The 254,031-nt window shown below is 32.1% G+C and overlaps 2 protein-coding genes across 2 annotated transcripts; one reads left to right on the plus strand and one right to left on the minus strand.

Annotated features, from left to right (window-relative positions):
- Positions 1 to 49,865: 49,865 nt before the first annotated feature.
- LOC126883500 (thyrostimulin alpha-2 subunit) lies at positions 49,866 to 204,703 on the plus strand. Its single transcript, XM_050649105.1, has 3 exons — positions 49,866 to 50,016; positions 131,069 to 131,178; positions 204,265 to 204,703. The coding sequence occupies exons 2-3, from the start codon at positions 131,070 to 131,072 to the stop codon at positions 204,522 to 204,524; spliced, it is 369 nt and encodes a 122-aa protein (XP_050505062.1). The 5' UTR covers positions 49,866 to 50,016; position 131,069; the 3' UTR covers positions 204,525 to 204,703.
- A 17,567-nt stretch (positions 204,704 to 222,270) lies between these two features.
- LOC126883569 (uncharacterized) lies at positions 222,271 to 223,281 on the minus strand. The gene has a single exon (XM_050649212.1). The coding sequence runs from the start codon at positions 223,279 to 223,281 to the stop codon at positions 222,271 to 222,273; it is 1,011 nt and encodes a 336-aa protein (XP_050505169.1).
- Positions 223,282 to 254,031: the final 30,750 nt, after the last annotated feature.

Consider the following 254,031-nt stretch of genomic DNA (forward strand, 5'->3'; position numbering starts at 1 on the left):
CTGTTTGCTTAATTCGTAAACATCTACATTTCTTTCCAGCAAGACCTAGACATGACTATTCCACCAGAAATTCTACCTTTGACATCTGGAGGGACGCCGGTGTTCAACATTCCTCCATGGAGAGTTTGGAGTAGTTCCAATGTCTCTTTCCAGCGTTTTGCACTTGCAGTAAGTTCAATGTGTCGCTAAGCCTTCGATAGCTAAGAGGAGAACTTTTAATGAACCGTAAGATGCTGTAATTCTGGCCTGTTGAATTGTTAATGTAAATAAAACACTTTCTATTTTGCTATGACTGTAATGAAGTTGAAAAGGGCAAGAAATAGAATTTTACATGTGAACAATTGAGTTAACAACTTATCCGTGAAAGACGCCACTACACATATATTTACACTTTGTACCGGCTTTTTGCTAATTGCGGCGTGAAGAATTCTCTTCGAAAAAGCGTAAATGAAAAGAGGTTTTTGCGTACGTTCTTAATGAGTGTTGATAGTTGACTGACTGTTGCACCCCGCTCTTTCATCCCGTTAACAAATATTTCCGTTGGGTGCTTTGGGTAAAAGAGAGGGCGGAGATTAACATTCTTGGAAGCTTTCACTGCGTAATGGAATTATTTTATGGTTGTTACAGAGGCGGCGCGGAAATTTGTTGTTGGTGAAATAGAGTTTATTTTGGGTGGAGAATACAGTTCTCCAACATTCCCCCCGGCGTTAGAGCCTTGTGGTCTAACCTACTCTTCTTTACCTTGATTAGGGAGAACCGAAATTTTAGAGATTGCCCTTGTGAATTGACCATCGATGGTCTTCAACTTGACCACTCTGACTTTGCCATCTTGCCCGGGCATTGTATCAACTACCCGTGCTAAAGGCCATTTTAGAGGAGGTACATTATCCTCTCTCAGAAGAACTAAGTCATTGACTTTTACGTTTTCCCTTGGTCGGGACCATTTTGGAGAATTTTGTAACCGGTTCAAGTAATCAACAGACCACTTTTTCCAGAAACTTTGTTGTATTTTTGCAATTTGCTGAAACATGGATAGTTTATTTTCCGGAATTTTTTGTAAGTTTTGCTCAGGATGCGCTGACAGGCTGGAGCCAATTATAAAATGCCCAGGACTGAGAAAGGTGTAATCTGAAGGGTCGCTGGACATGGAACAGATAGGCCTTGAATTCATCACAGCTTCAATTTGAACCATGACAGTGTAAAACTGTTCGAAAGTGAAAGAAGAACAGCCTATTAGCCTACGCATATGATATTTTGCGCTTTTTACTGAAGCTTCCCAGAGCCCAGCCCAATGAGGAGATCTAGGGGGGATAAACTTCCATGAGGTTTGATTTTCAGAAAGGTATTCCATAATGGTTTGAGAATTAGACTTATTTTGAAAAAATTTGTATAAGTCATAGAGTTGGTTTTTTGCACCAGAAAAACATGTGGCATTGTCACTGTAAATGACGGTTGGGTTACCACGTCAGGAAATGAATCTCTTAAGTGTTAATAGAAAGGAAGAAGTTGTTAGATCAGAAACAACCTCAATGTGCACAGCTTTGGTCACCATGCACACGAAAATGGCTATGTATGCCTTGATTTTTGGCGCTTTTCGGAGTGAAGAAGATTTTAACAGAAAGGGTCCACCATAATCTACACCCACTTTTTGAAAGGGTCTTGTTGTAATGGACAACCTATCTTCAGGTAAATTACCCATAAGCTGTTGTGCAGGAGCACACGAAAATCGGAAACATATGGTGCAGTTGCGAATGATTCGTTTTGCTTCCTTTAGACCATTGAGAGCCCAGAATTTCAAACGAAGATTTGAGAGAACTGTTTGCGCACCAGCATGTCCCAATCTGAGATGTTCATTTTTGATGATAAGATTGACGATAGGATTATTGGAGGGGAGCAGTATCGGATGTTTTTGCAAATAGTCTATGTCGGGACAGTTCGTAAGTCTGCCTCCAACTCTGAGAAAATTAGAAGAATCTAAAAATGGTTTTAGTGACATGAAGTTTTTATTCGAAATAAATTTGTTATTTTTAAGCGCCGAAATTTCTTTTGAAAATGCATCACCCTGTATTTTCTTGATGATGAAATCCATTGCATAATTTAACTCCGCAACAGAAAGAGGTTCAGAAATTTTTTGTTTTTTACAATTAGAAATAAAACGAAATACGTACGCTACTGTACGTTTTAAGCGTGAAATATTTGAGAAACGTGAGAAAATTTTTATCCAGAAATTTTCCACATTAGAATTTACCACGAGGCTTATTTTTCTTTCCTCGGGTAGGTTTTCGAGAACTTTGTCATTTACTAGATTGGAAACATTGAAATTTTTATCTCGCAAGCATTTGGGACCTTGCCACCAGAAGTCGCTATTGAGAATTTCAGAACCACACATTCCTCGAGAAAGAAGGTCTGCGGCATTTTGCGCAGACTTTATGTGAAGCCATGTAAAGTTTTGAGTCAACTCTTGGACAAGAGCTACCCGGTGAGCCACGAAAACCGACCACCGACTTGGATGACATTTACACCACGACAGAGCTACTTGGGAGTCTGACCAGAGGCTGACTGAATGAAATTTTATAGATTGATTTTCAAAGATAGAAATTATTTTTGCAACAAGTTTTGAAAGAAGAACCATTGCGCACAGCTCAAGCCTAGGAAGTGTTACCGTCTTTAACGGAGTTATCCTTGATTTGGAAGAAACTAATGCACAAGAGATGGTCTCATCCGAATAGAAAGTTCTTAGGTATACGCATGCGCCATAAGCTGCCATGCTGCTGTCTGCAAATCCATGAAGCTCAACCTTCAGAATTATTTTTTTCAGAAAAATAGAAACGAGGAATTTTTAATTGTTTTAATTGTGACAAGTCCTGTAGAAAGTTGTTCCAATCGTTTAGAATAGTTTTGTCCGAAATTTCTGTGTCCCAGTGAATTTTTTGCAGATAGAGTTTCTGCATAAGCATTTTGCCTTTAACAATAAACGGATTGATGAGTCCCAGAGGGTCGAAACATTGCGCTAACGCAGATAGGATTTTTCTTTTTGTTATTGGTGGGCAGAAATTATTTTCGGGGACGGAAATTGTTATTTGGTCTTCCGCAGGGTCCCATTTTAGGCCTAGAACCTTACTGGAAGTGGAATCGAAATTTAGGTCATATTCCTGAGTAGTATTTTTTGAATGTTCTGGGTTGATTTGTTGTAGGAATATGGATGAATTTGAATGGAATTTATGTAAAGTAAACCCATGGCGGTTTAGAACAGAATTTAATTGCTGAAGTATTTCGAGCAATTCTTGAATATTATTTGACCCACATAAACCATCATCTACGTAGAATTGGTTTTCGAGAAAATGCGAGGCCAATGGGAATTGAACTTTATTTTTATTTGAAATTTCTTGCAAGACTCTCGTCGCAAGAAACGGGGCGCTATTCGTCCCGTATGTGATAGTATTTAATTGAATACATTTTATAGAATCGTGGGTATCGTCCCTCCATAGAATATTTTGTAGAAAGCGTTGATCTTTGTTGATCCACGTCTGTCGAAACATTTTTTGAATGTCACAGGAAAATATGAATTTGTATTGCCTGAAACGAACCAGAATGTCGAATAAATCGGGTTGAACCTGATACCCTTTTAATGAAATGTCGTTCAGACTTTTTCCTGTAGAGCTTTTACAACTAGCGTCCATGACGACACGCAAAGTTGTACTTTTATTTTGTTCGTTGATGACACATAAATGTGGAATAAAATATTTTTTGTCCGAATTTTCATTTACGAACGAAAGAGGTACATATTCAGCATGCCCTAAAGAAATATATGTGTCAATGAAATTTTTGTACTCGAAAAATAATTTTTTATCTTTTTGGAATTTATTTTCGAGTGAAAGAAAACGCCGTTTGGCTATAGAAAATGAATCACCCAGTAATTGGTGTTCTTGTGCACTTTTTAATGGAATATCTACTTCAAAGCGTCCATTTTCAAGGATCTTTGTTGTAGTTTGAAATATTTGTTCGGCCAGCTCGTCAGCTTCCGACAGAATAGGTTTTTGAGAAAGTTCTTCCATGTTCCAGAATTTCGTGAGCAGCTCGTCCGTGCTACACGTAGAAAGTAGAGCAACATCTCCAGAAGCATTGTTTGCTACTGTAGGTGCCGTCAAGTGAGGAGCAATCATGCCGGCTATTAGGTACCCCAGATGAGAAGCCTGCAAAACTGGAAGCCTAGGGCCCAGAGGAATTATGTCAGGAAGAATTAAGTCGTAGTACAAATCAGCCCCAACCAAGATGTCTACCTGACTAGGTTTGTGATAGGAATCGTCGGCGAGAAAAACGTCCCTTGGAATTGGTAATTTTTTTGTAAGAATGCGGAACTGTGGAAGATTGCAAGTAATATTTTCTAAGATGGCACATGAAATTTTGAAAGACTTCTTATTATAGTTAGAATGCATTTTTATGTTGACCATCTTTTTTGAAACCGAATTACTTTGGCCTATGCCAGAAATGTTTAGAGATATGTCATATGGCTTGTAGCCCAGCCTATCAGCGAGACACTGGGTACAAAAGCTATTTTGACTTCCCGTATCGAGTAACAATCGGGCCGTTAAAGGTTTCCCGTTTTTGTCGAAAATGGTTACTTTGGCCAGAAGTATGTAGAAGGTAGCTAGAAGGTATGGTAGCTAGAAGTATGTTTAAATTTTTTACGGACAAAGCAGAAAAGGAATTTGTAAACGGTTCTTGCCCTTGAAACGAAGGACCTTGAAAGTTTGAATTTGACGAATGTTCGCGTTCGTAATTGTTTGAATTTGTAGAAGTGGACGGACTTTCATTTTTATGGGTCGTAGAAAAAGTATTATGTTTACCCGAATTATTATTTGGTGCCACAATGTGCAAATTTGTATTATGGCGCCTTTTACAAACGGTATATACATGTTTTGATGAACAATCTTTAGAATTATGCCTACCTAGGCAGTTTACGCAGAGACCTTTTGAATTCACGAATTTTATTTTGTCATCATGCTGAATGTTTTTGAAAAAGTGACATTTGTAAATTTTATGACCTTGCTTTTTGCAGAAAATGCAATAAAAGTCAGAAACTAAATTATTTGACGTATTATTTTTATCTGAGTCCTCTGATGTGTTATTTCTGGATGCATGATGTGAAACTTTTACGTTTTTGGCTTGCCTAGGATTTGTATTTTCCAGGCTTTCCAGAACCTTTTTTCAAGAAATTTATAAGAAGAACATCCAATTTTGGTACATCTGAATGATTTCGCTCAGTTTCAAAAAGTCTCCTTGTTGAAAAATCTAATTTGCTTTCTAGCAGGAAAACTAAAATTATATCAATGAGCTCTGTACTTGAAAATTGCAAATTTTTTAGCAATTGCATATTTTTTGTTACGGTAGTTAGAAAATTTCTGAGGGCTTGCGGTGAGCTGTTTCTCAGTGTAGGAATGTCTATAATTTCTGTTAAGTAAGAATTTATGATTGTGACCTTATTCTGATAGCGGTTCTTTAGAATATCTAAAGCAATCGAAAAATTTTCATTTGTGACTTTCAAAGAATCCACCAACTTAAGAGAATCACCCTGTAGGTAACTTTTCAAATAAAGAAACCTTTGGATGTCAGAAAGGGACTGATTTTGTATTAGTCTAAGAGCTAGTGAACCCTCCGACTAACGGTCATCCTGTAAGGGTAGAAATTTGTCTAGTGATAATTCATAGCACACCAAGGCTAAAAACCATGACCTGGCAGGCCTCAGCGGTGCACGTGTATCTACCAGGTGAATCGAAAAGTGCAAATTTAGGGGGTAAAATAAACTTTCTCCTGTAAGGTTTAAATTTAAGTATGTGCTTGAGTAAGTCATTTAGAAGAAATGTGTACAATGACAGGCGATTCTGAAGAGCATAAGACCTTGCCAGGCGAGGGGAAAGATTAGGGGTTTTTCCTAAAATTATTCTTTTTGCATCGAACAAATTTTTTTTAGGTTTTTTGAATCATTCCAAACAGAAAAGGTCCTTAGTGATTTTTCTCTTCAGTTAATAGTTTTTGTTATATAAGCGATTGAAAATTTTGAAAATTGCGAAATCGGCCATTTTTAACCCTAAATCGGACATTTATCTAAAAATTTCAATATTGGCAAGGTACGTAGATATTCCTTAAACATTGATTGCTGAGATCCCGAAGAGTTTTTTGCAATAAAATATCTAAAACCCCTTTGTTTTTTAAATTGCTAATCAAGCGGGCGCTACACTGTAGTATAAGTGAGGACGTTTGAGCTTGCATAAATTCATTATCTCGATAATGGGCAAATTTCAAGAGAAATCCTCAGACAGGTCGATTTTTATTTTTGAATTAGGACTTTTTGGTATATATATAATACTAGTGACGTCATCCATCTGGGCGTGATGACGTAATCGATGCTTTTTTTAAATAAGAGTAGGGGTTGTGTGACAGCTCATTTGAAAGGTTATTTAATTCTCTATTCACTAATATAAACATTAACATAATTATTTATACAGGGTGTACAAATAAAAAAAATTTCTTCTATTTGTCAAATTTAATCAAAGTTAATTTAATAAAAAAAATTTTTTGTAGACCCTGTATAAATAATTATGTTAATGTTTATATTAGTGAATAGAGAATTAAATAACCTTTCAAATGAGCTATCACACAACCCCTACTCTCATTTAAAAAAATCATCGATTACGTCATCACGCTCAGATGGATGACGTCACTAGTATTATATATATGCCAAAAGGTCCTAATTTAAAAATAAAAATCGACCTGTCTGAGCATTGCTCTTGAAATTTGCCCATTCTCGAGATAATGAATTTATGCCAACTCAAACGTCCTCACTTATACTACAGTGTCGCGTCCGCTTGATTAGCAATTAAAAAACAAAGGGGTTTCCGATATTGTATTGCAAAAAACTCTTTGGGATTTCATCAATCAACGTTTAAAGAATATCTACCTACCTTGGTAACTTTGAAATTTTTAGATAAATATCCGATTTAGGGTTAAAAATGGTCGATTTCGCAATTTTCAAAATTTTCAATCGCTTATATAACAAAAACTATTAACTTAATTGAAAAATCACTAAAGACCTTTTCTGTTTGAAATGATTCAAAAAACTTAAAAAAAATTTGTTCGATGCAAAAAAAATAAATTCAGGAAAAACCCCTAATCTTCCCCCTCGCCTGGCAAGGTCTTGTGCTCTTCAGAATCGCCTGTCATTGTACACATTTCTTTTAAATGACTTACTCAAACACATACTTAAATTTAAACCTTACAGGAGAAAGTTTATTTTACCCCCTAAATTTGCACTTTTCGATTCACCTGGTAGATACACGTGCACCGCTGAGGCCTGCCAGGTCATGGTTTTTAGCCTTGGTGTGCTATGAATTATCACTAGAAAAATTTCTAGCCTTACAGGACGACCGTTAGTCGAACGGTTCACTAGCTCTTAGACTATATTATCAGTGTGTCAAAGAGCTCAAAAAAACTTTCGAAGTCCCCTATTTTCCCGGAATATTTGCATATGGTTATTTCCGGGAGCTTTACGGCCACTTGCTTAGCGGCAGCGACGCTCCCTGTATTGGTAATATCCAATGCTCTAATCGAACTTTGTATTTTTGACAGAACCGCAAAATAATTTTCTTCAAATATGGCACGATCACATTTTTGAGAATCGTCCAGGAATTCAATTTCATCCTGTACGTTATTGTAATCAGAGAACAGGTCTTGTAATCGACCTTCTCTTGTTTTGAATGAGAAAACATCTTTTTCCGAGTCATGGTTTGCTTCTAGCCACGTTTGAATTCTATTAACAGAATCTAGAATGGAATGCTTTTTGTTTACTAATTTATTTAAACCTTTTTTGCTCATTGTAATAACTTTAATTTGTTTATTTTTGAATGAAATTATTATTTATTTTTGAATTTTAACAAGCATGCAATATTAAACTAAAAATTCAACCCTGAATAGTTCTTTAAATAGTGTTTAACTTTATTAGAGTAACATTTCGCAAGAGATCTTTGAAAATTAACTTTTTGAATTTACATATATAGAAAAGTTTATTTTGTACGTCACCCCTGGGCTCTTGGTACTTGAATGTGGGCTGCTTTTCCTGGAATCAGCTAGTCCTTGAACACCACTTCTTGAAGTAAACTATTATCACTGTTTTTGTTCACAGAATGTTTATTTGTCCGTAGAATAAATAACGCAATCACTTTGTCTCTTGGAATTATTGTCTATTCGACGAGAATATCCGAAAAACGCGACACTTATAATGTCTTTTAGAAAGAGTTGGCATTAGCCAGAAATGTTTTTTAACAAAATAATAGAATTAGATAGAAACTTGAATTGAGTGTTTTTTGGCCAGAAAAGTTCGGTCGATGGATCAAATGTGGCTCTAAGGGCCAAATTCGGCTCTTAGAAATAAAATCCGGTCTCGGAGGAACAAAATGGAGGGACGCCGGTGTTCAACATTCCTCCATGGAGAGTTTGGAGTAGTTCCAATGTCTCTTTCCAGCGTTTTGCACTTGCAGTAAGTTCAATGTGTCGCTAAGCCTTCGATAGCTAAGAGGAGAACTTTTAATGAACCGTAAGATGCTGTAATTCTGGCCTGTTGAATTGTTAATGTAAATAAAACACTTTCTATTTTGCTATGACTGTAATGAAGTTGAAAAGGACAAGAAATAGAATTTTACATGTGAACAATTGAGTTAACAACTTATCCGTGAAAGACGCCACTACACATATATTTACACTTTGTACCGGCTTTTTGCTAATTGCGGCGTGAAGAATTCTCTTCGAAAAAGCGTAAATGAAAAGAGGTTTTTGCTTACGTTCTTAATGAGTGTTGATAGTTGACTGACTGTTGCACCCCGCTCTTTCATCCCGTTAACAAATATTTCCGTTGGGTGCTTTGGGTAAAAGAGAGGGCGGAGATTAACATTCTTGGAAGCTTTCACTGCGTAATGGAATTATTTTATGGTTGTTACAGAGGCGGCGCGGAAATTTGTTGTTGGTGAAATAGAGTTTATTTTGGGTGGAGAATACAGTTCTCCAACAACATCTATTTACCGATCCCGTCCAGTGAGTTAGTAAAGAAATCTACAGCGTGTCTACTTAAGTTGGAAACATATGGGAAACTTTTTTGTTATTCATTTTACGAAAAAAAGTTATTCTTTACAAAAAGTTCTGCATGCTCTAAAACCTAAGATTCAATCATCAGATATCAAATTTTGACAATATTATACGAGGTATGTCAAAAAATATGAACTTCGTTCAAGAGTAAAGTACCTTTATTTCTCTCAATATCGAAAATTCTTATTATGAAAAGTTGTTTGGAAATAAAAACTAAGATCAAATATGCAATTACATGCTTCTAATTGGAAAAAAATATTTTCCAAATTTTTCTCAAATTTATTGATACTAACTTCGTTTTTATTTATCACACATACGATAACTCTTTTATTATTACTTCTACGAAAAAAAGGTTTGCTTTATAAAAAGCTCTGTATGTCCTAAGACCGAAGATGTAATCATCAGATATCACATTTTATTAATTTTATACGAGGTATGTCAAAAAATATTAATTTCACTCAAGAGTAAAGTACCTTTATTTTTCACAACATTGAAAACGGTTATTAAAAAAGTTGTTTAGAATTAAAAACTATGTTTCAATATGCAATTACATCCTTCTAATTGAAATATTGTGAAATATAAAGGTACTACAATCTTGAGCGAATACCATTTTTTGACACACCTCGTATAAAATTAATAAAAGTTGATATATCATGGTTGTGTCTTAGATTTTAGACCATGCAAAGCTTTTTATGAAGAATAACTTTTTTTCGTAAAATGATTAATAAACGAGTTATCATATTTGTAATAATTAAAAACGATGTTGGGTATCCATGAGAAAAAAATTTTTTTTTTCAATTAGAAGCATGTAATTGCATATTTGATCTTAGTTTTTAATTCCAAACAACTTTCTATCATAAAAATTTTCGATATTCAGAGAAATAAAGGTACTTTACCCTTGACCGAAATTCATATTTTTTTACATACCTCGTATAATATTGAGAAAATTTGATATCTGATGATTGAATCTTAGGTTTTGGGGCATGCAGAACTTTTTATAAAGAATAACTTTTTTTCGTAAAATTAATAATAAAAAAGTTTCCCATATGTGTCCAACTTAAGTAGACACGCTGTATATTATATTCTGCAAAAAAACTATACAATGATCTCCCTCTACAACTTAAATCTGCAACATCGTTCCCAAGTCCCGTAAAATGACAAAAGTCTATTTATCTGAAAGACCATATTATTCAATAGCAGAGTTTCTTAACCATTAACTAAGAAATTACAGTATTCTTATGTATAAGTAGAATCTTAATCTATATTTGAGTGTCATATGGAGCAGCATAACTTATTAAATTACTTATAGCCTAATAAAATAAAAAAAAGTCAAAATGTAAATTCGTACAGGTTAAAACAAATTTTATACCAAATTTTAGGTGGGTACAAAAGATATTTTCAAGAAAGTATCCAAATCATACAAGGGGATCATTGTTTAAATAATTAAAAAGGGGTCATTTTTGCAAAAAAAAATACTTTTTTAACTGCTGAGGTAACTCGCTTATCAATGAAGGTCTATGGGATTTTTTCTACAAAGCTGAAGGGTAAATCTTTCACATAAGACTTACTAAATTAAATTTGACCCCCTATTTATTTAAATAATTGTATATAAAACTTAAAAAACAAATTCGCAAATAATTATTTTTAGCGTTTTAAATAAGTACTATAAAATATCTTATTTTACAGACTAAGTTGCGCTATGTTACCAGTATTAAGCAAAAAAAAATTGGTCAAAAAATATTTAATATTTTTTGAGATATTGAAGTTGTTTATTAAATGTTACTATATTTTCAATTGCAAAAACGCGGTTGTTGCCAAAGAAATATTCACCTGATTAAGATCTCATTATTTTTATTTTTATGTATATTGTCGATAATTGCATGGATACAGTCAAATTTCAATTAAACTCCCCCCTAAAATGGCATTTGAAAATCATACAAATTTGTTTATAATTTGTTTTTTTAATAACGTCGCGGGGATTAAGTATTTTAAAATGTCGTTTCGATAATTGGGTTCCTGGGAATTTTTTACTAATTAACACAATTTTTTTGTCGTTTTTTCTTCTTCTTTTTTTCCTTGGAGTTATATTACTACGGGCCCTTTTACGGTTAAATTTTATTAAGAATGTCGAGTCTATGAGATCTAGATTGTAGACCTAAAAATATTAAGATTTAACTAAAATCTCTTAAATAAAATGTGGCTACTTACCGAGTTACGGGGTGTTTTATTTAAAAATTAAAAAATTATTGTTACCAAGTACTTTAAAACTATTTAACGTATCCTTATCATACTTGGCAGAAAGTGTGACTATTATACAACCTACTAAATTGTGATTAATAAACGTTTCTAGCTAGTGCCAGAGGCGTACGACAGGGGATAGTGAATGATTGACCCTTCCCAAATTCTACGCCACTGAGTGAATTACTATTTTAACGAAATTTTTCGATTCTCCAATACTTTGTATGTAAATAACTTTATTGGTATCGATAAAGTCATTAGTTTGAGAGATATTGGAAGTTTAAAATGAATGAATGAATGAATCAAAATAACTATGCCTTTTCATTTTTAACGTCCAATATCTCGAAAACTAATGACTTAATCGTTACCAGTAAAGAGTATATTATTTACATATAAGGTATTGGAGAATCGAAAAATTTCGCTAAAATAGTAATTCCCTCAGTGGCGTAGAATTTGGAAAGGGTCAACCATTAACTATCCCCTGTCGTACGCCTCTGGTAGCAGCTAGAAACTTTTATTTGTCACAATTTAGTAGGCTGTATAGTACCCACACTTTCTGACAAGTATGATAAGAATGCGTCAAATAGTTTGAAAGAACTTGGTAAAAATAATTTTTAATTTTTAAATTAAACACCCTGTAACTCAGTAACCAGCCACATTTTATTTAAGTGATTTTAGACCAATCTTAATATTTTTAGGTCTAGAATCTATAACTTAGAGATTCGACATTCTTAATGAAACTTAACCCTAAAAGGGCCCGTAGTAATATAACTCCAAGAAAAAAAAAAAGAAGAGGAAAAAAAGACAAAAAAATTTGTTAATTAGTAAAAAATTCCCAGAAACCCAATTATCGAAACGGCATTTCAAAATATTTAATCCCCGCGACGTTATTAAAAAAACAAGTTATAAACAAATTTGAATAATTTTCAAATGTCATTTTAGGGGGAAGTTTAATTGAAATTTGAATTTATCAATACATTTATCGAAGATATACATAAAAATAAAACTAATAAGATTTAATACAGGTGAATATTTCTTTGACAACAACCGCGTTTTTGCAATTGAAAATAGAGTAACATTTAATAAACAAATTCAATATCTCAAAAAATATTAAATATTTGTGGAATAATTTTTTTTTTGATTAATACTGATAACATAGTGCAACTTCTTCTGTAAAATAAGATATTTTATAGTGCTTATTTAAAACGCTAAAAATAATTTTTTGCAAATTTGTTTTTAAAGTTTCATGTATAATTATTTAAATAAATAGGAAGTCAAATTTAATTTAGTCAGTTATATGTGAAAGATTAACCCTTCAACTTTGCAGAAAATAATCCTATAGACCTTCATTGGTAATTGAATGACCTCAGCAGTTAAAAAAGTAATTTTTTTGCAAAAATGACCCCTTTTTAATTATTTAAAGAATGATCCCCTTGTGTGATTTGGATACTTTCTTGAAAATATCTTTTGTACCCACCTAAACTTTGATATAAAATTTGTTTCAACCTGTACGAATTTACATTTTGTTTTACATGTAGTGAAATTTTATTTTACTAGACTATTATTAAATTTCTTAAGGTAGATTACACAATTTGCATTTTTTAAAATTTTGCAATAGATTGTTACTGATTTTTATTTCACTTTATTATGTTTTATTTATATTGACGATTTGTATAATTTTAGTAAATTGTATTTGTTATTGTTTTTATTTATGATTCTTGTAAGCTTTGTCTATAGAATTGTTAAATTTTTCATGACAATAAAGCATATTAATTTCTATTCTATACAGTGCTAGTCAAAAGTCCGTCCCCCTCCTATCTTTTGAAAGGTTTTAATAGACAACGGCACCCGATTTGGGCGTCGAAACGTTAATAAAAATCATTTTTTAATAATATTGTGGCTTATTTCCCATTCTAAATAGTTAAAATTGTAAAAATGCCACAAGAAAATAGCTTCAGAACAACATTTTGAAAGGTTGTACTTATGATAGTGAAATTTGGAGGGAGGAAATAAACGGATGTAGGCTTCTCAACTAGTCATAACAGGTGACATAATAGTGACAGATGACGTTACAGAGCCACTGTGACCTGTTAACAAAATACCTATTCAGTCATACTAATTTTTTTGGGTTTAAGTTGATTTTGATTTTGGTGAATAAATTAAATGAAGATAACATTGTAGTTTCGCGTTTCGCATTAAATTAAAAAATTCAAATGTCCGCCTATGTTTCTTTTTTTTTTGTCAAAAAAGTTGACGTTTTTCAGTTGTTCTCCATAGAGGTATATATTAACATAGAGTGAGCCTACATTCCGCGCTTCCTGACGACAAGATCTCTTCGACTGGTTTGCGGTATCTTTTTCTAGCACATTGTATCGAGAATCTATGATGACATTCAGTGTGAGTATAGGCACGGAAGGGGCGGACTCCTATCGCAGCTTTACTATGCGTAAGAGTGAAACAGCACTGATCCAAAGAAAAAAGATGGTGTCGTCACTGCGCTCTGAATGACACTCCGTCTATCATTATTTAAGTCTATGTTGTTCTCTAGTAGTTTTTACGTCAACGTCAACCTTTTTGACAAGTAGCCATAGGCGGCAGTTTGAATTTTTATTAAGTAAATGCGAAACTACAATTTTATATTTATTTCATTTATTCATCAAAATGAGCTTAAACTTAAAATTAAAAACAAAATTAGTAGAACTGAATAGGTATTTTCAATACCTTTTAAATGAAGTATCACTTGCCATAAGGTCCAATTTAAAATTATCTGTCACAGTGGCGCTGTAAAGTGATCTGCCACTATTACGTCACCTGTAATGACTAGTTGAGAATCCTCCGTCCATTTATTTCCTCTCCAAATTTCTATAAGTATAACCGTTCAAAATTCAAAAAATACGAGGGGGGACGCACTTTTGACTAGCACTGTACAGCAATATTTGTAAAAAAAGTCAAGTTTATCAACTACTTTACTATATTTTAGATGCATTTTTCTAGTGTTATAGATGTCATTAATAATAATTTACGTAATGTTGTTCTGAAGCTATTTTCTTGTGGCATTTTTGTAACTAACTATTTTTATTGGGAAATAAGCCAAAATTTTACTAAAAAAATGATTTGATTAACGTTTCGACGTCCAAATCGGATGCCGTTGTCATAATACAAAAAATATATTAATGAATTAAACAAAACTGTTGTTGCTTAGTAACAATTATGAGTTGGGGTTGATTTCATGTAATCGAATGAACTATCTTTCAGTAAAGTCATCGGACGTAATAAACGACTCATAAATATTGGCAATATCATTTTAATGTCTTCTACTTTAAAATGTATAATATATGTCTGAATTGCCGATATAAATAAGTCAGATTAAATAAATTATTAGAAGAATTTTTTACTAAGCAATAACATTTTTGTTTAATTTAGTAATATATTGTATTTTGACAACGACATCCCATTTGGGCGTCGAATCGTTAATAAAATCTTATTTTTAGTACAATTGTGGCTTATTTCCCATTAAAAAAAGTTAATTTACGTAATAATCACGTAAATTCTCTTGTGGTTCCAAAAGACTAACCATTTATGCACAGCATAGATATTTAATTGGACGAAATTAAATTTTAACAGGTTAACAGGTTAAATTGTTTCCACAACTCACAAACAGAATTATTTCGGTTGTATTTCGGATTCTGTCTTATCCATTTTCACGCTGGGTACAGTTTGGTCGGTTTATGTAAAAACAATTTATGTAAAGCTAGTTCGTAATTATCTTACACGTACCTTTAAGTTTTGTTGTCTTTAATCTTGTCCAATTTTAATTACTAAACTGAATTAATTATTATATAAAATAGGGAACTTGCACTTTTTTTAATACGTAATAATGTTCAGTTTGGATTAAAATTAAGATTTCCAAAATTTTACGCCTCAAAAACTCATAATAGCTTAGAAGTACAAATTTAAAATCTTCTGTGTATTTAAACCATTTCAAACGACCCAAAACGCGCGCTAAAACTTGTGACGTCACTTCATTATATTTTATAATTGTAACAAGAATTATACTTGGCAACCCTGCCGACGAAGTGACGTAGGTTCTCCCAACGGCTGACAGCTGACACGGCGGAGGCGGACTCCCAGAGTTCCTGTTTACGCTCCGAGCAGTGAGGGGCCATTGAACTATGTATTAGTAATCTAGTTTAATAATGTAGTTTGTTTCTGTTTCTCTACCTCTGGCGTTTCTGGCTACTATCAGAGGCGTACGACAGGGGAAAGTGAATTGTTGACCCTTCCCAAATTCTACGCCACTGATGGAACTACTATTTTAGGATAATTTTAAGAGTCTACAATACTTTCTATGCAAATAATATACTCTTCATTCGTAATGAAAAAGTCATTAGTGTTCGAGCTATTTGAAGTTAAAAATGAAAAGGCACACTTATTTTGATTAATGTATAATGCTCCTTCGTTTTCAGCTTCAAATATCTCGAAAACTAATGGCTTTATTGGTACGAATTAGAAGTGTGTTTTATACATAGAAAGTATTGGAGAATAAAACAATTGCACTAAAATAGCAATTCCGCCAGTGGCGTAGAATTTGGGAAGGGTCAACCATTCACGTTACCCCGTCGTACGCCTCTGGTAGTAGCCAGAAACGTTTGTTTAACAAAATTTAGTAGATTGTACAATACCAGCAGCACTTACCAAATTTCGTGTTGTTGTCCAATGTCTGTCAGAAAATATTCAAAAATAAATAAAATAAAAGTTTAACTTTGACACCCTGTATTTCGGTTATTATCAACTTTGGTACTAAGGTAAGTTATCTTAAATCGACCTATTTTAAGATCAGGAATCTAAAGTTAAGCTATGGCCCATTCTTTACCAAACACCCTGTATTTTTAATATCTTCGTTTGTCATCTCTCCTGATTATATGCAGTACTTTTACAAATCGCCAAGAGTTAGAAAAAAGGATAAAAGGTGTTGAAATAAAATTTTTAAATAAAAAAGTAATTGCGTGCCGTGAACTAGAAAATTAAGTAGAGGACACATGAACGTAGGCGATGACTATTACCGACAGGCGAGCATAATCATCTTAGAAAAATTACCAATTACTGAGTGCAAGTAATATTGCATTCATAATAAACTCTGCAGTCAAGGTTGAGCTGCCCCTTTTTTAATCTTTATGGGTGGTCAATAGTAAACTAAATTTAAAATCTCGACTGAATTCCGCCATTGCGTTAGCCGCCATCTTGATTTTAAACGAGAACCGTTTTTGCTCAATATCTCCGCCATTTTCAACTTTTCGACAAAAAGTATAACAGCCAAAATTGCTGAAAATGTAATTTTCTATCATTTCTAGTTTTACAATTTTTCGTGCCATCGATATTTTCCGAGTTATAGCGGGAAATAGTGACAGTTATATGTAAATAGAGCATAATTATTGAATTATCTCGTTTATTGTTAGTTTTACGATAAAGATGTTCCTATACAAAAATAGAGAGAATTGAATTCTACAAAATTTTAGTTTCTTTCATTTTTTTGCTAAAGTTAATATTTAAGGTAGTATGTATGCGATAATGACGCGAGCGTAAGACCTGATTGATTTTGTAGCAATTGTTTTTGTTCAATATCTACGCCATTTTCAACTTAAATTGTTCCAAATATGATTTCCTACAATTTCTTTTTAACAATTTTTTTCATGCGGTTAATATTTTCCGAGTTAAGTGGGAAAATAGTAAAAAGTGGTGGGGGGAGCATAATTACTGAATTGAGTCTTTTTTCCGAGCTGTCTCAAATTTTATAATTCTATCCTTTAGGGGAGGTCAATAGTAGTGTAAATTTAAAATCTCTACTGAATTCCGCGGTTGCGTTAGCCGCCATATTGATTTTAAAGGAGAACCGTTGTTGCTTAATATTTTCGCCATTTTCAACTTTTCGACACAAACGGTAGGAACTGAAATTGTTGGAAATACAATTTCCTACAATTTATTTTCCACAATTTTTTTGTGTGATCAGTATTCTCCGAGTGAAGGAGGAAAATAGTGGAAGCGGAGGGGAAGCATAATTATTAAATTGTCTGATTTATTATTAACTTTACGACATAATTGTACACAAACAAAAATAAAGAGAATTATATTTTATACAATTTTTGAAACTTCCAATGAAACACCAACCAAACTAAGTACATAAAAGACATAAATAATAACTTATATGCATTAAGTTCACTTAATTTTATTAACTAGCGGGTTTTATTGGTTGAATTTGTCTGTCGATAATTAATTTTCATGTCAGCTAACATATTTTAATATTTCAACAATTTTTTTTTTAATTTTGGACCCCGTTGGGGGAATTTTCCCATTCCCCCCTCCTCTTAGACCCGCCACTGGTTCTCTCGAAAAATTGTAGAAAATCGTAATTGCAACAATTTCAGTCCTTACACTTTTTGTCGAAAAGTTGAAAATGGGGAAGATATTGAACAAAAACAATTGCTTTAAAATCAATCGGGTCTTACGCTCGCGCCTTTACCGCATACGTACTACCTTAAATATTGATTTTACCAAAAAAAATGAAAGAGATCAAAATTGTACAAAATTTAATTCTCTTCATTTTTGCATGGGTTAAAATTTGTTGTAAAAGTAATAATAAACGAGATAATTCAATAAATCAATAATTATGCTTTAACTGTCACTGTTTTTCCCCATAACTCGGAAAATATAAACCGCACGAAAAAAATGGTAATAAACAAAATTATAGAAAATCGCATTTTCAACAACTTCAGTTTATATATTTTTTGTCGAAAAGTTGGAAATGGCGGAGATATTGAGCAAAAACGGTTCTCGTTTAAAATCAAGATGGCGGCGAACGCAACGGTCAAATTCAGTCGAGATTTTAAATTTATACTATTATTGACTCCCCCTAAAGATTAAAAAAGTAAAATTTGGGGCAGCTCCTAATGCAAGGTCAAATGGTATCCCGACTGGGCTAACAAGAGTAGGCGGCATTTTATACCGCAAGCAGAAAAACGAAAAAATAAATTTAAAAGATACATACTTATCCTTAATATAAATAATCGTAAATCAGATAGAGGTAAATCAAATCTTTTATTTAAAAAATGGCAAAAATACAATAATATCCTACAATATTTATACTTAAAATAATTTACATTACCTACCTACAGCACCTACGTCTGTAGCTCTAGCGCGGTTGTTTTGTTATTGCAAAACTATAATGTTTTAATTTTAATTAAAACATTATACGTTAAAATAATAGTTATTTATGTATCAAGGGCGTAAAATAGGCTTTTATGGACCGCGACGTGTAAGTATCACACACGTGTAAGTATCTTACACGTGGGCGAGGGCTTTTAATAGGGCTTTTCATTCACAGTCATTTGTTTCGAGCTTCTGTCATGTGTCACATAATATTAATATATCTACGTCATATGTTATTCTTATTGCCAATGATACAAACCAAAGACGTATGACGTAGATATATTAATATTATGTGACACATGACAGAAGCTCGAAACAAATGACAATCGATGAAAAGCCCTATTAAAACATTATTCGTTAAAATAATAGTTATTTATGAATCAAGGGCGTAAAATCTCTCACCTTTAGTGCCATCCTTGGATTATAAGCTCTCATTTGACACCTCATTTGTCATTCTACCTGGTATAGTGACGGAGGAGTTATGTTCTCGATCGGACGGACAGACGGACAGATAGCCTAGGTCAAATTTCTCACCTTTAGTACGATCCCTGGATTATAAGCTTTCACTTGACAGCTTATTTGTCATTCTACCTGGTGTAATGATGGAGGAGTTGAGTTCACGGACAGACGGACGTGGATAATTCAACGTTTTCACATTTTTTTCAAAATTGGTGAAAACAATATTAATTCGTACTCGATTTTATTCTTAAGTGTATCTTTTCTTTTAATATTTGGTGAGAACCTCATCCTTTTATTTATTATTTTTTTATATTATTTAATTATGCAAGAATATATTTATTGATTTATAGCATGTATTCTTTTTCTCATGATCATCTTTCAGTGCGTCACAGTTTTTCGATTTCTTTCTAACGCATTAAATTGTATGTGACAGAAAAAAAGGCACGTCGGTGATTAGTTTCTTAATTATTCTAGTTTTGTTGTTATTCTAGTTGTCGATAGATGGCGCCATAATAAAAAAAATATTTTCTTTTTAATTAGATAATAATATTACAAATATAATCTGCATAATTTATAAGTCTATACAAATCAATGAAAATACCATTTTATAAATGAAAGGGTCACATTTGATTTGTTTTTATTCCAAATTGAAAATAAAATGTGACAACTGTCTAATTTAACTAAAATGTCATGTAAAATGTCAATGAATAAATGTCATAAATGTGTATTATCACGGACTTACCCTTTTTCCTATCATTTGTTACGCACTCAAAAATGATCATGAAAAGGACAATATCAATATCTTAATTCGATATATCATATGATACAATATATCGATATACAATTTTTTTGCCATCCCTGTTGCAACGTGATTTGGGAATTCTCTGCATGTAAAAGTCCTACATGTTCGCTAAATTACTTTCGACTCGGCTAAATTGGTTTAGACTAGGTCGTACTAGTTTGTCCTGAAGTGTGCGTCTTTATATCAGGATAAACTAGTTTGGCCTAGGCCAAACTAGTATGGCCTGAAGTGTGTGTACTTATATCAGGATAAACTAGTTGGGCCTAGGACAAACTAGTTTGGCTTACGCACGATAGACAAACTAGTTTGGCCTAGGCCATACTAGTTTATCCTAACGCGATTAGGACAAACTAGTTTGGCCTAGGCCAAACTAGCTGAAATCGGATTTGGCCGGTAACATTATATTTTCAATATCTTCGTTTGTCATCTCTCCTGATTATATGCAGTACTTTTACAAATCGCCAAGAGTTTGAAAAAAGGATAAAAGGTGTTAAAATAAAATTTTTAAATAAAAAAGTAATTGCGTGCCGTGAACTAGAAAATTAAGTAGAGGACACATGAACGTAGGCGATGACTATTACCGACAGGCGAGCATAATCATTTTAGAAAAATTACAAATTACTGAGTGCAAGTAATATTGCATTCATAATAAATTCTACAGTCAAGGTAGTTTGAAATTAAAAATATTGGTATAAGATAGGTATAAGAGAGAATCTGTTTCCGAACTAAGAAATCCAAAAATTTATTATTTTTAAACATTTATTTGTTTAAAGATGGAGTCTTTTGGGTTTCGACATTTTGTTAATAGAGGTCGCTATAGCGTCTTAATGTTAATTATATTTTGTAATTGGCATGAATGGCAAAGGTGTTTATTTTTCGATTCGGAGCATCATTACATATGCTTTCCTGAGGAGAACAAAAGAGTTCGAAATGGTCCATAGAAAGATGGTAATGATCTCTGAATCGAAATTAAATATAATGCCTTTTATCTTAAAATATTGCTTCTGCGATGTCGTCTTTAAGATCTGAAGTTATTTTCTTGTGGCATCTTAACCCTCGGGCGGACGCGATTTTAAAAATTACAAGAGTAGGCGGCATTTTATACCGCAAGCAGAAAAACGTATAAATTAAATTTAAAAGATACATATATATAGTGACTGTACACCCCGATATGGGGCTAAGTCGCGTAAGCTTTCTAGATCCTATTTCTTAGGAGGATCAGTCCCTTTTGCTTATGTTATCTTCTTAACGATTTCTCTCCATTTTTTCCTATCTCTAGTTTTCCCCCGCCATTCTCTGACTCCTGCGTTTTTTAAGTCTTCTTCAACTTCTTGCAACCACTTTGATCTTGGTCTTCCTCTTTTCTTTCTTCCTCCTGGATTCCATTCTATCATAGCATATGTCACTGCTTCATCTCCTGCCCGCCAGATGTGACCTAACCATCTAACTCTGCATTGCTTTATTTTGGTCACGATATCTTCTTTTAGTACTTTCTTAATCTCTGCATTTGTTCGGCTTCGATATTCATTTTGCTCTGTTCTGATTGGTCCCAGTATGGTTCTCATGATCTTTCTCTCCACTATTCTTAAGTTTTCTTCATCTTTTTTAGTCATCGTCATTGTTTCTGCCGCGTATAATAATATTGGTCTAATTATGGTGTTATACATTCTCATCTTGGTTTTAATAGACAGTATTTTGCTTTTAAGTAGTGTTTTATTTGCAAAATAAGCTTTATTCGCTGCCAATATTTTTTCTTTTATTTCTGGTATTCTTTCACCCGTTTTGCTTATTGTCACTCCTAGGTATTTGAAATGTTCTACATCTTCAAACTCTGAATTTCCTATTTTGGTTTTTCCTTTTATTGCTGGTTTCCCTAGTCTTAATATTTTCGTCTTTTCTTCATTTAATGTGAGTCCCATTGTCTCCCCTTTCTCTTTTATTTCTTCTAGCATTTCTTTCATTATGTTTCTATTTTTTGCAATAATAACAATGTCGTCTGCATATGCGATTATTTGTCCACCTCTTGTTTAAAAGATACATACTTATCCTTAATATAAATAATCGTAAATCAGAGAGAGGTAAATCAAATCTTTTGTTTAAAAAATGACAAAAATACAATAATATTCTACAATTACCAGAGAACGGCAGAGAACGCGACGCTATTAGGTCTGGATCCCGCGTATGAAAAAAAAGTTGATTAATAGCAAGCTGAAAATTTGTTAATAGCTTAAGGGTGTCTAGTCGGATAAACTTTGATATATGGGAACACTGGAACAGGGGCAGTTTTAATTGTGGAACAGGTTAAAAATTTGGAACGGTCAGACCACGAAAACGGCACATTTATTTTGTCCGACAGAACAGACTTAAACTCTCCGAACAGAGATTAAACTCTCACGCAAAAATCAGACTGCTATTTATCACCTGTCATAATTCCTGTCATTTGACATATTCTACATGTTCCACTCATTAAAACGCCCATTTGGTGAGAAATAGCAGTCTGATTTTTGCATGAGCGTTTAATCTCTGTTCGGAGAGTTTAAGTCTGTTCTGTCGGACAAAATACATGTGCCGTTTTCGTGGTCTGACCGTTCCAAATTTTTAACCTGTTCCACAATTAAAACTTCCCCTGGTCCAGTGTTAAAGTGTATCAAAGTTTGTCCGACTAGACACCCTTAAGCTGTTAACAAACTTTCAGCTTGCTATTAATCAACTTTTTTTTCATACGCGGGATCCAGACCTATATAAATACACGAAATTCTTATGTAGTTTTTTCTTCTGAATCCAAATCTGAAAACGTAATTTCGATGTTTCTAACCGTTTTCGAGATAATCGACCTCAAAAATCTAAAATGTGACGTCACAATCGTTTTATTTTCTTCCGACACACTACACGTCCAGCTGCAATCGTTGCTATTAAGTAGGCTAGTTTTTTAATTTCGATTTGTTAAGCAAAGCATAGGTTATTTACATTTGAGTTTGACACAAACTAAATTTTAAATTAAGTATTAATAAAACATCCATGACATTTGAGAGTGAATTTAATTATTATATAAAATAAATAAGATGTTCAAAAATACAATTTGAGTATATTTTAAAAGCAATAATTTATTAACAGCTTTAAAAAGGTTTATACGAGTATACGGCCTCCCCTTTATGATAAATGGACTGTTCCATTTGCTATGAAATTAAAATATAGTCGGTTCGCTAAACTCGACACAACTGGCTAGTAATTTTAGTAGGTAATTTTTTTTGTTTTTTTACGAATTTTGAAAAAATTGGCCAAATTACTAATTACTTAGTAATTATTAACTAATTAGTAATCATTTTTGACAAAATTATTGACTAAAATCACTAGCCAGTTGTGTTAGCGAACCGACAGTATATGAAATAATATTGTTTGGTATAAAACATTATGGTCTGATATGTGCAATTACATCCTTGTAACGGAAAAAAATTGAAGATTTTTCTCAAATTATGGATACCAACAACATTTTCATTTATAACTCTTTTATTTTTAATTTGACGAAGAAAAGTTATTCTTCATAAAAAGCTCTTCATGTTCTAAGATTTATGATGCAACCGTCGTATATAAAATTTTATTAATTTTATACGAGGTATATAAAAAATGGTAATTTCGATCAAGAGTAAACTACCTTTATAGTTCATAACATTTAAATTAGAATAATATAATTGCACATTAAAACATAATTATTAATTCTAAACTACTTTTCATAATAGCGATTTTCGAGGTAAAAGTCGAGTGGACGCACTCAAGTAACAATTAAAAAACAACGGCTAATATTGAAATAAGCTCCAATTACTCATCAAAATATTAAAACTAAATGATTAAACTTCGATTTAGGCACTTGATAACCTCAAAAGTAATAATTTACATACGAGTTTTCAAGCCTCAAAAATGCGTATTTTCGCATATTTCAGATTTTAAATTGCTTATAACTCAAGAACTATTACTACCCCAGGCTGTGGGTGAAAAAACGTGATATAATTCAGGAATTTTTGAAACCTATCAGGTGTTGTAAAGGACGATGCCAGGAATAACTTCTACTAAAATGTGACCAAAAATATTGTGAGCTTTTTTTTTAATTGCGATTTTCATTTTTTAAATTTGCAATTTTTAAAGATTTTTAACTTAGGATATTGATTTTAGAGAAAAACTTTTTAATAGAAAGTTGTAGTAAATTAAAAAACCTACAATCTGAGCTATGGTAAGTTTAATTTCGTTTATTGGTTATTGCAAAACAGCATGAGAAAGGTCCAAAATGGCCGTTTTTTACAATTGACTTATTTATTGTACAAATAATTTTTTTTTTATTTTTTAAAGCTTTAAAATGAAGATCTTTCAATTTCAAACATAAAAAAAATTGCAAGGCCGGATTAACGAATTTGTTGCTTAGATATTATAAATTGTTTATCCCAAGAGGTCAAATGTCGAAGGCTATAACTTTTTGAAAAAAAAAAATCGTAGAGAGTTGTTGTAACATCCAATCTCCTTCTAAAGAGTTATGTTTTTATATTCTGATGTAAATAAATGCGTAAAACATTTTTAAACCTCTAATTTTTGGGTTTGAAAATAAGGGGGCAAATTTCGTTATAAACATTTAGAGCTGAAGCGGCCCTGTACATCCTATGAGTTTCTAACTTACAGATTATTGTTGCTAAAGACGAAACGAAGATATATAAAAAAATAAAAAAAATTACAACCAACTGAAGCCGAGATAATTGTTTATTTTTTCTTAAATCGTAGTGCCTTTATTTATAACAATTAAGAAATTATTTTACAGTCATTGACTAAAGAAAGACTTATATTATCTTAAAATAAAAATTATTATAAACTATAATTACATTTAATTATTAAAAATTATTTTTAAAATCGGTGCTTTTGCGAACGGCCGAATTTTGCAAATCGCCCGGCTCGCTTCAAATCCGCGCGCTCGGAAAATTTTTACGTAACTTGTATTAAATTTTGACCGAAAACAATTTAATAATATTACCATTATAATATACAGTGTATTTACCACTGTATTTGTTTTTCTTGATAAACTTTTATATGTGAAATCTCATTTCTGAAGAAATAATATTACAAAAATGATACATATAACTATATTTTTAATTTTTGCATTGTTATATAAATATAATAATAATAATGTTACTTCTTATTATTCGCGGTGTGCAAGTACTTGGAAAGGGAAACGAGAAACGACCGTGCGCGAGTCGCGGAGAAATATTGCAACTATCTTAAATAATTCATATTGTCAATTGAAATTGTCAAATTGACCTATATTTCATACCTTCTGTCATTGACGCAGAAAAATTATATATTGCTCCACAATATTGATATGATATGCAATTATTATATAAAGGTAAATTTAATTAATTGTATTTTGCTTGCAGTATTGCATTTTAATAACTGATTTTATTTACTACATACAATTGTTTACGTTTGCTAAACATAACCTGCATCTTATTTTTTCTTCTTATTATTTTTTTGGACTATGGTCTTGACAATTATCCAGCAACCAGGACTAATATAATTGGCCAATATAATTAAAAGTGCGAATAAAAGTACAGAGCGTAGAAATAGAGGTCGCTTTGCCGAACTTGCACGGTCCCAATACAATATAAAACTTTTTCTTCTTGTAGTGACTATCCGTTTTGGATGTTGGCGACCATCATGGCAATTTGGCAAACCCCATTTGGAAACTGAGAACCAGGAAGGCGAAGGATTACCTTGCTAGAAAATTTACGTACGTCGTTCAACACAACAACTACAAATCTTTTTAGAACAGCAGTACCGATTTAGTGTGCAAGTACAGATTGCCATGATGGTCGCCAACATCCAAAACGGATAGTCACTACAAGAAGAAAACGTTTTATATTGTATAATAAGTAGTAACATTATTATTATTAAAATTTATATAATAATGAAAAAATTAAAAATATATAAGTTATATATTTCATATATATGTATCATTTTTGTAATATTATTTCTTCAGAAATGAGATTTCACATATAAAAGTTTATCAAGAAAAACAAATACAGTGGTAAATACACTGTATATTATAATGGTAATATTATTAAATTGTTTTCGGTCAAAATTTAATACAAGTTACGTAAAAATTTTCCGAGCGCGCGGATTTGAAGCGAGCCGGGCGATTTGCAAAATTCGGACGCTCGCAAAAGCACCGATTTTAAAAATAATTTTTAATAATTAAATGTAACTATATTTTATAATTATTTTTAATTTACGATAATATAAGTCTTTCTTTAGTCAACGACTGTAAAATAATTTCTTAATTGTTGTAAATAAAGGCACTACGATTTAAGAAAAAAGAAACAATTATCTCTTCTTCAGTTGGTTGTAAAAAATTTTAATTTTTTTATAAATCTTCGTTTCGTCTTCAGCAACAATAATCTGTAAGTTAGAAACTCATAGGCTGTACAGGGCCGCTTTAGCTCTAAATGTTTATAACGAAAATTGCCCCCTTATTTTCAAGCCCAACATTTAGCTCAGCTTCAGTTGGTCGTAGAAACTTTTTATTTTTTTATAAATCTTCGTTTCGTTTTCAGCAACAATAATCTGTAAGTTAAAAACTCATAGGATGTACAGGACCGCTTCAGCTCTAAATGTTTTTAACGAAATTTGCCCCCTTATTTTCAAACCCAAAAATTAGAAGTTTAAAAATGTTTCACGCATTTATTTACATCAGAATATTAAAACATAACTCTTTAGAAGGAGATTGGATGTTTCACCAACTCTCTGCGATTTTTTTTCAAAAAGTTATAGCCTTCGACATTTGACCTATTGGGATAAACAATTTATAATATCTAAGCAACAAATTCGTTAATCCGGCCTTACAATTTTTTTTATGTTTGGAATTGAAAGATCTTCATTTTAAAGCTTTAAAAAATAAAAAAAAATTATTTGTACAATAAATAACGCAATTGTAAAAAACGGCCATTTTGGACCTTTCGCAGGCTGTGTTGCAATAACCAATAAACGAAATTAAACTTACCATAGCTCAAATTGTAAGTTTTTTAATTTACTACAACTTTCTATTAAAAAGTTTTTCCCTAGAATCAATATCCTAAGCTGCAAAATTAAAAATCTTTAAAAATTGCAAATTTAAGAAGTGAAAATCGCAATGACAAAAAAAAGCTCACAATATTTTTGGTCACATTTTAGTAGAAGTTATTACTGGCATCGTCCTTTACAACACCTGATAGGTTTCAAAAATTCCTGAATTATATCCTGAAATCGACCTATTTTTCACCCACAGCCTGGAGTATACCTTCTGAGAAAAATGACAAGAAACTTTTTGTATTTAGAATTGGTCAAGAAACCTAAAAAAATGTTTATCGGAAGAAAATAGGATATTATAAAAAAAGAGCGCGCCGCACCGGCAAAAAAATTGGATGGGCACGCATAATTATTAACAATTAAAAACAACGGTGTAAATTGAAGGTAGACTCGATGTCTCTTCAGAATCTTGAAATGAATGTTCAAATTTCAATTTAAGCACTTGGCAACCTCAAATTAATATTTAAAATAAGTTCTTAAGCCTTGTAAATGCGTATTTTCGCATTTCAGATGTTAAATCGCCTATAACTCGAAAACTATCAGTTTTTGAGAAAAACGACCAATTTGGCCATGCAGACGGCGGAGGTGTGAACCGGACCGTTGTCATGGTGGAATAGTATTTTTTCTTCCCCAATTGGGGCTGTTTTTTTCTGAAATTCAACGTCGAATCGGGCCAATATTGCGGCATAGTAAACCCCTGTGATCGTTTTGCTCTTTTATAAATAAGGTAACTTTCTTGTTTAGAATGACTCAAGAAATCTAAAAAAATAGTTTTCGGAGCAAAACAAGGTAATCTTTTGTATCTTTAAACAAATCTGAAGGGTGTCCGACACCCTTCAGATTTGTTTAAAGGTGACATTTTTAAAATAGGAATCAGCAAATATAATCCATTAAAATGTTATATTTTTAGGCCGTACTTTGCATTTCTTAGAGGAGTCAATTTTATTTCTTTAATGTGTAGGGAGGATCAGTAGAAGCTTAAGTTCAAGTCTTTGGGGTCGCCATCCTTGTCCCCCGGTCGCCATCTTGGAAATGGGGTGCAAAGGGGTTTCGCGCTATATCTCGTAAACTACCAACCCTACGGAAAATCTAATTAAACATAAAATGTAGCAAATTAAATTTTCCACAATTTTGTTTCTATTACTTTTTATCGTCAAGAGACCAACAAAAAAGATATAACCAAAAATATGTAAATTTTTTTTAACAAGTTTCCTTTTGGATGTTATAACTTTTTTTCAGTTCATTTTAAAATAAAATAATATTATAGCAATTTTGTAGAGGGTTTTTCAGCGAACAATTTCCACTATAAAGTTGTTTAATTCTATTTATTTATATAGGTTTTACAGCGCTCCAAACTTGACCAGATTCTCGAATGCTCATAGGGATACAATAAAAACAAAATTTAGGCTTACTTTCCTATCTATATAATATTTTTGATTCATACAATTTATTATGACTTTAACATTCCTATGCTATTATTAATCTGTTTTTGACCTTTCTTCCCACTATAAAACTTATAACTCTAAGCATATATAGAAAAGGCCCAAGAAGTTGTTTGAGGACAAATTCGCCGCTTCAGAAGAAGAATGACGCAACCGCAAAATGCAAAATTCTTAAGCAGGGCAAAAAAACGATTTTTGATATCAAAATCATAAAGTATGATAAAAATTAGCCATTTACCACACCGTGGTCAGGATCTCGAGATATAAGCGTTTTCTGGGGTGTGCCGCTTGTATATGAAGTAACATAACTTTTTTCCTATTACATATTTTGACTTAAAATTTTCCAAAAAACTTCTTCATGAACTATATTTTATTGTTGTGTTGGTTAAAATTATAAACTAAAAAGTTTGTCACTCAACTTTTTTAAGTAAACATGAAACTAACGAAATATGATGACAAAATGTTAATAAATTAACAACTCCTTTTTTAATGTGTTTAATCATTTTGGACAAATTTCATTGTTATCTACATACTTCAAAGATGGCACAGTAAAATTTTTAAAAGGAAATATTTACAGCGACCAAAGATACAGCGAGGTAAATTTGAAAAATCATCAAAATTGATTTTTGGCATTTTTGTATAAAATTTATTGTTTAACATGTTCCACCAACTCTAGATAAAAATAAACTTCATATTCGGATTCAGCGACCTCGAAAACGTAAAAATAGACCAAAATTGATCATTCACCTTAAATTTGATTTTCGTGGTTGGCATAACGGTTAATGCCGCTCGTCTAATAATATATAGATAGAAAAGCATTATTTTTCTACGAGAATTCGAGAATCTGGTCAAGTTTGGAGCGCTGTAAAACCTAGATAATAAATAAAATTAAACAACTTTATAGTGAAAATTGTTTATTGAAAAATCCTCTACAAAATCGCTATGATATTTATTTATTGTGAAATGAACGTAAAAAAAGTTATAACCTCCAAAAGGAAATTTCTTACAAAATTTTCTCTTATTTTTGTTTATAACTTTTTTGTTGGTCACTTTATGATAAAAAGTAATATATATAAAATTGTAGAAAATTTAATTTGCTTCATTTTATGTGAAATTAAATTTTCTGTAGGGTAGCTAGTTTACGAGATACAGCGCGAAAGCCCTTTGCACCTCTTTTTCCAAGATGGCGGCCGGGGGACAAGGGCCTCAACCCCAAAAACTTGAACTTAAGCTTTTACTGAACTCCCCTACACATTAAAAAAATAAAATTGACTCCTCTAAGAAATGCACACTAAATGTAACATTTCAATGGACTAATAAACCTAATTAGAATTTTTTTCATACGGGAGCGGTCTCATCACATGGACTAAGTAACGTTTTTGGATCTTTATATGCGTTTTTTCAATTATTTCAAACCTTTTTTGCACTTTGACCTTTTCTAATTTCCAATCTCCAATTATAAAAAAAATTTTGTAAAAATTTCATTGTCTCATTATTAGTATGTAAGCAATGATTCAGTTGAACAATCCTCGTAAAAAGAACACTAGCAAACTAATTGTTATTCTCAGCGAGGGAGTTTACAATTTACCGCTGAAACAATAGATCCTCTGGCTTTTATTTAACTACTTTGAAAGCTATTGTCGTAACTATGTTACTTAAAAAGATCTGGAATTGTTTCAAGAGTGTTCATTGTGCTCGATGGGGTATATCTATAAAAATCTGCAATTGTGTAAAATACATATTATTCATTCGGTTGTAAACAATAATTACACGGGAAATTATTACCTAAAAATGTTTCGTATGATACCAAGACTTAGAGTCAAGAGACTAATGCTATATAGACCAGGACGGATCTGTAAAAATATTAGTACATTTGGACGTTGAGAGGTGACTCAAATTTTTTTCCAGAAATTGCTTGGAAATTACTCAAATAATAATATTTGAGTTATCCTCCCTCTCAAAAAGGTGCGGAACATTGTTTAAATAATCAAAATGTCAAAAATTGAAGGAAAAATTCGATTTTTTTCTTGGTTTTTTGATTATAACTTTAATAGTGTTCATTTCCGAGAAAAGTTATGCTAACATAAAAGTTGCGTAATTAAATTTCCTACAATATAGAATTGGTCAAAAATTAAAAAAATAGTCACTCTAGTTGCAAAATAGCAATAATTGCGAAAAAACCATACAAAAACAAGTATTCGCATTTTACCTTTTTCAACCAGTTATGCTATACTTAGGACCTCCATATTTCACCCGTAAGAACTTTATGATACAGTAAAATAATACTGTAAATTTTATTAAGGTCAGTTCAACAGATTTTGCAAAATAAATTTTGCAATCCAGCTTTCGCAAAAAAATTTATTTCTTCAAAATGTTACAGGACTGAAAATAAAACAGATAGCAAGTTGAATTTTTTTTTGCTTATAGACGTGTACTGTACCTTTCATTTACAATTTGCAAAACTAAAATCAATTAACCACCACGGCGTCAGGAATTTTTTTAAATAAATATTAATTATTGGTGCTACGCGCAGGACAGCGGATGGTTTGCTCTGATTGGGCATTCCAATGACCTTTGATAATGATTGATACATTTTAATTTTTATTACATCTCGATATAAATAAATAAATTTGTTTATTGCAAAATAAAAACACATACTCTATCCCTTGAAATAACACTTTTTTAGCAAAAACTTTCTTTGTTCATATATTTTAACTTAGAGAATATAAGTTTATTATATTTAAACATATGCAATTGTTTAAACAATATTTCACAAACAATAATAAAATTAGTTTGATTTTTGTGGAACTAAAATATTAAAATACAACAAAATATAGAGTAAGAAAATATTATATTAGATAAAGATTCGAAAAAATTTTGATGGAAACCAACTTGTGTGAATCGAACACCGCTGTCCTGCGCGTAGCACCAAAAATTATTGTTTATTTCAAAAATTTTCTGACGCCGTGGTAATTAATCGATTTTAATTTTGAAAATTGCAACTGAAAGGTACAGTACATTTTTATAAGCAAAAAAAATTTCAACTTGCTATCTGCTTTATTTTCAGTCCTGTAACATTTTGAAAAAATAAATTTTTTTTTGCGAAAGCTGGATTGCAAAATTTATTTTGCAAAATCTATTGAACCGATGTTAATGAAATTTACAGTATTATTTTACTGTATCATAAGGTTTTTCTGGTTGAAATATGAAAGTCCTAAGTGTAGCATAAATGGCTGAAAAACTTAAAATGCGAATACTTGTTTTTGTATGGTTTTTTCGCAATTATTGCTATTTTGCAACTAGGGTGACTATTTTTTTAATTTTTGACCAATTCTATATTGTAGGAAATTTAATTATGCAACTTTTATGTCAATACAACTTTTCTCGGAAATGAATACTTTTAAAGTTATAATCAAAAAACGAAGAAAAAAATCTAATTTTTCCTTCAATTTTTGACATTTTGATTATTTAAACAATGTTCCGGACCTTTTTGAGAAGGAGGATAACTCAAATATTATTATTTGATTTATTTTCAAGCAATTTCTGCAAAAACATTTGAGTCACCTCTCAACGTCCATCTCAAAACAGATGCGCCCTGGACTAATATAGGCGAGGCAATGAAGCAGTTAAAAATTTACTATGCTAACTGGGAAATAAGCCACAATTTAACTTAAATGATTTTATTGACGTTTCGATGTCCAAATCGGATGCCGTTGTCAAAAAACAAAAAATATTAATGAATTAAACAAAAATGTTGGTTCTTAGTAAAAAATTATTCTACTAATTTATTTCATCTGACTCATTTACAGAGCCGGATTTAAGGCAGTGGGGGCCCCTGGGCAGAATTGGTGCGGGGGCCATAACTCCTACCATTAAAAAAATGTTGATCTACTTTCATAAATATATTTTTAAACAATAAAAAGTAAAGAGCTGTAACTTGTTACAGTAAAATATTAAGAATAATAGAAAGATGTATCGATATTCGATTAGGTACAAACCATTTGCATCGTTACGAGTTTTAAATTGTTGCTCATCGTCTTCCAAAATTTTGCATAATACTCCTTTACGCTTTGGCCACACGGGCGATTTTTTACGGTGCGATAATTTACGGCGCCCATTGGGTTGACTACCTCCTCCACCAATTTAAGATGAAATGATTTCATAAGATCGCCGTAAGATTTCTTACGGCGCCCATTGGTTTGACTACCTCCTCCACCAGAGGTAGTCAAACCAATGGGCGCCGTAAATTATCGCGCCGTAAAAAATCGCCTGTGTGGCAAAAGCCTTAATCTGATTATAACCTTTAACTAGTTCTTTTGCGGCATCACCTCCACCTCTAGATGACCATCTAGTAGTATTTACTCTTTTAGGAACAATATTATTTCTGCCACGGTCTGGGTTGCTGTCGCTCAAAGACGCAGAATTCTTTCGTGTGGTATAGACATTTCGTGATCCATAAGCCTACTATCTGCATGTTTCCAGTCACAAAATCCTCTGTAGCTAAAATGTGTACGAACACTAGATTATAATTTACAAAAGAAGCAATACACTCACCCGGTGGAAGGTGAAAAACATTACCATGAACATGAACAATGTATTATGTCACACCTACGCTCCTTCATTTTATACTTTTGTCATACATTGTCGAGTCCCTGTATTTCCTCCAAATATCTGTTTAAATGAACACCTCATGTGTGAGGCGTTGTGGGGGCCCCCGAAATGTGGGGGCCCCGAGCAGCTACCCAGCCTGTCCCCCTTAAATCCGTCCCTGCTCATTTATATCGGCAATTCAGACATATATTATACATTTTAAAGTAGAAGACTTTAAAATGATATTGCCAATATTTATGAGTTGCATTCCTGGTACGACTTTCTTGAAAGATAGCATTCGATTACATGAAATCAACTTTAACTGAAGAATATCCGTCACAAAAAAAATCATAGCATGTGATTTGTCTTTAAAAAGACAACCTCATGCAATGGTGACAGTAAAATTCTCGTGTTAGTGATTCCATGGTAAATTACGAGGAAAAACCAGGAAAAAACCTCATGATACTATCCCGACATTGTAAGTATTTGTTCTTACATTTAGTTTACTCTCGAAACTAACACCAAACTCTGATTTTATATGTATTTTATTTTAAATAATAAATAATATTAATAATACATAGATATATAAATAATACTAAAATATAAATTATGTACTATCCTCGATATGTTTTGGACTTACTAATCGTGGTATTTTTTTTTCTATTGACTTCTTCTTTTAGTATGGGTAACCACATACTACTGTATTCTACCGAAGAATTTGCGACACAATTGGTTTCATTTAGCATAATTAGAGTCGCTTCTTTGATTTTTCTCTTTTTATTATTTGTTTCTTTCATAACTATACTTGAATCTTCCCACTGAACTCTATGTTCATAGTCCCATGCGTGTTGACCTATTTGAGCTCTATCAAATTCTCTATTTTTAATATGAGACTGATGTTACCTTATATAAATAAAATTGTTGGCATTCACAAGGTACTTTATAAATACAATTCTTTGTTCTTTCTTGTTCATTGTTAGGTTTAGTTTTAGATAAAATAGATCTCAATGTGATTGTTGTTTTTAGTGTTGGAAAATTCTCGAGAATGAAAAATCAGAGAATATTCTCGAGAATATTCTCGATGTGGAGAATTTTCTGAGAATGAACCCTATTGGGTTAAACTAAACGTAAACGCACTTAGGGATATTGTTGAAGATGAAATAGGGTATTAAAAATCATGAAATTATGTATGTATATACAAAATTATGAGACTAAACAACAGTGTTTTTATATATAAACAAAATACAAAAACAACAGAGAACACAAAATTTATTTGATAAAATAAATAAAAGTTTCTTCTTAGCAACAAATAATGCAAGTAATGGATGTGGTGATTTAATCAGAAAAACATGAGGCCTCGCAAATGAGGTTGCAAAAAAGTTTTAAAGCATTCATTTTCAACATCTTTGAAATACGTATTTTGCCTATTTGTTAAAATTAGAATATAATAAAAAATTTCTGAGAAACTTTAATTTGTTTATAACTATTTTTTTAACATTTAAAGATTATTCAAAAAAATTAAAAATTAATATTTTGTCGACAAAATGTTAAATAGGCATCTCATCTTTATAAGATTTCAAAGTTTGATCAGTGTGTCATAATTATTTTGGTTAATATTGCGACCGTAAATTATTAATTAACAAATGAATTGTTGCTAAAATATTCGTTTAATTTTCACCGGCTTCTGGAACTATAATCTAAACCAAGAAAGCTTTATGTCACCGAGTTATTTAATTATTGGTAGATAATTACTTATCTAAAACTTTATTTGAAATTTAAAGATTTTGTTGGGAAAACCCGCATTTTCCGAGGAAAATTTTCGTCGGAGCAGATCGGGAAAAACATGTCTTTATGCAGAATTTAATTTCGGTGAATTTTTATTAGGGTGTTTTTGGTATAAAAATAAAATGTTGGCAGATATGGAGCAAACATTGAAAAAAACACGATTTGGGGGCGCTATTTTGTTAATAAAAAAAGTAGCACACTATCTGCGGATTTTGCATACCTATATTATTAATAATCATAAGCTTCGATTGCAGCAATAAAATTGCTGGTAAACAACTTTTCCCAAAAATGGCCTATTCTCCGATAATCAGCCTATTCGCTGTTAATCACACTATTTAGCATAGGAGTAGAAGAAAAAATTAATGCCAGCGAAATTAAAGGAACAATAGCCCACTCCTCAACACAAAAAGAATGTGTGTGTACTTTGTACGTACGTAAGAAGTTATACTTCTATTATATGATTTAAACGAAATTAATATACTCTTTATTTATATTTTGTTTAAATATTAAACTAATTTATACTTACTACTTCTCAAACATTTTTATTAGAACAGTGCCAAAAATTAAAATAATAAAAGAATAAAACACACACAAACACATTAAACAAGCCAAAAATGATGTCTGAACATTAATTGTCGAAAAATTTTTTAACTAAATACGTATTTTCTGAAAATACAATTATATAATAAATATACTTATAATCATAAAATGTATTAAAAAAAAACAAAAAAGAAAGTTTCTATTGGGACTCGAACCAGCGCTGATAAGAGCGGTTGGTATTGGAATTCATTCGCCTTCTCCGCTTAGCCACCGACACTATGTGTCATTATTTACGAAGATCGACTAACTAAACGGATTAAACTTGTGATATTTTGATATTTTGAAAATTGATCAAATTATTTTAATTTTGAATTGAAATGATTTAGAATTGAAAAAATACAACAAAACATAGAGTAAGAAAACAATATATTAGGTGAATATTGATAGAAATTTTGATGGTAATCAAATTATATAAATAAAAGTATTACATACTATGTATTTTGGCAGATCAAATAGGTAGGTTTATACCCATGATACATTAACACTTATTACGTACCTGTTGCTTTTAAAAACTATTTAAAAGTCACTACAATATTATAAACTTTTTTGTTTCTGTCCTCACAACAATAAAACTAATATATTATACATTTGTTTACCTTTACCTTTACCTCCAAACCACAGCTGCCATATCGGATAATTTTTGACATGTCATTTGAACATCCAATCAGAACAAAGTTTTAATGCGCATGCGCCGGGCTGATAGGTTTTAACATATAAAAAAATCACCCTCTATCGCCGGTAAAGAAGTATAACTTCAAAAAGTTGCATATATGCAAATGATATAGTTCATATGGGAAGAGACAAGGAAATATTAAAGAAAGTAGTAATAATCCTGGCAAAGGGAGCACGGAAGAGAGATCTAGAAATTAACGAAGAAAAAACAAAATATCGACTCTGATCTAGAAGAGAAGGTAACAGGACGAGATAAATCAAGATAGGAAACTGCACTTTTGAAAGAGTTCAACAATTTAAATATTTGGGAGTAATTTTGAATGGCAAAAATAAGGGAAGTGATGAAGTAACGGAGCGAATACTAACAGGCAACAAAAAATACTGGAGATATCATAGGCTAATGAAGTACAAGAACTTATCCAGAAATATAAAACCGAAAATATTCACAGTTGCGCAATCAGACCTGTAGTTATATACGCAACTGAGACAATGTGCCTCACAGAAACAGATAAAGACTAATTAAAAATGTTCGAAAGGAAAATAATTGTCAGACGGATTATGGACTCGATAAAAATGGAAAACGGAGAAATGAGAAGAAGAATGAACCATAAACCAAACGACATAATGAAGGGAGAAGATATAGTTAGATTTATTAGAGCCGGATTTAAGGCAGTGGGGGCCCCTGGGCAGAATTTTTGTGGGGGCCCTACCTCCTAACATTAAAAAAATGTTGACTACTTTTATAAATATAATTTTAAATAATAAAAAGTACAAGAGCTGTAACTTGTTACAGTAAAATATTAAAAATAATAGTAAGATTAAAGTATAGAAGTAAGTATAAAGTTAAGAATAGTAAAGTCCGGGAAATTTTCTAGATATTTTAATTAAAATTTTTGATTATGTGGGACATATCTAGTTGCATTAAAACATCGTGACCAATGCTCATTGTAGAGAGATGATTCAAAAACTCTTGGCCCACCATAGACCGAAGTCGATTTTTAATTAACTTAAATTTTGAGAATGATCTCTAACCATTAAATATAAACAAATTGTCACCTCAATATTTGGAAAAGCATCATTCATATTCTTTTCTTTTAGCAATTGGTACATTTGAAGTTCTTGGCTTATATTTGATGAGCCGATTTCCTCTTTAAATGAATTGAAGAATCTTACAAACTGTACCAGAGGGACACATGAGTTTTCATCTAAATCATTGCTATAAATGTTGGTAAACTTTAGTGAGTGAGCTTCAATTTCATTGAGAGCTAGATTTTCCAATTTTCCAAAATGATGTAAAAACCCAAAATTGGAATGAATGGATTCATATTATGCAGGAAGCCTTTGACTTAAAGAGGTAATGAAGTGATCTATAATAGCGATAAAATTTTGTGTTCTAAACTTCTCTGATGTTCACATATCTTTCGAAATTGTCACGTATTGACTGTATAATTTATTTAAGTGATCTAAGTGCTGCCACTCCTGAATTAAGGTCAATATTTAGATCTTGAAGAATACGACTTGTGCTGTTTGTCCTCCCTAATATCCTCTTTGTGTCCAGTAAACACATTCGATTATAGGTACAAACCATTTGCAATACTACGAGTTTTAAATTGTTGCTCATAGTCTTCCGAAATTTTGAATAATGCTCCTTTAATCTGATTATGACCTTTAACTAGTTATTTTGCGGCATCACCTCCATGACCATCTAGTAGTATTTGCTCTTTTAGGAACAATAATATTTTTGCCACGGTCTGCGTTGCTGTCGCTTATAGACGCAGCTTTTAAACATTCAGTTAAGTTGTACCTACAGTACGAAAAATGAAAGAATACCCATGAACGAACATATAAAACACGCTGTATTTTCCTGTCACCGTGTCATACAAAAAATTAGCCAGCGCAGGTACATGCAATAATTATTATTACATGTACTTGCGATGGGCAATTTTCTTTGTGACACGGTCAGGGCCGCGTTTAGGTCAATTGACGCCCTAGGCAATTCTCTAGTAGCCGCCCATCAACCATGTACCATTTTTGCGAAAAAAAATTACAGAAATTTGCAAAAACATTAAAAATGGATATAAAATACGATGTGTATATACCTATAACAGAAAAAATTGTCATTCCAGTTCGATCACATCAGAGACTTCTTTTCAAAAAAGACTTTTCAAAAAAAAATTTTCTTGACAAAATCGACAAATTGCACGTTCTTGCGACATACTTGATGAGAAATTATTTTTAATTCTTGACATTTTCGAAAATGACTTTTCTTCAGCGGACACGTTGGCACCTGGGATGGACAAGTAAATGTGCAAAGCAATGTCAAAATTAGGGAAATATCTTTCAATCCACTTAGTGCAGTCATTGAAGGTTTTCACCTCCAATATCGTTGAACTTCCATCAATTTTCATGAAAATTGGTGAGTAGTTAGAGGATACCTCAAGGAACAAAGGTGACATGATGCCAACTTGCGCTTTTACCGTGGTGGTGAATGCTACCCCTTCTCGAGGATGAAAATTATTATTTTTTAATAATTCCATAAATCAATAGTGAGACAAATTCTAAGCAAAATTTGTTATATGAAGTTATTAATATAAATCAATACTTTTTGAGTAATTAAAGATCAAATATTTTATTTCTTCGTAAAAAAATGCATATTTTAAAGCTGTTTTTCACGTATGACTCAATACCTGTAAGCTTTTACAAAAAAGTTATTATTATCAAAATTGGAGATAATAAAAAGCTGAATACACTTCTTGCTTAAAGAACTAAACTACTGTTAATTCAAAGTGAGTTATGGTTAATTGAATGTATATTTTTTTCGACGAGTACTCAAATCTTCGGAGTACCTATCAAATGAGCTCAAGTAGAAGTCAATATCATCACAATTAAGCAAGTTATGATGAAAATAAGAGAACCCTTTAGAACTTTTTTTCCACATTAATTATTTATATGGGAAATAAGCCACAATTAAAATGAAAAAAATAATTTTATTAACGTTTCGACGCCCAAATCGGGTGCCGTTGTCAAAATACAAAATATTACTAGAATAAACAAAAGTGTTGTTGCTAAGCAAAAAAAATTCTTCTAATAATTTATTTAATCTGACTCATTTATATTGGCAATTCATACATATATTATACATTTTAAAGTAGAAGACTTTAAAATGATATTGCCAATATTTATGAGTTGCGTTCCTGGGACGACTTACTGAAAGATAGTTCATTCGATTACATGAAATCAACCCTAACTCAAGAATATCCGTCACAAAAAAATTATAGCATGTGATCTGTCTTTAAAAAGACAACCAAATGCAACGACAGTAAAATTCTCGCGTTAGAGACTTCATAGTAAATCACAAGGGAAAACCAGGAAAAAACCTTGTGATACTATCCCGACATCGTAAGTATTTGGTCTTACATTTAATTTACTCTCAAAAAATAATACCAAATTCTGACTTGTAACAGGTTTAAATTATAAATAATATTAATAATACTAGATACATAAGTAATAATATTATGTACTAAAATATAAAATATGTACTAGCTCGATATTATTGACTTACTAATCTTGGTATTTTCTTTCTATTGACTTCCTCTTTCTGGTTTTCCCTTGTGATTTACTATGAAGTCTCTAACGCGAGAATTTTACTGTCGTTGCATTTGGTTGTCTTTTTAAAGACAGATCACATGCTATAATTTTTTTGTGACGAATATTCTTGAGTTAGGGTTGATTTCATGTAATCGAATGAACTATCTTTCAGTAAGTCGTCCCAGGAACGCAACTCATAAATATTGGCAATATCATTTTAAAGTCTTCTACTTTAAAATGTATAATATATGTATGAATTGCCAATATAAATGAGTCAGATTAAATAAATTATTAGAAGAATTTTTTTTGCTTAGCAACAACACTTTTGTTTATTCTAGTAATATTTTGTATTTTGACAACGGCACCCGATTTGGGCGTCGAAACGTTAATAAAATTATTTTTTTCATTTTAATTGTTGCTTATTTCCCATATAAATAATTAATGATAAAAATGCCACAAGGAAATAGCTTCAGAACAACATTTTTTTCCACATTTCCACAAAAATTAAAATTTATAGTAATTCTTAGAAGAATTTCTTTATATTAGTATAAATAATGATTTCAACAATTTTGACTGATTTAGAATGCATATTAAAAAAAAAGGAATTTTTAAAATTATCGTAATTTTCATTTTCTTTTGATAGTAACTAGAAAAATACTCAATATACGTAAAAAGTGATATAGGCTATTGATTATATTCAAAATAAGATAGCTAAAAGGAACTACAACGTTAACGGGGTTTTATTATTTCATATGGTCAATGGACATCTATATATTAAAAAACCGCGGAGTGCTACTATTTAAAGGGGTGCGTTTTTGAGAAATGGGTGAATTAGTCCCTGGGCACAGGTTACATTAGGGTGAGTTCTATGCACTTTTGGTATAAACATACCTACATACAAATTGTTCCTGGTTAAATTTCCTATCTAAATATCGCTTTTTAAAGTCAATGATACTTTTTTTTACAAAAATATATTCAAAAGAAAAAGCACAAAGAAACCCAAAAGAAAGAAATTTTGTTTTTTGTCCCATAACTTTTGTCCACGAGGATATAGGTATAGACATTGCTTTATAGAAAAAAAATCTACATATTTCTTCTTTAAAATGTTGTGTAGTAGAGGTAATTAGGATTTATAGTTTTCGAAATATGATTTTTCAAAATTCGCCACTCACAGCAATTTTGGGCAATTTTCCTTGTAATTTCGCAAATATTGTTCTGTAACTTTTTTCCACGTAACTTTAGGTATATGAAATGGTACACGTAATAGAAATAGAAATCAATTAGCTTTAAAATGGTCTACTGTCTAACGTTGTACGACTTTTTTTAAAGAGATTATGGTTTTTCAAAGTTTTATACTTTTAACGATTTTTTATAATATAATATAAAAATAAAATTATATTATTATATGATATATTGTATATTATATAATATTATATTATATATAGTATATATAATATAATATTATATTATATAATATATAATACCTAATATAAAAAAAATATTATTTTTTACATTTTTTACGATTATTTTTGAAATTTCTCATTATAACTTTTTTTCTTCTACATTTAGGTATATATTATATTATATAATAAAAAAAGCTTATTTTGTTTACTTTAAAATTTTGTATTACATAAAATTCGAGGATTATTTTTGAATAAGATATTATTTTTCAAAATGTAATAAGTACTTGCAACGATTTTTGATTTTAGGATTATTTTTTAAATTTCTCATTATAACTTTTTTTTTCTTGTACATGAATATACTATATATTGCTGAATAAAGAGGGCTTACTTTCTGTTCTTTAAAATGGTGTATCATCTATATTTAAATAATGGAAACCAAGTGATTCTTTGATATTTTTTTACCTGTATTATTTAAAATTATTTCTTTTACAAAAATTACATAAACATTAGTCTTAGAAAACATCACTTTAGTTAAAATTATTTAAACGTTGACATTTAAAAAATTTCAAAATCAAAGTCCATCTCTTCGTTAGCATTAGCTTCAATATCTTCCTCTGACACCTCAGTTATCTTAGAGTCCCACAATTAGTACCCATGCACATGCACCCTTTGCAGAATATTGGAAAACTAATTCCTATCTTCCTACAACCGCAGTTTTTTGTACATCCTTTGGTACATTTACATGCTATTTTTTCAAGCAAAAGGTGCAGGAGCTTTGACAGTAATTATTGGAATTAATCCATATTTTGAAGTTTGCCCGGCCGAGTCAAGTGGATCCAAAGTATTACCTATAAAAAATAGGATTCAATCATAACACACAATCACATAAAAAAGTTATAAGGAGAAATTTAAAAAATAATCCTAAAATCAAAAATCGTTGCAAGTACTTATTACATTTTGAAAAAGCATATCTTATTCAAAAATAATCCTAGAATTTTTTATAATACACCATTTTAAAGTAAACAGAATAAGCTTTCTTTTTTATTATATAATATATACCTAAATGTAGAAGAAAAAAAGTTATAATGGGAAATTTAAAAAATAATCGTAAAAGATATAAAAACTTGTTAAAAGTATAAAATCTTGAAAAAGATAACCTCTTTAAAAGAAGTCGTACAACATTATACAGTAGAACATTTTAAAGGTAATTGATTTCTATTCCTCTTACATGTACCATTGCATATGCCTAAAGTTGCGTAAAAAAAGTTACAGAAAAATATTTGCGAAATAACAAGGAAAATTGCCCAAAATTGCTGTGAGTGGCGAATTTTGAAAAATCATATTGCGAAAACTGAAAATCCTAACGACCTCTACTAAGCATCATTTTAAAGAGAAAATATGTAAGTTTTCTTTCTGTGAAGCAATGTCTATACCTATATCCCCGTTGACAAAAGTTATGGGACAAAAAACAAAATTTCTTTCTTTTGGGTTTCTTTGGGCTTTTTCTTTTGAATATATTTTTGTAAAAAAAAGTATCTTTGACTTTAAAAAGTTATATTTAGATAGGAAATTTAACCAGGTACAATTTTTATGTAGACGTGTTTGTACCAAAAGTGCATAGAACTCACCCTAATATAACCTGTGCCCAGGGACTAATTCACCCATTTCTCAAAAACGCACACCTTTAAATGGTAGCACTCCGCGATTTTTTCATATATAGAGATTCATTGACCATATGAAGTAATAAAACCCCGTTAACGTTGTAGTTCCTTTCTATAGTACATAATCAATAGCCTAATATATGTATAACCAAATTTTAGTTTTCTCTGTGTCAAATATTTTAACTTTATATAACTATATAAAACTATAGGGTAAAACTAGTAACTATAGGGTAAAAAATAACCGAAATAGAAACGTTTAAAGCTTAAATTCAACGTGGTTAAAAGAGTCAATAAAATTAACTTTCAAATGGTGTTAAGGCAAACCTGATACCGTAAAAATTAACGGAGTTATTAAAAAAAAACAATAACTTTTTTGGAAAAATTCTTAAAAGATAAATTTTGAAAAATATTTGGTGCATAAATTTTAATGCTACCTATCAACTTGTTCGGGGGCTCATTTGATAGATATTTCTAAGTATGTACTTTGACAAATTAATGTTTAATAAGGTTATGTCATAAAATGCATCATTTTTCCGTTATTTAAGCTTGAATACTTAGATTTGGGTACTTAGTAGTAAAAAATATACATTCAATTACCTATAACTCACTTTTAGTTAACATTAAAAGGTCTTTTCAGTAAAAAGTTTATTTCATTTTTTATTAGATTCAATTTTGGTAGTAATAACCTTTTTGTAAAATCTTATAGTTTTTGAGTTATTTATGAAAAATCGGTTAAAAACATGCATTTTTTTCACAAATAATTAAAATCCATGATCTTTAAAAACTCAAAAAGTTTTGATTTATTTTAATAACTTTATGTAACAAATCTTGCTTAGAATTTGCCCCTATATCGAATTCTGGGGATATTTTTAATAAAATAATTTTCACTCCCGAGAAGGGGTGGCACCCACCTCAGGGTAAAAGCGCAAGTTGGCATTATATCACCTTTGTTCCTTGAGATATCCTCTAACCACTCACCAATTTTCCAGCAAATCGATGGAGTTGGAGGTTCAACGAAATCGGAGGTAATAGCTCATATCCACCTTCAGTGACTGCACTAACTCTATTTAAATATTAAGATATGTCAATTGGTGATTTTATTGTGGTATCCAAATGCATTCCGAATGCATTCATGCATGAATGATGTATCTTGGTCGTCTTTATTTTATACCGGATTTTCAGCTTCTTTAATAATTTCTTCATTGCTTAATTTTGGCAAATCTGTTAATAACACGAAAACGTTGATAAATAAGTCCATAAGATTCCAGATGTCTATTCAGGTCTCTTATCAGAGTGTCGATTATAATAGAATAGAATGTGTGGATTTTCATCTCATCACTAGCTGAAAAGTTTAGTTCATCATCGGCCCCCTCGTCAAATTGAATTTTTCTTTTTCTCTTTCTTATTTCTTTATATGTTTTATTTGGGCACAATTTTTTAGCTTCCGTGCGGTAAAGTAATTTGAAAGAGCTTCATATTATTTAATGACAGAACCCAGATCCATAATTTTTATATACAATTATTGTTTGTACAGTATTTGTGCCGCCCTCTCATAATGTGCCGCCCTAGGCAACTGCCTATATTGCTTAATGGATAAAGCAGCCCTGGACACGGTGACAGGAAAATACAGCGTGTTTTATATTTTCGTTCATGGGTATTCTTTCATTTTTCCGACTGTATATGTAGAGGAACTGAAAAGTACATATAGCTAAGAAATTAAAGAATGCTGTGCTGTGCTATTGCATGATAACACTCAGTTGCAGCTTTTGAAACTAAATTTAGAGAGTGGGCGACACGGGGAATCCACAACTCTAAGATATTAAGGTATATATCCATACGTGGGTGATCTGTACTCGGTGTAGCAGCTCCACATAGTGGATACGTTGGTGCTCGCCACACGGCGCTCACCCTCTTTGATTCAACCGGTTTGAGGTTTATATATAGGGGAGCGCATGCCGTATCCATTTGAGCAGCTACACCGAGCACGGAGCACCCACGTATGGATATGTACCTTTTTGAAGTTATACTTCTTTACCGGCGATAGAGGGTGAATTTTTATATGGTAAAACCTAGCGACCGGGCGCATGCGCATTATAACTTTGTTCTGATTGGATGTTCAAATGACATGTCAAAAATTATTCAATATGGCGGCTGAGGCACAGCTGTAGTTAGATTATTTATGGTTGTTGCGTTTTAAAATTTGTGTGAAAAGAAACAACAAACAAAAGTTAGTTAATAGTTATACTGCCTTTTTAAATAGTTTTCATATACCTATATTTTTGGACTTTTGGACTATTTTGGACAAGGAAAACTCATTCTAATTTGGTAAGTAGTTTTTATTATAATCATATTGTAATTATACATTTGGATTAGGTTGAAATACATACATTTATTTTTTCAAGAATGCGGATTTTAGAGAGAAATCCCAAATTAGGTTCGATTTTTATTTTTAAATTATGATTTTTTGGCGTAGATTTATTTATGTAGTAGGTATGTAATGCTTTGATTTACATACTTAATTTGATTACCAACAAAAGTTCTACCAATCTTCATCTAATATATTGTTTTCTTACTGTTTTGTTATATTTTTATATTTTCTTCCACAAAATTTAAACTACATAATTTAATTTTCAAAACAACTGTCAAACAGTAAAACGTTCAGTTACCGTATTTTTCCACATTATAAATAATGTGGGATTGGACGAGTGAGTCTACGCTTCGATTACGAATCAAAGCGCCACGAAATTCACGGGTTCAATTCCCGATGCAAGTTTTATTTTTTTTATTTTTTTATGCATGTTATGATTGTAAGTATCTTTGTTATATAATTTTTTTTTCAGAAAATGCGTATTTAAAATTTTTGCCAACAATTATTATCGTTCAGAAATAATTTTTTCTTTGTGGCATTTTTCAATGTGTTTTATTCTTTTATTTTTTTAAATTTTTGGTATTGTCTTAAAAATCACATAATATGTAGTAGAAGTATAACTTCTTACGTGCGTACAAAGTACACACACATTCTTGTTTTCTATAATTTCAGCCTCAACACCATTGTATTTTCCACTGATAATTGACGCATTAACGTAGGACGGTCTCCTGCAGTTTTTCAAATCGATATCATGTTCTTGCAAAAATGTCGTTAGAGAATTAAATATATCTTCTGCTTTATGACCGCGATTTGGCAAAAATATGGTAAACCTTTCTAAAGAAGTGAAACCTTCTATGTAACTAAATTTCACAGTTAATTGATTGGTATGCACTGAATAATATTTTGACATCTTAATCCTTGAAACTATTTCATTTAATACGTTTTGACCCATCGGATGTACCTACAGTTTCCTCACATATGGTTGATGAAATATATTTGACATGTCCGCTTCCAGGATTTGAATATTTTTTTAAAATATGGTGCTTCAAAAATTAATCATATTCAGCTAATATCTGGAGTATTCCCAATTAATTTTCATTTTATGATGAACTTGACTACTCAGTTTTGCTGTGGAATGCTAAATCTCGTTCACAAATAGATTTTATAACACTAAAATTAGTCTTTGAGTTACCATTTTCCAATAATTCTTTATTTCTTCGGCCTGTTTTGCTATTTCAGTATTAATACGCCCAATTCTTTCATGTGCTTTAGATATTTCGTGATCCATAAGCCTACTATCTGCATGTTTCCAATCATTCCTTTGTGGCTAAAATGTGTACGAACACTAGATAAGAATTTACAAACGAAGCAATACACTCACCCGGTGGAAGGTGAAAAACATAACCATGAACAATTATACTATCACTCCTACTCCTACCAATATCTGTTTAAATGAAACTCTTATGTGGGGGCCCCGGGCAGCTGCCCGGCCTGCCCCCCCTTAAATCCGGCCCTGGACACATGACAAGAAAAAACGACCTACTGATTAAGAAAATCACCAGACGTAAGCCAGAGATTGAAAGACCAAGGGGAAGACCAAGAGAGAGATGGGAGGACCAGGTCATAAGAGATATCCAAATCCTGAAAGTGACAAACTGGATGAGGGAGCTATGCACATCTCGAAATGAGTGGAAGAAAATTCTAACGAAAGCCAAGTCATACAACAAACTTTGACAGCACACAAGAGGAATGCCGAGTGATTCACCGCAATAAACCAATCAGAGAACTCCAAGGCAAACATTTTTCTCGGCATGAAAGCCTCAATAAAAAAACTGAAATTTAAGTGGTTAAAGAATAAAGCATAAGAAAAGGCTTGTTTTCCCCTTTTTTATATTTATTGCTATTTAGACCAGGGCGGATCTCTTTTGAGGTTGATGTGAGAGGTGGCATTCGGATTTTTGCAGATAAAGTTAGGTGACAACTTCAATAATTACAATTGACTTATGCTCCTTCTCAAATATGCCCGGAGCATTAATAAAAAAATTTTAATATTTAAAAATTTCGAAAAATATAGATTTTTTTCTACTTACATTGCTTATAACTTTAAAACGATTCATTTTGGAACAAAGTCGTAGGGAAAGAAAATAAAGATAATTGAATTTTGTATAATATACGACTGGTTTAAAACGTCTTAAATTATTACCCTTTCTGCAAAATAGCAATAAATAAAAAATAAGGGGGCAAAAAGACTGTTTTTATTCAATGTTTTTCAACCACTTTGGTTGCACTTAGAAGCTTCATAATTCGCTTAGAAAATTTTTACGACATACTTAAACCGTTCACAAAATTTCATTAAAATCGACCTAATATATTTTGCATCATAATTTTGAAATCTATTTTTTTAAGTTCAAATTTTTTAAAACTTTCTTAACAAAAAGTAGACCATTTAGAAGTTTGTTAATTTTTTTTACATATAAAGATGTTCTCTATCTATCTAATACACTTTACAGAATTAAAATTGGATTATTTAAGCGGCATCAGCACTGTTTTAAAGGTATAAACAATGTTTTGGCTTATAAACAAATACAGTGAGGACATTTGAGCTGGAATAAATTCATTTTCTTGAAAATGGGCGACTCTGGAGATAAATCTCAAAACAGATCGATTTTTATTTTTAAATTATAATTTTTTGGAATAAATATCATACTAGTGACGTCATACATCTAGGTGTGATGACGTAATATATTGGAATATATTGGGTGTATATTGGAATTAATTTAATTCATTTTTTTTTAATTCAAACCCTGTATAAATAGTTATGTTAATGTTTATATTAGTAAATACAAAATTAAATAGCCTTTAGATTGAGCTATCACACGGCACATATTCTCATTTAAAAAAATCATCGATTACGTCATCATGCCCAGATGGATGACGTCACTAGCATGATATATAGACCAAAAAAATAGAAGACTAAGTTTTCACTCTAATGGCATATAAAACAACATAATGTATTCTACACCCCACCAGAATGAAAACAATGGGAACCTTCTCTGGTTACACCTCCGAGGCTTCTACAATTTGCAAGCCATACGGATGCTGAGACTAAGGAAGATGAGGGAATTCTACAATTTACAATTCACCTCCCATCTGCTCAGCGCGGTAAAGTTCCAACGAGAATGGTTCCCTTCATACTCCACACAGAGTAAATGTAAATCAAAAATGATTTTCATTCTGGTGGGGTGTAGAATAGCATTATGTTGTTTTATATGCCATTAGAGTGAAAACTTAGTCTTTTGCTAGCAGTTGCCGCTAGGGCATCTATGCCATTTCGTTCGTTGCAATCTGGGACTGCACGCTGGGGTTTGTTTTGGTTGGATCGGGGAGAGCAGCATATGTGCCTCCTGATGAGAGACTAATAAGTTTCGAAACCGGTAGGGGTGCTTGCAGCACTCTCTGATTGGACTAGAATATGGTTCGGCTGTGTTTTCGTTTTGCAACGAAATTGAAAATGGTTATTCATTTTTCAAAAAAATAGAATTTAAAAATAAAAATCGACCTGTTTCGGGATTTATCTCCAGAGACGAATATTCTCGAAAAGATGAATTTATGCCAACTCAAACGTCCTTACTGTATTTGTTTATAAGCCAAAAAATTGTTTATAACTTTAAAACAGTGCTGAGGCCGCTTAAATAATCCGCTTTTAATTCTGTAAAGTGTATTAGATAGGTGGAGAACCTCTTCATATGTAAAAAATTAGCAAACTTCTAAATGGTCTACTTTTTCTTCAAAAAGTTTTAAAAAAATTTGAACTTAAAAAAATTTAGATTGCAAAATTACTCTGCAAAATCTATCAGGTCGATTTTAATGAAATTTGATGAACTATTTAAGTATGTTGTAAGAATTTTCTAAGCGAATTACAAAAGTTCTAAGTACAACCAAAGTGGTTGAAAAACGTTGAATAAAAACAGGATTATTTTGCCCCCTTATTTTGTATTTATTGCTATTTTGCAGCAAGGGTAATAATTTAAGACATTTTTAGCCAGTCGTTTATCATACAAAATTCAATTATCTTTATTTTATTCCCCTACGACTTTGTTCCAAAATGAATCGTTTTAAAGTTATGAGCAAAGAAATTAGAAAAAAATCGATGTTTTTCGAAATTTTTAAATGTTTTAATTTTTTTTATTAATGTTTCGGGCATATTTGAGAAGGAGCATAAATCAATTATTATTGTTGAAGTTGTCACCTAACTGTATCTGCAAATATCCGAATGCAACCTTGCACATCCAAAAATAGTCGTTTTTTCACAGATCTGTCCTGGTCTAATTTTGCATCAAGGGTAATAAATTCAATCAATTTTAGCGGTCTCTAATCAAAAATTTAATTATCGTTATATTATTTTATTACAACTTTGCTCTAAAATGAATTGTTTCCAATTTCTTTAATAATTTTTAAATATTTTAATTTTTTATTATTGTGGCCGACCTATTTTAGAGGAAAGGAAAGTCAATTATTATTATTGAAGTTGTCACACAATTTTTTCTTCAGAAAGCAGAATACCACCCCTCACATCCAAGTCTAGTCGTTTTTTCACATGCCCTGGACTATACATATTTATTTTATCTTATTTCCAAGATTAATGGTCTTTATCCACTTTACTAAAATTTACATTTTAATGTTTGCAGACGCACTTGCAAATCTGCAAAATTAGTAAATCAAGGGCGTCAGTAGTCATCTCATTTTTTTTTAATTATTCCGCACAGTTACATCTCATAAACCATAAACGAAAACATAATCTTTCCTACGTAAGTTCCAGGAAAACGGAACTGCATAAATATAAAACTTCGGGGGTGTTAAAAGAACTAAAAGTGGGGGAAAACGCTCGGGAAAAAGTATTTTAAGTGTTTGTCCAAACCCTCATTCGAAGTTGCGCTGTGCTGTGAGTTACAACCACGAATCTCTCGGCCAGGTGAGTAAATTTCTAATTAATTTTTTATGAGTTCGCTAGTGTTGACTCTGTAATTCTCGGTGTTTGTGAATATATTTTTTAAGTTAGTATGACAACTTTACCAGTAGGTACATAGTATTGACACTTTAAAAATATTTATGAAGATAAATGTCTATTGAAATTTTTGTTTTAAATGCACTAATAACTTTTTTTCGATATTTCCTAATAATTTCTTATTAGTTTGTGCCAAAGGCCATAGTTGTCTAGGTACTTGAGGTAAATAAACAAAAATAATTAGTTTTTTATTATTGTTTTGTTATTAGCTTCTATATTAAACATTTATTGTACATACATTAAACATTATTATAAAAATTAATGCAAAGTTTATGATCTTTTGAATAATTACATTTTATGCAGTTTAGTCCAATTTATTAAATAAAAATAAATCTTTTAGACTATAACTTTGTTTACATACTGTCGAAAAAATGAAAGAATACCCATGAACAATCACATCAATAACTTATTTTGTATTTGCTGTCTTTTTTAATAACAAACATTTGTTATAGAAAAAGATAGTAAATACAAAATATCTGATTGATGTGATCGTTCATGGGTATTGTTTCATTTTTCCGACTGTAGTAATTATCAATTAGTGACAAAAATCAAACATTATAAACATTTTTTATCATTCTTCCAATTTAATTTTTCTAATTAATTTTTTTACGAGTTCGCTAGTGATGACTCTGTAATTTACGGTGTTTGTCAAATATATTTTTCAAGCTAGTATGACAACTTTACAAGTACATACTATTGACATTGTAAAAATATTATTTAAAAAGATATGTCAATTAAAATTTTTGTTTTAAACTTTTTTTGATAATATTTCGTAATCATTTTTTATTAGTTTGTACAAAAGGCCATAGTTGTTGAGGTACTTTAGGTAAACAAATAAAAATAATTAATTTTTTATTAGTGTTTTGTTTTTAGCTTCTTTATTATACATTTATTGTACATTAGACATTATTATGAAAATTAGTGCACAATTTATACTCTTTTGAACAATTATATTTTATGTTGATTAGTCCAATTTTTAAAATAAAAATAAATTTTCTAGTTTATAAGTTTGTGTACGTACTAATTATCAATTATCTAGTGACAAAAATCAAACTAGTCCATGTGGTGAGACCGCTCCCGTCTGAAAAACATTTCTAATTCGGTTTCTCTGTGGATTAATATTCAAAAATGTCCCCTTTAAACAAATCTGAAGGGTGCCGGACGGAATTTTTGGGCAGAAATTGTTTAAACAATTTATTGCTTCAAAGAATATATTTTTAGGTTTTATAGGTCATTTTAAACAAGAAAGGTATCTTGTGATTTTTCTCAAAAATTGACAGTTTTCGAGTTATAGGCGATTTAACATCTTAAAAACTCATATTTAAGTTAGTATTTTTAAAGATGCCCATAACTTGAATTAAAGTTTAAACATTAATTTTCGAGATTCCGAAGAGTAATCGGGTCTAACTTCAATTTAGACTTTAGTTTTTTAATTGTTAATTATGCATGTCCATCCGATTTTTTGGCCGGTGCGGCGCGCTCTATTTCAAAAATCTCCTATTTTCCTGCGAAAAATATTTTTTCTAGATTCTTTGGGACATTCTAAATAAAATAAGTTTCTTAACAGTTTTCTCAAAAGTTACTAGTTTCAAAGTTATAAGCGATTTAAAATGCGAAAATGTGTTTTTTTTGTAATTTTTCGGATTTTAAATCGCTTATAACTTTAAAACTATTAACTTTTGAGAAAAATGTCAATAAACTTATTTTATTTAGAATATTCCAAAGAATCTAGAAAAAATATTTTTTTGAGGAAAATAGGAGAATTTTGAAAATAGTTCGCGCTGCACCGGCAAAAAAAAACGGATGGACACGCATAATTAACAATTAAGAAACTACGGTCTAAATTGAAGTTAGACCCGATCACTGTTCGGAATGTTGAAAAGAAATGTTTAAACTTTAATCCAAGTTATTGGCACCCTTAAATACTTATTTAAATATGAGTTCTTAAGCCTCGAAAATGCGTATTTTCGCATTTTTTAGATTTTAAATCGCCTATAACTCGAAAACTGTCAATTTTTGAGAAAAATCACAAGATACATTTCTTGTTTATAATGACCCAAAAAACCTAAGCATATAACTTTTGGAGCAATAAAAGGTGATTTTATGTATTTGTTTAAAAAAATTATTTAAACAATTTCTGCCCAAAAATTCCGTCCGGAACCCTTCAGATTTGTTTAAAGGGGACATTTTTGAATATGAATCCGCAGAGAAACCGAATTAGAAATGTTTTTCAGACGGGAGCGGTCTCACCACATGGACTAAACATATAAATTTTTTTTATCATTTTTCTCTAATTAAATTTTTTTAATTAATTTTTTTTACGAGTTGTCTAGTGTTGACACTGTAATTCACGGTGTTTTTTATATAATAAAATATTTTATATATGTATATTTAAATATATATTATTTAATATTTAAAATATTTTTTATAATAAAGTATATTTTTCAAGTTAGTATGACAACTTTACACGAAAATATTATTGACATTTTAAAAGTATCCAAGAAGATAATAATATGCCAATTATAATTTGCCTATTAAAGTCATTAATAACTTTATTTATTTGCAACTTAAAATAATATTTCGTAATCATTTTTTAGTAGCTTTTGTTTTAGGGTTTTATTAAATATTTATTGCACTCACATTAAATTTTATTATCAGTAGTAATTGCACAAGAGCTCTAAAATTCTATATTAATTTTAGAGATCGAGTGGAATTTGTTGCGATTATTTCATGAATAAAACTGTTCAAAACCAAAATTTGATTGTAATTTATTTATGTAAGTACAAATTAGTACAATTAAACACACATTTGTTATAAATATTTGACGGTTGAAAGTCATCACTTTTATAATTTTAACATTAATTGCCATTAATGTCACTAAATGTATTTTTTCGTAGCAACGAAATGCATCTGACGTAATATACTTGAAGACGGGAAATTATCAAAAATTATCAGTTTAATTTAGATTTATGTAGCTTTCTATTGGTCAGAATCTCCTATGAATGAAATAATCATGAAAATTATTGTTGTTTTGAATAGCTGTATAATTATTATCTACTTTCTGTTTTTATGTTTTATGCTGATTAGTTCAATTATTTTTAAATAAAAATAAGTCTTTTAGACAACAAGTTAGTGTAGTAATTATCAATTAGTGACAAACATCAAACATTTTATAAAAAAATTGTCATTATTTCTTTAATTAATATTTTTCTAATTAATTTTTTTACGACTTCGCCAGTGTTGACTTTGCAATTCATGGTGCTTGTAAAATATATTTTATCTACTCTGTCATATTATGTATAAGTTTGTAGTTTGTGAAACCGGTCATTATAGATAGCAGTGCGTGAAGGATTTAAAGTGTACGTGAAGTAACAATGTATTTTAAATGGGACTTAATTTTTCGCACTGTTTTTAACTTTCGCGTTTTCATGGTGACAATCCTTAACGTTCGCGTTGCCATGGTGATGACAATATGAGCAATGAATTACAACAAAAGTTTTGACAGTTTTGTGGTTTGAAAGTAGTTAGAATTTTTAAATGTCAAAGTTCTAAAAATTGCAGAATAGAAATGAATTCCAGTGACGAAGAGTTACAGCTTTTTTATTTGTTTATCGTAGATAAAATATTGTATGAAACTGTGCGTGAAGTACTTTTTGCAAACTTACGCGATTTATAGCACTCACTACGTTGTCGCTCGTGCTCTAAAATTCGCGTGCGTTCGCAAAAAGCATACTTCACGAACTGTTTCATAAATAACTATTTTAAGTGTCCTCTATTTGCTTTCTCCTATCTTCGTCGTCTCTACGTGATTATACAGGGTGTAACAAAAATACAGGTCATAAATTAAATCACATATTTTGGGACCCAGAATAGTTCCAATGAACCTAACTTACCTTAGTACAAATATGCACAGAAAAAAAGTTATAGCCCTTTGAAGTTACAAAATAAAAATCGATTTTTTCGAATATATCGAAAACTATTAGAGATTTTTTATCGAAAATAGATATGTGGCATTCTTATAACAGCAGCATCTTAAAGAAAAATTATAGTTCAATTTGTGCTCCCCATAAAAATTTTATGGGGGTTTTGTTCCCTTAAACCCCCCCAAACTTTTCTGTACGTTTCAATTAAATTATTATTGTGATACTATTAGTTAAATTCAATATTTTTAAAACTTTTTTGGCTCTTCATATTTTTTCGATAAGGCAGTTTTTATCGAGTTGCAGCTTCTTTTTTAATATGTTTACATAAAAATTTTATGGGTGTTTTGTTCCTTTAAACCCTCCAAATGTTTGTGTACGCTCCAATTAAACTATTACTGCGATACCATTAGTTAAACAAAATGTTTTTAAAACTTTTTTGCCTCTTTGTATTTTTTCGAGAAGGCACCTTTTATCGAGATATGGCTTCTTTTTTAATACGGTTCAAAATATACCTAAAAATGTAAATCATACAATAATTTTTCATATTATTACCAAGTATCCATAATCGTACTTAACCATATACAAATATGTGGTGGATTTGACAAATATTCAAAATATCTCGATAAAAACTGACTTTTCGAAAAAGTACTAAGAGCCAAAAAAGTTTTAGAAATATTGTGTTTAAGTAATGGTACTACAATAATAATTTAATTGGAACGTACACAAAAGTTTGGGGGGTTTAAAGGAACTAAACCCCCATAAAATTTTTATAGGATGTCCAAATTTCCCTATAATTTTTTCTTGAGATGCTACTGTCATAAGAATGTTATATGTCCATTTTCAATAAAAAAACTTTAATAGTTTTCGCTATATTGAAAAAAATCGATTTTCATTTTGTAACTTCAAAGGGTTGTAACTTTTTTTATATGCACATTTGTACTAAAGTAAGTTAGGTTCAATCAAACTATTTTTGGTCCCAGAATATGTGGTTAAATTTATGACCTGTATTTTCGTTACACCCTGTATATTGTAAAATCCGGAGATATGGGATGCAGCCAGAAAGCAGTTTATTAACGAAAAGTCTTAGATTTAAAATATTGTTTATTATATTTTTATTTCAATTATTCTAATTGTTTAAAAAGTATACCTCGTCCAATTTACTTACCGTTGCACGTCATCCGCGCCATAGCCTGTGACACGATACCAACACGAAATATTTAGGCGGTGGGTGTGTTCTTTTTTAGAATCAAAATGATTCTAAAGGGGAACACACCTACCGCCTAGATATTTCGTGTTGTTATCGTGTCACAGGCTATGGGGCGGATGACGTGCAACGGTAAGTAAATTGGACGAGGTATAGTAAACTTTGTATCTGGGGCTTTTCGTTGTTTTCCTCGTAATACGAGAGATGTCGCTAGATTGCGTCTCAAAAGGTGGGTTCATTGCATCGCGATGGTTTGCCTTAAAAGAGGCAGAATGTTTATATTCCCTTCAGAGTTGTGACTGCATAAACTTCACTAATGATGCATAAGGATGCTGAAATAGTTGCTATATGGAGATGGTAGTCCAACTCTGAATCGAATATAAACAAAACCTGCCTTGAATCCTTTTTTATTTTAAGTTAGTATGACAACTTACACGTAATTGTTATTTATGTATCAAGGGTGTAAAATAGGCGTTTATGGACCGCGACGTCTATTAACACGTAAGGTCCATAAACGCTGTTTACGCCCGAAGTACATACAAATTTTTATGCACGACTGTTTTAATGATCAATTATTAATAAAGATACAAAATTCCTTGCACGATCGTCTTAGTGATTATTTTTTAATGCTTCTTTTTCTTTCCTCCTTTTGCGAGCAATTTATTACAAATACCGTTTCAAAGGTTGCATGAATTTTATAGCTCAACTCATCCTGTATAATAATTCACCGAATCATTTGTATTGGTTAGTTAATAAAAAATGTCATATTGAAAGAAATATGCGTAAGAAATAATAATATGATAGAACAGTAATCTCTATAAATAACTATGTTCGCGTTACCCTAGCAACAAAGTAAATAAGTCAAGAATAGTAGGTCGCCATTATTTATCGTATTGAAAGTTTATGAAAAAAATTGTTGTTAGGAAAAAATTTATCATAACACTTTTTAAGAAGTTCTTCTATAATGGAAACTAGTGACGATGAAACATTTTCTGGAACACCACCGGAAATTTTTAAAGCAACAGAATATGTTAAATTAAGTTTACTACCCGCTAAATCTAAGAAAATATACGCCATCTAACATTACCGTCCGGCGGGCGATAAGAGAGCCCACGGGCGCTAAAGTGGCACTTTACGCCCGCAAAATGTATACATAATATGGACTTTACCGCCCGGTCGTGCATAAATATTATTAACATTTTAAAAGTTTGCAAGAAGATAATAACAAAATTATAATTTGTCTATTAAATTCATGAATAACTTTTTTTTATTTGCAATTTAAAATAATATTTCGTAATCATTTTTTATTAGCTTTTGTTTTAGGTTCTTATTAATATTTATTGTACTTCCATTATGGTAGTGGAGCAAAGAAGTATCTATGCTAAATGTGCAGTGACTCGAGCGTTATGGGGACCTACTGGGTTGTAAAGAGTAGGTCCAAAAAAAAATGTTAAGTAAAGTTTTCCATTTAAGTGGGGACTTTCCATATTTAATTTAATTTTCCATTTCCAACAATCCTTTTTTTAGATTATGGCGCCATCTGTCCATAATTCCAAAAAATGTCTCTAACAAAAGTTACTTATTTTTACGTAGGGAATTCAAATCTGTAATAAAAATTGGGGGCTCCGACTTAAGATTTTAAAGTTATCCCCACCCCATCTCCGTGGAGGTTGTTTGGTGCCATTCGATAAATTTTTAAAAAATATTGAATAAGTGTATTTTTTCAGTTTTTCGATCTTATGTTCATTTCTCGAAATATCGCGGGATTCGTATTTAAAATATTAAATTTACCCCCCCCCCTTCTTCATGGGAAGTCGTGTTTGGTATCATTCGATAGATTTTTGAAAAATATTGAGCACGTATTTTTTAGTTTTTCGATCTGTCATTCATTTTGCGAAATATTCGCTTTTTTCTTGTAAAACTTTCAGACTCGCCCATTTCCTTACGCCCCGCTCAAATCGTCAGATTTTTGAAATATACACTGTTTTGCATGTACTTAACTTACCTTATCTTAATCTGACGATTTTGAGTTTTTCTAAGGATATATTTTTTTGGCCCCCCTTAACGAACTTCCCTGCATTAAGAGCCAATATATGGTACAGGTATATTTTCAGGGTTCAAGGTTTCTCCCTATGTAATAATCTGACGCGCTCGAGTAACTGCAAAAATCCCCGCTTAGGCTCCCCTACTATTAAATATTATCATGAAAATTAATGCTCTTTTTAATTAAAGCTTTTATACTACAAAGTGTAGGTAGTAATAAATTATCAATTAGTGACAAACATCAAATATTTTATAAAAATTTTGTCATCATTTCTGTAATTTAATTTTTCTAATTAATTTTTTTTAGAGTTCGCTAGTGATGACTTTGTAATTCACGGTGTTTGTCAAATATATTTTTAAGTTAGTATGTCAACTTTACAATTAGGGGAAAGTCGCCTGTGATGGAATACCTAATTTTAACTCAATTTTTTAATTTAAAACTTTCTAATTATTTTTGGGGTGCCAAGTGATTCGAACTTAAGGTGGTACAGTAGGTAGCGATTAACAGGTAGCCAAAACGCGTTCCAAGATTGCGGCTGTAATTTTGAATATTTTTTCTAGGTATTTGGCACACGTATTCGTAATATAATAAAGAATGGCGGTACAGAGGTAAATTACTCTGTAATTAAATACAATATTAAAAAACGAGCCTGTACCGCCATTAAGAAGAACAAAAAAATACACTTTCTTCAAATAAACTTATTTATCCGATGCCTAGATTTTGTGTTATTTTGGAACTACTAATGAAATAAAAAATTTTAGTAGTTCCAAAATGACACAAAATCTAGGCATTGGATAAAAAGGTTTATTTGAAGAAAGTGTATTTTTTTGTTCTTCTTAATGGCGGCACAGGCTCGTTTTTTTAATATTGTATTTAATTACAGAGTAATTTCCACATATTAATATATTTTTCAAATTGGGCTCTGTACCGCCATTCTTTATTATATTATTACGAATACGTGTGCCAAACATCTCGAAAAAATATTCAAAATTACAGCCGCAATCTTGGAACGCGTTTTCGCTACCTGTTGATCGCTACTGTTTCCTCTTAAGCTACATTTTAAGGTTTGTACAATATAATATTGATTTTGAACGTTTTTCGCAAGCTTTTAATTTTTTTTTTGAATTAGCAAGTATGCCATAATAGGTGACACACATTTCCTATGATGGCACACCATTTATTAAAAAAAAAATAACTTAATTTTTTATGCTTTATTACGAAAAATAATAACAAAAATTAAAAAATAAATTCGTAATGTTCTACTAACTTAACTAAAAGGTTATTAAGCAAATAATATTATTTATAAACACAATTCCCATAATAACGAGCGATCCACAATTATTGGGATCAAAGCTAGCCGTGCAAAAAATTACGTATGTCTTGTTTTAATCTGAATTTATATCATTGGTTTATCAGTTAATTTTGATTAACATTATAAAACATAAAAAATCAGTCAAAACCTTTAACACAGAACTAAAAATAAAAAGAATTGACAAAATTATAAGGAACAATAATAAATCAAACAGGATGTTGTATATGTCTACCACCAACATCTCTACATAACCTAACTTTTCTTGTTAAGTTGACGTACACTGCAAAGTTGACGTAAACTGGAAAGTATATCTGAATTAAGAACAGACATGAACTGTATAGCTATCTCTGTCGTTCAGAGCCACCTATGGTGACAATAATTTTGGATCACACGTTATAAACTGTTCTACTTTTTTTCCACACCGCACATTATCTATGCATGGCACCATAAATGGCATCTCTGACACCAAATCCCTATTTCTTTTGATTTAGATAGGGAGTACAGTTCATTATAATACAAACAATCGACATCAGGGTTGTCGTCTTTAAGATCATTCCAGAATTTTTCTGCTATTTTTTCCACGAAAACTTTCTTTGTGACCTGTTTCTTCTTACTTCTGTCTGAGCTCAAATCAGGTCTGGAGTAGAATTGAGCATACCGTTCTTCCCACGTTTTCGCTTTTTTTTTTCTTTTTCTGGTTTACAAAAGGTTTACAATTTTACAATACTGGTCCTTATTTTTTGTACAAATGAAGGTCCACGCACAATAGCTTTTTGTATTTTAATTTCAGATTTCGAAGATATTTCATCATTAGTATTTTTGGAGTGAATAATGGATGCTTATAAACGGTTTTCTTCTGGACTTTCTATGATGGCATAACTATGCCATAATTGGATACCCTGGAGTGTGCCATTATAGGCAAAAATCGGCATTTTATTAAATGAAGAGAAAAAATCTTAAATCGAAAGATAACTTCAAAATAACGCACACAACAAACATAATATGTTTAACAAATATACCTATTCAAGGCGTTATTTAATCTTTTCTTCTATTTACTGTACTGGATTATAAATTTTAATTTTTTGTAATATTACTACGGGACTTGCCGAAAAATGTATAATTTTCCTACTCTCACAAAAAGCATCAGAGCACCATAAACTTTATACAGTGTGTCAATTTTAAAACTTACAATGGGCTATATCTCACGAACAAAAGCTGATATCGAAAAATGCTTAAAACCGTTTCTAGGACAGTAAGGGAGAACTAAAATGACATGAAAGAGAACTCAGCCTCATCAACCCCCTAGGGACCACCCACCGCAACCAAAAAAGTTTAAATTGCAAACCCCTACTTGTGATACATCATTGAAAAGACTATAAAAAATTCTATCCAATGGTGTAAATAATAATTATACAGGGTGAAGCAATAATTGTGAAACTTTGGCTTAAATGAAAAATTTAATAAGGTTTTTGTTGAACTACAAATTTGTTAAAAATGTCAATTAAATAAATGTTCAAAGTGGCTTTCGTTGTTTTGTAAACAATAATACAAATTCTGCACGAACTTTGGCAAATGTTATTCTTGTAATAGCGCGACATGCTTGCATAATTCTTTCTCGCAATTCCTCAAGTGACGCAGGTTGAGTTTTATAAACAACTGACTTGAGGTAAACCCATAGAAAAAAGTCAGGTCGCGGTAAGTCTGGTGATCTCGGTGGCCACTCAATAGGACCTCTTCTTCCAATCCATTGCTTCCTAACCAGTGCTTAACTGGAGCTGCATAGTGAGAAGGTGCTCCATCTTGTTGGAAGTGCAGCAAATCTTCGTCTAGTCTAGAGCTAGGTTGCCTTGGTCGTCGCTTTGGTTCTCTAATTCATGCACAATTAAAGGTTCGATGGTGTTTTCCAGCATATCGAGATAAATGTCGCCACTTAAATTGCCTGGTATGAACAAGGGGCCAATAATTATAGCATCGCCTAATATTCCTGCCCAAACATTCAGTTTTTCAGGATATTGAGTGTGACCTTCTTTGAATCGATGCGGGTTCGCATCACTCCAGTACCGACAGTTTTGTTTATTTACATTCAGCATAAAAGTACATTCATCAGTGAAACAAATATTTTTTAACAATCTCGGTTCAACGGGAATTCTTTCAGTTATGAGGTCACAGAACTCAATTTGTCGGTCTGGATCATCATCGCCTAGTTCTTGAAGAATTTGTGTTTTGTACGGGTGAAACTTATGTCATTTCAACACCTTTCTAACCGACTCATGTGAAAGTCCTGTCATTGCAGATAATTGACGTGTTGATGCAGTAGGCTCTATTGCAAAATTTCCAAGGACCTCAATTTGAGATGCTTCATTCAGTCATATTGGGGGATCGTACAAATGATGAAAACTAATGACAATTAAAGGTCTCAAATAAACCAAAAATTTTTGTATCTGACAGAAACCAAAAAACAGATGTTTTTTAACTTGTTTTGCAAAACTGGCAAATTAAGTTTTTATACAAAAAAATGTACCGACGGACATTTATCATTCACAATAATAGTCCTGGAGATAGCATTACAAATATAAAAGTCATAGTAAGCCGGCTGATATTAACACCCTGTATAATAATTATTTATACCATTGGATAGAATTTTTTATAGTGTTTTAAATAATGTTTCACAAGTAGGGGTGTGCAATTTAAAATTATTTAGTTGTGGTGAGTGGGGCCTAGGAGGTTGATGGAGGTGAGTTCTCTTTCATGTCATTTTAGTTCCCCCGTACTTTCATAAAAACGGTTTCAAGCATTTTTGGATATTAGCTTTTGTTCGTGAGATATAGTCCATTGTAAGTTTTAAAATTGACACACTGTATGAAATTACAAAACGACTATCTAGCATACATCAGTTTTCAGAATAAGTGAACTGCGTTCCAAAATACACTCACTATGCCATCATAGGCGACTTGCCCCTACATAGTATTGACATTTTAAAAATATTTAAGAAGATATATCAATGGAAATTTTTGTTTTAATTCATTATAGTTATTAAGTACCAAGAGTATTATAAGGATAATAAAGCTTGAGGTCAATGGTGTATAGACCGAAGGCCTTCGGCCCGAGGTATATACGTTGGCCGAAAGCGTTATTATCTATAATACCCGTGGTGCCTTTAACGTTTAATGTCCGACTAAATTCTTTTTTATATGCAAAAATTTGAATGAGTTTTGAATTAATTAATTTTTAAATAAGTACATTTAGCAGCAATAGTCGTCACGTAATTGTGGTAACCATAGTTTTACTTAGGTTTTTATTTGTCAACTTGACAGTATTTAACTATAGTTTATTTTTTAACCAGGAGGAGTAAACTAAAAAGACAGATTCACACCATAGAGGTATATATTAACATAGAGGGAGCCTTCCTTCCGCGCTTCCTGACGACAAGATCTCATGGACTGGTTTGCTGCATCTCTTTCTAACACATTGTATCGAAAATCTATGATGACATTCAGTGTGAAGATAGGCACGGAAGAGGAGGACAACTGTAGCAGCTTTAATATGCATAAGAGTGAAACAGCACTAATCCAAATAAAAAAGATGGTGTCGTCACTTCGCTCTGAATGACACTCTCTCTATGCTAATATATAACTCTATGATTCACACCCAAGAAAGTCACTAGAATAATAACCAAATACATCTTCTTTTTTGGTTGATCTAGTTGGCCCTCAACGGTAATCCATAAATATTATATTAAATGAATACGTCGCTAAAGAGTTCCAAAAACAACTGCTTTTTATATAAAAGCAGACTAACACTATAAAAATTAAAGGAATAACACAGAAAACACAAAAATCCCCGATATAACTTAATTAACCTATGAAATGTCACTAGTGTCAAAATTTGATAAATGTCATTAGTGTCAAAATTTGATAACGGTGGAGTAAACTTGCCTGCAGCTGGACCAATTACAAACAAGCAATACAGCGCGGTAAATTTGAATCACTCCTCTTGGTTAAAAAACAAACCATAGTTATTTAAATTTAGCGCCCAAGAGCGTTATTTTTCAAAATAACGCCCTAGGCCATTATATCATATTTAACTGACTTCGAAATCATGTCATTATTTGTCAAATAATATACCAGTCGGACATTAATAACTTTTTTGATATTATTTCGTAATAATTTTTATTAGTTTGTACCTAAGGCCATAGTTGTCGAGGCACTTTGAGTAAAGAAATACAAATAATTAATTTTTTATTAGTGCTTTGTTTTTAGGTTCTTTAATATAGGTACATTTATTTTACATTAAACATTATTATGACAATGAATGTACAATTTGTGTTCTTTTTAATAATTATATTTTATGCCGGTTAGTCCAATTTTTGAAATAAAAATAAATCTTTCAGATTATAAGTTTGTGTAGCTAGTAATTATCGATCATGTAGTGACAAAAATCAAACATTACATACATTTTTTTATCATTTCCCTAATAAAATTTTTCTAATTCATTTTTTTACGAGTTCGCTAGTGTTGACTCTGTGTAATTCACGGTGTTTGTCAAATATATGTTTTAAGTTAGTATGACAACTTTGGAAAGCAAATATTATTGACATTTTTTAAAAATATTTAAGAAGATATGCCAATAGATCTTTTTGTTTTAAGTTCATTAATAACTTTTTTGATAATATTTCGTAATAATTTTTTATTAGTTTGTACCAAAGGCCATAGTGGTCGAGGTACTTTAGATAAATAAATAAAAATAATAAATTTTGTACTAGTGTTTTGTTTTTAGGTTATTAGGTCATTACGTTATTAGGTTTTAGGCATCCTAAATGAAATTAATCGTTACCGCTTCACAAGTTGCTTTACTAACCATTTCTGGACTTATTTTGGACGTATATTTTTCACCCCCGAGAAGGGGTGAAAGTCACCCCCAGGACACCAGTAAAATCGGCACAGTATCAATTTTTTTCTTTGAGATGTTAGCTAGGTGTATGGCAAATTTCATGTCAATCCATGCGGTTTTTTAAAGTTCGGAGATTTTGATATATTTTACCGTGAGTGAATGGACTAAAAGTTGCATGCAGGAGAAAATCACGGACACTGATCTATTAAAATTACATGTTTAGGTCATAATTAACACTCACAGGGCACCAGTAACCCTTATGCCAAAATTTTTAAAAATACAATCATTACATTTTTATGAATTCGTTAAATGGCATAAGTGAGAAAATCATCGCAGCACATGTAATTTTGTTTACAAAAGAAAATAATTCGCGCAGATTTCGTTAGGAAACCCCACAGTTTTCACATTTTTTTTTCTCTTCTACACCACTACAGCCCAAATTGAGCCTTGGCCTTCTCTATTTTTTGCCTCCACCCTTGTTTGCATGTGGCTGCTCTTCTCCATACACGGACTGTGCTTGTGCGTCGCTGTTAACTGTGTATTCCCAGCGCTCTCTTGGCTTTCCAACCGGTCTCTTTCCCTGTATTTTAGCGTTCAGTGCTCTTTTTGGTAGCCTATCCTCTCTCATTCTCATCACATGTCCGGCCCATTGTAATCTTTGTATTTTAATGAAGTCTGGCAGGGATGTTTCCTTATAAAGTCGACTTTACCTCACAGGTCCTAGTATTCTCCTCAGTACTTTCCTTTCGAATGTGTCGAGTTTGTTTTTGGATGTTTCTTTCAGGACCCATGCTTGACTGCCATAGCATGCTATTGGTCGAATTAAGGTTTTATAGATTCTCATCTTTGTATTTCGGTGGACACTTTTAGACCGAAATATATGGGAGAGGGCAAAATAAGCTCTGTTTGCCTGCGTTATTCTCTTCCGTATTTCTCTATCTTCTGATCCGTCGGCATATATGTATTTCTACTCCCAGGTATGTAAACTTTCCAACCGTTTCAATGTCATCTTCATGTATAATGTTTTGTGAGACTATATTTCTTCTCGTCTGTATCATTATTTTTGTTTTTTTTTTGTTAATTTCTAGACCTAGCTTTTTTGTTTGCGTTTTTAACTCTGCGTATGTTTCTGGTGCAACCGTTGATGTTCTTCATAATATTAATATCATCGGCATAAGCAGCCGGTTGTATCGTTCGGTTGGTCAATAGGTTTCCTCGTCCAGTTTTCATTTGCCTAACCGCATACTCCAGTGCTAGGTTAAACAATGTTGGGGCCAGCCCATCTCCCCGCTTCAGTCCCTGCGAAATTTTGAAAAAGTCTGTCCGGTGATTTTGTATTCGTACACACGCCTGAGATTGAGTTTCATCCATTGTGGCTTTAATGAATCTAATTAGCTTGTGCGGTATTGCCAATTCAACCAATATATATTATAGTTTGTTCCTTTTGACTGAGTCGTATGTCTGTTTAAAGTCTACAAACACGTTGTGAACATCAATGTCGTGTTCCCATAATTTAATTTGCTCAAGATCTGCTTGACTGTGAATATTTGATCCAGTGTCGATCTTCTCCGTTGAAGCCCGTCTGAAACTCTCCAATAATATTTTCTGCTAGTGGTTGGAGCCGCTGGTTTATAATATATATGAGGACTTTATATGCTGTACAGAGTAGAGAAATTCCACGGTAGTTCTTGCCCTGGAGTTTGTCTCCTTTTTTATAGATCGGGCACACCATACTTTTCTTTCAATCATCGGGTATTTTCTCTTCTTGCCGTATATGTCTTTGATGAGCGTGTGGATGCGACTTGCTAGGTGGTCGCCACCTATCTTATATAGTTCTGCTGATATTTCGTCAACTCCCGGGGCTTTATTGTTTTTCTGAGTCTTCATAGCTTCGACAACTTCCTCTGTGGTTGGAGTTTCTAATTCATTATCTACTTCATTCTCTACTTTATTCTCTACTTCATTCTCTTCTATGTGGTTTGTACCCATTTCATCTTCCGTATCTTTTTGTGTTCCAAGTAGGGTCTGAAAATAAGCTTCCAGGTTTCTGTGACTTTATGTTGGTCACTGATTATTTGTCCACTTTCATCTTTGCACAGACTTGTCTGAGGTTTATACCCACTTTTTATCTTTTTTAGGTATTCGTAAGCCCCTCGAATTTTGCTGCTTTTGAAATTTTCTTTCATTTTTTCTATTTATCATTTTTACAGGATCTATTTTTATTTCTACATATCTTGTCTGCTTTCTATCTTGCGACTTCAAATATTGTTCGTCTTTCCCGTGTTCTTCTTGTTATGTACATTTTGTGTGCTTCATTTCTTTCCTCTATTGCTTGTCTGTACTCGTAATCATACCATGCTCATCTTCTCTCCCTTTTCTTGTTTCCCAGGGTGGACGTTGCTGCTGTCAGTACTGCTATGGAGTGAAGTTCTAGCGTCCTTAACTCATTTGCGACTTCTTGTTCGAACTTCTCTTTACATTCCTGAATCTTCAGTTTTTCCAGGTTTAGTTTATTTGTTCTTTGTAAATTTCGTTTCTTTCTCTGTTAACTCTGCATCTAAATTTGGTTTGTAGTAAAAGGTGGTCTCCAGCTGTTGGTAGAAGATTTCCTTTGTATGTTGCTCTTATTCTTCTGTTGGGCAGTAAATGTTTATCATTGTTATGTTGAGGAAGTAGGTGCAGATTCTTAACTTGCATATTCTTTCACTGAGTGCCTAGAAGTCTATGACGTTTGACTTCAAATCATTATCATAGCATACCACAAATGCAACCCCACATTCTTTGTTTCCTTGGTCCTTCGCACTATATATAATTGCGTGCGTTTTAGTGTCCCTGACATCTTTCCCCAGCCATCTTTTCTCCTGAAGAGCAGTAATCATGAGCTTATATCTTTTTACATATTTAACTCTTCTTAATTTCATCTTTCAGTACTTTTAATTGTATAACAATAAAATTGTGACATATTGAAATCATCTACTGAAAACTTCTACTGAAATCAGACGGTTGATTTACATATTGTATCCACTTGCGACAGCATTCCTCTGATAATTTTAATCCAGTTTTACCTTACAGTATTTCTTCGATATTTTTTTGCAAACTCTTAATAATGTTCATCTATTTCTGTGAAGCTAGTTGTAGGTGACGCAGGTTTTTACCTGTTTTATCCAAGTACTTCTTGTGGATTAAGGAATATTAAGTTCATCCGCCAAATTTTTATTTCCGCCAAAAGTTAGAATATTATTTCATGTTCTAAGTTTTGCAGTTATCTTTGTAAGATGTATGTATGGGTTGTATAAAAAATATTAATTACGTTCTGTGATTATTCATTATTTAAAATTATTATCATGATTACTAAACCTAATAATAAATAATTAACAGTCAAACACCTGAATTTGTTATATTATATATCTGTTACTCCAGTGAATAAGTGGTTAAGTCAATTTTGAATAGTTTTCAAGAGACGACTTACAAGTTTTGACAACATGTAATAAATCGATTTTATAAGACGGAATGCTAAGACTTTAGATAAAATTAAGATAGAATACAAACATATTATTGGTCTCATTTTGTAACTGCTAAGTGATTAGGTTAATGAGATATGAGAAGATATGAGACTTAACCATTTATTCAGCGTCGACTTACCCAGCTATTCACCCAATATGTTAATTGAAAATAAGTCAATCTATGTATTTTATTTTTCGGTTTAATGACTTTAAAAAGAATATTTCTTTATTTAAAATTTAACAAAAATAAATTTAATAGTTTAAAAAACATTTATTCTGAATTAGGTTTTATATCTTGGTCAGGATCCAATTCCTCCAGCTCACGATCATTGGCGACATCCTTTTTCGGTTTCAGATTTTGATAAAATGCATGGAATGAAGGATCTGGCAATAATAAGTCTTTTTTCTTGTCTGTAGCTATCGACACTCATTCCTTGTTAATGTTAGGTAAACAAAATAATATAGTTGGACGTCTTCTATGAGCAAAATTTATTGTTTTAAAATATGTTCTTGTTTTAATGAGCATCTAAATGAAATTTGGGCGCCGCTTTTAACATATTGAAGCCACTGGACTGGTTTCCACAGAATCATCTCGCCATCATTATCAAGTTTTTTAATAATCTTGATAATCTAAGGGTCATGTTTCGTCACAAGTGAATTGAAATCGAAGAAATTATCTTTCAACATCATTAAAATTTCAAAGGGATCCTTCTGTTTAGCAATTCTGATTACCTGTACCCAGTCGTTAAGATGATTTATTTAATTTTTTTTTCCTGGCTCTTCCAATAACGGAGTGGTCAGTATCACACTCCCTATGCGTATGACAACTAACCAAAATTTTGTGGTTGAGCTTCAGGTTTGCTTTTTGATTAACAAAATTAAGAAACATTAATGCAAATACATTATTTTTAATCTGACCACCACACGTATCTGAATAAAATTTTACTTCGGTTTTTCCATAAAGCAAGTGTGTTAAAAAATGATTAAGGCAAATAGCAAGTTGCTTTGGCAGATTCTCTGTTACCATGTCATGCACCGTGAGGTTAAAGCTCCACAGCTGCCTCTTGTGGAAAGAAACTGAGGTTGTAAGGTAAGGGGTAGGCAGGCATTGCTGCAAGTCAAATGCATAAACTCCTTTCGATTGATTTTCTTTAGCAATTGCTTTGTCTTGACTTTTCTGCTTATAAGCAAATTGGGTCATACTATGATGTTCGTCTCTTTCGGCTATTAATTGGATTTTAGTTTCTCCTTCTGAGGACAATTTAATTTGTACATTAAAATTGTCACGTTTGTGACGTGTGCTGCTTTGGTTTTTTAAAATTTAAACTTAAATCACGAAAGATTTTAGTGTAAATAGTTAGGCAAGCAGAAAATGCTCGTCCTTCCTTATACAAATCAAACATTTTTAAAACAGTCAAATTGGACGGTAAATTTTTTTTATTAGTTCGATTTCGACAATAGTGGCTCTCGTAAGTGGGAAATGACAAAATATATCTGCTTTAGGTCGTAAATTAGTCATAAAATGTCGTGGTGTAATAACTATAAGTATTATAGTTAACCAGTTATGCACAGTGGCCAGAGTGGACCAAAAGACGTCAACTCGAGTTAACCTGTTAAGCAAAGTAAACGATTATTGGTCATAACTGGGCAGGTCAATTTAACCATTTATTTAGAACGGTTCGTAGAGTTCGTATTTAGAACAGAAGGTAGAACAGTTCGAGAAAGAGAGAAAAGCTAACAATGTTATTGTCCAGGGTCTACCGATGGATATAAATAACCCGAATGTAGTCAACGAGGTTATGGCAAATTTCGTGGAAAGAGAATTAGGCATTAAAGTAGACATAGAAGAAGCTTATAAAATAGGGGACAAAACATGTCTAAAACTAAAAAACAAAAATGAAAAAATAAAAATTATGAAAAACAAAAACAAACTAAGGAAATCAAAGCCGGAAATATACATCAATAACGATCTAACGCAAGAAGAGATGAAAATACAACAAGAAATACGGAAAATTGCAAAATTTCAAAAAAAAACGGAAAGAACACAAGAGTAGGTTATCAAAAATTAAGTATTGACGGGACTATATGGAAATGGAACAAAGAGAAGAATTAACTGAAAAGGGCAAACCAAGACACGCCAAAAAACTGATAAAACAATAAATATCGGATACAACACAAAAAACGGACACGAAATTGGCAAAGGAAAAGGACCTGAACAGATTAGATAAAATAAAACATACGAACAGAAAAAAATATAATAAAAAAACGAAAAAATGTGATCAACTAAAAATAAGTATGTGGAACATCCGAACAATGCTTGAACCAGGGAAAATGCAGGAGATCGTCTCAGAACTAAAAAGATACCAAATTGATATTGCAGTAATTCAAGAAATTAGATGGGCAGATCAAGGAGAAATAAATAGAAAAAACTACACACTACAGTACTCGGGACATGAAAAACAAGGTCAATATGGAGTTGCTTTCATAATTATGGGAAAAATAAAAAAATAACATTATAGTATAGTATAGTTGATCCAAAAGATGGCATAACCCAGACATCCAAAGTGAAAGTTATCCTTCAACACCAAATTGTTCTATATGGTCCACACAATGTCCAGAAAAAAGTCACATCATTTTGAGCGTCGGGTTTGGTGGGGAGAGGAGGGAGAAATCGGTAAATGCGTAGTTTTTTAAGTTTTTCGCCAATATTTCTAAAACTATGCGGTTTAGCACGAACAACCTTCTATACAAAATTGTTCTACATTAAATTTGAAATAAAAAAGGCCCTATGCATAATTTTTCTAAAATGAATGGTTCCAAAGTTACGGAGGTAGTATAGTATAACTGGTTCAAAAAAATGCCTAACCCAAACATTAAAAGTAAAAGTTTTCTTCCAACCCCAAAATGTTCTATATGGTCCACATATTGTTCAGTAAAAAGTTACACCATTTTGAGCGTCCGGTTTGGGAGGGAGATGGGAGAGAAGACGGTAAATTAGCAGTTTTTTTAGGTTTTTCATCAATATTTCTAAAACTATGCTTTAGCGTAAACAATGTTATATACAAAAATGTTCTACATGAAATTTAAAATAAAAAATGTTCAATACATAATTGTTATAAAATCAACGGTTCCAGAGTTACGGAGGGTGAAACGTCGAGGTTTTCGATACTTTTTATATTTTTTGGGCAATATTTATGATATAACTATACCAAAAACCCAGACATCCAAAGTGAAAGTTATCCTCCAACACCAAATTCTTCTATATGCTCCACATAATGTTCAGAAAAAAGTCACACCATTTTGGGCGTCGGGTTTATGGGGGAGAGGGGGGAGAAATCGGTAAATATAAAAAGTATCGAAAACCTCCACTTTTCACCGTCCGTAACTCTGGAACCGTTGATTTTATAACTATATATGAACCTCTTTTGTTTTAAATTTTATGTAGAACATTTTTCTATAGAACATTCCTTACGCTAAAGCATAGTTTTAGAAATATTGACGAAAAACGTAAAAAAACTACTAATTTACCGATTTCTCCCCCATCTCCCCACCAAACCGGATGCTCAAAATGGTGTAACTTTTTACTGAACAATATGTAGACCATATAGAACAATTTGGTGTTGAAGGAAAACTTTTACTTTGGATGTCTGGGTTAGGCCCTTTTTTGGACCAATTATACTATACTACCTCCGTAACTTTTTAACCGTTCATTTTAGAAGGGTTATGCATAGGACCTTTCTTATTTAAAATTTAATGTAGAACAATTTTGTGTAGAGGGTTGTTCACGCTAAACCGCTTAATTTTAGAAATATTGACGAAAAACGTAAAAAACTACGAATTTGCAGATTTCTCCCCCCTCTCCCCCCCAAACCCGACGCTCAAAATGGTGTGACTTTTTTCTGAACATTATGTGGACCATATAGAACAATTTGGTGTTGAAGGATAACTTTCACTTTGGATGTCTGGGTTTGGGTCTAACTATACCATACTATTATGCAATTTAAACCAATAAATGAACGTATGGCTTACCTGAAAATTAACGCCAAACCATTTAATATATCAATCATAAACGTATATGCCCCAACTGAAAGTGCTGCTGCGGAGGAAAAAGAAACTCGAACGAGAAATAGGGAATTTACCTAGAGAAGACACAATACTGGTAATGGGAGATTTTAATGCCCAAATAGGTAAGGAAGACTACATTAACCAAGTAGCAGGTAAGCACACAATACACGAAAAAACTAATGACAATGGTCAATGATTATGTAACCTAGCAGCTAGTACCAATATGATTATCGTTGGTACAAAATTCGAACATCCTAAATATCATAAAGTAACGTGGATTTCCTCAGACCAAAAAACATTGTCACAAATAGACCATATACTGATTACAAGAAGGAAGCAAACATCGGTAACAGACGTGAGAACCTACAGAGGTGCACATGCAGACACAGACCATTTTATGGTAACTGCAAAGGTAAGACAAAAAGTCAAAAGAACTCTAAAAAACACGACAACAAAAAATAAATGGCACGTAGCAAAACTGAATGCTCCAGACATAAGGATTAAGTATGCTGATGACATGAACAAAAAACTGAAGGAACAATCTAAACCTACAAACGATATAGAAACAGATTGGAGAAATATAAAAAATGTATAAATGAAACAGCGGATGTACACATAGGGATAAAAAAAACAAAAAAGACAAGAATGGTATAACGAAAAATCCCATAACATGCTAAAAAGAAGGTAGAAATGAGACAAATGTGGATAAGAACAAATAGACAGGATTATAGGGAAGACTACAATAGAATAAGACATGAATGTAAGAAAAAAATAAGGAAAATTAGACGTGACTGGTTGGATGATAAGATAAAGAAATAGAAAAAGAAAATAAGAACAGAAACACAAAAGAATTCTATAAGAAAATTAGTGAGCAGAACACAACCTTTAAAGGAAAGGTAAAAGGCATAAAAGATAAAAATGGAAAAGTACCAGAAAACGATGAAGAGTATAAAGAAATTTGGACTAACTATTTTAAAGAATTATTAACAGAACAAGAATATCAAGACCTAAATGAAAACATAGAAGAAGAGACAATGATGTTAGGAAACCAGCTAGAAATACCAACAAAAGAGGAAGTTGAGGAAATTATTAATAGCAGCCGTAATGGTAAAGCCTCAGGATCGGACTGTACCAATATGGTGCTTATAAAATATGGTGGTGAAGAATTAAAAGATAAATTATACAATTTAATAAAAGAACAAAGAAAAAATGCCGGAAGAATGGTACAAAGGAAAAATTATCACGATTCATAAAAAAGGAGATCAACAGATGTGTAATAATAACTACAGAGGACTGACGCTATTAAACACATCATATAAAATCATAATACATGCAATCTTAAGATTCGATTCCAGCAATAAAATAGCTGGTAAATACCTTCCCAAAAATGTCCTTTTTTCGATAATCTGCCGAGACTATATTAACAGCCCAATATTTCATAATTTTACTGGCGTCAATAAACTTTAGTCTCCTAAAATTCATATTATGTCTAACAAAATTTTACCTAATAGAAGTTTCTTGATGCATGACACTTAAATCTAATTTGTTTTTTTTTAGAAAGTTACTGGTAATTTAATTTTGGCCGTAGGACGAAATATGCCTCCCGAAAAATTAACTAACGATACATTAACTTGAGATAATGGTTGTGTTTTAAAATTTTTGTTATATGTACGGGTGTCCCAATAAGAATGGCTCTCGGCCATATCTCAGGAACCGTTTATAGTACAGCTTTGAGAAGAAAATATTTATAACAAAATTTGCCTCGAGAAAAGCCTGGAAATTATTTTCATAATTGTAAGTCCACCGCTAGAGGGCGTAATTGAATATCAAAAATTAAAAAATAGAAATTTTACAAAATTTGCCTAATGAAAGGGCACTGGAAATCCGATTATCGTATTCTTCATAAAATTCTGCGCATATTTTATTTCACAAGTTTAAGTCTACCTGTGCAAATAAGAGGTGGGGGTGAGTGGGAACCTTGTTATGAAAAAATCGCTGTAAGTCCGGTTCTGCTTAATCGATTTTTGCAAACTTGGTCTTGTTGAAAACAGCTCTTTTTCGTCAATGTAATAGTTATAATTTGGAAACAGCCTATTACGTAATATGCCGGCTAAGAGGCGTTATTTATTTTCTTTTTAGAAATCTAGTTTCCTTTGGAAAATATTAAATACAAGTATGTATTTTTTTTCCTGTATTACAAAATTAGACCAAATTAGCAACAGAATAGCGAAAACCGCATGTCTATACCTTTTTTCTATCTCGAGATATCTTAAGAAACGTGTAAATTTTAAACAACTGTTGCTGTCATATAAGTGGAAATATATAGAAGCAAGTAGTGTGCTATGGAAAAAAACAAAGAAACATTTTCCAGATGTCACCGTATATAATAAATCAAAACAAAATATGAAAAACTGTACTACTGGGGTGACGTTTTTGGGGATATTTCATTGCATATATTCTAGCCGCAATAGTTGCATTTCTTATGCATTCAAAGAATGTGGCTATCATGTCAAATGCTTCTTAGTTTGTAAGAATCATCTTGAATTTCACTCTGTATCAATTTTATATAAAATTTAATAGAAACAAACCGCAACAAACCATCAAGGTACAAATTTTTATGTTTTACTGATTTGACACATAATTTGACATATGATGACTTTTTGAAGTTAATACTTCTAATAGTTCTATTTTTTTCCATAGCACACTACTTGTTTCCACTTTGACTTCCTTAACTTAGTTTACCGGTGACAATAACAGTTATGTATTTATCTTAGTTGGGAATAGGATAATTGATATTAAAATATAATGAAATAAAAATTAAAAATTTGTGTAGAAAATCTGACGTTTTTACATTTTCTACGATTCATCGAGAGAAAAGCAAATGCGCGGAGGCAACAATTCATAAAAATTTACATATTAACGCTATTTTTTTGGTATTATTTTAAGTATTAAAATGAGTGTAATATTTAAATAATCTTCAATTTGAGAGATTAGTATTGCATCGTCCGCATAGCAGATTATTTTAAGTTGTTTTTCTCTCATTTGATATCCTTTTTTAGTTCTGATTTTTTTATTATTTCGTCCATGATCAGGTTGAACAATAAAGGACTCAAGGAATCCCCCTGTCTTATCCCATTGCCGGCTTCAATTGGGTCAGTTAGTTCATCTTCCACTTTTACTTTTATTGTGTTCTGGTAGATGTTTTCTATCGTTTTAATTATTCCCAGAGGTACCTCTCTCGAGTATAACAAGTGGATAACGTCCTTTAATGTGATCCTGTCAAATGCATTCTTAAGTTCCACGAAACATAAATATGCCGGTTTGTTGTATTCCAACGATTTCTCTTGAACTTGCCTCATTATAAATATAGCGTCAGTGCATGACCTTCCCGACCTAAAACCTTGTTGTTCTTCTGCTAATGTTATAATTTCATTCAATTTGTTTGTTATCACTTTTGTTGTTAATTTTAATGTTGTGTTTAATAAGTTAATCCCTCTGTAATTCTCCGGGTCTGATTTGTCCCCTTTTTTGAAGAGAGGTATAAGGATGCTTGATCTCCATTCTTGTGGTATTCTGTTTTGTTCTATTATTTTTTGTATTAGTTTTAATAGTCGTTTAGTTAGATCTTGTCCTCCGTACTTTAGGAGTTCATTCGATATTCTGTCCTCTCCTGGAGATTTTCTATTTTTTAATTTTATTAATGATTCCTTTACCTCTCCCTCCTCGATGTTTATTTCTTCGTTTGTCGTAACTTCAGGTGTTGGTGGTTCATTATCGTCGCCTTTCGCAAATAAAGATCGGAAGTAGCCTGCCCATGTTTCCTTATGAATGTGTTTCGCTTTTATTAATTCGTTCATCTCCTTTCTTTGCCCTCTGATTATTCTCCATACTTCTTTTTGTGTTCCGTAGAAGTCGTGTTCCATCTGTTTTGAGAAACTCTGCCAGTGCTCCCTTTTTATTTGCCTCACTAAAGTATTCGTTTCGTTTCTGATTCGTTTGTAGTGGTTGTATGCCTGTTGTGTTTGTTTTGTTCTGTATTGTAAAAAGGCAAGGTTAGCAACCTACCAATCGGAAAAACGGATACTGCTCAAAGAAACAATGTGAAGCCTCGGAACCGGATTGATCATATTATGAAGACCACCATGGCGAGAAATAAAGGACAAAAGAAAAACATTGATAAGAATTACCACATGGAACATCAGATCACTCAACACTAGGGATCAAGAAATCACCCAAGTATTAAAAGAGAAAAAAATAGATATATGCGCTCTACAGGAAACAAAAAAAAAGGAAAATGACAATCAATATTAGGTGAATATATACTGATCTACAGTAGAGTAGCAAAAGAAAACAGGGCCAAATAAGGTGTAGCATTACTAATACATCAAAAATACCAAAATCACATCAAAGAGTCTCAATATATATCGGAAAGAATTGTCACAGCAAAAATTAGAATGAAAAAGGAAGACCTGAACATCATCGGAGTTAACGGCCCAGAAAATAACAAGCCTCAAACAACAAGGGAAATCTTTTATGACGAATTACAACAAGTAGTAGATCAAGTTAGAGGGAAGATGATAATACTTGGGAATTTTAACGCTCGAATAGGTAACCAAGTAATACCCGGAATTAAGCAAAAACACAATGAAAATGTTAAAAATAGTTGATTATAAAAATGCCACAAGGAAACAGCTTCAGAACAACCTTATTTCATTGAAGCAAACGATGGAACACCATTAACTGTTAATCAGGAGTGCTACATAGAATGGATTATTATGCAATTTCTACATGATCTTCGTCGATTGTGTCGTGCCAGAAACCTACCACTTAGTCAACAATGGTTTAAGTAGGACGGGGCAACCTGTCACATAACCAGGGATTCTCTTCGAATGCCGCTCAATCATTTTCGGGATCGTCCTATTTCGCTTGGCAGTGATTCTCCATACCCACTCACCAGACCTAACGCAAACTGATGCGTACATATAGGGAATGCTGATGGAGGCTCTTTTTTGTACTTATCCACCGTCTGACATTCCGGAATTGTGAACTAACATTTAAGATTTGTTCGTGCCATTCAATAGCCTTAGTTACAGACATGATCGAGACAAAAAAAAACAGTAAAATCCTGTATAAAAGGTATATTTAAAAACCCCTTAAAAGGGCCACATCAAAATCACATAACTAGTTTTCGACTGGTTTACCAGTCATCATCAGTGCTTACCTAAAATGAATATAACCTGATAAAATAATACAAAGATATTTAAATTTTGACTAGGGTTAAAAATTATCAGTTATACTCACGTGCAATGTATATGCTAACAACCAATATAGTATTTAACAAAAATATTAGGGTGAAAGCCAGTAAAAGAAGTCCGTCTAGGAAACATTGGTTTAAAATGCTACATAAAGTATGGATGTTTAAAATATTTAGCTAATCTGCCCAAGGTAACATCTGAGATGTGGATTTGACTTGTTTACATGTTGAATGTATGACGGCAAGTGACAATGAGATGGATAGGACCTCTGAACGATGACAAGACAGAAATGGCAGTTCCACAGGAAGTTAAAAATTAACCTGTCATATTTAAGACTAAGGTGTACAGCATGTTAAAATTAGAAATAGTGTAACAACACACTCCATTGTGAAAATTTTCATTTAGAATTCATTAAGCTAGTTGTTATAATTAAAAATGTATTCACGTATACTGTACGTGCAGTTAGGCAAACCACATTACACAAAAGTTTGGTGTTCAATAACTAAATTCAGTAAAAAGTTATTAGTTATTGAACACGAAACTTTTGTGTAATGTGGTTTGCCTAACTGCACTTACAGTATACGTAAATATATTTTTAATTATAACAACTAGCTTAATGAATTCTAAATGATAATTTTCACAATGGAGTGTGTTGTTACATCATTTCTAATTTTAACATGCTGTACACCTTAGTCTTAAATATGACAGGTTAATTTTTAACTTCCTGTGGAACTGTCATTTCTATCTTGTCACCGTTCAGATGTCCTATCCATCTCATTGTCACTTGCTGTCATACGTTCAACATGTAAACAAGTCAAATCCACATCTCAGATGTTACCTGGGGCAGATTAGCTAAATATTTTAAACATCCATACTTTATGTAGCTTTTTAAACCAATGTTTCCTAGACGGACTTCTTTTACTGTATCTTTGTATAATTTTATTAAGTTATATTAATTTTAGGTAAGCACTGATGATGACTGGTAAACCAGTCGAAAACTAGTTATGTGACTTTGATGTGGCCCTTTTGAGGGTTTTTATATATACCTTTTATACAGGATTTTACTGTTTTTTTGTATTACATGGTATACAGCCAACCAAAGGAAAACTTTTTCCTTGTGAATGATTGAGATCCTTCGTGAAAGCTACGAAAAAGGCTTGAAACAAAATGGAGGGCCTCTTGAACATATGTTTTATCGAGAACGTTATTTTGAATAATGTTTGCATGGATAGATCATGTATACTAAATATATAAATAATAATAAACATTTCAATATTCATTTCAGTACCGTTTATTTTGCTGCATACTGTAGATAGTCGTTACTTAAAAAAATCTGCAACTATTTAGATCATTTACAGATCATGATTTATGATATTATAGGAATTTTACTAAAAGTAATTAGTTACTTTAATTTGTGCTATTAATTATAGTATAAGAGCTGTGAGACATTTTTGAGTAGGTATTTTAGGCAACCTGAAAATTTTTCAGGTGACTTTTCTATGATAGCCTAATACAAAAATGCCGGTCTGGCTGGAGGGTAGCGGTTATTTTCCCCAAAAATCCCCCCCAAAGTTAAAAAAAGGGCAAAAATTGATATTACAAAAAATACCATTGACGTGACTTTAAAGTAAATTTAAATATTCAAATATAAAGAAAATAAACAGACCAGGCGATTTGAGGGCGATTTTAACTCTGCAAGATACTTGCATGGGCGTCCCAGGATTATTTTCAGGGGATGCATCTGAACTTCACAAGATTTCATCTGAATCTGTACATACTATTAACGAGTATAAAATATACAACTATACATGCGTAGCTATGTACACTCCTTCCGGGCAGGGAGGTGCAATTGTTATTTTGACAGGGTATTTTTTAATATTAAAAATAAATATTCTAAAAAAGACAGGTTTTTTTTGGTGAAATTTTCCAACTGCCATGTGATCAAACAAATTACGGGTGCATATAAATGAAAAGCGCTATAGGTAAGCACCAGTGTGAGAAAGAGCGTATACCGATAGCTGTTTGCGTCCTCTGTTCTAACTGAGCGAGTCCGTTCGCTCGAGAAAAATCACGTGACCTAGCGATAACCATGTTGTTGTAACTTTTTCTTAATTAAAGGAAAATAATACGTACTATACAATACAGTGATGAGCAAGCTAATAACCGGCAAAATAGCTCAAAAGGTTGAAAACATAACACATTGCGAAACAAAAAGAGTTTCATCTCTTTTTGTTTCGAGATGTATTATGTTTTCCATCTTTTGAGCTGTTTTGCCGGTTATTAGCGCGCTCATCACTGTAGATTTTGCAAATATGATAGAAAAAAAAAACAAATGTATTATTATAAATATATAGGTAGAAAAGTATTAAACTATAGACTAAATTAATTCTGTGTCTTGTACTTCTTCTTCAAACTCCTCATCTGAGCTTAAATATTCATTCTCTTCTTCTTTGTTAGACTCCCCTCAAGACTCAGATTCGTCTTCTACCTAATCTGTAAATAGTTATAATATGTATTTAGAGTTAATTAAAAGATTATTAGTGATTAATTAATTGAGTTGCTACGTATTCTTTCTTTTAAAACCAATACTTAATACTTTTCCTTATATAACCAATCACATCAGGTTTTTTATTTCTTAGTATATGACCAAAGTAGCTAATTTTTTTCCTTCATAGTGTTGAGTATTTCTTGTCTAATTTTCATCTTTCTTAATGTTTCCGCGTTTGTTACGTGTTGTGTACATTATTTTTTTACATTATTCGATAACACCACATCTCAACAATGGCAAGTCTTTCTTCAGATGCGCCCGTGGTTGTGCAGGCTTCGACTCCGTACAAAATGACAGAGAATACGTAGCAAATCAATTAATTAATCAGTAATTAATTTTTAATAAATTCTAAATGCATATTACAACTATCTACAGTTCATGTAGAAGAAGAATCTGAGTCTCGAGGGGAGTCTGACGAAGAAGAAAATAATGAATATTTAAGCTCAGATGAGGAGTTTGAAGAAGAAGTACAAGATTCGGACACAGAATTTATTTAGTTTATAGTTTTATAATTTTCTACCTATATATTTATAATAATAAATTTGTCATTTCCTATCATATTTGCAAAATCTATTGTATAGTACGTATTATTTTCCTTTAATTAAGGAAAAGTTACTTAGAAAACTATAATATATAACAATTACTCTAACGTTTCGAGGCACAACAACATGGGTATCACCAGGTCACGTGATTTTTCTCGAGCGAACGGACTCACTTCGCTAGAACAGAGGACGCAAACAGCTATCGGTATACGCTCTTTCTCACACTGCTGCTTACCTATAGCACTTTTCATTTATATGAACCCGTAATTTGTTTGATCACATGGCAGTTGAAAAATTTCACCAAAAAGCTGCCTTTTTTAGAATATTTATTTTTAATATTAAAAAATACCCTGTCAAAATAACAATTGTACCTCCCTGTCCAGAAGGAATATACATAGCTATGCATGTATAGTTGTATATTTTATACTTGTTAATAGTATGTACAGATTCAGATAAAATCTTCTGAAGTTAATATGCATCCCCTGAAAATAATCCTGGGACGCCCATGCAAGTATCTTGCAGAGCTAAAATCGCCCTCAAATCGCCTGGCTTGTTTATTTTCCTAATATTTGAATATTTAAATTTACTTTAAAGTCACGTCAATGATATTTTTTGTAATAACAATTTTTACCCTTTTTTAACTTTGGGGGGGATTTTTGGGGAAAATAACCGCTACCCTCCAGCCAGACCGGCATTTTTGTATTAGGCTATTATGGAAGAGTCACCTGAAAAATTTTCAGCTTGCCTAAAATACCTACTCAAAAATGTCTCACAGCTCTTGGACCATTAGATTTATAATAAATATTATTTGTGGCCTTAATTTCTAAAAGCGATTTCAGAGATTTAATGCAAACACAAAATATTAGGTAATATTGTAGTATAAGGGTAGTTATTAATATACAATGTATGATAGTAGATCCTTCACGTTAATATTTATATATTTTAACAAAAGTTTAGATTAAACTAGGCCTTCAATGTGGTAGCAATTTTGTACCTGAAAACAAAGGATATGTAAATACCAGAGAAAGCTTCCACGAAAACATCCAGATCCCAGTACACTGAATTCCACACAATAAGTATATTATGTTCATTATGGGTGATTTTAAAGCCCGTGTTGTTGATGATATAATACCATACAGTGGCGGCTCGTGACATCTGCTATAGGGTGTGCTGCATGAACCACGGCCAATATAAAATAATAGAAATAGAATAACATACGAAAACAAAAACAATAAAATTAGCTTTAATACTAATTAATAGTAACTAATAACGACATGCTATAAAAATCTGATTAACTTACATTTATTGCATTTTTCTAAATTGGAAATTAATACGCCGGTCCTTTTTTGTCGCAAACTTTTCGATTACTTTATCGTTACCTAAGAATTTCTAAACACGGCACAGATGCAACGGTCACGAATAACTGTCGTGAATTGCAGCTCGCAAACACATTTCCGAGGCCGTTAATCAGCCGATTGCCGAAGCACATCGGCTAAGATCGCCGTTTGCCTAATAAATGCATTTTACCGCTGCCAGTGTTTCGGTTCTTATCGACGCGGCTTCACTGGAGCAGCAAATACGTAAAAAGATTGCTTCACTGGAGCACCAAATACGTAAAAAAATTATACGGTTTCACTAGAGGAGTAAATACGTAAAAAAATAATATTAATCATCGTTGTTGGTGAATTATTATTAACAGTTGATGTTTAATATGATAATATGGCAGATTTGAAATAAAACTATATTAATTATTCTTTAATAATTAAGATTTGCTATGGTTGTTTGGTAGTTCTGCAGCTCAGCAGCACATAAAGAAAAGCCGCCACTGATACCATATATAATATATTATGGCATTATATTATGTACATTTGATAATAATAATGATGATAAAATAACAATATTACGACGATGTCAGAAATAAAAACGGTGATCTTCTGAAGGACTTCTCAATACATCAATCAACGGTAGTACAAATAAATTATGTATAGACCAGGGCGCATCTGTAAAAATATTAGCACATTTGGACGTTGAGAGGTGACTCATACTTTTTTGCAGAAATTTCTTGGAAATAACTGATATAATAATAATAATTGAGTTATCCTCCCACTCAAAAAGGTCCGGAACATTGTTTAAATAATCAAAATGTCAAAAAATTAAGGAAAAATTCGATTTTTTTCTTCATTTTTTGATTATAACTTTAAAAGTATTCATTTTCGAGAAAAGTTGCACTGACATAAAAATTCTGTAATTAAATTTCCTACAACATAACTTTAGTTAAAATTTTTTAAAATTGTCACCCTTGTTGCAAAATAGCAATAATTGCGAATAAAACCATAAAGAACAAGTATTTGCATTTTACGTTTTTCAACCATTTATGCTACACTTAGGACCTTCATATTTCACAAAGAAAAACTACATGATACAATCAAACAATACTGTAGATTTCATTAAGATCGGTTCAATTGATTTTCTAAAATAAATTTTGCAATCCAGCTTTCGAAAAAAAAAATCATTTTTCAAAATGTTGCAGGACTGAAAATAAAGCAGAGAGCAAGTTGATTTTTTTTACATATAGAAGAATAATGTTCCTTTCATTTGTAATTTGCAAAATTAAAATCGGTTAACTATCATGGGGTCAGAAAGTTTTTTAAATAAACACTAATTTTTGGTGCTACGCGCAGGGTAGCGGATAGTTTGTTCTGATTGGGCATTCCAATGACCTTTGATAATGATTGATAAATTTTAATTTTTAGTACATTTCGACATACATAAATAAATTTGTTTATTGCAAAATAAAAACACATACTCTGTCCTTTGAAATAACAATTTTTTAGCAAAAACTTTCTTTGTTCATATATTTTAACTTAGAGAATAAAAGTTTATTATTTTTAAACATATGCAATTGTTTAAACAATATTTCACAAACAATAATCAAATTAGTTTGATTTTTGTGGAATTAAAATATTAAAATACAACAAAATATGGAGTAAAAAAATAATATATTAGATAAAGATTGGAAGAAATTTTGGTGGAAATCAACTTGTGTGAATCGAACATCGCTGTCCTGAGGGTAGCACCAAAAATGAATGTTTATTTAAAAAAATTCCTGACGCCGTGATAGTTAATCGATTTTAATTTTGCAAATTGCAAATGAAAGGTACTGTATTCTTCTATATGTAAAAAAAATCAACTTGCTATCAGCTTTATTTTCAGTACTGCAACATTTTGAAAAAATTAATTTTTTTTGCGAAAGCTGGATTGCAAAATTTATTTTGCAAAATCTGTTGAATCGATCTTAATAAAATTTACACAATTGTTTTACTATATCATAAAGTTTTTCAGGGTAAAATATGAAGGTCCTTGCTGTAGCATAGATGGTTGAAAAGCGTAAAATGCAAATACTTGTTTTTTTATGGTTTTTTCGCAATAATTGCTATTTTGCAACAAGGGTGACAATTTTTAAAATTTATAACCAATCCTATATTGTAGGAAATTTAATTAGGCAACTTTTATGTTAGTGCAACTTTTCTCAGAAGTGAATACTTTGAAAGTTATTATCAAAAAACTATGAAAAAAATCGAATTTTCCTTCATTTTTTGACATTTTGATTATTTAAACAATGTTCTGGACCTTTTTGAGTGGGAGGATAACTCAATTATTATGATATAAGTTAATTTCAAGCAATATTTGCAAAAAAATATGAGTCACCTCTCAACGTCCATCTCAAAACAGATGCGCCTGGACTAGTAGTAATAATACCTGTTCCCTAACATAGAACAACACAATTATACATTTGAAAATCATCATCATCACGTAGCACTACAAGTCTGGATGGGCCCTAGCTGACAGTATAACTTTTTTCCAATTTGTTTGGCCTTCCATCAACCTAGGGTCAAATGGAATGTTCATTTTCCGGAGATCTGCTTGGATGATGTTATCTCTCCATCGTATTCTGAGGCGTCCGAGTGGTCTTTTGCCTATAGGAATCTCCTCACATACCAGTTTTACAAGTCTCTCGTTATGAAGTCTGTGCACGTGGCCTGCCCATCTTAATCGCTGTGATTTAATTTCTTGGACAATATCGGTGTCATTGTAGAGTGCTTTTAATTCGATATTGGTTCTGATCCTATATTGGTTTGTAATGTCGTGGTGAGGTCCAAAAATTTTTCTAAGTATTTTCCGTTCAAAACGTCTGAGTTTTTCTTCGTTTACTTTGGTCATGGTCCACGTTTCGCATCCATAATATGTTAGTACAGGTCTGACGATGGATTTATAGATTTTGATCTTGAAACTTCTGTAAGATTTTTTGATTTTATAAGCTTATCCAGGGCGAATAGACAGCGATTTGCCGATTGGATTCTCTCTTTTATTTCTTTAGTAACATCATTATCAGCGGTGATTACGGCCCCCATATACTTAAAACGTTGTACTCTTTCGAAATTGAAGTTGTTGACCGTTACAGCTTGTTCTATCCTGTCCCTTCGTATCGTTCTATTTATACACATATATATTTCGTCTTCTTTTCATTAATCTTCAGCCCTACTTCACTTGTTGCTCCTTCTACCTTGTTGAAAATGTCTTTTGTGGATAGGATGGAGTCTCCAACGAGATTAATGTCATGTGCGTATGATAGTAATAGCTTGAGACCTTGAACAGTTATGTTTTTATTTCGGCCGACCCCATGGCTTTATCTAATATATACATAATCGGTTTAAAACGTCCTCCGACGTCTTCCGATGCCCAATCTCCATGCATCTCTATCTTCCCAAAGGTCTTCGTCTAAACCTCTCTCTCGGATCTCTTTGTCTATTCCTTCTCTCCAGCTCTTTCTGGGTCGGCCTCTTTTTCTCTTTCCATGTAGTGACCAATCTAGAATCTGTTTTGGCAGACGGTGTTCTGGCATTCTCTGCACATGTCCATACCACTTTAGTTGTTGTACTCTTATATCTTCGACAATCGTATGTGTGACTCCCATAATGTCTCGTATACGTTCGTTATTAATTCTTTCGAGTTTTGATTTTCCTGCGGCACGTCTCCAGTAGTCCATCTCCGTGGCTTGTAGTGTTCTTTCAGTAGTTGTCTTTAACTGCCACACGTCACTTCCATACATTACTATGCTCTTTATAATAGTGTTGTATATTCGATGTTTATTTTTTTTGGATATATGTTGATCCCAAATAATACTATTTAGTTGAGATATGGCCCTTCTACCTTGAGTGTTTCGTTTTTTTATAGCCTGATCTGATTTGCCGTCGTCCGTGATTTCTACTCCTAAATAAGAATATTTATTGTTGTACTTAATGTGTTGTCCGTCGTTTAAAACTAGATTCTGTTCGTTGCCACCGATGTTCATGTACATTTTTTTCTCTATGTTAACTTCTAATCCCCATTTTTTGTACTCTTCGATTAATTTCCGAGTCATGTATTCCAGATCGTCATATTCGTTGGCAATCACAATTTGATCATCAGCAAAACATAGAGTGTACAGGTTGTTATTATTTAATTGTATACCCACTTCCGCTTCCAAAGTTTTAATGCTTGTTCCAGATATATTTTGAAAAGTGTCGGCGATAGGCAGCATCCCTTCTTCAGTCCTTTGTCTACTACAAAACCTTTGGAAACATTCGTTCCTATTTTAACTTTGGCGCTGGCGTTATCATATAGTTTTTCCACTGCTGTTATGAGATTTGAGTTGATGTTCGTTTGTCTTAGAGTGTTCCATAACTTGTTTTGGGGGATGCTATCGTAGGCCTTTTTTAGATCAACAAACAAAAAGTGGACTTCTTGATCTACAGCAACCTTTTTTCTATAAGGTTAAGGCTTTATCTAATACAAGGCTAAAAAGTAATGGAGATAACGCATCACCCTGTTTGAGTCCACTGTTTATTTCAAAGCTGCCAGACAGTTTATTACTTACACGTACTTTAGATATTCCACCCTCCATACAGACTTTGGTCATCCGAATGAGTTTCTTTGGTATTGAGAACTCCGCCATGGCATTCCATACTTGGCTTTTTTTTCTACGATATCATATGCATGTCAAAAGTCTATGAAGAGATTGTGTATGGGTCTGTTATACCCCCATCCCCATTCTAAAAGCTGCCTTAGCGTGAATAGTTGATCTATTGTTGATCTGTTTGCCCTAAAACCGATTTGATATTCTCCTAGGACAGTGGTTCCCAACCTTTTATGTCTGGCGACCCACTTTCTGATGTTTTTTCGTATTCGCGACCCATCCCTAACCTCCATCGGTTGTAAGCTCGACACATTTGGACCAATTAGTTCCATTTTCGCGAAAAAAAATATCCAATGAATCGAAAATGTCTTGGCCAGTTGTAGTGGTGTTTAGTATGTGGCAAAATAACATTTCTTCTTCAACTGATTGATTGAAACTAAACCTACTAAGCATAACGAATTAAATTTGTCGGCAATATCTGTACTTTCGTCTAATTGTAGAATAAAAGTCATTTTCTTGCATAGCAGATATTAAACTCTCCTTTACGTTAACAGACATTTCCTTGATTAGACGTTTCACTGTACTGTGTTTCACAGTGTTGGATAGGGGTATTTTACAAATCTGTTGATCTGCTTTTTTATCAAACAGAAATGACGAAATTATTTCTGCCCAGGGCAAAATGAGGTCCTCGCCTGCTGTGTGCGGAGCGCTATTTTTTGCTATTAGCAAAGACAGCTGGTAAAAGGCCATGGTAATTTTATTTATTACCCTGTCCCGAAGCCACATGCATAAGTTCTTTGAAAAAACATCAAAGGTTTATTTAAGGTTTCTTGATGATTAGTTGAAATGTGGTTGAAGTGATGTTTTGAAGGCTTCATACTTTCGAAAGGTTTAGCCAAGGTTTCGAAACAAATCGGTACATTGGAGTATAGGTTCTTCTTCCGTACCTATGAACGTGAAAACGTATTGAAGGTATTGAGGACAATATTTTCGTAACATTTTCTTCCCCTTCTTAACATTTGAAAATACTGAAGGCATTTTAGCGTCATTGTTAGAAGATAGACGAATAAGATCACCTTCACCAGCATATTGCAGTTTTCTCTTAACATAGGACCCACTTTTCAGGCAGTTTTCCATTGTTAAATAGTATAAAAAGCAGTGAAGACTTTACTACTTTTAAATGAGAACAACGTTAGAAAGATTATTAAGCCACTGCCGTATGTTTGGGTCCGAGTGATTGGGTCCGAGTCGTGGGACCGAGTAAGGGAGCGAGTGGGAAAAAATCGTTCTGCCTGGGAGAGCACCGGTCTGTACACTACTCAGGTACTGTAAGACCTACGTCGCGACCCACCTGAAATCCGCCCGCGACCCACTAGTGGGTCGCGACCCACCGGTTGGGAAACGCTGTCCTAGGACATTTTCAGCAAAAGGGGTTAGTCTACTAAGAATGATGTTTGAGAGGATTTTATATGCCTTGTTTAGGAGTGAAATTCCTCTATAATTCGCACATTTTGTTTTATCTCCTTTTTTGTGGATGGGCACTATGATGTTTTTCTTCCATCTTGCTGGTATCCTTTCTCCTAACCATATTTGTGTTATTAACTGGTGGATTTGGCGATGTAGTGCGTCTCCACCATATTTCAGAAATTCTGCTGGCATCTCGTCCGTTCCCGGAGTCTACATTTGAAAATACCAGACAATGAAGATCTATGATTGATTAAAAACAGCTTATATTTAATTTCGGTTCAGAGATGATCCACCATCCCCAAACGTCCATTTCGGTCTCTCCATACCTCTTCAGTGGGACTACATGATTACCTCTGAATCGAAACGAAACCAAGCTGCATATTCAGGGCCCCCGCTACCATATGTACAAACCCGTGTTGAGCCGCCCCCCCCACTTTCAAAAATTAAAAAACTAATAGTCCTGATTTATGAGCTATTTATGAGCTCTCATATTCCGCAAACTAAAAATTTTGAGCTCGTTCCACTGAGCAGGAATTTTATACTTCAGTGGGGGGGGGGGGGGGGCTGAGTCAGCCCCCCCACTACTTAAAAATAGGAATATTGAATCGGTTTTTGCGACAGAATTACGAGCTATTTATGAGCTCTTGAAATTATATAGTTTCGATTTTTGAGCTCATCCCCTTCACCCCCAAACAACCCTTTAATTGATTTAACTTACGAGAAAAATGCTGAGAAAACTTAAAATATATGGTATTGCGGATTTAATTCCTATAGCGTATATACTCTAAGAATAAACTATTAAATCACGTGCATTTCGATTATTGAGCTACAACCCCTTCGCAAGAAAACCACCCTATCTTCCCGGCTTAAGAGAAAGTTGTACTTAAAATGCATTAAATGAATTATTTGGCGACTACATTCATTTAATAATTTATAAGCTTTCAAACTACGCGCATTTAAATCAGTAAATTGCAATTTATTTTATATAGTGCAGTCACTGTAAGTAAAAATCAACGATTATCTTCAATTTCGGTGAACCTTCATCGATTTTTACGAAAATTGGTCAGTGGTTAGAGGATACCTCAAGAAACAAAGGTGACATGGAACTACCTTGCGCCTTTACCCTGAGGGTGGATACTGGGGGTGGATACCCTGGGGGTGAAAAATTATTTTATAAAAAAATAACTGCACAAATCTATAAAAGAACAAATTATAAGCAAAATTTATTATATAAAGTTATTAAAATAAGTCAATACTTATTAAGTTATTAAAGATCAAAAATTTTAATTATTCGTGAAAAAAATGCATGCTTTGAAGCGGTTTTTCGTAAATCACTGAAAAACTGTAAGTTTTTACAAAAAAGTTATTAGTAGTTTTATTCGTATAGCTTATATTCTAAGAATAAACTCTTAAATCACGCGCCTTTCGATTATTGAGCTACAACCCCTTCGCAAGAAAACCATACCATATTCCCGGCTTAAGAGAGAGTTGTACTTAAAATAATTTAATTAATTATTTGTCGACTAGATATCGTTTAATAATTTATGAGCTCGCAAAATATACGCATCTCAATTATTGAATTGCCATTTTTTTCTATAATGCAGTCACTGAAGGTAAAAATCAACTATGACCTTCGATTTCGGTAAATCTGCATTCATTTTCACGAAAATTTGAATAAAAAAATTGAATGAAATTGCTCATTTTTGATAGGTATTTCTAAGTACTTTGACAAGTATTTAGTACCTAAGTGTTATAAAATGCATATCTTTCCCGTTATTTAAGCTTGAATCCTTAGAATTGAAAAGTCGCAGAAAAAAGTATACATTTAATTACCAATAACTTACTTTAAATTAACATTAAAGGGTTTTTCAAGTAATCAATTTATTATATTTTTTATTAGCTTCAATTTTAGTAATGAACACTTTTTTGTAAAAACTTACAGTTTTTGAGTTATTTATGAAAAATCGCTTTAAAGCATGCATTTTCTTTCACAAAAATTAAAATATTTGATCTTTAATAACTCAAAAAGTATTGATTTATTTTAATCACATTATATAACAAATTTTGCTTACAATTTGTCCCTCTCTCGATTTGTGAGGTTATTTTTAATAAAGTAATTTTTACCCCCGAGAAGGGGTGACATATACCCCAGGTTAAAACCCCAAGTTGTTATTGTTAATTCGTGAAAATGAATGGAGATTTACCGAAATCGAAGGTCATAGTTGATTTTTACCTTCAGTGACTGCACTATAGAAAGAAAATGGCAATTCAATAATTGAGATGCGTATATTTTGCAAGCTCATCAATTATTAAATGGTATGTAGTCGCCAAATAATTAATTTAAATTATTTTAAGTACAACTCTCTATTAAGCCGGGAATATGGGATGGTTTTCTTGCGAATGGGTTGTAGCTCTATAATCGAAAGGCGCGTGATTTGAGAGTTTATTCTTAGAATATAAGCTATACGAATTAAACTACTATTAACTTTTTTGTAAAAACTTACAGTTTTTCAGTGATTTACGAAACCGCTTCATAACATGAATTTTTTTCATGAATAATTAAAATCTTTGATCTTTAATAACTTAAAAAGTATTGACTTATTTTATTAACTTTAAATAATAAATTTTGCTTTTAATTTGTTCTTTTATTGATTTGTGCAGTTATTTTTAATAAAATAATTTTCACCCCCGAGAGGGGGTGGTATCCACCCTCAGGGTAAAGGCGCAAGGTGGTACCATGTCACCTTTGTTTCTTGACGTATCCTCTAACCACTGACCAATTTTCGTGAAAATCGATGAAGGTTTACCGAAATTGAAGGTAATCGTTGATTTTTACCTTCAGTGACTGCACTATACAAAATAAATTGAAATTTACTGATCTAAATGCGCGTAATTTGGAAGCTTATAAATAATTCAATGATATGTAGTCGCCAAATAATTAGTTTAATGCATTTTAAGTACAACTTTCTCTTAAGCCGGGAAGATAGGGTGGTTTTCTTGCGAAGGGGTTGTAGCTCAATAATCGAAATGCACGTGATTTAATAGTTTATTCTTAGAGTATATAAGTTATAGGAATTATATCCGCAATACTATATATTTTAGGTTTTCTCAACATTTTTCTCTTAAGTTAAATCAATTAAAGGGTTGTTTGGGGGTGAAAGGGATGAGCTCAAAAATCGAAACTATATAATTTCAAGAGCTCATAAATAGCTCGTAATTCTGCCGCAAAAAACGATTCAATATTCCTATTTTTGAGTGGTAAAGTATCAAATTCCTGCTCAGTGGAACGAGCTCAAAATTTTTAGTTTGCGGAATATGAGAGCTCATAAATAGCTCATAAATCAGGGCTATTTGTTTTTTGATTTTTGCAAGTGGGGGGGGGGACGGCAGCTCAACAAGGGTTATGTACCAAGTGTGCAATGCACACGGGCGCCATCCTTTAGGGGCGCGAAAAACCAGGGTATAAATTACAAAAAATTTGAAAAAAAAACAAACAAAAAAAACAAAAATCTATTTCAAAATAAATGTTGAGACATTAAATAGGATTACGTATAAATAGAAGAAAACATGAGAAAAACAGAATACTTCGGCCATATAATAATTAGAGGACCTAAATTCCATCTACTTTGCCTTATAATACAAGAATAAGTGAAGGGAAAGAAAGTGAAGTCGAAATAAACTTTCATGGTTGTGAAAAAATATTAGATAAAGAAGACGAAGGTATAATAAATACACACAAAATTTTATTAGTAGGTATATCATCCAGTCACTGCCGATTCCTATATGCAAGACCATGTCGGAAGTCAGGCATTTTAATTTATTTTGTTATGAATTTATTATGTTTGTTTCATTTTGATATTTTAGTCTACAAATAATAGTCCATTTACTCACGGTTTTTGCTGGGTATTTTAAAGAACCGCTTGCGTTAAAATGAAATACACATTGGCATACACATAACTAACAAGTCAAAGAAAAAAAGTGATATTATGCCGATGTGTACTTTTGCACAGGGGGTGGGTTCCACCCCTTCTCGGGGGTGAAAAACATACGTTCAAAATAAGCCTGGAATTGGATAAACTGAGTAATTCTAAGGAACTTTGTTTCTATAGAATTTTTTCACTAAGTTAATAATTTTCGAGTTATTTGCGAGTGAATACAAAAACTCTGTATTTAGACGGTTTTTCTCAAATAACTCAAAAAGTAAGTATTTTATCAAAAAAATGCTCCTATCAAAAAATAGCTTACAAAAAGTTTAAAAAATGGCTGGCATATGAAGTCTGTAAACCCAGTAGAAGCACAGTTGTAGCTAATGAAAAGTAGGTTGTTATTCTTCAAATTCCAAATCGAATATTTCAACGTGAAATAACCAAAAAATGAAGCAGTTTTCAGGGAAAACTCATTAAAACTTCTTTAAAGTGTTTCAAACAAGCTTTATATTTTTGTTCTTTAGAAAAGTTTCTAGCATCAAAATAAATAAGTTATGCTCAAAATAAAGTTGGTCCCTTTTTTTGGTAAAAGAAATCTTTTGGACAATTTTTTTTATCTTGAAAAAAATTGCTTTTTTTTTAAATAGCTTAAAAATTATTGGTGATACCATAAATCTCAAGTAGTAAAAAATGTAGGTTTTTCTATTCTGAATATTTTGGATTTTTTGTTTTCATGTAAAACAAAAATTTGTTAAGATATGGCTATTCAAAATTTGCATACACCCGTGATTAACGACTCGTTCAAGCCCTTTAACTAGAACAGCCTTTTCAAAAGAAGCACTTTGAACCGATGAAACTTCAGATCATATATAAACAATACATAAGTAACTTGTAGTGAAGCGGTACGATTAATTTCATTTGGGACGCTAATTAGGGGATGATTTTCACGATTTTTTTTTATCAAAAAAGGGACCATCATTATTTTTAGCGTAACTAACTTACTTTTGAAGTTATTTTATTTTTTTTTTATTTTTTTATTAATGGCTTTGACGGAGCCAATTAGCCAGACTATTTGTGTTTTTTTGTATGGTATCTATTACAATAACAATTTTAAGTTAATATCTAAGCCTACTTATTATCTAAATTTACAGAGTGTTATACTATATTAATGGATACATTTTTCAATTTTGTGTGATATTTTTACAATTTTATAATTTTATTATCTAAGCCTATTTAAAATTTAAATTTACAGGACGTTACATATTCGTAAAGACATTGTAACGTCTGCTTATTTTTTGGAAAAAGAATTTCGTTTAAATTGACAGGTAAAGGACAATTTAGATCAATTAACTTTTCATACATTACTTTAATATTTTGTCTGTACAGTCCACACTCCAATATGAGGTGCTGTAGATCTCCCATTCCACCACAGGCGCAATATGGGTTATCACTGATACCTATGCTGTGTTTGTATGCTGGGGTTAGTGCGTGATTTGACCTCATTCTGTTTATTGTTTTTATAAATAGCCTATTTGATTCTTGTTTAAACCATCTCTCATTGGGAATTAGTGGCTGGCAATTTCTAAAATTTATTCCCGTTGTACTTTGGTTATATACACGTTGCCAATTTTGTTTGCAATGGTTTTTACTGATATTATCTATATCGGTTACTGGTAGAAGTATGTTGCTTATGTTTTGTTTGGTTAAAGCTGCAGATTTAGCTAATTTGTCGACTTCTTCATTTCCTAATATTCCAGAATGTCCTTTCACCCAACAAATAATAATTGAACTGCCCGAGGAAGTAAAATCATAATATAGACTCTTAATTTCTATCTCAATGTGATTTAGATTTTTTGTCGATTTGATAGAAGTGAGTTTGTCCACAATACTTCTACAATCGGTGAAAATGATATAATTGTCCATACCAAGAGAGGCTATATATTTTAACGCAAGTAATAAAGCTGATAATTCGGCAGTATATATTGAAGCTTCATTAGGCAATCGGCATGATTCTTTGCATTCAGAATTCCAGTGATATATTGCACATCCGGTTTTATTTTGAATTTTGGAGCCGTCAGTAAAAATATATTGAAACATAGGCCACCTGTCTTTAATTATTTTGTTGATAATATTACCTGGAAGGTTTGAATCCATGTAGTTTGTTTGTATTACCTTGGAAAAGAGAGTTTCAGGAGGTTTAGTGTAAATTAAAGGTATTTTATTTTTGTACATTTGGTTTTCATTCATTGTCAACTTCCTGTAGCTTTCAACGTATATGGGGGTTTTTTTAGTACACCAATATTTATGGCTTAAATCTAATATATTCAAGTTACGAATAGTCCTTAAGTAGCTGACGTTTTTTGAGATAGCTCTAGCTACAAACTTATCTGTACAAAACTGTCTACGTAGAGTAAGTGGTGGTTCCTTAGCTTTAATCTCAATAATAGTAATAGGAGTAGATTTTAAGTAACCGAGACAGAGTCTCAAACATTTATTCCTTTGGATTTCAACTTTATTAAGATATCCTGTTGACGCAGACCCATATAAATGACAACTATAGTCGAAAATTGGTCGAATCATTGAGCGATAGAATAGCAATGCAATATTCGGGTCAGCTCCCCAACCGGTTCTACAAAAAGCTCTAAGGATATTCATAGAATTTTCTGATTTCTTTATAATATAATGAATTTGATCCTTCCATAACAGTTTACGATCCAAATACGTCCCAAGATATTTAACACAATTTTTTATCGGAAATTCTATTCTACCTAATTTGAAGGTGCCTTGAGGAATTTGGCGTTTTTTAGAGAAAAAACAAATTTCAGTCTTTGTGGTTGATATGGATAAGCCTAGAGAATGGTAATCATTTTTTACACAATCTAATGTAAATTCAAGTTGACATCTACAAATGTCTAGGGAAGAATGGGAGGTGTACAACACAACATCATCTGCAAATTGTAAAATATTAGAGTGTGGAGGTACTATATGTTCTAAATCTATATTGTACAATGAAAAGAGAAGTGGACTTAAAATACTACCCAGTGGTATACCTATACTCGTTAACCTTGGTGGTAAAAGGTTCTCGTTTATTTTTAAGTAAGTCCATCTATTCTTGTACAAGGATACAATGATATTTGAAAGTTTAAGTGGCATTCCAAGATCAACTAATTTTTTATAAAGAATATCTAAATTTATGTTATCAAACGCTGAAGTTACATCTATAAATGCTGCAGCTGTCGACGCCTGATTTGTAAAATTGACCTGTAAAGAAGAGACTAGGGAAGTGAGAGCATCTTGTGTAGACCTGGATTTTCGGAAGCCGTACTGAGATTTGGGAAGGATATCTTCGGACTCAAGCCAGTATTCGAGCCGATTTTTGATTAATCTCTCTAGAGTTTTTAGTATACAGGAACTTAAAGATATAGGTCTGTAAGATTCAACTTTGTTATCTGGCTTTCCTGGCTTTTTTATAGGTAATACAATATAGTCCTTCCATGCTTTGGGAATTAAATTTTTGTTTTGCCATATAGTGTTAAAAATCTGTAGTAATAATAGTTTATACTCTGTAGGTAGAAAATATAGCATAGAATATGATATACAGTCCATCCCTGGAGATGAACTATTATTTTGCTTGAGTCCATGATTTAATTCCCATAATTCAAATGGTTTCTCTAGATTGAAGTTTTCTCTGGGTACGGTAACTGTAGCTTCATTTATCTGACTTGGAACCCAAGGAGGTGAAATCTTGAAATGGAACTCTTCTATCCATGCAGCTTCGGTGTTTATCGGAAGTTGATTGGACTGCTTTCGGTTTTTGTAGCGATTTACTTTCTTCCAGACGTCGCTGATTGGAGTGTTGGAGTTTAAGCTTTCGCAGTAATTTATCCAAGTTTGTTTTTTTCTAATTTTAAAAGTTTTCTTTGCTAAGGCATCTAATTTTTTGTATTCAATTAGATTGTGAAGATTAGGATTTGTTTTATAATGTCTATATGCTGTTTTGCGGTTATTTGCAGCTGATTCGCAGTTATTATCCCACCATGGTTTTGGTATCTTGTTTGTAGGATATTTGTTATTGTTGTATGATTTTGGAATTGAAATGGTTGCGCATCGGTTTATTTCGGTAACTAATTCTTCATAAGTTTGTGGTTGTTTTCCCGAATAAAAGTTCGATGAATACAAATTCCAATCTGCTTTATGTAAATTCCATCTTTTGTGTGTATTGTCACCAGGTTGTATTGCTTGTTCCGAGTTTTCCAAGGCTATGATCAATGGAAGATGATCAGAACCATGTGGATCTTGAATAACAGACCAAGTTAATTTAGATACAATGTCCTGGGTACATATTGTTATATCGATTGCTGATGGGCTGGAAGTTAGTGCAAGAGTTGGAGAACCATCATTTAAGTATAATAGATTACATTGTTCTATCGCCTCTAATAAAACTTTACCGTGAGTATCATTATTTTCGCAACCCCATGCCATGTTGTGAGCGTTGAAGTCCCCTCCAATGATGAATGGAGAAGGAATGTTTTGAAAAAAATTGACCCATTCTTCAACCGTTACTCTAATACCTGGTTCTTTATATACGGATATTATATGTATTGGTTTCTTGATACACGAAATTTTAACAGCCATGCAAGTATAAGTAAAATTATAATTATCCAATAAATTTATCTCTTCTGTAATTATTTTATTTTTAATTAAAATTGCTGTGCCTCCGTACCCATCAGGGCGATCAGATCTAAAGCAATTATATCCTGAGAAGTTATAAAATTTTTCTGGTTTAAACCATGTTTCTGATAACATGGCCACATATACATTTTTTTGAATAAGTAAGGCTTCTAAATTTGGTTTATTAGAAACAGCTGAGCGACAGTTCCATTGTAAAAAGTTTAAAGGGTTAGTTGTGTCTGACATGATGTTTGAGATAGTAAGTCTTCTTGTGAGATCGCTGCCGTACTTAAGTATCTATTAATTTGTTGTATAATCTCTGTTTTTGATTTGTCTAAATTTTCAGTGAGTTTTAATGAACTAATTATATTAAGAACCAATTCTAAAATTACATTATTTAATTGGGATGGTACTCCTTGTGTTTTCAAGTTTGTTGTATGTGTATGCTCTGTATATTTAGACGTATTATAAATACCACCTTTTTGTCTAGGAATATTTTCTTGAGAAAGTATTTCTTTTCTAGCTGATTCCAAAGTATTGGGAGAACTTGGCCGGTGTCGCTTAAAATTTATTTTTTCTGGGTTATTACTGCTGAAGAACATTTGTGAGGAGAATTTCTTTGCGGATGAAGCTGATTGATTTGGAATTACTTGATAAGATTGCTCATTCTGATTAGAATTGGTTGGCACGGAAGAACTACTATTTCTGGCAGCAATATTGGCATATGAAACTTTCGGAATTTGTTTACATGCATCAAAGAAATTTAGATTTAATGATGACATCGTATTCTTAATTTGTTTCTGTCTAGAAAATTCAGGACATGAACTTAGGTGTGTAGTCAAATGATTACCTTGACAGCTGAAACAAGTTGGAGTATATTCATTTACTGTACAATCTTTTGTATTATGGAAATCATGACATTTGTTGCACCTGGGACGTGCTTTACAATCAAATCCAAGGTGTCCAAAACGTAGACAAGAGAAACATAATAGAACTTTTTGAACATAGGGTTCAACGTCTTTGATCACTTTATTAATTGTGATATATTTAGGAAGAGTTTGTGCTTTAAAATTAACAATACATGATTTTGTTGGAACTTTGTCTATTATTGTTTTATCTTCGATATGTTTCTCTACCTTTCTATTTATTCTTCTAACCGAAACTACTTCGAACTTACAGTGCATATCGTATTGTTTAATTTTATTTTTGATGTATTCTTCTGAAAATTCTATATCTATGTCCCTAATTATACCCTGTCTATGGAGTATAAATTTCGGAACGTAAACGTCTAAATTGTTGTTTGTAAACAATGAGCAAGTTTTTTGATTAATTAAAAAATTGGCTGATTGATAATCTTTAAATTTAATTCTAATTGTATTCTTGCCTATTGAATCAATACTAGTAATTTTGTTATCTAAATTCGAAAAATTAGAGAGTATAATGTCGCCAATTTTGATAGCATTAAGCTGACCTTTAAAGTTCGGAGTATTGTTTTCTATATATAAATGGAAAGGACCTACGTCACTGCTTTGATATAGGAAATGTTCTCTTATATTGTCTGTAGAAATATCAGATTTATTACTTACAGTTTCTCCTTTATTTTTTGATTTACCGTCCCATGTGTTATTTATATTGATGTTACTTTTCTCTATATTATCATCTTGATCCATCCTGTTAATATCTGGAGGTTTATCTGGAGGTCTCCCTGCATAGTCCATATTAAATTTTAAAGTTTTTAATAACTGAACACTTTGTCACTTCCAATTATTGACGTCTCCAAACGGAAACCCCAAATGGGGTAAAATAAATTCAAATACAATTAACTTCTAGGTTTTTCTTGGTCACGGGGAATAAAAAACTATTAAGGATGTAATAGATCGAGTTTTACAAGCCCAAAATATATTATTTCACTATTTAAATAGTAATTTTCAGGAGCTGTTTTTTATATGACTGTAATTGACGTCTATAAAAGTCAAAGTGACTTTTGAAGTTAGAAACATAAAAAACAAAAAAAAAATAATGTTTGACTTTCACTTTTTTATAAGCTTTATTTTTGGTAAGAACATTTTGTTCGATAAAATACTTACTGAACTTACTGAAAAAACTCTATAGAACAAAAGTTGCTTAATATCAGTCATTTTATCCAGTTCCTTTTTTGAACGTTTCTATGTTTTTTTTTACCCCCGAGAAGGCGTGAAACTCACATCCAGGGCAAAAGCACACATCCTCACAATATCACTTTTTTTATTTGACATGTTAGGTATGTGTATGCCAAATTCCATTCAATGCAAGCAATTCTTTAAAATTCGGAGGTTTTGCAATATTTTACGGTGAGTGACTGGACTATAAATATGACTTCTAAAGTTCAGTTTTTTCCTTTATTTCAAGCATCTACCTACCTACCTACCTACCTACCTTCAAAAAATAAATAGAAAAACATGAACCAAAATACCTTAAGGGGCGCCAAAATCCTTTTTTGCACACAGGCGCCAGTTACCCTTACGGGGCCCTGCGCATATTTAAGCAGAATTATGAAAATAATTCTGCGTATCGGACGCTGTAGCGGTAGCGTAGCGACATCTATTATGGCTTGATTACACGTAACGAGTACAGTGGCGAGACAGCAAACTGTTACTAGACCGAGACAGTGGTGAGGGCGAGAGATGGTTTATACGTATTTGGCAATTTTTGAATTTGGAGGCGAGTCAGTTCAGTTTAGATTCACAAAAACAAGGAGTAGTGTACTTATGGATCGTAATGCTAACATTAAAAATATATCAAACGGCTTATACAACTGCTTATACAAGAATTGACGGATATGTTATGAGAAGGAGATAAGCGTCTTTGGACTATAGACAATGGATTTTACGAAGACCAAATCTCGCTGCAACCGATTTCTTCGATTCATTGATTTTTTTGATTTCTTGTCTATATGTCGAATTTAAATTTTTTATTTTATTTGACTTCTTGAGTATTAAAACCAACAATATTTATTTCTTCTACAATCGATACATATGCTGCATCACGTTTTTGTTTATTTTTATACTCCAAAGATTTGAAATTTCATAAGCACGAATGTGACTTATCTATACGATTAAACTAAACTTTATTGTCCTATCTGAGTTCCATTTGTTAGCTATTTTTGAGAATCACAAATCACATTGATTAACACAGGTCGTCTCCTCCGATGAAGTGATAATATGTACAGTTACACAGCGAGTATTGTTTACACATATCGTGTTAATTGGTGAGTATACGATTGAAGGGTGGGAGGTCGAAGACTCGGCCCAGTAAATAGAACAAGATCCAAGTGACTGTCTCTGCATATGACTGGGTCGAGTGCTCGGCCAAGTACTCGGTAGTATGTTTATACCAAACGAACACTCGGCCGAGAACACTGTCTCGCTACAGTACTCGTTATGTGTAATCAAGGTTTTAGCGAGAAATGAGAAGTCCCAGATCTAAACGATAATTCTGAAAATTCTCTATATCTATGATTGACTATACTCTTTCAAATAGAGACAGTGGCGGCTCGTGGCCTTAGAGACAGGGTCGGCAAGGTCTTTTTGTCTCCTCATGTAGATACACCATCTAATTAAAAGGCTTAAATCATCATAGAAGATTTTTTTGTTTGGCTTAGTTGACATTCTCTCTTGTTTCATGGTGTTTCGACAATATGTTTTGATTCTTTTGAGACAAGAGAAATCCCGTTCATTTAAAGCAGAAGTTGGTGGTAATAAGATGATCAGTTTGTTGTAATGAATTGCAGTATGTACTTACTATATAAAATAACACATATTTTGTAACTTATCCAACTTTGTGAAAATATTTGGATCGGCGTAATTTTTAAAAAATTTGTAATAATAAATATCTTAACAATTCTTTGGCGAATTTAACTTTTAAATTTTGAATCGTCAAAGAGGTAAAAAATTTGCAAATCTTCAAAATTCGAAAAACCAGTATCTATTTGCATAATACATAGGAGGTATCCAAAATTTCAAAATATACTCGTTTTTCGAGATATGTATCATGCCTGTGTCTTTTTTGGGCGGTTCGGAAATATCAGGCGAACCCAAAACGTCACTGCGTATATATTGAAAACTACTATCATTACGAAAATCTCTGAGATTTTGCACCAGTTTTCTTATTCTATCTTTGGAATAAATAATGTCAGTTGACTGATTTCGAACAATAATGAATATCAAATCGGTTTGGGAAAACACTTTCTTAAAAATATTTAAAAGAATATTAAAAGAGTAATCATTTAAGAAAGTTCTCAAACCGATTGCTTCACGGATCGAGATATTACATCACAACTTTCAAAATCGTCGCCTTCGATAATAAATTAAAAAAACTTCCAAAAGCTGCTCACGGAAATCTACTACAGTGAAAACTAATCGAGGTTTAAAATTTGATCGCGTCTGACAAACTGTTTGCATTTTTTTTTTCGAAACAAATTGTCCTATAACAGTAGTCCGGGCGAGCTAAACTGGCAAGAAAAGACGATATTCTTTAATTTTTTTACACGCATCCTGCAAAACTAAAGTCATTCTATTCCCATGGCAGTGAGTAAATAGAGCTTGTTATGCAATAGTTTTAACTTTTGCCTGGAGGCCGTTCAATTCACCAGACATCACGGCAGCGCCGTCATAAGTTTGCCCCAGTTTGCCCTACCAATTTATTTTTGATATCAAAAAATTTTAATCTGTTATTTAAAACACCAAAAGAATATTCTGCCTTATTGCTTTACTCACGTGTGTAAAACCTAAAAACCTCTCATTATCACGTAACGCGTATCGGACAACAATTGATAATTATTGTTAATGACATGATAATCAGAAGTTTCATCTACTTCTAGCGAAAAGCAAATGGTTTTCTGAATCTCAGATCCAATAACGTTATTCAAAATGTAACTAATTGATTATATTTTTTATTAGTTCATTCTGTACTGTTTTAGACGTGCCGTAAATATCTTAGAATCAGAAAGTAGTAAATAAGAAAATTCCAAATCGTATTTCTTAAACAATTTTATTAGTTATCTTTAATTATATCATATATAAGGATTATACAATATTATATATTATATATCTATAAATAAATGATAATTCCTGACAACTTAAAAAATTACAATATCAATTCAACGACGTAAAACGGCGTGATTATTTTTTACAATTTTTGCCGATGCCTCGAAATGAAACCTCGGCAGATCTTTATGTGCCGTACCTGCCGTTGCCTGCCGTATCTGCCTACGGACAGAAATGTATGTTCGCTTGCTCATCGACTTGTTATTTCGTTGAGTTTTAAGTGTAAATCGTCACGCTAGGGATGAACTAGGGTCGGCTAGCCGGCAGGCACAGTCAGATGGATGGCATGGCTCGGATCATTCATTTTTTAAAAAGTCTCTTATGCGCATGGATCACTTAACGCTCGGATTGGTCGAATCCTTTTAAAAACCACGAATAAAATTTAGTCTGTATTATCTGACAGATTTTTTTTATTTCACAGATACAAAAAATTACATAAACTCTGATTAAATTGAATATTAAAAAATCTATAACATCAATAAATGTGTGGGGTCGGCACTGCCGACCCTGCCGACCCTGACCGGCCGCCATTGAATAGAGAGCTACTCCCTTCCCAAATTTTGGATGGACATTAACATCGGCAGATATAGGAAGCGATCATAAGCTAATATTCCGCAAAATCCGAATAAAAATATTTATATACATCATAAAAATAAAATGGAAGAATACACCATAAAGAAAAAAGTTGAACATCTTCAAAACGACACAACAAGGACACAATTTATACCAAAACAAGAATAGCAGAGAAATGCAGAAACACATAATATATATCATCCAAAGCGGATGGAGTCGAGGAAAGCTGGGCAAAAATTACAGCAAACAATTTAGGATCAGCTAAAGAAGCTCTGAACGAAAGAAAGATCAATAAAAGCAAGTCGCTCCCAAAGCGAAAAACTTCGTGGTTCTTTACAGAGACACAAGATACAACAAGCGTGAGATTACAAGAGAATATGAAATGAAACACATTCATTTGTAAGACGAATTAAAAGCGACCACTGGGAACGCTTCACAAAAGCACTGGAGCATGATTTTTATGGTTTCTTCTTCTTCTTCAGCCTTAAGTAATCCAACTTATTATTTCGTAAGCCTGTAACTTTAAGGAAAAGTCACGAAACCGGTCGATTTTTATTTACAAATTATAATTTTTTGGCATATATATCATACCAGTGACATCATCCATATGGGCGTGATCACATAATCGATGTTTTTTATATGAGAATAAGGGTCTTGTGCTAGCTTATTTGAAAGGGTGTTCAATTCTATATTCAGTAATATAAAATACAATATATAGAATCCAATTAAAAGATGTGATACACCTTCTATATGAGAAAAATTTACCACTGGATATCATAAAACTGATAGAAAACATATATGTAAGAAATAAAATAGAGATGAAAGTCAATGGAATAATAACAGAACCCATAGAAACAAACACAGGAATCCGGCAAGGAGATTCACTAAGCCCTCTACTGTTTAACATAATATTGGATGCAATAATAAAACAAGTGAAGAAAAAAAGAGGGTACAAAATGGGCAATAGAGAGATAAAAATACTCTGTTACGCTGATGACACCGTGTTAGTAGCAGAGTGCGAAGACGACCTACAAAGATTATTGCACGAGTTCAACATTAACGCAAAAGAAATGAATATGAAAATATCAGTCCAAAAAAACAAAAAGCTTAGTAATTGCCAAAGAACCAATAAGATGCAAATTGGAGTTAGACAATCAAATTATGCAACAAGTAATGACTTTCAAATATCTGGGAATTAATCTATCAGCCGACAACAATATCGAAGAAGAGGTAAAAAACCAAATAATTAAAGCCAGTAGAACGGCCGGATGCCTAAACGACACAATTTGGAAAAACAAACACCTAAGATTGGAAACAAAGGCCCGAATATATAAGTCAGTTATTAGGCCAGTTATGACTTACACGGCCGAAACAAGACCAGATACAAGCAAAACACGAAGACATCTGGAAACCAACGAAATGAAGATCTTAAGAAGGATTGTTGGAAAAGGACTACAGGATAGGGTAAGAAGTGAGGAAATCAGACGCATATGTGGAGTAGACAATATAAATACCTGGGTAAAGAACAGAAAAGAAGAGTGGAATGAGCACATAAGCAGGATGTCTGAATCAAGGATAGTAAGAATAGCCAGGGACAAGTCACCGTTAGGCAGGAGAAGTATAGGACGCCCAAGGAAAAGATGGAATGACAACTTAGGGGCAGAATGAAAGGCACCGTTGAAGAAAAACAGGCAGTACTGCCTATATAAAAGAAGAAGAAGAAGAAGAAAGAAGTAATATAAAAAGTAACATAATTATGTATACATGGTGTCCAAAAAAATGTTTTTTTAATTAAATTAATCGACACAAAAAGACTAATGTATGTAGTTTATTTAATTCAAACTACATTTTACTGTTTTCAGAAAACAGAAAAAGATGTTTATTTAAGAAATAAAAATTGCTTTTCTCTTAAATTAAATGTTCAAACTGCCAAGAGGCAAGTGGGTGGCAGATTGAACATTGAATTTAAGCGAAAATCAATGTTTATTTATGAAATAAACACTTTTTTATGCTTTCCGACAGTAGTATAATGTATTTTGAATGAAATAAATCACATACATTCTACTTTTTGTGTGAATAAATTTAATTAAAAAAGAATGTGTGTGTGTACTTTGTACGCGCGTAAAAAGTTATGCCTCTATTATATGATTTCAACGAAATAAATATAAAAAAATCAAAAATGAATAACCATTTTCAATTTCGTTGCAAAACGAAAATACAGCCGAACCATATTCCAGTCCAATCAGAGAGTGCCGCAAGCACCTCTACCGGTTTCGAAACTTATTAGTCTCTCATCAGGAGGCACATATGCTGCTCTCCCTGATCCAACAAAAACAAACCTCAGCGTGCAGTCCCGAATTGCAACGAACGAAATGGCATAGATGCCCTAGCGGCAACTGCTAGCAAAAGACTAAGTTTTCACTCTAATGGCATATAACATATCCCACCAGAATGAAAACAATGGGAACCTTCTCTGGTTACACCTCCGAGGCTTCTACAATTTGCAAGCCATACGGATGCTGAGACTAAGGAAGATGAGGGAATTCCACAATTTACAATTCACGTCACATCTGCTCAGCGCGGTAAAGTTCCAACGAGACTGGTTCCCTTCATACTCCACACAGAGTAAATGTAAATCAAAAATGAATAACCATTTTCAATTTCGTTGCAAAACGAAAATACAGCCGAACCATATTCCAGTCCAATCAGAGAGTGCCGCAAGCACCTCTACCGGTTTCGAAACTTATTAGTCTCTCATCAGGAGGCACATATGCTGCTCTCCCAGATCCAACCAAAACAAACCCCAGCGTGCAGTCCCGAATTGCAACGAACGAAATGGCATAGATGCCCTAGCGGCAACTGCTAGAAAAAGACTAAGTTTTCACTCTAATGGCATATAACATATCCCACCAGAATGAAAACAATGGGAACCTTCTCTGGTTACACCTCCGAGGCTATTACAATTTGCAAGCCATACGGATGCTGAGACTAAGGAAGATGGGGGAATTCCACAATTTACAATTCACGTCACATCTGCTCAGCGCGGTAAAGTTCCAACGAGACTGGTTCCCTTCATACTCCACACAGAGTAAATGTAAATCAAAAATGAATAACCATTTTCAATTTCGTTGCAAAACGAAAATACAGCCGAACCATATTCCAGTCCAATCAGAGAGTGCCGCAAGCACCTCTACCGGTTTCGAAACTTATTAGTCTCTCATCAGGAGGCACATATGCTGCTCTCCCAGATCCAACCAAAACAAACCCCAGCGTGCAGTCCCGAATTGGAACGAACGAAATGGCATAGATGCCCTAGCGGCAACTGCTAGCAAAAGACTAAGTTTTCACTCTAATGGCATATAACATATCCCACCAGAATGAATACCTTATTTAAATTACCTAAAAGAAGACTTTATACCTGGATATCACCGGCGGATTCGGAAGATCACATTGTAAGAAACCAGATAGATTACATTTTAATCAAATCCAGATATAAAAACACTATAAAGTCTGTGAGAACATACCCCGGAGCTGACATAAATTCAGATCATAATCCATTAGTAGGCGTAATGAAGATAAAACTGAAAAAGATCCAAAAACAAACAAATATACAACGATTTGATGTCTCAAATATAAAAGAAGAACCTGTACGTCAGAGGCTAAAAGCAGAAATAAATGATAACTTAAAGAAAATCAAACAAGAAGTGATAAAGACAACAGATGTAAATGACAAATGGAACGTAATACAAGAAACGTTAGTAGAGGCAGGAAAGAAGATATTATCCACAAAAATAATAAAAAAACAGAGATGGATGACTTCAGAAATCCTAGAGCTAATGGAGGAAAGAAGGAAACATAAAGGCAGGAGTAAGGCAAAATACAAGGAAATCCAGAGATTAATAAGAAAGAAAATAAAAGAGGCCAAATCCACCTGGCTGGCAAATCAATGTAGTGAAATAGAAGAATATTCTAAAAAGTATGATAGCTTTAACATGCACAAGAAAATTAAGGAAATCACAAATACACAGCGAAAAAAGAGAGATGGCCTTCTTAAAGATATAAATGGAAAAATTATTATAGAAGTCAAAGAGAAATTAAAAAAGTGGAAGACATACATAACAGATCTGTTTGAGGATAATAGACAAGAACCGGAAGAAATCGACAGCGAAACGGGACCAGAGATTATAATGGAGGAAATCGAACAAGCAATACGAAACGCAAAAAACGGAAAAACTGTAGGTCCAGACGAAATACCTGCGGAATTACTGAAATGTCTAGACGATGAAACTCTACCGGTACTACTGGATCTGTTTAATGAAGTATATAAAACCGGAAAAATCCCTCATAAATGGTTGGTGTCCACCTTTGTAACAATACCAAAAACAATATACGCCAAAGATTGTTCGGACTACAGGACAATATCACTAATAAGCCATACCCTCAAAATATTTCTAAAGGTGATTCATGGAAGATTATACAGAAAGCTAGAATATGATATGGATGATACCCAATTTGGGTTCCGCAAAGGACTTGGAACCAGAGAGGCATTGTTTGCGTTTAATGTCCTCTCTCAAAGATGCTTAGATATGAACCTGGATATTTACTCCTGTTTCATCGACTTCGAAAAAGCGTTCGACAGGGTCCGACATGAAAAACTAATAGAATTATTGAAAAACAGAGATATAGACAGACGAGATTTACGAATTATCATCAATCTGTATTGGAATCAAAAGGCCAATATAAAGATAGAAGAACAGGAGTCCGAGAATATTGATATAAAGAGAGGAGTAAGACAGGGTTGTGTTCTGTCGCCGCTACTGTTTAACCTGTACAGTGAAGCCATATTTCAGGAAGCGATAGCGGAGCTAAGTGATGGAATCTCTATAAACGGAACAATAGTAAATAACATAAGATTCGCTGATGACACCGTTATAATGGCAGACACCCTGGAATCACTACAAGAATTGCTAAATAGAATTAACGATTATTGCATTCGATACGGACTAAAAATAAACAAGAAAAAAACTAAATTTATGATTGTTTCAAAAACAGAACATGGAAATGAAAGGTTAATGATAGAGCAAACCCAAATAGAAAAAGTTAAGACATACAAATATCTGGGAACCTGGGTTGATGACAAAAATGACCAAAGCAAAGAAATTAAAGTCCGAATTGAAACTGCAAGGCAAGCATTTATAAAAATGAAGACACTGCTTACAAACAAAGACCTTCAGTTGCCTCTCAGATTGAGGGCTCTAAGATGCTACATATTTTCTATATTGCTATACGGAATGGAAGCTTGGACATTGAAGAGACAACACATAAGAAGAATAGAAGCGTTCGAAATGTGGTGTTACAGAAGAATATTGAAAATTCAGTGGGTTCAAAGGATTACCAATGTTGAAGTGCTACGACGTTTAAATAAGGAGTTAGAAATTATGAAAAGTATAAAAACTAGAAAACTGGAATATTTGGGTCACATTACCAGAGGAGAAAAATATGAGTTGCTGAGAATTATTATGCAAGGAAGGATCCAAGGAAGAAGAGGCATAGGAAGAAGACGCATCTCCTGGCTGAGGAACCTTAGAGAATGGTTTAACTGTAGTTCATTACAACTATTCAGAGCAGCAGCCAACAAAGTGACCATAGCCATTATGATATCCAACCTCCGATAGGAGAGGGAACTTTAAGAAGAAGAAGACCAGAATGAAAACAATGGGAACCTTCTCTGGTTACACCTCCGAGGCTATTACAATTTGCAAGCCATACGGATGCTGAGACTAAGGAAGATGAGGGAATTCCACAATTTACAATTCACGTCACATCTGCTCAGCGCGGTAAAGTTCCAACGAGACTGGTTCCCTTCATACTCCACACAGAGTAAATGTAAATCAAAAATGAATAACCATTTTCAATTTCGTTGCAAAACGAAAATACAGCCGAACCATATTCCAGTCCAATCAGAGAGTGCCGCAAGCACCTCTACCGGGAAATAAATATACTTTAAACAGTTTATTTTTATTCTATTTATATATTAAACTAATTTTAATGCTTACCACTTTCCAAAAAAAAAAAAAGAATAGGAATGGTCCGGATTTGAACTCAAGACCTCTCGATCTGTATCCGAATGTTCCACCAATAACGCCACGAGCTCTCTGTTTATATAGTTTCTCGGACATAATGACATTTTACGGTAACAAACAGACGAAGTGAAGTATAATAAATATAAAAATGTATTTAATACTTATCTTACTTCCGAGGAAGACAAATCCAAAGACACAAAAATTATTATAAATATATTTACTAAAAACACTAATATATATTTTTCACACCTTTTTTTGGACTGATATATACATAACTTGAAAGATTTAGCAATTAACGCCATACTGTCTGTGTGCGCATGCGCGCAGAATAATAAAAATTCACTCCCAATCGCGCCTAAAGAAGTATAATTTAAAAAAAATTTTTTGACACCCTTTATAAATAATTATGTTAATAAAAAAAAAATAAAACGGGATAATACCCGAAGGTTGGCTGTATACCATCTAGTTAAATAAAATTAACATGAAGTAAAACTCCCTAGTGTAGTTGGTATATTTAATAAAAATTCTAAAAAATTTTTAAAAATCCAAACGGATTACGTTCAAAACGTTTTCGGACTTATCAGTCCATCATCAGTGAACCTAAAAGTAAGTAATTTTACTAAGTGAGATTACTTACTTTTAGGTTCACTGATGATGGACTGATAAGTTCGAAAACGTTTTGAACGTAATCCGTTTGGATTTTTAAAAATATTTTAGAATTTTTATTAAATATACCAACTACACTAGGGAGTTTTACTTCATGTTAAAATTATGTTAATGTTTCTATTACTGAATAGAGAATTAAATAAGCTTTCAAATGAGATAGTACACGACCCCTATTATCATTTAAAAAATCATCGATTACGTCATCACGTCCAGAGAGATGACGTCACTAGTATGATGTTTATGCCAAAATATCATAATTTAAAAATGAAAATCGACCTGTTTCGTGATTTTTCCTTAAAGTCAAAGGCTTACGAAATAACGAATTTATTCCTTTCATTTGCACCATGATGTATATGTTACAGTTCAAGTTGATTATCCAGTTGGAGTTGACTCCAACTAGTTGGAGTCAACTCTAACGGCTGGTTTCAGTAAAAGTTGATTATAAATATAAAATGAAGATTTATGTTCAACATTTACTAGTAAAAGTAGACTCCAACTAGGAAAAGTACACTCTTCCCAATGCCATTTAGTCAAAGTTGATTCTGATTCACACAAACAGCCGATTCTAGAAATTAAATGTTACTGAATATGTTCAAACTAGTCTAGGCTGTATCGTCGCCCCCGTTAGGTAAATTACTCCGATTCGAATTTTTTGCACAAACTTACTCAAAAAGAGGTCCTTATAACAAATCTACTGGGTGCCGGGCAGTACCTTGATCGATAAATTGTTTAAACAATTTTTGTAGACAAATTCACAAAAATAATATTTTCACTTCGAACAATTTTTTTCTTTTAGATCATTTGGGTTATTCTGAGCAAAAAAATGTATTTTGTGATTTTTCTCTAAAATTGATTGTTGTCGAGTTATACGCGATTTAAAATTTGAAAAATGCGAAAATAGCCATTTTCAAGGCTTAATAACTCAGTTAAAATCCATTATTATGAAAGTCAGAAAGTGACCAAATCAAAGATTATAGCTCCCACTGCAAGATCCAGCAGAAATTTTTGTCACTATTTTATTACTAAGCTTTATCTTTAATTATTAACAATGAGCGCTAAGTGCGTATTAGGCGGCCGTCAATGGTGAGTGCTAAAGAGATGCACCATTCCGGCCGTCCAATGGTGGATCTCACTCGCACTCACATTGAGGGCCGCCTCAATACACGCTTAGCGCTCATCGTTGATAATTAAAAATAATATCTTATTAATGAAATAATGACAAAAATTTCTTCAGGATCTTATAGAGGTACCTTTAATCTTTGATTTTTTTAGTTTCTGACTTTGATAATATATAATATCGTATGGCATTTTTGCCTTTCGGACAGTTCCGGCGCCAATTACAACTTTAGCCCTCTTTCAAGTAACTAGTGTCGATGTACACTAGCCCAGGGGACCGACGGCTTAACGTGCTCTCCGAGGCACGGTGAGACGGCTCGTGTCATTATTGGAAATGAAAATGGTTTGTCTTTGGCAGGGCTCGAACCAACGTGCACTGGCGTATGAGGCCAGCGATTATGCCGTTACTCCACTATCTCTTTACGCCGTTACTCGCTCGACTTTCACTATAATTATTTTTAACCGAGTTATTAAACATTAAAAATGGTTATTTTGGCGTTTTTCAAAATGTAAGTCGCTAATAACTCGACAACAGTCAATTTTAGAGAAAAAAGGCCCAAAGGATCAAAAAAAAAATTTGTACGAAGTGAAAAACTATTTTTGCGAATTTGTTTAAAATCATTGTTTATCGCCAAACGTCACTAAAATCATCCATTATTGTACTCATTTGCCCTCATTTTCGGCAGCAAACTAACACTTTGTTGTATTGAAAGAAGAATGTTACTTTACCTGCCGCGATTATTAATCAAATTAACAGAGATTGAATGTAAGTGGTCAATGGCAGCAATCGATTATTTATTTGAGTGAAATTAAAATTTGTTTACTTTAAATATTAAAAATATTGTACAAAATTTATCTTATTATTAATAAAATTTATGTCACAAAGTAAAATTCTGTAGTGTTTCGCAATTTAGTCCTGTCGCATGTCGCCAGGGGGGGTACAACGGCCTCCTTAATTCAGATGGACTTACCCAAGTTCTTTTTATATATTTTGACCCGTAGAACACGAATTTTTTCGGTAACAGTTGATCCGGATGTCGATAATATTGTTATAAACAAAGAACTTGAGGAATTACATAACAGCGATTTTTCGCAAAACAAAACATTTTTTTGTATTTTTTGGGTGATGCTCAGCAAAAAATGGTCTTACAAGTTTTTTCGTAGGATGCATAGTTTTCGAGATAAACGCGGTTAAACTTTCAAAAAATCGAAAAAGTGCAATTTTTGAACCCGAATAACTTTTGATTAAAAAATAAGATAGCAATTCTGCTTACTGCATTTGAAAGTTCAAGTCAAATTCTATTGATTTTGATGATTTGCATTGCTAAAAATTAAGTTTTTATTTGTTAAACAAAGCCATAACCACATAGTGTTTTCCGTGCCCAATGCATGCGTTTTAATGTACGTAATCTACGTAGTAATTGTGTGTATGCGCACCTACTCGTTGGTTTTCAAATGAGAAATGCATTGAAAACATCATTCAATCACTATGTGTTTATAGCTTTGTTTAATAATAAAATAATTCATTTTTAGCAATGAAAGTAATCAAAACCGATAGAATTTGACTTGAACTTTCAAATTCGGTAAGCAGAATTGCCATTTTATTTTTCAATCAAAAGTTTTTCGGGTTCAAAAATTGCAATTTTTCGATTTTTTGAAAGTTCAACCGCGTTTATGTCGAAAACTATGCATCCTACAAAAAAACTTGTAAAAACATTTTTTGCTGAGAATGACCCAAAAAATACAAAAAAATCGCTGTTATGTGATTCCTCAAGTTCTTTGTTTATAACATTCTTATCGACATCGGGATCGATTGTTACCCAAAAAATTCGTGTTCTATGGGTCAAAATACATAAATAACTTGGGTAAGTCCATCTGAATTAAGGAGGCCGATATACCCCCACTGGCGACAGGACTAATTATATTAATACAAAATAAATCAAAACTTTACAGATTTAGTAATTAGGTAGGTATACAATATGCAAAAGTCATCTGTCATTACTGTCATACGAATTTTAACGACCCCCCTACAAGATACTGAAGAAATGTTTGTTATTATTTTATTACTAAGCGGTTATTTTTAATTATTAACAATGAGCGCTAGGAGCGTATTGACGCAGCTATCAATGTGAGTGCGAGTGAAATGCACCATTGCACCATTTTGACATTTAAAAATTCAAACTTCTGTCAAACCACAAAACTGTCAAAACTTTTTTTGTAATTTATTGCCCACATGTCATCACCATGACAAGGCGAAAGTTCTTCTTCTTGTGGTGCTTTCTCCTTTAGTGGAGGTTAGCGACTACACTGGCAAATCTGTCTCTGTCCAATGCGGCTCTAAACAAAGATGTTGAATCAAGGCCGGTTCAGTCTCTGATATTTCTAAGCCATGAAATCTGGCGCCTACTGGGACCCCGTTTTCCTTCAATCTTACCCTGGATGATCAGTTGCGTGAGGCGGTACTTTTTTTTCTCATTATGTGTCCCAGGTAGCTAACTTTTCTGACTTTAATGATTTTTAGCAGTTCCCTATCTGTACCTATTCTCCTCAGAACATATTCGTTGGTGGTGTGGGTTATCCAAGGTATTTTCAAGTCTCTTCTAGCAAACCAGAGTTCAAAGGCGTCCAACTTGTTTATCAGTGTTGTGTTGTGTCTAAGCCTTCGTTCCATAGAAAAGTATTGACCACACATAGCAATGCAGAAAACGACATCTAAGGATGATATTAATGCTACTGTTACAAAATAAGCTTTTCATTTTGATAAACCCCTGTCGGGCTACCTCTATTCTCGCTCTTGAGTTCTTGTTTATAATCAAGTTGATTGTTGAACCAGCAACCAAGATATTTGTACTGGCTTAAGTATTCAAGCTGTTGGTGTTTCACATATTTATTGGAAGAGGTAAATTTTTGTTCCTTGATATTCTTATAACTTTGGTTTTCGCAGTATTGATCTTCATCCCCATTTTTTCACAACTCTCAGTAACCCTATCCAACAGTATCATGCAGACTATGGTTCGAATCAGTCATTAATACTGTGCCATCTGCATACCGGATGTTATTTACTCTCTGCCCGTTTATCCTGATTCCTTCTGAAGAGTGCGATAAAGAGTTTGCAAATATTACCTCAGAGTAGACGTTAAAAGTATGGGTGATAGCACACAACCCTGTCTAACACCTCGTTGTATTTCAATTGGCCTTAACGTATTACCATTGGTCTTTATGATTGCTGTCTGATTCCAATAAATAGCCTCTATAATTTTAGAATCTCTTTTGTCGACTCCGATGTCGTTCAATCTTTCTATCAAGGTCGTGTGCTTCACCCTATCGAACGCTTTCTCAAAATCTATGAAACAGATAAAAAGGTCTGCTTGCTGATCTTTGTATCTTTGTGCCAGAGTTTGAAGACAGAATATTGCTTCTCGTGTCCCCATACCTTTCCTGAAGCCAAATTGTTCTTGACCGGTGACCTTATCACATTTTTTATAATATATTCTGTTCTGTATGATATCTACGCAAGAAAAGCTTCAGAATGTTATTTAATAGACTTATAAGGCGAAAGTTCTGGCATAATTTGGCGTTCTTCTTTTTAGACAGTGGTATGAAGACTGATTCAAGCCATATTTTAGGGATAGTCCCTGTATTGTAACCATTATTAAATAGTCCAAGAAGAAGGTCTAAGTTTTCCTCGTTGATTAACTTCAATAGCTCAGCTGGTATTTCATCTTTTCCTACAGAATTGTTGTTTTTTAGTTGACGTCCATTAAATCCAATATTTCCTCTGTCATTCATCTTTGCTTCCGTGGTCGCTGTTTTGTGAGCATTTCAGTTGCCGTTGCAAGGGCGTGTCTGATTTCCTCCCGAAGGCGAAAGTTAAGGATGTTTAATTATATGAAAGTGTGCTAAAAAACAGTGCGAAAAAGTAAAACCGATTTAAAATACATTGTTACTTCAGACACACTTTAAACCCTTCATGTACTGCTATCTATATTTACAATTTTCACACAATAAAACCTTTACAACTTTACATAATATGAGATAGAGTAGATAAAAATTATTTTTGTGAATTTGGTTAACAAAAATTGGTTAAACAATTTTTCGACCGCGGTACCGTGTGACACCCTGTGTATTTGTTATAAGGATTGTTATACGGATATATTTCTTTGAGTAAGTTTGTGCAAAAAATCGAATCAGAATAATTTACCTAACGGGGGCGACGTTACAGACTATACTAATAAGTAGTTGAAACGGTCAAAACAAAGAAACGCACACTCATCAAAAATGCACTTGAGATTCTCGTATAATCAACATTTACTGAATCGATCCAGGAAGAGTCAACTCCAACTAGTAAAAGTTGATTTAAATTTTTAAAATCAACTTTTACTGCTCGTTTCAGTTGGAGTTGACTCCAACTACTTGGAGTCAACTCTAACTGAGAATTAACTTGAACTGTAACATATATATTAAATAATTATGGTAGGGGAGCCCAAGCGGAGATTGTTGCAGTTACTCGAGCGCGTCAGATTATCACATGGGAAGAAACCTTGTACCCTGTAAATGTATCTCTACATTGGCTCTTAATACAGGGAGTTCGTTAAGGCAGGTCCGAAAAAAAAATATATATCCTTAGAAAAACTCGAAATCGTCAGATTAAGATAAGGTAAGTTAGTTACATGTATATTTCCAAAATCTGACGATTTGAGCGGGGCCTAAGGAAATGGGTGAGTCACAAAGTTTCACAAAAAAAAAAAACCGCGAATATTTCGCGAAATAACGTCAGATCCAAAAACTAAAAAATACGTGTTCAATATTTTTCAAAAATCTATCGAATGATACCAAACATGACCCTTAACGGAGAGGGGCAGGGGGTAAATTTAAAATTTTAAATACGAACCCCGCGATATTTCACGAAATGAACATCAGATCGAAAAACTGGAAAATACATGTATTCAATATTTTTGAAACTATATCGAATAAAATAAAATAGTTTTCGTGAAAAAATTGTTAATTTTTTTAATCGACATAGACAAATTTTACAGTAGGTACATATTCTTGAGTAGGTTTAATTAATTTAATAAGCTATTACAATTCAGTAAGAGTTTTAGTTTCATTTACTTCTTTTGATCTTCTTTTTTAATTAAAACCATAAAATGTGCAGATGATAAATAACGTAGTTTTATTTCGTTAACTTAAAATTAGTTTCTCTCTGATGTAGTTGTTAACATTTTCTTTGGTGTGTAAAAATAATTAATTATCTCAGTCTTCCTAATCTTTATACGTATCTAAAGCTTTAAAGTATTTTTACCTAAGGGCATTTAGCATTAACACTTTATTTACAAATGTAAAGCTAATTTGAAAAATTGTATATAAATAATTTTGTGCTTTTTTGAGAAGTATATATAGATTTTTTATGTTAGTTTTTTTCGTATATTAAAAAAAGTGTTCATGATAGTTTCAAAGAACGACTAGGAAAAATTATGAGATAATTTTTCTTATTTTGTTTGTTTTTTTTTGTTTGTTTTTTAGCATTTAGCATTTAATATTTCACTAGAACTCTTTGTCGGACACGTATATTAAAGGATATTACAATTCTACTGCTCTTTGCTTCTCAACGTATTTCATCTAAAGGTACAGCTGCGGTCACTGAATTGTTTACACCTTCATTTTTACATTTACATTACTACGATAGAAAAATGGGTGGAAATGCATAATTGCATTTTAAAGTGTATAACATGCATTCAAAAGTACATTGACATGCCAAAATAAGTATATTAAGGGTCAGCTTTTGTTATTCAGCGGTTTTTGAACACCTGAACACAATCAGAACCGACCCCCGAAGTACCTAGTGTCTAGGGTTACTGCTCAGGCACATCATCTGGAGCTTCGAGAGTATTCGGCACTAAATTGATACAAGCAGATTATTCGGGGGATTTTGGGGTTGCTGAACACGAATATGAACCGACCCTCGGAGCTTCTAGTGATCGGGGTGACTGATATGCACGTCATATGGAATTTAATTATATATTTCCACCCATTTTTCTATTGTAGACTTTTGTCTTTATACATTGTAGATACTGTATTTAAAAATCGACTTATTTCGGTGTTTTTAAGGCTAAATGCCCTGGAATATCAACATAATATATGCTAAACATTTGATTAAAGAAGCTCATGGCCATGCATTTAACCAGAGGTTTCTCAGTGAACAATCATAATATATCGGGAAGTTTCTCCTGGAAAAAAATCGTTAGTTTAAAATTTCGTTTATCATGAAGCTATTATTACAGCGGAATATTGTAAGTCGAAAATATTCTGCTGAAAGTTATATATTGTTATTGTGTTTTTATGTTTTGTTTTACGGGGATGGGTACACGTACGATGGGATCTTAGTCTGTGATGCTATTCATATGGGGATTAATTTTTTTCGAATGCTGAGAAAACTAATAAGTATTTTTGAAAAATTTAAACGCAGAATGAAAGATTACGTTCTTACCGAGGGCTGAAAGTCCCTGAAAACTTCTATAATGTTTATTTTAATAAATTACAAGGGTGAAAAACTAAGAGAAAATGTAGTATGATTTTTAATTTCAAATATCTCATTCAAAAGAAACTTTTTATTTATTCTAAGGGACTTCCGGCCCTCGATAATAATTTAATCTTTCTATCTGCGTTTAAATTTTTTTTAAATATGTATTAGTTTTTTCAGGATTCGAAAAAAATGGACACCATGCCGTGGTGATATTTTCCAAATCGAACATTCGCTATCTTTGTCATACAACGCACTGAGTCAAATAGAATATATGATGAACAGACTTGTGACAGTTTCAAATATTTTACATGACATCGGGAGTATTTTGAGTTGTTGATTAAATAATAATTGATAGTGTATTTGACAAATAATTGATTTAAGACGTGAACTTAATAAAAAGTTATTTATTGCTTATTATTTATGGAAGATCCTAACCAAAAGTCCGATTTCAGCCTAATTTGGCATCAAGGTTCTTTTTTTGATAAATAAGATCGAGCTCCTAAACCGGAAGAATTGGTATACCAGAAGTTGTAATTTTCCTGATTTTTTATGTAAAAATATGTTGTTTTTGTTTCAATTATTTCTCCTTGTAATTTTTCAAAAAGTTAATACCGGCTTTGAAAAGAGCATCAACAGAGTATCAATGAGAAACACGGAAAATCCAGAAACTATAGAAAAAGAAGAACTGGAAGAAGCAATAAGAAAGATAAAGATTGGAAAAGCACCAGGAAACGATGAGGTAGCACCAGAAATGATGAAATATGTAGGAGTAAAAGCAAAAGAAAAATTGTTATACATACAGAGAGAGTCTGTAATTTGGAATAAATTCAATATCTCAAATACTAATTGTTTTTTTGAAAAATGCTCAGACCCGTCGATTAGTATTTTAAATTGTCATTTTTGACATACAATAATAATGTATACAGGGTGTCCCAATTTAGAAATATGATGTCATCGTTGATTTTCTTAAATGGCAACACTGTCATTTTGATAGCTATTTTGATGGGGTGTGTAAAGTTATACATAACTGCAAAATATCAAATTTTTATTCTGTACCATTTACAAGATAATAAATAATATTCAAAGTTATGTCTGTAATTTGGAATAAATTCAATAATTCAAATACTAATTGTTTTTTTGAAAAATAGTCAGACCCGTCATTTTTGACATACAATAATAATGTATACAGGGTGTCCCAGTTTGGAGATATGGTCATCGTTGATTTTCTTAAATGGCAACACTGTCATTTGGATAGCTATTTTGATAGGGTGTGTAAAGTTATACATAATTGCAAAATTTCAAATTTTTATTCCCTACCATTTACAAGATAATAAAAAATAACAAAGTTATGAAAAACAAGTATGTAATCACATAATAATTGAATTTAATTATTTCAATTAAGAAAATGCTCATAATGTTGCCCTCAATTATTGTCAAATATTCAATGAGCAACATTATGAGCATTTGCTTAATTGAAACAATTAAATTCAATTATTATTTGATTACTTGTTTTTCATAATTTATTTTTTATTATCTTGTAAATGGTACAGAATAAAAATTTGAAATTTTGCAGTTATGTATAACTTTACACATCCTATCAAAGTAGCTATCAAAATGACAGTGTTGCCATTTAAGAAAATCAATGATGACGTCATATCTCTAAATTGGGACACCCTGTATACATTATTATTGTATTTCAAAAATGACAATTTGAAATACTAATCGACGGGTCTGAGCATTTTTCAAAAAAAAAATTAGTTTTTGAATTATTGAATTTATTCCAAATTACAGACATAACTTTGTTATTTTTTATTATCTTTTAAATGGTAGAGAATAAAAATTTGATATTTTGCAGATATGTATAACTTTACACAACCTATCAAAATAGCTATCAAAATGGCAGTGTTGCCATTTAAGAAAATCAACGATGACGTCATATCTCTAAATTGGGATACCCTGTATACGTTATTATTGTATGTCAAAAAGGACAATTTGAAATACTAATCGACGGTTTTGAGCATTTTTCAAAAAAACAATTAGTATTTGAGATATTGAATTTATTCCAAATTACAGACTCTCTCTGTATATAACCTAATATGGAAGAGAAAAGTAATACCCAGAGAATGGACAAATGCAGTAATTATACCTATATACAAGAAATTAAACATAAGAGACTGTAAAAACTATAGAGGTATATCACTACTATGTGTAGCAGCAAAAGTATACGAAACCCTAATAGAAAGGAAAATCAGAAAAGAAATAGAACATAAATTAGAGGACGTACAAAGTGGATTCACGAAAGGACACAACACAAAAGTCCATATATTCACCATGCAACAAGTGAGAGAAAAAGCATTAAAGAAAAATAGAGAAATATATCTGAGCTTTATAGACATGGAAAAAGCATTCGACTCAGTCAAAAGAAAAGATATATGGGAAAGCCTAAAGAAGAAGGAAGTAAGTGAAGAACTGATAGAAGCAACAAAGAGTATATACATGAAAACAACAAATACAGTAAGAATGTTAAATATACAGTCAGAACTATTTGACACAACTCAAGGAGTTAGACAAGGGGGAAGTCTCAGCCCAGTGCTATTCATAAATGTAATATATGAGATAGTGAAAGAATGTAAGAAAAGTTTCAAGAAATACTGCATCGGTTGGAACAGAATGCAAATGATAAACGCTCAGATATGTATATTTGCAGACGACATAGTATTAATTGCGGAAACAGCAGAAAAACTGAAATACAACTTAGAGAAATGGAACCTAGAAGCAAGCAAATACAACTTAAACGTAAACAAAGAGAAGACTCAGATAATGAAAATATCAAGGAAACAAGGGACGGAAGATCAACTAGAAGTAATGATAGACCAACAAAAAATAATACAGAAAAATTCATATAAATACTTAGGAACAGTAATCAACAACAAAGGAGACATCGAGGACGATCTTAACAACAGAATGGAAAACACAGGAAAACTATTTCAAGCACTAAATAGAGGATTCCTTAATAACAAAGAAATATCAACAAAGACCAAGATGACAATATACAAAACAATATATAGACCTACGGAGACATATGGAGCAGAAAATTGGATATTAAACAAAAGACATCAAAGCAGAATTCAGGCATCAGAAATGAAATACCTCAGAAGAACGATCGGAGTAAAGAGAACTGATTGAATCAGAAATGAAGAAATAAGAAAAATACTTAAAATCAAACCGATAGTCGACTCAATCAAGGAGAAAAAATTGGCATGGTTCGGACATCTAACCCGGATGGACAATAATAGACAAGTGAAAATAGTGTGGGACGCCAAACCAATAGGGAAGAATAGAAGAGGAAGACCCAATAAAGAATAGAATAGTGACGTTTCTCAGATACTGCAGAGTAAGGGTAAGACTTGGCAGGAATCAACACATATGGCATTCAATAGGAAGGAATGGAGAACGATCGTTAAGGGCTAGGACAACTCAGAAGATTGTAATTTAATGAATTGTATTATAAACGGCCCAACACCGAAAGGTACAAATGGGTCTACTGATTAAGTAAGTAAGTAATGGCAGAAGCATATAGTTTTTACTGTTTTTATTAAAAAATATGTTGTTTCTTTTTCAAGTCTTTCACCCCATATATATTAATTTTTCAAAAAGGTAATACTGCTATTGAAAAGAGTGTAAAAATATTTTAAGAAAATATTTTGAACATTTTAGTTATGTTAATTACCATTTAATAAATGCATAACGTATTTTCACATGTTCCTTAATTAAATAAGGCGGCAGATTAATTTTAAATGCCCGCCATTTTTGTAAAAGACAAAATCTGAGATGGCCTCATATTTAAATTTGAATCTTTGTATGTGTAATATGAGTGGTCCAAATTATATGCTTCTACCACTAAATGCACAATAATTCTTATGATATTTGCAAGAATCTGCCGCACATAGGTACATGTGAAAGTTATGCATTTATTACAAGGTAATTACATAATTAAAAAGTTAAAAATATTTCTTAAGAAATATTTTTAGGCTCTTTTTAATGCCGGTATTACCTTTTTGAAAAATTAATATATACAGGGTGAAAGAACTAAAAAAGAACAGCATATTTTTACATAAAAAATCAGGAAAAACACAACTTCTGGTAAACCGATTCTTCCGGTTCTTCTTCTTCTTCTTAGCCTTCTATCGTCCACGATTGGACATAGGCCTCTCCCAACTCCTTCCATCGGTCTCTATCCTGAGCAACATATTTCCAATTCGTTCCGGCTACTCTTTTAATATCATCAACCCATCTCATCTGTGGTCTTCCTCTCGGTCGTTTACTTTGGTAAGGTCTCCAATGTTGTATCGTGGCATTCCAACATTGGTCTTTTTGTCTAACAGTGTGGCCTGCAAAGCTCCATTTAAGTTTGGCAACTTTTGTTGTTATGTCCTCGACTTTTGTTTTTGATCTTACCCAGTCGCTCCTCTTTTTATCTGACAGTCGTATACCTAACATTGATCTTTCCATAGCTCTTTCTGTTGTAGCTAGTTTATTCATATTTGCCTTGGTTAGGGTCCAGGTTTGACACCCATATGTCATGATAGGAAGGATGCACTGGTTGAACACTTTGGTCCTCAAATATTGAGGTATTTTGCGGTTCTTAAGTATCCAACCAAGTTTTCCAAATCCTGGCCATGCTAGTCTTGCTCTCCTATTAATTTCCGCACTTTGGTTTTCTTTGTCAAGTTTCAGGATTTGGCCTAGGTAGATATATTCCTGGACTTTTTCTATCTCACTGCCATTTATAGTTATGCGTCTGGGGTCATCTGTGTTTGTCATTATTTTTGTTTTCTTCATGTTCATTTTTAGACCGACGTATTGGGAGCTGCCTGCGAGTTCCTCTATTATAATTTGCAGTTCCTCGAATGAGCTCGCTATAATCACAATGTCGTCAGCGAATCTGAGGTGATTTAGCTTCTTGCCATTAACGTTAATGCCATAGGTTGACCAATTTGTCGTTTTGAAGATGTCTTCTATTGCTAGGTTGAAAAGCTTTGGCGATATTACGTCTCCTTGTCTCACGCCTCTCTTAATAGGGATGGGATTTGTATTTTCGTCTAGTTGTACTATCATAGTTGCATTTTCATATATATTATGTATTAGTTGTCTATATCTCGAATCTATTCTTCCAGTTCAGTAGTTCAATATTATACATAGAAAAAGAACCCATATAACAAATTTGGTTGAAATGGGAATTTTCGTTTAAAAGTTATCGTGCTATTAGTCATATATCGTCCCCATTTTGAATGCCCGCCATTTTTGTAAAAGGCAAAATCTGAGATGGCCTTATATCTAATTTTGAACCTCTATATGTGTAGTATATATTATGTGGTCCAAATTATATGCTTCCATCATTAAATGCAGAATTCTTATAATATTTTCACGAATCTGCCGCACTACAGCCAATGCGGGAGTAAGATACTGTTAATTAAATTTAGGTATTTTAAAACTTTAGTTCAATTTTCGGAATTCAATCCAATGATGAGTATCATTCTGGAATATTATATAATTTAATTAAAACTTCGTGAAGTTAATATATTTAAATATTAAAGTACCCTCTTATGTCAAACACTTGTTTAAACTTCTAGAATTACCCACTATCTTACATCAATATTCACTTTATTTGTTCAAATATCGAACTTCTATCAAAATGTCATCATATCATATCATGATAGAGGAAATTAATGTAAAATTTGTTTTAATTAATAAGAAAACTTTTCCAATAAATTGATCTGAATATAAATTGAATCTATAGTGTCTTTAATATTAGTATACAATGCGTATATTTTCTATATACATACAAAGTAGACCCAAAGTATGGAAACACCTAATTATCACAGGTATACACCTATTTTGAAGATTTGAAGATTTGAAATTTAATGTTTGTGGCGTTGCCATTTTTCTGATATCATTAGTCCCTTTTGTTTTGGAAGTTATACTTCTTTAGGCCCGAATGGGGAAAATGTTGAGAGTAAATTTTTATAAAACCCCTTGCGCATACGCACACATACAGGGTGTTTCGTAAAGAATGGGCCATAGCTTAACCTTAGATTCCTGAGCTTAAAATAGGTAGATGTAAGCCAACTTACCTTAGTACAAAAGTTGATAATAACCGAAATACAGGGTGTCAAAGTTAAAGTTTTATTTTGTTTATTCTTGAATGATTCCTGACAGGCATGGGATAACAACACGAAATTTGGTAGGTGGTACTGGTATTGTACAATCTACTAAATCGACACCTGATATGAAAAACATTGTATCTCCACTTACAATGTTTTTCAACTATGGCTTAAATAGCATCTATAAACGATAACCTTCAATTTGGTCTAAGAACTTTTATCCTATCTTATGTAATTATAAAGTTATTTAACAAAATAACCTCATTGTAAGTGCAATTTTTTGATCACTGGGTGGAAAAAACATTGTAACCAATGTTACAATATTAAATTTTTTTATTATTGATGAAAATTTTTTAATAAAACATTGTAACATGGGATACAATGTTTTTCTCGAAACATTTATTGAGTAAGTTTTTATAACTGCATTGTAAGTTGTGATACAAGAAAGCAAGGTAGTGGAATATTACGATGAACAACATTGAAGTCAATATAGTCAGGAGGAAATTCTATATTATTAACTGCTGAGCATAGTAAGCATGCCTCAAATCGTAAAAACTCACATAAAAATACTAGTTTAGAATTTCAAACAAAAATAATAACACCTATATCATTCACTGCTGAACTAACTTCTACTGATGAAACTCGGATAATCAATGGTCACAGTGGATTGCACGCTCAAGATACATCGACAGTGGAAAATTCTACATGCACCGAAGATACAAGTTCACCATTAGATACGTCTGGTAAGAAAAAACAATCCCTCAAGAAGAAAAATCTTGGAAGGAAGAGACAAAGGGATTCTAGTGTTTGGAAAATGAATGTCTTGAAGAAACTGAGGAACTCTGGCCAAGAATATACTGGCAGAACTGGGACCTGGATGTAACGATAAATGTATCAGGAAATGTAAATCGAAATTATCTGAAAATGATAGACTCAATTTATTTAATAATTTTTGGGCAATGGCTGATCATGACCAACAAAGCGAATATTTATGTAGATATGTTCTAGACAAGAGAGGAAAGTTGCAAAGCTAAAAGAGTCCAGAAGACACTGGACATATGAATATAATTTGCAGTTGGCAGAACACCGACTTTAAGTTTGTAAGAAAACATTTTTGGACACTTTTAACATTACAGATATGTGGTTAACTACACTATTCAAAAAAATTGATAGTCATGAAGGCGGAGGCCGTATACCTGGAGATATGAGTGGTCGCCACAAGAACAGGGCAAATGCTGTAGACGAAAGTATTAAAAGGCGATTCGTGCGCATATTAACTCTGTTCCAGCAATATAATCCCATTACGTAAGGCAAAGAACAAGTAAGATGTATTTTGACGAGTCTTTAACTTTTCCCAAATTGTATTCACTATATAATGAATGGATGTTAGAGAATCACCCATGCGATAAACCAACCACCAAAAGTCAGTACAGAAACATATTCAATACTGAGTTTAATATCGTTTTTTTTTGCACCGAAAAAAGATATGTGTCTTACTTGCAATCTACATAACACTAAAGCAGAGAAAGACCAAATAGAAAAAGAAGATGCTTTACATATTGCAAATAAATGTGTTGCACGTGAAGCCAAAAATCGCGATAAAGAGGTTTCTAAGAAAACAGAAACGGTTGTAACTGCCTGCTTTGATTTGCAAAAAATATTAACTACGCTCCAATCAGAGGTATCATTGTTTTATTATAAAAGGAAGTTTAAAGTGTATAACTTTACTATCTTTGATCTTGGATCTGCGGAAGGCTATTGTTATTCATGGGATGAAACCACAGGTAAAAAGGGCCTAATAAAATAAGTAGTGCGATATTTGATTTTATTAAGAGAAAAGTTGCTGGTGGAGCATTAGAGTTTAGAGTTTATTCAGATTGTTGTGGAGGACAAAATCGAAATCGAATAATATTTTTAATGTATATTTATGCAGCTAAGATCATTAATATTAATATTACACACACGTTTTTTGAGGTAGGCCACTCTCAATCTGAGGGTAATTCAATGCACGCCCTTATTAAGCGAAAAAAAAAGAACCAAGTTGTTTATGTACCACAACAGTGGTATACACTGATAAGGTGTGCTAAAGTCACAGGAAAACCATACGATTTGAAAGAACTAAGTCAAAATGACATCTTGGACTTTAAATCAATGTTAAAGAAAATGCCGAATTGGGATTTAGATATAGATAAGTTTTCTGGTCGAAAATACAATACGTAAAAATATGTAAAGAACAACCACATACATATTATTAGTTTTCAGTACGATCTTATTTCTGATCAATTATCGTTTATAAACTTAGAATGCAAACCAAAATCGAGCAAAAGGGCTACCAAATCCAGGAATAAAAATATACACGATTTATGGGAAGTACAAATTCCTTTAGCATATAATGGGTTACTTCCCATAACCACTTCAAAATAAAAAGATCTTGTTGCTTTGTGCTCTGGTAAAGCTATACCAGAGCAATATTGCAATTTTTATTTAAATCTTCCCCACTCTCAACAAACGGAATATTCGGATGATGACACTGATTAAAAGCTTGCAAGGGGTTAATTTTGTTTATTTTTTAATAGAATATAAACTGTTTTATAATTTGTAAATGTTCATTTTGTAATAAATAAATCTAAAAGATATTATTTTATTTACCTACTTCTTGTTAGCATGTATGACGTAAATTCTTAAATACTACTTGTCTGAGCAAAAAAATCACGTTTCAAGTAAAACCAATAAAATAAATTAATTATAATCTCTTTATTTGGATATTTACTGATTAGTTAAAATTTATATCCACCTAACCAAAGAAACATACTGTGTTGAAATATCATTGTATGAACCACTTACAATGATTTTCACCTAAAATTATGAAAAAATTTGCTATTGTAACTCGACCTAAATCAGGACCAGTAATGTTGACAACAGTGTGATATGTAAAAGTGAAAAGCTGAGAAAAAGTTATAAAATATGGATTAACAACATCACAAAAAATGTAAAAGCTGACCCAGTAAAAAAATAAAATGTTTTGGAAATTTCTTTAAATCGCTCTCCTGTAAACTAAGCAAAAGTGAGTTACAATGGTTTTCATATCAGGTGTCGAAATTATGTTAAACAAACGTTTCTGGTTACTACCAGAGACGTACGACGGGGGAACGTGAATGGTTGACCCTTCCCAAATTCTACGCCACAGGCGGAATGGCTACTTTAGTGCAATTTTTTGATTATAAAATATTTTCTATGTAAAAAATATACTCTTCATTCGTAACGATAAAGCCATAAATTTTCGAGATATTTGAAGTTAAAAACGAAGGACATACATTAATCAAAATAAGTGTGCCTTTTCATTTTTACCTTCAAATATCTCGAAAACTAATGAATAGACTTAGGCTAATTTGCAAATAAAAATATATTAAATATGTGCATAAGTATGCAGTGTTTTATTCAAAAATATGTAAATTTATCTTGAAAATTAGCATGTAATAAAACTAAAGTTAAAAGGACCGTCAAAATAAAAATGTTTGCCTAGAGATATAAACTTTCAGATTTTGGAACGGTCTTTTATTATAGGTCTGGATCCCGCGTATGAAAAAAAAGTTGATTAATAGCAAGCTGAAAATTTGTTAATAGCTTAAGGGTGTCTAGTCGAATAAACTTTGATATGTGTGAACACTGGAACAGGGGTAGTTTTAATTGTGGAACAGGTTAAAAATTTGGAACGGTCACAGCACGAAAACGGCACATTTATTTTGTCCGACAGAACAGACTTAAACTCTTCGAACAGAGATTAAACTCTCATGCAAAAATCAGACTGCTATTTATCACCAAATGGGCGTTTTAATGAGTGGAACATGTGGAATATGTCAAATGACAGGAATTATGACAGGTAATAAATAGCAGTCTGATTTTTTCATGAGAGTTTAATCTCTGTTCGGAGAGTTTAAGTCTGTTCTGTCGGACAAAATAAATGTGCCGTTTTCGTGCTGTGACCGTTCCAAATTTTTAACCTGTTCCACAATTAAAACTACCCCTGTTTCAGTGTTCCCATATATCAAAGTTTATTCGACTAGACACCCTTAAGCTATTAACAAATTTTCATCTTGCTATTAATCAACTTTTTTTTCATACGCGGGATCCAGACCTATTAGTTACGATACCAAAAAATTGAATACCAAGAGATTATAAAACAAAATATATATTGAGATTTCCAAGCTATTGGTTACATGAATATAAAAATACATACATGTATACAACCAAAATTTCAAATTATGTGCACTTTATGCCCATTTATATAAAAATATGCAGAATTGGAGATTTTTGCATTTTTATGCATAATATGCAAAATATGCAATTTTCATATTTGCCTAAGTCTACTAATGGCTTTATCGTTACGAATGAAGAGTATATTATTTGCATAGAAAGTACTGGAGAATGCAAAAATTATGCTAAAATAGCAGTTTCATCAGTGGCATAGAACTTGGGAAGGGTCAACCATTCACTTTCCCCTGTCGTACGCCTTTGATAGTAGCCAGAAACGATTATTTAACCTAATTTAGTAGGGTGAACAGTGCCTACACTTTCTGCCAAGTATCACAAGGATATGTCAAATTATTTTAAGGTATTTTTTTTTAATAATTTATTCTTTATTTAAAACTTTAAGAACTATGTGTGCCCGATACTATAAACTATTTGACATATCCTTATGGTACTTGACAGAAAGTGTAGGTACTGTACACGCTACTAAATTATGTTAAATGATCGTTTGTGGTTAATATCAGAGGCGTACGACAGGAGAAAGTGAATGGTTGACTTTTCCCAAATTCTACGCCACTGATGAAACTGCTATTTTAGCATAATTTTTAGATTCTCCAATACTTTCTATGCATATTATACACTCTTCATTCGTAACGATAAAGTCATTAGTTTTCGAGATATTTGAAGTTAAAAATGAAAAGGCACACTTATTTTGATTAATGTGTTATGCTCCTTCGTTTTTAGCTTCAAATATCTCGAAAAATAAGGGCTTTATCGTTACGAATGAAGAGTATGTTTTTTACATAGAAAGTATTGTAGAATCAAAAAATTGCACTAAAACAGCAATTCCGCCAGTGGCGTAGAATTTGGAAAGGGTCAACCATTCACGTTCCCCCGTCGTACGTCTCTGGTAGTAGCCAGAAACGTTTGTTTAACATAATTTAGTAGATTGTACAATAACAGCACCACTTACCAAATTTCGTGTTGTTGTTCCATGCCTGTCAGGAAATATTCAAAAATAAATAAAATAAAAGTTTTACTTTGACACCCTGTATTTCGGTTATTATCAACTTTTGTACTTAAAGTAAGTACAAAAGTACTTCGGTAAGTTAGCTTAAATTAAGCTATTTTAAGATGAGGAATCTAAGGTTAAGCTATGGCCCATTCTTTACCAAACACCCTGTGTACACTTATATTTCCCCCATTTTAACTGCCTATAACTTCTAAACGGCTTAAGATAGAAATATGCAGTTTTCGCTGAAATATTTTATTTTAGTAAAAGTTTTGTTTGAATGGATTGAGTTTTTTATATCGCTTTCAATTACGAAAAAAAAAATGGCGGATTTTTGAAAAAAACTTTGTTGACTTTTTTTTAATAAAACACCCAGTATATTTTTTTGTAAATTGAAAGAACAGTCATTCACCTATCCAGAAATATAAAGTTTTTTAAAATCAGTTGTCAAATGACTGAGTAAGGCTAAGGGAGACTATTATTATTACATTTATATAAATATAAGGTGTGTCATTAATAATTGGAAATATTTTAACTGTAGATTCTTGGGCTCAAAATATTAAGGTATAACCCAAATCATTTCAATAAAATGTGTCTGCTTACTGAGTTACATGGTGTTTTATTTAAAAATTTAAAAACTATTTGTATCCAGTACTAGAAAACAATTTTTCCACCTACCTCTACCGAAAGCATACTTTTCCTGACCTGATTGTAGGGAGCAAAGTCGTACTTTTCCTCCCTAGACAGGGAAAGTACTTTCCTCCCTAGGGAGGAAAAGTAAAAGTGACGTCATGGTATGTCATTGATGAAATAACTTATTGACGCCCTATATAATATTCTATTATATATGACGTAAGTATCTATACATTTTAACGTTTATTTATAAAGCACCCTGTATTTTGCAGAATGGTAAAAACAGTAAATTGTTATTTTGATTTAACAATGTTTCCATTAATAATTTGAATTATATTTGACAGTTGAGAGTTATACTGTACCTACTTGTTAGTTGTAGTGCTCTAATAAATCTTGTCAATTAGTTACATACATAAATTATTTAAAAATGAAAAAATTGCTTGATATTTGAGGAAAGTGGAAAAATCATATGTACCTATAATATGGGAGTAAAGTGCCTTTTCCTCCCTCGAATGATTACTGCCCTCCGCTACGCGTCGGGCAGTAAACTTTATTATCGGGAGGAAAAGTAGCACTTTTCTCCCTTGTTATACAAATAGCTATACCATATTCTTTGGGAACACCAAAAACTACGTCGTTGACAAGGGGGAGGGGGTACTTTACTTATTACGACGGTATACGACAGGGGGAGGGGGCCATGAGTGCACATCCGACGTCGTTTGATATATTTAAATTTGTTGCTATTGTCTCTATAAATATAATTTTTTACTAACTTCTACCAGAAGGCAGCATTATTAAAATTTTGAGATAGGTAATCATATAAAATCGTAATATGTACTTCAATACTAGCTATATAATATTAATTACAATATAATATGTATAATATAATAATATAAATTAAATTGAAAATAAATAAAGACAAAAGGTTTACGAATATAAAAAATATACTATATTTTAGAATTAAAAAGAATTATATTGCTTTTATCGCATACTTTTCATTTCGTTTCATATTACGTTTTTATCAGTCACAGCTTTAAATAATATCACTAGCACTTTTGTACAGAATAATAAACAATAAAACATTGTTCTTTCTGTTTAAACAAATGCTTCTATACAGAACAACGTCTGGAAGCCATAAATATTGAACTATTAATTTATTTACTGAATAATCTGTGTGAAACAATTCTAAAAGAATGGATAGAAATAAAATATTCTATTCTATCTAGTTAGTACATTGTATTTATACTTAATAAAAGAAATGACATTGAAATCAAAACAAACTAAGTATTAATACTTATATGATGGATGCAGTTAAGAAAGCATAGGAACTCCGATAAAAGTGTTGTCTTTTGTCCAAATAAAGCTAATTAGTTGTGCAGTGAATTGAGAAAAAAAAATACGCGGATATCAATGAGCTACATAACAATACTGATTTGGATACATTCGTAAATAAAGTTTGAGAGTTAACTTTAAATAATCCAGAAATAACATGGAATTAAAAAAAATCACTAAAAGGGGGGCCATGAGTTGCAATTACGACGTCGGCATGTGGGGGGCAACTGTAAGTGACTCTTTACGACGGAAGGGGGAGGGTATTAAAAACTCCAAAATTTGTACGACGTAGTTTATGGATGTTCCCTTTTCCTACTTAGCAGGAAGGATAGGTATTTTACACCCTACTAAATTATGTTAAATAAACATTTCTGGCTACTACCAGAGGCGTACGATAGGAAAAGTTGCATGGTTGATCCTTCCCAAATTCTACTCCACTGAAGGAATGGCTATTTAAGCGCAATTTTTAGATTCTCCAACATTTTATATATACATATTATACTCTACATTCGTAACGATAAAGTCATTATTTTTCGATATATTTGATGTTAAAAATAAAGTGACAGTTATTTTGACTAATGTATAACTTCTTAAGAGGAATATTCAACATTAAAAAAAATTGGGGTACTAAAAAGAACCGGTAAAGTTAGATCATAAGGCAAGAATTGAACATTGAACAATTATTATAAAAGATTTAGTTAAAATGTGTTTTTGATATAAACTGCTCGTCAAAAGTTAGGGATTTAGAAAATTATGCTCATTTTCGTAGTTGTTTTTTTCGTGAAAAGATTAACGGATTACGCTAATTTTTGTTTTATTATTTTAGATTATTCTTTAGTATTTACATAGTTGTGCAAAGGTTTACTCAAACTTCTTTTTTGTACTTATACCGGGTGAAAGAATAGAAATGTTTTTCTTATGTTAAGTTTGTTACACCCTGTAGGGAGGACGAGGTACAAATGTTAGTATGCATCTCAAAGGTATTGTAGTCTTATGTTTTGTGAATATTTTGATTTTTTAATATCCTTGATATCTTTAGAAACAAAAAAGATAGGTGGTTTTACTCTTTAACATGTGTTTTAACTGACACAAAACTAAATTAACAATAAAAGATAACAGTTAACAAAACTTTAAAACAGAAAGCCACATCAGGTAAACAGTTCTTATTGACACCTATAAGAGTTATTTGTCGACCAGGTAACCGGTATGCACAGCACAACATAAGAGAGACGAGATTGTTTAATGGAGGCCTTGTGATTTTTTGGGGTAGAATTTCTTTGAGAATAAGTACGGATTTGGTGTCTACGTGGATGCTCTTTAAATAGCGAGGGGTACATTACACATATTTTTTTCTTTAAAAACTCTGTTCCGGTCGCACTATATGTAGGAAATAATTTCATGTTAGTGGTATGATAAGACATGGCCTCCTCACGTATCGCATGTCGTCAGTTAAAATACATATTAACGGGTAAAACCGTCTAGTTTCTTTGATATTAAAGATATCAGAGAAATTATTTTTAAAAAATTATTAAAAATATTTGATATTAAAACACTACAACCTAATATCGATGTATACCCACCTTTGTGCTTTTTTCTCCCTACAAGGTGTATCATTTTACAAGTGACCATTTATTAAGAATGAAAATCCTTGTAGAACGAGCAAATGAATACCACATCCCTCTATATATAGCGTTCACAGATTTCGAAAAGGCTTTTGACAGTGTCGAACATTGGGCAGTGAAAAGTTCTTTGATTAACAACAGAATTGACCACAGATATATAGACCTAATGGCCAATATAACATATATTTATATATATAAAGCAGCCACAACAATATTTAGCCAGTTTTGTAGAATTTTTAGAAGTGTCAATCTTTCATTTTGCCTTGTCATACACCTCTGGTATTAGCCAGAAACGTTTATTTAACATACTTTAGTAGGGTGTACACGTACAGTACCTACACTTCCTGCCAAGTATGACAAGGATATGTCAAATAGTTATAAAGTACTCGGTACCAATGGTTTTTTAAATTTTAAATCAAACACCCTGTAACTCAGGAAGGAGCCACATTTTATTTAAGAAATTTGGTTAAATCTTAATATTTTGAGCCCAGGAATTTACAGTTAAAATATTTCCAATTATTAATAAAGCACCCTGTGTATGTATTTAATTATTAGTTTATTGGCATACATTTTAATAACTTTGGGCATATTTTGCAGGATGCTGGCAATTTGGTTTTTATTTGTTGCTGTTTCATCCTCAAATCAATTTGTCGTTGATACCGTGACGGCCAATGAAGTCTGGCAAGCTCCTGGTTGCCATAAAGTGGGTAAGTTTTTTGTTTAAAGTAATTAAAAAGAAAGAAGATATAATTATTTAAGTATATTTATTATACAGGGTGTGTCAAGAGTAGCGGGACGGTCGAATATTTCGCAAAACGAACATCGGGCCGAAAAACTGAAAAACACGTGTTCAATATTTTTCAAAAATCTATCGAATGGCACCAAACCCGATTCCCTACACCTACACCCTCTGCAGGTGGAGTGGGGGCAACTTTAAAATATCTTAAATATGAAACACATTTTTTAATGCAAATTTAGATTCCTAACGCAAAAATAGGTAACTTTTATACGGAACATCTTTTCTCATTATTGGTAGAACGCGCTATAATCGGAAAAAACAATGTATAGTTATGGCATAGATAAATTATAGAAACGGTTTAATTAACTATTCTAAATGGGAAATAAACCACAATTTTACTAAAAAAAATGATTCTATAATAATTTTTTTATAATAGTTAATTGCAGAAATGCCACAAAGAAATACATAGTTTCAGAACAACATTAAAAAACGGTTTAATATCTCGAGAAATACACTTCCAAATGAAAAACCAAAAATCCTGTTTTAAATATTTTTTAAAAATCCATCGAATTGCACCAACAACGAACCCGCACTCCCACCTCCTGGGGTTGGGAAGGGTGACAACTTTAAAATCTTAAATGAAAAACCAGATTTTTCATTACATTGTCACTGAATGTAGCATTACGTCATCTGACGTAATGCTTGACGACGGGAAATTATCAGTAGTAATGGAACAAGAGCTCTAAAATTATTGAATTTTTCCCGAGTGACACTTTGACAGTTTTAATTATGTCAAATTATGTCAAGGTGTCACGAAGTCAAAAATTCTATAGTAATTTTAGAGATCGAGTGCAATTTGTTGCGATTATTTCATGAATAAAACTGTTCAAAACCAAAATTTTATTGTAATTTATTTATGTAAGTACAAATTAGTACAATTAATTAAACAGTTGTTATAAATATTAATTTGACGGTAGAAAGTCATCACTTTTATAATTTTTAAAACATTAATTGTCATTAATGTCACTGAATGTATTTTTTCGTAGCAACGAAGGGCATCTGACGTAATATACTTGACGACGGGAAATTATCCAAAATTATCGATTTAATTTCGATTTCTGTAGCTTTCTATTGGTCAGAATCTTCTATGAATTAAATAACCGGTAGTAATTGCACAAGAGCTCTAAAATTCTATATTAATTTTAGAGATCGAGTGCAATTTGTTGCGATTATTTCATGAATAAAACTGTTAAAAACCAAAATTTTATTGTAATTTATTTATGTAAGTACAAATTAGTACAATTAAACACACAGTTGTTATAAATATTTTACGGTTGAAAGTCATCACTTTTATAATTTTTAAAACATTAATTGTCATTAATGTCACTGAATGCATTTTTTCATAGCAACGAAGGGCATCTGACGTAATATACTTGACGACGGGAAATTATCAAAAATTATCAATTTAATTTAGATTTCTCTAGCTTTCTATTGGTCAGAATCTCCTATGAATGAAATAATCAGTAGTAATTACACGAGAGCTCTAAAATTATCGATTTTTATCCCCAGAGACACTTTGACAGTTTTAATTTAACGACCCGAAGGTGAGTAAAATTATGTAAAGTATCAGGAGGGCAAAACAAATCGCTAATTAGAGCTTGCGAGTAATTCGGTAAGATTATTTCATGAATAAAACTGTCTTTTTAAATCATTTTAACTAATATTTTATTGATATATTCGCCTGAACATTTACTAAAACTGTTTCTTGGTATTCTCTGTGACAAGTTGTACAACACTAATTGTCATCAATGGCACTGAATGTATTTTTGTGTAGCAACAAAGGGCGACAGTTTTAGTTTCACGACCCGAAGGGGAGTGAAATTATGTCAAAGTGTCACGAGGGCAACAAGTCGATAATAATTTTAGAGATAGAGTGTAATTTGCTGAGATTATTTCATAAATAAAACTCTTCTTTTTAAATCATTTTAACTAATATTCTATTGATATCTTCACCTGAATATTTGCTAAACCTGTTTCTTGGTGTTCTCCGTGACAAGTTGTAAAACATTAATTGTCATTAATGTCACTGAATGTTCATTTTTGCGTAGTAACGAAGGGCTAAATGAACGGGAAATACGGCGATACCGTGTAATTTTCAGAGGCAACTCCGAATTGCATGCAAATTTGGATTTAGGTTCTACTTACCCTCCACTTCAAAGTTGAAATTGTGCCGTTGGTTGCTTTTACTTGGGGGGGTGACAGTCACCCCTTCTCGGGGGTGAAAAAACATACGTTCAAGATAAGATCTGAAATGGATAAATGGACTGATTTTAAGCAACTTTTGTTCTATAGAGTTTTTTACGTAAGTCAACACTTTTCGAGTTATTTGCGATTGAAAATGTTTATTTTTCGACAAAAAAACTACGTTTTCAGACAGTTTTTTGCAAATAACTCAAAAAGTAAATATTTGATCGAAAATAGTAAGCAAAAGTGTAGCTTATAAAAAACCGAAAAAAATGGTGTATCGGTAAAGTCTATCAATTGAGTAAAAACAAAAGTTGTAGCTCATGAAAAATACGTTCTTATTCGTTTAATTCCAAATCGAATAATTCAAGAGGAAATCACCGAAAAATTAAGCACTTTTCGGGAAAAACCCATTTAAACTTTTTTAAAGTGTTGATCAGAAGCTTTATTCTAATTGTTTATAAAAGTTTCTAGCATTAAAAATAAGCGAGTTACGCTCAAAATAAAGTTGGTCCTCTTTTTTTGGTAAAAAAATCATGAGAATCTCCCCGTGTTTAGCTCCCCAAATGAAATTAATCGCTACCGCTTTACAAACAATTTACTTACTTATCTATTTTTTATATGATCTGTCAGTCTCACCGGTTTAAAATGCTTATCTTTGAAAGAGTTATAGTTGTAAAAGCTTGAACGAGTCACTAATCACGAGTGTATGCAAATTTTGAACAGCCATATCTTAACCAATTTTTGTCTTACGGAAAAACAAAATGAAACTAGCATATTTATAATAGTAAAACCTACATTTTTTACTCTTTAAAATTTTTCTTATCACTAATACTTTTTAAGTTATTTTGAAAAAAGTAAATTTATCAAAAATTTTTAGAAATTTTTTTTTATTATGAAACCAAATTTTTTTAAAAATAAGCACTTCAAACCAATCAAAGTTACAGATCATAAATATAAACAATACACATACTGTTAAAATAAATGGTAAAGCGGTAACGATTAATTTTATTTAGTGTGCTAAATACAGGGAGGTTTTCACGATTTTTTTTTACCAAAAAAGGGGCCAACTTTTTTTTTTCAGTGTAACTCGTTTATTTTTAATGCTAAAAACTTTTGTAAAAAACAAATATAAAGCTTTTTTTATAAATACTTTAAAAATGGTAATAAGATTTTCCCGAAAAGTGCTTAATTTATTGGTGATTTCGCGTTGAATTATTCGATTTGGAATTAGACGACTAAGAACTTATTTTTCATGAGCTACAACTTTGCTTTTTCTTAATTTATAGACTTTACTATACACTATTTTTTTCGTTTTTTATGAGCTACAGTTTTGCTAAGAATATTTTTTTCGATAAAATATTTATTTTTTGAGTTATTTGCGAAAAACGGTCTGAAAACGTAGTTTTTTTTGTCGAAAAATCAACATTTTCAATTGCGAATAACTCAAAAAGTATTGACCTACGTAAAAAAATTATAGAACGAAAGTTGCTTATAATCCATAAATTTATCCATTTCCAGGCTTATTTTAAACACGCGTTTTTCACCTCCCGAGAAGGGGTGACTGTCACCCCCCAAGTAAAAGCAACCAACGGCACAATTTCAACTTTAAAGTGGAGGGTAAGTAGAACCTAAATCCAAATTTTGATGCAATTCGGAGTTGCCCCTGAAAATTACACTCCAAAACGGTGATTTATTGGGCTACGACGGGATATTATCAAAAATGATTGCTGTAATTTTTATTTCAATAGCTTTCTATTGGTCAGAATGTCCTACGAATGAACTTACCGCTGTTATTTGTATTTCTGTAGCTTCCTATTGGTCAGAATCTCTATGAATGAAATAATCAAAATAACCTTAAAAAAATTGTCATAGTACCTAAGTCATTCATACTTTATAAACGCTAAAAATCGCAGAATATTTGCACCGACTATTTTCTTTATTTTTACGACACCCTGAATAGTTTCGACCACACGTTACCTCATAATAGACTAATAAAATAAAAAAAAGTCAAAATGTAAATTCGTACAGGTTAAAACAAATTTTATACCAAAGTTTAGGTGGGTACAAAAGATATTTTCAAGAAAGTATCCAAATCATACAAGGGGATCATTGTTTAAATAATTAAAAAGGGGTCACTTTTGCAAAAAAAAAAACTTTTTTAACTGCTGAGGTAATTCGCTTATCAATGAAGGTCTATGGGATTTTTTTCTACAAAGCTGAAGGGTAAATCTTTCACATAAGACTTACTAAATTAAAGTTGACCCCCTATTTATTTAAATAATTGTATATAAAACTTAAAAAACAAATTCGCAAATAATTATGTTTAGCGTTTTAAATAAGCACTATAAAATATCTTATTTTACAGACTAAGTTGCGCTATGTTACCAGTATTAAGCAAAAAAAAAAATTGGTCAAAAAATATTTAATATTTTTTGAGATATTGAAGTTGATTATTAAATGTTACTATATTTTCAAGTGCAAAAACGCGGTTGTTGGCAAAGAAATATTCACCTGCTTAAGATCTCATTATTTTTATTTTTATGTATATTGTCGATAATTGTATGGATACAGTCAAATGTCAATTAAACTCCCCCCTAAAATGGCATTTGAAAATCATACAAATTTGTTTATAATTTGTTTTTTTAATAACGTCGCGGGGATTAAGTATTTTAAAATGTAGTTTCGATAATTGGGTTCCTGGGAATTTTTTACTAATTAACACAATTTTTTTGTCGTCTTTCTTCTTCTTTTTTTCCTTGGAGTTATATTACTGCGGGCCCTTTTAGGGTTAAATTTTATTAAGAATGTCGAGTCTATGAGATCTAGATTGTAGACCTAAAAATATTAAGATTTAACTAAAATCTCTTAAATAAAATGTGGCTACTTACTGAGTTACGGGGTGTTTTATTTAAAAATTTAAAAATTATTGTTACCAAGCACTTTAAAACTATTTAACGTATCCTTATCATACTTGGCAGAAAGTTTGACTATTATACACCCTACTAAATTGTGATTAATAAACGTTTCTAGCTAGTGCCAGAGGCGTACGACAGGGGGTAGTGAATGATTGACCCTTCCCAAATTCTACGCCACTGAGTGAATTACTATTTTAACGAAATTTTTCGATTCTCCAATACTTTGTATGTAAATAACTTTATTGGTATCGATAAAGTCATTAGTTTGAGAGATATTGGAAGTTTAAAATGAATGAATGAATGAATCAAAATAACTATGCCGTTTCATTTTTAACGTCCAATATCTCGAAAACTAATGACTTAATCGTTACCAGTAAAGAGTATGTTATTTACATATAAGGTATTGGAGAATCGAAAAATTTCGCTAAAATAGTAATTCCCTCAGTGGCGTAGCATTTGGAAAGGGTCAACCATTAACTATCCCCTGCCGTACGCCTCTGGTAGTAGCTAGAAACTTTTATTTGTCACAATTTAGTAGACTGTATAGTACCCACACTTTCTGACAAGTATGATAAGAATGCGTCAAATAGTTTGAAAGAACTTGGTAAAAATAATTTTTTATTTTTAAATTAAACACCCTGTAACTCAGTAACCAGTCACATTTTATTTAAGCGATTTTAGACCAATCTTAATATTTTTAGGTCTAGAATCTATAACTTAGAGGTTCGACATTCTTAATGAAACTTAACCCTAAAAGGGCCCGTAGTAATATAACTCCAAGAAAAAAAAAGAAGAGGAAAAAAAGACAAAAAAATTTGTTAATTAGTAAAAAATTCCCAGAAACCCAATTATCGAAACGGCATTTCAAAATATTTAATCCCCGCGACGTTATTAAAAAAACAAGTTATAAACAAATTTGAATAATTTTCAAATGTCATTTTAGGGGGAAGTTTAATTGAAATTTGAATTTATCAATACATTTATCGAAGATATACATAAAAATAAAACTAATAAGATTTAATACAGGTGAATATTTCTTTGACAACAACCGCGTTTTTGCAATTGAAAATAGAGTAACATTTAATAAACAAATTCAATATCTCAAAAAATATTAAATATTTGTGGACTAATTTTTTTTTGATTAATATTGATAACATAATGCAACTTCTTCTGTAAAATAAGATATTTTATAGTGCTTATTTAAAACCTGAAAATAATTTTTTGCAAATTTGTTTTTAAAGTTTCATGTATAATTATTTAAATAAATAGGGGGTCAAATTTAATTTAGTAAGTTATATGTGAAAGATTAACCCTTCAACTTTGCAGAAAATAATCCTATAGACCTTCATTGGTAATTGAATGACCTCAGCAGTTAAAAAAGTATTTTTTTTTGCAAAAATGACCCCTTTTTAATTATTTAAAGAATGATCCCCTTGTGTGATTTGGATACTTTCTTGAAAATATCTTTTGTACCCACCTAAACTTTGATATAAAATTTGTTTCAACCTGTACGAATTTACATTTTGTTTTACATGTAGTGAAATTTTATTTTACTAGACTATAAAAAAACTGCAGACTTTAACAAATTTTGGCAAGTTTAGGTAGATAGTTAGGTACACAAAGGTAGAAGCTTAGTTAAATATAGCTTATTATATTGTTAAGCCTGTAGCAAATACGCTTAACCACACGTAAACAAAGGTGTCCCGTTACAGCACATAACTTATCCTTATATGTAATATCAATGAATATGTGGCGTGTAGGAAGGAGTTAAAGTTAGATATAATCTGTTTCAAAGTTGTAAGTTACGAGAAGTTTGTCAACCGCTTAATTCGACTCGAATCTTTTCTTAGTATCGTTTAAAACATTTAAATATCACTTATTTAGGGGAAATCGTACAATATTATAATAAATACAGGGTGTTTGGTAAAGAATGGGCCATAGCCAGAGCCGTGCGGTACATTTTTTCAATATGATGCAAGTCTTCGAAATGCCGCCCCTTAAATATAACTTAACTTTTATTTTTATTAAATGCTTCTTCTTCTGCTTCTTCCTTCTGGTATGTAGTCTGTAAAGCCTGTTTCTTCTTCAATATTAGCCTCCTAAATTGTTAAAGTTATCGCACCATATTTTTCTTGGTCTGCCAATACTTCTTCGTCCATTTGGTGACCCTTCTTGTGCTATTCGTGCTATCATATCCTCTGCCATTCTACTAATGTATTCGTTCCACTCCTGTTTGCGTTTTGTCATCCATCCATTTATGTCTTCTATATTGCATAATCTTCTTGTTTTCGCTTCTCTTCCTATCCAACAGATTCTTCCCTGATATTCGTCTGAGTTTTTTCATCTCTGTTGTTTCTAGAAGTCGTCTCGTTTTAGATGTGTCAGGTGTTGTCTCCGCCGGGTATGTCAATATAGGTCTAATTGCTGCTTTATAGATTCTTGCTTTTGTGTCTTGTCTTAGGTGTTTGTTCTTCCACATTGTGTCATTACGAGAAGATCCCGCCGCTTTACTTGTGTTCTTCCACATTGTGTTATTAAGACGTCTTCGACTTGGATACGATCGAAAGCCTTTGCCAGGTCTATAAAACATAGATATGCTGGTTTATTGTACTCAATAGCATTTTCTGTGATTTTTCTCAGTAAAAATACGGCGTTTATTAAATGCAACTGCACAAAATGAACACACTTAGGACTCTATTGAAATGAGTGCCATTTTTTTTAGTTTTGTTTGTTTTATGGAGCTTCGTAAACAGTTTTTAATAATTTTTAATTTTGAAAAACTTTGCCCACTCACTACCTAGACAGGGAGTGTTAATAAAATTCTTAGCGATACAACTACATTTAGGTGTACAGAAATAGTTCAAGACTTCTAAGGTTTCATGGACTACGTTATCATTTGGGATATATCACACAATTCTTTTAGCTAGAAGATCATTTGCCTGTACATATATCCGTTTTTTTTCTATTGAAAATGTTGAATGAAGATTCATAAAATATTTTTTTAGTGTTTTATCATTTATTTCCCCCAATTTAAAAATATCATTAAACATTTATTTATTTATGAATTTCTAGAAGCGAAACTCGAACAATCAAAGAATTAATGACAATGACTAAAATATAGTTAAAAAAAATTATTTTAAATTTATCTTCTTCTGTTAAGAGCTCATCCATAGATTTTTCGTCATCAAATTGACGCTTTTTTCTCCTGGCTCGAGTTTTATTTTTCGCTGGAAATTCGGAGCTTATATCAAGATTTTCTGCAATTTCATTAGCAGTAATTTTCTTTTGATCATAGCCAGATTGTCTGTAACTTTTATTTTTTTTTATTGTTTCTGACAACCTTTTTGCGCAATCTGACAAATTTATAGTTACATGTTGCAACATCTTCATATAAATATATAACACCGCATATAAATTTATAATTTGTAATATTTTTTGCTAATCCTCGTGCTTTGACTTTAGTTTCTGTATCTTTGTTGACTTCTTCTACTATTTCGAATAAGGCATCATATATTTCAAAAAATTGAGATCTTAAAGGTTTCAATGCATCTATTCGACTTGACCATCTACTAGTATCGCTTAACGGTTTTAAACTTAGTTATGAAACATGTTTTTTAGAGCTTCCCAACGCTTTGTTGAACCGAAAAAAAAGTGTAGGTACAGTTCTTGTATAATACAAAAAACGGTTATTGTTTCTGTAGAAGAAGACGATTTCACTTTTAAAACTAAGTTTACAGAGTGGCATGCCCCACTCTTTAGCCTAAGGTCAGACAAGCGATAATTTACGGCGCCGTAAGAGCAGTAAAATGAAGCGCGAAAATTGGTCCCACGGTGAGAGTAGTGGGAATATAGCAACATAGGATAGGACCCATTTTTCGCTGTTTATTTTACTGCTATTACGGCAACGTAAATTATCGCTTGTCTGGCCTTAGCCTTAAACTCGAGTGACATACACCATCAGATATTTTTCAAATATTTTGCTCATCCTTTCTTATTTCTATGATTATTTTGATGTATTTTCATTTTACTGATTATGCCGCCCTCTTGTGATGCCGCCTGATGCGACTGCCTCACCGCATCATAGCACCGCACGGCCCTGGCCATAGCTTAGACTTAGATTTCTGAGGTTAAAATAAGTCGATTTAAGCTAACTTACCTTAGTACGAAACTTTTATTTATTCTTGAATATTTCAAAACAGGCATGGGATATCAACAAATTTGGTTAGCGGGAGTTTTTTGGGGCGAGAATTATCAAAAATGATGTATACTCCATCTAATTTACTTACCGTTGCACGTCATCCGCGTCATAGCCCGTGACCTCACATGATACCAACACGAAATATTTAGAGGGTAGGTGTGTTCTGTTTTAGAATCACTTTGTCGAGTACACTGGCATTACAGCCACTAGACATATTTTATTAAATACGCGTAGAAATAATATTTAAAGATTTCTATTAATGTTAACTTAAAGAAATACATAATAATATGTTTCATTTAATTTGTATAAATGGATTATAAGCGTGTTTATGAAGCACATTTGTTCGGAATACACTGTAACTATAATCGAACGAAGGTGATATTTTGGCATAAATTGGTAACATTTATTTGACAGTTGCGGTGATGACATTTCATATTGGTTTATATTCTTTATTGTAAGTATTTGTTTCATTATATTTACTGTTTTATTATGTACTTTAACGTAAGATTATAACTTAATTCTTGTTTTCTATTTCTAAAGTTTTTATTTATTTACACTGAATATTAATTTGTTTTGCTGTATATCCCACTTCCGCAAAAATTTTGTGATGTATTTGATTTAAAATGAATTCAAGAATTTTTTGTAATTTGGCAAAAATGTCAACTTAGGTCTCTAACGTAGACAATGACGTGCAACGGTAAGTAAATTAGACGGACTGTATTACCCAGAGGGCGCCACATATGCCTTTCAGCGCTCATTTAATAGATTCAATTTTTTTATTACCCACTGTACATACATTTTGAATCAAAACTTTTATTCTTCTAATATTTTTACTTAAAAAAGGTATACTACACTAATATCGCTAAACTCAACCGTTTTCGAGATAAACGCATTTTAAATCTGCGAGGCAACATCATTTTTTGCATATCATTGTAATTACACCAGCAAAAAAACTTAAAACCATAAAAATGTACAAAATGTATCGCAAATTTCTTCAGATGGAATTTGAGATGCAATACATAAATATGAGAACTGGCACAATTATTATGGTTTCAAGTTTATTTTTCGGGTCTAACTACATAACAATGATATTATGCAAAAAATTATGTTGTATCGCAGATTTAAAATGTGTTATCTCGAAATCAGTCGAGTTTAGCGAGATGAATTTAGTATACCTTTTTTGAGTAAAAATATTAAGAGAATAAAAATTTTGATTCAAAAAGTATGTAGAGTGGGGGAGAAAAAAAATTGAACGTATTAAATGATTGATGAACGACGTGTGTGGCGCCCTCTGGGTAATGCATCATTTTTGGTAGATAATTTAGATTTCTCATCCCAAAAACACCCGCTTACCAAATTTCATGTTGTTATCCCATGCCTGTCAGGAAATATTCAAGAATAAACAAAATAAAAGTTAAACTTTGACACCCTGTATTTCGGTTATTACCAACTTTAGTACTAAGGTAAGTTAGCTTAAATCGAACTATTTTAAGCTCAGGAATCTAAGGTTAAGCTATGGACCATTCTTTACCAAACACCCTGAATCCCAAAAATATCAAAAAATAGGAACATAATGTTCATATTTTTTGACAAAACAAACCGCGTATACGACTAACATCAGTTTAATATCTTTACAAAGAGTAACGCCTCTTCCTATTGTTCCTCTTATCTCTTATACCGGAAGGTGTCGAGGTGTCTTCTTTACTCGTTATTCTCTTTGCGAACTTACGCCAATTTTTTCTGCCTCTAATTATTTCTTTGGCTTCCTGCCACGATTTTCCTCTATTCTTCAATATTTCTATCACACTTGTATTCCAGGTTTTCCTTGGTCGGCCTCTTCTGTTTTTCCCTATCGGCCTCGCTTCCCATGTTATTTTAACTTGTCTTTTGTCATTTATTCTAAATAAGTGTCCAGTCAATTTTAATTTCTTTTTATAAATTTTTCCTGTAATGTTTTTACTTTGTAAAATATAAAATGTATGAATTCCCTTCTAATATCTTCGATAGGGCTTTTATTAGTTCTCCTAGCTCCCACGAGTTTTCTTAAATACCTACCCGTGTTGAGCTGGCCCGCCCCACTTGCAAAAATTAAAAAACAAATAGCCCTGATTTATGAGCTATTTATGAGCTCTCATATTCCGCAAACTAAAAATTTTGAGCTCGTTCCACTGAGCAGGAATTTAATACCCTAGTGGTAGTAGTGGGGGGGGCTGACTCAGCCCCCCCCACTACTTAAAAATAGGAATATTGAATCGGTTTTTGCGGCAGAATTACGAGCTATTTATGAGCTCTTGAAATTATATAGTTTCGATTTTTGAGCTCATCCCCTTCACCCCCAAACAACCCTTTAATTGATTTAACTTAAGAGAAAGATGCTGAGAAAACTTAAAATATATCGTATTGCGAATATAATTCCTATAGCTTATATACTCTAAGAATAAACTATTAAATCAAGAGCATTTCGATTATTGAGCTACAACCCCTTCGCCAGAAAACCACCCTATCTTCCCGGCTTAAGAGAAAGTTGTATTTAAAATGCGTTAAACTAATTATTTGGCGACTACATATCATTTAATAATTTATAAGCTTCCAAATTACGCGCATTTAGATCAGTAAATTGCAATTTATTTTGTATAGTGCAGTCACTGAAGGTAAAAATCCACTAGTACCTTCGATTTCGGTAAATCTCCATTCATTTTCACGAAAATTGGTGAGCGGATTTTGATACTATCAACTTTTTCTGCATCTTATTTTTCATAGGTATTTCTAACTACTTTGGCAAGTATTTAGTACCTAAGTGTTATAAAATGCATCTCTTTCCCGTTATTTAAGCTTGAACCCTTAGATTTTAACAGTCGCGGAAAAAAATATACATTTAATTACCAGTAACTTACTTTAAATTAACATTAAAGGGTTTTTCAAGTAAGCAATTTATTATATTTTTCATTAGCTTCAATTTTAGTGATGAAAACTTTTTTGTAAAAACTTACAGTTTTTGAGTCATTTATGAAAAATCGCTCTAAAGCATGCATTTTCTTTCCAAAAATTAAAATATTTTATCTTTAATAACTCAAAAAGTATTGATTTATTTTAATCACATTATATAACAAATTTTGCTTACAATTTGTCCCTCTCTCGATTTGTGGGGTTATTTTTAATAAAGTAATTTTCACTCCCGAGAAGGGGTGACATATACCCCAGGCTAAAACCCCAAGTTGTTATTGTCAATTCGTGAAAATAAATATAGATTTACCGAAATCGAAGGTACTAGTTGATTTTTACCTTCAGTGACTGCACTATAGAAAGAAAATGGCAATTCAATAATTGAGATGCGTATATTTTGCAAGCTCATAAATTATTAAACGATATGTAGTCGCCAACTTATTAATTTAAATTATTTTAAGAACAACTTTCTCTTAAGCCGGGAATATGGGGTCGTTTTCTTGCGAAGGGGTTGTAGCTCTATAATCGAAAGACGCGTGATTTAAGAGTTTATTCTTAGAATATAAGCTATACGAATTAAACTACTATTAACTTTTTTGTAAAAACTTAAAGTTTTTCAGTGATTTACAAAAAACCTTTTCAAAACATGCATTTTTTTCACAAATAATTAAAATTTTTGATCTTTAATAACTTAAAAAGTATTGACTTATTTTATTAACTTTATATAATAAATTTTGCTTTTAATTTGTTCTTTTATTGATTGGTGCATTTATTTTTTATAAAATAATTTTCACCCCCGAGAAGGGGCGGTATCCACCCTCAGGGTAAAGGCGCAAGGTGGTACCATGTCACCTTTGTTTCTTGACGTATCCTCTAACTACTGACCAATTTTCGTGAAAATCGATGAAGGTTCACCGAAATTGAAGGTAATCGTTGATTGTTACCTTCAGTGACTGCACTATACAAAATAATTTGCAATCTACTGATCTAAATGCGCGTAATTTGGAAGCTTATAAATTATTAAATGATATGTAGTCGCCAAATAATTAGTTTAATGCATTTTAAGTACAACTTTCTCTTAAGCCGGGAAGATAGGGTGGTTTTCTTGCGAAGGGGTTGTAGCTCAATAATCGAAATGCTCTTGATTTAATAGTTTATTCTTAGAGTATATAAGCTATATGAATTATATCCGCAATACGATATATTTTAAGTTTTCTCAGCATCTTTCTCTTAAGTTAAATCAATTAAAGGGTTGTTTGGGGGTGAAGGGGATGAGCTCAAAAATCGAAACTATATAATTTCAAGAGCTCATAAATAGCTCGTAATTCTGCCGCAAAAACCGATTCAATATTCCTATTTTTAAGTAGTGGGGAGGGCTGAGTCAACCACTAGGGTATTAAATTCCTGCTCAGTGGAACGAGCTCAAAATTTTTAGTTTGCGGAATATGAGAGCTCATAAATAGCTCATAAATCAGGGCTATTTGTTTTTTAATTTTTGCAAGTGGGGGGGGGGCAGCTCAACACGGGTTAAATACCTTATTTCCGCGGCTTGCAATCTCTTTTCTTGTTTGTCGTTCAATACCCAATTCTCTGCTCCATATGTAGTGGTAGGTACGTAAATTATTGTTTTAAATATTATTATTTTGGTTCTCCTTGTTACTTCCTTTTTATTTAAGAACTTTTTATACAGAGAATGTATATTTTCATTTATATTTTATTTGTATTATGTTATTAACTAGGTACTCTAAATGGGAAGTAAGCCACAATTTAACTAAAAATGATTTTATTAACGTTTCGACGTCCAAATAGGACGTCGTTGTCAAAATACAAAATATTAATAAATTAAACAAAAATTTTGTTGCTTATTAAAAAATTCTTCTATTAATTTAATTTAATCTGACTCATTTATATCGGCAATTCAGACATATATTATACATTTTAAACTAGAAGACTTTAAAATGATATTGCCAATTTTTATGAGTTGCGTTCTTGACGGATATTCTTGAGTTGGGGTTGATTTCATGTAATCGAATGATCTATCTTTCAGTAAAGTCGTCCCAGGAACGCAACTCATAAATATTGGCAATATCATTTTACAGTGTTCTACTTTAAAGTGTATAATATATGTCTGAATTGCCGATATAAATGAGTCAGATTAAATTAAATTATCAGAAGAATTTTTTACTAAGCAACAACATTTTTGTTTGATTTATTAATATTTTGTATTTTGACAACGACGTCCTATTTGGACGTCGAAATGTTAATAAAATAATTTTTTAGTTAAATTGTGGCTTATTTCAAATTTAGAGTTAATTACAAAAATACCACAAGGAAATAGCTTCAGAACAATATTATGTTATTGTTATAATCTAATATTTAACATGCAAATATATTTTTTGCACCAGTCATGTAGGTTTAAATTTTTGTAATAAAATTTGTCATATTTATTCAGTTATTGTTTGTTAATATTTTATAAAAGAGACAAAACATAACTGTGGCATAAAAACGAATTTACACTGTGATCAGTGTATTACATTGACATTAAAATTTGGACATGTAATGCCAAATGGTACCTATACGATTTATATATTAATCAACCATACTGAAGTAAAACTATGGTATACAGCCAGCTACGGGGACTTTCCCATTGATTTTGTTTTATATATTAATGTGAATTGTCGCCTAACATGAGTATAAAACTGATTTATGTTAATATGGATACTGGATACCCCAAAATAGACAACACCTGTAAATTCCCTATTAGTCAAGTAGGGAAAAAAAACTAGTTTTCTTAGTTAGCAGTTGAAAAAAGTATTTTCTAAATTAAAATATGTATGTAACCAATAGACCTTAAAATAAGTGCAAAAAACCTTTATTTTTGCAGTCATTTATAAATGATATTGACTTCGTTTTTTGCATAACAACATATGTAATATAGGTAACTACTTAAGAGCCTACGCGCAAAATTTTTAAATGCTTTTTAAATGCAATTTTTTTTAATCCTGAGAAAACTAATAATGGTAGAAGAGCCCGAGCGGGGATTTTTGCAGTTACTCGAGCGCGTCAGATTATTACATGGGGAGAAACCTTGTACCCTGCAAACGTACCTCTGCCGTATATTGGCTCTTAATACAGGATAGTTCGTTAAGGGGGGCCGAAAACAAAAATCTATCCTTAAAAAACTCGAAATTGTCAGATTAAGACAAGGTAAGTTAAGTACCTGCAAAACAGTGTATATTTCAAAAATCTGACGATTTGAACGTAAGGAAATGGGGGAGTCAACGTTTGACAAGAGAAAAGCGAATATTTCGCGAAATGAACGACAGATCGAAAGATCAATATTTTTCAAAAATCTATCGAATGATACCAAACACGACTCCCCACGGAGAGGGGTGGGGGTAAATTTAAAATTTTAAATACGAATCCCGCTATATTTCGTGAAATGAACATCAAATAGAAAAACTGAACAATACACTTATTCAATATTTTTGAAAAATATATCCAATGGCACCAAACACGAACCCCAACGGAGGTGGGGTGGGGGGTTACTTTAAAATCCTAAATAAGAGCCCCTATTTTTTATTGCAGTTTTGGATTCCTTACGTAAAAATAACTATCTTTTGTTCAGGACATTTTTTTGAGTTATGGATAGATGTCGCTATAATCGGAAAAAACCATTGTTGGAAATGGAAAATTTAATTAAAAAATGGAAAGTCCCCACTAAAATGGAGAATTTTACTTAACTTTTTTTGGTTTTAGGACCTACACTTCACAACCCAATAGCGCTCGGGTGACTGCACATATATCATACATTCCTCCCCTACTATAAGTATTTTTGATAAATTTAAAGCAGAATGAAATATTACTGTACAGTCAAACCCGCTATTCCAATAAGCGGGTTTGACTGTAGTTTGTAGGTTATTCAATTTGTCTATCCCGGAGAGCGACTGTTTAAATAAAACTGTACTTATCCACAGGGCCGCGTTTAGGTCAATTGCCGCCCTAGGCAATTCTCTAGTAACCGCCCTTCAAACATGTACCATTTTTGCGAAAAAAAAAATGCAAGCAGAATTTTTTATTTAGGGAGCGTTCAAGTATTATGTAACGCGATTTTTGAAGATTTTTGACCTCCCCCCCCCCCAACCTGCGTTACGTAATACTTGAACGGTCCCTTAAATATGAAATGTATTGTTTGGAAATGTATTAAAATGAGGAACATATAATTTATAAAAAATAATATTTTACACAAGTGATAAGAACAAAAATCACACTGATCACAGTATGGTATGAATTCACTTTTGACCCGTGAAAATAAACACAGAATGTTTTACATAAAAATGAAAAATTATGATTATGTATAATTTGCAATTTGCACTAGTATAAGATAGGAATGTGTTGCGATAGCAGTAGCCGCTATTTTTTAACTGTTATTTCACTGAAGCTATTTCACACTGTTACATCATTTTCATAATAACTGAAATATTCAGGTAGCTGACTACTTTTTTAGTTATTGTAGACCTATAGGAAGAAAACCTACCCGTGTCCTGTCTAGAGTTCACGTCCGTGTTTTTAATTATTAACAATTTAATTTGTATGTAATTTCTACATACATTACATATATACAATTTTATTATAAATGTATTAATTAATAAAGGGTCTACTTTGTTTAAACATTTCTTGAAAAAATTATTTTTTTCCAAATACATATTTTCTTAATCATATCATTGTAGTATGGTATAACTAGATCCAAACCCAGACATCCAAAGTGAAAGTTATCCTCCAACACCAAATTGTTCTATATGGTCTACATAATGTTCAGAAAAAAGTCACACCATTTTGAGCGTCGGGTTTGGATGTCTAGACAAATTGCATATTTGTAATTTACACAAAAGTACATACAAATTAAAAGAAGAAATATCAAAATTCATTGAGTAGATCCCAAGATATAGAAAATGGTAGTAGTTTTAAGTTGCTTTTTAGTTTTTGAACTCGTGCATTTTTCGGCTCCCGCTAGGTAGCTGACAACTGTTTTAATTGTTGACCTATAGGATGAAAACCTACATGTTTCCTGCCTAGAGTTCGCGTTCGTTTTTTAATTATTAACAATTTAGTGCAATCAACGCAGAAGCTCCCCCTTCACTTACTATGACTAATCATCATTTGAACTACATTTTTAAAAATTCGAGTAAAATATCATTTTTCCGAATACCTATGTAAGAAGATGTTTTCTACGGAAAAATTTTTTAAAGTTATTGTAAATGTTTATAAACTAGTACTTTTCTTAATACATTTTGATAGGATCACTTTTCTACTTTCATTTGGCATACGCAGAATTGTCCTATCTTCATTATTTTGTGTCATTTGTTATTGCAAAAACAAAGGTCTCTGGGATAAACAAATAGAATACCTAACTTTTAAACTAATTAATGGATCGGTCTCAAATTTTGGGAGTTTGTTATGTACCCCAATACCCAACTTTGAGCACAGCGAAACACTACAGTTCTAAGTTAGTTTTAGGAAAAGTTATTAATAAATAACGATTTTCAGTTATTTTGCAGTTTACGAAGCAACAAATTAACTTTTTGACTTTCAAAAATCGTCATTTGGAAGGTTTTTCAATGTTCTAAAAAAATAAATTTTGTAATTTTATGTCAACTATTTATCTTTTTAATTGAGTGCAAAAAATGGAAAAAATTGCGTTGATTGCACCAAATTGTTAATAATTAAAAAACGCGAACTCTAGGCAGGAAACATGAAGGTTTTCATCCTATAGGTCAAGTCTACAATAACTAAAAAGTAGTCAGCTACCTTGATATTAATTTCATTGTCCCGAACATGGTCTATTTCTTGCTTATTTCCCTGGCTGGAGTATTATATCAGTGCGACGACACGAATGTTATCTCCTTGTAATAATACAGTTTGAAAATCCCAACTTTAACTCGATTTCCTACTGGTAATCTTTAGTTTCTGCAATATGTGCAATATTGATGTGTTCAGTCAATTCACCGTCTTTGCGGAGCTTCTGGCGGCCCAATAATTACTAAATTTATGACTTCCGTTCTTTTTGGATGAATAGTGTTAGTTTAAGATAACAGAATGTTATGGATGAATAGTGTTAGTTTAAGATAACAGAATGTTATGTTTGTTTTATTTTTAATATGAATGCAATTTCTTTTATTTAGAAACGAATGCCCAGTTCTATTTCATTGATGGATGAATTATGAATATACATATTTGTTATTCGATTTTAATTTTTAAATACAAATATTTTTTTGTACAGTATTTTTGCCGCCCCAGGGGCGTCATTTGATAGGGTTAGGGGAGGCAGTCCCCTGAAACTGAAAATGACTGAAATTTACAAAAAATACTTTCAGTTTTCATCATTACATCATATAATATAATGTATTGTATATTATATAATGCTTGCCCCCTCCCAATCAAAATTTCAAGCCCCTGTGCCGCCCTCTCACAATTTGCCGCCCTAGGCAGCTGCCTATATTGCCTAATGGATAAAGCAGCCCTGCTTATCCAAAAAGTGACTCTGGAGATATTTAATCGATTGCAATCAATTCTTTGAGGCTTCAGTTTGAAAATATATTAAAACAATTTTAACATTGTATCAAAATTGTTATTACAAAACCGTTTAAACTTTTTAGCTTATATTATTAATATTAAGAAATTTAATTTTCTTCAAACTACTTTTTTAATTATATAATTTTAAGGTATCAATATTTTTATAGAGAAAGAGCTCCGAAAAAGAAAGCTAAAGATTGCTAAAGGAAGCAATCAATTTTAATTAGTTGTACCTCAAGAGCCTCTGAAAATGCGGTTTTCAAAATTTAATTTAAGCTAATATTTACCCAGATATTCTATTTGTTTGTAAGCCAAAAAATTTTTGATAATTTAAAAAAAGTTCTGACGCCATCCTTCTTCTTCTCAAAGTACCGTGCCCAAATTTTTAGGCGTGGGTAGCTTCCATAACAATTTGCCGATATCGTTCTCGATCTTGTGCGGCATGTAACAATTGATCTGCTGATAAGTCAGTCCATTGACGAAGGTTTCGGAGCCATGAATATTTCTTCCGACCAATTCCTCTTTTTCCGTCGAGGTAGACTTCAAATTTGATTTCCACAAACTTTGATTACAATCTACACCGTTATTAATCAAAGTTCAGAGTTGGCGCAAGGATATGAAATGTTTGTAATTTTGAGACGAATCTATTCATATAAATTTTATTGAATTTTAACGACATTTTCCATAAGATGTGTGCGGTGTCCGGGCGAATTATGAAGGTCTTAAGTGCAATCTAAGTGGTTGAAAAATATTGAATAAGAGAAGGCTTGTTTTTTCTCTTTTTTGTATTTATTGTAATAATTTAAAACATGTTTAACTAGTCGTATCTTATACTACAAATTGGTCAACATATGGCATTAACGTTAATTGCAACAAGCTAAACCACCTCAGATTCGCTGACGACACTGTGCTCATAGCGAGCACATTCGAGGAATTGCAAATTATGATGGAGGAACTCGCAGGCAGCTCCCAATACGTCGGCCTAATAATGAATATGAGAAAAACAAAAATAATGACAAACATATTATATGACTTCAGACGTATAATCGCAAATGGCAGTGAGATCGAAAAATTCCAGGAAGATATATACCTAGTAGTAATGAAGCTTAAAATAGGACAAAACCTCGCAATTTTTACAGAACGGATCAATTTGTTTGAAAATTTGAGAATATGTAGTAGATAGTCCAAGGATCAAAATATATATCATGCCAAAAGGCGCTTTTACCATGGGGGTGGTTGACACCCCATCTCGGGGGTGGAAATTTTTATTATATTTTGACCGTAAGAGTTTGTAAAGACATTCATTATAAGCAAAAAACGTTCTATACATGTTTTTGATAAAATTAATAGTCTTTGATTTATTCGCTATCGAAAGTGTTAGTTTTATATCGAAAAAATCAATGTTTTTAATCAATTTGCTGCTAATAACTCAAAAAGTTTTCGTTTTATCAAAACAACTTTACTAAACAAAATTGCACCTTTTGAAAAAAATCAACAAAACTGTTTTTTTTTTATTTTCTTTAAAACCAACAGTAAGCGAGCTATACTTTATTATATTTTGGCTCTTCTTCGTCAAACGCTAAATATTGTAGTTTCAAAGTCAAAGGACGGGAAAACTATGCATTTTTCGAGGATAACTTGTTGAGACTAATTTAAAGTATTTAAAAATATGTATCTCCAGAAATAAAACAAAATCTCTAGCTAAAAATATTAAGTGACTTATAACGAAAACAATGTCACTCCCTATTTTTTTCAGCAAAAAAGTGATAGTAAACAACCCCCTAATCACCACCCTAGTTAAATTTGTCATTTACCTGATTTGGTTTTCTTGATTTATGTATTGTTAATAGGTTCTAGAAGTTTGATCGGCTAAGTTTAAAAAAAATGGAATTAAAAGCGAATAACGAGTTTTTGTAGTTTGGTAAAAATGCCTTTTTCCTTCAGAATAGAAAGATTAGCATCAGAGATACGAAAAAATATTTAAATATTAAATTGTAGCTAATTTAATTTCTAAGAACATGGTTTGCAAAAAAATTTTTTACGGCAAAAATTGAGTGAGCTATTGATAATTAAAACTTGTAATATCATACAAAAACCACCTTTACCAACCCTTTCAATGCCACCTCTTTTTGTGACTGAGAATTCTAAAAGGATTTAGTATTATTACCCTTATAGATCTTGTAAAAACCTACAAAATTATATTTTAACGAACTTTCTAAGATAAAAAATAAAAAGTTACGGTTAAAAAATCAATATATTTTTTTGAAAAAAAAGGAGAAATCCAATTGGAACATAATAATGTAAGTTAGCGGTATTTGTAGTCATTGGCCTTATTTATTCTTCTTTATTTATGTATTATTAGTAGGTTATAGAAGTTTGACTGGCTTAGAATAATTAGTTTTTAAAAAACTGAAGTTTAAAGCGAATAACGAATGTTTGGAATTTGGCAAAAAATGCTATTTTCTTCAGAATAGAAAGATTAGCATCAGAGATATGAAAAAATGTTTAAATATGAAATTGTAGGTAATATAATTCCCAAGCACTTGGTTTAATAAAATTTGTTCTACGGCAAAAAATAAGTGAATCATAAATGAGTACCTATACCATCGAAAAACATTGATTTTTTTGTGAAAAACATTTTCGATAGCGAATAAATCAAAAAATATTAATTTTATCAAAAAAATGTATGGAACATTGTTTGCTTAGAATGAACGTTTTTATTAACTTTTGAGGTCAAAATATACTAAAAAATTTCCACCCCCGAGATGGGGTGGCAACCACCTCAACTACTTATTCTCAAATTTTCAAGCAAATTGAGCCATTCTGTAAAAATTGCGAGGTGAAAAGCTTTGGTTCTTGGACTATAGGCCAAATCCTGAAACTTGACAAATAGAACCAAAGAAATTACTAGGAGAGCAAGACTAGCATGTGCAGGATTTGGAAAACTTAGTTGGAAACTTAAGAACCGCAAAATATCCCAATACTTGAGGAGCAAAGTGTTCAACTAGTTCATCCTTCCTATCATGACATATGGCTGTCTAGTTTATTTATGTGGACTAGTTTATTTTTTAACCAGGAGGAGTAAACTAAAAAGACAGATTCACACTCAAGAAAGTCACTAGAAAAATAACCAAATACATCTTCTTTTTTGGATGATCATGTCAACCCTGAACAATCTATATATATTATATTATATTAATACGTCACTAAAGAATTCTAAAAATATCTTGCTTTTTATATAAAAGCAGACTAAAAATCTAAAAATTAAAGGAATATCACAGAAAACACAAAAAATCGCCGATATAACTTAACCTTCCGCAACTGACATATGTTTTCTGAGCATTAAAGCTAACATCGGTGTCAGAGACCGACATAAAAAAATGTTTCAATTGACACACCTTCAAGCGTAGGGTTGGGTTTACTCCTTGAAGGAGTGAAATTAAACATGAATGATACCTTTTTTTAATTTACTAAGCCTCTTTAACATTAACAAAATACCAAAGAAAATAAAAACAATTATATAGCATCTCATTTGTGAAAAACAAGCTAAATGTTTCCACTACTGTGTTTTGTACCTAGCTTCACTTTTACTTGTGGCAATTTGGTTATTAAATTATTACCACTTGTTCGTACGTTCTTTCGTTAATATAAATAATTTTTTCACTGAGTATGTCCCGTCCAACATCGGTCTCTGAGACAAAATTTGCCGATAATTTCATAATCACTTGACATTGAAGACTCAAACTTCAACACTAAAAACAGGCACCTGAATCAGGCAGCTACTGATGGCGGTGAAGATACATAACGAACAATTTGGATATAATGGTAAAAACTCTAAGTGGTCCGTCTCACAAACCGAATGTTAGTCACGGAAGGTTAATTAACCTATGAAAATAAATGTCATTAGTGTCAAAATTTTATATCAGTGTAGTAAACTTGCCTGCGATTGGACCGATTACAAACAAGCATTACAGCGCGGTAAATTTGAATCACTCCTCTTGGTTTAAAAACAAACCATAGCCACAGCAGAAAGAGAAGTAGAAATATAGTATTTTTACTACAAAAGCGATATTACGTAGGTCAAAATTTTTGACGTAAGAGAACTGTCAAAACATTAGAATGTGACTTTTCATTATTGCCATGTTTATAATAAACATTATTGCGATATTACGCAATAGTTTATTATATGACCTACGTAATATTACGTAGGTCAAAATTTTTGACGTAAGAGAACTACTGTAAAAACATTAGAATGTGACTTTTCATTATTGCCATGTTTATTATAAACATGGCAATGATGAAAAGTCACATTCTAATGTTTTGACAGTTCTCTTACGTCAAAAATTTTGACCTACGTAATATCGCTTTTGTAGTAAAAATACTATACCAATGTTGGCTATCCGCTCCGAGCTTCGCTGGTAATACCTCTATGCTGGTATCGCCACCATAGAGGTATATATTGACATAGAGAGAGTGTCATTCAAAGCGAAGTAACGACACCATCTTTTTTCTTTGGATTAGTGCTGTTTCACTCTTACGCATATTAAGCTGCGTTGTCAGTTAGACAGTTGTCCTTCTCTTCCGTGCCTATACTCACACCTTAATGTCATCTTAGTTTCTCGGTACAATGTGCTAGAGAGAGATAGCGCAAACCAGTCGAAGAGATCTTGTCGTCAGGAAGCGCGGAGTGAAGGCTCACTCTATGTTAATATATACCTCTATGATCGCCACCTACCTACAGGATTACTAGTATAACTTTTACCGGAAATTTTCTGGAAAGAAAAAAGTGTTGCCTATACTCTGTGAGTTTCGCTGGTATGGCTGCTATCGCCATCTAATGGTTGACTAGTGTTCCTATTTCGGCCGGAATTTAAAAGAGGACAGTAGAAAAGCAAATAATAGTTGTTTCAAACTTATTATTTAATTCTTATCGTGTAATATTTACAACGTAAAGAAGTAATTAGATTGTAATCGATAATTAATAGCAGTAAGTACATAATTTATTACTAATTATGATTATTTTTTAAATTTTGCTTATCGTTTTGACGTTTATGTTGACAACTAATCTTAGAAAAAATTTATTCTGTAAAAAAGTGTATAATACTTTAGTCCAGAAAGCCACTGCGCATCCGCTAGGAAAAATATTCTAATTCGGATTTTTTGCACAATCTTACTCAAAAAGGACTCCTTTTAACAAATTTGCATGTTGCCAGGACCAAAAGGTGGTCAAAAATTTTTTAAACGTTTTTTTTTTGTTTTTTTCCTAAACTTATTTTTATTGCATGGAAAAAAGTTTTTTTAGGTTTTTTGGATCATTCCAAACAGAAAAGGTCTTTAGTGACTTTTCTCTAAAAATGATAGTTTTTGACATATAAGCGATTAAAAATTGAAAAATTGCGAAATCGGACATTTTTAACCCTGGAAAACTATGTCAAAAACTGACAATTTTAATGTTGCCAAGGTAAGTAGATATTCTTTAAACATCGATTGATGAAATCCTGAAGAGTTTTTTGCAATGCAATATTCAAAACACCTTTGTTTTTTAATTGCTAATCAAGCGTGCGCGACACTATTTTCCACCGTCAGTATGGTGCAAATGAAAGGAATAAATTCGTTATTTCGTAAACCGGCGACTTTAAGGAAAAATCCCGAAATAGGTCGATTTTTATTTTTAAGTTATGATATTGTGGCATATATGGTATACTAGTGACGTCATCCGTCTGGGCGTGATGACGTAATCGATGATTTTTTAAATGAGAATAGGGGTCGTGTGGTAGCTCATTTGAAAGGTTCTTCAATTCTCTATTCAGTAATGTAAACATTTACATAATTATTTATACAGGGTGTCCTTCTACTTCTTTTTTTGTCAAATAATTTAATTTAATCAAAATTTTTTGACACCCTGTATAAATAACTATGTAAATGTTTATATTACTGAATAGAAAATTGAAGAACCTTTCAAATGAGCTAGCACACGACCCCTATTCTCGTTTAAAAAAATCATCGATTACGTCATCACGTCCAGATGGATGACGTCACTAGTATACCATATATTCCACAATATCATAACTTAAAAATAAAAATCGACCTATTTCGGGATTTTTCCTTAAAGTCGCCAGTTTACGAAATAACGAATTTATTCCTTTCATTTGCACCATACTGTCGGTGGAAAATAGTGTCGCGCACGCTTGATTAGCAATTAAAAAACAAAGGAGTTCTGAATATTGTATTGCAAAAAACTCTTCGGGATTTCATCAATCGATGTTTAAAGAATATCTACCTACCTTGGCAACGTTAAAATTTTCAGTTTTTCACATAGTTTTCGAGGGTTAAAAATGGCCGATTTCGCAATTTTTCAATTTTTAATCGCTTATATGTCAAAAACTATCATTTTTAGAGAAAAGTCGCTAAAGACCTTTTCGGTTTGGAATGATCCAAAAAACCTAAAAAAACTTTTTTCCATGCGAAAAAAATAATTTTAGAAAAAAAACAAAAAAAAAACTTTTAAAAAATTTTTGACCACCTTTTGGTCCTGGCAACATGCAAATTTGTTAAAAGGAGTCCTTTTTGAGTAAGATTGTGCAAAAAATCCGAATTAGAATATTTTTCCTAGCGGATGCGCAGTGGCTGTCTGGACTACTTCTTAAATATTAACTTATGAATGACAGTTAAGAGCATCCTACGTTTGCTGTGATTGGTCGTTATCTTCACGCATTCACATTTTGTTTCAGGATTAGATTGTAAAATTTATTGAAACCGTCACAATTCGAGAGTCTGCTAACTGATCCTTTAGCCCAAATTTTGCTACCGTTTTAAAATTAAAATTGTGTTTACTTACTTTTTTCTAATTGCATCAATCCATTTTTGTGGTTCCTCACCTTATGCTTAGCGACAGGAAAGTTGTAGAATACACAGTTACTATTGTAACCAGTATTTCGATACTCTTTAATACAACAACTTTCGTGAGACATTTAAAGGCTATATTATGCAACTTTTTTGTGTCACTATTTTGTGACACCGGAGGGACCGCAGACGTTCGGATACAATTAGCGTCCCTTTGCAAAGACAATGACGTCAATTTTGCAAAGTAACAAGACACTTACTCAACACACACATTACACATTACACCTGAGCTAGTGATAAGTTATACAATTACGTGGCTAAAGGTTCTAGTTAACCAACGCCAGAATCAGAGAAAAAAAATATGCAACTCTTAATGCAGAACGTCAAAAAGCAAATTTCCCGTAAAGGTTTACAAACTTGTCACTACTGGCGCTCGCGAATTTTCAATTATCCCCTCTACCTACGAGCTCACAGCGTATACGACTGCCATATAAAAAGAGGAATGACTGGGTAAGATCAAAAACAAAAGTCGAGGACATAACAACAAAAGTTGCCAAACTTAAATGGAGCTTCCAGGCCACACTGCTAGACAAAAAGACTAACGTTGGAATGCAACAATACAACACTGGATACCTTACGAAAGTAAACGACCGAGAGGAAGACCATAGATGAGGTGGGTTGATGATATTAAAAGAGTAGACGGAACAAATTGGAAATATGTTGCTCAGGATAGAGACCGGTGAAACAGAGGCGTAGCTACCGCCGTATCAGCCGTATCAATTATACGGGGCCTCAGCGCGGCATGTCGACACAAAATTCCATTCAAAAAATTGAACAAAATATTTTACAACTATTTCACAAAATAAACGGTTTGAACAATGTATATTGTTTGGATATCGACATTTTCGTGAAATGGATACTTTATCTATACATAAACTATTATAATGTACATCTATTTTCTGCCTCTCGCCTTTCTATAATTACAGAACTTTTTTGTTTTCAAGCTACTTTTTATTGTCTATTCACCGTTGGTTGTATGTGAGACATTATATAATGTTTATAATGCCAAATTGCAATATTTGTAATCGCTTTACCTTTGAATATTTGAAACATTGAAACACTGTGTATTGTTTGCGTATATTTTCGTGTAATCTGTTCTTTATCTATAAATTGTATTTAAGTATATCTATGAATTTGCCGGTGGCTCACCGTTAAAGTACAGAGCTTCTTTGTTTACGTTCATTTTGAATGTCCATTTACCCTTGGCTTGAAAAAACTGAATCTGTTTCAAAACAACGAGCCTCAACAATTCAAATCTATTTTTCGACTTTGGTTTATTAGAGTTTATTAGGTTTATTATTATTATCTATATTTGGGTTTTATACGCAGAACTTATTAGTTTCTAAGGTTGTATTATGCAATTTGCAATTTATTTAAATTTTGCAATATGTTTGTTTCATTAATAATTGGAAATAATTTAACTGTAGATTCCTGGGCTCAAAATATTAAGATTTAACCCAAAAACAAAAAACGAAAACTGGTAGGTATGTTTATTCCAGGGATGAATCGATTTCATCAATTGTGAATTTCTTGTACCGATCATGATCATATGCATCAGTTTTGGGTAGGTCAACGGATATTTTATCGCATTATTTTTTGTGTGTTCAATTTTAAACATTTTTGACACTCAATTATTAAATTATGAGGTATTCTAGTACTAAAAGTTACTCTTGCTTTAGGTCGGTAAAATACACCATTTTTTTTGAAAATTTTCATTTAAAATCGATTTTTCTAGAAGACGGTGTATCCTACCGAAAGTAAGAGTAACTTTTACTACTAGAATACCTTCCGATTTATTAATCCAGTGTCAAAAATGCTTAAAAGTCAAAGACAAAAAAGTTATGCGATAAAATAACCGTTGCCCTACCCAAAGAGGACGCATATGACTGGTACTAGAAATTCACAATTTATGAAATCGATTTATATTTGGAAGATAAAAATAGACGTACTAGTTTTCGTTTTTCTAAATAGAAGTGTTCTAGTGGTATGTATTTAAAAAAACTGATTAAAAGTCACCATCTTCAAAGAACTCCAGCTCCCTTAGGAAGCATTTTCGAAGTAGGTGATTTGGGTTAATCCACAATATTTTGAGCACAGGAATCTAGAAACACCCTATATTGTTTTGTTTTATTTCATTATCTTTTATTTTGTAACAATATTGAAGATTTTTGTAATTTCAGTAAACTGTATTTGTCATTGCTTTTTCCTAATCTTTGTAAGCTTTGTCCATAAAATTGCAAAACTTTAAGTGACAATAAAGCATATTTCTATTCTATTCGATACAAGCGTTTTTGCTTCTTTTGTTGAAAATTTTTTAGCACTATGCCATATCAGTGGTGGAAAAGGGCCCCGCGACAAACTTTGATATGGGGCCCCTGTGGGGCTAGCTACGCCACTGCGGTGAAAGAAGTTGGGAGGCCCATGTCCAAACGTGGACGATAGAAGGCTAAGAAGAAGAAGAAGTACCTTATACAAAATTTAAATATAGTTATTTTATTTCATTACGACTTTGTTCCAAAATGAATGGTTTTAAAGTTATAAGCAAGTAAAGTAGAAAAAAATAGTTATTTATATGAAACAGTTCGTGAGGTATGCTTTTTGCGAACGCACGCGATGTTTAGAGCACGAGCGACAACGGAGCGAGTGCTATACATCGCGCAAGTTCGCAAAAAGAACTTCACGCACAATTTCATACAATAGTAAATATTTATTTAAATATAAAATTTTTACCTATGATGATCAAATAAAAAAACTGTAACTCTTCATCACTGGAATTTATTTCTATTCTACAACTTTTAGAACTTTGACATTTAAAAATTCTAACTTCTTTCAAACCACAAAACTGTCAAAACTTTTGTCGTAATTTATTGCTCATTATATAAAACAGTGCGAAAAAGTAAGTCCCATTTAAAATACTTACTTACTTACTTAGTCCTAAGCCTTTCTACCTTTAGGTGTCAGGCTGGTGGAGTTGAGTTTGACATTGTAGTCTCCATGCTTTCCGATCTTGCGTTAGGTTTCTTGTACTTTCCAATGTCAATCCCTTCTTCTCGACTTCTTTCCTGATTTCATCTACCCACATAACTCTTGGTCTTCCTCTTTTGTTTTTCCCCTGCACTCTCTTTTCGAACACTCGTTTTGTAAGCCTCTCGTTCGACATTCTACACACGTGCCCGAACCATCTTAGTTGTCCCTCCACTATTTTTTCATTGATTGGTTCCAGTTTTAGGTTTTGTCTAATTGTTTCGTTTCGTATTTTGTCTGTCCTCTTTCTGTTTGCTATTTTCCTCAGGAACCTCATTTCCATAGCATTGACTCTGGATTTTTGTCTCCCCGTCAATGTCCATGTCTCGCTGCTCTACATGATTGTTGGTCTAACTACTGTTGTTGTTTTCATAGCGTTAAATAAGCTTCCTGTTCGTCCCATTCTCTCGTTTATTTCCATGTCTTGTTTACCATTTGCTTCGATTATTACTCCTAGGTATTTAAAATATTCCACTCCTCTAGTTGTTTCCCGTCTAATTCTATTGCATGTGTCTTCCTCGTATTTGAAATTATCATTGTTTTTGTTTTCTCTGTATTAATTTTCATATTTATGTTTGATAGTTCTTCTTCTAGGATTTCAAGATTGTCCTGTAAGTCTTCTCTGTTTTCTGCTATCAATACCATGTCGTTGCAAATAGTAGCTCCGATAGTTGATTCCGTTTCAATTGCCAGTATCCTAATGTTAGTTTTCTCATTCTTCTCTTGGCTTTCTTTGTCGCTTCATCCAGTAACACTGAGAATAGCAGTGGACTCAGCACGCATCCCTGTTTGACACCTTGACTTGTAGTAAATTGTCTGGATTCCTCGTTATTGGTTCTTATTGTATTTGTATTATTTTTGTACATATCCTTTATTACTTCTATTATGTGTCTGTCGACTCCCCTTTCTTTTAGTGTCTTCCATACGTCCTTTCTACGGATTCTGTCAAACGCCTTTTCCAGGTCAATGAAGCACATATGTAGCTCTCTATTCTTCTTGATTACCTTCTCACTTACTTGTCTTAATGTGAATATTAGGTCTTGCGTGCTTCTGTCCTTCCTGAATCCACACTGTGTGTCTTCCATAATGGTTTCTATTTAGGTTTTTATTCTTGTCTCTATTATTCTTGCGAATACCTTCCCAGGGATACTTGATATGGTGATACCTCGGTAATTATTACAGTTTCTCTTGTCTCCCTTTTTGTGTATTGGTAGTATAATGTCTTTCTTCGAGCCCTTTGGTAATTCTGCTTTATTTATGATATCATTCATTAGTTCTTTCATGCTATCCATGCAAAAATACTATTTACTAATATTACTACACGCACACTTTAAACACTTCACGCACTGCTATCTATAATGACAGTTTTCACAAACTAAAACTTATACATAATATGACATAGAGTAGATAAAATAGTTATTTTCCTAACTAGTGCGGAAAGTGATACTTTCACGCACGAGACTGCCGTTGACCCGAACGACGCGAATAGCGGAGTTCGGGCAAGCAGTCGAGTGCGGGGAAGACACTTTCCGCATGAGTTAGGAACAATATTTTTTCTAGGGCCGTACGTTTGGAAAAAAGCCACAAAAAATAGAGTTATATCAATTTTTATTTAGAAGTGAAAATACACAAATTAATTATTTGACAAGGTTGTCAAAACCAAACTTTCAATATAAGTAATGGGTTACCAAGACGACGATATTGGTTTCCATGACGACGATTCAAAACCATTGTAATTGTCTACTGATGTGACTTTTTAATATTATGTCAAAATAATTTTATTTCATCGAATTATCAGTAGTAATTGCACAAGAGCTCTGAAATTATTGAATTTTTCCCGAGTGACACTTTGACAGTTTTAATTTCACGAGCCGAAGGCGAGTGAAATTATGTCAAAGTGTCACGAGAGCAAAAATTCTATATTAATTTCAGAGGTCGAGTGCAATTTGTTGCGATTATTTCATGAATAAAACTGTTCAAAACCAAAATTTTATTGTAATTTATTTATGTAAGTACCATTAAACACACAGTTTTTATAAATATTTGACGATTGAGTCATCACTTTTATAATTTTTAAAACATTAATTGTCATTAATGTCACTGAATGTATTTTTTCGTAGCAACGAAGGGCATCTGACGTAATATACTTAACGACGGGAGATTATCAAAAATTATCGATTTAATTCAGATTTCTGTAGCTTTTTATTGGTCAGAATCTCCTATGAATGAAATAATCGCGCTAATTTCATTAAAGCATGAACACAATAAGATATATTTGAAATAAATTAGTAAATAATATCTAAATATTAGTTTATTCCATGTATTATAATATATTATAATGACATATTACAAGGTATCTCACTTTCTCGCACGTTGTGCGGGAAAATTTACTTTCACGCACGCCGTGCGGGAAAGTCCAACTTTCGGAAACGAAATGCGTGCGTGAAAGTCGCTGTTTTAGCACGGCCGTAGAAAAACAATATTTTTAACCGTTTTTAAACATTTTAATTTTTTTGTCAATATTTCCGACCTATTTGAAAGTTATCGCATAAGTTTTTCTGCAAAAATCATAATGACACCTCTTAAAACCACCCCAAAACACACCCGGCTTAGTCTAATGTTTGTTTGATCATTTTGTAAATACTCATGGCCGACCACAAAAATATTTATTCAGAAATTTTTCTCATAAAAATTTTTAAATAAAATATTCATAAAAAACATAAAATCCTAGATATTTCTTTAAAAGTTTCAGCTAAGGTGTCAGCAATTTGATGGGGAGAAGTTGAAATTCTATTGTCTACTTTTAATTTAGAAATAATTGGTGCGTATTTCAAACCAGATTTTTCTTATTCTTTTCCATATTTCGCTGAAAGGAGTCGAGAAATTTATTTCTGAAATATACTTAGACCAGGAAGACTTTTTAGCTTGTTTTATAATAAGTTGTGTCTTAGCTTTAAGTGATTATACACTACTGGTAAAAAACCCGGACACTTGCATTTTGTAAGTTTTTTTTTAAATTTTGTCAGTGTATAGTGGTTTTAATGGGAAGAAAATAAACAAGAATAATAATAAAACACGTTCATTCACAACAATAAAAACGATTTTGTAATGTCTAGACTTGGGCAAATATGCAAATTGCATATTTTGCATATTATGCATAAAAAATGCAAAAATATCAAATTTTGTATATTGTTATATAAATCTGCATAAACTGCATATAATTTGAAATTTTGGTTGTATATAATATATATTTTTATATTCATGTAACAAATAGCTTAGAAATCTCAATATTTAATTTTGTTTTATAACCTCTTTTTATTCAAAATTTTGGTATCGGAACTAATAAAAGATAGCGGCTTATACAATACATAGTTTTGTCATTGATATAAGGGTTCCAAAATCTGTCAGATTATAGTATCTCTAGGTAAAAATTTTTAATTTGACGCTCCTTTTCACTTTTGTTGTAAAATTAGCCGTGAACACCTGTCTCTGCAATTGTGAATAATTATTGTGCTTTAAAAATGCCGAAAATAAACAGTTGAGTGTCATTCACAAAATCAAACTATAGTTTTGTTCAGAAAACTATTACATACTCAATTGGATTCCTCCAAATTATCATTGTTAGACAGTACATTTTTAATAAAGAATTTATAAAGAATTTGAATCATTGTGTTTACACGTTAAAAGTAATACATATTGGAAAGGAAACTTTCCAAAAATTTAAAGCAACCATGTAAAAAACAGTGGTTACCAGTTTCTTTCTGAAGTGGTTCAAGTAGTTGCTGTGACATTTTCCGAACCACTTAATTTAGAGCCAACTATTATGGTGGATTTAAAAAATGCCCCAGTTACATCAGTTGATGTTGAAAGAAGTTTTTATATGTAGTCAGATAGAAGCCATAGGTTTTTCTTAGAAAAAAACATCATTAATTGATAATTTGTTGTTACCATAATTCGGAATAATATCATTTATTTGTTAAAATATTTAAATAATTAATTACATAAACTTATTTTATAAAATACATACACATGTTAATTAATACAACATGTGAAGATATTGTAAATATATATTTTTATTACATGCATATTTTCTAGATAAACTTGCTTATTTTTGTGTAAAACACTGCATATTTATGCGCATATTTCATACCTTTTTATTTGCATATTTGTCTAAGTCTAGAATGTCTTTAAATGACCGCCTCATCATAAAAACAAAATTTTGACATTTTGCTAAACACTGAAACTTTTGTCTTGTTTACTAGCAACAGAGTTTGCATGAATTTGCATTTTTTTTATTGCGTTTGACGTTTATTCGGGTAAATCCATGGCACAAAGATGCCGCAAATCCACATCACTGTTTATTAATTTTTTCGTATCGTGGTAGTATGACTCCCGAAAATAATGCAAAATTGCGGCGTTATCGAAATGCCTCCCACTTTTCCAGGTGAATATTTTCATACATGAAATGCCTCCCAGGTACAAACGGAATGCCTCAGTTTCGTTAATTAATTAGACTGATTTTTTGTCTATTTAATCTCTGTTCTCTCTATTTAATTAAACTTCCCAAAAACATATCTAAATTTCATAAAACTCTTGATTCATCTTCTACCTATTATTACAAATAGAAATGGAAATTTCATAATTAAAAATGACAGATAATCATATTGTTATATTAACAAAATTTCGTTTTCTTACGACTGTTTCCAATTGGTATGTTGACGGAACTTTTGAATACTGTCCTCGTTTTTTCACTCAATTATTTAGTATACATGGCTTGAAAAATGGATATTATATTCCTCTTGCCTTTTGTTTACTTCAAGATAAAAAGTCAGCTTCATATTATCTCGCTTTTAGATATATCATAGAAGAATGTTTTAAAATGAATTGTCCTGTATCCAAATGTATTGTCTAAAATAATAACTTCAGACTTTGAAATTTCCATTCATAATAGTATTCCTATGGCATTTCCTGAAGCAGATCTTCATCGATGTCGTTTTCATTTGGGTCAGGCATGGTATAGAAAGGTTCAAGCACTAGGCTTAGCTCCAGAATACCGGAAAAAAGGTGTTGACTCAACTGAAATTACGCATTTTCTTATTTATATTTTTGGTCCTTCATTATTACATCCTAAAGATGTTAGCAATTTTTCTGCTATAGATTTGGCAGAAATTAAACCAGTCTATGAAAGAGTCCCCCAGATTTTTGATTATCTTGTTGATAATTACATATCTGAAAATTCGACATTTCCTCCACATCTTTGGGCTGAGCACTTTTTATCCTTACAAAGAACCACAAACTCATGCGAAAGTTTTCACTCCAATTATAATTCTTCTTTATACTGCCCTCAATGCCACTACAATTTAAAATAAATACCTACATTAAAAGGAATTCTGTTTCGACCTAAAAAAATTGTTGCGGAAAGTACAGCAAAAATAAATTTTCTAAATAAAAAAATTTCAGAATTAAGTATTAGAATTTAGTACCATATAAATTTAGGAAAAATATTTTGTAATTTTATATTTCTATACACATTTTGTAATATTTTCCAAATAAGTTTTTTGTGATGTTATTTTTAATAAATCAGTTTAATAAATAAGTTTTTTGATAAATACTAATTATGTTTTTGTATTTTTTGTCAAATTATTAATAACAAAAAATAATGGTTATTATATTATAAGGGTTATAAAACTAATTTATAATGTATAAGTTAGTTGAAATTTATAAATACTGCCTAGTGTCAATAATGTTTAATACATCATGGTTAAAAATAAAATAAATTAAATAACAAATTACCAATTTTGCCAAAAATCTACAAAGGGACGAAGATGTGGCAACGTCTCACCTTCACATAAAGATTAGAAGCATGCTTCGAGTAGGGAGAATTTTACACTTCCCAGGAGAGGTAACGCGCTCTTTATCCTTCAAGCGAAAGTGAAGCCGATTTTGACCGCTCCGCCATTCGTTTGGTTCACATCTGAGGTTTTACACGACTTATTTTATTAGTTATTTTTGTGCGATTTCTGAATGAAAACTGGCTATTTTTTTAACTCTTTAAAATGGTTATGTGTTCTGCTTAAAGTTGTAAAAACAACAACAGAAATAATGAAGTGGGAGTTACATTTCACAGGCAAATAAATATTCGTGTTTTGTGTGCGTAGATGAAAATATACCAAATACTCCTTTATTCATACATATTGCTTCTTAAACTGTTATTTATTTAAAAGTCAACACTTTAATGTACCTACTTACATGACTAAAATTACGGAATGGGACGTTTCGATGCCGCCGGTTCATCGCCGGCCGTTTCGATGCCGCCGGTTCATCGCCAGTCCATTTCATCGCCGTCATATCTCGCATTTACTAGAATTCCTAATTAATACTATAAATAACTAATAATGTAACTGTCGAAAATTCGGAAATATATCAGATAGCGATTAATTGACTGGCGATGAATCGGCCGGCATCGGCATCGAACTGGCGGCATCGAAACGGCGGCGATGAAAAGTCCTAGACCCCTAAAATTACATGTTTTAGTTACAAAATGCGAAAAATTTACATATAAACTTAAAAATCATATTAAAAACCGCCATTTTACCAGTGGTGTAGGTACGAATAAATTAATTTCTAATGGAATTTATAAAATACATATATTTTGGCAACCACGAAAATGAAATTAATAACGTTTACTTTATATATAAGTTTCCATCAGACGAACCAAAAAAAGTCTTTGGATTGAAAATATGAAAATTAAAAACTTTATAACCACTAAAAATCACAGAATCTGCTCGAATCATTTTGAAAATAATTTATTTATCTAATGCTCAAAGATGTTTTTGAAACAATTGGGCACATTATATTAAATTTAATCAACACTTCTCTGCCTACTGATAAAATTCTAAATCAACTTAAAGTTAGTACAAATGTACCGATTTCAAAGAATCAATAATACAGTGAATATTGAAGAATTCAGACCCATTAATACATTACCATCAATTAAAAAAAATGCTTGAACGTATTGTATCTTTATGATCAAATTATTAAACATGTTAAAACAAATGCTATTCTGATAAGTAATCAATCTGGCTTTAGAAAGAAACACTCTTGTGATTCAGCACTTCAAATATTGACAGTTTATCGTGGCTGAATGGATCAAGTAATCCAAAGCCAATAAGGAAGAAAAAAAAATATTGACAGTTAGTAAATTTAAAACTGAGTTAAATCAAAACAACTACGTGCACATAATATGTATTCATAGATATATTAACAATAGATCAGGCTAGTTATATGCCACTCAATGCATCGGGGCGTAACGCCAATATCAAGTACGGTGGTCTAGCTACCTTTGTTTGTCGTACGAGTGTGAGCGTATCTACCAAGAGGTGGAAGTAATGGAACGACACAGACACAGAGGCGGCGGCCATTATATGCTAGAGAGGGAAAGATAAGCGCCGGTAGAGAGATAGATAGATCACCGACGCGAACTGCTCCGCGTTACGTTATTATACGGGCCTTGACTAATCTACGTGTTATTATATCTATGTATATGTAGTATCTGTATTCTTATGGCATTAGGGGCGGAGTGTTTGACTGGCACAATAATTATCTATCAAATCGCAAGCAGAAGGTTAAATTCAATAATTTAATGTCAGATAAACCTAACATTGATATATGTGTACCTCAGGGCAGTGCCCTAGGATCATTACTTTTTATACTCTACTTAAATGATATTGATCTATTTGTTGAGTGTGAGTTTGTTAATATTTTTGGTGACGATACGTTAATAGTAGTTATGTATGCTTAGAAAAACCAAGTGGTAAAAATGAATACGATGCTGCAGGCTGTTTATAATTAATTAACATTAAACAAGTTAAAATTAAGGGCCGGTTGTTCGAACGCTAATCAACATTGATCACTATCAAATATTTAATTACTGTCACAACTGTCAATGTCAACTTTGGTTGGGTTGCTGAAAACATAGTTAATTATAATTATGAGATTAGTTAGTCAATTAACATAACAATTATTAACATAATTGATTAACTAATTTCATAATTGTCATCAATAATTATGTTTTCGGCAACCCAACCAAAGTTGACATTGACAGTTGTGACAGTAATTAAGTATTTGATAGTGATCAATGTTGATTAGCGTTCGAACAACCGGCCCTTAATGTATCACAAGAGAAACCCAATCTTATTACCCTTGTAATAAGAAAAAGACAACCATAAAAATTGCTACGTGGAATGTGAGGAGCTTATTCTCTTCGGGAAAATTAGATAACGCCGTGTTGGAAATGGATCGTTTGGGTATAGACATATTAGGCATAAGCGATACACAATGGCCAGGAAATGGCAAATGCCCCACAACTAATCATGGTATGTTTTATTATGCCGGAAGTGACACCACAACCCATCGATACGGAGTTGGAGTCATCATCTCAAAAAAATGGAAAGATGCTGTAGCAAATTTTACTCCATTCTCAGAGCGCGTGATGTTAATACAACTGAAAGATAAGAAGAACATAATAAACATTATACAAGTGTACGCTCCTACAGCAGACAAAGACGAAGAGGAAATAGAACAATTCTATAATAACTTAGAAGAGGTGATGAGAACAACAAAGAGACAACACATTAACATAGTAATGGGCGATCTGAACGCCAAGGTAGGTCAGGGTAAAGTTGGAGAAAATGTCGGTGAATACGGCTTAGGTAATAGAAATGAAAGGGGTGATCGTTTAGTTCAGTGTTGTCAAAGCGAAGATTTAATAATAACTAATACATTCTTTAAATTACCCCCAAGGAGACTGTATACGTGGACGTCACCTCAATACACAAGAAAAAGTAATCAGAAACCAAATAGATTACATAATGGTGACAAAAAGATACCGTAATGCCGTGAAATCTACTAAAACTTACCCTGGAACTGATATCGGTTCGGATCATAATCCAGTAGTATCTGTGTTAGAAGCTAGACCAAAGAAAATGAGAAAAACCATCATCCCAACGTTAGACTTAAGTCAGCTTAAAAGTGAACACCGACGACAAACAGTGCGCGAAGAAATCAACACCGACCTCAGTGTAGCAGAAAACCAAATCCGCAGAACAGACAACATAGATGAAAAACTGAAATATATAAACACTATAATAAGAACTACGGGAAAGAAACACCTAACCAAATCTCCAAAGAAACATAAGGTGTGGATGACACCAGACATACTAGAACTAATGGATGAAAGACGCAAATTGAAGAATAATTCAGAAAAATACAGAGAGGTTGATAAGAACATAAAGCAAATAATAAAGAAGGCCAAAGAATCATGGATTAAAGAACAGTGTGTAGAAATGGAAGACTATGAAAGAAAGTATGACACATTCAATATACATAAAAAAGTAAAAGAACTTACAGGAACCCAAAGAAGACATCAAATAAGTTTGCTTAAGGATAAAGACGGAAATATTATTGTAGACTTAATTGCAGAAAAAATTAATAGATGGAGTGAATACATAAGAGAATTGTTTGAGGACAACAGAAATAACATTGACAAGGTAAATGGTGAAACGGGACCTGAAATCCTAAAATGTGAAGTAGAAATGGCACTTAGAAATTCCAAAACTGGAAAGGCAAATGGACCCGATGAGGTTCCTACTGAATTACTAAAGCTCTTGAATGATGAATCAATAGGTATAATATTGCACTTATTTAACACAGTATACAAAACTGGTATTATACCTCAAGAGTGGCTGCTGTCTACATTCGTTACACTGCCAAAGAAATTCAATGCAAAAGAATGTTCAGAACATAGAACAATATCTTTAATGAGCCATCTACTAAAGATATTTCTAAAAATCATCCACAACCGAGTTTATCAAAAGTTGGAGTCAGATATTAGTAATACAAATTCAAATTGAAAAAGTATCAAGTTATAAATACTTGGGAACTTTAATAAACGAAACTGGAGACCAAAACAATGAAATAAAAAGACGTATCGAAATTGCGAGGGCCACCTTCATAAAGATGAGAAAATTCTTCTGCAACAGAGATATAAGCATCCCTCTACGATTAAGAATGCTAAGTGGCTACGTATTTAACACGTTATTATACGGTGTAGAGGCCTGGACTCTCAAACAGAACAACATAAAAAATATTGAAAGTTTCGAGATGTGGTGCTACCGTCGAATGCTGAAGATAAATTGGGTTGAAAGAATCACAAATCTTGAAGTAATACGAAGGATAGGAAGAGACCCAGAAATTTTATTAACGATAAAACGAAGAAAACTCGAGTATTTGGGTCACCTGATGAGAGGTCATAAATACGCATTACTTCAAAATATAATGCAAGGAAAAATAGAAGGAAAACGGCCGAAAGAAGGAATCCAGGCCGTAGAAGAATGTCGTGGATGCGGAATTTGAGAGAGTGGTTTGGCTGCACCACTAATGAACTTTTTAGGTCAGCTGTAAACAAAGTCAGGGTAACCTTGATGATTTCCAATCTCCGATAGGAGTGGCACAAGAAGAAGAAGAAGAAGAGAAAGCTTTTATTATAACCAGTAAATATAAGTATAAAAAATTAATATAAATAACATTAATTTATCCATAAATGGCGAAAATATTAAAATAACAACCATTATTAAATATTTAGGATTTCAACTTAATAACACTCTTTCATTGGAAGATCATTTTGTTTATATCTAATATGAAGAGAACAGGGGAAAAACAAAGAATGTCACTTTTTCGTTAATTTTGGCTTTTTTCGCCATGTGGAAGTAAAAACTGAGTACTATCGACTAGGCTATCGATTCAGGACAATAAACAGAAAGATCAGTATATATAAATTTCTTTCCAAGGAAAACAAAAATAAGGAATATTAGAAGGTTTTTGGGGCATTATTAAATTAACAAGTTAATATAGATTCATATTAGATTAAGATTATAGAATAATAATTACTAGAATTCTGCTAAGAATTTATTGGTGTTTATCTCAATAAGTATAAAATGTGACATTCCTTGTTTTACCCTGTACTCTTCATATAGGTACACAAAAAAATCAGCAAAAAATTATAAATTGTTCAATCTAAATAAAATGGGGCAACTTATGAAAAATTACAAAATTACTGGTTTTCGGTATATCAAAGATTTCAATATTTTGCATTTGCACACCCCCCTACACGCGACACTATATAAACACGAAATTTTCGATTTTTTAAAATCTGACTGAATTGAAAATTGGGCCAACTCCCATCTTAAAGTTCAGGGAAAGACTAACCCATTCATATGTCAACCATCCATTTTGGTCCAAGGGTGTGGATTTTACGGCCCTTCCTATTTAGGGTCTGATTTTCGTTCTCGTCCCCAAAACTCCCAAAAACTTCAAAAATCTAAGTCCGACCTTCGCGGCTTCTAATAGTACTGATCATTACTTTTCCACATGTCTAATTTTGAAAATCGGCTATACCATTCAAAAGTTACCGAGCTCAGAAATATGACTCAACTTCTAATTAAAAATGGGGAAAATGTTTGTGGATATGTATGTATAGTCCGTCCGCTATAACTTTTCCCATGCGGTACGATTCATTTTCAATCAAATTAAGTAAAAACAGAAAGTGAAACGTACGCCGATGTGTGTAGTATATAGTATACGGTATACAAAATATATATACACATCGACGTTCGTTTCAATTTATGTTTTGACTTAATTTGATTGAAAATAAATCGTACCGCGTGGGAAAAGTTATAGCGGACGGACTATATGCATGCATGTACGTGTGTGGAAAAGTTAAGCCAATCTGAATTTTTTTCTACTGTGATTGAAGAGGGGGTCAGCGCCTATTCATAACCGGTGTAGTTTGTGGCTTTTGACCACCCATAAGCCAGCTATAGGACTTGGTAGGTACAAAACGGCATATTTTTGGGGGTACATATCTTCAGTTCAATATGAGACAGGAGAACCGCAAATACACCAAATCAATATTATTGATTTTGGTGTATTTTGTGCAGACATACACACAGCTCAGTATAGCCCATAAACTGAAAAACTAAACTTTGAAAATTTTGGTTTTTCGACAATTACTCAAAATTTCAACCTACGAATTGAGCCAATAACTGAGCGTTTGTAGAAGGACTCTAGACAAATCTAACGGTGTATACCTCATATCCGCGAAAATTCGAATTTTTAAGTTATAGGCTTCATAAGTATGATCAAATCTATTATCTATGGGAAAAGCGGTTTTTAAAAGCTCAATCCTGTAATAGCTTCAGTTATCATACTTGACCTTAGATGCATCAGATACTACTTGTCAATACGTTTCAAACTCATGTTTAGTGATCAAAATCGGTTAAGGCGTTTAGAAGTTATTAAGCTACAAATGTATAATCCAATTAACGATTATTCCCGAAATTGTTTGTGTAGTTACGACGCTAAATTTGATATGGCAACGGTCAATCTGAGTTTATTTACCGGCCATCCCAATATTTTTTTGAAATTTATTTCGAACAGAAAAAAAAATTAGTGTACATTCGATGGACACTAGATCATTTGGGAGATAATGAGACAAAGGCGACCATTTATAAAGCTTAACGTGTAATAGAGAAACATTGCATTCAACTTCATACATTTAATTTATAAATAACTTTGAAAAACTCCTGATACAAGAATAAAAAACCACTAAACGCCTTAAAAATGAGTGGCGCATACAATATTCCAGCTACAAAAGATCTGATATGAATATTACGTGGCGCGAAAATGTATTTTAATTTTGATGCAAAACATATTTTAAAATATTTTTTATAATATTTGCTGAATTTGATGTAAACGCGCCACAAAAGAGTTTCAAAATGCAAACTGTATCAAAGTTACTCTTTTATGACGCGTTTTACTTCAAATTGAGCAAATATTATGAAAAAATATTTTAAAATAAAACTAGAGTTTTGTTTTGCATCAAAATGAAAATACATTTTCGCGCCACGTAATATTCATATCAGATCTTTTGTAGTTGGAATATTTTATGCGCCACTCATTTTTACGGCGTTTAGCGGTTTTTTATTCTTGTAGATATATACGACAGTGTCTAGAGGACAATGTTTTCCCCTACGCCCCTTTCGTTGGGGATAATTTTCTATTTATGCAGGATAATGAGCGTCCACATACTGCGCTAATCGTCATGAACTACTTAAATACTGTGGAAATTCCCGTTTGGGATTGGCCCGCTTGTAGTCTTGACATGAATCCATTAGAATATGTATGAGAAATTTCAGGGAAAAAGATTAGAAAGAGGCAACCATTGCCAGAATCAATTCAAGAGCTAAAAAAAAGCGTTTAATCAAGAATGACAACATAAATATTATACCGCAAGAACAAATTCAGCAACTTATTGCAAAGTATACCGACGCAAATTGAAATCCTCCGCAGATGTAGGGAAGCAATACCCGATACTAAACCCAAAGAACAGCCAATTGTGGCCAAAATGATAATTTTTTTCTTTTGTTTAATTTTTCGAATAATGTTAATTTTTTTGCGTTACTTATTATTTTCTTTTGGGTTACTTATTTTTCCTATTATTACTTTTTTAGTGTTTTAAATAAACGATTTCCATTATTAATGTTATCTTTGTTTGATAATTCTGTAAATCATCACGGTCAACTATAAAATTAAGTCCATGGGTACATAATTCGCAAATATTTTACGGCTATCCCTACCTTTTCTGTCTTTACATGGTAAATTACGTGTAGTAAAATTCACACTGGTATAGATATGTAAATATTACTAGAATGTCATTCTACTTTACCATGTCATAATTAACTCAAAGAGATATCTTTTGAATGGTCTTGGGTAACTGTTATTTGTATAATTGCAAATTGTTAGTTCAGTTAATAAATGTGATAATATTTTCACTAACTATGTATTCAGTGATTGTAATAATTTATATGTACAACAAAAACTAATACTCGATCGAGAAAAGAGGAAAAGTATTAAAGTGATTTTTTAATAATATATTGTTACTATGGAACGCTTACAATTTTGAACATCTTTAACAACAAAATACTTGGATCACAGAATATATCTTGATAACTTTTTATAAAGTTCACGTCCTAAATCAATTATTTATCAAATACACTATATTATATCAATATTATTTAATCAACAACTCAAAATATTCCCGATTTATGTCAAACATTTAAAATTGTTACTGATTTTCACTGTCTGACTGACAATATGCTGACAATATTCTATTCGAATGAGTGCGTTGTATGACAAAGACAGATTTGGAAAATATTACCACGGACATTGTGTTCATTTTTTTCAAATCCTGAAAAAACCAATAAATATTTTTGAAAAATTTAAACGCAGAATGAAAGACTAAATTATTACCGGGGGCCTAAAGTCCCTTAGAATAAATAAAAAGTTTATTTTGAATGAGATATTTGAAATTAAAAATCACACTAAATTTTCTCTTAGTTCTTCACCCCTGTAACTTATTAAAATAAAAATTATAGAAGTTCTCAGGGATTTTCGGCCCTCTCTAATAACGTAACCTTTCATTCTGTGTTTAAATTTTTCAAAAATACTTATTTCTCAGGATTTGAAAAAAATGAATCCCCATTTGAAAAGCATTGCAGCCGAAAATACGTACCCATCCCCTTAAGTAATTTTTCTCATTGATACATTTCTATAGAATTTTTATTTAGCTATTTACAACCTATTTCCCTTGGGAATTACGTAACTATGTACGCATAATGAACTTGCATGATACTACATCCATTAATTAATTTAGCTCTTTATGGATTTTTGTTAATTTGATTAGTACTCTTTTAGATTTTAGATGCCGTGTGGCTTTTGTAGTTACACAATTGATCATACGACATATTCAGTTTTTTGTAATTTTCTCCAGTTTTAATCATTTTAAAATAATGGCTTTTTCCAATTCCGTTTTTATTTATCCTATTGTTCTATTGTAATCTAGGATGTTCTCTTTTCCTCCTTCTATTTGGTTTTAAGTTAAAAATTCTCAGCGGTATTCTTGTCTCGTTCATTCTTCGCATATGTCCATAATAATAGTCTCCAGTTTTATACCGCTCACGTGGCTTTGGGAGTATAGCAGGGTAGTCTGCTATATCTAGTGCCTACGGCATACAAGGAAGGTAACAGGGCCAGTGCTACGCTTCAACCGCCTATTATTACCCCTGGTTTTACCCAAGGTACCCAAGGTCTCCCGTTTTATACCGCTCACGTGGCTTTGGGAGTATAGCAGGGTAGTCTGCTATATCTAGGGCCTCCGGTATACAAGGAAGGTAACAGGGCCAGTGCTACGCTTCAACCGCCTATTATTACCCCTAGTTTTACCCAAGGTACTCATTTTATTCAGGCTGAGTCGACCTGGGGCCTATAAACATTTTTAAAAATGTCTAGTTGTTCTTTCCGGCGGTAGGATTTGAACTCCGGACCACCGGCACGCGAGCCAAGCACACTACCATTTAGCTACGCCGGCATAATATGTCCATACCACAGTCATTTTCGTTTTATTATGTTTTCTGTTTTCCATATTTTTATTTGATACCCACGTTTTTGAGCCATACAGTGAGCAGGTTTCCAATATTTTTTTAAAGATTTAGTCGTTAGTTTTGTCGATCGGATAGCTCAGTGCGACTAGCGGCTGACCCACACTTCACTTCGCCTTGAGGTATGTGAGTTCAAGCCCAGCCCAGGCCATCGGAAAAACAAAAAGGCTAACGCGCCAGTATAAAATTCTAAATATGAATCTGGCGCTTAGACTGGAATATGCGGGCATCTGATCGACCTATGAGGGAGCAGTGCGGCAAGGGATAAGGGCTTGCGGCTCGGTGATACTTCCCCATAGATCCCTACCGAAGGGCGTTGACGCCTAAGAACGGTGTAATACATACATACAGTCTTTAGTTTTTCTTGTAATGTCGTCGCTCCATATAATCGAGTGTAACAGTCGTGTTCTTGTTTTTAGTTTCTTTATTTTATTTATTATATCCGTTTTATTTGATACTGTATTTTGTTAAAGTTACTCCCAAGTATTTCTATTTATTTGTTTATTTTACTGAGCTGTTATTTGTATCCATATCTTCTGTGGTGTTTCCAATGATCATGTATTGGGTTTTATCATAATAATTAATTTTAAAACGTCAACTTCAAAGTTACTTTCAGCTTGTTTATCATGTAGGTAGACTATTTCGTCTTTGTCTTATGCAAAAATTATTTCAGCAGTGACAAACAAAAATTTTCGTAGATTTTCAGCAAGCATATGATTCGATAAAAAGAAGTAGACTATGGCTAGCAATGCTAGAAGTGGGAACACAGTCGAACCCGCTTATTGGAATAGCCTTCGTGCCAAGCAAAAATATTCATATAACCGGGATATTCTAATAACCGATCATTGGTGGCTAGCCGTAATAAGTGTACCGAATATACGTAATAATAGTACATACTATGTTAATGTAATAATAATGCTCAGGTATTTATTAAATATTATATTTAATAAAAGTAAGATTTACAATCTTTACGTTACGACATGTTTTATGTTCTAACCCTCTAACCTATATCTAACTTCATTGTGCCAAGTCACGCCTCTTCTTCTTTACCATGGCCTATTACTACATCTCCCCTTTTTCTCTATCTTTTTTTTTTTACAAAACTAATCAAACAAAAAAAACTATGCTAATACAAAATACAATCAGAGTAAACTATACTAATATAAAATATAATCAGAATACTTGGCAGGCTGTATGATAGTACGTGATGGTCTCATGCTCACATCAGTATCACACTCTGAACTGCCAGAACTCTGAGCTTTACTGCAACTAGGTGTATCAATATTGTCATCACTTAAACTCTGAGTTTGCCTAATATAAGGATCAATTTTTGACTTACGCAAGTGATAGCTGTTTCTTCTTAAGATGTTTTTACCATTATCAATTAAATAAGACCTTGGAGCCTCATGTTTATTTACAATAACAGCTGGACTCCATTGATTATTGTCCTTGTACACCACATTTTCACCTTTCTTATATTCGGGCCTATTTCTTGTCTGCCTATCATAATATTCCTTATAAATATTATTTCTTTCTTCTAATTTTGACCTAACTTCTTTGATATTATCATTTTGCTTTTCAACAAATGGTAATTTAGTTTTAAGTTTTCTGCCAAATAAAAGTTGAGCTGGTGACCTCTTGAGATCAGTAATAGGAGTATTACGATAGTTCATTAGAGCAACCCACATGTCATCTGATTTTTTAATAATATTTTTAGATATCTGTACAAACCTCTCAGCTAAACCATTCGATCGAGGATAATGGGGGCTACTAGTTTGAAATTTAAACTCAAATTTATCTGCAAACTTTTTGCATTCGTATGATCCAAAAGGCATATTATCAGCTATAATTACATCTGGTATACCATGTGTTGCAAATATCTGCTTGAGTGCATTTATGACATCAGACGATTGTTTACCTCTTATAGGGATTATTTCTAGCCACTTCGTTAAATAATCAGCAACAACCAAATAAGCTTTGCCACCATGTTCCATAATATCAGCACCCAATTTTTGAAATGGCAATTCCGGGATGTCATGAGGTATTAATGGCTCTTTACTATTTGCATATCTATACTTTTCACAAATTTTGCAACTCTGTATCTCATTCGCAATATCCACACTCATCCCTGGCCAAAATAAGATATCTTTTGCTCGATCTCCTGACCGATTTATACCAAAATGACCTTCATGTACAATTTGAAGCATCTCTTTTCGCAAAACTTTAGGTACAACAATTCTATCATTGAAAAATAAAAGATTATCATTAACAAACAACTCAGTTCTTAACTTGTGAAAAACTTTCATCTCTCCTTCATACTTTGTATTTTTCCACCCTCTCAGACAACACTCAATGACTTTACTCAGTACATTATCTTTTACTGTTTCTGCTTTAAACTGAATCTTTCTAGTATCACTCATTCTTAAATGCTTTTCTAATGAATGCACCATTTCATTCATATCGGCATCATTCTCCGCACTTTCATCACTTATGTTTCTAGACAAATAATCAGCAATATGTAAATATTTACCAGGTACATACTGAATTTGTATATTATACCTCAGTAGCTTCAGTTTTAGCCGTTGCAACCTAGGAGAACTAATTTGACTTATTTGCTTACTCATGATACTTACATTAGGTTTGTGATCTGTTATGAATTTTACAGAGCGACCATAAATATAATTGTGAAATTTTTGACATGCAAATACTACAGCTAATAACTCTTTCTCTATAACAGCATAATTTTCCTCAGTACCTGTTAAACCTCTAGAAGCATAAGCAACAGGCCTTCCATCTTGCATTAGACAACATCCCAAACCAAACTGGGACGCATCTGTTTGAATTACAATATCTTTACTAGAATCAAAATTCTTTAGAGATATATTTTTAGCAAGTTCCTGTTTTATCATTTCCAGTGCTTTACTGTGAACTCCAAGCCACTGAAAAATAACATTCTTTTTCAGTAACTGATACAGTGGGCTTGCAATCTCACCCAATTTTGGAACAAATTTTCGTACATAATTTACCACACCCAGCAGTTTTTGAAGCTCTTTCTTGTTTGACGGATTTTTTAGCTCATTTATAGCCCTCAATCTTTCATTATCTATTTTCATACCATCTTCGCTAAAAATGTGTCCCATATACTTCACTGTCAGTTGTCTAAACTGAAATTTTGATTTCTTAAACTTTACACCCTTTTCCCTAGCTCTATCAAACACTTTTTTAAGTGTTTTGTCATGCTCCTCCATGGAATCAGATGCAATTAATAGATCATCAAAATATATAATAACATTTTCAATGTCGCCAAAATTTTTACAATTTAATTTTTGAAAATATTCTGGGGCCAGATTTAGACCGAATGGTAACCTAAGAAATTTGTAACTCCCAAATGGAGTTGCAAATGTTGTTAAGGAACTAGATTTTTCATCTAATTTAACTTGATAAAAGCCATCTTTAAAATCTAATACTGAAAAATATTTTTTTCCTGACAGTTTCGAACTTATTTCCTCTAAACTAGGAATTTCAAAATATTCCCTAACAATACATTTATTAAGCTCTTGAGGGTCTAGACACAGACGCAATGAACCATCTGGCTTCTCAATTATAACTATATTATTAACCCATTCACATGCTTCTGTTACTTTGGATATAATATTTCTACTTTCTAATTCACTTAATTTCTCTTTTAGCTTATTTTTTATGGTAAATGGTACTCTTCTAGCTGGTCTAGCTACTGGAATACTATCATTTTTTAATTGTATTTTACAAAAACCTGTGAATGTGCCCATTCCCTCTAATACATCTTTATTTTCTAGTAATACTTGTTCCTTATTAGTATGTTCCTCATCAACATTCACACTCTGTGTTTCTTTAATTAAGTCAAAAGAATAACATGTTTTTAAACCCAAAATTGGCTGGACTTTTAAATCTACAACTACAAATTCTAAATTATAATTCCTATCTAACCTCTTACAATTTAGAGTAATTTTCCCTATAGGTTTCAAACGTGTACCTCCATAAGCTTCTAACATAGTATTACACTTTTCAATTTTGTACTTACTGTTTCTGAATAAGACATTTAAGATATCCCTAGGTAATATATTTACTTCTGATCCAGTGTCCATCTTGAACTCAATGTCTTTGTTGTTTATGTTGACCACTTCGACCCATTGATTACGATTTCTACTGTTGATTGTTCCAACTCCTTTCACTGTATGCACAGATATGTCATCATCTGTTGAACAGCCATCAATGTTCTCGTCATGTCTTCTAATTTCTTTAACTTTTTTAACATTCTGCCTTTTATATCTTTGCTGATTGGACATTTCAGCAAAACAGGCATTACTAAAGTGATTTGCTCCACCACATTTAAAGCAATTTTTTCCAAACGCTGGGCACTGGGCAGCTACATGTTTGCGTTTGCAATTTTTACACAAAAATTTTAACTCACTTTGTGTATTTCCACTTTCTTGTCTATTTTTTACAGCATTTACTTCCAAACTTTCATTGTTTCTTACAGATTCCAACTGCCTTTTTGTTATTTCAGAGTTTCTGCATATCTCTATTGCTGTTTCAAGCGTTAACTTTTGAGCATTTAATAATTTTTCTTGAACTGATGGATCATTTGTTCCTAAAACTAACCTATCTGTCAATATGCTGTCTTCCTGTGTATCATATTCACAGCTTTGTATCAACTTTTTTAAATCACTAAGATAACTATCAAAAGGTTCATCTGCAGCTTGAATTCTTTTATTAAATACAAAACGTTCATATGTTTTATTTCTTCTGGGAGCACAATACTTCTTAAATTCTGATATAACACTATCAAATTTATTAGGTTCTGGTATTTTGAGAATGTTATATATATCAACTCCTTCCGGTCCAATCATATTTAAAAACAAAGCAATTTTTATTCTATCGGCTTTGTCATCTTTCTCAGTTGCAATAAGATACATTTCAAAATTTTGGTAAAACCGTCTAAAATTTTCATGAAGGTTTCCCTCGAATTTCATGGATTCTGGCACTTTTCCTTCCATTCTGGATAACTGTACTTTTGGCTCTTGTACTGACTGCGCCATGTAATAATAATGCTCAGGTATTTATTAAATATTATATTTAATAAAAGTAAGATTTACAATCTTTACGTTACGACATGTTTTATGTTCTAACCCTCTAACCTATATCTAACTTCATTGTGCCAAGTCACGCCTCTTCTTCTTTACCATTGCCTATTACTACAGTTAATATGTATATGTATATGATTTTAGGTCTTTTTGTGTCAATAATACAATAATAGCGTAACGTATTTATTACAAAACCAAATTACATTATATTATGTGGATGCATACAGTAATTAATATGAAATGTATGCAATATATTGTTATGATTTACTTTTTATTAATTTAATATCAATTAATCTTTATTTGATTACTCCAATTAATTATTTAATCAATTATCCAATTGTCGCAAATCATACAAAAAAATTAAGAAAAAATCTCAGGGTGCCTTTTTATAATACAAAAAAAATCTAAATTATCTTACGTTATACTTATCTTCTCTCGTGGTTTCAGTATCTCTTAGTTGGTTCTAATCGGGAAAAAATATTAGGAAAAGGAATTAAATAGAAATATAAAATAAGCATACAGAATTGTCTTTTATTATCAAAATCAATACTCTAAAAATCGATCAAATTTAAAACCTGTGGACAATTAGTTACCTGTGTAACGATTATGTAAACCTGTTAAAAAAAACAATTTATCGGTTTGTTCCCGATGACTTTGATAAAACAAGCTAAACAAACAAATTTAGGTATTCGTAAAATTACCTATACTTCCTATTTACTTTTTGAAATATTTTAATCTTAATTCATATGCTTTTACTCAAAATTTTAGTTTCCGAACATAAAAATATCTTTCACATAAATTGACTGACCTTTTGCTTCACTCACTTTGATGTCTTCTCTTGACCCAAAACAGCTCTCCCTCGTTGATTATGTTAGGCTACCCATCAAAGCCCTCTCCGTTCTCAAGCTTCAAATCTATCAGCATACCAGCACCAATTCTCCAACAAAACACAAACTCCAAAAATTCTCTCCTCTCCTTCTCACAATAATACAGAATCAAAGAGGTATTTCGTCTCAATTTGATCTGTCTCTCGTTCCACTTTTCAGCTCTATTCTCCACTATCAAAACACCCACTGGTACTTGCTATCTAACTATCCACGAAAACGTTGACTGCTCTTCAGCGATGCCAATAACATAATAATATTTTCTTTCTCAAAGTGTCTCAACTTTCAAGCTTATCTTTCCCCATTCCAAAGTGCCTAGCCAATCAGAAACATTTATCTCCCCACCTTCCTCTCTTTTCATTCGAAAACAAACAGTCATTCTTTCAAAAATATTCCTACTCAAACTTATGACTTTTCGGAAATTATCTAAATATTCCTATCATTAAACAAACATATTTAAAATTCCAAACTTTCTTTACCTTAATTTTCTACGAACTAATTACTGTGGCTTTTGGCCTCGTGCAAAACACCGTTATAATCTCCAAATACCGTGAACAATTATTGTCTATTCATATCACTTTCTTTCCTAATGTGTTTTAATTTTCATGGAAAAAACTTACTAACGATAAATCACTTCTTAAAAACTACTTATAATAAATAGTTACAAATCAATATACAGGGTGGATCAAATTTATGTTCCCGTGTTATATAAAAAAATAAATTTTTTATTCTATCTTTGATTGATAGATTGATCCACAATAACATCCCCGCCTTGTTTTGAGATCAAATCGTTTTTATTAAGTGCAACGAAAAAATTATTTTCTCTCGACAACAACAGTTTTCTCTTATGTCAAAATATTTATTCCTGCCTGAAAAACAATTGCTTTCTTTGTCCCAGTGTCTGTACTTATATGGGATTGGGTACGTTTTCGATCGAAAATTTCCTAAGTCTTTAACCTCAAATGAGTGTTCATACTTTCTGGCTACTCTGTTTTCTTCATTTATTAAATTTTCATACCCCCTCAATATTACACGCAGTTCCTTCTCCTTTTCTTCTCCCCATATCAATTCCATATCAATTTTCTTTCGTTTTTTCCGATTCTTTACACATGTTTATTGTGTATTCTGCCTCCTCCATTTTGCATACTTCTTCTTCAAATACCACAGTTTCAATTGTATCTCTTTCGCCTTCTTTTTCTATTCTGATGTCTTCTTCTTCTGGGCTCATCTCTTCTTTTGAGGAATCCCAAGCTTCATTTTCTTGTGTCAATCTTTTTTCTTCTTTTTCTTCTTCTGGGCTCATCTCTTCTTTTGAGGAATCCCAAACTTCATTTTCTTTTGTCAATATTTTTTCTTCTTCTTCTTTTTCTTCTTTTGGGCTCATCTCTTCTTTTGAGGAATTCCAAGCTTCATTTTCTTTTGTCACTCTTTTTTCTTCTTTTTCTTCTTCTGGGCTCATCTCTTTTTTCGAGGAATCCCAGGCTTCATTGTCTTTACTTATCTTCTGCTGCTTTCTCCTCTTTCTTCTCTGTCCTTGCTTCATTGCCAAATTCATTTCCACCGTTTGTTTTTTGTCTACATTATCCTTTTTCCGTTTCTCATGTTCCTTGTCCATTTCCACAATGTCATGTTCTTCTTCTTTTCCTCTGTGATTTTCATCCTATTATTTTTGAAATCTATCACCACATGTTTTTCTGACAATTCATCCACTCCTACGATCATATCGTGTATCATGTTCGGCATTATAACACATTGTAGTGAATAAAATTTCTTGCCCAATCGTATCCTTATTCGTATTCCTTCATTTATAGTTGCCAAAGTCCGTTTATTTGCGCCCACTAAATTTACCCTGGGAATTTTGTAAATTAAATTCGTTAAATCAACCTCTTCTATTAATTTCCTGTTAATTAATGTAATTTCCGAACCAGTATCAATCATAATGTTAATCGGTTTCTCATTTATAAAACCATCTACAAATTTTAAATTTACTCCACTTCTTTTATCATTATTTCCTGCTAATTTAATAAATTCCTTCGGGTGACAAAAAATTCCTGTTTGATCTTTTGTGTTTAGTGAGCGCCTTCGTGAAAAAACGCTTGCGGTTCTTCTTTGCTTCTTCTTTCGTCGCTTTGTCTTTCATCCTCATATTCGCCTATTTGCGTATTGTTTACCGCTCTTCTATTCTCTCTCGGTCTGTTGGACCCGTATCGGTTTCCACGATTTTCCTGTTCATTCCTTCTATTATCATTTCTGTCTTCTTGATATGTGCGGGTGTTATTTCCATTTTGATTTTCTCGATATCTGTTTTTGTTCCATTGCTGATTTCTTTGTTCATAGTTTCCTCTTCCATTGTCTCTATTTTCGTTTTCACTCCTCGGAATAAATTCTCTTCTTGTATAATCTCTCCTAAAGTTTTGTCTTCTATCTCTATAGTCTCGATTTTCGCGTTGTCTATAATTTTCTTGCGATCTTCTTATTTCTCTTTCTCTCATTTTTGCTTTTCGTATTTGTAAGAATTGGCACAAACTGTCGATATCTTTGTAGTTTTGCAAAGTTATGTGATCTTCTAAGGTATCTTCAAAATGTCTGGCTATCAGCTCTACTAGCTGTTCGGAAGAATAATTGTACTGTAGATGTTTTGCATTGTTGTATAATTGTAGTGCATATGTTTTTTCTGAAATACCCATTCTATCATGGTACCTCCCATTTTGCAACTCCTTGTTTATTTCTAGCTGTTGTATTTTTCCCCAGAAATAACTCAGGAGCTTTTGTTCGAATTTATGCCAATTGTCCAATTCTTCTTCTTTGCTATCAAACCATAAACTTGCCTCATCTTTAAGATGGTTCCATATCGTTTCTTTGGCTGTTTCGAAGTTACCGATGTATTGTACTTTCTTTTTTAAATTATTTATGAAAATTACTGGGTGTAATTTTTTTACATCCCCGCCAAATCTTATTTTCATATCCTCTGTACTATGGATAATCGTTTCCCTTCTTTTTTTCGAAAGTCTGTTGCGTCTTGTTTTCGGTGACTTGTTTTTCTATTTCTGTGATTCTTTTTTCCACTTCTTCTCTGTCTACTTGAATAGCATTTTCCAACTTATTTTCAAAATTTTCTAGTTCCTTTTTCTGACAATTTGTTAACTCCTCCATTTTATTTTGAATTTCCATTTCTTGTTCTTTCATGTGATCTTAAATTTTCATTTCTTGTTGTTCTATCTCGTTTTTCATTGTTGTCAAACATCCTTTTATTTCCTTTTCATACTTTTCTATGCGTTCCTCTATTTTCTTATTGTTCTCTTCTATTGCTTGTTTTGTTTCCTCCTGGTTTTCTTTCATTACTCGTTTTGTTTCTTCCTGATTTTCTTGCATTTTTTCCATTTTATTTGATGTTTCATCCATTTTCTTTGATGTTTCATCCATTTTTTGTTGTGATTCATCCATTTTTTTGTTGTGTTTTATCCAGTTTCTTTGATGTTTGCCTTCGATTTTCTTCCATTTTTTTTGACTGGAGTTGCATCAGTTGTAATAATTTATCTATTCCCGATAATTCCTGTTGTTCTGATGCCATGATTGTTGTTTCGAAAAGGTCTTCTTGTTCTATATGTTCTTCTTGGTCCAAATGTTCCTCTTGTTTTTTGTTTTCTTTGCTTTTACTTCTGGTTGTTATCGACATGTAGTTAAAATTTATCCCCGCCTGATACGAAATTCGAAAATACCTTGTATGCTGTAGAGACAAAAATTTTTCTCTCCCCAAATATAATCAATTTATCACACAAATTTTCAAATTTATCAAAATTCAAATCAATCAAAAACAAAATAAATATGTAAAATTGTACCTAGATAAAAAAAATTAACTCAAACAAAATATTTCATAAATTGTAAATATATCAACTTTTTCCGACGGGCAAATAAATTTTCCTTCACCTGTTTTTCCGTTTCCTATCCCTTCAAATTCACAACCAGAGATACCCTCAGGCCACACGTTGGCTCGCCATGTTGTTATGAGTTACTTTTTATTACTTTAATATCAATTAATCTTTATTTGATTACTCCAATTAATTATTTAATCAATTATCCAATTGTCGCAAATCATACAAAAAAATTAAGAAAAAATCTCAGAGTGCCTTTTTATAATACAAAAAAATATCTAAATTATCTTATGTTATACTTACCTTCTCTCGTGGTTTCAGTATCTCTTAGTTGGTTCTAATCGGGAAAAAATATTAGGAAAAGGAATTAAATAGAAATATAAAATAAGCATACAGAATTGTCTTTTATTATCAAAATCAATACTCTAAAAGTCGGTCAAATTTAAAACTTGTGGACACAGCTGTCCGAATGAAATTTTTACCACTTAAATTTATTCTAGTTAAAAAAAACAATTTATCGGTTTGTTCCCGATGACTTTGATAAAACAAGCTAAACAAACAAATTTAGGTATTCGCAAAATTACCTATATTTTCTATTTACTTTTGAAATATTGGAATCTTAATTCATATGCTTTTACTCAAAATTTTAGTTTCCGAACATAAAAATATCTTTCACATAAATTGACTGACCTTTTGCTTCACTCACTCTGATGTCTCCTCTTGACCCAAAACAGCTCTCCCTCGTTGACTATGTTAGGCTATCCATCAAAGCCTTCTCCGTTCTCAAGCTTCAAATCTATCAGCATACCAGCACCAATTCTCCAATAAAACACAAACTCCAAAAAATCTCTCCTCTCCTTCTCACAATAATACAGAATCAAAGAGGTATTTCGTCTCAATTTGATCTGTCTCTCGTTCCACTTTTCAGCTCTATTCTTCACTATCAAAACACCCACTGGTACTTGCTATCTAACTATCCACGAAAACGTTGACTGCTCTTCAGCGATGCCAATAACATAATAATCTTTTCTTTCTCAAACTGTCTTAACTTTCAAGCTTCTCTTTCCCCATTCCAAGGTGCCTAGCTAATCAGAAACATTTATCTCCCCACCTTCCTCTCTTTTCATTCGAAAACAAACAGTCATTCTTTCAAAAATATTCCTACTCAAACTTATGACTTTTCGGAAATTATCTAAATATTCCTATCATTAAACAAACATATTTAAAATTCCAAATTTTCTTTACCTTAATTTTCTAAGAACTAATTACTGTGGCTTTTGGCCTCGTGCAAAACACCGTTATAATCTCCAAATACCCTGAACAATTATTGTCTATTCATATCACTTTCTTTCCTAATGTGTTTTAATTTTAATGGAAAAAACTTACTAACGATAAATCACTTCTTAAAAACTACTTATAATAAATAGTTACAAATCAATATACAGGGTGGATCAAATTTATGTGCCCGTGTTATATAAAAAAATAAATTTTTTATTCTATCTTTAATTGATAGATTGATCCACAATAATATAGATAATGTAAATATTTTCGTATTAAAATACATAATATACTACTTAATAAGAAAATTACTTATTTAGTCTTGAAAAATACTCGGTAAATGTAGCTTGTTTTTATGTTACATAAAATACTAGTCACTTTTTTTGCTCTGAATTATTATAAAAATTAAAAAATTTACAATGTTTTGGCCATCCCGAAAACGTTTCATAACTTTACAAGCGATTAGGATGGGCGAATTGTTTCTTAAAAAGTTTATAACACGCAAGAGGGTAGCAATATGTATAGTTTGTAGACAAAGGAAATTATTTTGCGACTGAATTTGTCGGTAAACGATTGAATTGGTTCTCATAACAACGCAATAAAATATTTATTATCTATCTGACAAACCCAAACAATATAAATAAAACAGGCCTTCGAAGCTCTTGGCAAGAAACCATAACACAAGACATAATTTAAATTTTTAGGAAATTGGAAATTATAGGTAAAAATTTATTTGTTAACCTGAGTAATATTCTAATAAGCGGTATTGTTTTATTAATACGTATTCCAATAAACGGAAAAATTTATTAGGGGGCAAAAGAAAAAGTTTCGGGACCTCGAATTTTAATTCCATAAACCGGGATATTCCTATAACCGGTACTCTAATAAGCGGGTTCGACTGTATCATGAAATTTAGTGGAGCTAGCGTAAATGTGCGTGACAGATTCATATGCACACTGCACAGGTAACAATAGGTAAAAATAACATCGGCACCATTTAGTATAACATCAGGACTTAGACAAAGAGATCCCCTATCACCGTTGCTATTCATTTTGGCTTTAGAATATGAAATAAGTTAAATATCATCTGAGCTGACAGGGTGATTTGCGAATCGAGGATCAAAACTATTGTTGGCCTTTGCTGATGATCTAGATTCTAGATGAAGTCGCCCTAGTATCGAAAAAAGATATAAATTTTGTACCATCCAGTTGATACAAATTTTATTTAAAAAAATAATATCGCGCGCATAACTGACATTCAAGTAATAGGGGAGTGTTTAATCTCAAATATTCAATTTTCATAACCGATATCAAACGATATACAGGGTGTATCAAAAATACAGGTCATAAATTAAAGTACATATTTTAGGACCAAAAATAGTTCGAATGAACCTAACTTACCTTAGTACAAATATGCACATAAAAAAAGTTACAGCTCTTTGAAGTTACAAAATGAAAATCGATTTTCTCGAATATATCGAAAAATATTAGATAATTTTTATTGAAAATTGATATGTGGAATTCTTATGATAGGAACATCTTAAAGAAAAATTATAGTAAAATTTGTGGACCCCCTAAAAATTTTATGGGATCTTGTTCACTTAAACCCCCCCAAACTTTTGTGCACGTGCCAATTAAGTTATTATTGTGATACCATTAGTTAAATTAATTATTTTAAAAACTTTTTTACCTCGTAGTATTTTTTCGATAAGGCAGTTTTTATCGAGATGCGGCTTCTTTTTTAATATGTTTACATAAAAAATTTATGGGAGTTTTGTGCCTTTAAATCCCCCAAATGTTTGTGTACGTTCCAATTAAACTATTACTGAGGTACCATTAGTTAAACACAGTGTTTTTAAAACTTTTTTGGCTCTTTATATTTTTTCGATAAGGCACCTTTTATCGAGATGTGGCTCCTTTTAAATATGGTTCTAAATACACCTAAAAATGTAAATCATAAATAAATTTTCATATTATTTTTACCATGTTTCCATAATCGTACTTAACCATATACATACAAATTTAATATGTGGTGGATTTGACAAAATATCTCGATCAAAACTGACTTTTCGAAAACGCAGTAGGAGGCAAAAAAGTTTTTAAAACATTGTGTTTAACTAATGGTACTACAATAATAATCAAATTTTAACTTACACAAAAGTTTGGGGAGGTTTAAAGGAACAAAACCCCCATAAAATTTTTAAGGGGTGTCCAAATTTCACTAAATTTTTTCTTAAGATACTACTGCCATAAGATTGCCACATGTTCATTTTCAATAAAAAATCTCTAATAGTTTTCGACATATTGGAAAAAATCGATTTTCATATTTTAACTTCAAAAGGCTGTAACTTTTTTTATGTGCACATTTGTACTAAGGTAAGTTAGGTTCAATCGAACTATTTTTGGTTCCAAAATATGTGATTAAATTTATGACCTGTATTTTTGTTACACCCTGTATATATCACCCCGTATATCACGTTAAGGCAGTTTGTTATTATATTTAAACATATGTGGGCTGCTAATTTAATTAACTATTGAACATAATAAACAATATTTTTCGCTATGACACATTAATTTTGATGATTAAAAATAAATCCTTTCTTTGTTAGGAGCGTGGGCCCTGACCTGAATACATATTACGGCAAAGAAAGAACAGTCATTAAGATCATCAATTTAAACAGTCAAGATGTGACTTCAGATCATTCCTTTGATTAACTTAACAGAGACAAGATGTAGTCTCGACGATTATCAGTTTATCATTCATCCATGTAAGACAGTAAGAACACGTAGATTAGTAATTTGTATAGCTCCCGGGTTTTTAAGTGTCGTTCATAAATAAAGTTCTTTCATCTTTAATTTGATGTTTCCACATCAAATATTTTCATCACAATTTGGTAAAATATTCGACCATCCCACTCTTTTAAAACACCCTGTATAAACTAAACAAGCTATGGATATAAACATGTATTTCTAATCTAAATTCTCTATTTATATTTCATGTCTTCTCTATAACTTTAATCATGTGATCAATTACCCATTTATCGTTTTACATGTATTTTTGAGCTTTTGGAAAAGTCCAAAGCAGAAAAAAAGTATTTTCATTGATATTCTACATACACGTACTGCTTTTATGGTAGTAAAATATTTACCCAATAAAGACAAGACAATCACATCGATATATTTTTATCTGTTCGGGCTATTTGTTCCAAATGCAATTCGCATGATGAATTTTCCGAATGAAATTCATTTCAACAGAAATCCGGCTTTCTGGGCTTGGTTTTCTCATTATTGTTGAATAGGATAAAAAATATCTAGTTGGAATTTGCAAAAAGGATTAACTTTCAGCTAGTTAAGAGTAATCCAATGGCTTATAGCTCTATAATAAATTTATTTTGATGTTTTAAAAGGTTTTTAAATATTAATTATGTTGAGGATCAGCCGTTAACTAGAAAACAACAAGCTAATTAACTGTTTTTATTTATTGCAATTTTCACAATTTTTTTGGGTATTTTTTATTGCTGTGTTTAGGTATATAACACATTTACTGTTTGGGAGCTCGAGATTTGTCAAGTCTTGGCTTTTTATTATAAAAAATGTAATTTTATATACAGTGTGTCAATTTGAAAAGGTGCCACCCTCTGTAAATTGGTCCCAATAGAAAATCTAAAAATATGCAAAAAAAAACATCAAATTTATTTGTCAGGAGGACATTTTGTAGACCAGTTTTCAACTAAATTATCCGTGTCCGTCCCCTCTAGCGGGGACGGACACAACCCCCCGAATCTTTAATGGAAAGTGGGTTAAGTGATAACTCATTTTATTGGTCGTTCAACTAGCTTTTAAAAAATACCACATACACTATATTTTTTTTCAGCACTTTTGGAAAATTCTTAGACTCAATACTCAAAAAAAATGTTGGAGTTCTGAACTCAATACTTAATATCTTTACGGTTTTACTTGATTTTTCCAAAAATACTCAAAATTTTCCAATACTTCAAAAAAATTCAATTTGGAGTTCAATACTCGTTACTTAATACTTTTACGGTTTCATTTGATTTTTCCAAAAGAACTAAAAAGATTTATAATGTATGTGGTATTTTTGAAAAGGCGGTTGAACGACCTTTAAAATTAGGTATCACTTAACCCCCCTTTCCGTTAAAGATTTTGGGAGTTATGTTTGAATTAACAACCTCTAGAGGTGTTTATGTAGCTCCACTGAGAAAGTTTGGAGAGACTGAAACGTACATATGGGGATGATGGATCATCTTTGAACCGAAATGAAGCATAAGCTGTCTTTCATCTTTCAGTTTTATTTATATTTTGAGTATACGGAACCAACTTTCGTTGGAATTTTTCCTAGACGAATCCTAGCACTGGCCCTGTTACCTTTCTTGTATATCGTAGGCTTAAGATATAGCAGTCTATTTTGCTATAATCCCAAAGCCGTTTAGCGATATAAAAGGGAAACCAGATTTAGCCATACGGCTCTCACTCCCTCTAAGGGGAAAATTGACTCATCCCAGATACCTACTCATCTCATCCAGCATACCAAGTCCCTAGGTAACTTGGTATGCTCGAGTATCTCCCAAAAATTTTCGTACACATCTAGCCGTCGAGAATAGTACAGATTTCTGCATGGTCTTATAGAGATGTTAAATCAGAACCAGCTTCTTTGTGTTTTCTATTTTCTTTATTCTTATTTATTTATTCTTCATATTTGAATTTCCAGCTCTCTATACTTTAGACCTTGGCGATCTTTTCAGTGAGTGTTGTTTGTCTCGTTAATTTATTCACTAATAAGTGATCTGGTCTATTATGTGCCACTGTTTCATCTGTGAGCACAGTGCGTCCCATAATAGCTTGTAGTTGTCATTCTAAAGCATACTCCCAGGAACGCATTGATAATATGCGAGATGGTCCGTTTGGAGAAGTCCCTGTTTGATAACTATCTCTTGTTGAAGCTTCTTTGATTGCTGTTCCTTGTATTCAGTTGCAGCAAATGTTTGTCAGCCCTCGATAAGATGTTGGATTGTTTCTTGGGCTTGACATCCACATTGACATTTGTCGTTTTAAACCTGAGGGTGTTTGATAACATATTTCAGGTAATTTTTGGTTGGTAAATCCTGATTCTGAATGGCGAGTAATGAACCTTCTGTGTCAGGGAACATCCTTCCTGATGTCAACCAATAGTTCGACGCTGTATTGTTGACATAGTCTTGGCTGACCTCATTGGGATATCGCCCGTGCAGAGGTTTACCCATGAGGTACGCATTTTTTCGTCCATAGTAAGGTGGTTTATGCGCATTTCTGGTTCCCTCATTTTGAGCGGTGTTGTGTCATCTACTGCGCAAATCGCGAGATGTAGAGTATATATGTCTCAGCCTGCATCTAAAAATAAGTTCTTAAATTAGCAATCTGTTTACCTAATTATATTATATATTTATAATAGTAGGGAGGACAGTATGCTAAATTTGTAGTTACTCGAGCACTACAGGGGCCTATTGGGTTGTGAAGAGTAGGTCCTAATACCAAAAAAAGTTAAATAAAGTTTTCCATTTAAGCGAGGACTTTCCGTTTTTTAATTTAATTTTCCATTTCCAACAATGGTTTTTTCCGATTATAGCCCCATCTATCCATAATTCGAAAATATATCTCAAATAAAAGTTACTTATTTTTACGTAAGGAATCCAAACCTGCAATAAAAAATGGGGGTTTTTAAAGTAAAGATTTTAAAGTAACCCCACATCTCACCTCCGTGGGGGTCGTGATTGGTGTCATTTCGAACTCTCCTGTATTGAGAGCCAATATATGGTAGGCGTACATTTACAGGGTACAAGGTTTCTCACTATGTGATAATCTGACACGATCGAGTAACTGCAAAAATTCCCGCTTGGGCTCCCCTACCATAAAACACGTCCTAACTGCACACTAATATCATTAGAAAAGGATTCTGTAGTTTTTAGCAGTTTTTAGTTTAAAGGAAACTTAATATTAACTATTACATTGTATTTATTATACCCTTGATATATTAGGCCGCCATAATATTGGTTTATTTTTAAATCCAACTTTCTTTAAGAATCAAGAAAGGGTAATACCTTGTTTATTTTTTAAACTTTTTTATTGTGTCTTCTGTAGTGATGTAAAATTTCCGGGAAGATTCAAACGCCGGAAAGTTTCCGGAAACTTTCCGGGAATATTGGAAACTTTCGGAAACTTATGGAAATATTGTATTTTTTCTTGTTAGTCTATTGTATGTTAGTGTGTATTGTATGTGTGTTGTATGTCTATTGTATGTTAGTTCTGTAAAAATGTTTTCTTTTTTGTCAATAAACTTGGGATGGTTGGGTAATATCTTGTCTAGACACTGCTTAGCTAATATGATATATTATATTATAGCATATATGCTCTTTACATATTATGCTATATATAGCATATTATGCTCTTTACCAGTGATGCTTTGTCTTGTTAGAAGAATCAAGTAAGTTTGCAGCATAGTGCACAGGCTTCACTGCCATTTTTTTTCTAATTTAGATATAAGCATTCCTTTTTCTCGAGATTACTGATTGGAAGTAATGGAATATTCTCAGTAAAAATATTTGCTATGTCCTTAAATGCCTCGACAACCTGGGATATTTTAAACATATTACCTTCCAATAAAGTAATCCATTTTCCAATTATTATTGGTGTTTGCAAAACTGCTATTTTACAACTTTGTTCAAAATATTTCATCATCCAAACAGTTTTATTTAAAATTCCGTGAAAATTTTAAATTTTCTCCCTTTATGACCATAAGCATTTTTGTAAAGCACTATCAAACACAATAATACTATTTTACAATTAAGGATTGAACCCGATCTAGTTTTTACAGGAAGTATTAATGATATAACTTTATTGTAGTTTTGAAGCTAGATTGTATTAAATCGGGCAAGAGATATGTGGGAATTAGTTACCTTTTTAACAATTTCTTTACAACATGCCTCAATATTTTTAAAAGAATGTAGGTTCATCAAATCAGACATCAACAAATTTAATGTATGAGAAACACAGGAATATGCTTCAATAAAATTGTATTTGTTTTTATCGATCATTTTGCCTTTGGCAATCCCACAAAATATTTCTGGGCCGTCTTCCTTTATATTATATTATTTATTATTTCTTGTGAAATATATTCAGCTGTGTGCCTTTAACAATCTGTAAAAAGTGTTAAGTATACACATTACTGGTTCAGGTGTTGTAAAGCCGCGTTTAGACACCGCTATAAAAGGTAGCAATTTATCGATATCAATCGAGTTGTTTCAATTTATCGTTGAGTGTAAACTGTACATTGCAGCGATTTATCGGAATTGGGAGATTGGAGTTGGTATCGGATTGCATCAATTTATTGTAATGATCGAGTTGTTTCAGTTTATAAGGCAGCGTTTAGACACAGCGATAAATCCGTGCAATTTATCGATGTCAATTAGAGTTGCACAGGTTTGACTTGAATGTTTGAACTTGATTTGAGTTTGACTTAATTTCAAGTCAAACTCAAGTCAATCCTTCTGACAAATATTTCAAGTCAAGTCAAACCGGTCAATCGTAAAGGTTTGAAAATTCAAACTGTTTGTCAAATTAGTTTGAAAGAGTTTGAAAAATAATTTGTTTAGTAGATATACTTTTTTGTCGAGATTGTTAGTTGCCTATTAAGATAAGAAAAATAATAATACAATGAGTGCACAAAAGTAACTTGATACAGGAGCGATTATAATCAAAATAGAGTCGTAAATTTAAATTTCTTGAAAATGATTCCTATATGCTTAGAATTACTGGCTGGCAAATTTCACTTTATCGATATAACTTTTTTTTCTACGACCGTTCAATAATATGCTCATTATTCACTATTTTTTAATACATAATGACACCCATTACTTTGCCCGTGAGTAATATTTCATTACTCACCGGCTGAAGTTACACACAGGTCATTACTCACGGGTTGAAGTTAGATTCAAGTGGTATATGGCACTTTTAATATACTTAATATTAGCAAATAAAATTACTTAAACTTGTTTATTTAATAAAATAATCATTAACTTAGAAAAATGTTTAAAGGGTTTTTAACTGTAACAATGCGTCACTACACAATATATTTTTAGTCAGTAGATATATTTTTTACTTCTAAATTTCAACATTTGACATTTTAAGATTGACGTTAATAAAAGGTAAACAAACAATGCCTACTAATTACGTAAAAGGGTTTACGGATATGAAATTTATATCAATGAATTCTGTGTCACTTACTGTTGATTGTACAATAGATTTTTATTGGGAGCAAATGTTCTTTTTCATGCAATTGCCTTAAAATATGTCTTAATTTTAAAAGCCACCACCATTAAATATACCATGCATGACATTAATGACAATTACTGTCTCATAAGCTCAAGATGGGTAATTCTAACAGTGTTGCCATAGTTATATAACATATGTTTTCTTATGAAAAATAAAATATTTTGATTTTAAATAATTTTAGTAGTTCATAATTATATTTTTCTATTAGTCCAAATAAAAAAAGGTCGTAGAAAAAGTATAGTATTCTACTCGCATGTAATGGCTATTACTCACTATGATGAATTACGACACTCGCCTACGGCTCGTGTCGCAAACTTCATCATCGTGAGTAATATCCATCATTACATGCTCGTTGAATAATATACTATTATATTTGAGAGTTACTAGATTAAAACAAAGAATTCGTTGGACAGTTTTTGAAGTTATACTTCTTTAGACGCGATTGAGAGTAAAATTTTATAATACTGCGAGCATGCGCACACAGACAGTATGTACTTAGTTGCAATGAATTGTTCAGAATTAAAAAACGGCTCCGAACTCTTGGGAGGAAACAGATAAGAGGTAGAGCATTGGACTAGAGATCGAGAGGTCGCGGGTTCAAATCCCGGACGATTCATTTTTTTTTTAATTTTTGGTAGTTTTAATAAAAAAATTTTGAAAGTGGTAGGTAAGAAAGTTTAATATTTAAATAAAATGCAAATATAAACAGTTAAGTATATTTATTTCGTTTAAATTATATAATAGAAGTATAACTTCTTACGTGCGTACAAAGTACACACACATTCTTTTTTTATCATACTAAGTGTAATTTAATCTACTTTGGGAGCGTTCAAGTATTAGGTGGGGGGTGGGGTCATGTAAAACGTTACGGCTCGTTACACGGGGGCGGGGGTCGAACTGCTCGTTATGTAACATTGTTTTTTAACTTGAATAAAAAAAACTACGGAATTACAATTTCCCAACTTTTCAACTTTCGTTTATATTTTACATAGAACCCCTGGATTGTATTATATTGCCCCCTCACGCTCCGCTCATGTTACAATAGGACAATAGTATTCAAATAAAAAAATTTAAAAAAAAATTCAAATAGTTTAAATTTAAAATCGCGAATGAGTTCCGCCGTTGCGTTAGCCGCCATCTTGATTTTAAAGGAGAACCATTTTTGCTCAATATCTCCGTCATTTTTAACTTCTCGACAAAAAGTGTAATGAAAATGTTGAAATATGATTTCCTATAATTTCTTTCATTTTAAATTTTTTTTTCCGTCGATATTTTCCGAGTTATGGGGGGAAATAGTGACAGTTAGAGCATAATTATTATTCAATTACCCCGTTTATTATTAGTTATTATAGAACAAAAATGTACCTATACAAAAATGGACAGAATTAAATTTTATACAATTTTGATCTCTTTCATTGTTTTGCTAAAATTGATATTTCAGGTAGTGCGTATGCGGTAAAGGCGCGAGCATAAGTCCTGATTGGTTTGATAGCAAGTTTTTTTATTCAATATCTCCGCCATTTTCAACTTTTCGACAAAAATGGTAGGGACTGAAATTGTTCCAAATAAATCGTGTATACAGTAATTTTTACAATTTTATTTAACCATTTTTTTCGTACCGTCGATTTTTCCGAGTTAATTGTACTTACAGTAGACGCCTATATTTTTAACTCTGATTTTACGTATTTTACGTATTTTTTTTAATTGGAAAACTATACAAATTCTTTTAACCACTTCAAGTCCTGTTTTGGCTATATATATACTATCTGTGGACAAATTTTCACTCAAATCTAAGGACATGTTTTTTTGGGAATGGAGAAAAATGTATTTTAACGTTTTCTACAATAAAATTTTGATCAAAAACTTGTTTTTAATCAAAATAACTTGTTATAATGCGTTATAATGACATTTTTGAGACCCCACTATTAAAATATTATTTTTTCCATTGATATTTTACGATAAAAAAATGCAAATTTGTTTAAATAAATATCAAATCACTCTAAAATCGCTTAAAATGATATTTTGAGAAAAAAAGAAAGAGAAGAATTTTTGAGCTTAAATTTCTTGTTTTTACGTTAAGTAGAAGCTATACACTTTACACATTACGCTTAGGCCATGGATGCATAATTCGCAAATATTTTACGGCTATCCCTACTTTTTCTGTCTTTACATGGCAATAAATATCATTTTACGTCTTATAAAGTTCACGTCTTAAATCAATTATTTATCAAATACACTATATATCAATATTATTTAATCAACAACTCAAAATATAACCCCCTCTGTGGCGCAGTGGTAAGAGCGCCTACCTTTGAAACGAAAGGTCGGGAGTTCGAATCCTACCAGGGGCAGAAATTTTTCATTTATTATAAATTAATAAGTGAAAGATAGTTTCTGTCCTTGTGGGATCGGTACTCACCGGAGGGACCGCAGACGTTCGGAAACAATTAGCGTCTCTTTGCAAAGACAATGAGGTCGACTTTGCAAAGTAACAAGACACTTACTCAACACACACACTACACATTACTCCCCTGACTTAGTGATAAGTTATGGTTCTAGTTCTAAACCAAAGCCAGAATCAGAGAAAAAAAAACTCAAAATATTCCCGATGCCATGTCAAATATTTAAAATTGTCACTGATTGTCAGTGTCTGACTGACAATATGCTGACAATATTCTATTCGACTGAGTTCGTTGTATGACAAAGATAGATTTGGAAAATATTACCACGGACATTGTGTTCATTTTTTTCGAATCCTGAAAAAACCAATAAATATTTTTGAAAAATTTAAACGCAGAATGAAAGACTAAATTATTAGTGAGGGCCGAAAGTCCTTTAAAATAAATAAAAAGTTTATTTTGAATAAGATATTTGAAATTAAAAATCACACTCAATTTTCTCTCAGTTTTTCACCCCTGTAACTTATTAAAATAAACATTATAGGAGTTCTCAGGGACTTTCGGCCCTCACTAATAACTTAATCTTTCATTCTGCGTTTAAATTTTTCAAAAATACTTAGTAGTTTTCTCAGGATTCGAAAAAAATGAATCCCCATTTGAATAGCATTGCAGCCGAAAATACGTACCCATCCTCTTAAGCACAAAATTTGTGTTGAGATTTAATCTGAGATCCAAAAGTTTTTGTCTGAGTGATTTGACCTGGAATGTACCAGGTTTATAATCTAATATATTATATTGAATAAAAAGTTTCACTTAAAAAAGCTAACCAGTAACAAGATTAGTACATTCAAGCAGGGCCGCTTTATCCATTAGACAATATAGGCAGTTGCCTAGGGCGGCAAATTATGAGAGGGCGGCAAAAGCAAAAATTCACAAAAATGGTACATGTTGAAGGGTGGCTACTAGAGAATTGACTAAGGCGGCAATTGATCAAAACGCGGTCCTGCATTCAAGATATAAAGAATTTAGAAATGATTAAACAAGAGTCTTACAATTTGTAATATGAAGAAATGAATCTACACGGTTAGTTTGACTTTCGAACAGAAATAAAGCACTTATTACTCAGAGTTCTCGTTAAGGGAAAGGCGCAAAATGTCACCTGTCAACATTTTCAATGTGTTTTAATTTAAAACTTTTAAATGTAGATTCATTTTTTTCGAATCCTGAGAAAACGAATAAGTATTTTTTAAAAATTTAAACGCAGAATGAAAGATTGCGTTATTACCGAGGGCCGAAAGTCCCCGAAAGATTGTTTTGAATGATATATTTGCAATTAAAAATAAAACTAAATTTTCCTTTTTATGTTCACCCCTGTAATTTATTAAAATAAACATTATAGAAGTTTTCATGGTTGTTTGTCCCTGAGAAATAATGTAATCTTTCATGTTGCGTTTAATTTTTTCTTAAATATTTATTAATTTTCCCAGGATTCGAAAAAAATTAATACATTTAAAACACATTGAACATTTTGAGAGGCGACATGTTACGCCTATGTCCTTAAGGATTACAATAAAAAAACACTATTTGGTCTTTCAATGGACAGTTCAAAATAAAATCATTTGAAATTTTTATGACTTTCTTTTATTAAAAAAGGCATTTATTTATCTTATGGGTCAGTTAGAAAAAACATCTGGAACCAAAATGCTAGTTCCCTCGAAAACACCACAATAGAAAATATTGCTGTATATTCCTTGGTATTTCTTTAAAACTCAAAAGTAACCATAGTGTTATGGTTATTTTTTTTTTCGGATACAGGCTACAAATGTTATTAGGCCAAGAAATAAAGCATTTTGGTTCGCAATTTTTTCGTCCACCAGGGATTTACTTGAAATTTTTACAGAAGGTAGGGAATAGCCCAAGAATGCAGCTGTACGCTAAAACCCTATCTCGGGGGGTGGGAATTTTTGTTACATTGTAATCATGGAAATCAATGAAAAAAGTAAATTCTAAGAAAAAAATATTCTTTACGCTTTCTTCGTAAAACTAATATTTTTCGATTTGTTTGCGATTTGCGATTGAAAGTAGGTTAACAGTTTTTCGACGAAAAAATAGACTTTTTGGAGGGGTTTTTGAGAATAACTCGAAAAATATGCATTAATCATAAACATGTATATATCAAAATTGTATCTTTTAGAAACATAAACAAAATAATTTTTTTATAATTTTTCTACGACCAATATAAACTTCAACTAAAAAAGACGCAAAAAAGCCGCAACAACAATAAACTTAACATACAGAAACTTAGAAGAAACAAAAGAAAATTTAAAACATGAAATCAACACAAATCTAGATAGAAACCCAGGAAATAATTTCAACGTAGAACAGCAGTGGCAATTCTTCAAAACCTCTATATTAGAGCCAAGTAAGAAAGTACTTACAACAACCAAATGTAAAAAAGAAGAATAGATGACGGAGGAAATTCTAGAGTTGATGAATGAAAGAAGAAAAAACAAAACAATTAATAAGACCCGCTATAAACAGCTTCAAAACCAAATAAGAAGAAAAATTAGGGAGGCTAAAGAGACCTACTTCTCTGAAAAATGTAAAGAAATAGAAGAACTTCAAAACAGATATGACAACTTCAACCTACATAAAAAAGTCAAAGAACTAGCCGGAATAGGAAATAGAAGAACCTCAAATATATTGCTCGACAAAAACGGAAATATTATAATGGAGACAGAACGAAAACTACGACGATGGAAAGAGTACATCGAGGAACTATTTCATGACCAGAGAGAAGCTAGTACATCCTTAGATAGCCAAACCGGAGATGTAGGCCCAGAGATAACCAAATCAGAGGTTAGTCAGTCAATAAACTCTATGAATACCAATAAATCTGCTGGTCCAGATGAATTACCTAGCGAGCTGATAAAGTTGGTCAACGAGAAAAACCTGGACATAATAGTAGAACTGTTCAACGCTATCTATACTACGGGAATCATCCCTAGAGAAATGTTGACATCAGCTTTTGTGTGTTTGTCAAAAAAAGTGAATGCCAAAGAATGCAGTGACTACCGAACCATAAGCTTAATGTCACGTATCTTGAAAATTCTGCTGAAAATTATCCACGTCAGAATACACTCTAAACTGGAGCTGGATATTAGTGACATTCAATATGGGTTCCGCAATGGTATGGGTACCAGAGAGGCATTATTCTCCTTCAACGTGCTCACACAGAGATGTTTGGATGTTAACCGTTCCCTTTACGTCTGTTTTATAGACTACAATAAAGCGTTTGATAAAGTAAAACATGACGGACTAATGGAAATTCTAAAAACTAAAAACCTAGATGAGAGAGATTTAAGACTAATAACACATCTCTATTACAATCAGCGAGGAATAGTAAGAATTGAAAAAGAAACATATGAAGGAATGGAAATAAAGAGAGGAATCAGGCTAGGCTGCATACTATCACCTGTATTATTTAACGCTTATTCTGAAGAGGTAATGCGAGAAACTCTGGAAGATGAAACAGTTGGCATAAGAGTAAATGGAGTCTTAGTTAACAACATCAGATATTCAGATGATACAGTAATAATAGCCGATAGTTTACAAGACCTGCAAATAGTCATGAGTAAAATAGTAAGGTGTAGTAGGGAGTACGGACTCTCTCTCAATATCAAAAAGACGAAGTTTATGAAAATTAGTAAAAACAACCATAATACTAACGAAATCTTGATAGTAGAGGGCCAGCAGATCGAAAGAGTAAAAAGTACACTTACCTAGAAACACTTATAACCGAGAATAATGACTACGTTACGTATATGTGTACGTAAATCTTACGTATACAATGTACTATACTATGGACTGGAATCAAGAACGTTAAATATATAGACAATGAGACGACTTAACGCCTTTGAAATGTGGACCTATAGAAGAATTATGAGGGTTTCCTGGGTAGATAGAGTTATGAACAATGAAGTACTGAGAAGAATAGGTAAAGAGAAGGAAGTTAAACTTACAATTAAAGAAAGAAAACTACAGTATCTCGGACATGTGATGCGGGGCGAGAAGTATGGCATCCTGCGACTCATAATGCAAGGAAAGATAGATGACAGAAGAAGCATCGGCAGAAGACAAATTTCATGGCTGAAGAACCTGAGAAAATGGTTTGGATGCATCTCAAAACAACTATTTAGAGCTACCGCCTCAAAAATTAAAATAGCTATGATGATTGCCAACCTCCGTAGCGGAGATGGCACCTGAAGAAGAAGAAGAAACATAAACCGAGATACTGCATGTTAAATCTTAGCTCTTTTCATCAAATGCATAATTTGAAATATTTAAAGCTAAATAACGGGAAAACTTTGCATGTTTCAAGAACACCTTACCAAACATTTTTTCAAGTATACAATTAGACGTTTAAAAAAAAAAGAAACAGAGTTTCTAGCATAAAAATTAAGCGACTTATGATCAAAATAACGTCGGTACCTACTTCTACGAAAAAATCAGTGAAAACAACTCCCTAACTATCCAATTATAATTGATATTCACTTTTCTGTAATTCTATTTAATATGTATTATCAATACACCCAAGAAGTTTAACATATTTAGAAGGCCTAATTTTATAAAAATTTGAGTTTAAATATAAACTGATTTTTTGCAATTTCGTATTTTTTACCCTTTTCTTCAAAATATCTACCTAACTACTGAAGATACGAAAAAAATTATAGAATACTAAATTATAGCTTTTTTAATAACCATAATTTTCCTGTGCATAGATATTCTGTACAGTGAATAACACCCCCCTTATTCGAGCTCTTTAAACTTACCCCACTCAAAAACTAAGAAATCTTACGGAATTTAATTTACATATTCTTGTAGCTCTTCAAAATACCCTACCAAATTATTTAAAAAAAAACTTTTTATTACCAAAAATGAAGAAGCTGTATGTTTATAAAACGAATTTTGTTTTTTTTTTAATTCGAATAGCCCGAAAATTGGAAAAACGACGAAGATGATATAATATCGATATCGACGAAGATGTTTAAAAAACTATTTGTATTTGTATTTGTAAATTCGTATTATTGTGTAAATAAATGTTTTTGTACAGGTTTTTGGATTTTTTTGTATATATCTATTAAATTACTTATAAAAATTGCAATGTTGTTAAGGGTGGTTTTTAAGGGTTAAAATATTATAATATATTCTAAAGCATAAAACAATCATTATTTAACCAATGAAAACCAAATTTTACCAATTCTAAGGTTTACAATGTTTTTATATAATTTTTGACAAATAGGGTTAGTCTACACCCCTCAAAAAATCAACGCCCTTGAGCATGATATAGATAGAATATGAAGTACAGGATGAGATAATCCTAATTCCAAATTTTTATGCAAATCGATGCAATCCGAAATCATTCTTTTAGGATAAATAAATTTTTTTATATATAGCTTCAACAAGGGTGGTTTTAAGGGTTGAAATATTATATCCCAAAGCATAAAACAATCATTATTTCACTAATAAAAAACAAATGTTGACCATATTAAAGTTTAAAATGTTATTTTATAATTTTTTACAATTAGGGGTAGTTTTCACCCTTAAAAAACCAAAAGCGTACAACGGCTCAATATAGAAAATGAACTAGAGTTTTGCCATTTTTTCAGCTTTATTTTCTGACCATTTTAAATAAATTAATGTATAAATATGCTTTAATATGTATAAATAAGTTTTAATTATCCTAACTATCGTATTTATTGGGTTTTTTGTCTGTCTGCCGTTTAAATATCATATTATCATCTAATACATTTCTATGTTTATTGAAATTTGTCAAATCAAAATTTTTTTCCTACGGAGGGGGGGGGGGAATGTCCCCGTAGATCCGCCACTGAACAAATAAAGGCGTACGCGGTCTCATTAAAAATTGAAAATAAACACGTTGCGTAATATTCAAACTTTTCAAACTGTTTGAAGATGTTTGAATTCAAGTCAAACCTAAAGATATCGAAATCAAGTCAAGTCAAACTTTTTTATACAAAAAGTTTGATTTTCAAGTCAAGTCAAGTTTGTTGAGTAAAATCAAACTAGTTTGACTTGATGCATCTCTAATGTCAATCAAGTTGTTTCAATTTATTGTTGTGTGTAAACGGCACATCGCAGCGATTTATCGGGATTGGAATTGGATTGGAGTTGGTACCTATCGGATTGCATCAATTTATTGTAACGATCGAGTTGTTTTAGTTTATAATCAATCGCGACAATATATCGCAGCTTCTAAACAGCTTTATAAAAAACAATAAATCGTAGCAATTTATCGTCACAATAAATTGCTCGGATTTATCACGGCGCCTCAACGCCACTTAATTGATCGCAACAATTTATCGCAGCGTCTAAACAGCTTTAAAAAATCAATAAATTATAGCAATTTATCGTCACAATAAATTGCTCGCATGTATCGCGGCGTCTAAACGCCCTTAAAGTTAATAACAGATTGGTTTCTTATATTTGACCAGCCATCACACTGAATGCCTAATGAAAATGATTTATATTCTCAAAAATTTCTGGGAAATATTATGGAAAGTTCTCGGAAATATTCTCGGAAACATTCTCGAAAGTTCTCGGAAATATTCTCGAGAATTTTCCATTGAAAGTTTCCGGGAATATTCGCGGTCAGGAGAATATTTCCATTTTTTTAGGCGAATATTCTCGGAAACGTTCCAATGTTCGCGAATATTCGCTTGGAAATATTCTCGACTCACATCACTAGTCTTCTGTTTATAATTGACATTGTTTAACATATTCTCTATTGTTACAGGTCATACTAGAAAAGTCAGTATTCCAAACTGCGTAGAATTCGTGATAACAACAAACGCTTGTCGCGGATTTTGTGAAAGTTGGGCTATACCGTCATTAATAAAAGGATCCACTATCCAACCGATAACATCCGTTGGCCAATGCTGCAATATAATGGAGACAGAAAATGTGTTAGCAAAGGTTATGTGCGTTGAAGGAATGAAAGTATTCACGTTCAAATCGGCCGTCACATGTTCTTGTTACCACTGTAAGAAAGATTAGAGCGACTGCTGGAAAGGACCAAGGCGAGTTTATTCAAAATTTATATGTAACATACTTAAAGTTCATTGATTATATTTAGGCGTAAGTAAAAATTACAATATACTTTCTTAATTACTGTATATATTGTACTGACTGACTGACTGATTGTAGAAATTATGTTCATTAAATTTTGTTTCCTACTGCAGTTTTTATTATCCCTTAATATTTGTTTATTACTTATATTAATTTATTTAGTTTAGATTTTTTTTATACAAGGTGTCCCAAAAGTAGGGGAACGGTCGAATATTTCGCGAAATAAACATCGGATCGAAAAACTGAAAAATACGTATTCAATCATTTTCAAAAATCTATCCAATGACACCAAACATCAGTGCCCACTACAATCCCCGGAGGTGGGGTGGGGGGTAACTTTAAAATCTCAAATGGAAACCCCTAGTTTTTCTTGCAGATTAGGATTCGTTACGTAAATGTAAGCAACTTTTATTCAATACATTTTTCCGAACTGTGCATAGATGGCGCCATAATTGAGAAAAAGGATTTATCCTGATACCATAGGTAAATTATAGAAACGGTCTAATATCTCGAGAAATACACTTCCAAATGAGAAACCAAAAAAGGTTTTTAATACTTTTCGAAAACCTATCGAATAACACTAAACAGCTCCAACTTACCCCCTGGAGGTGGGGTGGGGGGTAACTTTAAAATCTTAAATAGAAATCCCCACTTTTTATTACAGATTCGGATTCGTCATGAAAAATTAAGCAACATTTATTCGAAACATTTTTTAGAATTGTGGATAAATGGCGCTTTAATTGGAAAAATACGATTTATTAACGCCATCTATCGGCAATTTTAAAAAATGTTTCGAATAAATGTTGCTTCATTTTTTATGACTAATTCGAATCTGCAATAAAAAGTGGGTGCTATTTAAGATTTTAAAGTTACCCCCACCCCACATCCAGGGGGTGGCTTGAATTGTGGTGGTCATGTTTGGTATTTATCGATAGGTTTTCGAAAAATATTAGAAACCTGTTTTTTGGTTTCTCATTTGGAAGTGTATTTTTCGAGATATTAGACCGTTTCTATAATTTACCTATAGTATCAGGATAAATCGTTTTTCCCAATTATAGCGCCATATATCCACAGTTCGAAAAAATGTCTTGAATAAAAGTTGCTTACTTTTACGTAACGAATCCAAATCTGCAAGAAAAACTGGGGGTTTTCATTTTAGATTTTAAAGTTACCCCCACCCCACCTCCAGGGGGTGTAGTGGGTGTTGGTGTTTGGTGTCATTGGATAGATTTTTGAAAATTATTGAATACGTATTTCTCAGCTTTTCGATCCGATGTTTATTTCGCAAAATATTCGACGGTTCCGCTACTTTTGGGACACCCTATATATAACCCCTAATGGATTCTGCAATCTGCCGGAAGGTTAATAAGCGTTTGTTTGACAAATGTGAGATTCACATGTAGAGTATCACTCCAGTGAGTGATCTCCTTTAAAGAACTAGCTAAATTTAAATTTAGTGTTTTTTGACAATGGGAGTACTTATAGTATAGTATAGTTGATCCAAAAGATGGCATAACCCAGACATCCAAAGTGAAAGTTATCCTTCAACACCAAATTGTTCTATATGGTTCACACAATGTCCAGAAAAAAGTCACACCATTTTGAGCGTCGGGTTTGGGGGGGAGAGGGGGAGAAATCGGTAAATTCGTAGTTTTTTACGTTTTTCGTCAATATTTCTAAAACTATGCGGTTTAGCATGAACAACCTTCTATACAGAATTGTTCTACATTAAATTTTAAATAAAAAAGACTTCATACATAATCTTCCTAAAATGAATGGTTCCAAAGTTACGGAGGTAGTATAATATAACTGGTCCAAAAGAAGGCCTAACCCAAACATCCAAAGTAAAAGTTTTTCTCTAACACCAGATTGTTCTGTATGGTCCACATATTGTTCAGTAAAATGTTACACCATTTTGAGCGTCCGGTTTGGGGTGGAGATGGGGGAGAATTCGGTAAATTAGTAGTTTTTTTACGTTTTTCGTCAATATTTCTAAAACTATCCTTTAGCGTAAACAATGTTATATACAAAAATGTTCTACAAGAAATTTAAAACAAAAAATGTTCTATACACAATTGTTATAAAATCAACGGTTCCAGAGTTACAGAGGGTGAAAAGTCAAGGTTTTCGATACTTTTTATATTTTTTGGGCAATGTATGGTATAACTATACCAAAAACCCAGACATCCAAAGTGAAAGTTATCCTCCAACACCAAATTGTTGTCTATGGTCCACATAATGTTCGGAAAAAAGTCACACCATTTTGAGCGTCGGGTTTGGGGGGGAGAGGGGGGAGAAATCGGTAAATATAAAAAGTATCGAAAACCTCCACTTTTCACCCTCCATAACTCTGGAACCGTTGATTTTGTGACAATTATGTATGGAACCTTTTTTATTTTAAATTTTATGTAGAACATTTTTCTACAAAACATTCTTTACGCTAATGCATAGTTTTAGAAATATTGAGGAAAAACTTAAAAAAACTACTAATTTACCGATTTCTCCCCCATCTCCCCCCGAAACGGGACGCTCAAAATGGTGTAACTTTTTACTGAACAATATGTGGACCATATAGAACAATTTGGTGTTAAAGGAAAACTTTAACTTTAGATGTCTGGGTTAGGCCTTTTTTTGGACCAATTATACTATACCACCTCCGTAACTTTGAAACCGTTCATTTTAGAAGGGTTATGCATAGAATGTTTTTTATTTTAAATTTAATGTAGAACAATTTTGTATAGAAGGTTGTTCATGCTAAACCGCATAGTTTTAGAAATATTAACGAAAAACCTAAAAAACTACGAATTTACCGATTTCTCCCCCCTCTGCCCCCCAAACCCGACGCTCAAAATGGTGTGACTTTTTTCTGTACATTATGTGGACCAAATAGAACAATTTGGTGTTGGAGGATAACTTTCACTTTGGATGTCTGGGTTTGGGTCTAACTATACCATACTATTATTGGTGTCTATATGTCCTTAACGAACACTGAACTGGTAGATCACTTCCTTGATGGATTCCAACTTGACGTCGTGTAGAATGACCCTGTTGGGGATGTAGAAAGGTGCATCGACGATGATTCGCAACACTTTGTTTTGGAATCTTTGAAGGATGTCAATGTTGGAATTACTGGCGGTTCCCCAAAGTTGTATACCATATGTCCATACAGGTTTGAGAATGGCCTTAAACAACACTATTTTGTTCTCCAATGCTAATTTAGATTTGCGTCCAATCAGCCAATACATTTTGCTAAATTTAAGGCCTACCTGTTTTCTTTTGGTGAATATATGTTTCTTCCAAGTCATCGGTCGGTCCAAATGCATGCCAAGATATTTAGCATCGTCAGCTTGTGAGAGGTAGCAGTCGTTGACTTTTACTGGTGGACCTGTTTCTCTGCGTAGAGTAAATGTCACTTGTGTAGATTTTGTTTCATTAACTCCCATATGCCATCTTTTTAGCCACTTTTGGATTTTATCCAGGTTTGTCTGCAGGTTCTTTGAGACTGAGACCGGATTGGTGTGGGATGCCAAGACCGCCGTGTCCTCAGCAAATGTTGCTACAGTGGTGGTTCTTGTTCTTGGTAGATCAGCTGTGTAAAGGAGAAACAATGTCGGTCCCAAGACGCTACCTTGAGGAACCTCAGAATATATTGGATGTAATGCAGTAAGTTCACTCCCTTGCTTCACGAAGAAATGTCTGTCTGATAGATAGGATTTTAGTAGTAAATAGTGGGGATAGGGTAAGAGTTTAGTTTAGATAATAATTATAACTATTAAACTGATTTATAATAAGGGGGATGATCTCCTTAAAATAGGGGATGATGAAGAAAATCCAGATTTAGAAATTAGAACCACAAAAACATGTAAAGAATATAAATATCTCGGATCTATATAATGTCTAAAGAAGGGACTACCGAAAGAGACATCGAAAACAGAACGCAGCAGGGCAAAAAGCGGTAAACATTCTAAGCTCTCTACTATGGTCTAAAGATATAAGACAAAAAACAAAATTGACAATCTATCGTACCTTGATAGAGCCTATTATAACTTATGGGGCAGAAGTGGCAGATCACAAAAAAAGATAGAAAAAGGATAGAAGTAGTAGAAATGGATTATCTAAGTAGAGCGTGTGGTATATCCAAAAAACATCACATCAGGAATGAAGATATTAGAAGAAGGACAAATACTGTATATTCTAGTGTAGATAGAATTGAAACGAGACAACTAGTGTGGTATGGTCACGTGGAACGAAACGAATAAAGATAGATGGCCAAAGAAAATTTTAAATTACATACCACAACAAAGAAGAAGAAGAAGAAGAAGGGGAAGGCCTTCAGTTGCCTGGAAAGAAAATATACGGCACATCATGACGAGATAGAGCCATCAAGGAAGCCGAATGGATGGACAGAAAAAGATGGCGGTCGAAATGCTGTAGGAACCTTGCTTATAGGTCTGGATCCCGCGTATGAGAAAAAAGTTGACTAATAGCAAGCTGAAAATTTGTTAATAACTTAAGCGTGTCTAGTCGGATAAACTTTGATATATGGGAACACTGGAACAGGGGCAGTTTTAATTGTGGGACAGGTTAAAAAACTGGAACGGTCACACCACGAAAACGGCACATTTATTTTGTCCGACAGAACAGACTTAAACCATCCGAACAGAGATTAAACTCTTATGCAAAAATCAGACTGCTATTTATGAAATAGGTCCAGATGCGGTCGTTGCATATGCGGTCAAGGTAATTTTCGTTGCAAAAGCGGCCAATCCAAAATATTTTGGCAGGTAACGTTGCACTTGCGATCAGACATTTTACTTAACACTTTTTTTATACTGGTTTCACTGTGAAACCACATACAAACAAATTTTTTGCTACGTTCTCAGTGGTATTTGCCTGAAACCACTCACGTTATATGGCGTATTAAGACTCTTCCTACTATAAAACATATCGCGCACCACCATTTACGTTCTCTTTATTCAGTTATTAGTTGGTAATAACTCGTGTTTTGAAGCCAGATAGTGTTATGGCAATTTTGGTGGTTTTTAGATTATTTCGCTATGGCAAATAACTTTATTATTATTTTTTTTTTTATTAAGTAAACCGCGTCAACCATGAAAGGTTATTGGCGGGGAAGAATTGTACATAAAATCAGATGTTTGCTTATAACAACTAATTACAATTGAGAACTTAAGCTTATTTTTATATTAGATTGTACAATTTAGTTAGTTTTAGAAACTTAGTCACTTTATCACATTTACTATAGTTCAGAGCACTTTTCAGATCACCTGGTAAATCACTTTGAAGTCGTTCCAGATGATAGAGTGGGCAACTAACAATAATGTGTTCGATTGTTTGAGGAATATCACAAACATAGCACAGTTTTTGTTGTTCTTTCTTCATTAGGTACTGGTGGGTTAATCTGGTATGTCCTATTCTCAAGCGGTGTGGTATGACTTGGTCTCGTCGTTTTTGTGGCATTATCCCTATTGGTGACAAATTTGGGTTGATGCGTTGTAGTTTGTTGTCGTCAAGTTTTTTCCATCTTTCGAGCCATATTCTCATTGAAAATTCTTTGATGGTGATTTTAATGTCGGAATGAGGAATTTCTAGGAGCTCTTTATCTGGTCTATTCGTATAGCAGGCTTCTTTAGCTTCCCGATCAGCTTTTTCATTACCTATTATGTCTACATGAGATGGAATCCAAACAAATTCTACCCGTTTATTCCTACTGTAAAGTTCTTCTAGATCAATTTTAATTTGACATAGTATTGGGTGGTTTGGGTAAACCCTTAATATTCCTTGTACTGCGCTTAAAGAATCTGTGAAAATGACTGCTTCCAATTTGGGCTGGTTTGATATATGTTGTAGGGCTTTAGATATGGCATATAATTCGGCGGAATATATGGAGGACTCCTTAGGTAGCTGGAACTGATGTTTAGTTGTTTCGTCAACGAAAGCTGTGCCTACCGTTTCCATTTCAGAAGTTTTTGACGCATCTGTATATATTTGGTAATATCTTTTGTACTTGTCTTTAATCTCTTGAAACCGTTGTAGAATTATATGTGATGAAGTATCAGATTTAGGATACAGTAGAAGATTGGTATTACATTTGGGGAGTTTTATGGTCCAAGGAGGAGGGTAGTTTATTTCATTGGAAATAACTTTCGGAAAATTGAAACCTGTAATTCTTTTACTAAATGATGCAGAAAGAAAGGGTTTTTGTTCAAAAATTAAATGAAAATTGTTAGAAAATGTGTAGGAGTAAGCAGGGTTATTACAGTTTGCTCCAATTTTCGCTGCATATTGTAGGCTTAACCTGTGTCTTCTAATTGAAAGAGGAGGTTCTTCAGCTTCTACATACAGACTCTCTACTGGACTGGTCCTGTAGGCTCCAAGTGCAAGCCTTAATGCGGTATTTTGTATGATGTCCAATTGCTTTAATAAACTATCTTTAGCTGAACTGTAGACTATTGATCCATAATCTAGCTTGCTACGAATCTGTGTTTTATATATATTTAGTAATTGTGTGGTATCAGATCCCCAATTTTGATTGGCTAATACTTTGAGAATGTTCATATTTTGCATGCAAGATTTTTTAAGTTGTTGAATGTGGGTATTCCAAGTGAGTTTTGTATCTAATATCATTCCCAAAAATCGATGTTCTTCTACATACTGCAAATTTTGATTATATAGTGTTAAGCAAGACAAAGTCGGTTAAGCTTAAAAATCTTTCTATAGTATCACCTCTTTTATCTGTAGATAGACATCCCCATGTTGTACTATGTGCATTAAAGTCTCCTACTATTATTCTGGGTTTTGGAATTTGTTCTATTAACATTTCGAGTTGTTTGGCAGTGATTTCGGTATCTGATGGAATATATACATTACATATAGAATATTGTGTTGAAGATTTTATTTTAACTGCTACAACCTCTAATTCTGATTGTATGGGGATTTCCTCTGATTCCAAATGTGAATTAACATAAACGGATACGCCGCCACTAGCTTTACCAGCGTTTGTTCTAATTTTATGGTAGGCCTCATATTGGTTTAATGAGTATTTTTTATTTGTTGTGAAATTTGTCTCTTGTAAGCAGATAACTTGTGGATGTGTTTCTTTAATTAAAAGCTGTAGCATTTCTATATGTGTGAATACGGATTGAATGTTCCACTGAATAATAGCCATTTTGTTAACTTTTTGTTTGTTTTTTTTTTATTTATCGTTGAAAGGAGTATTTTCCTGTGATGCGTCAGTATCTTCAGAGGTGTCATCCTGAATACTAAAATCTTGATTTATTTTACTAAGTAGTTTTTTCTTGATTCTTGTAATTCTAGATTTAATTGCTCTTTCGTTCAACATGGGATATATTTCAGTTAGCATATGTCCCAACCCGTTTATATCCTTTGTGTATTCTAGGGCCAGTTCTACTGGGGTGGAAGAACCGTGAACGTCTTCTAAGAATGCTAGTAATTGGGTGTAATTTAGTACATATGGTGGTGATGCATCCTGGATAAATTGTTGGACTGGTTGTAATAATGACTCAATATTGGTAGTTTCTGAAGTGGGTTTGTCTAATTTGATAATTTTTTTCTTCTTTTTAATTTGCACTGGTTTTGGTTTCGTGAATTCTGTTGGTATAGTTTCTGTAGGAGTGGAGCAAGTTGGGGATGACACTTCCGAGTGAGATCGTTTATTTTTATTATCGGTATCAGTGCTGACTTGAGCATCCATTTCTTCTCGAGATTCGTCATTTAAATGTGTAATTTGATTTTGTTCGGGGCTAGTAGATGGTATTTGTGAAAGAAAATTTTCCTCCGTTTGGGACTTTTGAGTATTTTGTGGATAAGAATGATTTGAGGTACAGTCCGAGGAAACGTGACCAGTTTGGTGGCATTTGTAACAAGTTAGTTTATCGGTAAGAAAAATTTGGTAAGAAATATTTTCAAAATCAATTAGGACGGAGTCGGGTACAGTAAAATTGTCTGTAGGTGCAAAGTAAACTTGTCTTCGAAAACTAAGAACATGGCTGTATTGCGGGTCTTGTATTCCAGCTCTAAGAAACGAAATCGGAGACATTAATTTAAAACCAAGATTGATTAAAGACTGTTCGATTATGTTATGGGGTATAGATGGACATACTTGGGATAGAACTAGTCTATTAGCGGGTGTAATTAGTTTACGTGCTTTGATTGTATGTTCTCCAATTTTAATTTCACCATGTTGACTTAGAAAATCATCTACGACTTGTATGCTTGAAAGGTAGATGCATATTCTTCCGTTTGACATTTTGGATGAAAACAGTACATTTTTTGGATGGACTATAGTTCCTACTGCAATGGTGTACTCTTCTGTTCTTATTCCATCTACTGCCGGTAAAATTATGGCCTGGTTTTTTGTTGGGATTTTGTTAATGGTTGTTGCTTAGTAATGGTAGAATAAGTAATTTTTTGCTGATCGGGATTAATTGATGGACCCCTGTAGTCAGAAGTACCACCTGCCATTTTGTCAAATTTAATCTATCTTTTTTTAAATTTAAATTGAACTTTCATTTCAATAATTTTAATTTGGGTAGGTCCGACTCTGTTTATTTAAAAGTAAATAGTCGATCTAGCAATTAGCAAGATAATGCCAAGAGTTGAAACTAGTTTTTAAATAATTAATGAATACAAAATAAAAATAATGTTCTTTGTGTGTGTATAAAAACAATGTTTGTAATCAAACTACTGCGAATTTGGAAACTGTACTTACAGCTATTAACAGACCACTGTACACTGCTTCTATATATTTCGGTTTATAATTTAAATTTACAATGTTTCTTCTCAAAACTATAAAAATTGTGGAGCTCAAACTATTTCGACTTTACTACCTTAAATTTCAGGACCGGATTAACTTTATTATTTATTTACAATGTTAGAAACATTTGTATTTATGATTAATACTTCTTATTACTAAAAGTGTTCAATTTATAATAAGTATATTGATGACATAAAAAATGCCGGTTTCAACTTGAAACCACTAGGAAACTGGATATTATGTACTTACTTATTTTTTTATTTCAGGAAAAAAGGTGTATTCCTTCAGAGAGCTAAACAATATGTCGTCGGGTGGTCTATTCACATTATTAGAGAGCATTCCTTTAGATAGCTTCATTGTATCATAAAAAGTAACCTACGTTTTATATTATTTAGTTATCAGTTTTTTGCTTGAAAAAAAATCTCTAGTTTCCTAGTGGTATCATGCCGAAACCATAGCCAATAAAAAAAAATAAGTAAAAAAATTAATATTTTTCACTTTTTTGTCTTTTAGGAACCCAATAGAATAAGATTATTTAATTTTTACCTCAATTTTTGATTGTAAAAGTTTTCAGGAAACAAAGGGTTAAAAGCTAGAAATGTAAAAAGGTCGTAAATTAGTAACCACCCGAGTTATTAGCAGGCCCGGTGGACCCTATTGAAATATTTTAATCCTTATCTATATTTCGAACAATAGGTAATGAAAGCAGTAATGACTAAACCACAATAATCCTCTCATTACGGATTTTTGGAGAGTTTGTATTTGCCTAATTATAAAGGTTGGGGGGAGAATTACCAAAATCTAAATATAAAAACAAATGCATATTATTTGTATATTGTTAGTTTGATAGATTGTTTAGTGCAGTACGTAACAACTTTTAATAATGGAAAATTTTGAAGTGATTGAAACCACCAAGGGAAAACCTTCTGCACTTCACGCTGGATAGCAGTATCGAAAATATAGGAAGAATAAGGAAGATGTTGTAACTTGGGTATGTGTAAAAGAACGTCACCACAACTGTAAAGGGAGGATGAAGACAAAACTGACGGAATTACTCGAAGTCAACCAACACACTTGTGTTCCCGATGTAGCTCTCTTAGAAGTAAAAAAGGCTACTTACATTTCAAAAAAGAGAGCTCGAGAAGAAGACACTACAACCCCAGACATTTACAGGGAAGAGTTCGAAAAACTTTTTACAAAAGGACTCGATTTTGTAAGTGAAATTCCTTTGTATGCGTCACGTAAGTCTACACTTTGTCGTTCAAGACATTTACAAACTGGTGTCGGACCAGAACCAGCGTCGTCTATTGAAATAGATATCCCACTGGAAATGTTGACATTAGAAGATGGTCAGAGTTTTTTGTGTTTTGACGACACTGAAGAAGGAGAAAGAATTTTATGTTTTTCGACTTCGAAAGCAAAGGAAACAGCAACAAAAACAGATTTTTTTTGTCGACGGTACATTTAAGAGCTCCTCCAAACAGTTTACACAAATATATACCATGCATGTTGACATGGGCAGCACTGACGACGAAACAAGAATTGTTCCTGTGTTGTATGCGCTTCTATCAGACAAAAAATGAAAACGTATAGAAGGCTGTTTACAATACTGACAAAAAAACTAGGCTGATGGAAACCAACAACAGTGACGCTTGCTTTTGAAGATGCTGTTATTCAAGCTCTCAAAACTGTTTTCCCAGATGTTAGACTGGATGGATGCAACTACCATTTTAATCAGTCGCTTTGGAGGAACATTCAGTCGATCGGACTGACAACACAATACATTAACGACAATAACGTTAGACTTCATTTAAGAATGTATTCTGCATTGGCATACTTACCTTTGGAGCAAATAGAAGACGGGTGGCTAATTATTCAATCTGATTCTCCGGAAGATGAAAATTTCACAAAATTTTATGATTACTTCGTTAACGAATGGCTAGAAAATCCAGTGATTAGCATGAATATGTGGAATTGCCATGGCCTCCGACACAGAACAAATAATGCTGTGGAAGGATGGAACAACCGGTTAAACAGAATGTTAAAGAAACCTCATCCAAACATATACATTCTCATAAAAAATTTAAGAAAAGAAGCAGAATATTTCGATTTCATATTAAATAGAATGGACTTAAACCTAGAAAATAAGAAACGAAAGAAAATGTATATTCAACTGGATAATAGGATAAAGAGTGCAACAGAACTATTGCAGAGCTCTTGTGATATAAAATCATTTTTGGTGTCCGTGGCAAATATTCAAAAATTTCACTAAAAAAAAAACATTAAAATAAAAAAATGACAAAAAAACAAAGATAAAAAACAGAAAAAATAGATAAAAAAAGCTAAAAAAAAGATAAAAAAACAAAAAAAAATTAAACATGCCTATGATTCATCATAGCCAGTCTTAAGCCTGGATAAAATGTGAAGGATTTTTTTAAATGTTTGTACTTAACTAATACACATTAAATGTAAAAAGACATGAAAGCATCTTAGGGAAGGAACTCCCATTTTTAAATTTATAATACTTTTTAACATTTGACACAAACAGTAAGGTAGCCAACTTATATAGAAATAATCAACAATTGTGACACTAAGCTTTAATAAATCAACTATCTTCATTTTTTTTTAATTAGTGCACATAATCTCACTAAACTCTCAAAAGAAGCAAGTTTTTTATATCAAAATACTTTTTGCCGTAATAAAATTATTAGTAAGCATTTTCTCCTCTTATCAACGTCTATGGTAAATATTATTTAAATCTTACAAGAATTTGGTTATAGAAATATTCATGTGATAGTGGTAGAAAAAGGTAAAAATATTATTTGTTTATTAGGCAATGACCGCACATGCAACGATAAAATCAACATATTTTTGTATGACCGCAAATGCAACGATAATAGCCGTGATCGCAAATACTACGACCGCATCTGCAACGACACCCTATTTATCACCTGTCATAATTCCTGTCATTTGATATATTCTACATGTTCCACTCATTAAAACGCCCATTTGGTGATAAATAGCAGTCTGCTTTTTGCATGAGAGTTTAATCTCTGTTCTAAGAGTTTAAGTCTGTTCTGTCGGACAAAATACATGTGCCGTTTTCGTGGTCTGACCGTTCCAAATTTTTAACCTGTTCCACAATTAAAACTTCCCCTGTTCCAGTGTTCCAATATATCAAAGTTTGTCCGACTAGACACCCTTAAGCTATTAACAAATTTTCAGCTTGCTATTAATCAACTTTTTTTTCATACGCGCGATCAAGACCTATTATAAATAGATAGAAACTGATTTATTTATTAAACTTTCATCATTATCCAGCCTTCTGCGTCCAAAGTTGAATATACGTAGGTGGTCCGATAAGTACTTAGCCTCTTCACCCGCTGCTGGCGCCACTGTCGCAAGAGAAATCTACCATCGTGTAATATATTCTTGTAGACGGCCTATGTCAAAATATCACCCAAATTGGACTCCTAGTTTTGTTTTTACCGCGTGTGTAAGCGGGTGTGTTTGGGGATTTAAAAAAAATAAAAAAAAGGGCAATATCAATCGGTGATTTGACTATTGTTTTTAAAAGAAAATCCGGCAGCGAAATAAAAAAAAAAACGCTTGAATTCTGTAAACGGTGAACCTTATCCTTCGACGGAAACCATCAAAAATTGGTTTAACAAGTTTCAATGTGGTGGCACGTCGGTTTTTGATAAGTCACTCCTAGGTGACCCGATAACGACTACTGGGGTAGCCTTTTTGCTGCGCTACCCACATTAAAGAGCTGAATTGTTATTTCAGGCCTTACTGCAAAGGACTTGAGGACTGTGTTTCCAGTAGCGATGGTTCTTACAGGCTGAAGAATGGATGAGGTCACAGAATTTAGAGCAAAGAAAGATTACACAACTTTTTTATTTGCGATTGTTATATTATAATTAGATTTAAAACGTGAGGCTCAACATGGCCTTTTGCACTATGATTTATGATGAATCAGAAAACCTTTTCTTTCGTGATCATTTGAAAATAGAATTAGTGAAAATGCCCGCGTTTATAAGTGAAAACTATCGCGGACCGCGAGAGACGATCTAGTCTGGTGTGAGTAAGAATTACTACTACGTTGTTTTACATATATTTTTTATTAGCCGGAGGCTGACGAGCTTACAAGAAATTAGAGCAAATAATGATTTTACACTAAGAAAAAGATGAATGTAAATTAAAATTAAATATTCTTATTATTTTATATATTTTAAAATTAATATTATGTTTCTGGAACATAGACTGCCCGCGTTGAAGTATTTACTTCAAAATGAAAGAAAAAGTGATCTGAGAAAATAAGTAAACTTAACTTTAAAGTGATACAAGAAATAATTACATATTCTTAAACTAGAGCAATACATATAAAGATGTACTTAACAACAATTAAAATTTTAAGTTTCTACTTTGTCCACAGGAAGAGGACAGAGTTTTGTAATAGGTCTGTTAAAATATCCATCCCTAGTCTTTATTCTAACACTACGGACCTTACCGTCTTTACCAGTAAACAATTCTACAACTCTTGCTAATGGCCAGTGAAGGGGTGGAACTTTATCTTCTTTTAACAGAACTAAGTCGTTTACTTCAAGGTTTTTCTGTGGTGTTAACCACTTGGGGCGATTCTGAAGTTGATTTAGATAATCAATTTTCCAGCGTTTGGCAAATGATTGTTGAATCTTAGTGTAGTTTTGCCAAATCGTTAATCTATTGTCAGGTATTTCTGTCACTTCCTCTTCAGGGAATGACGTAACTGGTTTTAATATTAGGAAATGTCCTGGAGATAATGTGTCAAAGTCATTCGGATCATTTGACATAGCACAAAGAGGGCGTGAGTTTAGTACTGCCTCTATTTGTGCGAGAAATGTGCTAAAGGCTTCAAAAGTTAAAGTGGTATTGCCTAAAAGTCTCAAAATGTGATATTTGGCGCTTTTTATGGCCGCTTCCCAAATTCCACCTTGATGCGGAGAATGGGCTACAATGAATTTCCATTGGATTTCAGAAGAGGAGAGAAAATTTAGTATAGACTCAGAAGTTTCTTTTTGTTTAAGAAATAGTGCTACTTCCTTCAACTGATTTCTAGCTCCTAGAAAATTAGTGGCGTTATCTGAGTAGATAATTTGTGGGCAGCCTCTCCTACTAATGAATCTTTTTAAAGCAAGTAAGAAACTTTCAGTAGAGAGACCTGTGACTAATTCAATGTGCACTGCACGAGTAACCATACATACGAACAACGCTATGTAAGATTTTATTTTTGGGGCCTTTCTTAAATTAGAACTTTTTATAAGAAATGGACCACCGAAGTCTAGTCCAACATTGGTAAATGGAGGGGAGAAACATGAACGTTCCCGTGGTAAGTCAGCCATTAACTGTGTGGCTGTCTTTGCCTTAAATTTAAAACAATCGTGACATTTGTTAATTATTCTTTTTGTTTCCTTAAGACCATTTAGACACCAATATCTCAAGCGAAAATTAGAAAGTGTATTTTGAGGGCCTGCATGACATAATCTTATATGTTCTCTATGCAGCATTAATTTTACTATGTGATTATGAGAGGGTAGAAGTAATGGATACTTCTGGTCATATGGGACGTCTGAGTATCTTAGACGACCACCTACACGAATCATTTGCTGATTATCTATGAAGGGGTTAAGTTTTAAAATTGTCTTATTTCAAATTATTTCCTTATTTTCCAGACAAGAAAATTCTCGAGAAAAATGTGCTTTCTGCAAAAGTTTTATTATTAAATTTTCAGCATTTTTTAATTCTGAAACAGAGAAGGGTCCAAAACATTTTTCATTTGGAAACAGAAAAAAGAATAAGTGCGATACTGCGTTGAAATTTCGAGAAATTTGAAAATTTGAGAGATACATTTTCAATGAAACTTGTAGTGTTTTCTTGTGCTACATGAACCATTTTCTTTTCCTCCGGTATTTTACTTACCTTTGGTTTTGAGTCATAACTAGATAAATCTAAGTCATAATTAAGTAGAAATGAGGGACCTTGAAACCAAAATGTTGAATTTACAAGTTCAGGAGCTGATAAGCCTCTTGACGCAATATCTGCGGGGTTTTGTTTTGACTCTATATATCTCCATTTAAACTGTGAGTTTCCTTGTATTTCAGAAACTCTGCTTGCAACAAACTGTGGCCATCTCGAGCTATGTGAGCCTAACCAAGCAAGTACAATTTCTGAGTCCGTCCAACAGTTTATTGAATCTATGTGAGTTAATTTATTATTAAAAATTTCAATTATTCTTTTAGTAAGCTTGCTGCATAAAACAGCACCCATAAGTTCTAACTTAGGTAAAGTCAATGTTTTTAGTGGAGATACCCTACTTTTAGAGGTGATTAGTATGGAAGAGACGTTTCTAGAGCTATAAGTTACTCTAATATATATGCAGCTAGCGTATGCCTTTTCACTAGCGTCGGAAAATGCGTGTATTTGAATACTACATATATTATCTTCAATAAAGAAAGGTCTATGAATGTTTAAGTGTTTTAGAGCTGAAATATCTTTGAGAAAATTTAACCATTCATTTAAGAGTGTTGGATCTAAGCTTTCATTCCTCTGAATTTTTGAAAGCCAAATTTTTTGCATTATTATTTTTGCAGTCACTATTACAGGATTAATTAATCCCTTGGGGTCGAAAAAGCTTGCGATTATTGAGAGCACTTGTCTCTTAGTGTAGGAATCTTTTATTCCAATTTCTGGTACTGAAATAGAGAAGCTATCTAATTTAGAGTCCCAACAAAGACCTAATATTTTATTAAAATGATTTTCTGGAGATATAACATATGTATTGTCAGTTGAAAATTGTGAAATATTTTCCAAAAATTGTCGTGAATTTGAACACCATTTGTGAAGAGATATGCCTGCCTTTTGTAGCAGTGCAGTGATTTGCTCATGCGCAAGTGTGAGTGTTTCAATACTATTTGTACCATATAATATGTCATCAATATAGCACGAATTTATGAGCATATCATGAGCGAGAGGATATTCTTCCTTATGCATGTTTGCGAGTTCAATTAAACATCGTGTACTGAGAAAGGTAGCTGGTTTCGTTCCATAGGTAACCGTTTCTAATTGTATACATTTTAATGGTTCCGAGGGAGAGTTACGCCACAAAATGTTCAACAAGAAAGTTTGGTTGGGGTTAATTCTGATTTGTCTAAACATCTTTTTTATATCAGATGTAAATACATACTTAAAAAGTCTAAAATTGACTAAAGTGTCAAATAGTTCTGGTTGTGTGGTATAACCCTTTAACATAATGTCATTAAGGCTAAAACCAGAAGTGGTTTTCATCGATGCGTCAAAAACTACACGCAAACGAGTTGTGAGAGAAGTGTCCTTTTCTACACTGTGGTGGGGTAAGAAATATTTGTTTTCTGAGTGTATATTTTGCAGAGACAAAGGAACATAATTTGCATGTCGTAATTCAACATATTCATCTATAAAAGATTTATATTGTTTATATAGAGAATTATTTTTTGAAAATTTGTTTTCCAAATTTAGAAATCGCTTTCGAGCCATTTGGAAAGAGTCACCCAATTTATTATTTTCATTAGGCGTGCATAGGGGTAAATCTACTTGAAACTGTCCATTTGGTAGGATTTGTGTGGTGTCTTTAAATATTTCATCAGCCTTTTCATCGTCAGGGGTTAAGCGTTTTATTTCGGGAACTTCTTCAATGTCCCAAAATTTTTGGAGAAGATTATTTACGTTGTCTTCTTCAGTGTGAGATTGAATAAATAGGGAAATATTATTCGAGAGTGAATAATTGCAATTTGAGTGAGAATGCACGTTTTTCTTGGATGAATTTTGTGTAGATAGGTTGCCAAAAATGACATATCCTAAATGAGTGTTTTGAAGCACTGGAAGACCTGCTCCAATATGAATTAAGCCATCTTTTAATAAATCACAGTAGATTTCTGCACCTAATAAGAGGTCGATTCTACCTGGGGAGGAGTAAGAGGGGTCACTGAGCTTTATGTCAGCTGGTATTTTTATTTTGCTACGATCTAGAGGTACCTGTGGTATTTTGCACGTGATTTCATCCAAAACTGCACATGATACTTTAAATTTCATATCTTTGTTTTTATATGGGAAAAATTCAATATTTACCATTTCATTTGAGATGGAACAATTTTGAGAGATTGTGGATATTTGTAATTTTTTATTAGTAGTAGTGTAATTTAGTTTATTTACTAAATCTTTTGTTACAAAGCTCGACTGAGATCCATTATCGAGAAGACATCTCGCGTGTACAGGTTGTCCACTTTTAGAGTAAATTGTTACCAGCGCTGTGGCTAGCAAAACTTCGGTTTTTGGAGTGAAAGTTGAGAGAGAAGAGATGCAAGATGAATTTTGACTTGGTGAGTTTGAGAGTTGACAATTTTCATTTGTCTGAGTGCTTAAGTGGGTAGAAGTGTTTGGTGATTCATTATATGAATGTGGAGTATTGTTTCTTTGAGTGACTTGGGCATTATTATTCCCTTGAGGAGCATTTAAATAATTTTGAGAGTTATGTGGTGTACTATGGCGAGTTTGTGAATCACCCTGTATACTTGAGGGTGATTGAGAGGTTTGTGGTGCATTAAAGCGCGTTTGTTGCCTATTGGGGTGACTTTGATTATCGTCATGTGAATTTGAAGCAGTTTGATTGTTTCGAGTGGGAGAGAATGAATTATTTTCATGAGTGCGAGAAAAATTGTTTTCATCATGGAGGAGTGTATTGTGTTTTTTATTGCAAATTTTACATGTGTATTTAGATATACATTGATTAGTAAAATGCTTAGTGCCAAAACAGTTTCTGCAAAGCTGTGCTTGCTTTACAAAATTAAATCTTTCTCGAGAATTTCAGTCTTTAAATAAGTTACACTGATATATTTTATGACCAGTTTGTTTACAAAATATGCAATTTTCATATCTAGATTTATTATCATTTATAGTGGATATATGAGCAGTTTTTTGAGTGGTTTTATTATTGGACTTTGACTGAGTGTCAGAGTAATTAAGTTTTTCTAAAACATCGCATCTTTTTTCTAAAAAGTCAAAGAATTGTTTAAGTGTTGGAACATTCCTAGAACCTACTTCATATTCGAAAGCCTTGTGAGAAGCAAAATCTATTTTTTCTAAAAATATTTCTATTAAGAGCGAGTCCCAATGTTCAATTGGAACTTCGAGGTTACCAAGAGCTTGAAGCGTTTGCTTCGTTTGTACAAGAAAATCTCTTAGTACTTGTGGAGTGCATTTGACTAGAGATGGAGACTTTAGCAACTTTTTTATAAGAGTACTAATGACTCGTGATTTGTCATCATATCTCTCTTTTAGAGTTTTTATAGCGATAGCAAGATTAGCGTCTATTACCTCTAAACTGCTAATTAAGTTTAAAGGTTCTCCTTTGAGAAATGATTTTAAGTATATAAATCTTTGTATATTATTTAAACTTGAGTTATTTAAAATTAGAGTTTCGAATAGTTGAAAAAATTCATTAAATTGAGAAAAATTGCCGGTAAAATTTTTTATGCTTATTTCAGGCAGCTTAGCACTGGAAACAGCATTATTGTTTGAACTACGTGCTTCATTTTCTGTTGAGTTTAATTCTATTATTTTTCTTTGTAAACCTTTGAGTGCGTTAAAGTATTTTTCTTCCACATTTGCTCGATCAGTTGCTTGCTGTTCGCTGTCATCAATCTGTTCAATTTGTAATTGAATCTCTTCATATTGTGTGAAAAGATTGCAAAGTTTTTCTTTCCTATTTTCGAAATCCAGTATGTCGTTTTCTGTGTCTTTTTTGGCTGTAAGCCATTTTGAGATACGTGTAATTGAGGATTTAAGTGATTTTCGCGTTTTCTTTAAACCTTCCATTTTTTATTTAAAGTGAATTTATTCCGAAATAAATACCAAGAGAGTGAACAATTTTGTTCAGTGTAATTGTCTTTTTTAACTAAGACGTGATTCTAAATTTATATTTAATTTAAGAGAATATTTTAAAACAAAATTTAATAAACAAATAATGTTTTTCATAGAGAGCGTTACGCGAGACAATCGGTATAGTAATAAACAAATGCCGGTAAATACAATACTTTTCAGTGTCAGCTATCTTTAGCTATAATAAATACTGAGAAAGATCTGTGTCAAATCAGAGAGCCATTAGTTCATAAAAATCTGAAAATACATAAATAAATGCCGAATATTTACTACATAAATACGTGACTAAATACACCAATATGGAGCGTTTATATAATGCGTAAATAAAAAAGAGTTATGACCTCACCAAAAGTGTATCCAATTGCACTTCACTTTCGGTTCGCGTTAAAGTTTCTGGGTCTACAGTACCGCGTACCGCGCACTTTTTACAAACACGTGTGTCTTATCTGGAGCAAAGCGAAGGCCGAACGCCAACTTTAATGGCTGTGTTTATGAAATATTTCCTGGAGAGTCCATTTTTTTATATGGGGTAACGGTTAACGGGATACCGGCTTTTGCAGTTCCTGTGCCTCTTCGGCGGTGATTTTTTGCTTCTTTGGTACCTCCTCCTTCTTTCTTCAGTCCTGTTTATCAAAGAATGCGGGATCGAAAGGACCACTAATGGGGTAGCCTTTTTGCTGCGCTACCCACATTAAAGAGCTGAATTGTTATTTCAGGCCTTACTGCAAAGGACTTGAGGACTGTGTTTCCAGTAGCGATGGTTCTTACAGGCTGAAGAATGGATGAGGTCACAGAATTTAGAGCAAAGAAAGATTACACAACTTTTTTATTTGCGATTGTTATATTATAATTAGATTTAAAACGTGAGGCTCAACATGGCCTTTTGCACTATGATTTATGATGAATCAGAAAACCTTTTCTTTCGTGATCATTTGAAAATAGAATTAGTGAAAATGCCCGCGTTTATAAGTGAAAACTATCGCGGACCGCGAGAGACGATCTAGTCTGGTGTGAGTAAGAATTACTACTACGTTGTTTTACATATATTTTTTATTAGCCGGAGGCTGACGAGCTTACAAGAAATTAGAGCAAATAATGAGTTTACACTAAGAAAAAGATGAATGTAAATTAAAATTAAATATTCTTATTATTTTATATATTTTAAAATTAATATTATGTTTCTGGAACAGACTACCACTGAGGATAACGTGACATAAATCTAAGTGTTGTTCTGAAGCTATTTTCTTATGGCATTTTTTACAATTTTAACTATTTATAATGGGAAATAAGCCACAATATTATTAAAAAATGATTTGATTAACGTTTCGACGCCCAAATCGGGTGCAGTTGTCAAAATACATTATATTGTGGCTTATTTCCCATTATAAATAGTTAGAAATCTAAGATCTCGTATTGGTAGACCGCCCACTAAACGTGCGTGGTATGGTTGAGACAGTAGGCATTTCAAAAAATCTTATTGGTCATAACATGCATGAAATTTTGGGCATAAAAGAGCTGTCGGCTCGATGGCTGCCTCATTTTTTAACACCAAACAATAAAAGCAACCATGAGATCACTTCAGAGCAGTGTCTGATGCTGTTTAAGCGTAATCCAAATGAGTTTCTAAATTATTTCGTAACCGTCGATGTAACACGGTTCCACTGGTATACACCAGATACCAAAGAACAGTCGATACAGTGGACGTCACCAGAGCCGTGCGGTGCTATGATGCGGTGAGGCAGTCGCATCAGGCGGCATCACAAGGGGGCGGCATAATCAGTAAAATGAAAATACATCAAAGTAATCATAGGAATAAGAAAGAGTGTGCAAAATAGAATATTTGAAAAATATCCGATGGTGTGTGTCACTCGAGTTTAAGGCAAAGGCCAGAAAAGCGATAAATTACGTCGCCGTAAAATCAATAAAATGAAGTAATCTGTGTTGCTGCGCGATATTTTACAGCTCGTTTGGCCATCCACTACTCTCACCGTGGGACCCATTTTGGCGCTTCATTTTACTGCTCTTACGGCGCCGTAAATTATCGCTTGTCTGACTTTAGGCTAAAGAGCGGCGCATGCCACTCTGTAAACTTAGTTTTAAAAGTGAAATTGTCTTCTTCTATAGAAACAATAACCTTTTCTTGTATTATACAAGAGCTGTACACTTTTTTCTGGTTCTACAAAGCGTGGGAAGCTCTGAAAAAACATGTTTCACAACTTTAAAACCGTTAAGCGATACTAGTAGATGGTCAAGGCGAATAGATGCATTGAAACCTTTAAGATTTCAATTTTGTGAAATATATGATGCCTTATTCGAAATGATAGAAGAAGTCAACAAAGATACAGAAACTAAAGTCAAAGCACGAAGATTAGCAAAAAATATTAAAAATTATAAATTTATATGCGGTGTAGTTCTTTGGCATGATATTTAATTTCATATAAATTCGGTCTCAGTCTCGAAGATGTTGCAACATGTAACTATAAATTTGTCGAATTGTGCAAAAAGGTTGTCAGAAACAATACAAAAAATTAAAAGTTACAGACAATATGGCTATGATCAAATGAAAATTACTGCTAATGAACTTGCAGAAAATCTTGATATAAGCTCCGAATTTCCAGCGAAAAATGAAATTCAAGCCAGGAAAAAAAGCGTCAATTTGATGACGAAAAATCTAGGGATGAGCTCTTAATAGAAGAAGATAAATTTAAAATAATTTTTTTCATCTATATTTTAGACATTGTCATTAATTAGTTGATTGTTCGATTTTCGCTTCTAGAAATTCATAAATAAATAAATTTTTGATATTTTTAAATTAAGGGAAATAAATGATAAAACACTAAAAAAATATTGTATGAATCTCCATTCAATACTTTTAATAGAAAAAGAATCGGATATACAGGCAAATGCTCTTCTAGAAGAACTGTGTGATATATCCCAAATGATAACATAGTCCATGAAACCTTTAGAAGTTTTGAACGATTTCTGTACACCCAAATGTAGTTGTATCGCTAAGAATTTTATTAACACTCTGTGTCTAGGTAGTGAATCGGGAAAAAAGTTTTTCAAAATTAAAAATTATTAAAAACTGTTTACGAAGCTACATAAAACAAAAAAAAGTACAAAAATTAGCACTTATTTCCATAGAGTCCTCACTGGCTGCTACTTTATAGACTACACCAATCTGATTGACGAATTTGCAAACATTAAAGTCAGAAATGTTATTTTTAATGTTAAGACGTATTTAATTTTATTTCAATTATGTTTTGTTTTTAAAATAAAAGTATGTTCATTTTGTGCAGTTGCATTTAATAAAAATAAAAGTTAAGTTATATTTAAGGGGCGGCATTTCGAAGACTTGCATCATATTGAAAAAATGTACCGCACGGCTCTGGACGTCACCCCGCGAACGAGATTCACAAGATGTGATCTATATCCACTTCCTGGAAAACTGCAAAACGATCATAGTTCTTTTCTATACCTCATCATCGGCCCGATTCGACGCCGAATTTCAGAAAAAATTTCAATTGGAGAATAAAAATACTCTCCCATCATGACAATGGTCCGGTTCACACTTCTGCCATCGCCATGGCTAAATTGGTAGAAATAGACTACATACTGCTGTTTCATCCAACATATTTTCCAGATTTGGGCCTCTACGATTTCTTTTTGTTTTCAAACTTGAAGAAGTCACTCAACGGGCAGAAATTTAAGTCGAATAAAGAGTTCATCACCGCCACGGAAGCATACTACTACTTTGCAGACATCGAGAAAACGTATTTTTCAGACGGGTTAAAGAAGGTGGAGAATCGTTCAAAAATAAATCTCCACTTTTCCAAAATTTTTTTGAAGACTAAGTACTTATCGGACCTTCCTAATAAGCATCTGCAAATTTCGTCCAGTTTTGTCGATCCTGAGCTTCCTGCAGTCAATTTCTGCTTCTTTTGGCGTCATATGTCTATCGTGTTTATGGTATCCTCTGCTTTTCCTGTTTACTCGTGGTGTCCAGACTGTAATTTTCTCGGTCCACTTCCCTTTATTCATTCTGACCACATGACCCGCCCAGTTCCACTTGAGCCATGTTATGACATCTGTGACGCCTGTCCTTCTTATTTCTTGGTTTCTAACCCTGTCTCTTAGAGTAGGTCCAGGTAATGACCGTTCCATTCTCTTTTGGGCCACTCTTGCTTGGTTACTGGGGCCTGGGTTAATTATTACTCTTTTATAGTCCATGTGGTGAGACCGCTGCCGTCTAGAAAAATTTCTGATTCGGCTTCATTGTGGATTCCTATTCAAAAATGTCCCTTTAAACAAATATGAAGGTTGCCGGGCGGAATTTTTGGGCAGACATTGTTTAAACAATTTTTTTTAAACAAATACAAAAGATTACGTTTTTTTGCTCCGGAACATATATTTTTAGGTTTTGTGGGTCATTCTAAATAAGAAAGGTATCTTGTAAATTTTCTCGAAAATTGATAGTTTTCCAGTTGAAGGCGATTTATAATCAGAAAAATACGAAAATACGCATTTTCGAGGCCTAAAAACTTATATTTAAATTATAATTTTTAAAGTTACCAGATACTTAAATTGAAGTTTATACATTCAGCTTCAAGATTATGAAGAGTTATTGCGTCTAACCTTAATTTAAACCGCTGTTTTTTAATTATTAAATATGCACGTTCATCCGATTTTTTTTCCGGTGCGGCGCGCTGTATTTCAAAAATCTCCAATTTTTCAACGAAAAATATTTTTTCTAGATTCTTTGGGACATTCTAAATAAAATAAGTTTTTTGACATTTTTCTCAAAAGTTAACAGTTTTAAAGTTATAAGCGATTGAAAATCCAAAAACGCGTTTTTTTGCATTTTTCGGATTTTAAATCGCTTATAACTTTAAAACTATTAACTTTTTTGAAAAATGTAAAAAAAACTTATTTTATTTAAAATATCCCAAAGAATCTAGAAAAAATATTTTTCGCCCGGTAATAGAGCGCGCCGCACCGGTAAAAAATTGGATAAACACGCATATTTAACAATTAAAAAACAACGGTGTATATAAAGGTTAGACGCGATCAATCTTCAGAACATTGAAGCTGAATGTTTAGTCTTCAATTTAAGTATCTGAAAACCTCAAAAATACTAATTTAAATATGAGTTTTCAGATTTTAAATCGCCTATAACTCAAAAACTATCATTTTTTAAGAAAAATTACAAGATACCTTTCTGATTTAGAATGGCCCAATAAACCTAAAAATATATTATGTTCCAAAACAAAAAAACGTGATCTTTTGTATTTGTTTAAAAAAATTGTTTAAACAATTTCTGCCCAAAAATTCCGCCCGGTACCATTCAGATTTGTTTAAAGGGGACATTTTTAAATAGGAATCCACAAATAAACCAAACAGAAATTTTTTCAGACGGGAGCGGTCTCACCAGCACCACATAGACTATTACTATTTTTACTCGGAATAAGCCAAAATTTTAATAATCGCTGTCGTTACTTTGTAATAAAATTCTTCTAATAATTTAATTTTATCTAACTCAGTCATATTAACAATTCAGACAGATATCTATCTATCTTCAGACTATCATTTTAAAGTAGATGACTTTAAAATGATATTGTCAATATGTCTGAATTGCATTCCTGGGACGACTGTATTGGAAGGTAGTTCATTCGATTACACGAAATCAACTTTAACTTAAGAATATCTGTCACAAAGAATCATAGCATGTGCTTTGTCTTTAAAAACACAAATACATGCAATAATAGAGTAAAACCCTCCATAAGTCAAGAAAAAACTCACGATACTATCTCGACATGGTAAGTATTTCGCTTTACATTTTTTAGTTTACTGTCTACATTAAGATCATACTCAAATTTCATAACATATGTTTATTTCCTCTCCCAATATTGGTAACACAATTGGGATTGGTAACCAATTATTGGTTTCATTTAGCATTCTAATAAGGTCAGCGTCTTTGATTTTTCTTCTTTTATCATCCCTTTCTTTTGGACAATACATTAATTTTTTCGTTGAAGTCTATGTTCATTTTTGTATGCGTTTTTACATATTATTATGGATTCTTCATTGGGGCTCTTTTATTATCTTGGATCTACAGGTTGTATATACTAGAACAGAAAAATAGAAATAGGTAAAAGTTAAAAAGATATTTTGACACTCACCAGATACAAGAAGAAACAATGAAATATAGAGAAAATTTTAGATTTAATGGAAGAAAGACGTCAAGATAACACTAAAAATAATCAAACTTACAAAATAGTTTGCAGTATAAAGTAAAGTATAAAAGAATAGGGCGCAGAAATAAAAGAATACCCGGAAAAGCATGACAGTTTTAAAACACACACACAAAAAAAGAATGTGTGTGTACTTTGTACGCACGTAAGAAGTTATACTTGTATTATATGATTTCTTAAAAATAAATATACTTTAGACAGTTTGTTTTAATTTTTGAAGTTATACTTCTTTACGCGCGATATGAGGGTGAATTTTTATATGTTAAAACCTACGATCCCGGCGCATGCGCATTATAACTTTGTTCTGATTGGATGTTCAAATGACATGTCAAAAATTATCCAATATGGCAGCTGTAGCGCAGCTGTGGTTTGGACGGTTGACGGTTTGGTTATGTATGGTTGTTGCGTTTTAAAATTTGTGGGAAGAGAAACAACAAAGGTCAGTTAATAGTTATACTGCCTTTTTGAAGTTATACTTCTTTAGGAGCGCTTTCATTGAGGGTGAAATTTTAGTAATCTGCGCACACAGGCAGTATGGAGTTCGTTACTAAATGTTTTAATTTATGTATTTATCAGTCCCGAAAAGGTGTGGAAAGAATATATTTTTCAAAAACGTGTTAAAAATGCAATTTATAGCACTCCATAGGAGCGCTAAAAATGCTACTTTAAAGCACCGGTGCTTTAAAAATTTTAAGGCACTGCAGTTAAAAGTGAATTGACAAATTGTGAAACGTTAAAATATTTATATTTCATTTAGTAACAGTAATAGATATTAATAATACCTATTTACGAATGCTTCTTCTAAAATTTAGGAATATATTAATTTTATAATACATTTAAGTATGTAGTAATTTTCTTTACAATTTTTACTTACAAATTTGTTTTGTTTATACCTAATATCGCCGTTGTCTAGCAAGTGTCTGCGTAGATTAGCGGTATGTGCATTTAGCTACGGACCTGTTAGTACTTGGTTCGAATCCCACATAAGGAAATTTTTTTTGTTTATTATTAATGGTTATTGACATCTTAGACTATTATTATATGGACTTATAAATGATTAAAAATAATTAAAAATAATTAAAATAATTAATCGGGATGTAGCCTAACTATATACTGGGTTGCAAATTTATAATAATTGCGTATTTCAAAATGCACTTTTGAAATGAATTTTTCTTATGCACAAATGCAATTTCAGATTTCTTATTCATTACAATAGTTCACAAAATTTCCTGACATTCTCACGAATCCAACGCACCAAACTGCATTAAAATCCGTCTTACTGCGCCAAAAAACGAGAGTAAGGCCTTTTTTTGTGCTTCAATGCCTCGACTAATTGGGCCAGAGATCGAGAGGTCGTGAGTTCGAATCCAGTGCAATCCTATACTTTTTTTTATTTTTTTGAAAGCGGTAAGCACAAAATTAGTTTGGTGTTTAAAAAAAAATTAAAACAAACTGTTTAAAGTATATTTATTTTTAAGAAATCATATAATAGAAGTATAACTTCTTACGTTCGTACAAAGTACACACACATTCTTCTTTTTTAAACACCAAACTAATTTTATGCTTACCGCTTTCAAAAAAATTAAAAAAAGTATAGGATTGCACTGGATTCGAACTCACGACCTCTCGATCTCTGGCCGAATTAGTCGAGGCATTGAAGCACAAAAAAAGGCCTTACTCTCGATTTTTGGCGCAGTAAGACGGATTTTAATGCAGTTTGGTGCGTTGGATTCGTGAGAATGTCAGGAAATTTTGTGAACTATTGTAATGAATAAGAAATCTGAAATTGCATTTGTGCATAAGAAAAATTCATTTCAAAAGTGCATTTTGAAATAGGCAATTATTATAAATTTGCAACCCGGTAAATAGTTGGGCAACATTCCGATTAATTATTTTAATTATTTTTAATTATTTTTAATCATTTATAAGTCCATATAATAATAGTCTAAGATGTCAATAACCATTAATAATAAACAAAAAAATTTCCTTATGTGGGAATCGAACCAAGTACTAACAGGTCCGTAGCTAAATACACATACCGCTAATCTACGCAGACACTTGCTAGACAACGGCGATATTAGGTATAAACAAAACAAATTGGTAAGTAAAAATTGTAAAGAAAATTTATATACTTAAATGTATTATAAAATCAATATATTCCTAAATTTTAGAAGAAACATTCGTAAATAGGTATTATTAATATCTATTAATGTTACTAAATGAAATATAAATATTTTGACTTTTCACAATTTGACAATTCACTTTTAACTGCAGTGCCTTAAAATTTTTAAAGCACCGGTGCTTTAAACTAGCATTTTTATCGCTCCTATGGAGTGCTATAAATTGCATTTTTAACACGTTTGTAGAAAAATATATTTAAAAACACTAATATATTCTTTCCACACCTTTTCTGGACTGATAAATACATAAATTAAAACATTTAGTAACGAACTCCATACTGCCTGTGTGCGCAGATTACTAAAATTTCACCCTCAATGAAATCGCGCCTAAAGAAGTATAACTTCAAAAAGGCAGTATAACTATTAACTAACCTTTGTTTTTGTTTCTCCTCCCACAAATATTAAAACGCAACAACCATACATATCCAAATCATCAACCGTCCAGTCCACAGCTGTGCTACAGCTGCCATATTGGATAATTTTTGACATGTCATTTGAACATCCAATCAGAACAAAGTTATAATGCGCATGCGCCCGGATCGTACGTTTTAACATATAAAAATTCACCCTCATATCGCGCGTAAAGAAGTATAACTTCAAAAATTAAAGAATTAACTCACAACAACAGAAAAGAATAACCGGGAATACTGAAAGATACAACAGGGAATCTAGTGTTGGATACTAACGAAAAATTAAAGGGATGGACATAATACATCAAACAATTGTTCACAGACAATAGAACAGAACGATTGAAGTAGAAGTAGAAAGTGGTGTGGCTTTAAAGATGTTAAAAGGAGAAATTAAAAACAGCAAAAATGTCAAAAGAGTAAATGCAGACCAAATCCCAGTAGAAAGCTTAAAATGAATAAATGATGAAACCTTAGACAAAGAAGAATTGTTTAACACAATATACAAAATAAATGGTTACTCTCCACCTTTTGCACTTTCCCTGAAAATACAAACGCTAAAGACTACAGTGAATACAGAACAATATCATTAAGTCATGTTCTCAAATTATTGTTGAAAATAATACATGGTCGTATAAACAAAAGAAAGAAGGACTAGATGATAGTCAGAAGTTTTTATAACGTTGATTTTGAAAAAGTATACTACATTCATCTTGCTAAACTCTACCGATTTTGAAATAAACGCATTTTAAATCTAAGATACAAAATTCAATTTTTTGCATTTCATGGTAGTTGTTAAAAACCATTTGACATATCCTTGTCATACTTGGCAGCAAGTGTAGATACTGTACATCCTACTAAATTATGTTAAACAAACGTTTCTGGCTACTACCAGTGGCGTACGACGAGGGAAAGTGAATGGTTGACCCTTCTAAAATTCTACGCCACTGGTGGAAATGCTATTTTAACATAATTCTTAGATACTCTAACACTTTGCATGTACAGGGTTTATCACTATATTTTGACCCCCCTGTAAACTGCTTTATTTACAGAATTAGAAAAAAAATGTAAAATACAAAAGTTATTCGATTTTTAAATTATGATTTTTTGACATATATATCGTACTAGTGACGTTATCCATTTGGGCGTGATGACGTAATTGACTATTTTTTTAAATGGTAATAGGGATTGAGTGCTAGCTCAATTGAAAGGTTATTTAATTCCCTATTCAGTAATATAAACATTAACATGATTAATTATACAGGGTGTCCAAAAAATGTTTAATTAAATTAATTGACACAAAAAGAAGAATGTATGTAATTTATTTAATTCAAAATACATTTTACTGCTGTCAGAAAACAGAAATAAATGTTCATTAAACAAATAAACATTACTTTTCACTTAAATTCAATGTTCAAACTGCTACCCATCTGCCTCTTGGCAGTTTGAACATTGAATTTAAGCAAAAATCAATCTTTGTTTGTGCAATAAACTTTTATTTCTGTTTTCTAACAGCAGTAAAATTGATTGTAAATTAAATAAATTACATACATTCTTCTTTTTGTGTCAATTAATTTAATTAAAAAAGTTTTTCTGGACACCCTGTATAATTAATCATGTTAATGTTTATATTACTGAATAGGGATTTAAATAACCTTTCAAATGAGCTAGCACTGGACCAATATTCCCATTTAAAAAGATAGTCGATTACGTCATCACGCTCAAATGGATGACGTCACTAGTACGATACATATGTCAAAAAAACAATTTAAAAATCGAATAACTTTTATATTTTATATTTTTTTCTAATTCTGTAAATAAAGCAGTTTACAGGGGGGTCAAAATATAGTGAATAATTGTGTACATAATGTACTCTTCATTCGTAACGATAAAGTGATGAAACGGCACAGTTATTTTAAAACGTTTTTTATATACTTGGCTTGGCCTGTGTCATTGTCTCCGCAAATTTTGTAATCCATTTTAAAAATAGTTGTAGGCTACCTAGGCACCTGAAATTTTCAGAATAGCTCTGAACTAGCTACCAATGCAATATTTAACTGCTATTATAGAGGGTGATTGATTAGTGAGCTTCTTTGAGCTTCACATAACAAAATTAGTTGGAATGTTACAGGGTGTTCGATAAGATAGTGGCAGACCAAACTTATGTTTTTTTTTAAATGAAACACCCTGTATTTTATTTTATATTCGAAATCTTCTTAAGTTTTCCATTACAAAAATACAAAGGTTCGGTAAGTTATACAGGGTATTTACAAAGTTATAACCAATTTTATATGAAAATCGTAACAAGTTCAACTTCCTGTATAAATAAAAATGAGCACAAAGGCAATGGTTTATTGATGCCATATTTTTTTATTTCATCATCATCAATGGTTCTACAGCCCTATGAAAGAGCCTCGACCTTCCCAAGTCTATTACGCCAGTCAGTCCTATCCATTGCCAACCCGCTTATTTTTCTCCCATCTTCATCCACACCATCCTTCCATCTGAGTTTTTGCCTACCCCGATTTCTACTTCCCACAGGTTGTGACATAAGCATTCTTCTAGAAGCGTTGCTATGCTGTGATCTTGCTAGATGACCTGCCCATCTTAGTCTTCCTATTCTTATAAGAGATACTACGTCTTTACCACCAAATATATGTTTATATCTGTGGTATACCTCATAGTTGTACCTCCTCCTCCAAATACCATTTTCACAGATGCCACCGAATATTCCTCTCAGGATCCTTCGTTCAAATATAAACAGAAGGTTTTCATCTGCCTTGGAGATGGTCCATGTCTCCGATCCATATTTTTTCGTTTATTGTCAAAATTTTTATAAATGATTGATATTGCTAATTTTCTTTATATTAAATACAGGGTGAGTCAAACTCAAGTACATTATTTTCTCAGTAATTTTAAATGGAACAATATTTATTTTATATCACTATCGAAAAGAACATATTATTTAAAATTATACTATTACCGTACTTTAATTTTTGTATAACATTCCCTATGTCTAAATTTATTAGTTTACGAGATATTTTTATTTTTCAGAGCAAATTGTTAATAACGGGTCTAAATCTTTCCAAATTTTAAGTAAGCCATGACTGAATTGTCTAAAACTGACAATTTACGATTACTGATTAACTATCAATATGTAATCAAAGTTGGCTACAATTTTTGTTTTTAACTTTTATTGCTATCTATTACTACATTAAGAATCAAAATTATTAACGCACCACCTTAGAAATGGGACATTTCTGATGTCTCGTATTTCATAAACCTGTTGCCCGATTTGAGTAATTTTTTTAGTATATTATATAGACCTGGATCCCGCGTAAGAAAAAAAAGTTGATTAATAGCAAGCTGAAAATTTGTTAATAGCTTAACGGTATCTAGTCGGACAAACACTGATGCACGGGAACACTGAAACAGGGGAAGTTTTAACGGTGGAGCATGATAAACGTGTCGTCCTGACAAGTTTATGATGGTGAAAAATAGCAAGTTGTTTTTAAGTTGATTAGATAGCCAACGTTATATAATATATGGAAAAATGTTTGTCCGACAAAAATGTTGGGCATTTTAACGAGTCCGACACGTAGAACATGTCACATCACAGGAATTATGTTGGTGATGAATAGCAGTCTGATTTTTGCATGAGAGTTTAATGAAAGGTTAAAAAAGCAATTGGAAGTTCTGTCCGACAAAATTAATGGGAAGTTTTCGTAGTCGGACAAAATGGTATAGACAAAAATGTTGGTGATAAATAGCAAGCTAATTTTGATTTGTTTATGTACAAATTATATTTTGTAACGCAAAAAGTTATATGTCGGACAAAAAGTTTGGGCAAATCGAAGGAAATAAATAAAAAACATTTTTTCAGAATGACTTAGTCACATATTGATAAAGCTATTTTAGTTGTATATTATTATTTATATTCACATATTTGCATGTGCATATATATACATGCACGCTCCAAAAACCGTGAGGTAAGTATCAATGCATGTATATATTGCAAAACAATTATTTTTTTGGGTGAAGTTTGTTCTAGATATCCTCAAAATGACAATAAAAAATGTCAAAGAACATGTGAAAGCAATCTCTTAGGGTTTTCTAATTAGGCGCATCAGAAAGTACGGAAAATTTCCTACAAAAAACGTTGTATACATTCTTTTCCATACTCAAATCTTAACCCTGTAAACGACATTGAAAAATGTGAAGAGTCTAAAACTTCGGTGCTTATAAGAATAGACGTAAATATGACACATTATGTTTAGATGTATGTATTAGAAGGCTGCATTTGTCAGTGTGACACTTTGTGCTATACAAGTAGTATTTGAAAGTACATGGCCTCTGAGTTTCTGTTTGCCACGTGTGTTGGAAATTAAAATTTATATTAACTATGGAGTGTTTTTGTGTCTATTTTTGAGTGTCAACAGTTTAAATTTTAAGTCGCCAAATCAAAAGTGAAACCATTCAACGGAACATTTTTGAGTAATTTTCGAACATTTTACAAAGTTAGTAAAATACTTGGTCATCATTTCAATGAGGTTCAGTTGCCAGATAATTGTGAAAGTTCTATTGAATATCATTCTTCGTGCTATAATGCTTTGCTTGATTGAAAAAGGGTAACTAAATAAATTATTACTAAAATTGTATAACGTAATTTTTCTCAACTTTCTACAAATTAAATAATAATGTAATTAATATGTCACATGGCAAGAAATAATTTGCTGCCAAAATAAATCGATTAGTTTAAATTTGAAGTTACGATTGCAATTTATTATGAATTATTGTCAAAAGTGACAGTTTTTCTTAAATGGAAATGTATTCATAGACATAAGGGTAGACAGGGAATACAGTGCAAAAAGTCGATAGGTGGTCTATCTATCTCTTTAACCAAGCGATCCCGCGCATGTGGCAGACAAAGATAGCTAGACCACTCAATCCATAATATAATTTGCCTGATCTGCTATAAATGTATTACAGTGAGGTATCTAAATGATGTTGACATAAATCGAAAGATATCGATTGTAATTGATTGCAGGTACTTTTAACATAGAATAATCACCCCTTATTGAAATTTCAAAAATTATTTTTTTAAACTGTCCGACTACTACCCCTTATTTTTTCCGACAACAGTCATTCTTGGTAAGGAATAATTTATATAATTAAATTTCGTCTTTGTCGGAAAGCTATTTATCACCAACATTTTTGTCTATATCTTATCTGTTTAGAATGTCCGACTACGAAAACTTCCCATTAATTTTGTCGGACAGAACTTCCAATTGCTTTTTTAACCTTTCATTAAACTCTCATGCAAAAATCAGACTGCTATTCATCACCAACATAATTCCTGTGATGTGACATGTTCTACGTGTCGGACTCGTTAAAATGCCCAACATTTTTGTCGGACAAACATTTTTCCATATATTATATAACGTTGGCTATCTAATCAACTTAAAAACAACTTGCTATTTTTCACAATCATAAACTTGTCAGGACAACATTTTTATCATGCTCCACAGTTACAACTTCCCCTGTTACAGTGTTCCCGTGCATCAAACTTTGTCCGACTAGACACCGTTAAGCTATTAACAAATTTTCAGCTTGCTATTAATCAAATTTTCTTTCTTACGCGGGATCAAGGTCTAATAGCTTTATTCTTCAAGAATATCGATGTAATAATATAATTGCTAAACAGTTAAGTGTCATTGTATACCTGGTGTAACAATGATAGTGTGTTTTTTCCTCAAAGTTTGGAATACCATGTGGAATATTCTGGCGTATATAAAATATTGAAATTAAAACTAAACTATAGCTTTAGGCTTTCTTAACATTTACTTTTTGATTCATTCGCTTATGTGTGATAATAAATAAGTTAGTTACTTTAAGAACTAATATAACTATATTAGAACTATATTAGAACTATAAGAACTATTATTTATAAGAGCTATTTTATTCATCAATAGAGGGTGTTTAATGCAATCAATACAAGTGCAACCAATTTTAAGGGATAATTCTGCGTGAAAAAATAATGAACGTTTGCTTTATAATCGTATGTCCGCAAATGCTTCGTTTCCGAGATACGAGATGTTGAATTTTTTCTTACAAACTGATGATTTATTTATTGCTCTAAAACCGGTTGAGATATGCAAATGAAATTTGGTTAGGTTTAGGTGGTAATTATTATTGCGCATTTTTTGACATATAATTAAGAATTTTATACTCACAATTGGCGTGCATACGGGTATAAACATTTTAGACACATCCCGTATGCACCCTAATGGTGGATATAAAATTCTTACTTGTATGTCAAAAAATAAGCAATAAATATCTCTTAAAACCTACTAAATTTCATTTACCTATCTCAATCGATTTTAGAGCAATAAATAAATCGTCAGTTTGTAAGAAAAAAATTCAACATCCCGTATTTCGGAAACGAAGCATTTATGGACATATGTTTATAAAGTAAACGGTCATTATTTTTTCATGCAGAATTACCCCTTAAAGTTTGTCGCACTTATTTAGAAACATCCTGTATGGATGAATAACATGGCTAGTTGTTAAAGTACCTAACTTTTTTATTATCACACATAAGCGAATGAATCAAAAAGCAAAATGTTAAGAAAGCCTAAGGCTATAGTTGAATTTTAATTTAAATATTTTATGTACGCTAGAATATTCCACAGGGTGTTCCAAACTTTGAGGAAAAAACACACTATCATTGTTACAAACAGTATACAATGACGCTTACCTCTTTAGCAATAGTATTATTACACACATATTCTTGAAGAATATAGCTATAATACACTAAAAAAATCACTCAAATCGGACAACCGGTTTAGGAAATATGAGACATCGAATATATCCAATTTTTAAGGTGGTGCGTTAATTTTGATGCTTAGTGTATAACGGATCTACGGAGCTTTAGCCCACTAATCAATCATAGTCTGGGCTGATTATCGGAGATTAGGCCATTTTTGGGAAAAGTTATTTACCAGCAATTTTATTGCTGGAATCGAATCTTGTGATTGTATGTATTAATAATATAGGTATGCAAAGTCCGCAGATAGTGTGCTACTTTTTTTATAAACAAAATGGCGCCCGAAAATCGTGTTTTTTTCAATTTTTGCTCTATAACTCCAAAGATTTTAACTTTACACCAAAAACACTCAAAATAAAAATTCACCGCAATTAAATTCTGCATAGAGACGTGTTTTTTCCGATTTACTTCGATGAAAACTTTCCCCGGAAAAAGCAGGTTTTTCCAACAAAATCTTTAATTTTCAACTAAACTTATAGATAAGCAATTGTTAATCAATAATTAAATAGCTTAGTAATGTAAAAGCCCTTCTCGTATAGACTATAATTCCAGAAGCCGATGGAAATTGAATGAACAGTTTAGCAACAATTGAATTGTTAATTAAAAAGTTACGGTCGCTATAGTAACGACAATAATTATAATGCATAATAATAACTATGATTTTTTCATAAAAAGGTACTATACCTATCTAATGTACTTTACAGAATTGAAATTGGACTATTTAAGCGGCCTCAGGAATATTTTAAAATTATAAAGAATTTTTTGGCTTATAAACAAATAGAATATCTCGGGAAATATTAAACTAAATTAAATTGTAAAAACGGTACTCGAAAAACAGTGGCAGGACGCTTCTTTTAAAAGAAAAAACGTTTAATTATGATGAGCAGTTCCTGAGATAGAACTGGTCAAAGTTGACCGGAATTTACGGCAAAGATATAAACAATAGGATCATAATTTTGAAACCATCACCTTTTTATTTTTGTTCCCTTTCTCCACACCAATTTTCATATCTTTAAAATACTCATAACATATATTATTATAATAAAAACTATCGATATTACGAGCGGAAATTGCCAAAAATAGCAAAATTCCAATCAAAAATTAGGTTGGAGAAAATGTAACCCTCAAAGTTCAAAATCGGTATACGTTAAAAAAATGCATTTTCTCGGCTTTTCATGGAGCAATTTCCTTCATTCTTTTTTTGTTCCCAAGTAATTCGAGTAGATCCATCGAACTAACGCATTATTAAATGTCAAACTTGCTTTTGTTTTGTTATAATAAATTATTTTTTTTATTATAACACAAAATTTGAATTTGTTTAAATAAAAATTGTTTAAATAACTATACAGGTTTCAAATGAAAATATTTATGTTTTTAACTTTAAAAGGTACACTTGTAGTAAGTTTATCTAAAAAAAAAGCTTACAAGTGGAAAAAATATGTAGTTTTCTGTTCTTATAAATAAATTAATCTATTATAACAAAACAAAAGCAAGTTTGACATTTAATAATGCGTTAGTTCGATGGCTCTACTCGAGTTATTAGGGAACAAAAAAAGAATGAAGGAAATTGCTCAATGGGAAGCCGAGAAAATGCATTTTCTTAACGTATATCGATTTTGAACTTTGAGGGTTACATTTTCTCCAACCTAATTTTTGATTGAAATTTTGCTATTTTTGGCAATTTTCACACGAATTATCGATTGTTTTTATTATAATAATATATGTTATAAGTATTTTAAAGATATGAAAATTGGTGTGGAGAAAGAGGACAAAAATAAAAAGGGATGGTTTAAAAATTATGATCCTATTGTTTATATCTTTGCCGTAAATTTCGGTCAAATTTGACTGGTTGTATCTCAGGAACCACTCATCATAATTAAACGTTTTTTCTTTCAAAAGAAGCGTTGTTCCGCTGTCTTTCGAATACCGTTTTTACAATTTAATTTAGTTTAATATTTCCCGAGATATTCTATTTGTTTATAAGCCAAAAAATTCTTTATAATTTTAAAATATTCCTGAGGCCGCCTAAATAGTCCAATTTCAATTCTGTAAAGTACATTAGATAGGTATAGTGTCTTTTTATAAAAAAACATCGTTATTCTTATGCATCATAATGATTGTCGTTATTATAGCGACCGTAAATTTTTAATTAACAATTCAATTGTTGCTAAACTGTTTATGCAATTTCCATGGGCTTCTGGAATTATAATCTATACGAAAAGGGCTTTTACATTTATAAGTTATTTAATTATTGATAAACAATTACTTATCTAAAATTTTAGTTGAAAATTAAAGATTTTGTTGGAAAAACCCGCTTTTTCCGGGGAAAGTTTTCGTCGAACTGAATCGGGAAACACACGTCTCTGTGCAGAATTTAATTGCGGTCAATTTTTGTTTGGGTGTTTTTGGTGTAAAGTTAAAATCTTTGGAGTTATAGAGCAAAAATTGAAATAAAAACGATTTTCGGGCGCCATTTTGTTTATAAAAAAAGTAGCACACTATCTGCGGACTTTGCATACCTATATTATTAATACATACAATAATAAGATTCGATTCCAGCAATAAAATTGCTGGTAAATAACTTTTCCTTGTATTTAGCTAATTAGCCCAGAGTATCATCCTGTATGGATAAATAGATTTTTTTTTAATTTCAATTTTTTTTTTAAATGTGACTAATGCAATGATATGCTTTTTCTCATGAGGATCTTTCAGTGCGTCACAGTTTTTCGATTTCTTTCTAACGCATTAAATTGCATGTGACAGAAAAAAACGCACGGCGGTGATTACATTTCGTCGGTGACATTTATAACATTTATTCTAGTTGTCAATAAATTACGCTATAATCGAAAAAAAAAATTATTTACGAATTATATAATATATCTACAATATAATCTGTTCAATTTATAAGACTATACAAATCAAAGAAAATACTCTTTTATAAATGCAATAAACACAATTGATTTGACTTTATGACAAATTGCAAATAAAATGTGACAACTGTCAGATTTAACTAAAATGTCATGTCACTAAAATGTATATTATCACGGACTTACCTTTTTTCTATCATTTGTGACGCACTGAAAAATGCTCATGAAAAGAAACATATTTTAAAGTACGTTAATAAATCGATATCTACAAATTGATGGTGGCTCAGTGGCATTTGACTGCAGATCGAGAAGTTCGGAGTTCGAAGCCGGCTTTGGCTGTTGCGTATTTTTTAAATTTTTTTAATAAATAAAATTTGATATAATTAAAATTCATATTTTATAAATTAATTATTATATTTATATAAAAATTATGTATTGTATACCATTAGTTTATAATATTTATTAAATATGAAAAATACCATATATCACAAACATACAAACTGCTTGTTCACTATTTGCGAAAAATTAACTCTTTTGGCTAAATGTCGTAAATGCACCTTCCTATGAATTAATAATTAATCGAAGTAATAATGTTGAGTCAACAAACTTTTCTAAATATTGGCGGTATGTCTAAGAAAACATTCTTTTCCACCAAAATTTAAAGAATTGGCGAAGAAATTTTAATCTACAAAATAATGTTTTGTAGATATTATCTACTTTAAGCACTTAACGTTTATTACTGGGTTAATTTGACTACATTTATTTTGTGTCACTCCCAATATTTGGGGAGGTTCCCAGTGTGACGGTAACTTAATTAACCATTAGGGGAGCAAAATAGATTATAAAATGTTAGTGAAATGTAGAGATATGTAATTTTGGTTGCACTAAAAGGTATAAAGTAAATATAGATTGGTATTAAATATTATGTTGAAGTAAGATTTTTGTTTTTTATGTGTTGCTTAAACTACAGTATGTAGTTTACAATGAGTTTTTTGAATATACAGGGTGTAAATATAGAAACTATTAGAGAGACGGCGGGATGGACAGAAAATTCTCAAGTATTTAATATTTTTTATAATAAACCTCTAGCAAAAGATTACGGACTATTTGCAAAAACTATATTGTCTGTTTAGTCCATGTATGCTTCTGCGTTTGTTTATTGTTTGTTATATGTTTGTAATTATATGTTTATGTTATTATTATTACATAAGAATATTAATTTTCTTATTATTTATAAACATTACTCTTAATTGTTCTAATATATCCTCTCTTTTTTGTAAAGTTCCTAATAAAAAAAAATGTAAATTATCGATTTTTGGATTGCAATGTAGTTTTGTTTAATTATCGCACAATACTGCTTAATCTTTCAACAGCCTACCATTAGTACAAATGTTCGAAATGTAATGTGAAGGACAATTAATTGATTGGTTGACTTACCTGTTAAGGAAGGACAATCATAATTGTCCTATCTTACATTTCGAACATTTGTACGCTCCCTCCCTTTGATTTTTTCGAACCCACCCGTTTTTGTGCGATCAAAATAAAAAAAACAGTGATGTGCACACGTCACGTGTCAAGAAGCCTAATATCTTCTTTTTTCCTATTCTTCTTCTTTAAACTGTGATCAGCGGCCAGAAAATGCTTTAAACCCCTAATAATTTAGTCTGTATTACTTTGGGCTACCTTAAGGTGCCCTTATTGACACAAACAATATAAATTTTTTGCATAATATCATGTCTGTCGGACATTTTGCTACAAAATAAACATTAATAGGAGAACCAATGGAGTGTGGCAACATAGCGCCTGCTATATCTCTGTTGTGTTTTGAGTATTTCGAAAATAAAGAAGGTGGCGAGATGTAGTAACTATGACAACAGAAAAATATATTGATAACAACAAAAAAGGACTCAACGTTTGACTTTGATTAAAATTGTCATTTCGTAAATACTTAATATTTATAGTTCGATCTATTCACACATAATTAAATTTATCTAACATAAAATAATTCAAAAATATCTTATAAATACCTTGGTCTTTTTGGATAAGACAACGATAAAAACCCAAAAATATCATATAAATACCTTAACTTTACCAGTTTCTGTTGCAACTTTTCATATATTTTCGTCTCTTTCGGGATACATAATTATTCTCTGATGACTTTTTTGGTATTTTAAACACTTTCTAATAATTTTTATAAAACTATTTGGAAAAAACTTATGATCAGACACGCACAGAAAAAACAGTGATGAGGGGACGTCACTTGTCAAGAAGCTTGATAATCTTCTATTTCTTCTTCTGCTAAAACAAAAAACCAGGTCATAAATTAAATTACATCTTCTGGGACCAAAAATAGTTCGATTGAACCTAACTTACCTTAGTACAAATGTGCACATAAAAAGTTACTGACAGTTGAAGTTACAAAATAAAAATCGATTTTTTTCAATATATCTAAAACTATTAGAGAGTTTTTATTGAAAATGGACATGTGGTATTCTTATAGCAAGAACATCTTAAAAAAATAACAGTGTTTGTGCACCGCATAAAAGATTTATGGGTGTTTTATTTTCTTAAACCCCACCAAACTTTTGTATACGTTCCAATTAAATTGTTATTTTGATACCATTAGTTAAACACAATTTGTTTTAAAATTTTTTGCCTCTTAGTACTTTTTCGATAAGTCCTGCTAAATTGAAATTTTTCGTTTTCCCTTTTTTTACACATTTTCCAAGTTCAAGTATACAGTTGAGTCCGCGAATCTTTACCCGTGCGTCATCATTTAAAGCATACAAAATAAGTCGATGATAAGTCGGAAATTGAAATTTACTAAACGCAACAGCAAGTCACTTACTGTCACTTGCTGTTGCGTTTAGTAAATTTCAATTTCCGACTTATCATCGACTTATTTAGTATGCTTTAAATGATGACGGACGGGTAAAGATTCCCGGACTCAACTGTATATTAATCTAGAGGCATAAGGTTTCGGAGCAAAACCTTCGAAATCCGCTCTAAAATACCAATAAAATAAAATACAATGGAATGTTGACCTTAAAATCAAATCTGCTATGTCCATTACTTTTATGAACAATAAAGCAATGGCGTAACCAGGATGATCCTAAGAGGGGGTTACAACTACTGGAGGGTTTCTAGGGGGTATAGAATACCGCCAATTTAAGTTTAAAATACATTCCAATGGAGGGAGCTATAACCCGCAAAACCCCCCTGGTTATGCCATTGCTAATCAAGTACTTTTTCTTGTATATTTTGAATGTTTTGCTATCAAAATGGTTCAGTAACCACTTTTAGTGCATTAATTGTGCATAAAAGCAGTTGAAAATGAGAAATTCGGACAATGTTTAAAAATTTACATTTTTAATGTTTTTTAAGTCTCCTGAAAATTTTCAAAACATGAATCTAGAAGGTTTTGATTCTATAGGCCTCATTTGTAAATGGTTAAGTGAGATTATAGAGACCTGGTAATAATATGAAAATTTATTTATAATTGAAATTTTAGGTATAGTTTGAAACATATTAAAAAATAAGCCACATCTCGCTAAAAACTGGCTTATCGAAAAAATATTAAGAGTCAAACAATTTTAAAAACATTGTGTTTAACTAGCGATACCACAATAATAGTTTAATTGGAACGTATACAAATATTTGTGGCTTTAAAGGGAACAAAATCCCCATAAAATTAGTATGTAAGCATATTAAAAAAGAAGCCGCATCTTCATAAAAACTGACTTATCGAAAAAATGCTAAGAGATAAAAAGGTCAAAATATTGTGTTTAACTAATGGTACCACAATAATATTTTAATTGAAACGTACACAAAAGTTTGGGAGGGTTTACGGGAACAAAACCCATACAATTTTTATGGAGTGCACAAATTTAAAAAGGTGGTATGTCAAAATTATAAGATTCGAAAAAAATGACTTTAAAGGTTAAGACTCTGTGGTGTTTGTAATTATTTATGCACTGACGAAAACTCGTTTATTTACTAAATTTGCTGGAATTACAGTGATGGCATCAGCCTACGTGTACAAAATATGACATAGCACTCCTTTCGCCGGTACCACCTTCTTAGCCTGACTAGAGAAATTAAAATATGCTTTTATTCCTGACTGAACACGTTCATAGCGGCGATTCATTTATAGAATGGTAGTCGAGATCGCTGGCTAACAGAGGGGACCAGAAAATAATTTTCTGAAAAAATTGACATAACACTTTCTTTGCCTTTACCCTTCATATATTGAAAAAATCGATTTTTCTTTTGTAATTTCAAAGGGCTGCAATTTTTTTTGTGCACATTTGTACGAAGTTAGGTTAGGTTCAATCAAACTATTTTTAGTCCTAGAATATGTGATCTAATTTATTATCTGCCTTTTAGTTACACCCTGTATAGAGTAGTATTTATTACAGTAGATCGTGAAATATGGCTACGAGGAAGATTACATAAATAAAAAAAGCTACCTCCTTAATGATAATGAGCAATTTTTTTGGAAATTTTTTATGGACCATTCCAGGATGCTGAACTCTTATATGACCTATTTTTATAGTAAGGGTGAGTGTTGGAGCTAGCAACCTAGCCTGAATAAAAAAATGGATGAAAATTATGAAAAAACTCACACAAGACAAAGTTCAATTACTCGTTTGTCGTAAGAGATACGAAAAAAAGTTATTTAGGTATATTCACATCCTGCAGAATGGTAGTGATTTGACATCATAATTTGTTTTTACATTCAAACGATTTTTAATATAGTCCACTATTATTAAAAATTATTAATATAGCGAAATGTTTCATTTTAGTATACAGGGTTGGTCGAAATTCGGAATGATTATTTTCCGAGATTTATTGATTTATTTTCCATTTTTTAAATGGGACACCCTGTAATTTAAAATTGTAATGAAATTATATTTTATGGTACTTTTTTATTTCTTAAGCATTCCCTACACCTAACTGCTTTAATTTGTGAGTTATTCGTGATTCTTTATACCAAACATTAATTGCAACCAAAATTACGTAAAATTTTATTATTTGGCCGTGAAAATATTAAATTGAAAATAATTTTTGGGAAAAAGCCTATTATTCTAGACTGATCCTTAATTAATACTGGATGAAATATCAAAATACCTACGTAGTTTAGATTTTTAGTGCGTAAAATATTACTAAACACCTACAAAAACCTACCTAGTTAGCTATGATATTAAATTTGCTTAAACATTTGACATTATACTATTTTTATAGTTCCAGTAGCTTTGTTACCATTAATATTAAGAATTTTTCTAATGAGGAAGTGATAATACGGCTTTTGTGCTAGGAGAGTATAATATGTGCTACATAATTAGATCAGGACTAATCTGTAAAAAAACGTGCATTTTTGGATGTGAGAGAGATTCTGATTTTTGCAGATAAAGTTAGGTGACACCTTCAGTAATAATAATTGACTTATGGTCCTTCCCAAATATGCCCGGAACATTAATAAAAAATTAAAATATTTAAAAATTTCGAAAAACATCGATTTTTTCTGCTTTCTTTGCTTATAACTTTAAAACGGTTCGTTTTGGAACAAAGTCGTAGAAAAATATAATAAAGATAATTGAATTTTGTATGATATACGACTGGTCAAAAATGTCTTAAGGTATTACCTTTTCTGCAATATAGCAATAAATTCAAAATAAGGGGACAAAATAGGCCTGTTGTTATTTAATGTTTCTTAACCACTTTGGTGGCACTTAAAACCTTAGTATGTAATTCGCTTAGAAAATTCTTATAACTTACTTAAATGGTCTACCAATATTTCATTAAAATTGACCTAATAAATTTTGCATAATACATTGGCAATATAAATGTTTTTAAAAAAGTTCAAATTTTTTAAAATATTTCTGAACAAAAAGTAGATCATTTAGAAGTTGGGTAATTTTTTTACATATAAAGAGGTGCTCTACCTATTTAATACACTTTACAGAATTAAAATCGAATTATTTAAGGGGCCTCAGCAATGTTTTAAAATTACAAACAATTTTTTGGCTTATAAACAAATAGCTTCGTTTAATAATAAAAAAAAAAAATAATTTTTAGCAATGCAAATAATTAAAACCGGTATAATTTGACTTAAACTTTCAAATGCTGTCAGCAGAATTGCTGTTTTATTTTTTAATCAAAAGTTATTCTCGTTCAAAAATTGCAATTTTTCGATTTTTTGAATGTTCCACCGCGTTTATCTCGAAAACTATGTATCCTACTAAAAAACTTGTAAGAACGTTTTTTGCTTAGAATTACGCAAGAAATACAAAAAAAATGTTTTATTTTGCAAAAAATCGATGTTATTTAATTCCTCAAGTTCTTTGTTTATAACAATCTTATCGACATCCGGATCAACTGTTACCCAAAAAATTTTGTGTTCTACGGGTCAAAATACATAAAAAAACATACTAAAACATATGGGGTAAGTCCATCTAAATAAAGGAGCCCGTAGCACCCCCTCCTGGACACAGCACTAATTTGTTTATAAGCCAAAAAATTGTTTATAAGTTTAAAACATTCCTGAGGCTGCTTAAATAATTTGATTTTAATTCTGTAAAGTGCGTTAGATAGGTGGAGTGCTTCTTTATATGTAAAAAATTGACAAATCTTTGTATGTTCTAATTTTTGTGCAAGATTTTAAAAAATTTTAATTTTTTAAAAAAAGTTTAGATTGAAAAATTATTATGCAAAATCTAGTAAGTCAATTTTAATGAAATTTGGTGGACGGTTTTAGCACATTACAAAAATTTTCTAAGCGAATTAGGAAGGTTCCAAGTGTAACCTAAGTGATGGAAATACATTAAATAAAGACAGGCTTGTTTTGTCCCCTTATTTTATATTTATTGCTATTTTGCAGCAAGGGTGTTAAATTAAGACATTTTTAACCAATCGTATCTGATAGAAAATTTAATTATCTTTGTTCTATTCCTATACGACTTTGTTCCAAAATAAATCGTTTTAAAGTTATAAGCAAAGAAAGTAGAAAAAAACGAAGAAATTTTTAAATATTCGGGCATATTTGAGAAGGAGCATAAGTCAATTATTATTAACGAAGTTATCACCTAACTTTATCCGCAAAAATACGAATGCCACCTCTCACATCCACCTAAAAACAGATCCTTCCTGGTCTAAATATCTGTCAACATTAATCATCATCATCAGCCAGGCTCAAAAGTCCACTGCTGAACATAGACCTCTTTCTCATGTTCCCAACCCCATCTATCTTGCACCGCTCTCATCCAGTTTTTATTTACCCTTCTTAAATCGTCAGTTCATCTTGCTGGTGGTCAACCGAGGCTTTTCTTGTTTTCCCTTGGTCTCATTTGCAATAACCTCTTTGTCCATCGCCCATCTGTCATTCTGGATATCTGTCTTGCCATCCCCATTTTAGTCTGGTTATCTTTTCGATGATGTCAGTAAACCTTGGTTCTTCTCCTGATGATGATGATTCAGGAGAATCTGGCCACATTGCAAGTATCAAATCTTCATATATTGCAGAATAGGCGTATCCCTGCTTTTGCACAATTCGGACCATCCAGTTAAGAGATAGTTAGGCGTTTCCTAACTTGTGGTCTACTCTGTATTTCTAATTCGAATGTAGATATAAATAAAATTCCTGTATACCTCTTTACACCAATTTTTTTTACTTTTTTTTAATTTTCTAAAAGATAATACCAAAATGATAGCTTTTATTTCTTAGACTCCTTATTGTCCTGGTAATTCCTTACTTTTAAAAACGTTCAGCACCGTTAATTTCCATTAAATAATAAAGTGATATTCGTGTTTTCCTTTCTAGCCAAATTGCCATTTTAGAAGAAAAGAGGCCACGACTGGGCGTTTAAAAATACCCTCTAAAGACAAAATAAACGAACCATTTTACAGTTCAAACAATGCACATAAAAGGTATTAACCAGCAGCAGTAATAACACCTGTAGCTATATCAGAAGGCTTTAATACTTTTGAAAATCACAATTACGTGGCATCGCATCCATTAACAGCCCACTTTTGTAAATTCACACGCATTTTAATGTTGTGGGCTATATGAAACCAATTTATGCATCAGACATTGCGGAGGACTAATAAATTTTAATCTTTTGGCGTGAGCGCTTAGGTTTATTGATGCGGTGGTCTTTTTGTATTATTATACGAAACACTTTTAATCAAAAATAAAGTTATGACACTACGTAGGTTTCGTAAACAACAATTTAATTCAAGTGGTTTTCACAAGCCGCTAATTGTAGTTAGTGCAGCCGATATGTGAAACAATTGTGCATTTAATGATAGAAGCATATAGTTTGGACCACAAATACTACACATATAAAGGATCAAATTTAGATACGAGGTCATCTCGGATTTTGCCTTTTACAAAAATGGCGGGCATTCAAAATGGCGACTATACATATATGACTAATATTACGATAACTTTTGAACGAGTTGTCTGATTTCAACCAAATTTGGTATATAGATCCTTTTTTTGATGTATAAGATCGAGGTTTTGAGCCGGAAGAATCGGTTTACCAAAAGTTGTGTTTTTCTTGGTTTTTATGTAAAAATATGTTGTTTTTTTTTCAATTCTTTCACTCTGTATGTATTAATTTTTTAAAAAGTTAATACCGCCATTGAAAAGAGCATAAAAATATTTTTTAGGGAATATTTTGAACTTTTTAGTTGTATTAATTACCACTTAATAAATGCATAACATATCTTCATATGCATCTATGTGCGACACACTCGTGCAAATATTATAATAATTATTGTGAACTTAATGGTAGAAGCATATAATTTAGGCCACATATACTACACATATAAAGGTTCAAATTTAGGTATAAGGGTATCTCAGATTTTGCATTTTACAAAAATGGTGGGCATTCAAAATAACAACTATACATATGTGACTAAAAGCACGATAACTTTTGAACCAAAAGACCGATTTCATCCAAATTTGGCAATAAGGTTCTCTTTTTGATGAGTAAGATCGAGGTCTTAAACCTGAAGAATCGGTTTACCAGAAGGTGTATTTTTACTGTTTTTTTTTTATGTAAAAATATGTTGTTTTTTTTTCAATTCTTTCACCCTGTATATATTAATATTTAAAAAGGTAATACCGCCATTGAAAAAAAAGTAAAAATATTTTTTAGGAAATATTTTGAACTTTTTAATTATGTTAATTACCATTAAATAAATGCATAACGTATCTTTACATGTACCTATGTGCGGCAGATTCATTTTAAATGCCCGCCATTTTTGTAAAAGACAAAATCTGAGATGGCCTCATATCTAAATTTGAATCTTTGTATGTGTAGTCTGCGGGGTCCAATTTATATGCTTCTACCATTAAATGCACAACAATTCTTATATTATTTGCACGAATCTGTCGCACATAGGTTCATAGGTACGTGTGAAGATACGTTATGCAATGCCGGTAATACTTTTTGAAAAATTAATATATACAGGGTGAAAGAATCGAAAAAATAAACAACATATGATTACATAAAACATCAAGACAAACATAACTTCTGGTAAACTAATTCTTTCGTTTCAAGACCTCGATCTTTTACGTCAAAAAAGAGCCTATATACCAAATTTGGTTAAAATCAGACTTTTCGTTCAAAAGTTATCGTGCTATTAGTCACATTTGCATAGTCACCATTTTGAATGACCGCCATTTTTGTAAAAGGCAAAATCCGAGATCACCTCTAATCTAAATTTGAACTTATATATGTGTAGTATATGTTTTCCAAATTATACGCTTCTATCGTTAAATGCACAATAATTCTTATAATATTTGCACGAATCTGCCGCACATAGGTAGGTACATATGAAGATAAGCTATGCATTTATTAAATGGTAGTTATCATAATTAAAACGTTCAGAATATTTCCTAAAAAATAGTTTTACACTCTTTTTAATACCGGTATTAATTTCTTAAAAAATTAATATGCACAGGGTGAAAGAATTAAAAAAAAAACAACATATTTTACATAAAAAATCAGGAAAAACACTACTTCTGGTAAACCGATTCTTTCGGTTCAAGAGCTCAATCTTATACACTAAAAAAACCTATATGGCAAATTTGGTTAAAATCTGACTTTTCGTTCAAAAGTTATATGTATCGTCGCCATTTTGAATGCCCGCCTTCTTTGTAGAAGCTAAAATCTGAGTTGGCCTCATATCAAATTTTGAACCTTTGTATGTGTAGTATATGTGGTCCAAATTATATGCTTTTATCATTAAAAATGCACAATTCTTATAATATTTGCACGAATCTGCCGCACTGTATATCGTTCCCAAATTACAACTCGGACACTAAAACAACCGAATATTTTTTTTAAATCTACACTGGACCGCACTGCCGCACAAGTATTTTTTAAAGTTTATTAAAGTTCTGTGCAAAGTTTTTGATGTAAAATTAATCATTATGAAAACATTTTAAATAGAATATTAAAAATGTCAGAACTTGTATTAGTAAAGATATTAATTCATGCTGTCTTCACTATTTTGAAATTCGTTTTTTTAAGAGTGGCGCATCAAACTTTCTACTTAGGGATGGGATAAATAAATTAAATGTTACCCTTCCTCACTCCCAGAATTCAATTTTTTTCATTTTTTTAAGGTCTATGAGGTTAAAAAATAAGACGCGGATTTTTAACCCACCACCCCCTTCCTCCTTCCCTCACCATCAAAAACTTAACTTCTCGTTTTTATTTTTTTAGGTGGGATGCAATCAATTTTAATTTTAAAAAATTCATAAGCATAGTTGAGCCTTTTACAAAACATGTCTTTTTTTATAGATCCGTAGGTTGAGTGTACATAACCTCAAAACAATTTCTTTTTTTGGAAAAAAGCGTAGGTACTTAGAACTTTTTTTTTTGGAGATGGTTATAGATCTAATTTTTTTTGTCTATTTTGTGTACTTTATGAAACATTATGTTTAAAATTTTTGCAGATTTTTCAGTAAGAATCGCCACCTTTAAAAATCCAAAAAACTGTTTCTTTGGGGTTTTTTGGGGATTTTCCCTAGTTCCTCCGACTTCAAAATGGATAAAATCAATGTTTTTTATAGGTTATATGCAAGTTGAAGTAACTGAGTCCTTTCGAATATTTGAAAATGGGAGAAACACGTTCAAACCTCCAAAACCCCCTAAAAAAAAAAGTTTTTTTGGATTTTTGAAGGCGGCGGACCTTACGGAAAAATATGAAAAAAATAAAAATAAAAATTTTGTTTGAGGTTATGTACACTAAACCTAGAGATTTATAAAAAATATACATGTTTTGTAAAAGCCTCAACTATGTCTATGAATTTCCTGAAATTTTAAAATAAAAAAAAATAAAAACAAAAATTGAAGTTTTTGAAGGTGAGTGATAGGAATGGGGCGGTGGGTTGAAATTAGGCTGATTTTTATCTTTTAATCACTTAGAAATTGAAAAAATTTAATTCTGGGAGTGAGGGAGGGTACCTTTTAATTTGTTTTTCCCGTCCCTAAGTGGAAAGTTTGATGCGCCACTGTCGACGCATGTGCCACTAAAAAGTGACGGCACAGTGTTCTTAGGTTTTCTTTTAGGTTCTACTATTTAAGTTATAGGCTCTTATCGTTCCTAAAATGATTAGAAAATTTCACCTATACCGGCTCCCAGTCTAAAGTTCGCTACGAAAATCATTATTTTTCAAAATAATCTTTAATTTTTACTATATTATGTATCAATGACATTGTTAAGTAGAAGGGTCAATAGATGTACTTACGCAGTTGTATATGTTAATATCAATAAATAAACAAATTATTATCACGAATATTTAACATCAATATCGAAACGGAATTTCACAATTTTTAATCCCTGCAACGCGCGACATTATTAAAAAACAAGTTATAAACAAATTAGAACAATTTAGTTTGAACAATATCTAATCATAATGTTCATGGTATTAGATAGTGTTGCCCAAATGCAAGACCAAGACGAGACTTAGAGAGTCTTGGTCTTGGTCTTGCACCAATACACCTGGTCTTGTTCTTGGTCTTGGTATTGTATTCCCGGTCTTGGTCTTGCAAGTCTCGCAATTACCCACTAGCATATTGCTATTTATTAAACGTTACTTTAGATCTTAGAATAACGTAACAGTAAAGGTACATTTTCAGC

This window comes from Diabrotica virgifera, chromosome 4 (assembly GCF_917563875.1).
Source record: "Diabrotica virgifera virgifera chromosome 4, PGI_DIABVI_V3a".
Lineage (NCBI taxonomy): Eukaryota > Metazoa > Arthropoda > Insecta > Coleoptera > Chrysomelidae > Diabrotica > Diabrotica virgifera.

What these genes read in the sequence shown, in the direction of transcription:
- LOC126883500 (XM_050649105.1), top strand. Translation starts at nt 131,070, where the DNA reads ATGCTGGCAATTTGGTTTTTATTTGTTGCTGTTTCATCCTCAAATCAA. An exon ending in TCCTGGTTGCCATAAAGTGG is followed by an intron (nt 131,179 to 204,264) that starts GTAAGTTTTTTG and finishes CTATTGTTACAG; the next exon opens with GTCATACTAGAAAAGTCAGT.
- LOC126883569 (XM_050649212.1), bottom strand. Translation starts at nt 223,281, where the DNA reads ATGGAAGGTTTAAAGAAAACGCGAAAATCACTTAAATCCTCAATTACA.